Source organism: Streptopelia decaocto (assembly GCF_964273445.1).
Source record: "Streptopelia decaocto genome assembly, chromosome: 3".
Taxonomy (NCBI): domain Eukaryota; kingdom Metazoa; phylum Chordata; class Aves; order Columbiformes; family Columbidae; genus Streptopelia; species Streptopelia decaocto.
The window spans coordinates 72,813,436-73,083,630 of record NC_138656.1 but is presented as its reverse complement, the minus strand read 5'-3'; the positions used below and the strand labels follow the sequence as shown (position 1 = coordinate 73,083,630).

At 40.6% G+C, this 270,195-nt stretch overlaps 5 protein-coding genes across 7 annotated transcripts; 1 reads left to right on the top strand and 4 right to left on the bottom strand.

Moving 5' to 3' along the window:
- Positions 1-564: 564 nt before the first annotated feature.
- Positions 565-32,460, bottom strand: WASF1 (WASP family member 1). The gene is made up of 9 exons (XM_082047891.1): positions 32,449-32,460; positions 29,089-29,249; positions 16,601-16,735; positions 8,899-9,052; positions 8,147-8,264; positions 7,149-7,321; positions 4,836-5,015; positions 2,899-3,536; positions 565-1,427 (listed from the first exon to the last, which is right to left on the bottom strand). Exons 2-9 carry the CDS (start codon positions 29,219-29,221, stop codon positions 1,270-1,272), a joined length of 1,689 nt encoding a protein of 562 aa, XP_081904017.1. The 5' UTR covers positions 29,222-29,249; positions 32,449-32,460; the 3' UTR covers positions 565-1,269.
- A 62,720-nt stretch (positions 32,461-95,180) lies between these two features.
- Positions 95,181-134,602, top strand: CDC40 (cell division cycle 40). The gene is made up of 15 exons (XM_082049412.1): positions 95,181-95,407; positions 104,552-104,638; positions 106,713-106,842; positions 116,309-116,392; positions 118,419-118,558; positions 119,161-119,257; positions 120,187-120,326; positions 121,827-121,901; positions 122,581-122,626; positions 123,995-124,096; positions 125,353-125,468; positions 125,551-125,684; positions 130,298-130,374; positions 132,482-132,626; positions 133,550-134,602. The coding sequence occupies exons 1-15, from the start codon at positions 95,216-95,218 to the stop codon at positions 133,725-133,727; spliced, it is 1,743 nt and encodes a 580-aa protein (XP_081905538.1). The 5' UTR covers positions 95,181-95,215; the 3' UTR covers positions 133,728-134,602.
- Positions 134,603-145,379: 10,777 nt separating this feature from the next.
- Positions 145,380-195,033, bottom strand: METTL24 (methyltransferase like 24). The gene is made up of 5 exons (XM_082049307.1): positions 194,644-195,033; positions 173,046-173,144; positions 169,929-170,068; positions 164,231-164,459; positions 145,380-146,780 (listed from the first exon to the last, which is right to left on the bottom strand). Exons 1-5 carry the CDS (start codon positions 194,935-194,937, stop codon positions 146,442-146,444), a joined length of 1,101 nt encoding a protein of 366 aa, XP_081905433.1. The 5' UTR covers positions 194,938-195,033; the 3' UTR covers positions 145,380-146,441.
- An 11,680-nt stretch (positions 195,034-206,713) lies between these two features.
- DDO (D-aspartate oxidase) lies at positions 206,714-218,185 on the bottom strand. Of its 2 annotated transcripts, XM_082047651.1 has the most exons (5): positions 217,942-218,071; positions 212,747-212,950; positions 212,441-212,549; positions 211,661-211,843; positions 206,714-209,228 (listed from the first exon to the last, which is right to left on the bottom strand). In XM_082047651.1, exons 2-5 carry the CDS (start codon positions 212,916-212,918, stop codon positions 208,661-208,663), a joined length of 1,032 nt encoding a protein of 343 aa, XP_081903777.1. In that variant the 5' UTR covers positions 212,919-212,950; positions 217,942-218,071; the 3' UTR covers positions 206,714-208,660. The 2 variants fall into 2 exon arrangements, with proteins under 2 accessions (XP_081903777.1, XP_081903778.1); XM_082047652.1 differs by lacking the exon at positions 212,747-212,950 and having other exon boundaries at positions 217,942-218,185.
- Positions 218,186-221,874: 3,689 nt separating this feature from the next.
- SLC22A16 (solute carrier family 22 member 16) lies at positions 221,875-260,440 on the bottom strand. Of its 2 annotated transcripts, XM_082048130.1 has the most exons (8): positions 260,361-260,440; positions 240,046-240,522; positions 236,889-237,006; positions 234,435-234,984; positions 232,530-232,657; positions 232,028-232,137; positions 231,457-231,556; positions 221,875-226,290 (listed from the first exon to the last, which is right to left on the bottom strand). In XM_082048130.1, the coding sequence occupies exons 1-8, from the start codon at positions 260,408-260,410 to the stop codon at positions 226,078-226,080; spliced, it is 1,746 nt and encodes a 581-aa protein (XP_081904256.1). In that variant the 5' UTR covers positions 260,411-260,440; the 3' UTR covers positions 221,875-226,077. The 2 variants fall into 2 exon arrangements, with proteins under 2 accessions (XP_081904256.1, XP_081904257.1); XM_082048131.1 differs by lacking the exon at positions 232,530-232,657 and having other exon boundaries at positions 226,106-226,290.
- Between the last annotated feature and the right edge of the window lie 9,755 nt (positions 260,441-270,195).

The window sequence follows — 270,195 nt, the reverse complement described above, 5'->3', positions numbered from 1 at the left end:
AACAGGTTCGCTAGGTAAGAGTGCTCCTGCACTCTCACACCTCCCTTCTCAAAAGGCTTTTAACTGTGGGCTCAGACTTCAAGGAGCTATTCCAGAGAAGGAAATACAAAAGCCCTGCACAACATGCAGTACACACTGCTAGACAGCACTTAAAAATGACTCTGCCATATCACCCACGTTCTTTGTTATCTTTCATTAACCACGATTTTCACTGCGGTGTCTCCCCTTCTCTTTTCAAGATACATTGATGGTAAAGTTGTTTGTTTTTAAAACCTAGATCATATAAGCCACAAACATTTTTTTTTAAACTAATGGATCACAGTAAGATTTCAGATTTTTTTGGTAGACATGCATATAGATGTCATTTGATGATGACATACTTTCTTATTTAGTACGGGTCCTTATATCAAATGCAGAATATATACTGTAACTTTTTAGACGACAGATTAAATATTTGAAATCCAAGTATCCCTCAAATATACCATTGAAAAGTAAACTTCCCTGAAAAAGCAACAACCAGGAACATTTAAAATGAACCATTTATTAAATCAAACTTATTTTAACAGTTACATAAGTTACACAGCATGTTTAAGTCAAAAGATTTCACAAGGAAAAAAAAAATTAAACTTTTATTATGCAGGCAAAAATAGTACCACACAATATGTACCTGGGAGGAAGGAAGGGAAAGGGAATCTCTAAACATTCAAATAAGGCCATAATTATTTAAAAACAACAATAAAACAATAATAAAACCCCCAAAATATCTGTTTTCCTTTCAGTGTGTTCAGTGCTGCTAACTATATGTACTTTTAGTGTACAGACGTAACTGAGGCAGTGGTATCTTGATAGCTAGGTTTAATGTTTTAAAACATGATCAGAAGTGGAATAAGGCTCATTAGTACATACAGCTGCCCTTGGAATGTCAATCTCAGTTGCCTTCATTAACTTAAAATTCACAAAGTGCACAGTTAAGAGATGCCAAAAAATTGAAACTGCTACTCTACCAACAGCTGCCCATGCTTAATACTTAGTGGTCTATTGAAACAAAGAATGTTCTTTCAAAAGGATGTGTAAGAAAAGCCACCGTAAAACATTTAGTTTCAAAGATGCACTAGGAGCTTTTTGTAAACTGAAAAGTAGAAAAACATGGATTAATCATGTAAAGAAAAGAATACAAAAAACACTAGAAATGACCATCCAACTTTCAAAGAACAAGCACCACAATGGACATTAGCATTCAATTTTGCAGTGTACAGCAGTGTAATAGTTCTACTCTAACCAATCCACTTCATCGAATTCTGAGTCATCTTCTGAATCGCTGTATTCCACAGCAATGCGACGAGAAAGTATAGTAGCAACATCGTTCTCGATGCGCTCATGCTTAGCTTCTTGTTCACGTTGCTCTTCGACTTTGCGTAGTTGAATACCTAAAGAACATCAAATCACAAACATGTTATTCTCCTCCTTTATAATTATTGGAAGTATTTAGGTAATGATTCGCAAAATGGTTCGCAAGCAGAAATGAAGGCTGAGGACACTGTCCTCCTCAGACACAAGTTTTCCATTAGGTTTTTGAAGAGAGGAATGTTAGAATTGCAATGGCAGGCTACATCACCAGTCTTTCTACTATAATATCTCACTTCTGATTTCCAATTAAAAACACACCCACATTTTTAGTACCACCGTAGTGATTAAGCTATTTTACTACTTGTGTTTCCAAACAATTGTTATACTCTCTGTTCATGGTCTGAATCAAAAGCTATAGCTACTTGAATATCCTAACAAGATTTCTTGTAACTCAGTTTTGATCATGTAAAATTCTGTTTCGGGATAAAGTATTACTTAAAGATTAAACACAAAGGAAAAACGACACATACCGATAGTATGACTAAGTTAAATCCAGTAACTTTGTTGAAAACATGACAAAGATTACATATTTTGGTTTTATGATATCACAGACTGACAGAGTGTAAATACAATCTACATCCTGTACTTAATATTCTCTGTTGTCAACTGACAGGCAACATGAGCACAGGTCCTCGGCTGGAATTTAAGCTGCAGTAATTTAAGCCTTTATTTCTCATGCAAGGCTTGATCAAAAGCATTTTCAGGAATCACCTAACCTATACCATATATTAGTTTTATTTTGCTGACAGTCTCTACTAATGCTCACGCACCACTGTTGTACTCAACTGCTGTTGATACTTCTTTAGATTCAATGATGTTATCAATTCCTGTGCATATAGATGCTTAAAAAAGATTTTGAGTTAGTGTTATAGCCTGTCTACTGACATTACAGTATCATAGTATCACTGGAAAATGCCGCCCTGCACCTCTGCCGGGGGCACCAGGTGATATAAAGCTGCTCCGCTGCTACGTTGAGACTCGTCAAGATTAGGCGCTTAACAGGTTTAAGCCTTAAGCAATGATTTCTGAATGTCATTCATATGTTGTTGTAATACACTGGTACGTGATCAAAATCCCCATGTCAATTGATGTGTTCTGCTTTTATCTAACAGTCTATGAAAAAAAAAAAAAAGGGGTTGTCTTCTACACAACCTGTAGGTTAGCAGAAATAGCTATATTTTCAGGTAAAAAAAGAAGAGAGAATCTCCACATATAATCTATAAACACGTGTACTTTTTTTTAAAAAAGTCTAACTTTCACAGAGAACCAGTTGTGCCATCCAAACTAGACATCTGATAAGTGCAGTTACCAATTGACAAAATCTGTCTACTTGGCAATGCATAAGCTGTAGAGAACAGAAAGCAGAAACAAATTTAAGATGCATTCCTCTAAACTAACTTCTTACACAAGAGAAATGTTCCATCTCTCAAAGCTAATGTGCAGCAAGTCTCTGAGACCATGCTTTTTTGACCCTGAAGAGCCAAACATTACCTTTCCGTATTGCTTCCAGCAGAACACTTCTAGCATCGCTGATGACAGGAAGAGTTGAAGGATGGCGCTTGGGTTCAGGAGCAGGAACCACTTGGGATGGTGGAGATGGAGGCATTAGCGGGGCATGGGGGCCAGGGACGATGGTGGTGGGAGGAGGGTGCAGAACAGGGGGAGGGTGAGAAAGGGATGCAACCGTGACAGGAGAGGAGGGTCGAATGCCAGGAGGAGGCAAGGGAGGAGGTGGGGGTGGTGGAGGAAGTCCCTGTACTTCAGCTTGAGGAGGAACTGGGTGAATGGGTACAGCTTCGCACACGGGGGCAGCTCTAGCGACAGGAGGAGAGGGTTGTGCCAGGGGAGGAGCGATGGGAGGTGGAGCTGGATGTAGGACTCCAGGAGCTATTTGAAGAGGAGCTGGTGGAGGTGGCACAGCTGGGGCCTGCAGAGCAGCTGTGGGAGGGGGTGGGGGCGGTGGGACTGGGGGTGGAGGAGTGGAAGTCATCGCGGCTCTTAATGATGAAGTTGACAAAGCAGACGGAAGAGGTGGTGGTGGGGGAGGAGGAGGAGTGGGGCTCACAAACACTGGTGTTCTGCCTGTTGCTGGAGACTGAGGACGATTTTCTACCAAGCCAGTAGTAGAACTGAAATATCCAATAACAGAAAAAAGTGATTAGAGCTGGAGAGTGGAAAAATATTAATAGATTCATATCTGCAACTTAAGAATATTGAATGCTGGGTACTAAAGAGCATTATGTACTATGATGATTTCGAGGTATTCATACCTCATATACAAGGAAATTTCATTTTCAGTGTGGGGTATGGATCACTCTGCCAAAAGACCTTTGCTCAAGTTCAGCTATTGAGTTTACCCACATCTGTATCAAAGGTTTCCTAATGCTTTTATAATTCCCCCCTCCCATCCCTAAGTAAACTCATTATTTTTCTGAAGTAAGGGAACTAGCAGTTGGTCAACTGCTTCAACTCACAGAATTTTAAAAACAAAACAAAACAAAAAACAGTACAAGCAATGAGGATGAGTTACATTTGAAGTAAGTATTTAAAAGTCTGATGACCAGGTGAGTGATGCCAATAACAAAAGACATCAGCTCTGTGTACAGAGAGGTATATTTACACGCTAGATACTCACTGCAGTGCAATGAATAGGTGAACTGAAGAAAACAAAAGGGAGCAGTAACATTATTTTCCTGAAAGACCATTAGAGAATTTCTTTCAGCAGTTGTGGAAAATTAATCTAAAGAGTTATGCATTTCTGTGTATAATCTCCTGAACAGTAAAAAGACATTCTTTTCCAAGAGAGTAACATCATGCTGATGCAACAACTGTGTCTGAATTTACTGTCCTCTAATCCAAGTTGCATGTACCTGACCATAAAGTAAGATTTTGGGTATAAAACAACGGGGGAGTGACATCCAGAGCCTCAATCTGGAAAATACTTCAAGTATGTGTCCAGAGCTGGAAAGGCATAGAGAAATAAAAAACAAAACCACTAGGGGGAATAATACTTTAAAAAAAAAAAAAAAAAAAGAAAAAGAAAGGAAAAGCAGTTGTAATTTAGCAAATGCAATGAATATATAGTTTTGACAGCTGACTTTCCTTTCATGTAGGCTGAAACACAGCTCAGTAGTGCAAATTTCAGATTTCCAAAATTCAAAAATTCCAAAGCTAAATCCCAAGATTCCAATATGTTTCACAGAAAGATCTTCCATACAGTTATTTGTCTTGCCATTTAATGCTGAAGGCAACATAGTCACAATATTAACAGCAAGGTGAGGTCTGTCTCCACAGTGGCACCCTCCTCGGTTTAGATTCCAACCCCTGTGTGCTCCTGGGCTGCATGGTAATAATACTAGTGGACTACTAAGGAGGGTGGGAGACCAAAACGCTCCAATAAATCTGCATGTGGCTTGACGACTCCGTACCTAACAGAAGGAGGCACAGGTTTCATATCTCCGGCTCCATGCATTGGAGGTGGCGGTGGTGGTTCATGTGGTCTGACCAACACTCGCTCCTCGGCTCTGTTCAGAAGCTCAGACATCTGGCTATACGGCAATGCAGAAAGCGAGTATGATCCATCCATATGGTCCACATATGCTTGAGATCTGTAGGAAAATAGTGAAAAATAATCCAACATAAGCTTTAGTAAAACTAAGTATTAGTGCCCTCAGCCAATGTTCTATACTTCAGTTTGATTTCTGAATTAAAGTATTTTCACTGCACCGATGTTACATATTGTACTTCATGGCTTTTTAATAATTTATCTCACTTTCCATACCATTGCTTCTAGCAGCTCAAGGGTTTAATGCTTTTGACAGGTATATCAGACAATTTCTACAGCATGTGTGTGATCTTAGTGTTTATTAGTCACATTATTTTGAGTTAAGTAAATATAGCAATACAATCAGAAGTACACATATACAAGCGTATATTATGAAAAGAACGTTATACTCAGTAATCGTTTCTGCTCCTCAGTCCCTACATGTATGCAAACATATTCTTTTATAACATTCATGAAACATCCACAGATGTTAGAACAGTAGAATTTACAGCTGAATAATTTAGCTGAACTTCTGTTAGAGGATCGATATTTCAATATATAGAGAGAATCGACTACTTTAGACCTAATACTTTGTAGCCATACAACAGACATAAGAAAGATGATCTAAATATCTACATTGAGTAGTAGCAGTAAATAACGATAACTACAGTTTAGAATGATTCACCTTCCTTGTTAATGGTAACTTTAGACACACCTTAAGGAGCTGATCAGTTAGGAAATTTTAATTAACTACTCAATGAAATATTTTTAAAAAATTCACTATTAAATTCAGAGGAAATATGTTTGCAGAGCATTTTCCAACAAGCAGTACTCTATGTCTTCCACATACTGCCACCACTCTAGTATCTAACTATTAATATCTAACCTATTAAATTCTTTGGGAGTGAAGTCTTACTCTGCCATTCAAAAGCACGGCGCTGTTCTGTATCTGAATGACAGGCTTTGCACACGTAGCGCTCCCAAGCACTACAGCATTATTCATAATTGCATTATGGGTACTGAGATGCTGTATGTTCGGGCCAGGGTCCTGGATACAAAAGGAGTCCTGCAACAAGCGTGTCTAATGTGGAATCTGACGGAGACCACAGGAGAAGGACAGCAGGAAAGCAGATGTTTCTGCCAACAACTTGACACAGTTTACAAAGAGAAGATACTACAAAGTCATTCCCAGAAAAATGCTAAACACCATAACCTGAGTTTTATCCCACTGGCTGAAATGCACCAATACCCTTTTTAGTTTCTAAATTCAGAGAACTAAGTTTTCTACAAACAGGTTTTTCCATCTTTCAGACAGAGAACACTGTCTCCTACAGTTTTTATAATTATCCACAGCCACTATTGAGTTTGTTTGAAGGCTTTACAAAGCTAAACAAAATGCTCTTTTATGGTGTTTCTGGCCTGTTAACTGGAAAAAAAAATAACTGTTTTTTGGAGGACAAGGAATGCTTTTTAATTAAAAAACAACAACAAACAAACCAACCCCCCAAAAGCACATCAGCAGAACTCCTAATATTAGTTGTCAGCCCTATTTTCTGTCAGAAGTTTCTCAGCTGGTCTTTCACAAACACCAGAGGCATAAACACAGCAGGTGTTTACCGTGTGAAATACTACTTTTAGCCACCAGTAAGTACGTGCTGTGAAATGAGAATCCAACAGCTTAGACTTTGTAATAGACTATAACCAAAACCATCAATCAAATATTGGATTTGTTCAAGAGTAAAGAGAAGCTCAGCGATCTCGTCTGAGTTCCAAGTGGACATTTGTTCACAACATACCCACCATATAGTCGTGGCAATGTCTGCTTAAGAAAAATAAAGAGACCGGAATAACAGGGATTTTGTAGGTCAAGACTGGAATGCAATGACACACCTGGGTGCCAGCTTGCAGCAGTGACACTGCACCTTCAAGGTGTTCAAGTTGCAGATGACAACACATCCTCAAGGATACAATGAATTCCAAGGACACACACTACTCTTAAAAATCACAAGATCATAACTAGTCCTCTAAGGACACACTAAGTATTTGAAAACTGAGTTTTGATTGACCTAAATCAATGATTCCCAGTGCATTTCATGAAGAGCAGTAGCATCGCATCGTTTACCATTTCTCAAGCATGTTCAGTATGTAGTATGAAAATCTGCAGTTAATAAATGATAGAAAAAAAATGAAAAGAAACCTTGATTCAAAATGTGAAGCTGGGCCATTAGCAACTTCAATGTGCTTATGTAAGAGGTTAGCATCATCTTCTGCGAGCTCCGGACCTTGGGCTAACTTCTGCCACTCTCGCCGTCTGTCATGAGGTGCCCTTGGCACTTTTTCTGGTTCATGAGGGCGATCTAGATTTTTCTGCTGTGGGAGAGTGGTGCAAACAAAACTGACAACTAAGACAATGATTTTTAATTAGTTGCACTTAAACATCAGCCACAAAATAACAAAAACCAATCCTAACACAAGTGCAAGAAAAATTCACTTTCGGTCTAAATATGATACATAAACCAAAAAGACTTCCAGGAGGCAGAAACTTCAGTCTTGTGGATAATTAGCTGAATAATACAGAGAAAAATAACTGTATAAGTAGCCTTTTATTCTAAGGCTGAAATGAAATTATGAATCTGACACTTATATTTACTGTCTCTATGTACAAAATACACAGGAAAATGGTGAAATAAAGAAGTAACATTACCTTTTCAAAAAAGTTCGTTTAATTTTAAGAAAATACAAAGTGCTCTACTCCAACTAATTTCCTTCTAGCTTAAACATATCCATTAGAAAGTCATTCAAGCTTTTTCACCTCTAAGATTGCCAGAATGTTGTATTATAAAAAAATGTCCCAGTGAAATTCTTTATTTTTGCTGTATTCTTCCTTTTTTCTCCCTTTTGAGTCATTCTTAGAAGAAGTACAAGTCTTGGCAAATCTGCTGTTAGTTACATTAAGATAGCATGAAAGCTCTAGGCTCTGCTATATTGTTTAATTATTATTATTGCTCTTATTAAATATTTATTTGTTAAAGTTGATGGAATTGAATGAATACAAGTAGTTTTAGCTGAATAAAAAGGACTCTGTAAAGTCTGGCCTGTTATTAATTGCATAACCAAAAAAGCACCATAACTGCAAGTAAACCCTTTGCAGGAAAAAAAAAACAACCAAAAGCTATATAAAGCTAACGTATATACCTTCTGCTTCCTCTTTTCTTTTCTTTTGTCCTCTGTGTCCTGCAACATTTTTTCCTTCCATAGATCAAAGAAGTATGAAGGATTGGTGTAAAACTTCAAACCCTCCTTTCCATCATCCCTGAAATATAGTGACACAAACAGGGCATACTATTTATTTGACAACACATGAATCCAAACAGTAAGGCAAAGGAAAGGCATTTTAAGGAATATCTAGTATCTCAGACTCAGAAATATTTTACTAAAGAACATTAAAAATATGAATATTGACCTCCTGTGTCATCATCCTTTACTATCTTTCCTTGTATTCAAGGTCCTAATCATAGAAAAGTAACTTTAACACAAGCTGTAGGTAAAAAAGTGTATCATAAATCAGGGAACTCCCATTCCAATGCCTCACATCTTGCTTTTAAAATAATGACCAAATTTGTGTGGCTGCTCATGTTCAAGTACTGATTCAAATTGACTTTGGGACAGCAAAAAACAGTCATCTCCATTTAATGAGTACAGATAATAAAAATGGCTTTTTCTTACCAATGCTAGCTACACTAAGGTAAAATTTGAGTAAAGTGGAGTAAAGTTTCAATGCTTATAGTATCTTCTGCTGCCTGTATTCCTCCAGCAGCATCACAGTTTTCTAGTGTGGCTTCTTAAATATTCAAGTGCTACTCAACATGAGCAAGGTGCCTGGATATAGCATCTCTATTACATAAAATAAACTAGAAATTGGTTTTGATTAATTTTATTTTACTAACCTGTAAGGGGTGAGAATGTTAAGTGGAGGAGGCTGTTCACAAATGTCATAGGTTTCTTGCAAAGGAATAGGCAGAGTTTTGCGGTCAAACAGCTGTTGATCTTGAATTGTGGAACTCCGGAAAGCTTTCCTCATCGTAATGTCCTGCAGTGACACTGAAAGGGGATATCGCCATTAAAAAAACCTCACCAAAGATAGTTTATTTGGATTAATCTGGAATTGCTTAATGCTGGCTAGAATTAAGCATTACTACCAGTATCTTATGCATTTTACAGCAAATATAAATTCATCCAGCACTATGCCATGGCAAGATATTGTCAGATTATGTGAAAAACATGCTTGCGATGTTCTAGCACATTACCCTCTATTTACTTTTGCAGGAAATTTTTGCTCACCTGGACAGAGATCAGAACTCTGTCTCTCCAAAGCAGTTCAACAAATTGATTACTGTAGCTATAAAACATCATTTTGTAGTTCAGAAGTATCTTTTGGTACTAAAAAACTACTTCCTCTCTTGAGGTATAGATTTTACCTTTGTAGTATGAGCAAACCAAACTTTGCATTCCTTCCATGTAGGCTGCAGTTCCACTAAGGTGCTAAACCAGCAGATCCCTTAAGCTTATGCTACTGATATCAGTGAGTTCTAATAGGAGGTGATACCGTCTTCCAACACATGTAACTAGTGGAGTGTTGCTTTTTAATCAGACTGTTTAATCAATATGAGACTTTCCAGTTTACTTCAGGTGCGACACCTTTTTTTAAGTGCAGTAGTTAGGAATGTTCAATTATCCTTACGCAAGATTCAAAGGAAAATAACATCAGGTGAACACAACAGATTAAATAGTGATTTGAAATATATTGACTTACTGCTATTGAAGCCCATATATCCTTTTTCACAATCATTAAAACTTATAAAAAGATTAATGGAAAAGTGACTACAACTGATGAAACTTGCACTTTTAAATCTGGAAACAGTGTACCTGTTCAGTTTCATATTTCTTTCCCTCCCTGATCTTCAGTTATTATCATACATCTGTGAAGTCCAGGTGTGCCTCCAGACTAACTTTCCAGCCAGTGTTAGACTTTCATTAGGTACAGCAGCCGTTGGGGTTTTTTTTTTTTTTTTGGTTTTAAATCACAAACAATACTGGAAAAAGACCGTTTTAAGACATGCTGGCAAAGACAGCATATGCATTTTATCTATAAATGATTATGTTTATTTTATACAAACAGGGTGATAGTAGTGCCCCTCTACTTGAGAGGAGCCTCCCTTCACCCCCATATCACTAGGGGCTTGGAAAGCTCCATTTTACTCTGGTTCCTCTAACACATACAAGTGTACACATATGTACATACACACATGCAGAACTGGACTTCTATTGTATGATCACAAAGGGGCAGAAAGCAGGACTTTTTCCAGTGGGCTTGCAGCTCCTGGAATGTTCTATCTTCTTACCTAAGCATATTGGCAGCATCCTTTGTGAGGCCAAAGATGGGATTTATCTGATTTTCAGTTTGGCTTTTGAAATGTATTACAGTTGGCAAGGTTGTGTGTTCCTGGAGAAGTTTCCTCCTTTTTACCTTTACGTTCTATTTCATTATAGTGTATTTTATTCTTTTTGATACCTTTAATTAGCTTCTCAGAAGCCTTTTTAAGTGTGCGAAGGAAGTATTATAATGTATGACTGTCAGCTAGGAGTCTCAATTTCTGCAGGTGTTTTTGCACTCATAAATAACCATATATAATGTGTACCTGTCATGAAGTACAGGTTGTTATTTGCTGGCAAAAGTCCACAATTAGAACTGGGGTTTAGCTCATCTAAAAACCTAGGCTTAGATTCTTCTATGCTTCATCTGTTTTTTTCTTTGGGTTGTTGGTTTCACAAATCTCACCAAACGTATTTGTTCAGAGTCACTTGGCAATCCTGCAAGTCTTTAAACTGCCTGTCACTGGAGACTACACCAACAAAAATAAAAGTTAGTATACTTCTCTTTGAACCTGTGCACATTCTAAAGGAATTTATTGCAATAAATAAATAAAGATATTTAATATTAAAGTGCTCAAAGAGTATGTGATACCATATTATTGAGAGGTATATTCTCCTATAAACTCTTTATTAGCATTCCTTAATCTCTTCAGTGAGCAAATACAGCCAGGCTAATTAATAATATCCATTTTCTTGTATAAAACTCCATGTTTTGTAAACATGTACAAGGGGATAACATACCTGAGGATAATCAATCAATACCCAACAATAAGCATGGATTACTTTCTCTCTAAAACTAAGCTACACAGCAAAGGTCTTCATAGAAAACATACCCTGTGCAGCTAACAGCATTTCCTGCACTGATATCCAATGACCAGCATCCACTGAAAAGCAAGCCACTATTCAAAAAAACTGACTGAATAGGGCAACGTTACTAAGGAAATGAAAGGACATGGCACACAAAATACTGACATTTCATGACAAATCATGACATTGATATAACTGGCCTACAACAGGGATCAGGTAAATCCCATGTTGCAAGCGCAGTGTAATCCTGGGCTCTGCACAGTTTGGCTTCCAAAGCCACTTGTTTCGCTTGCCAGCTGGCTGAGAAACAGAGGCCCTGGGTGGTTTGTCACCTCAGGGGGAAGAACACACGAAAACCTGGCTGGTCACCCAGCCACTTAGCTTTGGCTGATTGACAAATCGGCACAGCAAGAGGACAGGTCAGACAAATCGGGCGCATGAATTCAAGTGTGAGAAGAGACGAGACACGGAAGGAGGAGTTGAAATGCTGCAGGGATTTGATGCTGATAATTTTAAGCTTCCAGTTGGCTAATTCCTAACTAGCACCAGAACCCTCATATAGCCCAAGATCCTAAATTTCATACATTTTCCTGAAAGTCCATCTTGTGTTTACTGCAATAAACAAAAAAATAGGGGCTCAAATAATTTCCCTAAACATTGGGCATGTTCCCAATTTAAGTTAAATGTTCATTCAATAATGTGAACAAATGCCAGTTTATCTGTACTGTGTCTGTTGTTCAGATTGTACAAAAAGAACTATTACATCAGCCAGTCTAACTTTCTGTACACCATAATATTTTCCACATAATTAAAAATTGTTTCTGTCAGAAAGCTAAACTGTCAAACTTTTGTACATTTGGTTTTGAAAAAGAGAAAAGAGTTGATTTTTATTTGTAATCAACAACAAACTGGGAAAAAAAGGTATTTAAATTGCACTCTAATAAGATATAATAACTGCGTTTCTTTTGGGCTGAACTACAAAAGAAATAAAAGCACACATCAGTAATATAAATACATAATAACATTTTACCTCCCATTAAACTGGAATCTCCAATTTGTAGTAAAAGTCAAGTATGGAGCACATCAGCGTACTGACGGAAAGTAGCTACTTTTACATTTCAAAGATATTAAATATTAAATTTTATTTTACCTCATCAGAAGAAAAAAAACCTGCTACTACATTTTTTTTTAGTCTTTTAAACTCACTCCAATGTATGATTCATGAAGAGGTTCTAGGACACAAAATACTGTTCTTCTAAAGGTGGTAAATAAACAAACAATATCTATTAAAAGCTTGCTCTCTCAGTGCTTTCTGCAGAATTTAATCCTGACAGCTTCTAAGACCATGAACTCTTGAATGCAACAGCTATGACTCCTTGGAGAACTGAATGACTATGGGAAATGACACACAGATCAATGGACTCAGTTGCCTGCAATTCTTCTATGTTTAAAATCTTACCCAGAGATTCAAAAAGCGTAGGGATAAAAGCGTGAAAATATCAAATGAACAGCTTAGGCATAGGATTCCAACTAAAGGCAGTTAATGGAGGGGTGAAAATTCTCTTCAGATGAAGATTTGTGTGATTCAGTTCCTAAAGATGCTGCACTCTTGAAGTCTGATTTCTACTTTACACATTTTATTTTTTTAATGATTATCCACTCCAACAATTCCTAGCATCATACACATATTGCGTTTCTCTGCCGTCACAATACTTCTGACAGGTCACTGCAGGTTGATGAGTTGCTAAGCACAGAGACTGCTCTGCAGAACAGTAACTACTCTCCCTTGCTTTGTCCCCAACAGAAGAAATTCAAATTTTCTGAAATATTGATTGAAAAAAAATCCAAAAAAGCTCAAGCACTCTTTGGATAGAGAATGTATATAGCTTAACTACTACAGGTAAATAAAGAGAAGATGTAAATCTTAGAGCAATCGCTTTAAGAGGACTCAGAAAATGCAGTGTGTAGAACCAGGGAGCCCTGGATCTCCCAGCTGCACCAAGCACTGAATCTGCTGGTGAGTCTTGACAAAACTTACACATTATTTAGTGAATGACATTGTGCCAAGATCCTTCTTTTTATACACAAAATAAAAATTATGCAACATCACAGCTTTACCACTGAACTATTAAGCCTTGGACAGTATTAATTTAAAACTGACTGACTTACTAAATAATCCATAAATTGAATGAAGGGCTAAGAAAATTGGAAGAAAAAGCAGGGAGAGCAGTTGGAGCTCAGCCCACCTGCAGATATCTTCAAGAGGGAGACACACACAACTCCAACATTCAGTTAAGTGCAGATGTGCCAGAAAAAGTGACCTTCTTTAATTTAATTTAACAGCCTCTTTCTTTCTTTGACTTTGGGGCTAAAAATTCTTAGTAATGAATTGACAATAATTTTATTCTCCACGTTAACATATTACATGTGGAGGTCATGACCCAATGGTTCATGTGTTCCCTGTTCTTAATGTTGATTACATTTATACACAAGTCACCAAATTCCTCTTCAGAGGGTAGAGTTGGTAAGTGAGCTGCCCTTAAAATGGGATTTACCTCCCTCCCTTCTAAGTCTCACAATAGGCTGAGTATCCTGATTTGAAAGCTGACCCAGCCTCCCATGTTCACAAGTACACAGAGCACAATTAACTGACAAGCTTTTCAGGTTTCTTCCCCGACAGGTGCCACCTTTATTGCCTACAGGAAAACCTCAGATCTCTCAAACTTCTGAATGACTATCTCTTCTGAGGGGAAAAAACACATGTATGTAGAAAGAATAAAGTATGTAAAAAATCAGTTGCAATGTGAAATTAATAATTCTGTGAAATCAAGAATTTGAAGACAGTGCAAGAAATCAAACCAAACCAAGTCAATAGCAATTATTCTGTGACAGAAAAACTGTGAACCACGAGTTAGTTCCTTCAGGACACAATACTAACCTTGGTTTAATCTGGTTTTATTCCTTCACAGAGATATTGTAACACTTCAAAATTAAAAAACACACAGATGATTAAAAAAATTCAGAGCTTTTTATTACTGTGACTCTACCAGAAACACCTTATCAAGTATCTGCACCTCGTTCAATGAATCTGACTTGGGCTGGTTTTGTTCATGCCACTTAGCTTTAAATGAATCTTAATTTCTTCCTCTTGTGTAATAGCACAGGCCCAAAGGAACACATTAAATCTTCCATCACTGCCTGCTGGCAAAGAACTAGCAAATGAGACTCATTTTACAAGTATAGCCTATTTTACACATGCTGTTAGCTGAGCGAAAGTACTGAAATTTGCTTAATTCTTGCATAGAGGGTTAAGAAAGGCAAGAAAGGTAAATCCAAATGTTTTCCCCATGCTTTCATGCGTTAGCATCGTCCAGCTATTTAGCCCAGATCAGGACTAAAACAAAAGTATTTGTGATCAACTTCTAAATTTCAAGCCCAAACCAGCATACTAGAGGAGAAACAGTTTCCTGATCCCTAATTTTTAAGGAAATATTGAATTTCCTCTCGTCTCCTTTGTCCTCACCTGGTGACTCATTCTGGGCAGATGTTTCTGAATAAGGAACACTGAGTATGGCTCAAGGACTGGATATTCTTAGGTTAATAAAAACAGTTATTAAATAGTTCCTGACACTGAGGACTGCATATGTTCCTCTGAAGTACTAGCAGTCACTGCTATTCTACGGCGTGAGAGACCAATCTAGGGTATCAGATTTGAGCCACACTTGACCACGCTGGACCTCTTTTCAGCCCTGTTTTCTTTAATTGTGGCGTCTGCCCCTTTCTTTAGCTATACAGCTTAGCAAATGCTATGGCATATATAGTACTGTGAAAAGTTATAGATCTTGTACATTTAGGACTACATACTATTTAAAAATATTGCTAGCAATTCTCTAACATCAAATCGTTATGGCTATTTGAAACCTACAGCCAAGCTTGTCAAAGGCCATTTACACAAGAAAGTACAGTTTTGCATCTTGCTATCCTGTAACATCCTGATATGCTTTAACTCAATGACTTAAAATAGTCCCTCGATTTTCCTGAAATGTGAATGGCTGCCACACTAGATATGTCATATCAACATGTATCCCACTCTGATTTAAACAAAAACTGAGGTCTCAAGGGTAAATGCAAAAATGACATTAACACTCTGGAGTATTACAGCTCTTAAGAGATTACAATTGCTGACAATTTGTTACTGTACACAGAAAGGATTTTTGTCATTATCCAACCACAGTAAATACAGTATTTTATTGGAAAAAGAGGCGCACGTGTATGGTTTATGCTCAGTTGTCAAGAGACCCGGAAAATCCCATTAATATAACAATTCCCCTAGGCAAGTCATGATTTCATAGAACATCTACCAGTAGCTGTGAACAGCTGCCTTTTGAAACCTTCTCTAAAATTAATGTCACGCAAAGTAAAGAATCAAAACTTCCTTAGCTTAATTTCACTATTAGTGAAATTTCAACATTGGTAACAGAACACAGCCTGATGACCACGCTCCCAATTTGACACTTCATATTTCCTGAATGACACACAACTATTATACCTAGACATTCAGAACTGAAATACCTTTCTATACTTCAAAATTGGATCCCACTAGTAATCTGAAGTTACTTTTCATGATAGTATGTGCTGTGCTTTCTAGGTCTTAGACGTATAGTCTAGAATACCCTAAAACTCTTGGGGTTAACAAGAGCTTGCATAATTTCACCTGTAACCAACAGATATCCAGGAAGGCAAAAAGCTTCATAGCGTTTACATATTAGGTGGCCAGTGTTCCTACAGTCATCACAAAGCCTATGTATCACTTAAATCCCATACAAATTCTATCTTATAGGCATGAGACATACCCTATTGGCTTTTGGAAGTACTTGTTTTCTCAGTGTTAACCAATATTTACAGTACTTAAAGCTATTTAGGAAGAATCCAACGGGATATATAGTATCAATAAATTAAGCTGTACAGCTATAACTTCATACAGACAGCGAGACAGTAAAAAGTTAAATGCAAAAACTCTACTTGGACAAATGGTTACATTCAATGGGAAATAGCAGAAGGGTTAAAAAAAGAGTAAAGACTTATCCTCAAGCATTCACACAGTATTACATATTATTATTCTTATTAGCACTAATATGTAATACTGCTGAAGAGACACATACTCCTGTGGCCATTTTTATGTAAATTCATTGGTAACAGTAATATTCAGTAACCATGAAAATGTTGAGCTCAGAAAGCTGCTCAAGGCTATAAAAGAAGCCTGTAGCAGAAACAGAAAGGGACCTCTCTCTTATGATGCTTTGCTCTGCAGTTTTATAACTATAATTGAAACTATTATTATTTCCATTTCACGTATCATTGGTGTATGGATGACAAAATAAGAAATCTTCAATGCAGGAGTTAACTTACATTCCTCTTCCTTTGGATCGAGTTGTGTAACACTGACAGATAAGCGATCTACACGTTCTTGTAAGGAGTTGACTCTAAATGAGAAACTGTGTGCTTCATTGAAAAGTTCACCAAATATATCTTCAGCGTATTTACCTGAAATAGGGAAAAGAAAAAAATCAAGCATATCACAAGACAGCCAAATGAATTTGCCTTGAGAAAGATTTCTATTTTGTTTAAATAATTAAATTGATGATGCATGAGTATCACTTGTAACAACCTGTACTTCCTGAGCTCATTAAAAATGCTTCAGAAAAGTAAATTAAAGTTAAATATTTAATTTGTACTTTATTAGACATGAAATTATTTAATACATTACAGGACAGATATTCAACTGGTATAAATTGATTTAACTATGCTGATATGCAAGGAACTAGACTGTTTAGTTTCTTGGATACGTATAAAAGGATGATTTCCAGCATCTGAAGCTGTTCTTGTTTGAGCAATAACTAATCTTTCCAAGTGAAATTTATCTCAACATTTCTCAAAATGAAGTACAGTTTCTACTCCTACAGCTCAGGGGACATTTCGAAAATGAAGGATCAGATATAGGTTAATTAGAACCAGTCTATTCAAAAATACACACTAAAATAATAAATTCTACTTTGAAGGATGAAAATTCTAGTAACTGACAAATTTACACTGAAATAAAATAATAATCTCCTTTGTTCACTTCAACGGACATCACACAATTAGTCCAAAAGACCAGGAGATTCAGGTATCAAGAGAAAAGGATCAGTAATGACTTTCTCTTCTACAGACAGAGTACTCTGTGTGGTGCTTCTAACGCTGCCCAGACTCAACTTGAGTACTTGGATAATGCCACTGAAAAAACCGACCAGGCTACCTAACAAAATTTGTAGCCACATTTCTGAAATATCATGTGATAGCTTTTTAAACTTTCTACCATACTGTGCGCATGTAATCCATGTGCTGTTTGCGCACTCTCGTTGGTTTTGGAAGTATAAATCTCACCAATTTCTAGCTATCTGGTTTGCACACAAGTTCTGACAGGTACAGCGGGAAAGTATAGTTATGAAAAATTTGCCTTTGGTGCACAATAAATCTGGAAGTATATGTAAAAATGAGGACACTTAAAGACATCAAAAGGACGAAAATGAAATCCCTACAGGTACTATGGAAACTACTTAAATATACTAGGTAGTAAGCATAAGACCAGCACAGACCATTTATTAAGACTTAGGTAATAGCAATAGAAAACCAGCAGGGATATAAACAACAGACTATAAAGGGGGATAACAGAAGAAATGTACAAATGAAAAAAATAGAAAGTATCATAAATTCTGGCATATTAATCATAAACAAAAAAAAAATTAGCCTGAGGAACAACTAGCAAACTAATAAATATTCCTTCAAAGCCATAAGCAGCCAGAAAGTCTGCCAGGGAGTCTGTAGAGCCAACTGGTAATGAAGATGTAAATGAGTACTCGCAGGAGATAAGATCACTACATGCAAGCTAAATTAACATTTTCCACTAGTGTTCAGTGAAAGGAACTGGTGAGACCCTCATGCCAGAACTCTTTGTGGGAGGCTCAAAGAAACCAAAGGGGCTACATAAAAATTGTAGAACTAAATCAACAAAATGACCATGAAAATATTAGTAACAATTTGTATATCTCCTTAATACACACTGAAAGGTGGCAAGCATAACAGTAAGCTTCAACATTTTTTTCATGGTACATCTTGAGAGCCACAGGCCTGTAAGCCTGACATCCAGACAAATGAGTATAAATCATTAAGAAGAGCTGAATTAGCAGTCACCTGGATGACTTGGTGGAGAAGAAACAACACAGCTTTAGTAAAGTAACATCTCTGAAGGATTTATAAGCACACAGATGGAGAGCTATTATCTAGTTACATTTCCAAGAGAGTTTTGAAAATCCCTAATCAAAGCTTTCTAAAGAAACTTAACAACCAGGACATAAAAAAAGACATGGCATGAATACATAATTCCTCAAAAGGTACAAAACAGGATAGCGATAAATAACTAGTCTTCACAGTTGAGAAAGGTGAGTTTTCACAGGCTTTTGTACTGGGACCTATTCTATTCAAGATATCCGTATATGATCTGAAAAAGAAAAGATTGAATTTTGCCAACAATACAAGGTCAGGGAAAAGAAACACACTGAGCAGTACTAAGTACACAGAAACCCCAGCTGGCTGAAGAGGCTTCCATGCTGGAACGAGTTGGAGGTTGAGAGATCAGCAGGAGTACTGTCCATGATTGGCTTGCTCTACAACTTTGGACCATCTGCTATGAGCCACAGTGAGATGCAGATCAAAGCTGCAGCCATTCTTAGAATCTTTGTCCTTAAGTACCAATCCACAGTAAAACAGAGACGGAAAGTTAGTGAAGTCAACTTAGCTGGCAACTGGCCTAACGTAAGACTTCCTAACATATGTCTTAAAACTCTGAAAAATTTATGTGTTTTAACCTGTACCTGAAGCAAGGGAAATTACTTAAAAATGTGATCCACTAAGAGCAAGATTACTAAACTTGTAATATCCATTTACTACAAATGTAATGAATTTCAGATAACATATTCAGATATTCAATTAGACAACTCTCATAAATATTCAGAGGCATGCAAATTAAAATTAAAACCAAGTGTAAAATGCCATGTATAGAAAAAACAGTGAATTGCAGGACTTTCAAATCCAACAACTTCCCTTTTGTAGGTGTATTTTAAGGCTAAGGTTGTTTTATCTGTATCATTTCATCAGGCTTATAATTCATGTACTTCATTAATGAGCTCCAATTGCAAATACTCTTGTCTCAAAAATCTTTTCATTATGTTGCATACAACCACAAACATATTGCACAGAATAATTTGCCTGTGCTTATGAACACTAATCCTCAAATGGGAAATACATTAAAAACAATGTGTTGCGTTTCAAGTGGTACACCAACCATAATGTCTCTACCTACGTGACTGTTGGCAGCCTCTTTATTTAGCCTGAAGTATATTTAACTAAATGCTTTTTCAAGCAAAGCAAAATGTTTGCTTTTAGTGAAGCATAGTACTCTTTTGAAGGGAAGTTATATGTGCGAATGTATATGTGTGTACAACATTCATAAATCAGTGAACAAAGGTGATCTCATTCTACCTATTTTATGGGTGATATGTTAGAAGAGTAAGGAATCAAAATTAATTCCATTCTATAGAATGAATATTCTGAAGGATTACATACACTTCAGAAAATTTACATCATTACAGGACTGCTTGATGAAAAACTCTGCTCTTATTTCATGCAATACAATAAAGAGAACGACAGATGAGTATGACAGTTAAAATAATAATGCCTTAGGATCTTGGTCACAGCTGGATACATAATACCGGATTAGAAAGACCAGTGATCTTGTTTGCCTATTAAATTAAATGACTAAATATAAATAATTATAGACTTCTGCAAATAAATTATTTTAACATCTGTGAAAAGCTTATTTTTACTGTATTTGCAAAACTTGCTTAGTGGACCAGAAATATACAAAAATTTGTCATTTTCAAAAGGCAAGTCATATTCCCTCCAATATTGCTGGCTGGTCATCTCGGTCCATCAGATTGGCATTTATTTTTATTAACAAAGCACAAGTTGTTTTAGTTTAAATAAAATCACAGAATGTTAGGGATTGGAAGGGACCTCGAAAGATCATCTAGTCCAATCCCCCTGCTGGAGCAGGAACAGCTAGATGAGGTTACACAGGAATGTGTCCAGGTGGGTTTTGAACGTCTCCAGAGAAGGAGACTCCACAACCTCCCTGGGAAGCCTGTTCCAGTGTTCTGTTACCCTCTTTGAGAAGAAGTTTCTTCTCAAATTTAAGTGGAACCTCTCATGTTCCAGTTTGAACCCATTACCCCTTGTCCTATCGTCGGTTGTCACAGAGAAGAGCCTGGCTCCCTCCTCGTGACACTCACCCTTTACATATTTATAAACATTAATGAGGTCACCCCTCAGTCTCCTCTTCTCCAGACTAAAGAGCCCCAGCTCCCTCAGCCTTTCCTCATAAGGGAGATGCTCCACTCCCTTAATCATCTTTGTTGCCCTGCGCTGGACTCTCTCCAGCAGTTCCCTGTCCTTCTGGAACTGAGGGGCCCAGAACAGGACACAATATTCCAGATGTGGTCTCACCAGGGCAGAGTAGAGGGGAAAGAGAACCTCTGTTGATGTACTAACCACCCCCCTTCTAATGCACCCCAGGATGCCATTGGCCTTCCTGGCCACAAGGGCACAGTGCTGGCTCATGGTCATCCTGCTGTCCACCAGGACGCCCAAGTCCCTTTCCACTACATTGCTCTCTAATAAGTCATTCCCTAATTTATACAGGAACCTGAGGTTGTTCCTACCCAGATGCAAGACCCTACACTTTCCCTTGTTATATTTCATTAAATTTTTCCCTGCCCAACTCTCCAGCCTGTCCAATTCTCGCTGGATGGCAGCACAGCCTTCTGGCGTGTCAGCCACTCCTCCAAGCTTCATGTCATCAGCAAACTTGCAGACAGTGCACTCTATTCCCTCATCCAAATAATTGATGAACATATTGAATAATACTGGCCCCAGTACTGACCCTTGAGGCACTCCACTAGATACATAATTATTTATTTTTAAATAAGGAATGTATTATTCACTTTTATTATTCTTTTCACAATTTTTTCGCTCACCGCAGAGAGCTCTCTGCACAATTAACCCTTCAGTAGGAAGGGATCCAGGAAGGCAGCTCCCTCTGGCGTCAGTCAATGTCCTTTTTTGTGACAGCCAAATAAAAAGTCTTGGAAGTGACATGTTGCCCCTTCTCCCCCAACAACATGAGTGTGTGTTGAGAGACTTTATTGAACAACTACTTGCCTGACATTTAAAACAGACCTATGAGCTGAAAATAGAATACTAGCTAGTAGCTACTAGCTGAAATCAGAATTGAAATAATTCTGGTCACAGTCTTCCTCATTTTTTAAAATTAAAACCAACAAAATATGTGGCAACCACTTCTGTTCATTACCATGGCAGTTAACTGTATAATTGCTTATAAAATCTGAAAAAGCAAATGAGGAGTTTTACAGTTCTCTTCTTTAACCATTTGTTTCCGTTAATTTGTTTTATCTCCTAATTTCCCCCCATAATTTCTTAAACATTTGCCCAGAGTTGGCTTCTGTGCACAAATGGATATTTTCTAACTATCTGATACACTAATATGAAGGGATACTAAGGTAAAAGGTTATTTTTGTCTTATTCTGAGCAACCTGGTACATAGCAGGTGAACTGAAGTTAACTACAATCACCCCATAAGGTTCTGAACCGTACTTCAGGCTAATTAAACAAAGTGTGGCAAAGAGATATATGTCTTATATATCGTGGTGTCTAAATTCCTAAAACCACACTAACATGCTGGAGCATTAGGGCAGAAATTAACAGTACCCTCAAAACTCCAGTCCTTAAATTCACATGAACTACTGTATTCTCTATGCTGCGTCCATTAGCAAACCTTAACGAAAAGGCATTTAAATTAATCATTTTGCAACACTAGATCAGTTACCATGAGATTTAGTTACAGGCTCTCGGACAAGGAGTGGGACACGAGTCCTGCAGCAGGACTTGCACAAGAAGCCACCTCTTTACCATCCTTTTCCATTTTTAAAGAAAAAGAGTTTCGAACCCTCCAACTGCACCTGACACTGAAACAGCATCCTGCAGATCGGTTGTGGCATCAGCAGCCTCTAGGAACCACGCTCTAATGATAAGTAACTATTTTGATAAATAAATTGAGCACCTTATGTGCTCAATGCCATAAAGCAACATCATTTTTGGAAATTCAAGACGACAGGCTGATGCCAGATGCATCAAGTGGGACAATCAAAATCAGACAATTGTTCAGTGTTGCTCAGCAGATGGAAGAGGGGTGGGATTAACATGCGGAAACAAAATCTAATACAACACACATCACTGGAATTAAATTATAAAAATATTTAATACATTAAATATGTCATGACAACATAAAATGTAATGTATGATGAGGTGTTATATAATAAAATTTCACGTTATTTAATTTTACTTTACTATTAAAACAATAAATATGTTCATATATTGAAACATACAAAAATATTATTAAAGTTTAAAAATAAAGGTTTGGCAATTTGATTTTTTTTAAAGATGTAGAAATTGATAAAATATCAGAAAGAATAAGCTAAGCATTCAGTCTGTTTTACATCTATCTGCTATCATTGCTTGATTTCTATTATTTCAATCCCACTTACTAAATAATGTTTTTGTCCAGTACATTTTCTAAAAAAATAAAAGCATAGAACAAAAGCAGACATAAAACCTGCCTCATGTCCTACTGCACAATCTCTTCCCAATATACTTACACTATGCAAAATTACATTATTCACCACTGAATGGTTCCTTCCTACACAATATATTGTATGTATTAGAAAATAATCTTTCAGGATAACTATTTACATAAGCCACCAACAATATATAACCAGGGTCCCTTTATAAAGCAAAGTGTTGAAGGCACAAGACCTGAAGATCCTTTCACATGGAAGTCTTGCTCTTCCTTTTCTTCTTTAATATCACCTGAATTCACTGCTCTATGTGGGTAAGGAATTAATGTCACATAAGATTTGTTCTGCTAAGACACGGTTATTTTCAGTGAAAAATTACTGACCAGTTGTTCACCTCCTCACTATCATTTGAGGTGGAGATGAAACAGCATGACATTGACAACACTGCTGCAGGGAAGCCAACATCAAGAAATTAGAGAGAAGTCTTTCAGAGGATGGGGGTCTCTGAAAAGCAGAGTAAGCCTTTAGTTTTCAAGTCCATCACTTTTCTTACCCCTGTGTGTAAGAACACTTTCTCTAGTGTTCCCTGGCAATCATAGTAATAATGAATAAAGAGGGATGGACTACGTTCATCACATTCATGGAGAATACTGAATATGCTTGTGAGCACAGTGAGCAGTATGATTCCCTGGGCAGAATCCGCCACAGGGATTCTGCTGGTTCAGGGGTACTGACTGAAGGTGCAGATCTGCAGAGACCTACCTCCAATCGTGCAACATGTGGGGCCCTCGCCATGTGCTGAAGATGGTGTCCAGAAAGGATGAAGAGAGAGAATTTGGTCTCTAAGCAGAATAGGCCTCCTTGTTCTAAAGATTAGTTGTAGTCCAGACAGCTTGCTGCTAAGTACCTCTGGAGAAATATTTCCCACTTATTGAATGTTAACACCTTAAGCCATGGCAAACTGAAGGTTTTCCTGAGGTGAGAAAATGTCTCTCACAAGATAAGCAGTGTTTGAAACTCTCTAGGGAATGGCATGGTAAGCAAAAAATAAGGAAGAAAAGTTAAAAGCATCTGAGAGGAAAAAAAAGGGGAAGAAATAATATGCTTGAAAATCAGGGTTTCGCTCCTGAAAACTAACAAATAAGGGGTGAGGGAGAGAAATAAATAACTGGGAGAATGTGGTAAAAACAGAAAATTGTGCAAAGAAAGGACAGAAAGACAGGAAAGGCTACTGAAGTTTCAATAATAATTGAAAATTGTTTTCACTGACATAAAAGGCACTCCAGCTAGCAAACAAGAGTTATGCAGCATTCTCTTTGTTTATACAGATGTAGAAATAAAAAAGGGAGATCACATCTTGCTACGATGGAATAAAAGTTCTGGTCTGAATGTCTGCAATATAAATATTCATTAAAGGAACACACTCAAAAGGAGGAATGTTCTCCCCAGATGGAGGTGTCAGAGACCAGGGCCAAGAACAAACTGCATCAGTAAGGTTTCTCATGTGGTAGTGAGATTCTGTGTACAGGAAACAGCTGAATAAAAGGAAAAACAAGACTGGTCAATAGCTGTGAACAAAATGAGGAGGTTACATTCACACAAGAGAACTATTTATCCATCTCCTAACAATGGCACAGCTGCACAGTGCTATCTGTTGTGTTTCATATATGCAGGAATGCTATAGCCTGACACGCACCAACATATACCGACTCAGGCAGCACTGGAGTACAAATGGATATGCAATATTGCTGAAAACTATAGGTAAGCACTTCTCCAAAGCGGATCCAGTCAGAAAACAAGAAATACAGGGAAAAATGGCTAGGAAACTTAAACAGCTGCTGCTGTTGTCCAGAGAGTTTCTGTTTCCACAGTGCTAATAAAAGCTGTCAGATGACAGATCCTTTTATGAAGTTAGAGAAGACTGGGAATAGACAGGGTAAAAAAATTACTTACTGGCAATTTAATATGTTGTATCAAGACAGACTGATGTGTTTCCATGCTCCAGGGACAACAGCAAGGACCATCACTCAGAGCAGAACTAAATATTTTGTCTTTTCATCTCTACTTCTTTTAAAGGTCAAAAAAATTCTCAAATTGAACAATTAAAAGCAACATATAAAATAAACTATGAAAGGATTGAGGATTTGTATGGAGAGACATAGCAGCTATTGCTGATGTACTCATTTAAAGCTCTTTTAATTTTATATTAAAATATAGGAAAGCAGAATTCCTGTCATTCTATAGGTATTGTTTCTGCAGGCATGTCCTACTTACACATAGTACCTGAGAACACAGAAACACAGTCCTGTTCAGGCTGAAAGGACCTGCAGAAGTCATCTAGTCCAACACCCTGCTCAAACCAGATCCAATTAGATCCAGTTGCCTGACTAATCCAGTCAAGTTATTAATACCTCCAAGAATGGAGGTGTAACCACATACATGACAAAATTCTACTCTTAGCTTTTCTAAATAATGTTTGTTGGTATCATTTAAAGTACTGGAGGCTCTAATTCCATCACAAAGCTCTTTGTCCATATCATATCAGAAGAAAGGTTAAGAATGGTTGGTCTTTAGAGTCATAATGGCAAGAGTTTAATCCTCTATTTGAGAGCCGGTAACTGAAAAATCTTAGAGGCAGTAATCACTCAGTGCTAATCAGGGCAAAGACCATACATTTAAATTTACATAACTTTACCGTCAGAAGCAAAAGCAGCTTTAGTTTAAACGCAATTAAACCCTACCAGAACACTCAGTTTCCATTCTCAGAGTGAAGCCTCCTTTCATCTACAACTTAAGGGCTGATTCTCAAACATATACATTATCCACAGAAAACAAAAAGGGAAGCACTGCAGAGAAGCTGGTTGCCAGGGGACTGCTGCAAAACCATGTCTGCAGGCTGTGACTCACAGGCAACTACTAAAATTTATTTGAATGTCAGCAGGCCTTGCTGTACACTGGTAACAGGGACACAGCAAGTGAAGACTGGTTATTTGGCTTTAAGAAGGTGGGAAACAAAATTCCTGTGCCAGGACTCCCAACTCTTCCTGAATTTGTATTGCTACTAGCACAAACAGCCAGAAAAGCTAAAAGAATTCTGGAGCAAAATACTTTCATTGGTACTCATACCTTTGTATGAGTATGTTTGATCTCCATTTTTATAAAGCAATCCTTAACATTGCTGAGAAATAAGGACTACTTTGCAAAACATGTTCTTTTCAATTGTAGGATTTTGTTGTTGTTGTTGAAAACATACACAGAACAAACAAAAAAAATACGGGTTGAAGAAATAAATCACTTGATGGCATAAAACTCAGAAAAAGAACATTTGTCATTCAGTAATTTGGTCGGTATAAACACTGCCAGTAGAAAACCTACAGACACCATGATGTTATTTGGAGGGAAGAACAACAGACTGAAGTAACAGGTCCTGCCCATCAGTGTTCAACTTACAAAAAATTCTGAGTGCCCTATTCTGGGCTTGCTGTTGCAGAGTAAACTAGTGCATTTTCCCTCCTCTTTTACCTTCCCTGTCATTTCCAGCACTGTGTGCCTTTTTGACCACTAGTGAGTCACAAGTTCATGACAGAAACTCCTCTCAAGTGAAACCAGCTAATTTAGGGCTCATCCCTATGTAAGCACGCTTCATGTAGAACCACATTCCTTTTTACAGAAAATGAGTTTACATAATTACGCTTGCATTCCTTTGAAAGTGTCTAACTGTGCTATGCATTAGGCAAGCCATAGAACAAATATGGAAGCATTCAACAGATACTCTTCAATACTTTTTTATCTCTTAACTGAGTTCTTTCTGTTCAGGTATTGCTTCATCCTACCTCTTCCTGAACAGTTCTATACATAATGTCAGGCATAAGATCTGTATACCACAAAAACATAGCGAAGGTAGCTGAATCCCCATAAGTAAGCACTGAGATTTTGACTTGGAGTTAGAAGCTGGTGTTCTTTAATACTGAAAAAACAAGTGATTTATTGTTTTTTTTAAGGTCAAATGAAACTTCCAAATGAAAATATCAAATGTAAATTTGGTATGCCACTTATGAAAGGAAATTTCACTAGATGAAGTATATAATCAAATAAGAATTTTTGAAACAAGCAAACTAAAATAAACAAATACAATATTAATAAGAGTGACTTGGAAGAAGAGGCTAGTTAGTACATGAGTGGCTGGCCTGATAGGGCTTTTGGCAAAATGAAGCAAGACACCAGAAGGTGATTGCATACTGCATCCTAATCTGATATGCTCTTAGTTCACTGAAAAGAATTTACATAGTTATTTTCACAGAATCACAGAATGTTAGGGATTGGAAGGTACCTCGAAAGATCATCTAGTCCAATCCCCCTGCCAGAGCAAGAACAGCTAGGTGAGGTTACACAGGAAGGCGTCCAGGCGGATTTTGAATGTCTCCAGAGTAGGAGAGTCCACAACCTCCCTGGGAAGCCTGTTCCAGTGCTCTGTTACCCTCTTTGAGAAGAAGTTTCTTCTCAAATTTAAGTGGAATCTCTTGTGTTCCAGTTTGTACCCATTACCCCTTGTCCTATCGTCACCAAGAAGAGCCTGGCTCCATCCTCGTGACACTCACCCTTTATACATCTGTAAACATTAATGAGGTCACCCCTCAGTCTCCTCCAAGCTAAAGAGCCCCAGCTCCCTCAGCCTTTCCTCACCAGGGAGATGCTCCACTCCCTTAATCATCTTTGTTGCCCTATGCTGGACTCTCTCCAGCAGTTCCCTGTCCTTCTGGAACTGAGGGGCCCAGAACTGGACACAATATTCCAGATGTGGTCTCACCAGGGCAGAGTAGAGGGGAAGGAGAACCTCTCTCGACCTACTAACCACCCCCCTTCTAATACACCCCAGAATGACATTGGCCTTCCTGGCCACAAGGCCACAGTGCTGGCTCATGGTCATCCTGCTGTCCACCAGGACGCCCAGGTCCCTTTCTCCTACACTGCACTCTAACAGGTCATTCCCCAACTTATACTGAAACCTGGGGTTGTTCCTACCCAGATGTAAGACTCTACACTTTCCCTTGTTATATTTCATTAAATATTTCCCCGCCCAACTCTCCAGCCTGTCCACGTCTCATTGAATGGTGGCACAGCCTTCTGGTGTGCCAGCCACTGCTCCCAGCTTCATGTCATCAGCAAACTTGCTGATAGTACACTCTATTCCCTCATCCAAACCATTGATGAATATATTGAATAATATATGAATAATTTTCCTTGCTGTTGCAGCAGCTATACTAATAATATTCATATTTACGTGCTGTAAGCATTCCTGTCTCAATTGCACAATTCAGTGTCCTCAGTCTTCAACCTAATAGCACCGTAGCAGCTTTGAAAACCTGCCAAAATGAAGTCACCAAACAATATACTAGCAAACCAATAACTAAATCAATCTATTTAACAAAATAGGCTACATAGCCTATGAACCCTATGACCTGAAATGCTTTTCATATTTAATGTGTTGGTAGTCTGTAAAATAATAATATTCCAGTGGTTAAAAAGCACCTGTATTATTGGAAATTCAAAATGCTATCATGCTGGTTCATACTTTACATAAAGCAGAAAAAACAACCCAGAAAGGAGCCTTTTCAGAAAATCTCCTTCAGAGTTCTAGAGTTTAAGAAGTATTCACTCCTCTCAGATGCACTGAGGGAAAAATTGTTGACAGAGGGAGAAAAAGGAAGAGAAACCTTCAGCTGTTTGAAATACTATGTAACGATTACATTTCTGGGCTTATTATTTTAAAATACAACTACTTTTTATCTGAATGATCACAACATGACCAAGGATTTAAGTTAAGAGAATTAAGCAACCAGTGATATACTCCTCATTATGTCATATTCCTTAATCAAGAATTGCTCTCAGGTTAGCAATTACTGACTTCATTAACTACCAGATATCATTTTCTGTCATGTCCCACTGGTAACAGAAATATCTGACTGAACAGTTTTAAGACATGCTGCTGCAAATATTCCCACCTTTCTTTCACAGAAGTCCATCCTAGTCAGCAGCCACAGAAGGAGTACATTCAAGGCTCAGAGAATTAGAAAAGGTGTTCCTACTTTAACCACAAAAGCTATGACTGTAAAATATATTAGTATACAGCTATTAGGACAAAGTACTTACTTAGGCTACTCAGTTGTCTGATTATATTTGCCAAGGAGATATTGGTGACACATTCCAATTCATTCTTGATACCTCGGGGCAGAGCTGTGTGGCACAGGTGCCTGGGGTCTATGTTTCTTTTTACCAGTGGCATTCTGAAATGTATCAGAGGACCAGCAAACCTGTAAAAAAAGGAGACAAAATACTGTTATAAGTTTAACTATATTTTAAATTCAGATTATGTCTAAAGTTAAATTGGCTAATCCTAAGAAGATAAGAATACCTCCGCAGTACTGATGGAATTCATTGCCCTGTGAGCACGTAAAACTTCGCGTCTTTGCCCAATGAAAGACTATTTCATTCTTTCTCTTTAAACCTTTACCTGACTCAGATGCCAGTGAAGTGACAAATATTTTTTTACAGTTCATGCTCCTCCGCCCCGCCCTGAATAAAAGACAGGAAAATCTTCATGGTACAAAAAAATTAAAGAATTATTTCCTTCTTGATGGACTACTTCCTTATTCAGGCCAGGCAAAGTCCAACAACAAATTCCCTTTATCATGAGGTCAAAGTCAAACTAGTTGCCTATTCCACCTGAAAGGTAGATATGATCCACTCATTATGCAATGTCATTTTGCCAGCAGGAGTCACCCTTCTAGTCTAAACATCACTTCTAAATCATACCTAATCAAGGTAAGAAAAGGTGTTTCCCTTCCACCTACACTGCTACTGGCAATAAATTAGGCTAAGAACGTATCTTTCAAATACAGAAGTCTCTTCAGTAAACTTCTAGTGCAAAGTCCTCCAGGACTCAGAAATCCTACCCCTCCACACATTTCAAAATCCACAAATGTTAAATTAAGAGTCTTTACTAATTCTGCAGACAGTGTAGAAATCATCTCAGGCGGTGAATCCCAGGCTTGTAATTTTCTGTACCCACAGCACTGATTGGAATGAGTTTCCCAGGGGGCAAGTTATGCCTCTCATCTTATTAGTGCTGCTTATTAAGATCTGTCTACTAAAACTTTTCTTCATGAAAAATGGATTCCCTAAAATTGTGTAATTTTTCCATCATCTGTCATGTAAAACTCTGGATGCTCAACGCAAAGCTCCCATTTGATATGCAGAGAACAGCTACACTTGGTATTAGTACAACTTTGTCTCTCTTCCCATCGCAGAAGAGACGGCACTTTCTGCAGACAGCGAGATGGACAAGTTCTCCACAACACAACCCGCAGTCCTAGTTCCTCAGCCAGACAGCCCCTGCCACAGCTTCATGTGTCTTCTGCTTCGAAGCTTTATCCCAAAATGTTCCCGGGATGCAGCTAGGGCTTCACATTGCACCACAGAAGGCATCTTCCCTACAGTATATTTTTTACTCACTGTTACCTTTACTTGGTCGAAATGGAGATTTTTTTGTATTAGAATAACATAAGGCCATTGTGTTAGAGCTGAAATTTTGCTGACCTAGAATGGCATAAGGAATTGAGAGTCAAAGACAACTGTAATGGAGTATTTTCCTCTTGCAGACTGCTTGGTTTTCTCCTTGCCACCTTTCCTGGGAGTATATTATTTCACTGAACCCAGGGTTCATAGCTGAGGGAGCCAGGCAGGATCCTTAAGTCTATCTGAGAAACACCTCTGTGTTTTCAGCATTTGATTAGACTTCATTCATTGCATTTTAACACCATGTCTACTGCCCTTATTTTCTTGAGAGATCAAAAATATTTTTTGGTTTTGAGGGATAAAAACCAATGAAAATAATTTTTCTAGTCACTGGATTAAAAGAAAGATTATACAGTTCTTAAAATTTTGTAATTTAGTTTCTCAATATTACCAGTAAAAATTATGCAAGTTTGCACGGGGCAGAGGTAAACTGTAAGTACTGACTTTTATTTTCTAGGAACAGCCCGATACTTTCTAGAGCCTAAATATTTAAGTACTAAAAAGCCAGCTACTACATACAAGCTGAACTAAATAAAAAGTGCAAACACTGTCTCTGATAGAAGCAATGAGACAGTGTTTCTAGTTAAAGTGAGACTTTACACTTGCTGGTACAAGACACGGGTGGCAGCATGAAGCAAGGGAGATCACATGGACCCCACCAGCAGAGCTCCTGTTGCTGTAGGGGCACACAACCCCTATCTCCCCCAGTGACGAGCCCCTGAAAAAACCCTTAACTACAGGTTCCTTGTTGCAGCTCCCCAGCAGAAAAGAAACACAACAAATGATACGTGAGCAATGTTCTACAGAAGCAATTAAATATTAATTCCAGAGTTAAGCCCTTTCTTGCTTACTGCTTTAATGACACTGTTGTATCAACATCACAGTAGGCAAGTCTTTTAAAAAGAGGTCCAAACAAGTACGTAAAAAAATGTTTTCACAGCAAAATTAAAAATCTGCATATAAACCAAACTGAAATAGTCCTTATTTCTATCTAACACAGATCTGAGTTAATAAGGATAAAAAACATTTGCAAATAACAAGCATAAAGCCAGTTGATGGCTACCACACTTTTTCTTTTGTTTCATCTTATATAATCAAGATGTTAGTAAGTGACGATATTGCTCTCCCTCCTTGATTTTATATCATTAATAAAAAAAAAATTGCCTAATTTATAGCATGTACAGATCATAAAGCCTGAGATGCTCAAGTGACAGATACTTTAGAAAACTCTGTTCAAAAGCTATTTAAAAAAAAGCTTAAAAGTAATTGCATCCAACTGCTAGGTAGATTCTAAGCAACAGCATTTTGAGTCTGTACTGCCTTTTGCCAGACTGATTTGTTGCTAGTATAGAACATGTAACAAAATAGCTGAAAAAATGCAATATTGGCCCTAACATTTTCTCTAACAGGCATAAAAAGATGCTGCACAAGCAGAGATCAAGCCAGAACTGCCTGGACCCCAAAATATACAACTTTGAACCTGAATAGAAGTCCATTTAAGACAATGGAAATGTTCTTGCATTGACCTCTCTGGAATGTGCAGAAAATCTACTTTTTGACCTTTTCTCTCCCCAAAACACCACAAATACCATTTTCTAATATCTGAATAACACTACCCAAAGAAAGCATAACAAGAAAAGGCAGCAGAAGCAACAGTAAGCGTGGTAAAAGGTATAGTTTTAAAACAAGAATAAACTTGGAAAGGATACGAACAACAGAAGATAAAACCGACACCTTCCAAATTATGTATCATGTCTGAAAACTACGCAAAGCCTGAGCAAAGAATATATCCCCATTTCCAACAGAAACAAGAAAAGGAGGCAGCCAAGGAAAATATCACTCATACATGCTTAAAACAAAGGAAAACGCATTTCACACAATGTTTTATAAATTGTGGAAGGCAATGCCACAGGATGCTGTATACAACAAAAATACCTGCTGGTAATTTGTCCATCACGAACCACATATTCTTTGCAGTTTGTTGCAACCACTAGAAGATCTTGACGATTCCTCCCCAATTGCATGCAACAGCAAATCAAACTTTACTGTACCCAAACAATTTCTTCACTCCTATAACAGATGTAGTTCCTAATGCAGTTCTTATCAAGAAAGCTGAAAAATTTTGAAATCACTATATTTATTATGCAGCTTTAGAGCTGTGAAAAAGGAAAAAACAAAAAAGGCATTGTTACAATCTAGTACATCCTTTAAGTTAAAAGCAAAAAAAAAAAAATACACCCCTCACACCCTACTCCCAAACCATAACCCAAGCTGCTCAGGCAACAAAGGAAAAATTCATTCCTAGGTCATAAAATCCTGTTACCACGCTGCTCCCCAGTAAGTCCTGGAAACTGTTCGTAATCCCAAAGAGGCAGGAGAGAAGCAGCGTGTCAGTGCCTGTGAGCATCCCCAGGCTGAAGGGCAGGTTACACGACACCTCCTCAGAGGATTCCAGTTCTCCTCCTGCCTCACAGGTCTCAGCTCCCCCTCCCCGCAGCCTCACTGCTCCCCGGCTCAGACTCAGGATCCTCAAGCACAAGTATCTCTTCCTGACTGTCCCATACAAATCTTTGAGACAAGCCTTAAGAAGCGGCACTAGTTTACACTCGACTTAATTGGAAGTGCTCTAGTCTACAGCCATCTTTAAGTGAAACTCCTCTTTACAAAGAGACGCCAGTTTCTTTTGCAGAGCCACTATTGAAAACTCTTCTCCCTCGCTTCCCGTGCACCCTTTGAAGCACTCCAAATCCACTTGAGAAGCCAACTCTAATCTTCTTTACAAACCCCTCTACTTCAGTTGCACAATGTCTGGCACAACCTCACCCTCCCTACATATGCTGTGAGTATGAGTACAGAATACAAATGTGTGTGTATACTGAGTATCTAATGTTTTTATCAACCTCTCATGCTTTGACACATGTTTTTTAGGAATTAGGTAAAATGTTCCAGTTGCTTTTTTAGTTAATTCCTATTACTTAAAGAACTGCAGAACAATGGTTCTAATGAAAGTTAATTACTATCTTTTTACAAAAGCATCCCTAATGAGATTTGACTGCACTTCTTTCCAAAAGGCAAGTTATTTTGTGCACTGTACAGCCCTCTTCAGCTATCAAGGGCCTTAGGGGTGACGCTCTTCTATCTCTGTCCCATATTTCTCAAACACTGCTGGTAGCAGCTGAGAAACCTGCTCTGGGGGCACCGGCCCCCCTGCCCACACCGCAGCTCCCACCAAGTGGGTTTCACCCTTCTGCTGGTGCCAAGAATCACAGAATAATCAAATCATAGAATAGTTTGGGTTGGAAGGGACCTTCAAAGGTCATCTAGTCCAACCCCCTGCAATGAGCAGGGACATCTTCAACTAGATCAGGTTGCTCAGAGCCCCATCCAGCCTGGCCTTGAATGTCTCCAGGGCTGGGGCATTTATCACCTCTCTGGGCAACCTGGGCCAGTGTTTCACCACCCTCACGGTAAAAAATTTCTTCCTTATGTCTAGCATGAATCTCCGCTCTTTTAGTTTAAAACCATTACCCCTTGTCCTATCACAACAGGCCACGCTAAAAGGTCTGCCCCCATATTTCTTATAGGCCCCTTTAAGTACTGAAAGGCCCTGGGGAGCAGAGGTGCTGGAAACAGCTACTGTTTTCCCTTCAAAACACTCCTGTAGGAATATCTCAGAATTGCAAAATATGTGGAGAAATGTTACATTACTAGAAGCTTGTTAAAAATTTGAAATGTCAGTTGTCACAGTAATGATTCAGGTTTTCTAGCAAGTACAATAAGACAAGTAGGAATGAAAACTCATTAAGGTGAGGAAAACTAACTAACCTGCCCAAGAGCGTAACGGGTAATTAAACTATACTTTGATTTTTCTTTCAGAAGACAAATGAAATTTGAAGATCACATGTCTTTCTTAATGAAAGTTTACTTCTTATTAGGTTACATTTTGTCCTTAGTAAACCTGACATTGTTTTCTCAGCATTGATTTATGATTTTTATATAATATTCCAATAACACAGCACTCAGTGCCCTTGCTTTCAGGGGATTAAATTTAATTCCAACTATCTCTATAGCCTATCTGTATGTCTTAATATTACCATATGTCTTGTAATTTTCCTTTAACAATGTGCAACAGCAGTGCCTTTCATATGCCTCATTTAATTGATCGCGTTCTAGCTCCTGGCAGAACAGATCACAGTTTGAAACACCACAATCAATTTAATGCCTCCCCACCCACCCTTAGAAACAGAAATAGACTATACAATAGTTTTTATATTTGCTTATATAGTCATGTACTAACTAGATCTACACTATACAGACTTTGGGACACAATGAAAGTAGCTAATAAAAATATCCAAATCTATTAATGAATCTGGTAAAATCAGAAGTGTACCAGTTAACGAACAAGCTCATTTTCTTATCGAATTTTCTGTTAATTATTCTACCATATATCAAGTTATACTAGTTGCAGAAAAACCAAAGACAAGATCTTGTAATACACACCTCTACTATGAAATGGCAAATGTGCAAAGACTTCAAGCAGATTGTTTCTCTGCAGCTCCCACTGTAGCATCAAGGTCCAGGTAAAAAGCTTGAGAAAAAAACAGACACCACAGTAGGGTGTCCTTCAATAAAGTAGGCCACTACCACCTACTGCTGAGTAGTATGAGTCAACATAACTATTTTAAGACTCTCAAGGCTATTAACATCCCTTAGAAGATACATCTTGGAACTGACAAGAAGACAACAGGTATCTTAAATCGACAATTGAACAGAAATCTGTTAAAATTACAGTTCTGCAATCCCTTATGTTATGAACCATGTCACAGAATGGGAAATCTCCTTGGAACACTTCCCTCAAACCTCAGTCTTCTGCGACTTGGTCTCAAAAATATTTCCAACTGCAGATAACTAGGAAAAGATGACTAAAAACCATGGTCAGACACAATAAATGCAAAATACGTTACTAGAAAGTGATGTTGATGTTGACATCACTGCTGTTTGAGTGTAAAGCAAACTGTTTACATCTTAATACCTCCTATGCTAGATTGTCTGTTCAAAAAAATTGTTACATATTTGGTCAATGTATGGAGCAACGACTATATAGGGTATATAAAGGAGGTGGATACGTTTTTTTTAAATTAAACCACAGAGTAATTAATAAAATATTTTATTTGTAATCACAAATATTAAAAATACTGTTCCTGAACTAACTTCTCTTAATATTCTGTTGCTGAAGATAAGAATATGCAGAAATGTATTAATATGTCAATAGGCCACTTAAGTCTCTATCTCAGTAACATTGTACAGGAAAGTACTTGATTTGCAAGATAATAACAAAAAGATTTCCAACTCATAAAATTATAAAATGTATTTTAAAATGCACTTGTAATTTTTATTCTGTATTTAGTATTGACTGGCTTCTGTATTGTTGCAATTGTCTGTGGCAATTATTGTTTTCTTTCTATAGAACAATCTGTAACCATCTCAGTACATCTGTCACATCAGATAAGCAGAAAACAGACAATGCAATCACAAAAATGGGTAGGACTTGAGTTCTACTCAATCTCCAAGGCATAATTACAGACAGCATCAAAAAACTACTTTTCAGCTACTAACATGCAGCCAATTTTCTCCCAGATGTGCATCATAAGACTACTATTTCTCCCCGATGCGTGCACGCACACCTGCACACACATAGGCACACTCATCTTTAAAGAACATGGAAAAAAACATTTGAAAATTATGGCTTTGATTTTAGACCTAAACCACAGCTACATCTATTTCTGTGCCAAAATGTCTAAGTTTCACCTTTATTCAGCTAAAAAACAAACAAAAAAAGGCAATTTCTTTTACACTGGAAAAAAACCAAGTTCATATTTTCAGCCCTATATTGGTTGAGACTATTATGAAACAGTGTAGCAAAAATGAAGGCAATTTTTGAAAGTCATGGGTGAGAGAAAATGGAGTAATTAATTATTTGTATGCTGACTTTTAAGAGCTATATCTGTGATAAATTAGTTTTTTCCAAAAGTCTTAGTTACTGTCACTGAGGTAACTCCAGTGATGGCAGCAAGAGCAGAATTCCCAGCGTAGGTAGCACTGCAAAATAGGACCCCCTAGTAACTGCAGAGTATTGCTGATAATGCAGCAAGTACAACTTAATTAATAAAAACAGCAGTAGTATTTCAGAGGAAAAAGCTGACATACCAATTTATAACCACAGGGGCTACCTCAAGTTTTAAGGGAGGCAAAAGCACATTTTCAAGTAAGTGAGACACTGCAATCTGGGTCTAGTTAAGGAGCTACATGTACAAAAATAAATACAGCATCATAGGATGCAGCAACCAGTTTGTACTGAGTGTGTCCAGCCCTCAGGGCTTCCAGTTTTGCTGGCGAAGATATTTAGAGCTTGACTGCAGCTACAACCTGTTGTATGGGTTTGGGCTTTCTCAGGGTCCTTACACACTTGTCTGAAATTCCTCCCACCCGTGTTTAGCTCGCACTGCCCCTGGCCCCCTTATTGCAGTGCGCAGGTGACAGAGGCTGTCACCCCCGTTTATACAGTCCTCTCTTTCCCCTCAAGCCCTAATGAAAGATTTCCCCGTGATCACTTGTACAGAGCAAAAACCTAAGGTATCCTAAATACGATGAGAGAATATTCAGCTCAATATCAGTTTCTTTTTCCTAATACAGGTGCAAAATCCAATAGGGTTAAACAAACAGCAGGCAGATTTTGCAAAACTCTTCCCTTTTGCTAAGCAGAACTCCTATTATTGAAGTGGAATTTGAACACAAATAATTTGGAGCACAGCAGCTCACAAACTATGGCTAGTTCAGATAGTGTGTTTTGTTTTTTTTTTTTCCTACAAGGCTAAGCTCAGCTTTATTTCACACAACTGAAGTTTTTCCCTTGGTTTTCACCTCTGATTTTCTGGAATACTACCTACTGATTTTTAATTTGTTAAGCATCAATCCTTTTAACCATGTTGCTTCCTTCATTTTTACCCTCTACCAGCAGCTTCTCTCTTACTGTGGTGTCATTTAAATTTAAATTGTTTATATGAAATTTAACAAATCTACAGCAAAAGAAAAAAAAAACCAACAGCCACCACAAGGGCAGTTATTAATGTTTCTTGCTAATAACCGTAAAAACTTTTCTGTTTATCTTAATAAAGAAACTATTTAAATCAAATTGCTCTTGGAAAAAAAAGGAATTGGGTTCAACACTACCTACCTTGAACATTAGGACTGCTGGGGGCAATAAGGCACTAAAGCCACTCACGTTTCTGGCTCATAGACAACATTCAATGAACAAAGTTAGATGTGACACATTGCATTTTATTGTTAGGTTATCAATTGAGAAAAAAAAAGGCAACTCTTTGCACTTTTATTTCTATTAAGCTTCCTGAAGAAGTTAGTTAATTTAAAAAATATACAGTATATGCACAATGTATTTGCATTATATATATTCACACACATACACTGCTACCTCAAATAGAAATATTTTAAATATTATATGTAAGAGCTGAAAAAAGAGCTGCAAAATTTCCTATCAGCATTACTAAATATTATTCAGATTGCCCTGTACTCATTATTTTTCTCCTAGTGAGCTCCTGTCAGGTCATTTGATTAAAAACAATTTTGGAAGTCTCCTGGTTTCTAATTTAGGTACAGCCAAGAATGCTCAAATTAATTTTTGATTACAAGTTTCCCTCCATTCCCCAAAGGCTAAAAATGTATTAATGCATAACATACTATGTGATTTGAAATTGCTTTTTGAGACCTACGTTTTATCTGATGACATTTTTTCTCGCAGCATTAATCTGGTTTTCCTGTTAACAGTTTCTACATACGGTGTGTAACACAAAAGCCCTATGATGGATTGCAACAAAAGCTCTTTATTATAGTCTTGACAGAGACAGATAACTAACCCAGTGTTAATTTAAAGTCAAAACCTTCGTACCAGAACTAAGGGTACAGCTTCTGTGGTTTTGGTGTTCTATCATAACATAATACCTTTGAGAATTTTCTAAATTCTTTCTTGAAAATGTAGATTCTAAATATTACCTTTGTTACACAGTCCTGTACCAGCTCAGGATAAGACCTGTTAAATGTACACATCGACTGTCTAATTTTATAAAATTTACCAAATCCATAACAAAAGGACACCAATATACTTCCATTGCATGGATACAACAACCTACTTTTGAACGGACAGTGTTTCGTGGCAGTAAATAACAAATATTTAAAGAAAAGGTACCTGAACTTCCCAGCTCTGAGAAGTAACCCGGTGGGCACTGGGAAGCTCGGGTGTCCCACCCTGGCCGGGGCACGGAACTGCCACGTTCCCCATCAGCACCGCACTGCTGACTTCCAGAGCTCCCTGTGCCAAGGCGGCCCCCGGGCTGGGGCACCGGGAACCGCAGCCAACACCTCCCACGCCAGCCCCTGCCAAACAGGCTGGCCCAAGCACAGACCATTAGAATTCAACACGCAGTGCCCTGCCTTAACAACAGAGCTGTCCTGACAAAGGAAACACAGAAGCGCTCACCCCCGCTGACCAAAGACTGCCCTTTTTCCTCAGACACAAGTGGAGAACCCCCTGAAGGCAGAGTGATTAAAAAAGAATTATTCCTTTGGTACCAAGCTACAAGTGGTAAATATTAAATTACGATGTGCCAGAAATAAAAGAAATGAGTGGTTGTGCATGGGTGAGGAAAGGAAGGGGAATATGACAGTCTGGGCCTTTCACCATGTTGACCTTACTGCTGAATCCAAGAAACTGGATGCTAATGAAATAATAAATAATCTACAGCAGTAATTGGACCAATGTACAGAGGGGGCTGGGACTAAGAAACCTCATACAAGGCAGAAGCTACTTATGCAGTTCCCGCATATTAATCCACCAGTGATACACACTATACTAACTAGTACTCACTTACTAAACTAAATAACAGGTGTCAGCAATGACTATCAGAAGCTTTTTATGCCTCAAAAAATTACTACAGATTTGAGGAAGTGATGTTAGCACTGCAAGAGCCAGAGACAAGCCATGTATTTAAAAATGGAATTTTCACTGCACTTTATGCTATGATACCAAATGTCTAAATGCATTTTATGCCAGGATACCAAAACCACAAATGACAGATTATGGGTTTTGATTTTCTTTTTCACAGTTTTACAGGAAGACTTAAGATAATAGCAACTATCAAGTGGGATGTACAGATGTGTAATAATCACCTTATCATTACTAGCTAAGCTTCTTTGTAGATGAATTTTTCCCCCTTGTGAACAATAACAATCCTCAGAAGAAGATTTGTTGCAAAAAATATGAGTGTGCATAAACAACATTTTGCCCTGTCTACTGTCATTTATGCTACTTAAAATGTTTGAACAGACATGCTGCAGGAAAAAGGTATTAACATTCACAGAGAAGTTGTTTACTCTTGAACAGAAATGTTATTAAATATTCAACAGTCCAGAAACACTGATGATTTATATTGTTGAAGACTAGAAACTGATCATTTCATTCTTCACTCAGTATGATGTCAAAATTCCCCACTGAAGTGAATACAATATTTGCTTAGTAAGGACTCAGATGTGCCTGTTTCCTACCCAGTGCAGAGCTGTTTGGGACAATAATTTTTCCAGTATTTTTCCCATTCAATTTTTATCATTTTAGGTAGGGGGTTTACAGTAATTTCTTATGTAAACTCTTCTACAACCAACTACATCTCATACACTGGAAAATGTGCCACTTCTCCAACTTTCCCTCTTAGTTTTGCTCCCCTACACTAATTCCAGTAATGTTTATTACTCTTACTGAAGTTCCATCTAATTTATCAGCAGTATTCTAGCAATGTGGTATCCAAAATTGAAAACAGCATTCTGGATGCATTCACATTACATGAGCATACCTAAACAACTCTAAACATCAGGATGGTGTTTAGCCAGCAATGTGTGCTTTGCAGCCCAGAAGGCCAACCGTATCCTGGGCTGCATCAAAAGCAGTGTGACCAGCAGGCCAAGGGAGGTGATTCTGCCCCTCTCCTCTGGTGAGACCCCACCTGGAGTCCTGCGTCCACCTCTGGAGCCCTCAACATAAGAGGGACACGGCCTGTTGGAGAGGGGCCAGGGGAGGCCATCATGAAGATCAGAGGGCTGGAGCACCTCTCCTATAAGGAAAAGCTGAAGAGAGTTGGGGTTTTTCAGCCTGGAGAAGAGAAGGCTCCAGGGAGACCTTACTGTGGTCTTCCGATATGTAAAGGGAGCCTATAAGAAATATGGAGAGAGACTTTTTACCAGTGTCTGCAGTGACAAGACAAGTTTTAAACTGAAAGAGAGTACATTTAGATTGGACATATGGAAGAAATTCTTCCCCATGAGGGTGGTGAGGCACTGGAACAGGCTGCCCAGAGAAGCTGTGGATGCCCCATCCCTGGAAGTGTTCAAGGCCAGGTTGGATGGGGCTTTGAGCAACTTGTTCCAGTGGAAAGTGTCCCTGCCCATGGCAGGGGGGGTTGGAACTAGATGATCTCTAGAGGTCCCCTCCAACCCAAATAATTCTGTGTTTCTATGAATAATTTAATTTATACCATTATTGGTTGCTATCACCTACTCTAAATTTGCACTTGCATAAATTTGATATTGCAAGTTAGGGTGGTTTTTTTTTTCTTGATTAAGTTTCTAGTTTGGATGTCCTTTGAAGGTTGAGGTCTGAGGTTCAGACTCTCAAACTCTTGGTCCTTTAAGTAGCTATTCTGAAGTTAAACGAGATTCTTTGCAGGACCACATTTAGAAGGTAAAATAGAAGTTTTTTTCTATTAGCCTAAATTGCATGACTTCCAAAGACTAAATAACCTTTTACAGAAAATTGAAGAAACAACTCATGCCAATATTTATTAACAAGTGTGACACTATTTGCCCTTCTCTTATAACACTCTGATGAAAGACATATAAGGCTGCATACTTTGTCCTATAAAAGAAACAATATTCATTTAGCAAATTTATGTTGCAAGTAGGGACTACCTGCAATAAAATTTTTAAACTTGTTATATTTTATTAAATTATTTTTAATATTTCATAATTTCTACAAGCCATAATTTAAACACGTTAACATATATCATAAGGAAAATCTTATTTTCCAGAAAAAATTAGATTTCCTCATATTTTCATAAGCACTATTTTAAAACCTCATTTTTACATATGTATTTTTCCCTAAATTTAAATACTAAGATTAATTCTATCCAGCATTTGCATTAACTGTCTAGGTCTGAGTTTGAGAATATTCTTGCCAGGAAAGGAATAAATATTTGTTTGGTGAACAATGGAGCTAATTAAAGCGAGCTCTCTCAATGCTTCTGTGTCATGGTTGATTGTGAGCATTAACTAAAGCTGTTCCCATAATTGAGATATCTGTAAGATGACTTTCCTCTCTGGTTTCCTGTATCTATTTACATGTAAACTAACACTGTCCCCTTTCCATTGCCCATAACATTTGCAAAGACATACATTTTCATAATAATGTGCAGGAGTTTAACAATGTTTCAAATATCCATTTTCCTATGAAATTTGACTCATATCAGACAGGAGTTTAGCAATTATTGGGATGAAATAGGAATCATAGACAAACAGACAAAGAATGACTCTAATCACCTCCTTTTCTTGACCCCAGGTTTGGAATCTTGATTTTAAAAACAACATAGTTTTGTGCTAGGCTTCAGTCAACAATTACTTAAAGTTACTGGGCTTAAATAACAGAAGGCACAAACATGAACATTCTGAAATTCACACATTCTTGTACTTTCTGATTTGGGCTTGGAAATACAAAATCCACGGGAATGAAAACTGCAGTCACTAACCTGGAAATGCCACCTCAGTTACGAGCAGAGACAAACGATTAACATTTGGAAGCTCTGCAAGGGCACATATCTTCACAAGGACAGGAGACTGTTTTCAGTTGTGCGTTTCTCTTACATTAGACTTCTTAATAGACAGTAAAGGTACACTACAAGGCTTATGGCATCAGCATTATTAAATCACTATGACCAAAAAAACTGCAGGTACATATTTATCAGGGAAAATAAGGTGCTCTCAGTCTGCAGGGAAAACGTCCATAGCTCTCACAACCATTAGGTGTGACAATCATAATATATTCTGTGATAAGGGAAACACTGAGTAAACAGAGATCTCTGCTGGCTCCTTTAAGGGAGTCAAGGGACTACAGACATGAAAAGGAAAAGAAAAGAAGATGAATCTGTTTATTCTCTGCAAAACAGCAGATTAGCCCAGCCAGTCAAGAGGAAGGGCAGACCTAGCAAAGGAGTTAATAAAGTTGGCTCCTTCTCTCTTTACAAGTATTTAGCAAAGGGTAGATACTGGTTGAATAAAGATAGAGAAATAAGATTATCTTTAGCTGTCTCTACAGGAAGCTCTGAAAAGATAGCTTGGAGTTGTTAGACTTTGAACTAGTACATGTAATTATCAATTAATAAAGATACCTGTTTACCTCAGAAGTAGATAACATTAAGAACCAGCGAACTCAGTAATTTCAGTAATTCCTTCTGCATTTAAGATATGTTAGCTGTAGACACAAAGAGAATTTAGGACACAGTACTGGACTAAAACTGTCTAAATTTCTGATTATCAAATATTGGTGCTGTCACTAAAATATTGGTTTCAAGCCACAGAAAAAGGGAGGAAAGAGGCATGTCTGGGAAGACAGCACCATAGTCGATTCAGCAGTCCCTGAGGACAGCAGTGGGAAGTCATCATATGTAGCTAAACATCTGTGTTTCCACAGAACACACAGAAATCACAGGTGCCTACAAAGAGCAATCCAGTCCATTTACTTTTTTTTTTTTTCTACCAAAAAGGTATGGAACCAATGGGAAATCTAAAAAGCCTCCACATACTTCAGATAAACTCTATCCAACCTCTTTGAAGTGTAGGCACCAAAGGAGGGATGGTTCTTGCCTCCCAAACAAAAGCCTGCTGTTTGGAGAACTCACTTGAGAAATGGAAACACTGATTAAAGGATGGGAGCCAGATGAAGAGGAATGAATTCATGTCTCCGTTATTGCAGCAATCAAAAGCATTAAGCCACAGAACATTTCGCATGAAAGCACTTGAAACTGAGCAAGCAAATAAGCCAAATTTTATCCGGAAACTGGGATATTAGCTGCAAGCAGCAGAACTAAGTTTCCAGATCTTAATCCTAGGAAATAATTATGCATTTTAAAAAAATATATATCTTGTCATTAGACAAAACCATCTCCAGAACTATTGATTAGAAAATTAGATACACATCCTTCCAGTTTAATGTCCTGGTTACCTGAAAAAGTATTTTTCCTCAATTGCTTAGCCCTTTCTTCCCTAGAAGGTGGAAGATGTAGGTTTAAATGACCTAACTTGAGTGCTACACTAATACAGCATAACCAACTGAATGGTCTCTCAATCAGAGACAGTAACAACCACTCTCACATGAGACGAAATCAGTCACAGGTCTAATCCCCAGCTCACCTTTTCAAGCTTCTCCTGGGAATGACAGAGTTTAGAAGGCTGTCTAGGTAGCTAGACAAATTAAGCACCTCTAAGCATGTGTGGGTGACTCAAGTTAAGTGACTCAGCCAGGCAGAGAGGAGCCTAATTTATTTATGCACACAGTGTTCAGCAGTCTTGGAAAATAAATAGATTTGACTATCAGAGATATATATATTTTGAGTGGCTAAATTGCAGTTTGGGTAGGGTATGTCATCCTTAAACCACAAATCTAATCCTATGCAATGCAGAAGAAAACACTGTATAATCCTACTAATGAACTAAACTAATCAAGCTCCATCTTAAATCTAGTTAAATCCTTGCCCTTGATACTACATTTAAGCACAATGCACTCCTTAGATGACAGGAGAAAATATGCCAATTCCAGTCTAGATTTATTACTAATATTAGGTTTTTTTCCCATCCTAAAAGCGTTCTTCCTTGCCCATTTTCCTCAAAAAATTCTGTCTCTCCAACTCTGCTGTTGTCTTTTACTGTCTTTTCAGTTTTATATAAATAAAACATATTATAATTAAATTTAAGATAATTAAAACCAGGCAACAACATGTCTTTCTGATGGAAGGACAAGTTGCATAGTCAAGGAAGTTCAGAATACCTTGCTTATCACATGAACTTTGTTTCAAGTCAAGAGGTGTTCTTCAGACACAGAAGATTCAGGTTATTTTATTAACTTACAGATGAGAAGACTGTCCAGGAGACTGTAAACAGTACGTTGATGAAACACAAGGCAGGAATCCACATAATCTGGAGACATGCCTGAAAAGGAGCGGATGTGGAATTTAGCATGGGATTCAGCATAGGGGCAGGCTGCTGTCTGGCCCAGAATACCTAACGAGCTTATCAGTATGTGGGAAGAGGATATATGGAAATACTAGGAAAAAAAATCCCCTTGTACATATCACAGCTCGGAGAAGGTAAGAAGAGGTAGAAACCAAGTCCAGAATGGTTCTGCTGTTCTCCAGGGGTTTGCGCAGGGGCTAGTAGAGACTTTTTATATTTACCAATATCCCAAAATGATTTGCAGGGAGCCTTTTACTAGTAAAGGGAAGAGAGTCATTCTTTTCACACTACTAAAGGGATACTTCACATGTAAGAATGTATCACCTCCAACAGCACACAAGGACAATGGCCAGATCACTCCAGACTGCAAGGTGTTTTCTGCCAGACAGAGGATATAGAAGTGTCTGGAAAACCAAGAGATGTGGGCCAATATCTCTATCAAAGAGACAGTATCATTGTGTCTTGCACATCATCTTGAACCAGCAAATACAGGCATCCAGACTCCTCTGATCCAAGATCTCTCTCTTTTTGGCATGAGAAAATAATTGCAGTAAATTATCTTCTTGAGATGGGAAAGATTAATTCCATGTCCCTCTGGTTAGAAAAGTAGTTTATTGCTATTTCAGTCTTTTTGTTAAAAATAAAAGGTAACTGAAAAGATATGTAGATGGTAAGGCTAAGGGCTGTTAGGGAATCAGACTAGACCTAGGGGTTACTGGGTTACTGGACAGAATGATGTTGAATACTTCCTTTCAAGGTGAAACCGCTTCAGGCCTGATCCCAAAGAGGTGTCAGGTGATTTCAGTTGGAAGAGATCCTGAGGATCATCACCTAGGTTAGAGCTAAGAAGAGGCATCTCCTAAGCAATGATCCAAGATGATGTCTGCAGTGCAACGAACACCGCACTCCAAAAAAGGACAACAAACTAGCCACTGAATTCTTAAATAAGAAAGTTAAAACACCACCCAACTAAATACTCTGCATTAAAAACAAACAAACACAACAAAAAAATACATATTTTAGAGGCACATCTCTAGATGAACAGCCATGTCAGGAAACTCAAGGGATGTTTATTGCGGGGAGTAACTCCACAGTTACGTTTCTAAAAAGTAGACCTTGTGTTAGAGGAAAATTTATTATGCAACAGACAATTTTTGTGTTCAGTGTTCATCACACTTTTGGTGACACAAAAAGAAGGTATCCACAACAAGCAGACAAAAACCAGCAACTGGGAAGGAATCCCATGACCTCCCAATCCAAGTCTTGATAGAACTGATTGACCTGATTGATTCTGAGTTATATGCAAAGCCAAAGAATTTTAAGAAGGGTTAGTCTTCACTTACAGCAGTTCTCATATCCCTGAGATAAGACAGAGTCCATTCTACATCCAAGAACAGAAGAACAGTTGCCATTTGAACTTACTAGCTGGGTAGAATCACTCCTACGGTGCTGTACTCACACCGTAAGATTTCCCTCACACTGTGACAACTGCTTAGGCCAAAGCTTCCAAGAGACTTGAAAACAAAGAACATTTGAGGAGCAGACTAGGTATTTGGATAGCTACACAAGTTCTTCCAGTGTCCTTGCCTTAGTACCACCAGGGAATGAAGCATACTCCACGTCTCTGATGTACAGACATCTGAGACAACCAACCTGCAGCATTCTTCAGAGTATGTCACTGGAGGTTTTGAAGTCCCAGCAGAAAAGCAACTCTCTCAACTCTGGGTAACTACTGAACTGGAAGAAGTATGAGCAACCAAGAAAATGGATTTAGGTGTGGCAAGTATATTATGGCACAAGGTCTGTAAAGGACTAAGTTGCAATCCTAAGAACTTCAGAGCAAGAAACAGGGCTACCAAAAGCATCACTTATATCCACTGAACAAGGGCAACCCAAAGTTTTCCCTTGAGAGTGTCAACCTAAATTTTTGGAAGCGAGGAAGTTCCCTGCCATGCCTCTTTGGCTCTCTGCAAGCTAACAAGTCTTAGAGCAGTTTTTAATGAAATAAGGAAAGCAAAGCCATCATGCTTAGTAGAAAATAGCTAAAGTATTAACAGAAACAGCCTGGTTGAGAACTTGTCCCTGAAATGCACAGTGGTCTCACAATCAGAAGCAGTCTTATTTCTCCTCGATGGAAAGTCTGGATGAATTGAGAAACCTTTCAAGAGTCAGGCCTAGGATCTAAGCCCAAAATACTGGATTTTCTCAGAAGACGACATCTAGAGCTTCTCCTCTTGTGTCTGGCGCAAAACATCTGCAAATGCATCTGCCAAAGACGCGGTACAGAAATGAAAATGTCTGTACCAACAGTGAAATGTAGCAGTCATTCCATGTCCAAATGTTACAGCTCACAGACTTAGCTGAAGATTACTTCACAGCAGTGAGAATCCAGCTTCTTAAAGGTAAAAAGTGAAACCTGAAGAAAACTGTACTAGAAGGTCCAAAACCAAAACAGACAAGGGGGTGGGAGGCAGGAACCAACAAACAGTAAAAATTACACCACAAAAGAGAATGCAATAAGCAAAACCTAAAAAAAAAAAAAAAAAAAGTGGGAACCCCCAAAAGCTAGGGTTTACTGCATAAAAATTATTCTGGCACTGCAGATAAGCATTTGAAGCTCTGATCTGGCCAGACAGCTGAAAGGAGTGAAGAGGAGCAGAGTAGTCTCTGCATGGTATGTGCAAGAACTGACACTACCCTCAAGAGTGTTACTGAAGATAAACACTCATACACCCAGGAGAATAATAAAAAAAATGAGAAGTTTTCTTCCTCTTTAAAACACAATTCCTACCTAAACTGTCTCTTAATAGACACTGGCGAGTGAGAGTATGAAGGCATCACTGTGACTAGCATCTCCAGGAAAGTTTTGCAGGCATCCACACAATTGGAAACATTCACTGAGGTGCTGGAGAGAGTTCAGAGAAGGTCAGTGAAGCTGGTGAAGGGCCTGGAGCACAAGTCTGACGAGAAGCGGCTGAGGGAACTGGGGCTGTTTAGCCGGAAGAAAAGGAGGCTGAGGGGAGACCTGATCGCTGTCTGCAACTACCTGAAAGGAGGCTGGAGCATGAAGTGTGTCAGTCTCTTCTCCCAAGTAACAATCAAATCACAGAATTAAAAAAATGGTTAGGATTGGAAGGGACCTTAAAGACCATCTAGCTAGAACAGGGTGTCAAACTCATTTTCACTGGGGCCTCATCAGTCTCGCAGTTGCCTTCAAAGGGCCAAATGTAATTTTAGGACTAGCTAGAGGAAACAGCCTCAAATTGGGCCAGGGGAGGTTTATATTGGGAATTAGGAAAATATTCTTCACAGAAAGGGTTGTCAGGCATTGGAACTGGCTGCCCAGGGAAGTGGTGGAGTCACCATCCCTGGGAGGTGTTTGAAAGACCTGTAGATGTGGTCCTTAAGGACATAGTTTATTGGTGGACTTGGCAGTGTTAGGTTTACAGTTGCACCCAATGATCTCAAAGGTCTTTTCCAACCTAAATGGTTCTATGATTCATACAAAGCTTAGTGGGAATATTCGCACAGGAAATTCAGACAGTGCAATCCAAAAGAAAATAACGAGGCTGACAGCAACAAGTAAAAGCTAAAGCAGCCTCCGAGTGCCATTTGTATTGCTTCCTACTACAGAAGAAAATAGACATGGCTATGCACACAATAGAGGAGATAACAAGTTCCTACTAATAGTCTGGAGACTCTTTGCAACAGCAAGCAGGAGAGAATACCACATTGGTGACAAAACTGATACTGCTGTTTATTCACTGAACAAACACTTATTTTTATATGTATATGTAGATACAATGAAAGGTCCAAAATATGAGATCTAAAAGCAGAGACTTAAAGAAAAAAAACTTAAGTTGGTTTGGCATAATATGATTTCTGCACATTTCTCAAAAAACATGACAATTTTACCTATGTTTTTATAATCCATAACCTCAATTTAGTAGTGTTCCCAAAGGGGTAGCCTCTCATGGAGGAAAACTACTACCTGATTTCACACCTGAGCCAATGCCTAGAAAGACTAAGAGAATTACCTACTCTGACTCACTGCTGCACACAGGTTGTAGAAATGCTCCTAAACTTTTTGCACCAACACTGGAACTTCTGCTTTTAACTAAATGTATTCAAAAAGTGGAACAAACAACAGAACACCTCAAATATGCAAACAGCTATAAATAAACTTCTTGTAGTTATGTCATGTCTACATTTTCTCTTCCAATTTAAGTTTCTGGCTATAACTGAAGACTGGTACCAGCTTATATAATTATTATTTAACTCACATGGCAACTCCTGTGTATGTGGAGTTAGTAGTACACAGATGATCCTTGCCACGTACACGTTTAGATGAACTAAGGTTTAACTGACATGGGAACTCTTACATGCTTGGAGTTATTCTATTAGTGTTTAGATGATCCATTCCAATGCACATGAGTAAGAGGGAGGGAGGGGCACAGTAATCTGAGTATTAAAGCAACAAAAAAGAGATGTTTCAAAATGTATATCCCAGTCATATACTGAACTCACTTTCCTCCAGAGTACTAACCAGAAAGAAACTAACTAAAAGGAAAATAATAGGAAGATGAAATACCTTCTGTTTTGCTATTAAGCTACATCAAATTCCAAAGCTGCTTCTTCCAATACCCAGTTTGTATCAGGCATCACTATGGGGAGAATATTTTGCTAATAAAAGAGGAAAGGAAGAAGAAATAACGAAAAGCAACCTTCTACAAGACTTTACATTAATACCACTAAACTATCATTGAGTAAATATCTAGACAGCCTTCTCCATATATAAAAAGGCTGAAGATGATTGTCTGGCAATTGTAGTTACACAGTCATTCATAACAAAGGTTGTAAGTTTATCAAGCCACAATTATTCCTCATAAAGAAACTGTTCGCTACTATTCCTATAACTCAAAAAGATTATTACTACTTATTGAAGCAAGAGGAGCATCTTGTCACATAATTAAATAACCAAATATTTACACAACACTTAGAGCAAAAATGTTAACTTTGAGACTAAGGATAAGAAGAGGAGGTTCTTGTTCTTTGTAGATCCAGCCAACATAACAGCACACTAACAACTAAAATGAAGCAAAAAGGCTTTAAGAACAAGCTTTTCTCACTGCAAAAGTAGATAATTTCACTTCAAAAGTATTTTCCTGAGAATGTTTAATTTAAATCAACATTTTCAATCACTGCCATATTTTTAGTGATTTCTATTAGCCAATATTGCAAGAGCAGAATGTGGAAAAAATAAGTTTCCACAGTTTTCAGAAGTTTGCATGAGACTGATATGTTTTATGTCCTCAAGAGGCTCCTTCTACCTGCCAACTCCAACCTGCTTAAAGGCCATCTGTTCCTTCTAAACACAACTGTAGATGAGAACATCAATTTTAAAAATCCCCTTTCAGCTTCTGGTCAGGATTGCTGAAATAGAACTGAATATACAATATCAGGCACTCCTGGACACAAGTTTTAAAAGACTCTAAGAATCATAAAGTTGAGAACAAGAGCAGGAAGAGTTTCAGGTGATCTACAGTCCATCCTTCCATTCTATGGAAGGGTCAATTATATGCAAGTTATTGTCAGCAAATGATAGGTTAACCTGTCCTTAAGAACATCCATCAATGTCTCAAAGTCTGGCAAACTCCTAAATAAAGTTGTTGCAATGTTTCACAAAAAAATACAGGTAACCTGCATACTTGAGACCACGCAGCTTTTATCATACCTGAGCATGTCTTATTCATCCCAAATAAATACACTGGGAAAACAGAGAAGATGGAGGTGTGGGGGAAGATTACTCTCAGCAAAAATAGCTCTTCTAGGGACACAATCTAACCCCCAGAAAACTGTACCTTGGCTTTCTGCCTATCTCAAAGCTTCAACACACAAGCTCTGGCAAGTTTAGTTTAAGCTATCAGCTTAAAGTACTGAACCGAGAACAGATGAAAAGCAGACAAATCCAGTTCCATCCTTTCAAAGGGCCATCAGATAGGTGGGACAGACAGCAGAGAGCAGCATCTTAAACCTCCATAACAAACTCGAACAGAATTTGTCAAGAGTCTCCGTCATCGATGTTGGGTGCATAAATGCCAGTCATTCTGGGATTTGTACTGACTCCAGGTGACTGCCAAAATGATAGCAAATCTATAGTCCTTTATCCCTTTCTTGCACAAGGAAGATAGTTTATATCAAAATGATATGGTTTTATTCAACAGCTTAAAAAAATAATCTCAGATACACCTAAATCCAAGCTAAATATGACTGAATTTGAATAGTTCTGCTGTTAACCTAAATCAAACTCATTTCTCAGCTTGCTGCATGGCTTGTGGAATGGATAAACAGTTCCCAAATCTTCTACCTCTCAGCCAACATCCAGGCTAGTCTGGGAGTGACTGGCAACAACTACTACGCAATTCTTTTCAGTGACCTGTGCAGAAACAGACAACCAAGTGCATAGATGATAAAATTCCATCTCACCTAAAACTTTATCCACAACTGACCATACCAGGGGACTCACACAGGGGTAAAAGACCCCCCATGAAAATAGCAGAATTACTGTTTTAGTCACAGACTAAGGACATTGTTCAGAAACTCAATTATGCTGAGTCTCTTCTATTAATAGGTTGGTGCAACAACCTTAGGGTAGTTCCTTATAAAGAACGTCTGCCTTCACCAACTACTATACCTCTTAAGCACCTCTTACATGGAAATACCAACCTTAGCCTGAAAAAGAAAACCTGTCTGAAAAGAAAGGCAACCGGATTAATAAACTGAGCCTGTATTTTTACGGTGAGGATTTCTGAACTTTTAATATAAGCTCTGGTTTTGATACTGCTTCCTACATGTGAAGTTCCAGTGTTAGTATCAGTTTCCACTTAAGCACTGTCCTCAATTACTAGCATCCAGAGTACAATCAGATACTCTCTGATTTATCACTTTAAAGCTGAATGTTTTTAAAGAAGCACTGTAAAGAACTGCATATAATCATCGTACTCCATACCAAGATGCATTTTATTCACCTCTGTAAACTGAAATGCGGAGATAAAGAGACTATTGTCAAGCATTATTATGCACTGCATAGTCTCCTGTGAAGTCGAACCGTGGTTGTTTCTGACCGAACATGCTAACGCTGTCTGGCACCACTGCCCCGCCAGCAACGTCCTTGCTTCTCCTCCTGACATTGCCATCAACAGCCCCGTCACTCAGCCGCTCGCCTGCCCTTGCTGCAACAGCACCTGACACACCCGAGTTCAGATGAGTCTATAGTTGCACACGGAGAAGAAATATTCCTAATAATTTCCAAATAAAGAACCTCGTCAGGGAGGGCAAAAAGTAAGCAGAGGTGTCTCAGACTGCTAACTCACCCCTAGAATCTCTCTCCTAGAGAAGGCCCTGATTGTTCTTGTGATCAGAATATGGACAATTCAAAGTAATAAGCAATGGTGGTAAAAATATTCAAAGTATTTTTTCAGAGATAAATTAAAACAATTCGAAGCAGAGAAATCAGTACATCAACAACAACAAAAAATTTGCATCTATTAAATTATTTCAAAAATTAAAATATGCATTTTCTGGGAGGTATATTTCAAGAGTTACAAATATTTTACACAAAAAAAAAATGTAATTGTTAACTTCAGCTGGTAACGCTACTGAATTCTTGACTTACATTTTTCTGTTGAAAAGAGCAAAGAATACACAAATTTCACGGTAAAACTCTTACTGCAAGTAAGAGTTACAGCTGTATAAATGTTCTGAGAAATCCAAGCTAAAGTTGTTAACAGAAAGTACATAAAGTAAACATTATATTCAGTATTTAATAGGTTTTAAATTATCATCTTTGGCTGGGCACATATTACATTTGCCACATTTCTGTGTTAAAGAAATTATTTCACTTTATTAGTATTAAAATAGGCCCTTTCAAGATACTACATAAATTAAGCATGAAGTAACTGCTTGTTCCTATGTATACAAAAGATTTCGTCTTGCATTAATGGAACATATATAAAATAAGGCAATTAGAAAGTCCTGAAACAGTTTGTTATGTATTTTAGCGACTTATTTGCTGCATTTATCATTCCATTTTTGATTCCTTATGACAACACAGAAATATAAAGAAAATGGAAGGACTTCATTGCGCAGCTGACGGGTTGCTGAGTTTCAAACAAAGAATTTGAGAGAAAGAGAGGGGAACGCAGACAGTACTAACGCATTCACATTATTTAATCTGCACGCTCACTGGAGCTTGTTTGCTGAAATGAAGATGGTTAATCTTAAGTATTCAGTAAATTCCACAGATCAGCTGAAAAGTCTTCTGAGGCACGGATTAAAGAACTTTCAAGGGGCATCTCTAGTTCATGTATGGGGTAAGTGCTTCAAAACACCGTGTACTAAATCTGTATAGGTGGAGAACATTCTACAAATTCTGCTAGGATAATTCTAAATTGTTTGAGGTCTTAAATTTAGATAAAATTAAGTATTTAAAAAAAAGAAAAAGCCAAACGATTTGCAGGGGTTCTCATAGCAGAACACCCAGAGCAAAGGGCAAAGAAGTAGTCATGAACATTGCAAAGGTTTTCCTTTTGTACTCATTACTATTTTTACTGCGGTATCATGTTGAGACTGTATTTAGTGCTAGATGCTGAATAAAGACATGACTCCCACCTTGAAGATCTTATGTAGTTTTGGAGATCAAATCCCAAATAACTGTAGAATCCTGACCTACTGGTACCAGACTCACCTAGTACTAGAGATTAGAAGGAAGAAATGCTGATTATGTGGTTTGGTTGCCTTTTTTTTTTTCTTCTAATTAAAAGAAAATGCCATGCCATTTCTCTTTTTTTTTTTTTTTTTAATAACAAAATAAATTATTTTCCCTTAAAATGAGAGGGGTATACATTTAACACAAAAGTGTTCTATCAAGCATATAATTCTAATGTTACAATTCTGGCCGATCTGTTCGGCTATTTGTTCCATTTTATTATTCCGGGCCTTCAACAGTAGAGCTGGAAAAAGTACACATTTGCATATTTCTACATCACCAGCATTTTTACATTAACAGCATGTACTATACAACTCTTACTTTTAATGCATAGCACTTAAGACATTACATTTTGTTCTTTTCTGTGCCATTTTTTCTTTTCTAACTTTCATCTTATATACAATTACATTTTACACTACCTTTAAAATGCTCAATTTTATCAAATTATTAATACCTATGCCTCAATATTTATGGAATGCATTAATCATTCAGAATACATTATTTATACTTTCAGTATTGGAACAGGAATTGAAAATTCAAAGGACTGTTTTACATCAATTTCTTGTCCTAAATAAGAACATTAATATACTACACATATTGGAAAATTTGAGAAAATAAGATTGGGGACACAAAATATAAAGATAATGGTAAAATGTGCTAGGTGTACAATAGAATTATGTATTAAAAAGAGACTTTAAAATAAAATCTAAGTAACAAGCTACCATTTCAGTGACTAGTGGAGAAGCTGCATGGACTGGAATTTCAGATAGAACTAAAAAGTTCTGCTGCATGTTGCTACCTGTGCAGCCATGATAGTGACACCAACTGCAACAGAGGCATCACCTGCCAACAGACATCACAGCTGTAGCAAGGGCAGAGCATCTAATTGTATTAGACGTTTTGTAGGTGGAACAAACATAATCAATATGACGTCTCTTTAGATTGCACTAATTTTTAGATCAGTAATTGTTTCATGGTTAGCATCACAAACCAGGAAATACAAACCATTACCTGCTTGCACTGAGGAACGGGTAGAGCAAGGCTAAGACCTCACACTGACAGTGTCACTGAAGCAGGGACTGTAATGTACTTAAAATCAGTATCACTGCAAGTGCAACAAAAGCCAAGAAATATCACCACAGTTGTGCTAATCTTCAGAAGGTGGAAGTATGTAAAAATGAGGATGACTTTCAAAAAAGCCAGAAGGGGCTCCTAAAGCAACTGAATCCATACAGGCAGAAGTAGAGACTACTGAATGATATCATATCAGAAGCGCAGAGCCAGAATACAAAACTCAGTAAAGCAAATGCTGGTGCAGGGTTAAGTGTAATGAGCTGACTAAAAAACCAAGTCATTCAGTCACTACGCAGAGGCTCGGTTTAAAATGAAAGTAACTATGGAAGAAGCTATGGTACAAACAGACAACCTAACATATCACCTAGGCTCCATGGTATTCACCAAAGGCTTCTAATGAAATACAGGAGGAAATAGCCAAATGACAACAACTTCTTTAGTACCTAAATTCTGGCGTTGAATGCCTAGCTTGAGAAATAAAAATATTTTGGGGAATACTTTCGGGTAAGCCTGAGATTTGATAATAGAAATTATAACAATGTGCAGAGTTAAATCACTAAAATCAATCTAGCAGTGAAGAGCCAATATACCACCTGTAAAGGTAAGTCCCACTTTACAAACCTGCTGAAGTTCTCTGCAGAAGTTACAACCTCGTGCACAAGACTGATCCAGCTCACACAGCCCACTCGCTTTAAAGAACAAAAAAAAAAAAGCTTTAAACAAAATTCCTCACTAAACCTCACTAAAGGCTTTCAAGGAAACTAAGCAGCCAAGCCATAAAAGCAAATGTTGTGGTATGGAAAACTGATTAAAATAGAGGAACCAGAACACAGGAGTTGAGACTCAGCTCTCACAACAGATAGCTCAGGGGTCTGTACCAGGAACTGTCCTCTTTGACACACACATAAGTACCATGGCAAGGCAGAGAATAAAGGGATGGCAGCACATCAGCCAGGTGAGAAACATCTACTGACAGTACATACTTATTCAGGGTAGTAAGGATGAGTGCCCTTAAAGAACAACAAAAACACCTTATCAGTCTGACTGATCAGGTAATAAAATGGCTGGTGAAATCCAATTTAGATTCAAGTAAAACGATACACGTATTGAAAACTAATCCTAGCTTCATATATAAAACAAGAGGTTCTGAGAAGACCAGTGACACTAAGGAGCAGAAGAGTGGGGTTATGCTAGATCACTCCATGAAAGCACCAGCCTAGTGCTCGGCTACACTAAAAATGCATATTAGCAAATTCAATAAGTATTAGGAAAATTAGGAGATATTGGCAGAGAATGAAACAGAAAAAGGTCATTCTATATAATTCTATAAACTTATGTTTGTTCCATACTTTAAATCTTGTATGAAGCTTTTGCCTGTTCCTCTCAATAGAAGACACAATAGATTTGGAAAGGGTTCTGAGAGGCCAAGAATGACCTATGGTATGAACTGCCCCCATACAAGGAATGCTCAGACAGACTAGGACTCTTCTGTTTGCAGCAAATGGAAATTTGGGAGCTGCTCTGACAAAGATCAACCCAATCATCAGTGGCAAAAAATCATTAGTGGCAAAACCTTAGATAGAGATTAACTGTTCATGGTTCCTTCCAATAAAATAAACAAATGGGTAGCATCTAAAGGTGGGGTGGGTCAGGTTCAAAGGGAACATGTGGTAGGACTTCAACCAATGAGCAGCAGCCCCCTGGACTCTGTGCCAGGGACACTGAATGCAAGAACCTCACATCAGGTCATGCAAAAACCAGAGCAGCACTCATGAGAGATTCACTGCAGGTACTTAGACCAACCCCCAGAAGTTTACAAAACCCCTGAGTTGAAAATGCTCAGAGGTTGAAAGAATATTAGGAAGTATCATATGGGCTGACCCTACTCTTCCTCTTCTCTGGGCATCTGCTGGTGGCTCCTGAATACTGAGCAAGGCAGAGTTTGGTGCAGCATTCATTATTTGGTTAGCTACTTGGGTGCAACATATTTGGCAAACTACTAACAAACAATTCACATTACAAAGGCTGAGAAAAGTGGGTACAATCATATCTAATAATCTTACATGAACTTAAATATCTAGAAGATAAGGACTTAAATTCCATCCCGCTGTCCTTGAACTCATGTTAATGCCAAAGTTCCTCTCTTTAGAAGCCCAAACCCTTCTGGCAACTTAGTCGCTGAACCTATGAAAGGTATGTAAGATTACTAGTACAGTAAATAGTTTATCTGTAATAATTTATTTGAAGTAATCTTTCCTCTGGATTTTAGGTATTTTCAACTTCCTTTTTTCTTTAAAAAAAAAAGTACATTTGTTCTCATCCTTTATCAAAATAATTGTAATTTCTTAACACTTTCTGTATTATTACTGTAGCACATTCATTTGTCATATCATGGCTGTATTTCTCCTCTTCTTCATTGGATGGCACCATTAAATACAATATTATGTAAAATTCCTGTTATCTATTATGAAAGCCCAGCCCACGTGAGACAGGTGCCTGAAATGTTTGTATTTTCCAAGCTAATATCAAGTAGCCAATGAAGGAGGTGTTTTTAAAACAAAACAAAACAAATGACCAAAACCAAAACAACAAACAAGAAGTACTAAAGCATTACTAATACTGGTGCTGAAAACCTTGAGATTGCATTCTGCAGAGGGAACGTTTTAACCGGAACTTAAACTTCCTTCAGGTCATTTACAGAAAGTCAGCTTACTTCAGAATAAACCTCTCAGATAGAAGAATTTCTAGAATATGGGTGATGTTCACCATTCCTTCTGTTACCACGGTGTTTCGGAGCCACAGCTGCAGACCAAGGCTCTATTGTGCTCAGACGCCCTGTTGCTCAGACAGCAGCACACAGCCAGACTTAGGTAACCAATTCCGACAGGGTCAATCCTGTCATACAACTTTTTTTTAACCAAGTTCTGTTTGCTATCTATTGCAGGGCTGTAAAACTTCAACTGAAAGCTATTTCAGCATCACACAACTCTGTATGGTTAAACACGCCTTCAAATTTCCAACCTAAATGTATTCATGCCCCATCTTATCGATATTTGTTCTATTGCCAGAACCATCGTTTATCTTCAGTTTATCTTCCTTCAGTGTTCACCCTCCGATGTACTAACATGGTGTGGGGGGCACAGCTCCTTTAAACTTTAACTTTGTACATCAAACACATCACTCTCCTAGTTCTTAGCTGCCTGTTTTACAATCAGAATTCTGGAATTTTAAAAAAATGTATTAGATCTTCCCAGTGCTTCTTAAAACAGCACTATTTTATTTCTAGCTATTTCAGAAATACTACATCCAATACAGCCTAATTTCAAATGTGCCCTTTACAGAATTCAGGTTAATTTTGCTTGGCAATTCTCATCTGGGTCAGTTAGCACTTCTCGGGTTTTCTCATGCACTCTTCTACTGATGAATGTAAAAAGGCTTTTTTTTGACATTTGCACTTTCTATTTCTATTTCACCCTAAGCAATTCAGTCTTCAGAATTATTCAATCTTTGCTCTGTAATATCATGATCTTTCACTAATTAATGATGCTTTCCACTGTCTCATCTACAGATTTCATCAACAATTCCCATTTTCTGTGTACTGATTAACACTGGTAGCTCCAAGACACTTGCAAAAGGATCAAAAAAATAAGAAAGAGAATAACACAGACACAAATATTGGCATTAGTATCGCCTATGCCTGTTTAGGTAGGTATTTGACAACTAATTATAAGGAGGGCTTTGATGGACCATTTTTACAGATATTTAATAGTATTAACATAAGCATGACAAGCGGCACAGTTCTGTATGACTATTCATGCAAATTGCACCTGGAAAGTTTTATTTACATGCACACGATTCCTTTTGTAATATACCCTGCACTGAAAACCTTTTAATTTTTTTTTTTTCATTGCTTGTGTTTCTTTTGCATTAAAGATACACTCATCAGGAATCAAAGATAAGGCTGCTTTCAGAATGCTTAAAATGAATTTTTTATATAACTGAAAAATTGAATCTTTTCTTCTCTGTGTACAGAACTATCAAAAATAACATATATGCCTTAAGTGATCTCACTGAATAACTGTACCAAAAGTCAAACAGATATAAACTTATTAAAGACAGAAAGAATTAAAAAATAATTAATGCAGTGGTCAAGACAGACACAGCTCTCATTTTCTACATACAAGGCATTAATGACAATGGGTTTTGTTTAGGTTAAAAAAAAAGTGGGGGAGGATAAGCTTATATTCAGGGGTCCAGAGTTCCTAGGTAGCTCTTGTTCTCCCTCTGTATCTAATTTTTACCTTCTGTCTGCTGGATAAGTAGTTTGCATTTTTGCTGCATTTTCATCACAATTATGACAAGCTTCCATAAGCAGGTTAGTTGTTTTGGTTTTTGTTTTTCTTCGGTGGTGGGTGGTTTGTTTTTCAAACAAAGCTTACACGAGCTTTTAACATCACCATGTGTTGTGCAGAACCTTTCCATTATTTTAAGGCCTTTTACACAAATCCAGTCAAACATTCTCAAACACCCAGCTCAGGATCCTGTTTCTGAGAGTGGCTGTTCAGTTCTAACAGAAACACCTCGGAGAAATCAAAAGTCAAAGATACAATCCCGTAATTGTGAAGTCTATCAATATTGTGACCATATTAATGATCATTTGAATGCACACCAATAGGACCTAGGCAAAATCACAGAATAGCCGGAATATATGATTACATCACGTTCAGTCTGAAATTTGGGGGTTTTTGTTTATTTCGTGGGGATTTTTTTCACTAAAATACTGTATGGCTGTGGGGGTGGGGAAGTACTTAATGGACCATCCTCACTTCTTTACTCCATTGTGTCCCAGTGAGTCTGTACATAATATATAATTTTATTCAAGCACCAGAAGCAAGATCAAACAGAAGCATGCTGTCTTTTCCACAAGTAGGCCAAACCAAATCATGGGTATTTCTTACAAGGAACAAGGCCATCTTCTTCCTACTATGTACAGATCCCAGCTGCTCATCTCTCCCTTCTTTTTCCAGTCTTTGAGCACAGTAAATTGAAAATTAAAACTGAAAGAAAACCAAAACCAACTCATAAATAAAACATCTCTCTGTAAAGAAAGAAAAAAATCCATGTATTTCAAATCATTATGCTTCTCTAAGGTTTTTCAATCAACTAAAACCTCAGCCATTCACCTAGAATTAAATAACTAATTCAGTCAGAACAGCATGGTCTTTCATTAATTGCTTCTACTATTTTGTGAGTATAAAAATCAGAAACGCAACTACCGCCTTTCGGCTACACAGCAGTTCACCTTCTTCATAGCAGGTTACCTCCCCTTAAAAACCTTAAACTTTGTCAGTACAGGGGCACTATAAAAAAATCTTAGTTTCCATATTTGTGTCTGTTTTGCAAAAACCATTAAAAAACCTCTATGTGCATGTAAACTACATGCAACTATCCATATTTTGTTGTGCTAAAGTATGTAAGTCCTACTCTTCCTCTGCCTTCCAATTCCACTATTGCATATAAATGCAACTGAAGTGCTTTGTGCAACTCAAAACAATAGTTTCCTTGTACATGCATTTTTGCCCAGTTCAGGTCTTCAACTATGCAACTAATTTGCTGATTTCAAAGTAACTCAGACAACAGTGATTTAAGAGTTATTTTAGATTCCTGCCTCCTCTGTTACTGTATTTAATGAAGATGAAAGTGAAACCACTTTTACTAAAGCATAAACTATGTTTACAAGCACACTCAGTAAGTTTCCTTTCTTTAGGGCCCCAGATGAAGTCAAACCAATATCTAAGTATTATATTTTATATTATCAAAGGGAGATAACATATTTACAAACTTTTTAAACAATAGTTCAGGGTGTTTTTTGGTTTAGTTTTGTTTTTTAAAGAGTTATATAACTCATAGATAGCATGAGAAGTATCAGTGACACTTTCCATGGGAAGAGACAATGAGGAGGGAAGAGGAGTGTCATTTGTTGGTGGTTGATTTTGGTTTGGGGGGATTGTTTGTTTTTTAAATCAAACAGCTTGTGTTCAACTGTCTTGAGAATGATAAATCTGATGCAAAATCAAATTATTTAATCTTCCTTTGTTCATATCCTTATACCCATTTATCTTTAAATCTTACTTCCTCACGTATTTTCTACTTCATTTTTCTTTTTTTTTCTTTTATTCTGTTGAGTAACTGTCTCCCCCCTGCATTTCAAATCTGTTTCTGCAGATTGGATCTCCGACTGTTCCTTCTTCCAGTCACCAAAAAGCTACACGTTGCTGGGTGAAGAGAATGCATTACCTCACCCAGGGTTCCAAAGGAACTGAAAACAGGCTTACGTCTGTGATCTGTTGTCAGAGCTTCCACAGCCAACATTAGGGCTAATACAGAAAGTAGAGAGGAAAACAGGATCATTTTTTAAAGACACCTGTCGCTTTCCTACTAGCAACATTTTCTGTGTATATACACATAGATCTTAACTTTTCTAAACCCCTCAATTTTTCCACATGTTCTGTATCTGTTTAAAGTAGCCTGAGGGCCTCAAGATTAACAAACATTGTGCACAATGTAAACTGCCTAAAGTTGCATTTACTAAAGTCCTTTTCATATGTACATCTTCATCTTTTATCATACTGAATATACTTTATGAAACCTTTTTGTTTACAGAAATAAAAAGATGAGTAACTACTAAATTCTTTGCAAAGAAATGGGGTGGGGGAGAAGGAAAGTAAATCTTGAATTTACATAAACTGACAAAATTCTACAAAATGTCTGATATTTCAAATGTACTTTAACACCTGTTACTGCCACTGCACCAAATACAGAAAATGGGCAGACAGAACTACATACTATTTTTAAAGGAACACCTGCTAACACATACAAACGCTGCTTTTCCACTCAAGCCACTGAGAATAATTGTCTGAAACTAATGTACACCTAGCTACAATTAGCTATAAATGTGAAAAACATGTTTTATATCTTTTACCTCAAAACCATATATACTGATATGATACACTTACTACAGAGGAACAGTAAATTTATACCTATGTGCCAGTGCATGCACAGCTACACAACTGGATCACAGAGTGAAGTAAGCATAATTTCATCGGCTGTATCGTTTTACGTAAACTTTCAAAAACTTCTCTCATAATATACATGCAACCTCAAATGGTCTATCATTCCAGAAGATGACATGCTGCAACACAATTTTCAGTGTTAACTCATTCCTCCTTCCTTCCTCCACCTCCTGCCCATTTCCTACAAGGGGAGGAAAATACACAGAACAGTGAGGAGAGTCTTCCATTTGATAACCAGCATTAAAAACAACCAAAACAAGTCCATATGCTGTAACTAGCACAGGCATGAAAAGTCATGAAAATTTACCATTATCTAACAGCATAGTCAATGTGACAGCAGATAAAGCAAAAGCTAGTTAGCAGCTAACATGAAGGGATTTGATTATTCAATACAGTTCATTTATTGCAGAGAGTCAACAAAATAGGTTGACACAGAGGTACACCCTCATTACACCAATGACAACCCTCTTCATGTTATTGCTGAGGAAAAGAGAGAGCAGTGGAACTTAACATACTTTTGTTGCATAAATGTACATTTGTTTTATAAACAGAGAACAGTTACCGATCTAGAAGCAAACATAGTTACTTCAGATGTGTTGACCACAGACATTTAATGGCTGTTTTGCAAGCACCCCGGTAAACTTTGGTTTCTTTTTAACCAGAAACATTTGGGTTTGTTGAATCATGGTCTAGAGGCCTGAAAGGATGACGACTCTAAACTCTCTTTGAGCAATCCATTCCAGTGCTGTGCTATCCTCCTAGAATATTTTCAGAAAATTTTTAAAAGTCTGCACATTTGAAGTTATAAAAGCTCAGTTCAGTAGAAAAGCAAGTCAGAAGAACTTTGGCCAATAAATCAAAGAATCAATGCAGTTCAAAAGGATCTCTGCAGATCATCTACACCAAACCCCTTCTCAAAGAAGGGTCAGCTAGGGCAGTTGCTCCAGGCCTTGTCTAGGCATGTTTCAAGTACCTTCAAGTACTTCTGGAGTTTGACCAAACCCACAGGGAGAAATGTTATGTTTAAATGGAATTTCCTGTGTTTCGGTTTGTGCCCGTTGCCTCTTGTTACATTACAGGGCACTGCTGAGAAAAGCCTGGCTCCATCTTCTTTACTACCTTCTGTCAGGCATTTATACACCTTGATGAGATTCCCCCAAGCCTTCTCTCCTCTAAACAACCCCAGCTCGCTGAGACTCTCCTTGTGTTACAAATATTCCAATCCCTTAATTATTTTTCTGGCCTTTCACTCCAGTATATCTGTGTCTCTTCTGTAACAGGGAAACCCACAACTGGGCCCAGCACTCCAGATGTGTTCTTGCTAGTGCTGAGCAGAGGTGAACGATCATGTCCTTTGACTAACGCAACTCTGGACAGGGTTGTCCTTCTTTGCTGCAACAGCACATTACTGGTTCATGTCTCTCACAGTATCCTAGAAAAAATGTCCAGCATACAGCTAGATAAACACATAACACAGTGGGTGAGCAACTGTCTGATGGGCCGGGCTCAAAAGGGTTATAGTATTATAAATGGGGTCATGTTGGGCTGGTGACCAGTCACTGGTGCAGTTCCACATCTTAGGGTCAGCACTCTTCAGTGTCTTCACAAATGACCTGGACACGGGATTTGATGGCATGCTAAGTAAGTTTGCCAGTGACACAAAATTGGGAGGAGCTGTTGACACTTTTGAGGGCAGAGAGGCTCTGGACAAACTGGGCAAACACCAACCGCATGAAGTTCAACAAGGGCAAGTGTTGGATTTTACACCTGGGACACAGCAACCCTGGCTGTACATACAAACTAGGGGATGAGATGCTGGAAAGCAGCTCTGCAGAGAAGGATCTGGGGATTCTGGTCAATGGCAAGTTGAACATGAGCCAACAGGGTCCCTGGCAGCCAAGAGGGCCACCCATGTCCTGGGGTGCATCCAGCACAGCATTGCCAGCTGGGCGAGGGAGGTGATTGTCCTGCTCTGCTCTGCACTGGTGCGGCCTCACCTGGAGCACTGTGTGCAGTTCTGAGCACCACAGGATAAAAAAAGATACTAAGCTACTGGAGAGTCCAGAAGAGAGCTATGAAGTTGGCAAAGAGTTTAGAGCAGAAGACATATGAGGAACAGCTAAAGTCACTTGGTTTGTTCAGCCTGGAGGAGAGTGAGAGGAGACTTCATGGAGGCTACAGCTTCCTCACAAGGGCAGGAGGAAGGGCAGGTGCCAAACTCTTCTCCTTAGTGACCAATGACAGAACGCTTGGGAATGGCAGGAAGATGTGCCAGGGGAGGTTCAGGTTGGACATCAGGAAAAGTTTCTTCCTCCAGAGGGTGGTGGAGCACTGGAACAGGCTCCCCAGGGAGGCAGTCATGGCTCCAAGCCTAGCAGTGTCCACCACAGTGTTGGACAATGCCCACAGATACATGGTGTGAATTTTGGTGTTGTCCTATGGAAGGGCAGGAGTTGGACTCAACGATCCTTGTGGGTCCCTTCCAACTCAGGACATTCTATGATTCTATGTTCAGCCAGCACTGCCAAGGCCTTTTCTGCCAAGCAGTTTCCCAGCCAGCTGGTCCCCAGGATGAACTGGTGCCTGGGGCTGGCCCTCCTCAAGTGCAAGGCTTTGCACTTCTCTTTTTGGAAATCATGAGGTTCCTGTGAGCCTGTCCAGATCCCTCTGAACAGCAGCACAACCATGTGGTGTATCTGCAACTTGTAGTTTTATGTACTTTGTTGAGACCATCAAACATTTTTGAAGCATTGAAGTGTGTATGAATCACAGTGAAGAAACAAAAAATATTAAGAACTAACACCAAGGCAATTGGCCTTGATGTATGTTTGGCTGAGCTTTACGACTGTGATTTCCTTCCATCCATTAAATAAAATTAAAAAGATAACCATCATTAGACATCACACGTACATTACCATATGCTTGAGTACAGAACAGAAATAGTTTTATATGTTGTATTAAACAAATCACATGATCTCTGGAGGTTTTTTCCTAGCGTTTATTCTCAATAAATTGTTACAGCCTGCTGGACCAATGTGTAAACATACTCTGGTGGTTTCTCTGTTTACATGTACATTTGGCACTAGGCCAAATGGCAGGAACTAACAGAACTGATCTATTTCCACATGAATTTTATTGCAAGGCAACCATCATATAGCTTTTGTTCTCTCTACAAGTCTACCAATTGTTTCCCTGACCCAGTTAAAAGATAGTGACTTTAATCTTTAAAGTCTCTAGCACTATGGACTCCAAATACCTCAATGGTCTTGTTAGGCAGGAAACGACAAGGTTCTTAAGATAACATTTTCCTCAGTTGGAGGGAGCTGAAGAGCAGAGACACTTCTGGGAAGCTTCCTGGTTTTGGAGTATGGTTTGTATTTCTCTACAGGTACTCACTGTCCCTCCCCATTCTTCTCACTGCCCAGGAAAAAATACAAAAAAACCCCAATACTGACACCAGATACACATATACTTTTATTTAATGTATTTTTAGAAAAAACAGAGACTTATTTTAAAGTAATTTTGGAGCTATTTTCTTTCTGAACATAAAGCATTAAGGCACCAGGTGCTCTGTTAAATTAAAATATGCTTGATTCTTATATTAATCTTTGCAAAGCTCTATATGCCTACAGTAATGCATATGCCCAAGAGGAACATAGCAACTGGTGAAGGCTATTAAAGAATGATTTTACAAGTTTCATGTTTCTAAATGTATGAACATCAGGTAGTATTATTAAATTAAATGTATTCTCTGTAACTATAATACAGCATTTTAGTCATTACAATACATTTAGAGACTAGATTATAGCTTTTATTAGTTCTCACTGCAAATACCTAACAACTCTATATGCATTTTCTAAGGTGAAATTAAGATAAGATCCTTGAATTAAGACAAGATCCTTCAGTCAAACAACATACTTTGACTTTCTCCATTTCTTCTATTGTGTACATCTACCATAAACCTCTTTGGTTCTTAGACTCATAGAATAGTTTGGGTTGCAAGGGACTTTAAAGATCATCCAGTTCCAACCCCCTGCCATAGGCAGGGACACCTTCCGCTAGGCCATGTTTCTCTAAGTTCCATCCAACCTGGAGTTGAACACTTCCAAGGATGGAGCAACCAAAACTTCTTTGGGCAGCCCATTCCAGCGCCTCACCACCCTGTCTCACCTTACAATGTATATATCCTCAATATTCACCTGGTACTTCTAAGTGGCCTGCTCCCTGTTCTGAAAACCTTAACATGTGATGGGAAATGAAGAAGCTCATCTTGGATCTGTTTGAAACAGTCCAACATGAGGACAACTCCTGGTGCCTTTTCACAGAAGCCACCCCTGCAGCCCCCTGCTCCCAAAACCTTGCCACATAAACCCAGTACAATACAACAAAATCTGATCAATTCATTCAAACATAGAAAGCTTCACAGAGGTGATACTTCAATATATACACATGCGAAGTTGTAGATGTCATCTCTGGACAATGGAGAGAATAATAGTATCTCAAAAAAAAGGAATAAAGTGAGATGGTGAAAGAGACGCTGTAAATAAGAGCAGGAAAAAAATCTGAGATGTAACAGGCAGGTTAGAAGATCCAGTAAGAAGAAACAGCAGAAGGAACACATAACAGAGTTCTAGTATGTAACTCAATTGAATAACTTCTATAAATTTCAAGATAAAAATTCAGAGCTGGTAAATTCAAATGATATCAGAAGATTCCTGATGTTAGGACAGCTCTCCCTTTTTCCCCTGAATGTCTTCAGACTGCTAAGGGCATCATGTGATGAGAAAGCATTGGGCTCCCTCATAAAGATTATCACTGCCACCTTTCTATGGAGCCTCCAGGACTAAGACAACTACTACAAGATACAAATGCTGTTCTGTCAGTGTGGGTCAAGCCCTATTTCTTCACATCCAAGGAGTGCAGAAAGGGCAAATTATGCCAGATTACATAACTGCTTCCTAAGAGTGATCGATTTGTTTTAATTTTTCACATCATTCCCCTTTCAGCAGCCATCGTTTTCTATTAAGTACTCTTTTCGGTTAGCGTTCTTTGTACACACACTAAGAATAATTCATTAAAATTTAAAAGAACATATAGCAATAAAAAATATTAAATGGTCTGCTCTGTGAAAAGGAAGGTCAACCACTACTGCCAAGTTTTTTTAAGAGTGCCAACTTTTTTAGAATGCCATTTAAAAAATAAAGACGTAAAATAAATATCAAATTATTAAAGAACCCATAATTGTTTTCAAGAAAATGACACATCAAGATGCTGGGCTCTCTTAAGTAAATTAAATGCAAAAAAATTAAGACTAAAGTTCAAAATTTGTATCCATGTTATAACTGTATTTACAATGTTCAAACTGCTACTCACGCTTTCTGAGTCACTTGTAATGTGTCTACACTAGATTTTTCACAACTGCAACAGAAATATAACCACAATGCAGAAAGAACTATTTTCTCCTCCTTCAGTTTCAAGAATGCTCAACTAAAGAACATAAATGCATTCAGAAAGTCATCTCCATCTACATAATGAAAATGTGAATGGAAAAAAAAGATTAAGAACACACAAGATTTTGTAGATAAAGCATTATATTAGATACACAAGATTAAAGAACAGATTAAGAACCCCATGAAGTTCAACAAGAAGTGCAGAGCACCTCACATATAAAGAAAGGCCCGAGAGAGCTTGGACTGTTCAGCCTGGATCAGAGAAGGCTCGGGGGGGGATATTACCAATGTAATATCTGAAGGGAGGGTGCGAAAAGAACAGAGCCAGGCTCTTTTCAGTGGTGCCCTGTGAGAGGACCAAAACCAATGGGCACAAACTGAATCACAGGAGGTTCCCTCTGAACATCAGGAAACACTTTTTCACTGTGAAGATGACCAAGCACTGGCACAGGTTGCCCAGAGAGGTTGTGGAGTCTCCAACCTTGGAGAAAAGCTGCGAGGACAGGGTCCCAGGCAACTGGCTCTCAGTGGCCTTGCTTGAGCAGGGGGGGTTGGACAAGATGACATCCAGAGATCCCTTCCAACCTCAGCTATTCTGTGACATAATATCATTTATCGTACCATAATATGAACTCTTCCTAATCAAAACGTATACGAGAGTTTTTCACAGCAGAGTACCAAGAATACTGGAAAAGTGTTCATGTTTGACAACACCTGACTGCGGCAATCTTACTTATATCCAAGTGTTAAAATAAATAAAACTATTTTTAAAAGCACCGAAATGATGACACAAGTAAAAGCAAATCCGCCAGAATTCGTCAGCCTCAGTCAGTCTACATTTCCAGAAACTTCTATTGACATTAGAATGAAAATGAACATCTTAATCTACTACAATATTCAGAGACTTCTATTGACATCATAATGCTAACCTAATGCTCACTGAATGACTATCAGTAATAGTGCATATGCCAAGCAAGTGTAGTGCATTCTTTGGAATTCCACAGCCTTCAGTAATTTTTTTACATTCCCGAAAAGCATTTACAATTAATTCACCTAGAGCAGTGGCGGGAAAGAGATTTCTCTTCAGTAATTTCAAGTAAGCTTCAGCTATGCATTAGGAAAAAAAAATTACCTGAGCTCACAAAACATTAAAAATATGTGCACTTCTTTGTTCCAAGCACAAAAGCTCTCTGTGAAAACACCACAATTTCACATACTTGCTACAACCACAGCTTTGCAGCTCTGAATAACATCAACCATCATGGTATCTTGTGCTTGCTTAGAATTTATTACTTTAAGAATACAAATGCAGACAGGCAGACAAATTCACTCTGTCTGCATCAGGGATACAGATGCTATTCAAGCTCATAAATGAAGAAACTTAGCAATAAAGATTAACGGTCCAATACTGCAAGATGATGTAATCTTCAAATGTATTTCAATGCAAATCAAGATGAAACAATTCCTCACAAGTTTGTATTCCAAATATCAGCATGTGCACACACACAAACCAAACAAATCGTCAGTGTTCTTGCCAAATCATTTTCCAACTCAAAATCTAGTACATGGTTGTTTAGATCCAAACACTGAGCGACAACCATGATCGCCAGAATACGTTTGGTCTCTTTGGAACAACACCATTTCCTGAATGACATAATTCAAGATGCACATGCAACCTGCCATCGCAATTCACCTGACACAAAATCCACACTCTTTACTTAGGACCTTCCAAACACAGTAGGGGAAAGGGGCTGTAGATGAACCAAAGTGCTCTGTAGCTGCAGTCTGCTCCTTCTGACACCTGTCTTTCACTGCCTCCAGGTGAGAGATGCACATTCAGTCCTATGACAGAGGAGAGACTCCAGAAGGGAGAAAGGTGGAAACTGAGTGCAGTTGTCTAACTTGACATCAACTTATTCTTGATGGTCCTCAGGAAAGGTTATGGTTCAGAGGATCCTACATAAATTTTTGTGTTGCCATTTCTGGATGCTGTCTTTCCAGCAGACACAAGCAGGTATCTATGTGGGTGCTTTTGCTGTACTGCACATGTGCAATAAGCACCAGTCCTGTCAGAACTATATAGATCACATGTGTCCTAGAAGTGTGTACATGACAAGAAGGTGCCTCTGAGAAACATCCCCTAAATGCCTATAGTTGATGTAATCTGGCTCATAAAGACGACACAGAGAAAAGCCTATCTATTATAAGTTTTGAGAAAAACAGAGATCCTGTACAACTAAAAGAATCTGTCTTATAATTCAAACTGAAAACTGTATTACCCTATAGAAAGAGATATAGAAAGCCTTCTGACAATTCGATTGCTAATTTGCAGACTGTGTCTCCCTTATGGCTTCTGTCAGTAAGCAAACTATTAGATGCCTGCTGTTGACTGGTAACACCTTTGAACTTCATCAGTGATGCTCCCTGAATGTTTTTCAGTCTTTCTTGCCATTGAAACTGTACACTACAATAATAGAACCTGCTCTTGTCAGGAAAACAAAACAAAACAAAACCCACCAACAAAACACCCCCATCCTACCCCCACCCCAACACATCACAGTAAGAGCTCCTTTTCTCAATTACAACTTAACTAGGTTGTCAAATTTCAGCTTTAGTATCCAAGTATCTTCTGGGAAATATAATGTTTATGTCAGCACTGTTCTGTAACCTGGAATTTTGCAACTGTCTAAAATTAAATTTTAAAATGAAAATTCGAATGTCAAAAATAACCCAAACTCAGAAAATAATTATTTTGAGATTAGGGCATAAGTAGTCTGGGAAGTTGGCTCTTCTTCCAAGCTTCTCATAATTTTAAGCAGTCCACAAAAATTATCCATGCCTTCAGCTTTCTGATATGAAAAAAATAGATAGCTCCAAAGCTTCTCACATGTTTTACTAAACCCAATTAAGCCTTGAGGTAGATAAGTATCTTTAAACAAAAGATGCTGCGTAAACCGAATTCTTGGAAGACCATATAAACTGCAGAAATATTTCACAATAAAGAAGAAACAGTCAAGTTGTACTGTGTTTGGGGTTTTGTTTATAAAATAAGTACTTGTGATATAAAAGTTGCTAACATTTTCTGTATCTTATTTTGAAAAGTATGTATTTCCTTCTCTGTGTTAGTATAAGAAATATTCTGCTCATTTAAAACAAACAAACAAAAACTTGCATAAATATCCAGTATGTCTCTACAGCAGTTGCTTGGCATCAAAAGCTACCCTCAAAATGATGCTACCCACACATAATGATTCCTCATTTAAACCAGAAAGGGAAACTTTAAAAGAAGGGTGAACATTAAATTTCTTTTGGTATAAAGATAAAGAAAAAAAGCCCAAAGAGTGAGAAGAGGTAGAAATCAAGATTACACTTGTGGTCATAGCCTTAGAACTTCAACTTCTATTTCCTTAGTGACAATCAAGAAAACAGAGTGTGGCCTGTGTGCTAGGTAACAAAGAGATTCATGTACATCAAGCTTCCAACCAAAAAGGTTTTAACTTTCTCTGAAGAATAACTCATGACAGCAACAGGTTCACAATCACAAAACATTGACTCAAAATTCGGCCATCTTCATGCTTTAAGCTTAGAAATTTCCTCTATTAGCACACATGTGCACACCTCCCATCCCGGTGCCCAGCTGTCACGCTCTGCAGCAGCTGCTGCCTTCATGCTTCAAGACCCCAAATCCAGATGCTTGATCAGCCCTCTCAGCACCCTCAGCTGCTTGGGACCACAGAGCACAGGAGAGGCCACCAGACAGTACTGCAGCCAACGAGAGAGTATTTCCCAAACTCTACCCTTCTGTACTGCATGAGCTTTGGTGGGTTTTCGATAGCTATACGAACCCCTCAGATGATCTCACATTAGTCACATATGAAAATCCTCTGCTCTGCCTAGTCTGCCCGCAGCAGTTAGGCTCTGTTTGCATATACCTTAAAGCTTATCTGTATATTAAAGTCTCTCTCTTCTTCTTTTATTTTTTATTGTTATGTTCTGTGCGTATTTATATATGCATCCTACTGCTGAATCACTCTGGAGGTACTTTTATTAATATTTTAAAGTAGATTTTATTTTGCACATCCCCAACCCACAAACATCAATTCATAGCAATTCCTTCCTATGCAAAATATTGGAGACAGAAAAACTTTAAGAATTGAATGTGCTCAAAGCTTTTGTTTGCTTTTGCTGTGGTAATTACTAACCTTTGTATCCAACTACACACAGTAAAACTAAATTAAGACCAAATGATTATAATTTCACACATATCTTCCCTTATTCAAAATGTGAAACTGAATCACCTGTATATTCAAAATAGCAAAGACCAGTTAGTGCATTTTCCAAACACTTTACAAGTGAATAAAACTTGTAAATTAAACTGGAATCCAGGAATTTCCCTACACATCCAGACTAGGCATATGTTACATTTTCTCATCTATGTACCTAATTGAAGTGCTCATCTGGTGAGATTTCAAAAGGCAGAGTTGTTTTTCTTTTTTACCTCTTTTCTTTCTCCAAACCCCTTTTTTGTTTTAATACTCACTCTTGCTTTTCTCCTAATGCCCTTTCAGGTTTCACGAAAATTATTTTGGCTAATGAGAACACCAGTTAACTGGAAAAAGACATCCCCCTCCCCCAAACTCTGAACTTTGGTGTAACATCAAATAACAAAAAAATGGACAAACTGATCTGAAATCCCTTTACTAAAGCAATATTTGATCTGTCTCAGATTTACATAATTTGCTTTGGCTGCTAAGCAACAAATTAAATATGATTTAGTATATTTAAATGCATTATTCCTCCTACTGCTCTGCTGACTGAAAAAAATACAGCTATAATAATGTTCTTGTCACAGAGTAACAGTGCTGAGGAAAGGTCCTGCACTTCAAAAGGTGTACTAATTGTAAGGAAAAGAATATATGTTTGTTTGCCCTGCAGTAAAAATGAGGAAATAGAGAAAACACAATGTCCTAAAATCTGTTTTCTCAGTCATTGTTGTCTGGATTGTCACGATACCTACAGGGATTACAATTTTGTCTAAATTAGCCAGCTCATGGCAAATTCATAGGTAAAACAAACAAAAAATGGATTAGTAACTCCACCTGGGGCTCTGTTTCAGATCTGCCTGTGTACTGGGAATTCAGCACTCCATTCCAAGACTTCATATACATGGATGTTACATTTCCAGCTGAGAAAAACAACAGAACAAAACCAACCTTCAGTATCAATCAAAAATGCCTCCTGCTCAGAAATTAGAAGCACCACACTTCATAATCTCTCGGCTGCAATACGCTACAACTGTACCAAAGCACAGAGAGACCTAAAATTGAATGTGGATTTCAAGTAGAAGTGCAGAGAAATCACAATAGGCCTCTGTCTTCCGATCTACATGCACTACCAAATTCAGAAATATAGTTTTTCAGAATGCAAGAGACCACCCATATCTGCAGATCTTCCATTTAAAATACAGAATAAAGTGCTGCCAGAGGTGGAAAATAACCTTTGAGTTTGGAGAAGGAAAGGAATACCCAGTTTGGTTTCACATCTTTAAAGCAACTATGTTAAATTTGACTTTAAAGCAAGGAATAGCATTTGGTGTGTGGGCAGGAGGCTTGCATTGCTACTACCAGTGTTTGTCATATCTCTACTGAATGTAAGCACTTTAGGTCTTAATCTTGCAGTCTTAATTGGTAAAACAGTAACAAAACCATCAGAATCACAGGAAAGTTATATTTGTGTACATCTTAGTATCTATTTTCCAGGCAGAAATACTCTGGATTCTTCATCTCAGCTACATTAAATTTTTGTGCACTCACTAATCAAATGATTTTCTATTAACTATTTTATTACAAGATGAACATTAGCCTGTAATAACAACTCTATGAGGAATATTTTCTTTATCCACAGCACTATGACACATGTTTTTAATTTCAGCTGCAATATTAAAAAAATAAACCACTAGATTAGGTTGTCAGAAAAACTTTCAAGTTTTTTCTTTTAAAATTTTAATGAACAGATTAACAAAAACTAATTCCTTCACACACAAATATATCAGACCTCATTCTTCCACTTCAAGAAAATCTCCTGTTGAAATTATATCTTCAAAAGAAATACTTAAATATAAAAGTGTTAAGAAAGAGGTTTAGTTTGACCTTATTACTTAGGTACAAGGAATCCCAATAGTAACTGTATTAATCAAAACAAAGTATGTCAATAATTGTATCTGAAATATGCGAGTATACAGCAGGTTTTACTCCAGATTCTTACAATGTGACTACCATTATTTTTGAAATACATGTCTCTTTTTCCTCCCTTTGAAAGCTGTTGGTATTTAGAGCCCATAAAAGGAGATATTTGTTAATCTATAAAAAAGATTCAACACACGCAGTATATGGATGGACCATCTACTGAGATGACATCCCTGAAGGCAAACACAGACTAATACCATGTTAATTTGTGTAACCACTGCTAGTGCTACTCCTAAGAAATTTCAGGCATGCCACTATACAACTGTTCAGTAGCAATAACTTCTCATCACTACAAGTTTGGAGATTCGGCCTTGTTTTCCAAGATCAAAAATCTAAAAAAGCCCTTCTTCGGGTGCTGGACATACAAAATGTTCAGGGCCATTTTTTACTTTGATGAGTCCTTAATTCCTGACTCATCTTTAGATTACCACAAATTGTAAGCAGAGTTGTACAGAACATCTAGTTCTGATTCTCTTTTGACACAGGAAAAAAAAAAAAACAAACAAAACACGAAACCCATGCACCCAAAGTCACTGTATAACAGTAAAAAGAGGGACATGAAGAACCTTGAGGAGTGAATAATCTGAAACCATGAAGTTTACTAAGAAGCACAAGGAGGTAGAGTTGCTCCACACAGGCTGAGAGCTGAGTGGTAGCCCTGTGCAGAAGGACCTGAGGGTTACAATGGACTCTAAGCCGAAGACGAGCCCACACTGCTTTTTCATCATAAATAAGGCAAACAGAACACTGAGCTATATTAGGAAGAAAAACAACAAGACAGAAATGAGAACAGAACAAGAAAAGTTACCACTGCCTTCTAACTCAGTACTACTGGGTTTGGGGTTTCCATTTCCAAAAGACTATTAGGAAGCTGGAGAGAGTTTCCCCGGATATAAGGGGCTGAGAACTCACAGCCTCCAAAAAGACTGGGAAAGCTGGACCATTTCATCCAAAAGACTGAGAAGCAATTTAATAACAGCAAATGACAACTACTGGATGGGAGTTAAAGACAATGCAGTCAAAAAGTCTTCTTGGTAGTAGAAGACAGTTAAAAGTCAATGGCCATAAATTGCAACTTGGAAGGTTCAGACTGGAATCCTGGAGAAAATTCCTCAATGAAATGGTGGTGCAGGGCTGGAACAGGTTGTAGCTGAGCCTGTGGAAGCTCCATCCCTGTAGGTGTTCAAGACTCATCCAAAGGAACTTGGCCTGGCTCAGTGCTGGCAACAGTTCTGAGCTAAGTCAGGACTAGGTAACGCAAGGTCCCTCGTCAGCATGTCTATGGTTTTATCTTACAAAAAGACTTTAAAACTGCTAAGGGATTAAAAGAATAGGCAGAGGCAGATATAGAAAAATGAACTTTGTTTTCCTAGTGTTATGATAATTATCTAAGAATTCTAGTGTTATGATAATTATCTAAGAATTCTAGTGTTATCTCCCCTTAAAGTAGTTGTATTCAATACAAAATCAAACATGAAATAAGTTTGGAACTGCCACTAAAATAAAATGCATCCTTTCACCTCAAGCAAATAACATACAAAGAAATGGTCTGAACTAAACCAATCTTGATGCTATATTAAAGGACTATTTGGGGAGAAGACTGTTATGCAAAACAAACTTCTCCACCCTCACATTCCTTTAACTTTTTGATATAAACTATAAGTTTCACATGAAAACTGCTTGATTTAGAACAATATCTTTCTACTGTCTTACACAATTTACAGCATAAAATTGCATTTCAGTTTAACTGCCACCCTTATTGCCTATTTTATTCTAAACTCCCTCATCCCCTAGTTCATTAATAAGGATTCCCCATCCATAATGTCACACTTAAAATTAAGAAGTTAATTTAAGGGATTCACAGGATAGGGCATCTCCAGCATGGAAAAACATATTTGCCAGAATTATTTTCTTCTGAAAAACAGCCTGAGTTTAAGAAGAATGAGGAATGTTTACTGCTATGATTTTAGAAAGAATGTTATAACTGCACAGAATATTACTGCAATTATTTCTGACAAAAGCCCAACCGATATATAAAATCCAATTCCAAACTTATATAGATGCCTTATTTTCTTACTCTGCTAGTTTAAAACGAAGAATACTGTGATGAAAATGTAAAAGATGACTTGTGTATTAAAAAAGAAACCTCAGGAATTCCCTCCAGCTACCCAGCTTCCGCAGACCACTTCTTTTAATAAGGAGCCTGATTCTATTGAAATCAATTGCAAAAGCCTGTTGATTTCACAAGGGCAGAAAGAGATTTGAAAAGAATTACTGGAAAAGTTTTGCATAAATCTACAATGACTACTTAGGTAATAATTTTGTAACTACTTGTTAAGCAGCACATGCAGAAATCCTGCAGTTTCTTCCACCTTCTACCCCCAGCACACAGATAAAATTGGCCAAGATCAGAAAATTAATTCAAGTAAAACATAATCCAGCAAACAGAACAAAAAACACCTTGGATGAGCACCCAATCCCGCTTACTGTAAGACCATATAACTGCAGGGTGATATGAATGTACGAACCATGAGCAGAGGCTGCCTAACAAAATTGGTACCACAAGAATTTCTTGCCAATCTACATTCTTATGAGCACAGTTCTGAAACTCACTGAGCCTACTTAAAATATCAATATAAAATCCATACTTCTGCTGAGGCCTTGTGCAGACTGTCAGCATATGACACTGAAGCCTCATACCCGCACTTAAATAACTGGCTCCGCAAAATCTTGTGATGCTATCTCTAAGGAAAAAAAGCATCTGCCAGAAGGTAAGATGAAAATCTAACTGATATTGTAAGATAATAGGATGAATGACAATGGCTAACAAGATATTAGTCTGTCTAGGTGTTCCTTTGAATAAAACAAAAGAAACTCTACTACACACCTTTCAGACCTGCACAGGGTTTTTAACCTGAAGTCATAGTTTAATCTGGTTTTGTATCACATATCCCTCTTCTTTCCTCATATTTTTGTAAGAATGTTTGTAAATTCTGGTGTTTTTCTTTCCTTGAATTAGCCCCTGATTTAGGATAGATATGCACTTTGATCCTCTGCATTATTAGTATTTTTGTTATCTTTCTGTGCTTGCTTTTCTCCCTCCACTTTGTTTTCAGTCACATTTTCCACCAATCATATTTGTATACAGGATTTCACTTCCCAGAACGTGATTTTCCTTTTCCATACTGCTGTTGTCTATTTCTTCTCAAACATACATATCAGCATGTTAGTTTTCTTCCAAAGCTCCTTCACTTTTTACTTTTTCCTAAATTGTTTAACTACATACCAGATTTATTTTCCTCCCTTTTCCAATTCTGGATTCAATTCCTCCTCCTAATATCTTCTGTCCTTTAATCCCTCTCAATTGTCTCATGAACTTCAACTCTACCCAATGTATACAATCTATATATAAAAAGCTCTCTAACTACATTCAATACATCATTGAAGAAAACCTTGAGAATATTGCTAGCAATTTCAAAAGGGTAAGGGCTTTAAATAATTTAAGAGAAAAATGGGAAGTTTTTAAACTGAATTTTCCTAAAGAAGAAAATCACACAGAAGCCTCCAGTGCCCCTCAAACTCAGTAGATAATTGAAAAAAATCTCAAATGATGCTGCTTTTTTTTTTTTTCTTTTCCTCATTCCATGCTGAAAAGAAGCAAAAATATTCCTGTTTTGCACATATGGGAGCCTGACCACAACAGGACTTCCCTCATGTTTTCAAAACTGTTGTCTTCTTGATGTTAAGTAGGACAAATCAGTTAAGTATGACAAATCAGTTAAGTAGGACAGTGGTCATACTTTCCTTCTCATCATTTGTCAGGTTTAGTTCTCCTTCAAGGAGAGTCAGGAATTAAGTAAATAAAACACTGTTTAAAAATAAAACCAAATGTCAAATAAATGGGATTCAAAGCATGACTGACTACTTCGTGTTCTTGTCTCAGACTTTACGGGTGCAAGGGGTAGGCGGTTGCTGTTGGGTTTTTTAGCTACAAGTTTTCATTCACCTGTTACTTTGTTGTTGTTGTTTCTTCTTTAGTAAACACCCATTTGCTTCCTGAAGACCTATCACAGTAGGCTTGGGATAAGAACCCCACATCCCATCCCCACCCACAGTGCACCTATGCTAGAAAGCCAAGTGGCTGTGATAGCACGAGAGGCCCTTCAACCCTATTTTTTCATCTTGTGACAAAACTGCTGTTGCCATGTCTGTAATTTCATAGACATATGAGAAGTTTAAGAGTCTGGCCGTTCACTTCGAAATTTTCTAATAACTGCCAAAAGAGAAAAAAAACACCAACATTGGCAAGTGAGCAAATATTAAGCTGCATTTTACTGGAAGAATTATGTATTCTTTCTAAAAAGTATAAGTTTATTACAAGACAGACAAGATTTCATTTCAACATGCCAGCTGACATGTATGGATAGAACAAACTGAGAGTAGAGAGCTTATTTTGTACACCATCTTAATAGATTTCAATAACATATTTTATTTTGCTGAATCTGGCTTACTCAAAAAAGCTGTACTACTTTGAAAATTGTTTCCTGAGATGCCCACACAAATTATGTGTTATAGTGGTGATTTAGCAATATTCAGAAATAAGACTATTATTGCAGTCAACAACACTCAAAGTTTCCTTTAATTGGGTGGTAGAATTTTAAGAGCAAATGTCTTTCAGAACAGAACTGCCTCAAGTGATCCTGGAACTACTCACTTTTCATGCTAGCAATTTCCTCATCCTCCTTTTTTTACCTGTTAAACCTCATTACAGCTCCAGTTTTGAGACAATAATAGGATGAAACCAAAGAGTTCTCTTCCTCAGTAGCCCTGCTGCCTGGGCTTTGACAAGAGCAGAAAGGCTCTAAAAATTCTGTTTGCTTTCACTATAACAACTACAAAACCCATGAGCTATTACTTAATATTTATAGTTATCACAGTTGTGAATGGTCACACAGAAATCCTTTAGGATTTCACAGACACATCACCTATCACCAAAGATGACCAGTTTATCCAAACTTGTGCATGTTTGATTATTTAAATTAACTGTTACAATAAAAAATCCACTCAGGATGATGGCTTTATTTTTGTTCTTACTAAATACAGTTATGCCTAGAATTACAATAAAGCACAAGTAAAACTTTTTAATAGCGACTGCAAAGTTTTGTTCGGAAAGTTATTTTCTCAAGCCCTAGGTATACGCAAATACATCGAGTTAGTTAAAAAATTTTCTCCTGAGCAAGCTTTACATAGCACAATGTAAAAACAAACATCTCCCTCCCAAAAAACTCACATGCATGAGGTGTTAAAAATTTTTTTTTAAATCATGACATAGGGAGAATTAAAATAGTAAATTTTACCTTCTCTTCACATCCCTAGCTCTTTAAATTATACTAGTTATTACAAATAAAGCAAAATGTTTATTGCCTTTACTTTCTAGAATCTGCTGCTAAAACACAATTCCTTTGCTACCCTCCTGATCTTGCTACAAATTTCTAGCTTCCAGTTTAAAATTCAATTGCTATTAAATGCAGTTTTTGCTTAGGTACATAATGATGAACTGATGTTTACAAAAATAAGCACAGTATAACACATCATATTAGCACTCCTACCTTTAAAATATTTGAAAAAGTGATAAGCCTTAAAACTAGAATAAAAATGGAAATAAAATTATGTATTACAATTTATAGCAATTATAGAAATAAAAAAATCCAACCACACCCTTTCATTTACAGCTCATTATTTAGGCTGTTAAAATGCTTAAGCCCTCTTCCACACACTCACATTAAAGTGACTCGCCAACGTAAATATGCATAGCTTGACACCTGCTGTAAGGGTTTGTAATTGTAATACGCTTACTTCCCTAGCCTTGTGCAGGATTATTCCACATTAAAACAAGTCCTGCACGTCATCATCCTGGTTTACCACACAGAGAAGACTTACCTCCATCCCAAGAAGAGAACAAAGCATTTTAGTTGCCAGTTCACTTAGCAAAGAACAAAAAGGCAACAACTGTGAACAGTAACATCCTCCACAACTGAGGCTGTTGTCTCTAGCTCAAACTAGATACTACCTCAGGCAAGTAAAATATAGAAAAGAGAAGAAGAGGAGAATGCTGAGATGAGAAAAAAAAAAAAAAATCCGAAGATAAATGAAATGTAGTGTTCATATGACACACGAAACAGACAAGGGCACTGAAATACAATAGCACCTCCACTAAGAGTTTAAATTATTGTGTTGCTTACATCTTTTATCGAAAAGATCAAAAAGCCGAAATCAACATTTTGTCTATGTCTGCTAAAACATGCTGTCAACTCAGGTCAGTTTTTCTTGTTCATAGGAGAGTTATTTTTAAAGGAATCTAGAATATTTATATTCAGCAGTGAGTTAAACTAGCCTATTCACTTGTACACTACTTCTTAATACTTCTGACAGTAGCTGTTGTCTTTCTTTTATGGCCACCTTCAAAAAAATCCCATTAAGGAAACTACACTCTTGAGATCAGAGAGTAGAGCTTTAGAAGTTGTTTAACAGTTGAGTGAACGCAACTACGATCCCAAGCAGTAATGTGGATTGCGGAGGTCAGCAAGGGCTGAAGTGAAATGTTCACTTCAATTAATTTCTAATACCTGAAGTTCAAGATGTTCTGACAAAGAGCAACTTATGAATTCCACAAAGTATCCATTATGTACGTTTCACAAGAGAACACTGAAGTGACAGAGGGTTCTCCTGCTCTTGAAAAGCAGCTGTCACACAACATCTGCAGAGATCCCTTTCTCCGTGACAGCAGCTGTCAATCTGAGGAGCCTTCAACACTGGCCTGAAGCACACAGACAGGGGTGACCCTTTACAGAACAGGTTCTCCCTAGGGCCACTCTGCGTAGGTATGACAGACCATGGATGGCGAAGCTCTGAGGTGAGAAAAGAGGCAGCAGTCAGCATCCTCTAAGGGAAACTCCTCACTGCCCTTTAGAAAAGTGACAGTTTTAGGTACCTTCCTTTCTCCACAGAGAGCAGTGAACCTCTTGCCTCTGTGCATTCCCTGTTCTCAGCTGTGTTCTGTGGGCACACACACAGGTGCAACAGGGCAGCGATAAGCAAAACAATCCAGAGTCAAACTGCAGCAAACTGACTGCTCAGGAGCTTCAAGGAAAAAGGTTTGAAAACTGCTAATTCACAAAAAGGTTCTGTTCATAATCTTATTAGTTGCCTTACAGCAATGGAGGTTTGCAGCACACCACCAGATTCAGGGAGAAGAGATCAAGGATATCGGGCACTGAAAATGGTGGAACAACACTGACAGGTATTGATTTTTCTGCTCAAAGTTTCTCTGTTGTCTATAGCAATAGATCACCTTCATAAATTCAGCTCCATTGTTAATTTAAAAAAAAAAAAAAGCTGATAGCAAATCAGCATTTGTGGAAGAGTCATATTTAGAAGATGGAAAGGAAAGCAGCGTGACTTTAAACTTCACTCCTCCAGGAAAGAACATAACACGATCTTTCTGAGATGAGTTTGGGTGAGGAAGAAAAGTTTGTAATCACACATGAAACATGATTCCAAATTCTAACAAGGTTGGTTGTTTGGTTTGTTTTTTTGTTTGTCTTTTTTTAAATCAGTGTTTATTTTCAAGCATGTTTCATTTTGCTAAGGAATGCACTAAGAAAACAGACAATATGACTCCATTTATACAGATATAAGTGTATCACCTTTCATTTAACAGATACATTTTTCAGTACTGCCTAGATAGCTTTATTCTCACGCACACACACAAAACCCCAAACAACTTGTTTTTATTTACATGTTGTCTCAACCAACTTTGCATTATATATGTTTTAGTCAAATGTGATCATACCATTAAAGCCTAGATCTAATAAAACATTGAGGGTATGACTACCTGTACAGCTGAAGACAGCTATCTGTTAAGGTGTCTGGAAATGAGCCAGCAGCACGGCCTCAGCCCCATCCGATGCCCACAGCAGTACAGACTGCCTTTCACAAAAGAATCTGAATTTAGGCTTCTGGACTACCCACATACAGCATGATGTGGAGAGGGTACAATTCAAAATAAATCTATGGATGACAGTAAAGACAGGTAAATTTTATAATCCACCCCTTTTCTAGATCTCACCTGTCAGATTCGAACCTACAAGCCAGCTTTTTTTATCCACTAAAAATGAACACAGCTGTTTACACTCATTCCTTCACAGAATGAAATAGATGTCCTTATTTTCTCTTATCAAATGTGGCCAGGGTGTCCATCTTTGATATTAGGTGTGTCCCCTACAAAGAAATATCTTCCTTGGTTCTCTGTGAGTTCAAAAGCATCTCTCCTGCTTCCCATGGGGGAGAATAAAAACAAACACAAATTAGAAAGCTATTCACCTTCTCTTTGCAATTGTTCCACCAACTACAAAACAACTCAAGATTGACAATAGCAGAAAAAGAGCAAGCATTACTGTATGACTCAGCGGTTAGGACACACAATGCATCCTCCAGAGAGTCTGGCTGTATTTCATTTAATAACTGTCTACAGTTCTCTGTTATTACAACAAAAAATATGTTACCAACTCAGAACACAGGCAACATCCTTAAAAGCGGAATACGGAAGAAATGAATATTCTCAAATGTCTGACATTGTTATTTTCATTTGTTAGAAAAAGTAGGTAAATACTAAACAGGACAAAACATTGAGAACTGATGATGTGCCTGACAATTTTTAGTCAGAGTCTAAAGCAGCAAGCAGTTGACGCCTTTTTTAAACCCTGAGGTCCACCACCAGAAACATTCAGTTACAGTTCCCCGATTAAAGTCCAGCATTCTACCACCTTCTTCTTGAAAAACAAGATCCATGAAGTTTTCTAACCCAAGGTCTCAGATACTGAATGCACTATATCTCAATTAGCACTAAAACAATGCCAAACCACTTTCTTCTCCTTTTATTTTGCTGCAAATTACACAAAAGAGATGAGAACATACCTAATGTCTGAACCAAGTTGACAGGCATTAATTTCATTCTACAACTTTCTCACAAAACCCAAGCTGCAGCAGATGGACTGAAACACATTGTGTATTAAACAGGATTAAAATGACAATTATTTCCTATTAATACTTAAATTACAGCTATTTAACTGAAAGTGTAAGTTCTGAACTTACTGACTTTTATGTTGGTTTTCATATTCAAAAAGAGAAACTTCTTAACTGTTTACTAACAAGTAAGGTTTCTTCTTAATATTGTTGGCTGTACTAGAGTCAGTACATTAATTTCTCCAATGCTAAACAAACTTAACGAAAATTATTTTCCCATAAAACACATACTAGTCACCTGAGATTTTTTGAGTCCTATTGTCTGAATCTTTAGGAAAGCCTGAAAGTGGCATCCCAGGTGAAGCACACTGAAATTATTAAGCAAGGGTCCTGTATCATGATCTAATTCTGATTTCATCAACAAAAGACAACTTGTCATATAATTGACTGACACATAGAAATTGAAGAAGAAATAACAGTGTATGTAGGGGGGGATTTGTTAAAGCCTGTGCTTCTCTAAGTAGGTTTTAACGTTGGTATTCTTCAAAACACACTTTCGAAATAAGCTTGAAATGCTAAAAATAAATGCAGTCTCAAGAAAAACTGAAACTCAAGACTTGGCCAGAGTATGACTTAGATTTGTACTTTTGACACAGAAAGTCTGGAACACAACTGATTGGTTTATAGAAGAGTTAAGCAATGTAATAAGCTAATAAACAGATCCATTTATTCCTTGTTTATCCGAAGTAATATTAACACTACTTCCAATGATGATCTTTATAATGCACAAACATGTCCACAGAAAATATTAAGTTTGGACCCACATTGGCCTTGGACCAGAGTCAAACTGGACGCCCTTCACTCACCTGCCCAACTCATGCACTAGCTAACTATACTTAATAGACAAATTTCTCTCCCTAGGGTATCCACTAACTACTAACTATATTTTTTACATCCTAACAGCCGCACAACAGCAAACAGTATTAGCAATACTTTCAGTCTCTACATATGTAATGATTACAATATATTTCATTTTCAGTAATAAACTTTCACTAACTTTGGATAACAAGTGATTTTGAAGCACTTGATTGTAATTACACCTATATAACAAAACTCTCAGCATTTGTAATAAAATAAATAAGACTACATGTCAGTAATTAGCATAGTTTTACCTAATTAAATCTAGAAATTAAGTTACAATTTTATTGTTTTTAAATAGATCTGCATGTCACTTAAATCTTATATCTAAAACCTGCACAATCATATGCAAAATTGCATATGCAAAAAATACATGTATTACAGTGACACCATCATGTAGTAGTTATAAATTTTCATAATAGAAAATAACACCACTCTGAACAACATCATTATTATTATGATATTCAAATGTTTCATTGTCTTGTTTTCTGCATCCTAAAATGTCTGCACTTTTTCAAGTGCTATAACTCTGTGCACTGAACATGCATTATCTGTCTGTAAGTCTCTAGATATTTCAACATTCCTACAGTCTTACAGAAATAAGGTCCTGACACAATACATATTTTCCTGAAGTGCATCTTTTGAATTAAAGTACTATTCCCAAGTACAGGTAAATCAGGCTTCTCCAGAATACTTTCAACAACAATGTCCAAAGGGTTCCTCATGTTCCAACATGAAATCAAAACCATTTATCATTTTGTCTGCAACTCAAGCTTAGAGATAGCTGAGTACTCAAGAAATAAGGCTAACAGATGTGTCTTGAGATCTAAACGGACATTAACGTCTCAAAAATTAACATAAACTGCTAACCTGCAAAAATACTATATAGGCAAGTTGCAACTCAGAAGAAATATTAAAAGCCTCATTTTGCTAGTCAGACATTTGAGAAAGGTGGGAAATCAAGATTAAAAACTCTTAATGTGTGTGCCTGAAAGTGTTGCAACATGAGCTTATGAATTCCCAAAAAAGGAGGCATAAAACAGGTGAAAGAATCTGTCTTTCAGAGTCTTTCTTGTCCTGCTAGAAGGTTACTATCAAGCAGAGTCCTTAGCTCTCTCTAGCTAGCATGCTTTGGAACAAAAACTGACCAACAGCCAAGACAGTAAATCAACATCCAACACCTTTTGGGAGCACATCATACAGTTTTTATGGTTTATTTTTCTAGTTGTTTCCACTGAAAAATCATATCCTTATCTCTTTGCTTAATAAAGTTAATCTTTTTTTCTAAAGAGATTCTTTCTCTAATAATAAAGAAGGTTTCAAAAGAAAAATTACTAACTATGAGTAAAGAAGCTCATTATAATCAAGGATGGACTAGAACATCTACAATAAGCATATGGTTCTGAAAAATAGAAACATTTGCTTCCTATCACATAAAAAGGATTGGATGCTAAACTCAAGTTCAAAATTCAGCATTGGTAGCCATTCCCTCATATGCAAGCAACGATCTAGGGTAAAGTGCTTATGTTTTTGAAAATACTCAGACATATCAGATGACCCATTTAGATTGCTTCTACACACAAATGGCTTTGCTGTTCAATGTATTCCCAGGAATAATGAAAGACAGAATTAAGGGACTACTTTATGCGACAGGGTGAGAGTCTGAAAGTATTCAAAGTAACACAGATTTTCTCTACCAATAGGTCATTCTACATGAAACCTCTTACCAAGTATTGCTTTAGAGCAACACTAATTGTTAAGTACTATTCACCATGGGAACTCTCCAACATCTAGGCAGAGAGTGCATTCAGTTGCTATCAAAAGTTCAGAGTCAAGATATACATAGTATACATTCACCAAGATGTCCCATTATTGGACCACACTGATACACCACAAGAAGGTCACACCAAGTATAGCATGCTATGCCATATTAAACAAATCAACAGACACTCAAAGGGATGGTCCACAGGTTTCAAGAGAATAATCTTTCGGCCACACTTATCAAACCTTTAATGAATAAGCAGATGGTAAGCTTGTGAAGAACACAGAGTTTACTAGAAGAAAGCTGTCCCAGCTTCTGTTGGGATAGAGTTAATTTTCACAGGAAGCTGGGAGGGGGCACAGCCAGGACAGCTGACCCAAACCAGCCAAAGAGATATTCCACACCATACGATGTCATGCTCAGTATATAAACTGGGAGAGCTGGCCAGGGAAAGGAATTGCTGCTTGGAAGCAAGCTGGGCATTGTTTTCTGGGTGGTAATTGCACTGTGTACCCCTTGCTTTGTATATTCTTTTATTGTTATTGTTTATCTTTTCCCTCTTGCCATTCTGTTAAACTCTTTTTATCCCAACCCACGAGTTTCACCTTTTTTTACTGATTTTCCTCGCCACACCAGTGAGCTGGGGAGGGCGGGCAGGAGGAGTTAACTAGCAGCCGCATGGTACATAATCGCTGTCTGGGGCTAAACCATGACAAAAGCCTATAATTATCTCCAATATTTGATAGATTCTTGAAGGAATAATATATTAAGAACCAATCCCATCTACCTCAATTCCAATAGAGAGTTTGGCATGTAAGGAGTCAAGTAAGGACTGAGGAGCCATAAGAGTTCCTTTTCTCCTTCAAAGTAATATTGCTACTATCAGTGCTCTTCACAAATACTGCCAGTATCTGTGAAGATTTGAGTAATGAAGCCCCACTCTGAACCTTCCCACAGATCGGAAAAATATATAAATCCTTGAATAAAATAACATCTTTATCAGCAGAGTAGCCGCAAGTGTGGAATAGAGGTCCAACTCTACTCCAAAAAGAAAAAAATAGTATGAACTGAAATCATTCTTCTTGTTATTAAAACTTCTCTTGTATCATGGAACTTGCTGAAGGTAGATTTGCATGAAAGTCATTCCCATGGGAAATAAAAGCTGTTAATTCCTTTGTAACTTAAGATTTTGGGGTTTTTTTTAGTAGACCACTCATGCTAGCTAGTGCCATAGAATGTATTCTGTTGTCCCGCCTGGGGATGTAGACAGTCCTGTTTCAGGTGGGCAGGCACATCTGAAGTTTCCAGAGTATAATACTCTTGAATTTTCAAACCTATGGCATAACATCAGTTCATTTTGTGTACGAATGACATGCATAAGTATTCTGCCATATAATGCCATTCTTCAGCTGCAATGTAGATACCTACAACACCGAATACTTGTTATATAATTTTTTATGTGTTTTCCCCAAGAGCAAATTCAGATCAGACTGCAACATCAGAAACTTTCATTACCACCTCTACAGCAGTCTAGGCCACCTATTCTCCTGAATTATTTCTATGATATTTTTTCCTCCTGCTATGAAGAACATTTGAGGTTGCTCAAAGCAGGATCAACTAGAGCAGGTTGCTCAGAGTATTAAGAGGTAATAAACATCACTGTCTTGTATTACCAGCAGAGACTGACATTTGCTACACCAGGTAGCTGGGAGCCAGAGAATATTTCTCTCCCCACAAATTACAGAGTTTTGTAAAGCCCTTTTCCTGAGGAGAGGCTTCCAAAGAAAGAGCACCTATGGCAAACTCAACTTGTATTTTTGGTTGTATTCTCAAGCCCAGGAAGTTTCACAACTGCACAGAGCATCACAATTGGAAAAGTCTGTCAGTCACAGTCTTCTCCTTTAATATCAACGAAAAGGCAGAACCAGCTGAGCGTAAAAGACCTCTCCAAGCATTTCTGCACACACATTCAGTGGCTAGTGGCTGAACAAGATTTAACAAGTTAAGCATTTCCTTTTTTACTGAAAAGCTGACTCTACACACCATTTTTACAACAGCTGGTTGAACTACTTAAGGTCACATGTATTATCAAGCTATAAAAACCTTTTTATTTTCTTTTTTTTTTTTTCATTTTTAATTACTTGAAGGTCTGTGCCAACAATCACTGTAGAGGGTACTGTTTTGTCTTATGATAACAAGAATTTTTTGTGGAAAACTGCTCTCAGCTACCAGCAACAGCTCTTCAATAGTGACCCTACTCATCTTGTATAGCTGATCCGGCAGACCATTTGAACCCACATCACCATCCTGATTGTGCCTGAAGGTAAAATATTCTGGACACTCAAATCATGAACAGTATCATGTTGTAGAAACGGTTAATCTGAAAGAAGACTCCACCCCCCAAAATGACTCTCATGCTCCTTTGGCATATACCTTCACTATAACCTTGCTTGAATGGCCTAAGAAGGCTCCTCTTCAAACATCAATTTTCATCCATGGTTTGTGTTCAAACTGGCTACCCCCATGCTACAAGCCCTTTCCATATTCATTATATTGGTGTAAGAGTTTCTCTCATTATTCCCCTCATTTGGACTGTTTCATTTTGTGTAAAACAGTTAATTGCATCAAACAGACAGAAAATTACTCCAAAGTCCAGAAATTCCAAAACTCAATTCAGCTATAGAAGACTGAGAATACCTTATTCCAGTGAATATTAATTTATTTTAGCAGTCACCTTTGATGTAAAAAATCAAAGTTCAAATTATTGGTTTGAAGCAAACACAGCAAGGAGTTTAAGCTGGTTCTGCGTATTCAAGAGGAATTGTCTAACAGTGAATGTCAAATGTATAGACAAATACATATGTACAAACATGGAAAGACAGGTACATTGAGTGGAAGCAAGAAAAAAAAACCCTGAATTCCCCTTTCCTTGAAAAAAAAAAATAATATGGCTGCAATAAACTGTCTTTTACTGAAGGCAGCTTTTTTTCCTTGTACATATGCTATTCAAGACCATAAATTCACATCTGTTTTATAACTTCCCACTCCTCACTAGTTTGATCTGCATTTCACTTCCTTGGGTAAATAACTCCAATCTTTTCAGTCCCTTGAAAAACTCTGTCATATCCTTTGTGCCAAACTCCCTACAACACTGTGATTTATCTTTTAAAAAATAATTGACAGTTAATAACACACTTGGAGTAGCAGATAAGAATTAATTAATTTGTATAGAATGGCGCTTCCCCCTCTATGCTTTTTTTCCCAACATCTGATTAGAGCTATAAATAAGGTAATGATACCTCAGGAAACCACAATGATGCCCAGATTTTTTTGTTATATCGATACTGTTAATTAAAGAACTTTTAAGACATACAAATGTTATCTTATTTTTCTGCCTCCAAAACATATAGCAACAATCAGTTTTACCTGGGATTCTGCTGTCCTTTCACACAGCTTCTCAGGTGAACTTTCCAGTAATTCTCAGTTTGATTAAACAGTTTTGAATCCCCAATAAATACTGCTACTTTATAAATCAAATTCTACAGATGATTAATAGAAAATATTGAACAGCTCCTCATTTAAGACAAAACATTAAGCTTCCTATACCTTAACATTTATTTCTGTTATTTCCTCTCACAGATTTTTGTGACTCATGAAAGCATTTCACCTCTCACATTCTTTATTTAACAGGGTGGTGTGAGGAACCTTCAGTTACATGTTTTAAAAGTATATGTAAATTAGAACTATATTAAAATTTAATCTACTCTGCTATTACTGCAATAAAAATCCATAGTAGATTAGTGAGGCACAATTGTCTTTGCAGAAGCAGTACTAACTACATGAGTAATACTAGTTGGTACTACTGAGTCTACCATCAGTCTCTGTTGTCATCGTGTACTTCTACCTACAGGCAGTCGCAACTATGAGGGACGAGAATTACATGTACATGTGTTTTCTTTAAGAGTGCCCAACAATCTCCAGGCCTGTTTCCTATGCAAACAAAGTTTATGAGATCACATGCAGAGTATCTATTGGAAACACTCCTTCAGTAACTTAAAACCTATTGAGCAATTTCTACCAAATTGGACTCAAGTACATTGAGGTTCTCCAAATTTGTGAAAACAAGAGCCAGCCAGCCAGAGACTCTATTAATACTCCCAGTAAGGGAATGCAGCTTACCACCAAGCAAGGAAAAAAAACCACCAAAGAAACAAACAAAAAACCAAACAACAACAAAACAAACAAAAAAACAACAACAACACAGTACAAATGCCCTAGCTATAAGAAATGCTTCAACAGAATTTAGTGTCTTTTGTTAGATGCCAAAAATCCCACCTGGGTTTAGAATAGGTTCCTGTTTTCTAATAAGTTTTAAGTGTCAAGCAGTTATGGTATTCATAATAATCTACTTCTGTATGGAGTTTGCTGTCGGAAGACTAAATTCATGTTGTAACTATCACATCTAAGTAAAAAGTCAGTCAACAGCAATCACTGAAAACTATCCATTATTTCTGCTCATCATTAAGTGTTCTGTTAAAACACAATTGCCTTTGTTATTCTGTAGTTCTTTGTGTGTATAAGGTAATTATGATACCAACACACTAGCATTTTACAATTCAATTTAGCTTCCCCCTCTCCGAAAAACTTAAGCATCTAAATTAATAAATGCATTTTCAAAAATGTACATACACTTTTGCTGACACTTTCTGTCCTTTAACGGATTAATTTTTTTTTTCAGAGAATTAAGAAATCCAATATTAAAGATATGATAATTTCTAATTATACTAACTAACTGGTTTTTTTTTCCTGGAAGTCTATAATTAATGTTTTGCTGCCTCTCTGACACATTCTTTGTTCAACTTGTGTTATAAGATACATAAGAACTTCAGTTGTTCAAAGAGGCTACACAGCTTCCTCTATGGAGGAGGTGGTTCTGCAAAAAAAAACAAAAAATTCATTTGCAAAGTCATTTGAAAGAAGTATGACAGTCTAAATTGTTCCAGTTCTATCCCATATCATTTTTTCTTTGAAAGCACGTCTTGTAAACATGAAATACATAGCCTGTAATCTGTGTCAGATGACCTCAAGATCCCTCCCAAAAAAACTTAAAGAGACTGATTCACAGATGTACTGGAACACAAAACTCCTTCTATTGCAATCTGGCGCCTTGATATCTTTGAGAATCTGGGACATAGTCCAAAACAACAAAAACTGGAAAAGAGGTATTATCACCCTTGCAGCAGTCAGAGCCTCCAAGGTGGCAGAAAAAGCAGAGCACGAGTCGTAATAGATGCTTCGCTCTCCAAGCAATTATATAGAGTACGTTAAGATGCACCAAACACACAAGCACAAGGTTATAAAAAGGCCCAATTCGAATGCAGCAACAATAACCTGATAAGACTTCCATCATACCTTTTCTCAGCAGTCAAAAGCACAGGAACAAAAGAAAAAAAACACCTCATTCTCTTTCAAAATCCATATTTCCCACAGACAATAGAAACCCATATTTTACTTTAATCCTCTGTCTGATAAGTATCTAGGTTTTTTTTTTCTTCCCTCCAAACTGCAGACTTACAGATCTTGGTGGAGGAAAAGTGAGTGTATACACAAGTGGGTTGATAGCAGTTTAAAAGTGTTAAAATATATACACATATTAATATAAAACAGAACAAACAGGATTACATGCATCGTGTTTGGCAAGGAAGAAAAACCAAGAGAAAACACAGGGTATGAAATAAAGCACATCCACCATAGAAGGCAACAAAAAAGAACTATGAAAGAGGAAGTAAAGGGAAAAGAAAGTAGGATAAAATATATTAAAACTACAGGAAAAAGATTTAATTATCTACTATAGGGAATAAAAGACTTATGTGAGAGAAAAAAACTGAGAAATGTTGAGTTAATATATTTTACTCCAGCTTTTTAAGGAAATTAGTCCTCTTGCAGGAAGCGTTGTGGGGGTTTCCCCAATTGGAAACTGGCTGATTGAATTAGATCAAATTTGACAGAAGGGTAGAGGTCTCAAAGATAACTGCCTAAGAAAATGTGAAGTTCATGAAATCAAAATGTTGTAAGTGTTCTGACAGAAGGAAAGGCTGCAGTGTGCATTAAGACCTTATTAGACATTAGATGATCCACAAAAGTATGAGACTGTAATTGTTTCAAACGGGAAAAAAATTTCCATTACAGCTTACAATCATCCATGAGATTAAGAAAAAAAAAAAAAAAAAAGCCAGGCTTCTACTACTTCTCAAGGAACTACGCTTTTAGAATACTTTTTCCTCTTTCACCTGGGGAAAAAAGGGAGACATGGTAATACTTGGTATGGTATTCACCATCAGGAGTAGTAACAAACAAGTGCCAAAAGGCCCTTTTTATATGCAGAAGTGCTGTACAAAGTGGGACATTTTTATCTCTCTTTGGAGAAATCAAAGGAATAGAGGGAAAGTGACTGCAAGGAACAGCAGCAGTGGAAAAGCTGGATGGAAAGAAAAGCTGAGTAACCCAAATCAACTTCCACCCACTACTCCAGTCTGCCTTCAGAACCAGCAGCATCCAACACATAATACATTTTCTGTAACCCAATTAAAAGAGAATGTACTTACAGCATACAATAATCAACAAGATGACTTTTTAAAAAATTTGTATCACTCTTGATTTGTTTTATACTGATCAACCCCTCCTTGAATTCACAAATATTCCATTAATAGTCACTGTGTTAACATATTGACAAAAATTATGAGCAGCAACTCCTCAGCTTTTCCAATAAAATCAGATTTTAGATAACCATGTATATTATCCATCTACACTTTTAAAGCATAGACAAGTCAGTATTTCATATGCAAAAATGGCAACTGCATGGTTGCTAAAAACTAATCTTTGCTACAATTTCAGCAAGGAGAAACTTCAGTTGGTGTTCCACTGAATGCCTTCTTCTGTGCCTGCTTATATACTACCCCAAAGGTACCAGAAAGACAAATAATTTAAACTAGTAAGTGATTTTCATAGGTTCTACAACAAAAGCATCTAGAAACTCAGATGATTAAATTTTATTGGGAAGCAATCTAGGATGCTTGGATACAACATAGCTGAACATACTTATGCCAAAGGTTTGGCAATTAAACAACTGAGATTCAAGGATAACAAAGCAGAAATAGTTTAATCATTTTCAACACAGTTCTTCAGATAAAATATGACAGACTGGTTGTATACATGGACCTCAAAATATTTCACTTTTGAGGAAGCACACCTTTCAACTTCAGACAACACCCAGCATCTACATGCCAAGAGAAAAAGGAATGCAGTCATATGGAATCAGTTAACAATTACAGCCAATAAACAAATCGGCTGCAGTGGAAATCCACGTTTGATATTAATAAGCAGTGATTCATATGAAGTGTCATATAGCTTTCCTTACTTATAGATTCATCATCCACAGATTTAAAAGTTGACTAATTACCATATGAAATACTAGTTAAAGGTCGTATATTTCAGCTTTTGGAGATGCAAAACAAAAGAAAGGTCTTAGTGTTGAGAATGTGGGACTTTTACCTAAAATCCTGATGCAAGCATACAGAGGAGGCATGTCCACATTCCATAAAACAGATCTAAATGCAGCACCTTGCTCCACTCCATGCTATGAACACTTTCTATTTGTCCTTACTTTTATTCCATTTTTTTTTTCAAAAAGAACCCAAGTTATTTCTTCTCAAGCTCAGGTATTTGTTTAAAACCGTGACTGCCGAAAAGGGTGGAAAATCCAACTACAGCATTTAATCTGATTAAATGCCACTGTGTCACAATTAGATGTCACTGTATGTTCACTCTAATCCCGAAAGCACATGCAGCATGAAAGGAAGCCATGGCAATGTACCGCTCCAGGTGCAAGAGCACGCAATGTATATACCCAGCACCAAAGCGAGCCCTTCAGCGCTCTGTACTTTCTATTTAATCCTGTCCGCGAGTGAAGCGGGCGCACAGATAGGCGTTTTGCTGGATGGAGAAGTTGGAACCTACGTGCTTCTCCCGCTCCCAGCCAGCCGCGATCTCCTCAGCCCGCCTAACAATGGTAGCAGTGTTCCAGTGGGCAGATCTGCCCTCAACGGCATCGAATCCCCTTCGCCTCCCAACGCCGAACCCGTCGCCCACCCCCAGCTCGGCCGAACCGAGCCCCAGTCAGCCCAGCGGCGGCCGCCCGTGCGGTGAGAGCCCCGCTCCGCTCCCCGTCTCGCCGCCCCTCCGCCCGGGCCGCCGCTCGCACCTGGCTGCGGCTGACGTCACCCCCACCGCCCCCCGCCCGCTGACCCCGGCCCGGCAGCGGCCCCACCTGCCCCGCCCGCCGACCCCCTCGCCGGGTACGGGCACACGGGGTGAGCGGTCTCGGCGGCGACCAGAGAGAACGGGAAGCGCCGCGCTCCGGCACAAGTGCGGCCCCCTCCCCTCCTCCGCCTCACAACACGCCCCCTCCTGCCCCTGCTATCGGGGACGGCGGGGGAGACCGGGGCAAAGCGGCTCCGCGGCCGCGACGTGCCTGCCTGCCTTCCTCCCGCCGCCGCCCCCCGCACGGACAAAGGGGAGGGGGACAGCACCTGGCGGGGGCCGGGCCGGTCCCTTTGTGGGGAAGGGGAGCGGGACCGCGGGCTCGGCGATGGGGGCCGGTCCCGCCCGCCGCAGGGGCCGCGAGGGAAGGGTGCGGGGCACTTACTCGCCGGCCCGGGCTCCCGTGCGCTGCCTCCCCTCGCCTCACACCTTCACGCCGGTCGCCTCGGCCCCTCCCTCCGCCTTCGCCTCCCGCTGAGGCGCTGGAACTTCAAACGGCGCCTGCCATTCCGCGCGCGCTGCGGCCGGCTGGCAGCTCCGGAGGGGAGGAGGCGGCGGGGGCGCGTGCGGCCCCGGCAGTCGCGCGGAGCTCCCCGAACGCTTCACAATAGGCGCAGGACAGCGCGTGTGTGTGTGTGCGGGAGGAGGGGCCTCTCCCGGCGCGCCGAGGCGGGAGGGAGGGGAGCGGGGCTGTTTACCCGGCGGTCGGACCCGACCCCCCCGCCCGATGCTGGGGCTGGTCCATGCGCCGCCGGCCCCCAACCCCGCGACGTGAGGAAGGCGAGCCCACCCCACCCCGCGGGCGGCAGGTGGTACGGTCCGACCCGCCGGCTCCCTCTCCCCAGTAAGGGCGGGCGGGGCCCGCCATTGTGACGTACCCAAAACCGGCTACTGGCGACCAATCAACGGGAGGGGGCGTGGCCCCCTGGGGCACAGCCCACACGGACTGCCCGGCGGGAGGTAGGGGGTGTGCGCGGGGTTTGGCGCGGCCCGGGGTGGGCGGCAGCAACAGCTCCGCCGACCCGGGCTCCCCGGTTGCGCAGCGGCCCGCCCTGCTGCCGCCTCTCTGCCGAAGAGAGGGCGAAAGCCCTTTGTGTCCGGGAGGAGGTGGGCGCCCACAGGCTTTCGCGCCCGCCCTCTGTCGAACGTGTTCTCCCGCCGTTACGCAAGGTGCAGGCGAGCGCAGGGCAAAACCCCAAGTGCCCGTGACGGGCCGTAACCTCCCGCTCTCCCGGTGGGCGCCTGAGTCGCCGGGCGGTAGCGCGGCACAGGCTGCGGACGAGCCGTCGGGCTCTCGCCCGTGCCGTCGGCCGGCGCGCGCTCTCCGGGAGCGGGAAGTTCCCGGTCGCGCTCGTCTCGCCGGCAAGAGCCGCGCCATAAAGCTCCGCCGTCCGGACGGCAGCAGCCGTGCCGCACGACCCGTGCTGCCGGCCGTACCCTCACACAGCCCGCTGTGCCCGGGCTGGCCAGGGCCGCGTTGCATGCTGGAGCTTGTAGTCCCGCCCAGGAGTCCTAAAAGGTTAAGCACATACATCGGCAAAGGGAGATGATCCCTTCTCCAAATGCCCGTGTATCCCTCAAAAGGCCATAATTTATCCTTTAAATCCTATTTTCTGTTTTAATGAGCTACCTTTTAACCTGCAGCTCCACACCGCTCGTCCGGCGGAAAGGACGCGACGAGCTCCGCGGAGCTGCCAGGACCTGCTCGTCCCGTCAGCCCCCGCGCCAAGATGTCGGCGGCTATCGCCGCGCTCGCCTCCTACGGCGGCTCCGACTCGGAGCCCGACTCGGAGCCTGAGGCCGAGGGCAGTTCCCAGCGCGCCGCTGTGCTCGCCAGCCGTGACGCCGTGCTGCACCTCCGGGCGCCGCCCGCCGCGCCCCCGGCCCTGGCCGTCGACGCGGCCCCGGAAGTGGCCGTGAAGGTAAGGCGTCCCTCCGCCGCCTGGGGCAGCGGGGCCCACGGCGCCTTCCCCCCGCTGTAGCCCCACCGTCGGTGTCCAGCGCTGGGGACAGTCTGAGGGCAGGCGGGGGAGCGGGCCACGCGGACGGGTGCGGGGCCGGCGCGGGGACGTTGCGGCCGCCTGGCCCGGCCCCGCCCTGCCCCGCGGTGTGGGGGCCAGAGGTGGGGAGGGAGGGCGGGCGGGCGTGTGCCCCGGAGCTCGGCTGGTGGATCCCACTGGGGCGTTGGAGCTTATTAAATCTCATCTCTGTTTGAAAGCCGTGCCTTGTTTGGAGTTCTTGGGGCACTCTTGGTTTCTGTTTCCCCGAGTTTAAGATGTTCTTCTGTTTGCCCGGGTGGTCGAGTGAAATCGGTACTTGAGAGGCTGAGTGCTGCTGAATCCTGGTCTAAAGAGCAGCCTGAAAGCTGGTCGGTGTTTCTGCATTCCAGGGTTGCTTGGGAAACTTTAATTTTTCCAAGTTCAGTGTCATATCGGTTCACTTTTATGGTTCTAGAAAGGGGGAGTATGTTGATTTGGTTTGAGGACTTTATTGCACGCAACTAGTTTCTAATCAAAGGCAGACATCTCACCGTAACATCTCTCACTGTGGTGTTGTGTTGCTTCCAGTTCTTCTGAAGCTTCCTGGTTTGTGACAAAGAGATGGATGGAATCTTTCACTTTGTTGTCATTAGTTAACTCTCATGCTATTGCAACTGATTATATTTGCATATGCATTTTATATTGTACGTACTAAATGTGCAATTTTTTGACCTTTAAAGTCTTAGAAATATCTAACTTCTGAACTTGCAGCCTTTGACAGACTGTATCATACAGGCTTTGAAAGAAATACTAATTGACACGTGTAATGTCTTTTGAGTGTGAATGAGCGTAAGTGACAAGTAGCACTGGTTGCGTTCTTTGCCTCTCTTAAGGCTGTAACAACAGGTTTTCCATTTGCCATGCCAATACAAAAGTTTTTGCAGTTGTTTGGTGGCTGACATCAAGGAACATTTCTGATTAAAAAAAAAAAAAAAGAAAAACACACAACCAACCTCTGAGTTTTTTGCCCTTGGATCCGTTCTTTGATCTGGTTTACAATGTAGCTGCACAAAGGCTGTGCCAACACAGGTAAATACCCAGTGCCAGAGTAGGAACAAGCAGGTGGAGGAAAGAGATTGTAAGTAGCATGTTTCATTCAAAGCTATTTGCCAGGCTGTGCCCTGAAAGAGATATCCACTGGTACATCTAGGACTGTCTCTGCCACAGGTGTTCTGCTAGCTAAGGTGAAGTGAGGTTTCTGAGTACCAAGGTGTTTCATTAAAATGTTTTCTGTCATTTTTGTTCTAGATCATAGATGAGATACGTGGAACTGAAAAGATAATGACTCCAAGCTGAGGCTTTCTGAATACACAGTGTACTGAATGTTTTAGCACCACAACCTTCTTTGAGGAGTAACAGATCATTTCCTTGTGCAGCAATATCGTGCCTTCTTTTTAGACTTTTACAGCTCAAGAAAGAAGTGCCGGTCTCATAGACAACATGTGCTCAGCACCTTCAGTGTCTAAAAATGATAGCAGTATGAGCTTGCCCCCCTCAGGAATTTATCCTAATTCTTCAGAATTAGAAAACTCTTATTGAACAGATGTAAAACACGTGATGTTTGAGTGTAGGTCACAAGAATTCTTTAAGTAAAGGGTTAGAAAGACAGCAAGCTGAGTGAAGAGGAAAACGGAGTTACAGTTCATTAGTATTACTTCACTCACATAGATGTTTTGACATGAATGAGGATCAGGAACTCTTAAGTGCGTGTATATGTATTACACAAAGGACCACGAATGGATAAGAAAAGATAGTGGTAAGAGGGAAGACTAGAAGGGTTAGTCATCCAATAAATATAAACGGCATCTGCATACAAGTGCATTTTTAGCAGTTGAGAATGTAAATCTTAAGTGGTTGGTACTCTGCACATTAGTTCTGATCATTGTACCTGTTTCTGGTTCAGAATTCAGCCTGTTAACTTGCACAGATATTAGACTTGTGTACACTTAAAAGAGGAATAGGTTCCTAACTCTATTAGCATGGCATAATTGTTAGCACACTCAGGCACAGCATTTGTTTTTTTGTTGTTGTTACTTAAATGTGCATATCAAATATAGCTGGTTCCTTGCCTTGAAGTACATCATACAAATATGTGGTTGTATTGATGTGAAAATATTTTTTCTATAACTGAAAACTCTACTAATGATTTTAGAAGTTTGAGAGTGTGGCTTTTGTTACTCTCTCTCCTTACAGTCTGCTTGTTATAATAGGCCTATTGCTGATCTTGATATTAAATTACTCAATTAATATTAAGTTATAATTATTGTTTACTTCAATCTAGTAATACTTTAACTATTTTTAAATTGGATAACTGACTAGATGAAGTGTGTGTTTCTACTACTGTTTTTAGCACCACTATAGTGCTGAAAATGTTACAGTACCTGAGAGGGGACAAGAGAGGAAGAAAGTGTGTGCTTCTGGTCCCTTCATTCAGGAGAGGATAGATACATTAGAACTGCAGAAAGTTCAAAGAAGGGCAGCCAGGTTGAAGAAGGGTCCTGCTTCTGTATGAGAAATTACTGAGGAGGCCAAAACTGAAAAAGAGATGACTGAGTGGAAAAGTATGACAGAGATCTGCAAAATCATTAAACAGCAATAGAGGGGGTTGAATACTCACTGTCTCTGCCAGTACAGCACCTATAAGCTAACTAGTAGGAGCTGGGTTCAAAACAAACAGAAGGATGCAGCTCTTTTTGCAACATGTAGTAGGGCTATTCCCATGCCAAGAAATATTGTATATGCAAGAAGTTTACAGTGTTACAAGGAGAGTCTGGACAAGTACTTGGAAGAGATCCATTGAAGGAAGAGATAACCGGTAAATCCAGGTTTTTTTCAAGCTCACGAAGTCTTCTGACCTGAAAATAGTTGGCTGTTGGGAGAGTGCAGAAGTAGTATCATGTACACTTGCCCTGTTCATATTGTGCTGTAGGTGTCAAGTTATAGTAAGGCTGATGTGGGAAAAGTGGATAGATGAATCAAGGTATTTTCTTACTCCCAATAACATCATCAGGTTGCAGGTGAGCACGGCTGCGTTGTTGACAGAGGCTCTTCCACATATTTTCCTTCACTAGTGAATTAAAAATGCTGAAGCAAATCAAGAAAATTGCACATTCTATGAAGAAATCACTTTCACAGGAAATGTTGCAGCTCCAAGCTTTGCTTTTGGAGAGAACATTACTGTTTGATCTTGGTCAGTTCAGGGTGAGATTTGGATGGGAGCACATTTTACTGTATTTATCTACAGTGTCTTGTTGACTAGTTCTGAGGAGAGAATACTGAACTGGGTTGACATCAACTGGGCTGGCCTGGCCCAGTACAGGAGCTGGTGGGTTTGTGTTGTCTTTAATGTGGGAAGGGGTTGGAAGTCTCAGGTCTATTTTTCTTTTGAATCTAGTTTACCTTTGGCACTATGCAGGTGTCCAGAAAAACACTACTGCAGGGGAAGAAATAGACTTCAGTCACATTTTTTAATGTTCTTCAAAACATAATCCTTGCCCAGCTGTGGAGAGAGAAGTACAGTTAGTTTGCAACCGTTCTGTAGCAGTCATGAAAATTAGTGATTTGGAGGGGGTTATTTGTTAGGAATGCCTCAGCTTCTTTTAATATGATGAGTTTTCCTGCATTCTTTGCCACAAAATATCTTATAGATAATAGATGTTTAGAAGTTGTCATCATGCAAGATGCTGGACTCTAGCCTAGTTCAACAAAACCATTTACCATATGCTTTTCTTCATGCTTTATTTTTATTCTGTTGAAGCTGGTGGATGGGCATTTACTGTTAAGAGTGTATGAATGCGTAGAATGACTAAAAGCTGGTAACAACCAAATTTTAATGTTGGGAATTCACTGTAAATGCCATTCATCTACTGGTAATAAATCTGAAAAACTTTGGAATGAGATAATACTGCATATTTGACACCCCAAGTGGTTTATGCAAGAATGAGAAAGTGACGAACTGCTAAAGCCTCTGTGGCTCATGGGATACTAGATTTTAATTTAATGGATAATTAAAACTAATTAAATCTTATGCAAAGCAACCTGCCCTTTTAAACTATTTGGCTAATTAGTAATGAATTTACCTGTGGAGAAAGGAATGTTGTAGGTTTATTATATAAAATGTCCAGAAAAAAGAAAGAAACACACCATAGGCATCGCAACTCTTTGCTTGCCTGATACGAAACTGTAAGACTCTGACCTTTGCTTTGTTCTAACAAACTTTGTGTTTAGACAAACAGTCAAGATTTACCTGTGGAATTCTGCTTCTAAATGCATAAACAACTCTCATTAAACTTAGAGGTAGCCACATATTAGCACAGTGGGCATATTATTAAAGAGTTTAGCTGAAAATGAAAAATATTGTAGATTAAAAGGACTGTGAGTTGCCTTAATGTAAACAATATATTCTTTATAAGGAGCACTATTAGCATCCAGTGTTGCAGTGTGTGCTGCAGCTTGTTTCTTTTATTTAAGGTTTTGCTTTAATGCCTATTACAGAGATCAGGCCCGTTCTTAACTCAAAGGTGTTTTTTTCTTGCATACATATAAAACTTCTAGCAAGCTTTTTTCTTTTGTTATTTTCTTTTTTTAAAATTATTGAACAATATTGGATTGTATAAATCAAGTACTTTTCATAAGTGGTAACAATTTTGGTTTATGACATTCAGTCAGGGTTTTTCTGAAGAAAAACAGGATTGCGGCATGTTTAAGAAATCTGTGAGAAGGAGCGCTAATCCGATTTATGATCTAAAATCTCTTTTATTTCCTGTGCTCTTTCCTATGCTGACTTTTAACTGGCCAAAGGGCCTTTATGGCGGGACTAAAGAAGGATGCCTTGGTAGGAGTTAGACATTCTCTGGTCTCTAGGGAGTTATAATGAAGCACCTGTTTGTCTACACTTAGTGTCAAAAGCTTCTTTCTGTCTCAGGGTAGATTTCTCAGGAAATGTTGATACTCCAGAGTACAGCCCTGAGTGCCATTCCCCAGTGATAGCGTGAAACACAACACAGAAAAGGCAAAAGGAGAATATTTAAGTATCAAATTATTTTTTTATCTAATTAAATCATATTTGAGCTGTAAGTCAACCTAATACTGCAAGTAAGTATACATCACCTCTATTTAACAAAAACAAACAAAACAAAACCCCCACCACATCAAGTAATTCAGTGGTTAGACATCATATGCTTATTTTTTGCCTTGCATCAAGAGTGATACCTGCATCTGCTTGGACAGACACTCCTTTAACCTGTCTACCAAACCACAGTGAATCTACAGACTGAACAATTTCTGCGTTTGGCTGTCCAGACTGTTTCTGCTAAGTTGTATAATCTGAATCTTTTTTTAGGCTGAATTAGGTTGCTCAGTTTTTCTGTACAGGTCATATTTTCCTATACCTTTGATCATTCTTTATTTTTCTCTTTTGGACCCTTACCAATAGCATGTTGCTTACTGTATTTCAGCTGGGCTCTAGTTACAGGTGCTGAGAAAAGCAGAGAGGTGACATGTAGAGCTGAAGTTTGCGGCTCCATTGTATTGTCTTCCACGAAAGCCGTAGTCGGTAAAATATAACTTCTGAAAACCTTTATTCTTCTTTTGCAGGTAATATGGGGTGTACCACCTTTAATGATAGTGTGGCATGCCATAAAGCCCATATTTATACAGTTTCCAAGTTGCAGACAACACAAGCTGCTTCTCTGCCAATCCTACAGCTGAACATTTAGCTTTCTCTGGAGGAGCACTGTATATGTTTAAAGGGACAGCTTCTTGATGTCCCCTTTTATGACTTCAGTGCCTTTGTGAGTGGAGTAATACTCAGTCCATCACTGAATTCACAGGTGCCCTTCTCTTCCAGCCCAGCTGCTGATAGTCTCCCAGCCCGCAGAGCCACTTGTGTCACACTTGGGGCGTAAGTGACATGATGAATTGCTCACCTTCGGCTTTTAGATAAATCAAGACATGTTGTGCGTGACCAAATGGAAAAATGCAACACAGCAGAGGGACGTGATCCTTCAGATTACCTTATCTCAGGCACAGCTCTGCCAGACTGCTGCTCCTGTGATCCCTTCCCTGTTCACTGTAGCTATGGCAAATGCATCTAGAATGCATGCAGCCAAGTTCTGCTGGCTCTTGCCAGCATAAAGGGTCAGTTATAAAACCTGTTATATTTACTTTTTTCACTTTCTGTGTCTTAGAAAGCTGAGTTCTTCTGAAATGGTCTGATGATGCATGCAGTTGGTACCCAGTGATCTTCACCATGTGCAGAGGTTGCTGATGAGTTCTTTCCTCTCATTAAAAAACAAAACAAACAAACAAGAAATAATGCCCCAGTGTAGACAGCCTGCCAATTTGTGAAGTGATCGATGGACTAGATTAACATTTTTAATGTTTCTGTTACCTACCAGAATCTTGTATCACTGTTCAAAATGGCGTTTATCAGATGCTGACCACAGGATAATTTGCTGCCATTTGAACCCTTGCTGTAGACTACAAAGATACTATAAAGGTTTCAATTCCTTAAAATACTGAAAAGGTAAAGTGGACAGTTGGGACGCATTCAAATTATTGTATAGTTTAAAGCGAAGTGGCATAGTGAAAAAATAACCATGGTGTGTTTCAACAGCATATTAACAGATCATCATTTAATGTCTAAATGTATGAAAGCATGAGTAAGGCTGGGGGTCTTGCTGAGTGTCGCTCTGACAAATACAACATGTGCTTCAATTTCAAGGCTCAGTGGTTTTCACACAGAAAGACTGTGCCTGTGGTGGTCTAGGAGTGAACATATTGTGTGGCTTCCAAGTGACTCAGCACTGTTCCACCAGCAGCGAAGTAAAACCAGAATTGCTATAATCGTCCATCAGAGGATCAGCTTTCATGGCACAATCTGTTTCTTTTCTCAATTACTGAGCAGCATATAATAGGACTTAACAGGGAGAAAAGAGGAGGAAAAATAGCAGAACTGAAAAATTCTTGGCATTTTTGCAAAACTGGATTTTTCTCACTTTTTCAGTTTAAAGAGCAGAAAAAAACTGTCTTAATTTCAAGTAAAATGCTGTTTAAATGTCACTGACAGTGGATCAGATAAATTTTGCCATATTATCAATTATATTAATTTTATTTTTTCAAATTATTTGGTGGATAAAATGTGAATTCTAGCTGGCAGTGCAAGCTGTATGATGTGACTTGATAAAGTTGTCTATGGAAAATATCCTCATGTCATGGAGCTGTGAAAGGAAATATAAGCGTGCAGGTAATATGGGTTAGGAAATAGTTTTTATATGCTCCTCCTATTCTAGCTGAGGATGAAGGGGTCTGGTTTTGTTGCTGAGTGACTGGATTAGCCCTGCTGTGCTGTTTCCAGGCAAGTTCACAGTGTATGAAAGTCAGGGCTGTGAATAGAGCGGTAGCTGTTGTCAACCAAGCCCCATGAATTGGGAAGGTGGTGTAAGGGGAGAAAGGAGGTCAGTTGCAGAACTGGCAGTGTTGAGGGCTCAAGCAAGAGCGGTGCAATGGCTGGACCTACCTCTTAAAATAATTGGTATAGTGGTAACTGGTATAGTGAGATTAAACCCTTCTAGTTGCACTTAACAATTCTACACTAAAACAAAACAAAAGCATACAAAAAACCCCATGCTTTTTTTCCTTTTTTTTTTTTTTATTTTGTAGCAATTTAATCAACTATTATCAAGTAATGAACCAAAGACCTTTAGGTGCTGTTTTTCTTTTCTGTGTTCTAGAAAACCAGGTTTTAAAACCTCTTAAGTCTTGCATGCCTAACAAAATTTGTTTGTAATTGACCTGCTGTTGAATTGAGGAGAAAAAGTGCTTCTGGGCACAGCATGTCAGAGAATAGTGAATAATGTTAAATAAGTAAAGAACATGCCATTTTGCTCTTTCAAGATTCTATAATAGAAAGCAAGATTCAGTTTGTTCAAGGTAAATTTTTATTAAAGAAGTGACTGCTAAAATTCGATCCTCTGTTGTGCTGCTTCCTTCTGTGCATTGCAAATGCTTTTGGATCCTGTAAGCACTGATTAAACACTGGTGCCAAGATAGCTTTTTCAGTATAATTTTAGGGATATTATCAATATACTAGCACATTGTAAATCCCTTTCAAATGCATTTATTCTAGACTAAAGGTGCAGGAAACAATACCAGTAATAGTACCACAAAATAACATTTTCCTTCATTAAGTAAGCCCTTAATTGGAGCAGGGAGGAGGTAGGGTCAATTTAAGATCAGTGTAAATGAGCCTTTGTAGAGCTTTGTGAAACCAGATCTTTTTGAACACTGCCACCTAATCAGCCTTTTTCTTTCCCATCTCTGTCTTTTACTTCAGCTGCATGTGCCCCTCTGAGTTTTTCCCTTTGAGTGGCCTAAGAAGTTATTTTGGTTTGCTCCTCTGTCTTGTCCATTCATCTGTTGAGTTAAATTTTTTTCACAACAGCCTTTGAAATGTGTTTTAATACTGAAGCTGAATTACCCATTTAACTTTTGGTAAAAACTTGGAGAATAGGGATCATTGGATTCTCTAAAACTCATTGTTATGTATGTTTGTTTTAATGTCTAAGATTTTTTCCCCAACTATCTTTCAAAACATTTACTTGTGGCTTCTGCCTTCTACCTTTTATGGAAATCTAGTTTTCACAGTTTTGTATTAAATTAGTGACAGTTTTAATTGGCTCTCCTGTACAAGTCTGTTATTCAAACATCCTCAAAAAATATAAGCTTGCCTCCAGTCTTGCTACTGGTTTTAAAATGTGTGCATGAAGTCTTTAAAAAAAAGTACATGATACACATGTAAAATTCCACATGTATCTTAGACTGAATTTCTCAGTGAGGTCCTGACATTGGTTTTGCAATAAATATTCTTCAAAAATAGAAACTTTGGCCAAGCTATTCTTTTCCTTTTCTAGTGCTAAAAGTGTCAACTTGAACTACAGTTCTAATTTGGTCTGAAATGGGATAATGTCATATCTTTAAAAGTCTGTATAGGAAAAATGGTTGATTAATATGTCTGTTTTATTTCAGGAAGATGTGGAAACAGGAGTCCACCTTGATCCTGCTATCAAGGAAGTTCAGTACAATCCTACTTATGATACCATGTTTGCACCTGAGGTAAGGAACAATATTGATCTTTAGAGCAGAAATGCCTTTGGCCTAAAGGGTAGGGATTCTATAAATTTTGTGCGAAATTCATATAAGACATTTTTGGATGCTTGATGTACTTTGGAATCTAGTTTGGGAAAATGTGTGCAGGTGTGTTGGTATTTTGAATGAATTTTAATATTCTGCATAAATCTGTTCTAAGAATAATCTTTAAGTGTTTATAGGAATTATAGCTACAGGAATTAAAAATCAAGCTAGGAAAATAGCATTATAAAGATATTGAGTAAAACATGAACTGCATTAAAGTAGTCTCTTGCTATTTTTACATTTTTGTTATTTAGTCATTGTGCCACTTAGAGCAAAGTGAATGGTTGTATGTCTTGTGGATATATGGCTTTTAAAAATAAGATTTTAAATGAAAATCCAAGCACTTTCAGTATAACTATTCACATCAGTGTTAAGTATTTTAGTAACTTAAGCTATGCTAAGTGCGTGTTGGGATTGAACCCCAGCTGGCAGCTGAACCCCACACAGCCACTCACTCAGGGGAAGAGAATTGGAAGAGTGACAGTGAGAAAACTCATGGGTAGAGATAAAGACAGTTTAATAGGTAAAGCAAAAGCTGTATACACAAGCAAAGCAAAACAAGGGATTCGTTCACCACCTCCCATGGGCAGGCAGATGTTCAGCCATCTCCAGGAAAGCCACGCTCCATCACACATAATAGTTACTTGGGAAGACAAACGTCCCCCCACTTCCTTCTTATTCCACCAAAATATATACTAAGCATGACATCATGTGGTATGGAATATCCCTTTGGCCAGTTGGGGTCAGCTCTCAGCTGTGCCCCCTCCCGGCTTCTTGTGCAACGCCAGCCCATTCGCTGATGAGGTGGTGTGAAGAGCTGAAAAAGGCCTTGACTCTATGTAAACACTACTCAATAACTAAAACACCCCTGTGTTATCGACACTGTTCTCATACTAAATCCAAAACACAGCGCTGTTCCAGCTACTAGAAAGACTAGACACTATTCCAGCTGAAACCAGGACAATGCGTATAGTGAAAAACCATTTTAGGCTGCATTTGAACTGCCTGGTGCCATGTGAACCACTTTCTGTTTTATTATAACTGACAGGATATCTGAAAGATAAAAATAGCTGTTCAAGCATTTAACTTTTTTAGTATTTAACTTGGTCATGCAGTTTGTCTGCTGTTAGACTAGGGCTTAGCATTCCAGGTAGACAAGGCTGCATCAATCTGAAATTTCTGTGTTCGTTATACTGCACATTTAGAAAACGTTTTGTGGAACCACATAAATTGTGCTTTTCATAGCAAGCTTGCATTTTGCCACAAACCAAAGCCATGAAGCGTGTGAGCACGAGTACTGATTTAAATTTAATATAGTGTTACCCTATGTAAATGTTTTAGTTAGGGAGGCCTAACGTGGGACAGCCTGCAGTGTCTGCAAATATGGCTGACAAGCACAGGAGTTACAATTAAATTTAGTTTGATATTAGGCTTAATGTGTTGCATTTGTTCGTATTCACTGTTCCTTTTCCTAACCGTGGTATGGTCAGGAAGACTGGCATTTGCGATCTTGCAAGGAAGGGTTTCATATTTCCTGGAATAATACAGCAAGTCCCTAGTTGCTTTTTAAATGCATTATTGTTGGCCGTGTAATTTCTGTATTAAGAACAAGAGTTTAGTAGGACCTGATATCTTGGTATCTCCCCCTTACAAAGGACAGTATGCTCTGGTTTTGTCTTCTGAGTGCTTATACTGGTCACGTACTTAGTGGCACTGGTTTGTGTCAAGTAGTTGATATTGATTTGTCCTTTGTACCAGTAATACAGGCGAGAAAGTTCAGTCATGAAATGAGCTATTCAGAGCAACTATGTAAGCCATCACTGTATAAAATAACAGACCAAGAAGCTTATTCTATAGCCATAAAGTAATAGAAAGTCAAAAGGATTTTGCATTACAATTTTTGAAAGACAATTTTTTTTTTTTCCTGAAAAACTACATGCACAGGAATAAGGAATTTGTAATTCTGATATGCTTTCTTTTAACATTGTTGATGTAGTTTGGACCAGAAAACCCATTTAGGACTCAACAAATGGCTGCACCTAGAAATATGCTTTCTGGATATGCAGAACCAGCTCACATCAATGATTTCATGTTTGAACAACAAAGAAGAACATTTGCAACCTATGGTAAGTCCTTAACAGTGGAATTTGCCTCCATCTTTATTGTGCGCAGGTTGGACAAAATAAGTCGTTCTCTATAGAACACTTAATAGGACTGCAAGTTCTCTAAGTTACTTTTTAACAGACTTACTAAAATGGAAAAAAGGTCTTCAAATGTGAAATGTTCTTTCAATGGGAAAAGGTCTTTAAATGAGAATCCATGAAGCTGGAAATCTCATTTTATAATCGCCTTTGAAACTGTAATCAAGTGTATGACCTCCTACCAAACCCCTCTTAATTAATCCTACCATTAGTTGCATCGGTGTAAAAAACACAAATTAAAATTTCACAGTTTTAGTATGACAAATCACTGTAGATCTGTTATGCAAATAGATTCTTTCATGTGATTTCAGCTCAAGGTAGCTTTCAAAACCAAAAGAAAGCCTTACTGAGTTGTCAGGTTCTTTACACTGGTCACCTCCAGATACAAGCTGAATGAACAGGGATTGAAGAACATGGGAATACGTTACTAAAATATTTTAACAAAGACAGACCCAAAGGTGTATCTCTGTATTAGTGATCATTATAGGTGCTGCTTCCTCATCTTGAACCTTTTCACTTGTACATAGTTGCATTTGAAAAATGGAACACTTGCATTTTGGAGGGGCTTGATTTTCAAATAGACTTTTTATGGATAGTAAGAAAAATGGATTTTTTTTTTTTTTTTTTAATAGGGAAAACAGAACAACTGGATTCTAAGCGTCCTTTTGAACATGTTTGAAAGAACAAAACTGATGTATTTACATACAACAGTGGTTAATTTTTCTTCTGTGTTTCATTGCAAGGTTTCATTTCTGTTCTAAACTTTATATCAAGTGCTTGCCTTGTAGATATGAATTTTTGTTTTCAGATGAAGTGTCACTTTATATTCTTCAAATTCAGTCTATTAGGCAAGTTTTGATACTTCCTGTGTAAACTTAAAATGTCACAACACTCAACATTTTGCACAACGATCTTGTGCCTTTATTCATATTTACTTTCTAAAGACTACTCCCTGCAGACAGTCATGCCTCACAATGAGCTCTCTACACACGAGTCACCTGAACTTCATTAGGGCTTTATGAATGCATGAATCCACTTACTGCGCTTTGTGATGGACAAGGTTGGGACTTTATTGCAAATAAATGTGGGAGCCATGGAAGTGCAACCTGGAAGAAAAAAATACCTAAAATCAGAGACTCTTAACAGCCGCAGTTTTTCTTCATATTTGGATTTTATTAGAAGGATTTCTTGTAAAAATTGAAATATATTTAAGACTTTTTTTTTTTTCTTTTACACAGTTTTAGGTAATAAGTGCTTTTCACTGGATTGTTAGGATGTGGATTATAAGAAAAATGCCAATATATAAGAAATGGATGTGTAGTTCCATAGCGTAACTTGACTGCAATTTTGGTCTTAGAACTAGACGAACAGTTCAGGTAGGAGACCATTCAGGATCCGAATAGGCAGATTAGATTTTGTTCTGTTAAATTAAATGTTACATTGTGTGGGTGTGCATTTGTGTGTAAAGTAGATTTTGGTAAAAGGATCCGTAGGCATGTGGTGTTTGATTTTTGGGGGTTTGTTTGTTTGTTTGAGAAGTTTAGTTTGGGGGAAGATAGAATTACTAAGTACTCAAAGCTCCTGCTGTTGGTTTATATCATCAGAGTACAGCAACTGCCTCGAAAGCTGTATTACAAGAGAGTATAAAATATGCTTTCAAGACTGATAACACTGGCAACTGTGCAACTGCCATATTCAGCTTTCTAGAAGCGTTCAATAGATAATGATCTCAGTATGGTGAAAATGGAGCTATGAAAAAGCTGGAATAGGCAATTTAAACTGCAAGAACAAGCCCTGAGAAGCTGAAGTTCAAGCTACAAGATGCAGTAAATGAGCATGAAATCCTGGCTTACTGGAATGTCTGTTAAAAACAGCGTTCATTTAAGGTGTCAAAAAGTTATCTATTAAAAAATTCAGTAGTCTCTTTTCCATTTTTAAGGCAAAGACCAAGTATAAAAACACAAGTATTACTGCTAGGTATAAATCTAAGTCATACGTGTTTTTAATGGTTAAGTAAACCTTCTAATTAAAAGCTGCAGATCTTGAGAGTTCTGTCCTCTGTGAGGCTGTTTAGCTCCACTGTGCTAAGGCTGGAGGTCTCAAACAAATCTGCAGTGGCTGGCATGTAGATAAGCAGTGACTGTAAGTGAAAGAAGAGTGTGGTGCAAGACAGAGAAGGTGGTACATGGGATCATGTATCCAAACCAGCTCAGCTAGTGCAGAGTCTTCAAAAAAGAAAAAAACCCTTATAAATCATTCTATAAGTTAATACATATTCAGTGAGAAACCTGTATATTAATCACAAAAAAAACCAAATATTTTTTTGGCGAACGACCTTTCTCATCTGCCACCATTGCAGTAAAGTACTTCTGGTTTGAATTTGTGGAACTTAACAGCCTTCTAGTTTAACTTGATATCCCCAAGTCTCTTGTGTTGAAACACACAATGAGCAATCATTTCTTATTCACCATTTCTTTGTCGTTCCTTACTCTATAGATCTCGGCCATAACTTCATTTCAGTGTGGCTTTTTTCCACTTGAAAAGTTCTGGTCAATCTTCTTGTTCCTCTGTTGCATGTTTCCATGACTATGGCAGTGCTAGTTCCTCTCTGTGTCTCTTTTAGTTCCACTGTATCATTCCTGAGATAAGCAGCAAAGCTGTGTACAGCGTTTAACGTGTAATCTCTCTGCGAATTTGTTCTGTACCTTAATAAAGTGAGAGGCTTTTCTCTTCAGTGTTTTTCTCTACAATTTTGAGTAACTTTGTAAAAGCTAATTGCTCCCTTTTACCAGATCATTCATCCGTATGTTGAACAGTATGGACCTGAGCATGGATCCACAAGCAACTTTGCCGTGCTGTGTAAACCAGCCAAGTTTTAGTAACTCTTAATTGACCGTGTAAAGTCCTGTTGGGTTTTTGAAGTGTCTTTGAGGCACCCAGGAATCAGTCTAAGTTTCGTAAAGGTATCCAACATCAACCAAGCTTTGCTCGTTCACATGATGGAATGTCACCTCAGAAATATTCTGAAAGTTTTGTCATTCTGATTTATAATTTGCTGTACAGAAAGATGTGTCTGCACTGCTGCAATGTATAGTGCTCATCCAAATGCCTACTCATTGTTTTCTTTTTTATAGTTTCTACTGTTTGAAACTTCCAACCAAACGAATGTCTGGTTGGTGACCTGTAGTTCCCCAGATCTCCTCTGAAGCATCTTTTGAAAGTTGGCATCATATCTGATAATTTCAGTTTCTGTCATATTGAGGCGATATTAGGTGAGAGTTTTAGCACTGTCAATTTGGCTTTGGATCAATTGGATGACTACTGCCGATTTTTTTTTTTACCTTTCATTTGACTCTTTAGTGTCCTGACATTTCACTTTGAGGTAGATATTTTGTCATGTTATCCATAAAGAAAGATTCTAGCACAGAAGCCTCCCCAAGCTCCTTCCTGATGCTCTCTTTTTTTCATTCCTTGATCATCTGTTGGCCCATATGCTGTCTAGTTTGCTCTCTGCCCCTGCAGTTTTTGACAAAGGACAAGTCTTAGTTTTCATGCCTTATGTGATTTGCTCCTTGCTTTGCAGGGACACTGCCTTATTGCAGTTTTTACTGTAACTGCTGGAGTTTGGTTCTTTGTATTTTTCACATTTGGATGCAACTTCAGCTCTTTGAAGAGCAGCTCCTTATTTCTAATAGTTTCTCTTTACATACTGCTCAGCTGTGCTCACTTCCTTCTGGTGTCTTTAAAGTCTTTTAATAGCTGACAGGCATTTGTTCTTTTTCTCCAACATGGTATCTTTGAAGTGTCCCTGCATTTGGAAAAGGCTGTACTGTTTGGTGCTCTCTTTCAGTTCCTTTTGAAAATCTTCTTTATATAACCATCTTGTTTGGAGATTGAGATCATTGTAGTAAATGTTTTTACGGCTTTCTTTGCTTCCTCAACAACACTGATTTGTTGATTTATACTGGTTTCATCACACCTTGGTACGAGATTTGCACAACCTACTGCAAGCAGGCAGCAAAAATAACTCTTCTTTCCCTAGCACCTGTTTAATCTCTGTTACCATTTCATGGTTGTTGCATCTTCTGTCTCAACAGTCAGTAAGGGAGTCCTGTCAGCTGTACTCACCACTACTTAAACCTGGATTTTTAATCCAAAGGATCCTTTAGTGCTAGTTCATACTGTTAACTTGTTGATCTGATTTCTCTTTAAGCTTTCTGTAGCATATAGCATGTTTTTCCCCACTGGTATGACCCTCGTATTTCTGTATTCTTTCTATGTGGTAAAGAGTGTATTCTATCCAATTATGTCAGTATTGTCCTATGAATTACATTAGTTTATTAATTTAAAACAAGATATTCCACTCTAACTATGTATTATTATTAGCCTCTGCCATTGGTATGCATGCTTGGGTTTTCCATTTCCCTGCCCTCAGTTTATATAGGATTCTGTGCTTCTTGCTATCCCTGTTATCTGCAGTTTCAGATTTTTGTGCTACCTTTTGCTTCAGGATATGGCTTTTTGAAGATTGTGTGTCATTCCAAATTGCTTATTTTCTTTAACTATTGACTATCCCAAACTATTTCATCAAAAAGCACTCCTTAAACCTTCTCAATACCAACAGCCTTTTAGATCTAGATAAGACCTACCCATCTCAGTAAGGTTCCATTCATTCCAGGAGTTTGGTGAGGTGAAGCTGACACAGGCATCGGAGATGTTTTCCACATTAGGCTTAAGATCTGCAGCTTCTCTTTGCAGTAAACAACCTTGTAAGAATGAGCTGCCCTTACAGAATATATTTTATATGAATTCAAAAACACCATAGTTTAATTGAGTCAGTTTTGTACTGTCCCTCAGTCTATGGAAAACTGAGGAAGAGCACGACAAATGCAAACCTCCGATCTCTGGCAGATCAACCAGACCTCAGCTTCTTTATCAAGAATGTCTCTGTGGTACCAGCACATGGAAATAGTCAGATACTTGCTGCTGTCCTTATTCTTTAGGATACAAAACATTGTAGTACAGGAAAAGCCAAATCTTAGACCCCTTGTTATTGTGGATGCAAACCTGCTTCTCTTGACTCTGACTCCCCAGAAGGAGTCAGGAGATATTCAGGTCATGTATCCACAGACAACAGCTTGAAACCAGTGATCTAGTTAGATCTCTTGGGTTGGAATTGCTTCAAGGTCATTCCTATCTTTATACTATTTTGCATGGGTTTAAAATGTACATAAATATTGTAGTTGTAGTTTTTTCATGAGTGTAATAGTTGAGGTTTTATTGATACCACCATGAACCTTCTATGCTGCATATTTAAATTAAACTATTTTGTGTATTCCCTTCAGTAGCCATATCAAGCCGTAGGGTCATTGCTATCTCTATATTTCACATATTGAAACTACCTTTGATGCCATCAGTTTTTCACTTTCAGTCCTTTATCACCCTTTAGATTGACAAGCATGTTTTTTAAACCTTTTCTTAGGCCTTCCCCTCGACCCCCACATTTTATCATTCTTGTAACTCTCAATTTTTATCTAAATTGTTCTTTAAAAGACATTGCTTAAAATGGGACATGCCAGTCTAGGTTAGGCCTAACCAGTGCTGTTCCATGTTTTATATAGTTTTGCCTTTGCAATAAATCTCAGATTTCTTTTTTTTTTCTTTCTTCTCATTAGTGTCAGATAGACTTGTTAAGTGTATCAACACCACTGCCCTTGCAGACTGCTTTTTTTTTTCCCTGTGCCTAATCAATTGGTATTTGTCATTTAGCATGTCTTTGCTGAAGTGAAATATTTCACACTTGTCTTCTGTGTCAGCTGCAGGTACATGATCTCTTGCTGATGGCATAATCCATAAAAATATTGAATAAAATAGTCCAGGCAGGTCATTTTATGATTTTGTATGAGATCTCCCCTCTTGATGGAAAGCCATTAATAATTGCTCTGTGAGTCTGACCTTTTTCTAATTGGTAACCAGTTTTGCATCTGCAGTTTCAGGTAATCTACCCTATTTTGAATCCATTGATATAAGTCAGTCTTACATAATTTCAGCTATTAAAGAGAAGGCTTTCTCTTCAGGAAAACAAATTTCTCTTCACAAGCTATTATGATGGATGTAAATGGCCAAAAGCTGAACTAGCATTTTTTTTTCCAATGTTGTAGTCCTTGGAGCAGGGCTGAAAGGACTAGGGAGTCTTAAAATACAAACATCTGTTTATTCTGTATCTGTACCCTCAGCAGAAGCAGTCTCTTTTCTCGATAATTCCCCTTTGAGCTCCATTAAAAAAAAAAAAAAGGCAATATACTCTCCTTAATTCTGTGGGTCTATATAAATTTTCAGTGTGAAGCACAGTCAGGAATTTTTACATGCTGCACATAAACTGTCATGAATATGGGAGAAAAAAAAACATTTTGTAGCTATTTCAGCACCCAGTGCTCATCCTAGAAGTGGACTGCATCATTCATGCAGCATTTAGTATTTTAGAGTCTCTCTTTCACAAGATATTAATGTCTTATTTAATAAGAAACAGTTTTCTGTCCATGAATCTCAAAGCTCTTTATGAGTATTCAGTAACTTGGTTATAGCAGGATTACTTCAGCAATAAGATTGATACATTAAGAGCTTAAAATTATTCTGACTTGGAAATAACACTGCTGATTTTTTTTCATTTACTCACGTTACGTGCAACACCTACGGTCGCTTTTACCTCTTACAGTTGTGGGCACTTTATTCTCTGATTACTTTGATTCTGCAGAGAGGCCGTTGCGAGCAGAAGGGGTCAGTCCAGCCGAGTTGTTCCGCGTACCTAAGCTACCTTGGGTCTCTGTTTGCTGCCTTGCACAGTACCATGTAAACATACTTTTAATTAACTGTCTTTCTGGAATGCACATCGGAGTCTGATTATTATTAAACCGACATTTTCAGGTGCAGTGAAATGATGGATGTAGGTGGAATTGTACCTTTCCTTGCTAAAATGTAGCGCAAAATATCTACCTCCTGAATAAAACTGAAGGAGACGTAGGAGTCAGGGCACATTATAAGGCACACCAGCTGCGCAGGATAAAAGCAAGCTGTCTTCTGCAGCTGCCTTTAGGAGGCCAAGCCAGATAGGAAAGATTCTCTTTCACATATGCACTAGAAAGTCGAAATTGTTCAGAGCTTTGCCATGAGAACGATGCTGGACCAAATTCAAGCCAGCTAGAAGTCGTCTCCGCTTCCACGGGAAGCTACGCTTGGCCCAAGGGCCCTATTCATTGGAATACTGTCCCTCTTTGACGAGCATGGAGCAAATAGAGTCCCAGAGACCGTGTCAATACAGTTGGAGGACAAGTAAACCACTGTATTGATTTTGACATAAATCCAAAGTAATATCTCTGCTGCTACCAGAAACCTTATAGCTTGTAAAAGAACTCACTGAAATAGTGGCTTGATAAAAGCAGGAAGTTAAATAGCAAAAGTCGAATTGCAGCGTCTGCTCAGTTTGGTTATCCATAGAAGTAAATTCTAAAAACAGTTGAGAATACCTAAGCCAAACAACAAAAAAAAGATTGTACTAGGAATTTGTATTTTGTAAGAGGGCATTGGTATATATAATATTTCTATCCCTATATGATACTGACGGAGCATCTGGGCATAGGTTGTTCCACAACTGGGTGTCATGAGGTTTGAAGCTCCAGAGTTGGTCTGAAGGTAGATTGCTCCTTGTGTATGGGAACACTTGCTGTGTTCATGAAATGGTTAATTTCAATCTTTTTTTTTTTTTTCTCCACCATCTAAAAATAAATGAACTGGGCCGTCTTCTAGGAGAGTAACCTTTCTGAGAAGTGATTGGGGAGATGATCTCTTTTGGCTATTGGGATTATGTCGATAGGTTCTCAGCTTGTACCCACCCAAATGCTTTTATGGTCCATTGGTCTCTAGGGTGGACTGGGTAATATCCCACTGTTCGTGATTGTCTCTATGAATCAACAGAAACATAAGAATTAAATTATATGCTATAGGATTTATTAGATTTTGTGTATGTGATAACTTTTACCAGTGGTTTAATATCTTCATTGCATCTTCTTCCTTTTATTTATTTTTTTCTCTGTTTTTTCCTTCCTGATATGGAGAAATTCTCATTGAGTCCTCAAGGGACATTTTGTCACTTTAATAAAAATTGGTGATATGTCCACCAGGGTGCAGTCTTTCCAAAAAAAAAAAAAAAAAAAGACACGATGGTCAGTAGCTGCTCAATGCACCTGTTGCTTGGAGAGTATTAATAGATGAGTTTATTTGTCTATCTTATTCTCATAAGATCGTGCTATCCACTTCAGGAGAAATGGAGAAAAATGCAAGATATGCATGTTAAAATGAGAACCTCAGTTTCAAAAACTGTAGATATCCTGAATATCTGTGAAATGTGGATACATTTTCTAAGTTATTTATAGCAGTAAATGCAACAGCTTTGGGTTTTGTTTTGTTGTAGGGGTTTTGTTTTTGTTGTGGTTTTTTTTTTTGTGGGTTTTTTTGTTGTTTATTTTGGTTTGGTTTCTTTTTTTTTTTTTTTAAATGAGACTCAATAGTTGCAATCACGAAATGAAGATGTGAATATTTAATTCTTTTAAAAATTAAAGGCCTTAGCTGCTGCCTCTGATACTGTCCATGTTAGTTAAAGCAACTCCTTTCAAGTTGAGGGAACAAGTTTTCCTGACTCTGTCAGGAGGAGGATGAAATAATTTCTGCTGGAGGAGACAGAATATGCACAAAACCCTACAAAACTTTTTTTTTTTTATTTCATTTTTTCCCTCTCTCTGTCCTCAGTGAGCTGGAGGGCACTCTGTGTACAGCAGCAACCAGCTGGTTTCAGCATGACTTTTTGGCTTCTCCAACCAAGGAACAGTGTTTAAACTCGCATGTCACCGACGTAGGATTTTGAGCTAGTCTTTTCCTGTGCCATATTACAACATGTTATATGTTACATGTTATAACAGCAAACTGATCCGTATTCAGTTTTGACCTCAATTGGAGCACGGTTTTGGATCAGGAACCTGCTGAGGTCCCTTCACATTAAAAAGGTTCTGTGACTTTGCTCCCTGTGACTACCCTCCCCTTGTGTCTTATGTTAACTGCTGCCTATTATATTTATTTGCTTCTCTATCTTGTACAAATTTAAGCATTCTGGCAGCAATGCATGCTCAAGGACCTCATGGTAATACTTAGTAATAATTCTAATACCCAGGGGCAAGTGAAAAGTGGATGGGATTTCAAAGTGTCAGCCTTTACTCGTCCCTAGCTCCTTGAGAGCTAACAGGAAAATAATGATGGAATGTGGGGGGGAGAGAGAATAATATAAGTTGTACAAAACTAAAAAATTTGAAACAACAGTATTTTATTTCTCCTCTTGTTGTAGGTTATGCATTAGATCCCTCTATAGATAACCCTGAAGTTGCTACCAAGTATATTGGTTCTGTAGAAGAAGCTGAAAAAAATCAAGGTAAATAATTCAGAATCTCATGTAAATGACTTGCAACTGATAACTGCTGTTTCTTCTTCACTAAGAAATTAAATAGTTTTTGTCAAAGGAAGGAATTATGAGAGACTTACCCATGTCCAAAGACAAAATAAATGAAGAAATGTTGCAATTGTAATGTGAAAAGTGAAGATAGATATTGGGGGACTTTGTTTTCCTGACGTAGCAAATATTTCAGGCTATCATATGTCTAATTTCAAGCTAGGATTTGTAATTGGAACCTAACAGGTACCGTTCCATTAATGGAATTGACTTGTATATTTGAAATAGAGCTCTCTGGTCCTCTTAAATTCTGTCTTAGCTGAAGTTGTCTTGAGTCTGCATTAGGTACTTGTAGCCTGGACAAATCGCCTTTACTATGTTACTCAGTAGCAAATCGCCTTTACTATGTTACTCAGGAGCAAACTAATCGCCCTGGGTGCAACCTCTGGCATTCTGTTGGGAATTGCATGTTATTTCTGCATAGCAGAGTTAAGCCGTTTGGCTTATTTGGAGAAGAAAAACCATTGGAAGGTTGCCACATGGTAAAGGCATAGCATGCCACTGGGAGGACTGACTACCAGAGGCATGGGGTTTGTAATTAATACTTTGATACAAGATATTTAACACTCAAAGTGGTGTATTTGCATTGGAAAATTGTACCTGTGTAAACTTTACAGTTATGCTTTCCCTTGCATCTTTTTCTAACATACTATTCACATGTGGATACAAAGGTTCTTTATTTTTCTGTCCTGTTCCATGGAGTATATCCAAGGTTATTCCACTCTTTCCAAAGTAAGATAAAGACAACAGACTTATTTTGGCATAGCAGCTACAGACATTAGACAGAAATGGCTAACATTAAGTTGCTTCAAAAACAAAAAGGTAACCCTTTCATAATGGAATTTTAGTAATTTATTTTAAGAAAATTCTTCATTAATGTATGATTCCTTCATATGATCATTAATTTTTATGTTGCCTGTTTCCCCTTATTTATACAAAACTCTTCTTGACTACTTTGCACTAGATGAGTAGAACTGATGCTGTAGGAGAACATTGTTTGAAAATTGCACGTAATTGTATATACAACCTTATGAAAAACTTTCATGTCATTACTTTAACATCTTTTAACTTTAATTGATTTTCATTCAATATCTTTATCATTTAATAGTTTTGACAAATGAAATTCCAAGGGTACAGCAGTTGTAAAAAGCTAGTATTTATATGAAAGAACAAGATAGTGGTTGGAGGCAGATGGCTGTGTCAATGGGGACAGACTTTTCAAAAGGGCCTGTAGCAATAGGACAAGGGGTAATGGTTTTAAATTAAAAGAGGAGTGGCTCAGGCTAGACATGAGGATGTAATTTTTTACAATGAGGGTGGTGAAACACTGGCACAGGTTGCCCAGAGAGGTGGTAGATGCCCCATCCCTGGAGACATTCTAGGCCAGGCTGGACAGGGCTCTGAGCAACCTGATCTAGTTGAAGATGTCCCTGCTCATTGCAGGGGGGTCAGACTGGATGGCCTTTGGAGGTTCCTTCCAACCCAAACTATTCTGTGATTCTACAATCTTTTACTAAATTAAAATACAGTTATGGTTGGGGTTTTGGGAGGTTTGTCTTACCTTGGTTTTGAGGAGGTTTTTTTTAGAAACTGAGATCAGAAGCCAATTGTTAGGACTCTACTTTTTCAAACACTGCACTATTTAAGGTATTGATGCATTTGTACAGTCTGCAAACTTACTGTTAAAAATGCATGGGTACATGCATGTTTAAATACTCTAACAAACCACGACACACATTTTAAGTGGTTCCTTTGCTGCTGTACATAGTTAGCCGTGTTCATAGTTAGAAAAGTTAGCAATGCTTTGGCCCATTTCACTCAAATGCTTTTTCGATTTTGCTGTGCATATTGGAAGGAGTAGTGGTGGTGTTTTCTTCTTTTAAACTGGCTATGGTATGGTGTTATAGTCTGTGTTAGCAGCTAGGCAGTGTGGTGTTTGTTTCTTCAGGTTTGACAGTGTTTGAAACAGGACAAAGGAAAATTGAAAAAAGGAAGAAATTCAAGGAGAATGATGCATCTAATATTGATGGCTTTCTGGGACCATGGGCAAAGTATGTTGATGAAAAAGAAGTGGCCAAACCATCAGAAGTAAGTACTACTTTAACACAAATTGTTAGTACATCACAGTGGTTTTAACAGAGATCCAGCTGCACTAGTAGTTTTTCCAAGCAGAAGATCCATGCTATGCTTTAGGATGATAGAAACATTTAATCTGATATGTCCAAATAAGGTGTTCTGAATATTTTGCATTCAATTATTTTCAAGACTGTTTGGAAATAAAATTAACTACACACTACTGTGTGTAGAGTCTGATTAAAAGATATTTATAAACAGAAGCAGCTTGAAAAGAACTGAAAGTAAGTCTTGTTTAAAAAAGAAAAAACAAACAGAAAAACAATTACGTTGCAATAAAACCCTCTCCAACCAACAAACATCCTTGTTAAGTCAGTGATGCTTAGTGGTACTCTACGAATAAACAGGTAATTTTTTTTTTCAGTGTATGTAGCTTTTTAAATTATTCTGGTTTTGATAAAGGTATTCTCTTTATTGAGGCTTAGAAATATTTCTAATCTCATTTAGCAAATAAATGTGCTATTAATAGTAAGTTAATGGTAGTGCAGTTGTGGATTTTATTATGCGATTCTAAACACTGAATTTTCAACAGTCGAGATCATGTTTTATTCTTCCAGGAAGAACAGAAAGAGTTGGATGAAATAACTGCTAAGAGGCAGAAGAGAGGAAAAATAGATGATGATAAACCTGGAGAGGAGAAGACTATATTACATGGTAACAGCATCTTCCTGCCTGTTCTAATTTTCTTGCTCACTGTGTTTTCTTGCCTGCTGTGTTAATTAGTAAGGATGGCAGACAGCCTTGGCAGTTTTGCTGAGGCACCTTGATGTTTTTATATTGGAGATAATACTGCTCACGGGCATACGCATAAAGGACAAAGAAAGAGATAAACCTGGACTAATTGTACTTCATACTGTGAAGAGCAGTGTAGAAATGTCATCTTTCAGGGTACTGGTTTTATTTATTTATTTTTAATGGTACTAGATGCCCATGTCCTTTTCCTATTTTACAGAGCAAACATTTTAAAGTTATCAGTTTGGCTTAGTTTCAGATGCAGAATTACTACAGTCTCATGTGTCAGTACTTCCATCAGCAGGTAGTGCTTTGGGTGGCTGTCCAGTCACTTCTTAAACTCAGTTAAAGAGCACCTGTTGGCTACAGCTGGCCAATATTGGTTCACACTGGCCAAGTACTTTTTTTTCTCTGGTTTGTAATTCTGTTGACATGAGTGACACAGCACAGAGCTGGCTGGAATGTGAATTGCAAGCAAATGCCAGGGTTAGAGTTGCACATTAAAATCCATGTAGAGTTAGTGTAAACAAACCCTTGTTGGCCTGAGGAACTCGCTTACTGTTTGATGATGAGCAAGATGTGTAGGGGGGAGATAGTCTTAATATTCAGCTTATCAGACTCCAAGCAGAGTTTGCTGAAATGACTTAATTTGAACTCAACTGATGTCAAATAAGATTTCACATGTGTCTTATGAATAGTGGTTTTCTTTTTTTTTTTGTCTCCCCACTTCACAGCAGAGCAGCTGTGTTGAGAAAAACCTTAATTGTGTGTGGCTGTTGAACCTTTCAGAGTTTATAACCTCTTAAAATACAGGCTCTTGGATTCTCAGAATTCTGTGTTTACCTTTTCAGTTAAGGAAATGTATGACTACCAGGGGAGATCTTATCTTCATGTCCCTCAAGATGTCGGAGTTAATCTCCGTTCCACTGTGCCACCTGAGAAGTGCTATCTTCCAAAGAGACAAATCCATGTGTGGTCTGGACATACGAAGGTAGGAGGTTGTGTTCCTGAGTGTGCATTGTAAAAACCCCTTTCCCATGTTATGCATGTAACTGGTTGCATTACATGTTCACACAAGGTGTTTGCCTGCTCAAATGCAGTCATTTACCTGCAGATGCTCTTTCATGAACATAGTCAATTCCTGACCTCCTTTAAAGGGACAAATATTATTCAGTGACTTCTGTGGGATTTGGACTTGTTTCTTAAACTGCCATGTGAATAAGAGTAAGGCTAATTCTAGAGATCCCTGAAAATGCATTTTTTTAAATAGTAAAATTATTTAAGGGCTATTTCATATCAAACTTATGAAAAGTTACATAGATTTTGTGATTGTAATGCATCAGCATTACAGGATTCCCAAATACACCAATGACCTTTGAAAGGTGTACCTTGCTAAGTTTTCTTTGATGATGCTACTTTAAAAGTGCAGTTTCTTCTTGTGCCAGAGCCCATAACTGTATATATAATTTTGGGATTAGAAAGTGTTTTGCTGATCAGGTTTGTAAAGCTTAGACTAAGCTTGCTGCTGCTTTTGTCTCATTTTCAGTGTTGCTGAGGGAATATGCTGTGCTGCAATGGACAGCACCTTAATGATATTTGAGAGATGGAAGACGGGATGGAACACTTTTAGCTTTTACCTTTTTTTTCAGTTGTCACAACTCTGAACTTTTCTTTAATGACTGCTGCATCAAAGAGCTTGTAGCTGCAACTATCAGTGCTTTCCAGAATAACATCTCCTCTCCAAAGCTCTGTTCACTCTCTGCCTATTATCCTATTAGAACAGACTGATGCATAAAATAGCTTTTTCCTTCAAACAAGAGATGAATAACGATAACGATGAGAGAAGTGAAAGAAAAATGGGCTGACAAATCTAGAAAAGCTGGGGGATATAATTAGACAATAACAGGGAGGATGAAGCACCTAACTCCAACCAGGGCTGGGAGGAACTGGAATGGGATATGAATAGAGTAATTGACATGAAACTGGAAGAAAGGACATCACACCATGAGTACTTGGTGGTTCTTTGGACTTCCTCTGGTAGGAGTACCTGAAATACAGGGAGATGCTGTGCACAGGGAATCTCAGTTCAGTGGGTAGAAGCCACTGCTAGTATATGTAAGAAGCAGAGCTGGCCAACATTTTTGTGGAAAAATTCCTCACCTGCCCCACCTGAAAAGGCTTGTTATACAGAAACAGTCACACAAACACAAAGTTTGTATTTCATTGCTGTGTTTGCCATGGTAATGGTGTGAATGTTGAAGAAGGGCATATATACAGCTGTTGAAGTAAATCAATTTGTTGCCAATAGCAATTGTTCAGAACACATTGCAGTTTTTGAAATGGAATACAAGTAGGTTATTTGCTTTCAAGATACAGTATCTGTATATATTTTTTAAGATAAACATTAGCTTTGTGCTTAGAAAAGAGGGCAAGTGAACCGAGGAAATACCTAGATGTTCCACTTACTGTTTAATTGTGCCCTTATTTACAGGGTGTCAGTGCAGTGAGATTGTTTCCTCTCTCTGGGCATCTACTTTTGTCTTGCTCTATGGATTGCAAAATTAAGGTGAGTTATTTTCCTGTTTTCATGTGTGTATTTTATACCATCATTGATTACAGAAAATGCATTTTAGAATATTAAACATTTTATACTTCTACCAAATACCTTTTGTCTGTTTTACTTTTATTTTTCTCACTTGAATTTTAAATTATAAATTCATTGCAACAAAGACAGAAATAACATACAAGACTATGGGTGCTAGAACAGTGTTAATCATTTAGTAATAGCATTTAGGAGGTCTCAAGTTCTTCAGGTTATTTCCTTTGTTATTATAATAATTCATTTTCTATGAAGCCTCGTTTTACAATAAGCAGTAGGTTTCTGCTGAACTGTTTTACTGAAGCATTTGCAGTCTTGAACTTAATCTCATGTTAGTCCAGAATACATCATATTAGAAAGCTGATGATTTTTTTTCTTCTTTTTACTAGCAAAACCTTAGGGTTTTAAATTTGTAATATGCTATGAGATTTTTAGTTATTTTAAGGGAATTTTGCTAACGGGAAGTTGACAGAGCAACAGAGCGTTCGTGTGAATTCCTGGGTAGATAGTTCTGATTAATCAGTAGATGTCATATGTTTGTAATTAATTTCTTAAAAGATGTTGTTATATATGTTTGCACTTAATTTCAGCATCATTATTGTTTAACAATTGACATCTTATTCCCCATCCCTTTTTTCTTTCCAAGCTATGGGAAGTATATGGTGATCGAAGATGTCTACGAACATTTATTGGTAATAGTCCCTTTTTTTAAACTAATGTATATTTAAAGAAACTTCATGGAAGGATATGATTTAGGTTAGCTTATTAATTTGTCATATAGAGGACTTGCAGGCATACAAGGCAAATGGTATTCAGTAGGATCTTTGCAATAAGAACTGAAAAAGGTGCGAGTTTTTACAGAACCTTTGTCATTACTCCAAGCAATTAAATGTTGATTTCTAACACCTTACAACCCTTAAAACAAAACATGAACCTGCTGCGGTCATCAATACTTTATGTAAAGGTCCTTTACAAAGGCAAAATTGTGACATTAAATTGCCCCATTTTCATGTTGAGAACAGGAACCCTCTGTATTTCTGCAGTGAGTGCATCTTACTGTCTGATGATCCCACCTGTAATAGGTGATCTCTTCTGTGCTGAGTTTCTCATGCAAAAGCATGGGATTTATTTTTTTTTTAGGTTTAGGAGAGGTTCATGTAACAGCTGCTTTTTAAAGCAGAGGGCTGGGAGAGAGAAATACAAACTTCATAGCAGCTTTGAATGCAGAACAAAAGCAGCTGATTCTCCTTTTGAAATGGGAACGTTTCTAGAACTCTGAGTGAATATATGTTGAGTGACAACAAAGAAGTCTTTTTTTCACTGAATATTTCTGATGACAGCAGTGTGGCAAAGATGATGGCTAAAAAATGTTCTCTCTCAATAGACTGCTCTTTCTGAAGTTTTGCTGTTTTTCTCGAAAGGCCCTTATTATCAACCCAATTCATCTGCTATTTTGCTATATTTAAGTTATTGTACTAATATTTTAACTGAAGAGTTCTCCTACAAGTCTGATGCAGTGGTCAGATGAGAGTATTGGGGTCGAGAGGTAGCAAGCTGAAAGCATTCTTAATTTTGTGATCTAATATTTCACCTATTGTGTGCCTGCTTTAAATGTTTCTCCTTTAAATGTATCTCCCGTAGGTGTTTACTTCTGTTTTTCATTAGATGTTGACATTTATTACAGTGTTTTATGCTTCTCTCGCAGCTATTAACTGTCACCAAAACAATCTTGAAGTTCTGCTTGTATATCAGTTTATAAGCGATGCACAGTGCTTGGTTCTGTGCAATGCTATTTTTTCTCTCTCCGGTGCTTTAGAAGTATGAGGGTTTTGGGGGGCCTATTCTCCTCTTAATTTAGGAGTTACTTTTTCTTTCTCACTTGAATAATTCTTTACTAGTACTCATGAAGAACTTCAAGAAGTGATTTCCTTGTTTTATTTGCATTGTTAAAGACTGAAGCATTTAACATTAATAATATTTAAAAAAAACCACCACCACAAACAACATTAATTCTAATCATGAGTGCATGAGTTTGTCATCATACTTTTTCTACCTTGTAGGACATAGTAAAGCTGTTCGAGACATCTGTTTTAATAACGCTGGCACTCGGTTTCTTAGTGCTGCATATGACCGCTATCTCAAACTCTGGGACACTGAAACAGGTAGGCTTGTATTTGTAGACAGTGCTATTTGGCACTATGTTTAATTAATAGTAAATATCAATATATATTATCAGTCAGGTTTTTCCAACTGTCCTTAATATCGTCTTGTAGAATGCCATTCAGGATGAATTATCTTTTTCTGAAATGTTCTGTTATTTCTAATGATGCAATTGACACTACCTATATACCTGTATTTCATATACCTTTTTGTTTGAGAAGTTTGATAGGTATTTGTAATGCTAGAAGAGTGTTCAGCAAAAAGTCAAAAATTTACCCAATTGGTTAATTGCATATTTACAGGTGTAAAATTAAGTAATGAAATCACACTTTACACCTAAATATGCTTAATTTAGAAGAATTATTTCACTTGATCTTTCAGTTAACCTGAACTTGAAGAGCACTACAAATAAGAAAAGGTAGTGGAAATTTTGCTGCTGGTATAGGGAGTGGAGGGTGGCAGGTCTGATGCTCTTGCAGAACTGCTTGGAAGATGCTCTGCAACATTTGTTCCAAGTAGTTTCTTAAGCTAAAAAGGATAGATATTGCCAATATTCTTTTAAACTGAAGTCTGTTCCTAAGACAAGGAGTCTCCATGTTTGAAAAAGACATTGGCTTTCTTGGTTAGCAGTGCCACTGGTCTCATACAGGTGACAGACAGAAAGGCAGAAGTCAAGTTCCTTGGTCTGAACTCAGTTCTTTAGACATCTGTTTAAAAATCTGTTGAGCTTGGATTAAAACAGGCTCATGCAGGTTACGGGTAACATGCAGTCAGGGTACTTAGGGCTGAGGCTGTGAGAAGGGTCATTGGTTTGTTTTGCAGTTGGATTACTGTTACCCTTGTCTAAGCGTAAGGTTGAGGAATTCTTGCCGGAGTTTAAGTCTCTTGCCAAGAAGACCTCTGATCCTAAGTAGATGATGTTTTGCAAAATCTGTGGTCAGCTTGTGATGTGCTGACCGTCCTGATGATATACAGGGTACTGAGCAGTTATATTGTTTGTAAAGCTGTAGTAAAGGTATAGAACAGTTTGCACGTGTATGTGTTTATACAGGTGTGTGCCTACAAACATGTGAAAGAAGGTCTAATCAAAGAGCAGGGTAAATTCTACCCTGTAATCCCCCCAAGGGCTTAAAAACAAGTATTTTCTGCTGTTACTAATGTAGAAGTAAAATGAATGTTTTTTATCAATATCTGCAAAGAACTAATCAGCCCGCAGAGCTTCCAACCTGACACACTATGAATGGCTTGTCTGTTGCAGGGCAATGTGTTTCAAGATTCACAAACAGGAAAGTTCCCTATTGTGTCAAGTTCAATCCTGATGAAGATAAACAAAATCTCTTTGTGGCAGGGATGTCAGATAAGAAAATTGTGCAGGTATGTCTACTTAATCCCTTCCTCTAAAAATTCTGATATTTAGTACAAAAACAAGGTCTTATTCTGACTTTTTTATTTGTAGTGGGATATTCGAAGTGGTGAGATTGTGCAGGAATATGATAGGCATTTGGGAGCTGTCAACACCATTGTGTTTGTGGATGAAAATAGAAGGTTTGTGAGTACATCTGATGACAAGAGTTTAAGAGTCTGGGAATGGTAAGTTTAAAATTTTGCATTTTAAAATAATATTATGAGCAAACTGAGAAGATAATTTATTTTTTAAAGTATCCGTAGTACATAGGACACTGGAGTGTACTGAGCTCTAGCTAGCTGAGAAGGAGCTAGCTTCAAAACCCTATTCTGGCTTCATGCTCAAGACACTTCATAGATTTCCTCTTTCCCCAAAGAAAGCAGAAGACAGCCCAGTCAACCTGAAGCACACTTCACTCAGTTAGTGACCTCTGTTCTCTCTCTTTTCCCCAAGGGTGTATTAGCCCTTAAATTAACCTTTGAAAGAAATGTCTGCTCTGTTACAATAATGTGTGCCATTTTTGAATGCTTTGAACTTGGATGGGCATAGTATTATATAATATTTGACCCATGTATAAGACAGCTAGTTTAGTGTAGCTTCATTTCTGATTTTGTGGTAGTCTGGATTTTTTTGGCAGTCATTGGTACCCACAGTATGAATACAGTAGATGACAGGAAAGCGAAAGTCTATCCAAGAAAAAGTCGTAAGAAACATCATTTTAAGTGGCTTCCAATTTTTAACATATATGGGGAGAAAACAAATCTCTCCTATTTGAAATGTTTTCCACAAGGTCCTAGGTACTAAGATTTTTCACCTTAGAACTTTTAACATTTCTCTAGGATTTCAAATTTATTTTTTAAATAATCACTCCTATATCTTTAGGTATCCATTTCCTTTTGCCGTTCACACATGCAAAGCTGTTGCACAATACGGGCGCTAGTTTGACAGCACTGTGACTAATCAGTCCCTTCCTAGCTCTTTTTTTTTTTTTCCTAAAACCTAGACAAGAGACTCCAATCTGTGGTATTTGAATGTTACCCAAGCAGCCAGCAAAACCCTCAGCATGTCTGTGACGGGCTGCTATCATTGGCAGTAGCAGCAGTGGTAATGACCAAAGTCTGGGAACCCAGGCTTAGGCTAGACATGCAATGCTGTCACCATATGTCTCTCTGAGAGAGCCTCTGTTCAGTACTTCATAATTAGACCAATGTATTTACGGAGCTCCTTAAAAGAAAAATCTTTACAATACCATAGCTGCTAAGAAATGTCTTCTCTCTGGCGAGTGGGAGGAGGATCTCACTTGCAGAAATCTGTTATTTCCTTGGGATTGGATTGGCCTTGTTTTGTGAGCTTTGTGGTGATGGCTGAAATAAATAGCGAAGTGGGTGGATTTAATCACTCTGTGGGGAAGAGAAGGAAAGGCAAAAAGGTTCTGGCATGGGAACATCGCAACCTGATTGTTCAGTAGCAGAAGGTTTTTTTTTCTTTCTGAAGGAAAAAAAATTGTACTGAGCTTGCTGTACACTGAAGAGCTCCCTTGTTCAGATAATAGGGAACTCAACTGTAGGCAATGTTCTTTAATACCATCATCAAGGACTTTTTTGGTTTTAATAAAAGGAAAAGGTAATGCTGTCTTCCTAGGCATTTCTACTTGAAAACCTTTCTCCACAACCTACCATGAAATATGCTAATTGGTCTGTAGGCATATCTATAATTTCAAGATCTGGATTTTTACAATGCATTAAAACTAAGTTAATGTGTTCATTACAGAAGCTTTGGAGCTTGAAAACTTCCATAACAAATTCATGCTGCACCTGAAATCCTTTTTTCCAAGTTCATAAAGAAAATTATTTGCAACTTAAGTGATTTGATTACTGTACCTTTTGGCATGTTTCTTGATACATTCTTCAGCACAATAGTCCTTCAGTATCCTACAGAAATGAGGCAGAAGTAATTATGACATGAGTATGGCCTTAAAAGTCAGTAATTAAAGCTGGTCTAATTGCTTAGTTTCAGTTGTCTAGAGGAATTTTGTAGTATGTTTTGTAAACACTTTGACTTGGCCAGAGCTGGTAATGGGATGTGTGTCAGACTTCATCACAGTGAGGAACTTCTCCCCTAAGAATTAAAATCTCCTTTCTGCAGGAGTTCATCCCATGCGCGGATTATCCTGTGCTGTACAGTCAGTTGCAGCTGGTTGGTTGCTGAAAGTTCAGACTGCAAGTATAGCACAGACTCTTGCAGATTAAATGGTTTCTTTAGGAGCCTCAATGAGAGTACTTTAAAATTTGTCTGCTTTTGCATTTTGTGTGATTATATCATTACAGCAGTGATATTAAAGTGGGCATGAGTATCGTATTCTGTCTTATTTCTTCTAGAAATGCAAAATGTTATTTTGTCTGCTTCATATGCGTCTATCCTGCATGGATAATCAGTGAAACAATTTGGGCAATTGACCTTGGAGGCTTTTATTTCTTTTTACCTTTGAGTCAGCCAGCAAAGCAAGAATGGTACAGCGGTAGCTTAGTTGTTAATCCTGACATCCTGAGGAGGCTTGGCCTCTCTGTAGAGCTATACCTCTCACCAGGCCTTTTCTCTCCATCATTCCTGGTAAAGACACTGCAGCCTCCTGAGAGAGCTCTTCATGATGTGCATAATCTGAAATTGGATTGAGTTGGGTTTGGTGGGTTTTTTTGGTTTGTTTGTGTTTTGGGTGGATTTTTTGGTGTTTTTTTTTTTCTTCTTTCTTTAGAAAGATTTTTCTCTCTTTTGCTTGGGGAAGAAGTTGTAGTAGAACCTCAGAGTATCACATTTCTAAATCTTGGCTAGCAGGTACAACTTTTGATATTTAAAACACTTCAGCCTTTGAAATGCTGTGAAGTGGGGAAAGGACTTGAAGATCTTTAAAAATTTCGACAAACAATCTATCAGATGAGTTCTGAGGTCAAGCAACCATGACAGCATCTTTCTTTGTAATTTTTTTAAAGTATTTTTAAAGGAGCAGGCTGATATTACTTATTTAGCAATTTGACTGGAAGCAAGTATGAAACATAAATGTATTAATATCTCTTTATTCCACCTAATAGTTTAACGCAGCATATCCTGCGGTTGTCCTCGGTGTGTCTGGTATGTTTCAACATAAAGCAGAGCTGTCTTGAATAAATTCCAGCAGATGAGCCTGCCTGCATTTGTAAAGGGAGCACAACCTGTGCTGCATTTAAATTTCTCACTGCAGTACAATTCAGCATTGGAGATGCATCTTTTGTGATGCAACTTATTTTAATGGGGCTTCCAATGGGATTGCTTGTACCTGGCATGGAGGACTCCAGGTAACCGGTGGGCTGAGGAGTGTTGGGTATGAGGAGCTGATGGGCATCTGGCCTTGCTGCAGCAATGCCCTTGTGTCCTCTTGCTGGTGGGGTTTGAAGCTCTTTGGGTGTTGATGCAAAAGGGTAGGATGGGGCACGAGCGGCTGCACTCCCTGTGCTGATGTATTGGTCAGCCTCAGAGATTATGCAGAGTTTTTGTTAATCCTTTACAGATTTACTGTCCAACAGTAGTCTTAGGTCTGCCTGTTTAGATGCTGGTTATCCCCACACATGCTCTTATGCATAGAGTGTATTAAGTGGGTTGCCCTTCTTATTCTGATTTTAACGTTTAACTCACAGGAGCATTTTTGTTGCTTCCTGACAATAGAGCAGCTCCTCACCCTGCCACCCATGTGCATGTTGCTTAATACAACGTGATGGAAAATAACTTACTCCACAATAAAATAAAATTGTCATTACCTTGCTGATGCTGACTGTATTGCCATCCAGGAAGGCTCAGTCAGTCAGTACAAGGCAGCCACCCATGCTCCCTGCTCCGATAGTGTTCCAACAACCCTTCTACTGTGTGAGTTAAACAAAGAAGCCGTAACCATCTCCTTTGTATTAATTAATGTTGCTACAGAACAGTGTGCATGTGTTTTCTGCTGAATACGTTAATCAAGTCTGCTTTCTGCTGGAGATTTTTTTTTTTTGCTTAATGAGAGAGACACGTGTATGCCTGCCTTTTTTTACCAGCCTTCTAATGTAGGATACGAGCAATACTGTGAATATGCACAGTCCGTTAGTAATTCAATTTATATAGTCAAAACCAAATGAAAGTGCCGTGGAGTAAGGATTAGACTGTATTTGTTTTGTCGATAGGCCCACATGCCTTTGTATAGGACAGGATGTGTTCTTAACATACATGGGCACTGTCCTGTATGGAATCAAGACCAAGGAGCTCACAGTTCAGCCATGAACATTTAGAATTGGTTGGCATCGCATTTGGGGAGAGCAGGAAGAAAAAGGCATTGTCAGAGATGCAAGAGGGAGTGTTCTTTTCCTTTAAAAGACAGAAATATTCTATTAAAACAAAACTCAAGTCAGTAAGACATTCCACTAAGACACATGCATATATCAGTCTATTCTTGCTACCCATATAAGAATTTTGTAAGACCTGCAGTTAAACTGGAGGCAATAGAGTGTCTTTGCGCTACAGTTTTACTCCTAACAATTGGAATTACGACTGTGATTTAGACTCTGGGTCATTTGATTGGGGTAAATTCACTGTATCAGGTTATCCTGTAAAAGTTTCCACCTCTGGAGCTCTCTAGGTGGGCATTTGTAACATTTTTGAGCTTTTGCACTTTCCGCCTTTGGACACCACCATCCACTCCCGTGGTTCAGTGGCTGAGTAAGTCAGCTGGCTGGAGGCAGCCCTTTGGAACATCTGCGTGTCTTCATAAAACACATACTTCTTCCTTTTGCAGGGACATTCCTGTAGACTTCAAGTACATAGCTGAGCCAAGTATGCATTCGATGCCAGCCGTGACTCTGTCTCCAAATGGTATGTTAACGCTTCACTGCCGCCTTACGCGTGGTTTACGTAGGCATGTCTTACTGATTATATATCTCTGTAATGTTGCCATTTTGCATCCTCTGTTACCCCACACTACCCTCCTGCCCCAAATCTGTGTGTATTTATTAAAATGAGGGGTTATATTAGGATAACTGTATTAATTTACATTTAGACCTTCATCCAGACAGGGCAAAAGGACTCTTTCTTTTCATACAGCTGTGATGTGCTCTTTGCTGTATTTATAATATCAAGAGAAACAATAGTGGGAACTGACAATGGCTGCAAAGTACTAAGCAAGTTCAGCAGTCCTTATTGTGCCACCGTTAAAGCAGAGACTTATGTTCTACATAATCATGTTAATGCTGTTCCTTTCTGTTCTGAATGTAGCCCAAATAATTTGCATAAGAGAAATCCCAGGTTATCTCAGTGTTTCTGTATGTTAATGTTTCACTGATGTTTATGTTTACTAATTTCAATTAGTATCAAACTGAAGAAGGATAAAGGTTTAGTGCCTCTGGTAATCAGTGAAAATCCTTCTAACAGACAAATTCTCTGTTATCTGTGTTGGCCAAAATTAAATAGCTTCAGTGTCAACATTATTAGAGTGTTTCCAGATTTACAGTTAACATTTGCATTATGCTGAGTAGTCGCTGATCCGCTTGCTGCACAGCTAACATTTTCAGCCAGCTATCAGCACCAAATTGTGTTTGCTTAGCTGTGTAAATACTTTATTTGTAACAATAGAAGTGGGGTTCTAATATAAAAAGGTTCTAGAGAAAGAGAGAGCCACATTTTAAAATGTTAGCTTCCCAGGCTGGCTGTTTCAACTCCTCTTTCTGAAATTGTTCAGCTTGCTGTATTCTGATCCAGTTTTTCAGTTATCTCATTCTTCTACACTGAAGTACTGGATTTCTCATTCTTTTTCCAGTTCTGGCTGGCCAGCATTTGAGTATTTGATTTCCAAGATGAGACAGTAAATGATGTTAGGGATGAATTTTCAGCTTTTTTCAGCTCAAGACATCACATGTCACATTAACATTATCTTGACTTACAGTAGTTCAATATTGCACAAAACAAGTGATTTTGGAATAGTGATGCTACAGATTGTGCTGGACACATCACGCATCATTTTGGAGTTAAATGAATCCTTTAAAGAGAAGTAAATTGAAAGTTTTACAGATGTGGAAATTTTCTGTTTAGGGGCACTGATTTACAAATCTCCTTAATTAAAATTTTCCTCCTGAGTGATGCAGGCAACAGACCTTTTAAAATGTAGAAGAGGAGAATAATGCGTTTGAGATACATACTTGATATTTTTCTTTGGGACACTGAAGAAAATACTCAAATGCCAAGGTAGTAGCTGAAATCATCAGCACATTTTATGTTATCCCTGTGTGCTTAAAACACTATGAAGGCAGTGAGGATATGCAGAGTTCTGGACAAAAGTCTCTGGTGTTCTGTAGCACATCATCTTTACTGGATTCTCAGGCAGGGCCTAATGCACTGGCAAGATGCAAAATGAGGTAGAGTTAAGATTAGAAAAGCCTGGGATTCTTCTCTCACTAAAATGTCTTTATTAAATTGTATGGTATTAGGGCAGAGAATACAAAATATTTGCAAATATATAAATATTTTCAAACTCCTGAGTCTACCTTAGACCTGTTTTTCCCATAAAGAACATAAAAGGTGACAAAGTACCTACAAAACAGGTAATCAAATAGATTGCAGCTTGATGGGTTTTTTTCACCTCATCGGGATTATTAGATTAAGTGCACCAGCAATCTTACTCAGTAGTTTAAAAATTTCTCGGTAAATCAGTGGGGTTGATGCAGCACATTTTTATAACAGCCAGTGCATTTTCTAGGAACAGGCATCCCAAATCCTGTCAAACATAATGTTTTGCCTCTTGGCAGTTGTACCAGGCAGAAGCAGTATCAGCTGCTACCTAGAACCCTGATAGATAATGAAAACCTGAATTAAGAAGAAAAGTTATAAAAGTGCAAGAAAAGTTATAAAAATCTCTTAAAACTTTCCAGCTAAGTCTGTTCCTTCAGAAGTGACACTCTCATACCACCTTTGTTTATTGCATTTATAGGGAAATGGTTGGCTTGCCAGTCGATGGATAACCAAATTCTGATTTTTGGAGCTCAGAACAGATTCAGATTAAACAAAAAGAAAATTTTCAAAGGCCACATGGTAGCTGGCTATGCTTGTCAAGTGGATTTTTCACCTGATATGAGGTAAGTTTTTTGTGGGAATGAGCTTCATCTTAAAACTTGTCGGCAGAGACCCTAGATTTCTGTTTAAATCCTCTGCAACATTTGTTGATGGACAGCCATCCTATTAACTCAGCATCAGACAGAGTTCTCTAGCCAAGGAGCAAAATGACAAGTTTGGTCTTGTCATTTGATAGGACTAAGTTACACTCAGTGGTTGCTCCGAGCAACACTTAGAAAACAGTCCACGTGGTCCAGATTCCCTGTTTGGCGAATGTGATCTTCGCTGCTCCTGAACTGTCCAGAGTGTCCCCTTGTTTTGCCCAGCCCTGGTGCAGCACAAGAGGCTTCCACTCTGACTTGCACCTGTCTCTTTTTGCTCATGGTCTGCAGTAGTTTCCCCAGAAACCTTCAGGCTCTGTTCCCGCACTATGCACTCGTCTAGAGTAGCTGAGATTTGCATTTGCCCAGCTTTCCCAATTTGCAGGTCCAATGCGGGTATCCTCATAGATGGTTCAGAGAACCATCTTTTTTTATCCTATTTGCTCAGTAATATGCTCATACATTTACACTGTACATACATAAGATATTAATTACTATAAAAACTGGAGAATAACCTCAGCAAACCTGGAGGAAAAAGCGGAGAGAAGTGTCTATAAATTTTAGACAAACTTCTGGCACTTTCTCTTTTGCTGATGTATTCTCTTTAGTTCCAGTAACACAGTGTATGGTATAATCGCATTGCTAAGCACATTTACCTTGCAGTTGATGAATCACCTTCTGCAGGATTCAAGTGCTTCAGAGCACATCGTGAATGCTAATTCTGTGGTAGGTGCATTTGCAGAAGCTCACTGGGTGAAGCTTTTTTCCATTGCTCAATGTAAAAGTATTATAGTACGAGCAGTCTTCACATGATTAAAGCTTTAATTTTTGTCCTGTTAATACAGCTATGTGATATCTGGAGATGCAGATGGAAAACTTAACATCTGGGACTGGAAGACAACAAAACTCTACAGCAGGTTAAAAGCACATGATAAAGTCTGTATTGGCGCGGTGTGGCACCCACACGAAACATCTAAAGTCATTACGTGTGGCTGGGATGGCCTTATTAAACTATGGGACTAAAGAGGATGCTACAAAGATGTGAAGATGTAAGTCCTGCGTGCATCTGAGACTGGAGTGAATTCTGCTGTAAGGGTGGGTAGACATTTGTAATACTGCAGTTCTCAGCTGGCTGTATATACGCACTAAAGATGGGAAATCATCGGAAGACACAACTGAAAGGATATAGTTCTAAATACAACCTCTGAGTATGAGAGGCTGAGGTCATCTGAAGCATGCAGAATCAAGTATTAGTTTGTCATGTCACTTTTTGTGCAAAACATTTTTGTAAAATAAAATAATTTTAGGAAAAACTATTTTTGTGGTTCTGGCTGTCAGAGATGTGGGGAGTTAAAGGATAAAACCAGCAATTGTGTATAATTCTCTTCCCTAAAAGAAATCTTTGATACCTGCTGCAACAGAGCTGGAAAAGATGCATTTGTTTACCTGGTTTTTGGTGGTATTTTGTTGTCCCCCAAATACTTCTACCTTTATAGTACACAAACCCACTTGCTAATATCTGTTAATTCACAGTAGAAATGAAGAACTAATCAGAAGCTAGCAGTCATCAGATTAAACTGTATCAACTGAAGACTCTATTCATAAACTCTTGGTTTCTGTCTATATTTAACAACAGCATCATGCTGATCACACAAGTACTCCTCAATTTCAAGATTTTGCTTGTATTGTTTGTGTGTTAAGTGTTGTTTTTGTTTTTCCTCTTCCCATATGCTGATATGTTCCAATAAGCATGACCTATTTTAAAAAAAAAAAAAAAGGTCTCTTTTTCAGTTTGGAATACATTGTACTATAAGCCCCATAAAGGTTTTGACAATTTAGTGTATATATGTCACACTTTTTCTCTTTAAAGGACTTATTTTTAATAAATCTTTTTATAAAAAGTCTGCTTATCTTCATTTTATTCTTCTGTCTAGCAGTCTCCATATAAGATATTTCTTACAATTTGGTATTGTAATTTGCTGTTGTACCAGCATTCAGATCAACTTACTCTCTTGCACTGTTCATACAAAACTAAACAAGCTGGAAGCAGGAGAAAAAAAATCCTTTTGATTCCCTATCCACTCTCTTTTTGAGCACATAATGGAAATAGGAACATGCACCAAATTTATCTCATTGATCAGTCTTTAATTACAGTTTTGAATTACACTATATTCCTTACTATAAATGCAATCACTGCTGATCAATTATAAACAATAGCGAAGGAGTAATTGCCTTAATTGACAGCAGGATAAAAGATACGGCACTTCCATAGATGAGATGCAAAGAAGCTCAAATTGTACAGATAGATGGAAACAGGGTGGATGTTTTGTGGGGTTTTTGTTGGTTTTGTTTGGGACTTTTGTTTAATTTCCTGTGTGGAAGACAGTTGCATTCTTTCAATGAATACTTGCTGAAGTTAGGCCCTTTTGAGTGAACATGAAGCATTTTTAGACCAACTATCTAAAGCTGAGCTTGAGAGTCTTTCACTGTCCATTTGTGCCATTGTGTATCTGCACCAAGTTTGTGTTTCTGTTTACTTTCCCATCTCGGTAGCTGTGTGTACCTGAAAAACTGTGGGCTGTTCTCACCAGTGGTGTACTGGTGGTAACCGGGTATTGCCCAGGCTGGTACCTTTGCAAGTGCTCAGACAGGACATGGTGGAGCCTGGAGTGAGAGAGAAGAGCCGCTCCGGCGTGTCCTGAGGACCATCCCCTCTGCAAGGAGAGAAGAGGCTGTTGTTGTTTCTGGGCTTTTCAGGGTGCAGGTAGCACTGAGCTGCTTCCACCTCAGAGGCCAAATTTCCAACGTGGTTCTTTTCACAGGGACGACTCAGCCCCTGAGCTGGGAGTTGAGCTCTGGTGAGCACTGTGCCACGGGTGCTGCTGCAGGAGAAAGTGGCCTGAAATAATTTAGAAAGGTTTTCTTCCTGCAAATTCATTTCCTAAATGGATATGTGGCAGCGTGCCCTGACCATTAACAGCTTGTAAGTACAGGGAATTGGGCAGGAGAAGGGGAATAGAGCAGATACAAAAACTTCTCAAAGGATGGTATATTAGCTTCCATACCAGAATTACCTTTCCCAAATGCTTAAAAGCCTTTAAATCATAATACACAAAATGCTTGGCTCTGTAGTTGGGACTGTGTTTTTCCATGTGTCACCTACCAGGCAGAACTTGAGTATATATAAAGTATAAAAATAAGTGTATAAACTTGTGTAGTAGTATGCTGGGTGTTGTCTTTGGAGGAAAAAAAGAAATGTTGACTCAGTTCTGCTGGAGTTGATGAATTGGGATTAAATGTTTGCAATAAGCTCAGAATGAAAATTCCCATAGAAACTTTCAGATAAAATCCTTTGTCCATTGCTGTTGGTCACCATGTTAATCTTCTGTGGAATTTCTCACATCTGCACTGAAGCCTGCAGAGGGAATTCTTCTGAGGATAATTCCCTCTTGTCAGCTTGAGAGTTGCCAACTCCAGAGCTCACGTTGTCAGCGAGTTTGCTGTGCAGGAGGATAGATGCTGTGGTGCGAGTCTGGGCTTGTCCCTCCAGCAGCCACCTGGGAAGAGACTTCTTGCTGGGCTCATTAACTCGAATCATGTTCTTTTTATCTTCCCAATTTCATGTTTCACCAGAAACTGCTCTGTAAAAAATGTTAGTTAGAACAAGTCTAGACTGAGACCCCTAGGCTGAACCTGGCGTGTGAGCAGACAGAGCTGGGGAAAAGGCAGCGGTGGGAGAAAAGAGAAGAGCATCTCAACTTCCCAAATTTTCTCTCCTCTAACATGAGCCAGAGAGTGCAATGTGATTCAAGCCTCAAGGAGCCACTTGGGAGGGCTGGAGGCCAGCGTGTCGCGCTGCCGGGAAGGAATACGTGCAACCCAGAGTGCCAGGTTACTGTCACAGCATTATAATTTCCTTGCCTTTGATCATGCATCTGTAACTTTCAGAAATGATGTGCCAATATATTGCCACTTTTATTAATACCAATCACTTTTACAGTGAGGGTTGTACAGATAAGTGACCTATCTTCTTCATTCTTGGAGTTCTGGGGGGAAGCTTGATAGTTCCTTTGGCCTTATGCCATCTTTTTCTTGGACCTTTTTCATAAGCGAGAGGGGGAAGTATCCCACATATCCTCATACAACTTGCTGCTAAGAAGGCCGGCTTTCTTGAAGCAGATGGTCTTGGCATCTGCCTTGAACAGAGTTAATAACTGTCCCCACTAAGATGGGGCTGCTCAGTCTTTGCCCTCATTACGAGGAACAAATATCTAAATTATTGGATAGCCAGAAACATCTAGGATTGTCTTGCAAAAAAGCCAATTTTTATCAACAGGCAGATGTTCAATATACCCTTTAACACTGTGGTCTTTAAAGGCTGATTTAAACAGTAAGCTTTGCAGCTCAGCAGCCCAGTAACACAATGTACTTTCCTTCTTTCTGCCAGCTGGTCATTACAAACTCCTGCTTGCATTTGCTAGGAAGGCTCCATATGACCAGCAGCCTGCGCGAGGGGGAACACGCGGAGGCTGGAGGAGGGAGGGGAGTTTTGCTTGGAAGACTTTAAACACTTCAAAAATCAGTTGCCAGGGAGGTTGTTCCTCTGGAGACTGCTTAGCGGTTTGCTACTGTAGGTTGACTTCACGAGCATACACTCAAAATTTAAGTCTCATATCTTGCAGTAAAATGTCTTTTCTGTCAGGCTTGCTGGTTAAAAAAACCCAGACACACCACGGCTGTCTTGCAGCACTCAGAGAAAGCTGCTTGCAGTAGGTTTATGTTTACTGAAGTTCCTTGCAGAGATTAAAGCTTTTTAGTTGCAATGGCTTTCAACAGGGCATGGACCTCCAAGTTCACCAGGTACACTGGAAGTTTGACCTCAGACCTTGTTGTATGACAGAATATTTAAAATACTTAAATTGCTAAAAGCATTGAGCCTTTCCAAGTCTGTTTAACTTGCTGCAGCTTACACTGCTGGAGACTGCTAAAATGTTACAGCAGTTGCATTGGGTTTGCCCTTCAGAATAAGAGGTTTTCATTAGGCCTTGGGCTTTTTGGGTTGGTCTGAAAGATGTCAAGACTAACGGAGCCTGCCTACCCTCTGATTTGGAAAGGATGACAACACACAAATCCCCAAGGGAGTTCTTTCAGTCATAGGGATTTTACAGAGCTTTGAGACCGCTGACAATTACCCAGATGTGGTTCTGGGAGCTGCAAAGCTTTCCAGCTCTCCCAAGCGTAATTACCCCACAGCTGGTGTGTCGCTCTTAACTCCCCACTTCAGTTGTGGAATAAGGCTTGGTTTTCAGTGGTGCTTAAACTCTTGCAAACCAACATTAAAAAAAAAAATATATATATATATATGTGTGTGTGTGTGTGTATATATATATATATGCAAAAATGTTCTGTGCTAGAAGAGCTGTAAAAATTGAATTCCCTACTTCAGCTTGCACCAGGCTATTTTTGCCACAAAGATATGATTTTGCTCATCCAGGGTAGTTGTTTGTGTTTTGCTTCCACATCCTTATAATCCTTCAGCTCCTCTGTATATATTCTGTAAAATGTAATCACTTCCAATATTGCTTGCTCAGGAGATGAAGAGGGAAATTGGACTTGGAATGAAGTCAGTTGTCAGGCCAGAGGTTTACAGGATAAAGTAGTAAGCCCCATTCCCTGGAGTTTTCAAAACCACATTGAGTTTTGTCAGAACAGCTGCTCTGCAGCAAGCTCCTCTCTTTTTCTCACTGGTGCTGACCCTTTAGGAGTACCTTGGGGCAGGGGGAGAGCTGGTTTTGTTTGCGTTTTGTCATAATCCTTCCAATATTAAAAAGGTGGAATAACATCTTTAGATGCTGAATTCTTCTGTCTTGGAGCAATTTTCCTTCACTTCATGAAGACGACAGAGTAAGAAGGCATTTGAGGGCCTCTCCTGCCTGACGAGTCAGGCTGGGAGGTCAGCATGGGGTTTGATGAATTCCCAGCCGCCATGTCATGGGTTCTCCTGGCCGGTGTCAGCGGATAGACACAGGTCACAGAATCACAGAATGTTAGGGATTGGAAGGAACCTCAAAAGATCATCTAGTCCAATCCCCCTGCTGGAGCAGGAACACCTAGATGAGGTTACACAGGAATGTGTCCAGATGGGTTTTGAATGTCTCCAGAGTAGGAGACCCCACAGCCTCCCTGGGCAGCCTGGTCCAGTGCTCTGTTACCCTTAACTGAGAAGAAGTTTCTTCTAAAATTTAAATGGAACCTCCTGTGTTCCAGTTTGTACTCATTACCCCTTGTCCTACCATTGGTTGTCACTGAGAAGAGCCTGGCTCCATCCTTGTGACACTCACCCTTTACATATTTGTAAACATTAATGAGGTCACCCCTCAGTCTCCTCTTCTCCAAGCTAAAGAGCCCCAGCTCCCTCAGCCTTTCCTCATAAGGGAGATGCTCCACTCCCTTAATCATCTTTGTTGCCCTGCGCTGGACTCTCTCCAGCAGTTCCCTGTCCTTCTGGAACTGAGGGGCCCGGAACTGGACACAATATTCCAGATGCTGGGTCATGGCAGTTGCTGCTGCCTTCGAGGTCTGACAGCAGCCAGGCAGCCGTCCCCACCTCCCTGCAAGGGTGGTGGCACCCGTAGTGGTGGTTCCACTCTAGATATCTGAAGGTGGATGCACATGGCTTGTGTTTGATTCAGAAACTGAATTTCAAGTGAGGGGGCGGGGCTGGAAGGAGGGGTGAGGGTTGAGGGGGTGGGGAGGGTGGGGATGGAAATACTAGCTGAGATGCAGGAGTATTTCAATTACTTGCCAAAGTTTTGTACAGTGTCCACCAGTGAACTTTATTTTGTGAAATTGCTGAAGAATAAGCAGGTAATCCACCAAAAAGGGCAGGGACCTTGCACTGGTATTGACATTTGGATCATCTTCTCTAGGCAGCACAAAGCAGGCTTCTGTTTTCTCCTTGTGTAAGGTCCTGCCCATCAGGATAAGGGAATGCAGCACAGGCTGTCTCTGCAAAGGTCTCTTTCTGAACCAGGTGAAGCCCTTTACAACAGGCAGGTCAAACTACACCGTGAACAGGGACTTGTATTGAAGGGAAGAGATCCATTCATTGTCACCAGTGGAGCCCTTCAAGTACCGGGTTTGCTCTGCAGATGCTGCCCCTGAAAGCCAGTGGAAGGAGGCAAATATGAATATGTCTCCAAATGTAGGTCAGCTCTGAACTTCCACCGGCACTAAACCAGGTCTCTACTGACTGCAATTAAATGTCACATTGTGTTAACAAGCAGGAAGAGTGATTTCCTACTTGAACAACCCTCAGGATCCTTTCAAGGGCAAAGGAGTGGCTAATGAAGCTCATGAAATCAAAGTTTTTGAATGAACCAGATGGTCTCAGGTGTTGAATAATTCACCAGAGAGAAGGAGTCCTGTTTCTTCAGGTGTGCTACCGGGTGATACATCTTCCTGGCATCTGCTAGGAAAGGCCAGACATATGTTCCCTTCACGCTTTCTTTGATCTTTCACAGTTCAGAGGCACTTGTGAAGAACAACCCTTCACAAGTCACCAGCGGGATCAAAGCCTGTGGCCAAAAGTGCACGCAATAAACATCATGGTTTGGGGTAGGCTAGTAAGTCAGACCTTTTTTGGTCAAATTTTGGAACCTCCAAGGAAGCCAGTATGGTGTTCAGAAAGGGACCAGTTCCCCTGGAGAAGGGTGTTAGTGTCCCAGCATGTCCCCCTCTGTGCTGCTGTGGGCTTTCTATGCTCTCTCTGCCCATGTTGCAGTGTTAACTGTGATAGTTTAAGGGATTCAAATCTGTCGCTACTCTTCATCTTTACTAGGTTACAGGCAGCACCTGTAAATTCTGGTTTGCAAATGTGTGTGATTTATAAATCCCTGTGGACCTTTCTGAAAGGGAAATGCCCTCATCCCTACACAGGATCTGCGCAGATAGAACTGCCGCTACACACAGGTCATCTCAGCAAAGATCCGTTTTAGACCCAGCTGAAACATCTCCTGGTGGAGGTGTCAAACTAATGCCGTAACAACTTCATGAATGAGACTTGGTCATTATGTCCTTGTTAGGTGGGGCTGGGACTGCTGTGGCCACCATGAACAATCAGAGGTGGGGCAGTAAGTAGGCTCCTGGGCCAGGTTTCACTTGATGCCAGGGTGGATGCAATGGGCTGGCTGCTCTGGAGAGGTGATGTGGATGCCTGTGGGGAGGTGCCCAATGCACCTGAGGATGGAGGGCCAGAAGCCTGAGAGCAGAGTTGGACAATACCCATAACAGTGGCACTGAGCAGATCCAGGTTGGCAGAAGGTGCCAGGAACACCTGGCAGATGGCATAGTACAGATATACAGCTTGGGGAAGGGGACAGGGCACTTTTTTGCGATGAATGCTCTTGCAGGCTCGTTACTGAGCATGCTGGTGGAAGGTCAGTCCACAGAGACGTTTACCAGCTGCCACCTGATGATTTGGAATGATTAGATCCCTGTGCTCCTGCCCTGCCCTGATTTTGTCCAGGCACCTTCAGATGCTGCTCCTGGCAGCAGGAGTTTGAAGGACAAGTCTCACTTTAGCCCTCAGATGCCGTGGAGGGCAGGCCACAACAGCGGGTCTCTGGTGAGTCATCTCTCAGTCAGAAGGAAGAAAAGGCTTTACTGCCTTGTCTGCAGGAAATGCTTAGTGCTGCTCAGGCTGCATACTCAGGAACATTTTAGCAAAGCCAGTGGCCCGTTTTTCCTGCCTGGGCATGGCCATGCAGTTACTAGTCTCCAGAATGTGGTTATACTGGGAGAATGCCCTGCCCACACTGGTTTTCAGGAGAAGTGAGCAGCTACCCCAGTTTCTGTGCAGGTCTGATCTGGGAAGAGATGTGGAGCACAACGCTGGCACATGGTTTCTGCAGGGACATCATCTCAGCAAACTACTCACCTGCTTCGCAGTCTCTCCAACAGCTCCTCTAGAGCGTCTCCTGGTCAGAGCAATGCTCTCTCCAAGGAGCCATCCTACAAGCTCAAACATGGGTACCAAACGTGTGGGCATGTCACCAGAGTAGTTGGCATGGTTGAGAGCCAGCACGTAGCAGTAAATCTGGGGAGATGGCTGGTGGATCTTCAGCTCTGGCTGAAGCAGCAAGAGCCTGTGGATGCCAGCAGTCCTGCATTCCTGCCTTTCTTTCTCAGCACTGTCCCTAACAGGCTGGAGGTACCACCTGAGCAGGGTGGGACCCTGCAGCAGGTAGAGGCCTGTTGTGCCCGGGTGTGGCAGTTTGGGGACACACACTTACCCAGGGCTTCTGGCCCTGTGCCCCTACCTGGCAGCCCAGTCATTAGGAGAGGGGAACTGAATTCATTTAAGAGTCTTTCCTTCAGGTAAAAGGGATCAATAAAAGAGAAGCGTAAGGGCACAAAAGCAAGGCAGGCTGTAACTCTACTTTAAAATACGCTACGTAGAAAGGCACAGATAGTGCATAAGAGCTGTTCATTTTCTCCCATAATATCACATAACTGCCTCCAGGATGATAAATGGCTTTTATCTATCCTGTATCTGAGATAAGGTTTCCTTAAAAATTATCATAGTTATTAGAATATTTTCTTGCCTGAATTGTTCCTGACACTACCTGGCAATCCTGAGCAAGAGATTAGCTGAGGGTTTACTAAACTCTATGTCTTAAAGAAAAAACAGGATGGACCTCCATTCCATTTCTATAATTTACATAAACATCACAATTTTTTCTTCAGGGCAATAAATCATGGAAGACGTGCGACCCTTTGGAATTTTAACACCTGAGAGAGATCACGTAATTTGTTTTTTAACCTCTATTTATTGGTTTCTTAAACAACTGATAATAGGCTACTAGGCTAGTTACTCTAAGACTAATCAGGAAGAAAAACCTGTGCAGTCCTAGAGCACATATTTTATGCATTATTAAGAAATCAGGACTTGCAGCTGGGCTTTTGCCACCCCATTATTTGAAAAATGGGAGTTGAGTCATTCTGCGGTGCAGTAAGTGTGATTGCTCCAACAAGCTAGATATCGTTTTAGGAAATCCTGGCACCCTCCTGCATTTTGATGAATCTTCTCATTGCTAAAACATCTCAGTACTTAATGTATGAGGGCTGCAGCAAGCATGACTGTCACAGAGAAGGCATTTCCTTCCCATTTTCAGGTCACAGTTCTCTTGAGTTGTGTACTACCTGGCTCAGGGGACAGCAGTATGTAGCTTGGCCATGTGGAAAGCGCTTTGCTCAATGTCTTGAACATGGGGAATCTAACACATGTGCAATAGGTCATCTTGAGTGCTGCAGGGCTGAGCAGCAGAAACAGAAGCTATGTTTATCGAATCCTAGAATATCTTGAGTTGGAAGGGACCCATAATGATCATCGAGTCCAACTCCCTGCTCCTCACAGGACTATCTAACACTAAACCATTTGAATTAGAGCATCGTCCAGACGCTCCTTGATCTCTGACAGGCTTGATGCCATGGCCACTTCCCTGGGGAGTCTGTTCTAGTGACTGACCACCCTCCCAGTGAAGAACCTTTCCCTAATGTCCACTCTGAACTTCCCTTAACACAGCTTCATTCCCTTTCCTCGTGTCCTGTCACTGGTCACCAGAGAGAGGAAATCAGCATCTCCTCCCCGAAAGCCCCCTGTGAGGAAGGTGTAGACTGCTGTGAGGTCACCCCTCAGCCTTCTCTTCTCCACACCAAACAGACCAAATGACTTTAGCTGCTCCTCGAAAGTCTTGCCCTCAAGACCTTTCACCATCCTGGCTGCCCTCCTCTGGACACTCTCCAGCAGCTTAGTATCTTTTTTATCCTGTGGTGCCCAGAACTGCACACAGTGCTCCAGGTGAGGCCGCACCAGTGCAGAGCAGAGCGGGACAATCACGTCCCTGCCCAACTGGCAATGCTGTGCTGGATGCACCCAGGACACAGGTGGCCCTCTTGGCTGCCAGGGACACTGTTGGCTCATGTTCAACTTGCCATTGACCCACATCCCCAGATGTCTTTCCATGGGGCTGTTCTCCAGCCTCTCATCCCCCAGTTTGTACATATAACCGGGATTACCCCATCCCAGGTGGAGAACCTGGCACTTGCTCTTGTTAAATTGCACTAGAAAACAAAACAGTGCCAGGAGGCATTCCCCAGCCTTGAGGCAAACTAGGAAACACAGCCTGGCTGTGTCTTTCAGCTTCCCGAACAAGGTGACTGCATCCAAGCTGTCCTTGGCTTGGGCTGACTCCTTGGCTGTGCCTAGGAATTGTCTGGGAGAGTCCCAGATGGCCTGAGCCAAAATTGTGCCAGGGATCTCATTAATTAACCAGACAGATGTTCCTGTGCACACTGCCTACCACTGCTTAATTTTCCAACACAGGCACAGCTGGGATCATCACCTGGTCAGCAGTCCCGGTCCAGCTGCACCATTCTCCTTCTTTCCTAAATGAGGCATTTGATGTGCAGAAGCTCACATTAAGTTCCTTGAGAATAAAACTCCACTTCAGGAAATCCTACTGTAACTAAAGAAATAGATGGATTTGTTTTTAAAAGGAAAATAGAACCGGGGAGGCAGTAAATCAGAGACACCATACAACACAAGGCACTGTCAGCGTGACTGAAAGGCGGTAGATTGAACACCAGCATGCATTTGTTATAAAAGAAAGGGGTTGACGTTTAGTTAAAATTTCAAATGTGATTTGGAAGACTGATACAAACCTGAACACACAAGGGCACAGAGCTGACTTTCACTGTAGAGATGAAAACCCCCTCCACTTCCACCAGCCCCTCACCACCCTACTCCTTCATCAGCAAAGCAGGCAGGGTTTTTTTTTCCTGCATCTTCCACAGCAGCCTGGGGTCTGTGGGCTGTGCAGTCAACAGGGATGCTCAAGGTCGGATTCACTGCAGCAGTCTCAAGCCCCATGATGGGCTTTGCAAGTCTGGATGGGAGGTGGGCTCTGGGGCTAGGACAGGTGGCTCCCCGCAGCCCCACAGCTGGGGCTGTGGGAGGAAGGCTGTCACCCCAGCAGGGTCACCCGCGTGCTATCCTCTCCTGGGAGAAAGGGAGCTGAGCTGAAGAGCTGAACCAGTTACTGCTGGGGAGAGTGGTCCCTGCCCGCCCTGGGGCAGTGGGAGCCCTCAGAGAGCTGGGAGAGGAGGAAAGCAAATGCCTGGCTTGGGGCGAAGCCTGGGGATGGAGAGGGGAATGGCTCGATCCACTGGTGAGGCGAAGCAGTTCCTCTGGGAGAAAGCTGACTTGCTTGGCTGGAAGGAGGAGCTCCTACACTTAGTTTTTTCTTTTCCTCCCCCTGGCTGCTTGCTGAGACCCTGTGAGCTTGTTGAGCCCAATGCAGGGCCCTGCTCTGGAAAGGAGCAGATGTGGGAGCTGAGGCAGTGGAGAGGGTGAAAAAAGAAAGGATGGCATGAAAAGAGAAGAAAATGCCAGGATTACAAGAGAAGGAGCAACACAGGGACAGAGACAGACTTGAGCACAATGCTGGGCTGAGGCACACCAAGGAAAGGAACACTGCACCCTGCAGAAGTTGGAAACCAAATACAGTTATAAAGGCCGTATATCAGAGACATGGAAGCAGTGCCATCTTGTATTTTAATGCAAAGTTTAATGTCAAAATTCTTTTAAAGAGAAGAAAAACCCAACTTGCTATATATATATATGTTTAGCTCTCACCATTCCTTAGCTCCTCAGGGAACAGCCAAGGCTGGCTCCTGGGCATGGGGGGCAGACATCCCACATGCCAGCCCGCAGTGCCCCAGCACAGCCGCAGCACCCCGACGCAGCAATGGAGAAGGCACACAGCAAAACATTCACCTGAGACTTGAAACAAATGAACAGAAAAGAGCAGGTTTCACTTTCATTTCACTTTCAGCTCTTTTAAATAAGTATCTCGCTAGATGAAAATCCATTTGCTACAGCCATTGCAAGAGTAATTTAAAACAAGATATTCTTTGAGCAGATAAGCTCTAGGGAAGCCGTCTTCTGTGGCCAAAGCCCCTAGAGGGTGAGGAGGGCAAGCGCTGGTGGCAGCTTTTCTTGCAGCTGAGTCTCTCTGTCCCACCATCTCACACGTGTGAAGCACTGAACTCGCTTCCCGCAGCCAGAGTGCTTTATAGAACCCAAGTCAGAGCACTCAGAAGCTGCTCAACAGAACAGGTAGGAACTTAATTTGGTGGTGATTTCTGCCTCTGCCAAATTCAGCTGAAATTTGCCAGTAGGTTGGAGAACATACTGCTCTTGCCTAAAATTTGTTCCCTAGGAAACAAGGCCAAAGTAAAGAAGGTGCAAATCAAAGACAACTGCTTTACAGAGAAGTAACACTTGAACCTTCCTGAGAAAGGCACGTGCTTGTGAGCACCGTTCTGCCCGAGGGCTGGCACGGCTGGGTGAGCAGAGCTTTCCGAGCAGCCCAGAGAGATGCCCGCCATGCCAGCATGCTCAGGCACAGCGCAGCCTGGGAAAGCCACACTGTCAGCTGCCCCAAACAAACCTTTACAGAAACCTCTGTCCTCTGAGACAGCGTACGCACTGGCAAATAGATTGCTATACAAATTTGCAGCATGTATCTTCTCCCCTAGTGCCAGTTCTTTTGACAACATACAAAAATAAGAAGCGGTTCGTTTTGTTAGCAGTCACTGTGTACATATTTAGCAACTTCAGCCAATGACGCCGAAGTCCTCTTCAAAAACGCTACGTGGCCAGATGGCTCGCCGTCACACATCATAAATTCCTTTCTGTGATTTCCATCTTGTATTTACCCAGCTCAATGTGTAACAGCTACTGGCATTGAAGGCTTCCTTTTTCAGAAACATCTGTGGTTTTGATAAGTCTTTGTAGGTATGGAAAAGCCTGAAGTCCTTCAGCTCCAGCTCTCGGAGCAGACTGTACCAGTACCGCACCACGGTGCTGTCATTGCCGCTGACCTCAAACCCAGGCCAGTGGATGTGCACCTCAAACACCAGCTGTCCTATCTGCTCAACAACATCCTCCAGGATCAGGTTTTCCAAAATTTTCCACTCAGCGCTCTCCACGTCTGCCTTAAGGACATCAATCTGCAACAAAAAATGTGAAAATGAGAGGCTTTGCAATTATTGTAATTAACATCTGAGGCCAAGCTCGTCCATTTTATAACATACATAGTTGCTCTGATGTATGTCCCTTTAGTGTTAAAAAAATATTTAAAAAATCTTAGAACATCCTAGGGCTAATATGAACAACAGGTGAAGTTTAATGCTTGCCTGTTCACAGCCCTTCTCCTGCCTCCGACTCCTGCACTGAAAAGCTTTGTACCCTGAGGTGCCCGATGCAGCCGATCCTACAATCAAAGCATGTTATTGTTCCTTCACAAATCTTGTCGTGCCATCAAAGCTATGGAAAAAAGAAATACACATCACTAAAAAAAAAAAGACAGGCATTACTGTTCCTTATTTCTCCATCACAAAATCCTGCAACAGAACAAAGCACACCAACAGCGATTACTTGCACCACCACAGTATAACAGAGTCCTCGTGTGCCAGATGCTACCTGCACCACACAAGTGCAAGAAAAGGCTGAGGTGAAATAAACACTATGAGCAGCTCAGGTCACCAGCTACTCACGGCCAAGCTGCTGTCTGAAGCTTTTGCAGGAGTCACTAGGGATGCTGACTGAGGAGGACCAATTCAAAGGAGAACTATTCAAAGACTCTGCAGGGTCGTAAGAGCAGCTCCTCCAAAGAGAAAGGTATAAAAGGAAAGTAACCATGAAGTTGCTAGAAGGAAAAGAAAATACAACTAAGAAACAAGAGCCCTGTTTTAATTTTAGACCATTATTTAATTTTGTCTATAGGTATTCAGTAAACCAACTTCTCACAGCCCAACACAACTGCAGGTTGATTTTGCTTGGAGGAGGGGACTTAAATGCTTGAACAAAAAAAAGAGCATTTCATCAAAGTTTCACACCTGGTCTAAAACGATGACCGCAGCAGCGCTCACAAGCTGCAGAGCTCAAGGGCTCACGTTTCCCAGAGCCGAACAGGGGAAATGTTCCCCCATGAGAGCAGGGTTTGCCTGTGCCAGTTCCACCTGAGCTTCTGCCCATCTGCTCACGCTCAAGATGCATTTGAAGAGAAAACTGAAGACTTTATTTAGAGTCAAGAATAGTAAAAAAACAAAACAAAACAAAAAAAAAAAAACAAAAAACAACGACAACAAAACACACTCAAAATAAACAACAACAAAAAAAACCCCACAACCACAGACCGTCATGGCAGCCTACGCTAACCCTTGTAGCAGTATCAGAAAAGGCACCTGCACAGGTACAGGAGAGAAATTTGGGCAGGTGATATAAAAGCATTGCCAAGGCAACTGCTTCCCTAAGCTGCGCCATCCCAGGAGGATGTTATCCTCAGACTGGAGGTTTGGGTGAAAGACACTGGAAAAAAGGAGTATGATGGAGAATGTGGGCAGAGATTTAAGAGTTAAGGCCAGATGTAATGAAGGAAGAAATTTTAGTAATGAGGTACACCCAGAGCACAGCAGCAGCAATACAGAGTGCTCTCCTTCCTTGGCTTTAAGAGGGCCTTTGAAAGAGGGTCAAAACCAACGGAAGGTGAAGAGCTCGGTGCTTCCCAACTACAAATGCATAACTCAGATAAGGGAGACAAGAGGAGCACTAGGCCCTGGGCTGTTCTTGTTCCCAGTGGGGTAAAGGCTAGCACAGCGTATGGCTACTCCCACCTGTCTTACTACAACGTGGAGCTACACCATGGGCAGGAAAATGCAGTTACAACTGGGAAAACAGAGGTGTTAGAGACAAACAGGGTGAAGCATCAGAAGGGGACTGGTTAGGAGGGTAGGACCAAGATCTGAGGACCCTGTGCAAGGCAGCTGACATAGATGGCTTGGTGATATCTTAGCTTCCAATAAGATGGTCACGTCAACCTTCCCTTGTTCTCTGGCTGGCTGACTGGAGGGACTACGGTCATATCCGCTGAGGCGCCGAGCGCTCACAACCACATCAGCTGTCCTCAGCAGCTCTGCTCCAGCACTACAGATGGGCATGGGATAGCAAAAACTGGTAGGTGTTAAACACTTGCCATTTCTGTCTCCATCTGTAAAATGAGAGTATTAACCACCGAACTCCTACTGAAGGGTGCAAGAGTTGTGCTGTGAAGGGCTGCGAGACTTTTGCGGGACAAGCTGTAAAATACTGTGTTTTCAGAGCAGGACTTGTGAGAGTGGGACTTGAACAAGGTCCATGGTCACAGACAAAACAATGACAAGCCAAGCTGCTGCCTGTCTGCTCATTAAGGCAGCATTGTGCCTCCTCCGCACTGAGAGGGCAGGGGGCCAGTGGAGAATGACTGAGGGATTATGGAATTAAGGCCTATATTGTGGCACATCTGCCCAGGGAGAGGAAGGTTGCACGGACAACCTTAGCTCTGGTATTTCCAAACTTGACTCCGCAACAAAGAGCCTGTCAGTCTGTCCATACGTGGGTCAGTGAAACAGTTTAACGTAACATTCCTTTGGGCTCAAGGGGAGGCTGAATGTAAATGATGCTGCTCATGACATTTCAGTTGGGAACTACTTCATGGTTGAGCTCACTTGTTTCCCTTTATACATTTAAATAGGTTACTTATTTTTGAGATAGCAACTTGCAGCTCTACCTGTAATGCAATTTTGTAGGTAGTTTTGATTCCGCATTGGGACAATTGCCATAGTGCTATGCTATCGGACTTCAGAAACCACAGATTTCTATCTTTGGGAGACTTCTGCAAATTTGAAAGGAGATAAATTATTCAAAACATTGGGGGAGGGGGGGTCAGGGAGGGAATGTTTCTAAGTGGGTTTCTTTTGTTTTCCCATGATTTTGCTTTATGGCAACAGCAGGACATCTTTTTCCCATGGTAATGTTTCCAGTCATCATCCCAGTTGGTTTGTTTTTCTCTCGTGACAGTAACTGGTCAGCAGGCACTCTGCACGCTCTGCGCTGTGTTTGCAAAACTGGTCCGAAAAGTGGCTGCTAACCAATGTTTCGGTAGGATAAAACAACTTACTGCAATAACTGCTTAAACACATACACAGCACTAGCGGGGAATGTGCCATATACAGAATCCAGAGGCTCTTTATTATCTGTAGTGCCTCGCACTGCACAGAGACTCAGAGGGAGGAAGATACCTGTTGTGATGGCTTTCCAGGCAATGGGGCCAGCTCAGCCCAGAGTCTCCATTTTATGCCACAGATAGGGTAAAAAAAACCCAGCAGAACAGTTTTGTGTCAGAGTATCTGAGCTAACGCTAAACGTGAGTTTTGTGACGATTAGACCGCTCAGAGGATATTTACCCTCTGCGATAAGCAGAGCACTACTGATAAGAAATGCACTACCACCTTCCAGATGCCTTGACTCAAAGTGCCAGTGAAAGGATTAGTGGACAAATCTATAAATTCAGAGCTCTAATTTGCTTGGGAGCGCAGCTGGAGTCTGCTGCTGAGAGTAAATCCTGAAGGGCAAATATCTACAGTGCCTGAAGGTAAAGGATGGCAGTCAATTGCCTGCTGGTTTCGAGCACTCCCAGACTAGGGCTGGTTCCTCTTATCTTGCACAAATCCTTTTATCTTCCACAAGCTAACTAGTTAATCACAGAAAAGTAAAAAATGTGGATTTTGTAATGTTTTCTCAGAATTCAGCTCCCTTGAAAAAGCACTGCAGTATCGTGCCAGTTACACTTGGAGAAAAGAAAAAACACACACACAAACCCCACAAACACCTTTCCTCATGCACAACCAAGCACATAAAACAGCTGAAAAAGCACGTGTTTTAGCTAGTGAAGGTTAACACATACTGTATGAAGGCTCATTTCTTCTTTTCAGGGTAATGCCTTCTTAGAACTCTGCATCACTTCCTAAAGCAAAGATCAGAGCTGTGTTTGCCTTCATTGTTTTTGAACTACCAGGGTTAACGGGGATTTCAGGCTTTGCGCTGCCCCGTGGGCACCATTTAAAGCTCCCTGTGGAGAGGAGTCAATTGAGAGCGAGTAGCTGGAGGAAGCAATTTAGCTGTATTACTTCCAGCAGGAACTCAGCATGTGGAAGCGGCAGCCAAGAACGGCAAAACCAGCAAGGGGGTACAGGTCAGGCGAGGAGGGTCCCTCCCTTTCCGTGGGAGCAGTTCAGTGGTGTAAGCTGGGAGCAGGAGAGCTGGTTATGGCTTTTGGGCAGAGGAGTGGAGCTCAGAACCACCCCGTCCTCCTGAACCCCAGTGCTGCACTCGGGGTTGGAGGCTGTGAGAAATAACCTTCTGCTTCAGCTCCATGATACTGACTTATCATCTTGACACCAGTTGTACAGCAAGACAAACTCTACTTGCTTGTGCATCAATTTTTCCTGTCTCTACCTAAGCACATTTCTCCATTTTCAGCAGACAAAACTGTAGAAAAAGCTGTTTAATTTATATTTTGATAACACACAACTTTGCAGGTAACAAACAGGCTCTTGATTCTAGTTTTTTGGGGTTTTTGTTTGTTTGCTTGTTTTTAATGTAGCTTTTCTCTTTTCCCATCTTCAGTCTTTCAGCATGATACTTCCCTTACTTTCTTTCCTTTCAAAATGCCTCCAGCCCCTCCTCACCAGCAGGCAACAACTTGGATGTTAAGTTCCTTTCATTCCCTTTTATTCCGAGCCGAGTCTGTAATTGATGGCAGACAGGATGCCACGTAGCCTAATAGCAAATTGTGCTCCCAGCAGCTTGCAACTGCCTCTTCCCTTGTGCTCCCTGCCGTTGGGAGGGAGCAGAAACCATTCTGGCACTCTCTGAGCTATCCAGCAGGGAGATGGGGATGGCTGTGGGCACAGTCTGAGCAACACAAGATACTGAAATCAGGAGAAAAGTCAATCACTACTGGTCAGTGATGTACAGCTCCAAACAGCAACACTTCTTCAAATTACCCGCCTTCCTACTCACATTTACACCCCACTCTGTGATGGTCCGTATGGCCAACTTCAAAATTACTCTGGGACAAACACGTCATTTGAGATTACTCGCTCCCAAAGTGACAGATCGGGCACTTCTTCAAGTATCTGCTTAAGGCATCAAAGCCACAAAGCTGGTTTGTGCAGTCCGGTGCTTACATGGTCTTCGGTCTTTTCATACAATAAAGGGCAGTTGAAGTCACTCATACAATACACACATCAACGAAACAGAAAACCAGCAGTGAGTGCAGACAAGCTTCAGTCCTCCGCTCTCACTGCTGATCCTCCACAGCTTTGAGAGTGACAGAGTCTTTTTTTCTCCCAGTTTTGGTGAAGTGCTTCCATGAAAGCGTTACACAGCAGGGGCAGGATATTAAATCATTTTATGTTTACCACTTAAGCTGGAGAAAATGTTTCAAACTCATATTAAGAAAGCTTATTTAACTTTCTCTGGCAGCCAACTGTCAGTCTAGCAACAGATTGTCAGAAGCAGTAATGGTCCCAGACAGACAAGCATGCCCATCCGGAAAACTCACCCAGTGCAGGCAGGAGGCATCAATCTCAGCACTATGAGCATGTTGTCCCATGGTGAACGGCTCCCAGCACGGACCCGCAAGGGCACCCCCAAGTGACTCCCTCCCACAGCTGCAAAGTCTAGGCAAGGGGGCCACCTGGCACTTTTGTTCCCCGCTTCTCCCCTTGGTCTTTGATGCCAAGATGTTTCCCCACACACTCTCTCCATCTGGAAGCAATTTCTCTCTGCAGACTCATTACAGAGAAACCCCCCACTCCTCCAGTCCAGCCCAATTTAAGCCATGTCACTTACTGCAGTCGACAGACATAGAAGAGGCCTTTTAGTTGGCAGGAATTTTTTTTTTTCCAATGCTACTTTAGCAGAGGACAAAATCTCTGGACAAACAACTGCCACCTGACTTAGGAGATCAGCATGGCCTGAAATCCTTTCTCCCTGGCTGCATTTGGTCAGGAGGCTGCAGGGTTTCACCTGTGGTCTTCTTCTCATCATGAACATCTTTCTTCACTGTGGGATTAGTTCTCGGCATCTTCCCTGTCTTAGCTCACTCTGGGCACTGGACCAGCCGGAGACAGCAGCTCACTCGTTAATCATCTTCTGGTCATAAAATAATACATGCCCCCAAGCTTGAATTAATTTTCAGACAGGTTTAATGGGTTCAGCTAGCATCATGCTACAATGACCTTAAAGCTAGAGGTATTGGGCTTGCTACCCAGCAAGACCAGCGTTCCTGTACAGTGACCTAGAGAATAGGATCCACAAGCCCTAAGCATGTGGCAGGTCAGAACTATACACAGACAATGCTGAGGGAGACAACTTCCCCCTCACAAAAATCCTGAGCATCAAAGATCTTGGTTACTCATCTCTTTAAACCAAACCCGACCTCCAGAGCAGGCAACAGGAACCTCACCGCTAAACTGAGGACTCAAACTGATGCTTTCTCAGAAGCAACAGGGTGAAGAGCCACCACGAGGACAAAAGCCCCCAAACAGTGACCTCATCGCCTGCTCAGTGGCAGCAGCTCACAAGCAAACATCCCTCCTCAGAAACACTGTGCCCAGCTCCCATTTGCACCGTGTCACCTTTTTCAATTTACACACATCTTCTATTGTACAGAAAAAGATGAAAATTAGGACCATACCACTTCCCTCAATCCAGTGGCTAGATTGCCCAAGTGGGAAAAATCCCACAAGGAAGCTGCAGAAACCCTGATCTTAAATTGTTTAGCAGCTTGATCATCAGCAAGAGCTCTGCCCAAAGCCTGTGCTGCAAACAGATATAGAATGACCTGAGTTGGAAGGGACCCACAAGGCTCATCAAGTCCAACTCCTGTCCCTGCATATGACAACCCCACAGTTCACACCATGTGTCTGAATACTGCACTTATTCCACCAGCAGCCAAAAGCCCAGGCTTGAAGTGCAGCCACTCCATGCACAGCACCGGCCAAGCACACGAGTTTCTTTGCAAACCATTCAGCCATCTAATCTCACAGGAGATGTCCCGCTGCCTGCTCCCCCTGCAAAGGGGGAAAATCTTTTCATTTCTGTTCTTTTGATCTTCTCTGCCAGACGCTGCTGGATGCCTGTGGGAACGGATGTTTGCGCAAAAGAAGAAATGCTGTATGCTGGACCCTCAAGTCTCTTCATTAAAGGCGAACAAACATTTGCCTTCTGTTGGTGCTGCCCCAGCACCAAGCAAAGGCAGAGGAACCTGGCTCTGCCCTTACATCAGGTCATGTTATCCTGGTCCTGGTGAAAGCCAGCAGCATCACAACAAATGCATTACAAGGGGACATGGGGCAGTCAGTGCAGGAGTTTGGCATCAGAAGGCAAATAGTTAAGCAGCAATTGATACCCAAGCCACACATGCAAGAGACAGAGGGTTTAGGCTACTGTAAAGTAGTTGTGCATAGTAAATAGTGTTTTGGCAGCAAGATCTGCTATTGTTTATTAATACGGTGCACATAGGGGCCTTCAAAATGTAAGTGATTTAAGAGAGGACTCAGTCCCACCTTCAAAAATGTTCACCACACCTTAAAGAATATCTCTTGCAGGATGAAAACATGCAGCCCCCATATAAATGAGTAGCTGTAATAAATTTGGTGGCGGACCTGGTTTCCGTCTGCACTAGCCAGTACAATAAAATCCTTCAAGACTGCATCCCTTCTTGGGGACCTATGTGTTTCACTCCTTTTCTGGTCCAAGGTGTCCACCTGCCTTTCTTCTGCTTCAGTCTGTGTCTGCCCACCATGCTTGCAACCATGGCAGGAGGAAAGCTGCACTTTCCTGAAAACATGAATAAGGAACACCCTGGACCACTTGCACGTCTATCAGATTTCATCTGAGATAGGCAGTGAGGAGAGGAAAGGAGAGCTGCTGTGGCTTTGACCTCTGGATTTCAAGTTTTTGAGAATGGGGGGATACCTTAAACTGCTGTCAGATCAAAAAGGAGACCAGAAAGTTTCTAGACACTAAGGTGAAAGTATTCAAACAAGAGATGGCCAAATCCAGTGACAAGAATTTGTAAACAATGATGGAAGGAGGTATAAGCTACCAGAGACAAACATGGGGGAAGGTGCTCTGGATAGGGTATTTATCTAAAGAACTTGTTAATGTCAATCACTCCCTGGAAATTACGAAAAAGATAGGTCATGGAGAAAGACCAGGGTGCTTATGGGAAGGAGGTTGCTATCCATTCTCATAAAACTAAGTGTCATGTCATGGACCACCACGCTGAGCAGATATTCAGCACCTTGGCTGAATCAAAACCATGCAGATTCACACTACTGTGCTTAAGCTGGTGCTTTAACGGCTTAAGCAGGAGCTGCGGAGCACAAATACAGGTCTGAGCTCAGCAGAAGCCCTGCATCTGGTACCACTTTGTGAAGCAGGGAAGGTTCCCCAGGCTCCTGCCCAACTCTCGTTTTGGTGGGAGGACAGAACCAGTAGAGACAAGCTTCTTGCAGCAGCAGCATTTCACTGATGCCTCCACGGTGCCTGCAGCGAGCACCATGCTCTTCCAGATGCAACTGTCTGACACAGAAACAGTGGTTATGCTGCTGCTGCCATCAAAAAGAAGGTGGAATGGTGTATTAGTGCACCGCATTGTGCTGGGAATGGAACACAGGTTGTGCAGCCCTCTAGTAAAGCTGGGGGGAAGCAGATTTTTAACGCCTGATGTTTCTGAAGGGTCTGCCTTAACAACATCAAGTACAGCCAGGGAAAAGGAAAATAAACTCCTAAAAAATCCTGCTTCCTTTTTATTTTTTTTCAGACAATATTCTTTGAAAGTGTGGGGTTTTCTGGGGAGGTGTTTGCTGGTTAGTTGGTTTTGTTTTTTAAAATGCAGACCTGCATGAGTTCTGTTTCAACAGCTAAATACTTCCATTACTATTCAGGCATTACACAGGCCCTTTTCCTAGGGGAAGACAAGGCTACGGATCGCAACACATTCAGCCCATGTTATCTTTAAAAAGATCTTTGCTCCACACCTGACAATTGCATACTAAGCAGCACCTTCAGGTCCCTCTGTAGAAACAGCCCATTCTTAACAATATCTTGAAAACTGCTCCTGGTGGAAAGAATTTAAATGAGGCGAAAGGGGATGTAAGGGACCAAGAGAAAACCGTGCAAAGGAATGTGTATGAAGCATTCCGTGCACACAATCCAGGCAGTGGGTGAGGTGGTGAGCAGTAAGTCACTGTCCAAAGACCTTTGCTTCCAGAAATATGAGGCTGTCAAGCACACTTCTCCTTGCAGCCAAACTCTTCAATCTATTTACAGTTAAAGTACTTCACGCAGCAGCAGCCTCAGCTGACTAAGCAGATGCAGAGCAATTACCACCTTGATTTAATTATCACTAAAATTAAAAAACACATACATCCAAGAAAGAAATACTGTGACAGGGGCTTGTAGATTACTCAGGGGCAATCATTACAAGGTTACAGAAGACATCATTTCCAACTGCGGCTGGAAACATGTGCACCAGTTCAATCACCCCTTTTCAGCAACTGAAGTAAAATTCGCTAGCTCACTGATGCACTCCTAAACAAAAGGTTCACATACAGCAATGGTTAGTGGTCAAACAGCAGCTTGCTTTAACTCCAAGGAAATTGGTCACATTAGACAGAAAATGAATTTGTCCCAGGATGTACAAACATAACCTCAAAGGGACTGAATGCCTGTGTTACAGGCAATATGTCTTGCAAGAATTCATAAATCGAATTACAGACCCAGAGGCAGATGCTTATTGTAGAATAACATGCTCTCCAGCAGTCTGAGGTTTTGCTTTAATGGGATGACTTAAAAAAAAAAGAAAAAAATTACATTTTATGGGTAGCCTGCCTATCGTTATTATCTCTGGTGCTTTCTTCTTTCAGCCCAACCAACATCAGGCATGTGAGACACATTTGCAGAACTTCAAAGTCCTGATTCCAGGAGTTGTCAGACAAATGCTGAGCACAGACAGCATCTCAGACAGACAGATCCTGAGCACAGAGCTGAGTTTGGAGTCACCACCACAGCTCCCTACCATCCTACAGTTTTTCCTCCTGTGCATGCCCTGAGGTTACCATACATGTGCACCGCAGGTTTCCCTCCTCCTGCACTCATTCACATCTTTCTCCTCCCACACAGAAACAGGAGGCTGAAGCTGGAGCAAAAAAAAAAAAACAAACGGAAGAATGCACACAAGGAATTTGTAAGGGTGCACTCCTTCCCCACTGCTCAGGTCCCTTTTCCTATTCCCACCACATCTGCCTGTGCTGCACAGCTGCACATCACCAGCCACCAACACCGATCTCGCCTGCACCAGAGCTGCAGCACACATTACACTTACTCCTTCTAGCTTTTGTGGATCACTTAGATGTGCGCACATTAGCAGCGTGGCTCAGGTCATATCCGCTAGCATTTTCCCCTCAAGGGTTAAAAACAAAACAGAACAAAAGCCCAAATACACACATACAGTACCTCAGTACAACAGACCTACACTGCTCACATGGTGATAAACTTAGATTTTTGGGAAAAAAACACCCACAGTAAATATGAATCTGCAAATTGCTCTCCTAATTGATTAAAAATTATTCCAAATATCCAGTTTAAGAACTGCTGAAACAATTCTCTGCCAGGAAAAATAAGTCAGAAAAACAGGAATTACACATCAGTTCTCTGGGTGTCTCAACTTCCTATGGCACCACTGAGATACTTCTTGCAGGTCTGGGGAATGTGTTTCTCTCTGTGTTCTCCACTAATGGCATTTTCTAATGCTGCAGCAGCACTGGTGTTCGAGAATGTCTCAACATGTTGTTATTTAAGTAAAAGAGAAGAAGAAGTGGCCACCAGTCTCAGCTGGACTGTCCCTGTGTGATACTGGGGCAAGTCACTTGAGTGAGGTGCACCTCACCCAGCCTTAGACATCTAAAACCGAACCAGCAATCCAGGCTCGTGTAAGAGAGCACAGAGAAAAGAGGAACAAACTTCTAAACGGCAATCTGAGAAGTGCAGCTCACATCATCCAGCCTGTTTTAAATGTCTGCCCTTAGATGAAACAAACTGCACCTTAACGGTTTCCCCTGAGTTTATGAGAGGACCTCTACAGCTATTTCAAACATGGAAATATAAGTTAATAGAGGTGAGTTTCACATTTCTCCATCCCCTGGCAGGTCATTTATTTAGACTACAAGCTCTCACAGCGATGGTGTTACATCTGCCAGGTGTGAAACGGTCCAGTGCTAATACAGGACTTAACATGCAGAGTTACTCCTACTATAAATAGGCCAGGACAAGCCATATACTCTTAAAGAAAAAAAAAAAAATCAGCGATCAGTGCTCTGGGATAAAATCCCTTCTCCTGTGCCATGCAGAAACTAATATAACAAAGAGACAGTCTGATGTATCCACATAAAGGCAAACAAGATGATAAGCAGCAGCAGTGCAGACACTTCCAAGGGAGGAAGGCAAATACAGCAGCCACAGACTGAGCCTGAGGTCCCATCAAGACTTCTGAACAGTGCTGACTGCAGATATTCCAGCTGCAGGAGGGGCAGCAAAACACTAAGATGTTATATGAGAGATCCTGCATTTCCCATTGGAGGAGACTTAGAGAGTCTAGTATGATAACCCTACCAAAACAAAGTCTGTTCTTCACAAATATATCTGGATAGTAAATAACAGCTGCAGAAAAAGGGCCACTTAAGCCTAAAGATCAGTGATTGCACAAGAAAACTTAGATGTGAAAATAAGCTAAAAATCAGATGAAGGGTGAGTTTTTTTCCTCTAGAATTGAGATTCTGGAAAAGACCCAAATAATCATCATAAAGCAAAGAAAAAATTAAGCCCTTTCAAGACAGAACTCCAAACATTTACTTAAGGATTTGTAGGATGTAGTGATTCAAGAGATCAGGTCTCATTTGGTCTTGCTGACGCTAAGCCAAACAGAGCAAAGTGCACATCTGGACTTGTGCCTCCCCCTCCAGCAAGGTCAAGGGGGCTCCTCCCCAGCTGCAACAGCGATGGAGACAAGGACTCACCTCCCTGCAAGAGCTCCCAGGCTTCTGAGCTCCTGGCTCCTCATGCTGAGCTCAGGCTTCCACATCAGGACAGAGGCAGGGCTGCAGGTGCCCATCAGCAGGTACTGAGGACCTTCTGTGAGCTGGGATGGCAGCTGAGCAGAATTTATAAATACTGGTGGCATCCACATGTTGAATCTGCGCATGGCAGCCCCTCACCAAACAAAACTCACACTAAGCAACCCACAGGCTCCCCGTGAAATACTGAAGTCCACCCTTGCAAGAGATAATTGAGGTTAAATGATTCGTCTAGGTCAGACACAGGTTCAAGAATTCAAAAGACCATTCTGTCCCCTGCAGTCCTGAGATGTGTGTAATAAAGAGTAATTGCATGGATTTGGTTGCTCCAAAACTCAAAGGTGGGCTTTTTCCAACCTGGAGGATTAATTTTTTTGTTTTGTTAATCGACTCTCCATGCACAACTAAGTTGCTATACAGTTTTCCCTGGGTTTTTATTTTACATTTATTTACGTACTGCCAACTGATCTGATTTTAAACTGAAATAGTAAATCGATTTTTCTTAATCTTTGCTCTTTCACACCAGTCCTCACAAAACTAAAAGTGCAGCACAAAATAGACTCTACAGTATCTGCTTTAGGAGAGAAGCAAGTGATAAATTACTTGCCTAAGAGGAGATGAGGTTATTAATCAAAATGGCTTCAGGGTGCAGTCTTTTGAAGTTGTGTTGAGTATTAAATAACACGTGAAAGGGGGGAGGTTTTTCTTTTTGAAACCCTAAATCTAAGCCTATTCAATAAAAAGAAGCAGACACCTGTTAGTCAGGTTGTCACAGAAAAAAAATCTTCATGAAGAGCCAGTGTAAATTAAAGCCTTCAAATCAAAATCATGACTTAAAGATCGCTTTGCATTTATTTTCACCATAAAAAATGACACAGTTTGGTTTCTTATACAATTTTTCAAGATGACTTGAACAGCAGGAGTTGAATCCAATTCTGCGGAAGGATGCAATTCATAGGAGTTATGCCTATGAGCAATTCCTGATGAAACAAAGGTTTTACTTTGTGTTCTCAGATTCCCCTTTCCAGCTTAATTTGTTTTCCAAGGAAGTGTCTCATCCACTCCTGAGCTATACTGTCAAGGAATGCAAATTCATAGTGCTTACTGAAGGCATCACAGGAGATTTGTCCTACAGAGCTGCAGAAAGAGGAAAACTACTACTCAATAAGAGTTTGCATGTGTGAACATGCATGACTTACTCACGCATGCCCATTCAGGACAGAATGAACTCTTGCTTGCTCCTGCTCTTCAGGGCCCTTCTGTCAAAGTTTTAAAATTTTGCTTTACAGCATAACCTCCAGAATACAGAACACATGTAGTAGTAGCTTGGTTTGAATTTCTGGTTAAGGCTTAAGGCTTTTGGTAGAGGAGACGATGTTGGAGTAGAGGGAGCTTGCTTGCATTTCGATGTGGTCTTCCCCTTTTATTGTTTACTAAAATCTGGGCTACATGGAAGATAGCAACTTTCTGAGCAGGACACCGATACCACACACAGTGCAGATCTATGCTGGGACTAGGTAAATGGTTTATTTAGATAGTTGGTCTCCTTGTAACTGCAATTCAGACTAATGATCCCCTTGCAAGACCATGGAACCAGCTGTGACTAGTCTAGAAGAGCCACTGACTCCCACAGTAGTCTTGTATCCAAGTCAGGACATTACAGCGTGGATGAACAGACAACCACATAATTAATAAACCAGTTGGATGGTTGGGCTCAGCAAACAGTAGTTAATGGGTTGTGCCCTACTTGGAGGTCTGTTACAAGCAGGGTGCCACAGGGTCTATACTAGGAATCATCCTGTTTAACATCTGTACCAGCTACCTAGAGGAGGTGTTAGATGACACTCTTGCCATGTTCGTGGATGACAAATTCGTGGGACTGGTCAATACACACTCTCTAGGGCAGAGGTGCCATCCAGAGGGACAGGTCAACAGGATTCAACAAGGACAAATGCCAAGTCCTGCACCTGGGAAAGACCCACTGGGGTCAGGGACTGTCTGCCTGGCTGGGGAACAGCTCTGAGAAAGGTCCTGGGTGTCATGGTGCAATGACGGCCAACAGCATCCCCGGATGCTTAAGCAGGAACATGGCCCACAGACCAAGGGATGTGATTATCTCCCTGTACTCAGCACTTGTGAGAGTGCATCTAGAATACTACATGCAGTTTTGGTCCCCACAACACCAGACAGACAATGATAAACTGAGATGAGTTCAGCTGGGAACCACCAAGATGGTTGGGGACTGGAACACTTGCCCTGCAAGGAGAAGCCAGGGGCATGAGCCTTGCTCAACCCAGGCAGGAGAGGGCTTTGTAGCAGGGGACTAACATCAGCCTGTAGAGCCTACCAAGAGGTCAATATGACAGCAGAGACAAGCTTTTCAGTAGTGCACGGATGTAGGACAATAGATCACAGGCACAAATTAAAACTGAAGGCTTTCAGACTGGATCTAAGGAGAAACTTCTTCACAATGAGGTCAAGCCAGACAACAGCTAGCCTAGAGAAGCTGTGCAGCCTCCATTTTGGACAAAACTCAGTGGTTTTCAAGACCAGAGTAGAATAAAGCCTTGAACAACCTGATCTGACTTCACAGCTGGCCTTGCTTTGAGCAGAGGATTGAACTACAGGCCTCTCAAGATCCCTTCTGACTCGAATTATCCAGCAACTCGGTACAAAGTTCCCCATCTCATGATCACTAATCCATGGGAAACACCAGCACTGTAGCATTCTCACCACAGCAAGTAGTCAGAGAACATGAAAGTGAAACCTTTCACAAAGTTGGACTCCACTGCAAGAAGAGAGTCTTGTTCATCCAGTGGCATTCTCCCTTTTTTTCCCCACTGTTCATCAGCAGAGTGCTACAGTCTGCACGTTCAGCAAAAAAATTGTGGGGAGGGAAGGAAGATGAACACAATTAATTCTTTACAACTTTATCCTTTCCTGTGGCCAATAAAATACCGCTCTTCTCAGAAGATACACCAGTAAATTTTCAGTTTAGGTACGCGTACCAGGAAACAGGACTCTCACAACATCCTTTGGTGATTATTCCAGGGCTTAAAAGATTTCACACTCTAACAGTTCCCCAAAATACTCTGACTACATGTTTCCTTTGTCAGTCTCATCCTAATATAGTACTAGATAAGTCTTCTACCTCCAGGCTATTTAGAATTGAGGACTGCTATGCTACATAGTCAATTAGAAAGATCAAGTTCTTTTAATCTTTCCTCAAATCCACTCTCACACGAAAAACCTGTTTCTGTTTCTTGCCATAACATCAGAATGGGTTTCCCCTTCTGTGGATGAGGTCCAAGTACTGATTGCAGAATAGCAGGTGTGCTCTCAACCAAGCCAGAGTGTAAACAACACCATCCAAGTTCTTTGATTCTCCTGCACAAAAAAAACCTCAAATTGCATGTTTTCTTTTCAAGGCTACAACAGCAAGAACTCCAGGAGGCCTTCTCTGTCCTTTCTTCATCGGCCTGGTCCAAAGTCCCTGACACAGTGAAAATAGTCTCAATCGCTTGGAGGGGCTTGGATCAAGTCCCAAACATTAAAGAACGAAAGCAAGGAGAAAATGAGGCATTAGCTTCAAATGCAGCTGCCTGGAATTCTTGCCTTGAAGTGGGAACAGGAGGATTTTGAGGGTAGGCAGAAGGATTTTCAAAATTAAAAAGAACAGGACAAAGAGCATGTTTTAACTTCCTAACTGAAAAAAGTGCTTTGGAAAATATTCTGTGAAACTGTTTTGAATTAACTTATTCAGTCAAGGAAACATTCCACTCACATTCACCGGAAGAATGAAAACCTGAATGTCACAGTATTTAGTTGGAGCTTTTCTGTGTCTTTATGCAACATGCAACTTCTCAAGATGCCTTCCAAATTAAAGAAAAATTGAACAGAACAATGCGGGGAGGGTCAGCCCATTCAGGTATTTCACAAATAGAAAGTAACAGAAGACTGCAGAATGTGTAACAGCTTCATCCTCACCAGGAGAAAGTCCTGACTTGACTAATGCCATAGTTTTGCACAGGGGAGCTACCCGAACGCAAATAGAGCAAGAGGCTGCATGCACTGTCCGTAAGGCACCAACACACTTAACCAAATCCTATGCCATGTGTATACGCTTAACCAAATCCTATGCCATGTGTATACAAGTGTATACACTTGTTACACATGAATTATGTTCTTCGGTTACCCTTCAGTCAGCGGCTTTCATGTAAGATACCTTTTGCCCAGAAAGTTATATACTAAGAATTTATAGCTATACCCTCCTCATTCACAGAAGGTCTTAAAATCACTCCATAATGTCATGATAACCTGGGAACTGACTGTTCTCAGCAGGCCTGGTATATCACAACACTCATACACTGTTTCTGGATGAGGTCATTAATCATTTGTTCTGTGACTAACTCTTCTAAAATAAAAATAAATAAATAAATAAATAAAATCAATGTAAGGCACACATCAAAAGAAAGGCATCTCTCTCCCCAGATGTTTCACTAATGCACAGCCTAGTATAGTTACAGTATGACTAAGAAGTAGGAAAAAGCTTTTTTTCAGCTCTTATCTTCAAAATGGTCCAATCAGTAGAGCTGAACCAAAAAGAAAATACTAAAGAAAAGCAGGGAATAAACTGAAAAAGACATTTTGCATTTTATAATAACAAACCAAACAAACATTGCACTGCTTGCTCTGTAAATCTTATGGAAAAGCTCCTCCTTAGCTCAGGCTGCCTATTTCTTAAAAAACAAAGACAAGCAGACCTAGCTGCAGGCAATGAAGTATATTAGCATTTGAATTCATGCTTGAATATCCTCTGAAGGAAAAACTCTATTAAAAGCAACCTAAAGGACCTCCTCAAATGTATTCTGGCAACAGTTATTCGAGCCCTTAAGACTTCTAATGTCTTTACAGTTCCTTAAAAATAAACTAGGATATGTTTTAAAAAAACACACATTGCTGCCAATTTCAAAACAGGATGTTTTTGTTGTTGACAACTGTAATTAGGACCAGTGACCTTCAAAATGTAAACAGCACATCCATTGCCTCTTCTAATTATTGCTGCAAATAGTTTTTTCTCTTTCTAAACTTGGCTGTATGGGTAGTTCAGCATTCATACTTGGGCAACAACCTTCCACAGGACTGAAAACATAAACACCCAATGTCACCAGTTGAAGGGAATACGAAGGGAGTAGGATGAAGGTATTTAGTATATGGCTAGTGATTTAAAATTAAAGTGGCTGTTATAAACATACAGAAAAAGCAAAACAGACAAGGCACCCCTACAAGAAACGTATTATCAGTATTTCTGAAGAGGCCCATTGTCAGGAGATGTCCTCGGAAAGTGCCTGACCTCCTGAGACACCAAGGACGAAGATGTGCAGCATTCCCAACACCCAACCCTGCAGTAAGAAACCTGACACAGGAGTCCTCACCTTCTGATGTCCAAATTCATTCATTATGGTGCCCAGCTTCTTCGTGTTGCTGTGAAGTTTATGAGCAGCGATGGCTGGATTGGGATCCCTCCAGTCGATGGAGAGGCGGTGATACCAGAGGTGCCGACCCTCCTGAATGTGTGCGGACTTGATGCTGGGATCAAAGCGATGCACCTCACATCCACTGTTGGCCATGCTGGTCTCAAACTTGTTGTCATCACTGCCTAGCCTGCAAAACAAACAAAATAAGATGAAACTACTAATGCTGCAAAAAGAACTATTAGTGAATGGAACGTTCTGAGGATTCATAGTAAAAGAAGGTAAAATCCAACCAATTTGTTTCTGAAGCAAAGTAGTGGAGCTGTCGTGCTCCTTCTCAGGGTATATCCACAGACTGAGCACAACCTAACCCTCATTCTGATGAGATAACCAGAAATAAAGCTAAGGGTCCAAAATAATCTCTGCTGAAGAACTGGAATAAGTTGTTAAGGGAAAATTAAAGGAACGTGGTTTTTTTCCCAATGTCACAGTCATAACTGACCTTAAGAAACTTTTAATTAATTTTTCATTTTTAGAATGAAACTACTGGAGTGGATTGGATGAACTAACCTCACCAGAAAGTTCACGCTCAATGCAATATAATGCATGTAATTATCAGAACCAGAACTTAACCACTCTTAGCCAGGCCAATAACCTTCCCAAAGAGCTTCTTCTTAATTCAGAAGTCGATATCATTTATAAGTAAATTGAAAGTTAGAACCTTTGTGTTGCCATTATTCCTCTGTTTATATTTCATATTTTTATATATTCCTCTATTTTCAATTTGCCTTTTCTTGACAAGATTACAATACATTCTTTAGTGTCCACTGTGCAAACTTCCAATAACCGAGCAGGACAGCAAATACTGTATACAATATCGTTTTGTTAAAATCAGGCATGTTTCCCACCGTGCCTACAATCTGGTGTTACCAAATGAGCTGTAATGGCCACCAGCAGGGTCAAGACACAAGAACCAAATGCCTCTCTCTGCACAGGCAAATAGAGATTAAAAAAGCAATTTTAAAAATAACCCCTTCACAACAGTAGCAGAGTTTTTACACAGACTTAAGAGTATGATTGTTACTAATTTGGCAAAATCCCCAAAGAAGAAGAAAAACTAATAGCCCCATCATACAGCAGTGTTGTCTCAGTCCCTGTCTCTGCAAGGAGATGACGTGTTCTACAAGGTTGTGCCATATTCCTACCTCCTACAGGCCGTTGGTTCACACAGGGTACACCAAAAGTAAAAAATACTGGTATTTACCATTGCAATCACACATATGGACCACAGCCCTTACCACAGTGTGAACCTGAAATAACTCTGACTATTTGCATCAATACATAAAACACTATAAATCATGCTACACTATGATAAGTCATTGAATCAGCATTAAATGTTTCACATAGATAACACACTGATAAACTAAAATTAATCCAACTCTTGAAACAACATTTGGAAGAGCATGTGTTTTGGAAGTTACCAATACAGTATCACATCTGCTGTAACACTGGCTAAGCAGCGTGTAACGATGCCCTATAAGAAGGTCTTCTCCTCAACCATCTTCCCTTTCAGGCATCCTTGGAAAGCAGGAGACAGGCTTTGCAAAAACAGCTCAGTGTGCTGTGAAGAATGACTCTATTTCACAGGATTCCAGCCCGTACAGATGTGTAGGAGGAAACTACGCGTTTTCTTTTAATACATTCAACACACATTAGGAGAAAAGTTCAGAAGTTAACCAAGTGAATCGACATATTTGTTTGCATGTGGCTTTCTACAGAAGGGACACTGATGAATGAAGAGCAATGTAATCTCCTAGGAATGAGAAGCTGGGAAAAACTGAACAAAATGTGAATTGTTGGGACAGTTACAGCATTAGTGTGATGAGCCTACCAGCAACTGATGGACATACATGTCCGTGACACACTTCTGACAGTGCCAGCTGGTGCAACCGAGAGGGCCAGATGCTTTTGTTGCAGACAGACCTCAGGCTGCCTCCAAACAGAACACTGCTCGTGTGGACTGCAAAGGGAGGTTCACAGCCGTGCAAAACAGAAACAGCAAACAGATGAGGGTGAAGAAGGTGCTGATATATCTTCTAGCACTCTGGCTACAAGCTCATATTTATATCTGAAAAAGAGATCTAACCAACAACAAATATTTAGGACAGAAAATAAGGTCATGTCCAAAAGTACTGGTTCGAAAAATTCCTGGCTCACATATCATCATGCTAAGGGATAACGCAGCACGAAAAAGGTAAACAAAGGAGGTCTCCTAAGAAAGATTTTGTGTTACTTAAAAAGGAACCATGATTCTAAAAGAAAGGTGTGGAGGTCACAGAAGACTAGAGAGGCCTTTCCCCACTGTCAGGATAGAGCAGCTGCTGTCTCCAGCAACAGCAAAATAAAAAATTACTAAAGACACTGACCTATTTTTACTGTAAAGTAGAAGAGAGCTCAGCTCCACGGTCAGCATTGCAGGCAGAGGTGGGCTCTCAAAGCAGCAGCAACAGCCCCCTGCCTGCAAAGGGGCAGCTTGCCAGCTCCACAGGGACACTGACCCAGCACAGAGCACAGCAGGACACAGTGTCCCTTGGCTGTCCCCAGCTCCCTGGGTTCGCCGAGGGTCACGGCACACAGAGCCTCGTGCTCAGAACGAACGCTGAGCGGCAGCTTTGGCACCGCATGGAGCATCGCACCAGCTCCCACCTCATCTTGGAGCGCAGCAAACGCACAGGTGGCACAAAAACTGCTTTGTCACCTCCAGCACAGTGCTGGTGGGCACCTGGATCTGGATCCAGCCTGATCACTGCAGAGACTCCAGCTCCCACAGGGACCATAGGACAGAGCTGTGAAAACACACATGTTAAGGTCCAGCTTTCCCTTTCTGTGCTCCCTCTCCTCCCTTTTTTTCCCCCAAAGGAAGATAACTGAACTCTCCACCTCAGGAAACAAGCAGCATCCCATCTGGATCCTAAAGCCCCAACACTTTAAGATCCACCTGAAAGGGCTCTTATACGGTACTGCAGTCAGACTCTTTAAACCTCAACCAGCATGTTTCTGAAATCCTATTCACTCATATTATCCCAGCTTGAGTGTCTGCCTGTGGTGTTTGTAACAGACTTAGCTTAATCTAAGCAGATTTAGCACTAATAACTAGAACTCACTAATGCATATTGCAATTATGTGTCATACTGGGAAATCCTGTCCCCCAAGCAAAAACACTGCTGCCTCCCAGTAGTGGAGGCAACTAATACTAATCTAAAAAGACCTTTGGATATTTCACTTGCTCCCACTCACAAGTAACCTCTTCTATAGCATTCAAAAAGGCAAAGCCTAAGCAGCATGTTTTGTTCCATTTTTAATGATATATGGATTTAATTCAGGATTCCCAGTAACACTCACACTGAACTTTCACATTTGTCCTCCATCTATCCTCTCCACAGAGAATGTTCTTCATTGGAAGCAGCTGCTTCCCCTTTACTCTTTATGAACTGTTTGAGATAACAAAAATGTTTAAAGGGGATTTTTGTCTTTCTCAGAATAAAATTACTTTTCTGCCTGTCATAAGCTAAAGGAAGCGACTCTGAGAGAAGAATTATGCAGTGACGAGCTCCAAAGGCTGCAGAAGTAAACCAGGGGATTGAAGACTGCTCCTCCTTAACCTCAAATATTTTCCTTTTATTTTTTAGCTGTTCCATGTGATGGTTGGGTATTTATTACACACACATATCTGATGATTGATGGGAAAGCCAACATCAATTTCTATCTCTACTAAGCCCTACTATTCTGTCAGTACAGAAAACCTGGCATTCAGGCTCGCTGTACCATATCCAAAACAGCACCACATATAAAGCACTGGTATACACGTGCTAGTTCAAATTTGTTCAAAACTATTAGCAAGTTACCTTTGTGCTGGTCGGCTTCGTGCCAAATCTGCATTTCCTAGCACAGATTAAATCAATTCTGCATTGTGTCTACCAGCCAATTCAACAGAAATGCCATTCTCAACCCACACTTGCTCCATAGCAAAAGAGAAGAGGGACATTAATACAGGAGTTCAAGTCTAATATTAACAATCACGTAACCTGAAGGGCAAGGTCTAGATTTATTCCACTGAACTTTGAGTACTTTGCCAAGACATCTAAAGTCAGCCACCACATTATCCCAGACTTCCTCTACAATCAAAGCAAAGCTATACCTACCACCAGAATGTTATTTAGCTTAGCTAAATAACTCCACCTGAATGTGCCTGGCTCTGCCTACTGACTATTAGAAGGAGCCCCAGACAATGAGCCAGTACTACAGTCAAGCAGGTAAAGTCTGGACCTGAGCATGGGATAACACAGCATCTCTCCTAACTTGCACAGGAATGTGAAAAACTGAGAAAAAAAAAAAATCATGTAAACTTATATTTGCATTAAAACCAGGTAATTATAATTTGAAGTAGGTTGCAAATGAAATTCAGAAAATAAGAAGCAACAGTAGCCGAGAGGAGTTTGTTCTGCATATATATGATTTGTCTCTAAGGGGCATGATATTGTTGTTCTGCCACAGAGCAATGCAGCTGAGCAAAACCTGAGAGCATCTCTCTCCTAATGTAAGACCACAGAAATTAACAGAAAACACTCCCTTTGCCTGCAGTGCACTCTGCATCCACTTTGTGTTAATTGCTGGTGTTAGCTACTATGTACTAATCACCGAGAAACGCCACCCAGACACAGTTCCTCGCTATCCATCCTATCTATCCATCCTCGCTATCCATCCTCGCTATCCATCCTCGCTATCCATCCACAGCAGCAAAATTGCAGAAATAAACTGTGCTGGTTCAAGGGAGATGGAACCTTTCTATACACCTCTCAGCCAAAGATGGCTCCTAAGACAGCAAAGACAGTTTTATTAGGCTGCAACCATGTGGTGATCTGTGTGAAACAAGCTCCAGATTCTGGTGATCATTCTGCTAATGCACCTGGGCACTGATGGCTAACGCAAGAGGCCAGTGGCCTGATGAACTCCCAGGACTGACCTCCCTCTTCCCTCTGGGAAGCAGAGTGATTTATTAGCAGGGAAACAGGCTGCACTTGTGTTTTTACTACCCATGGAAGTACTTGTTCTGTGAAGAGTAAAAACTTCAATCTCAAGTGCTGCAAACATCATAAACACCACGAATGTTTTAAAATAAAGCTGCACCTGCCTTTATTATTATCACTTTGGCACATGTCACCTCGAAGTGCTCAGCAAACACATTCTCATAGGCAAATGTACTGTTTTATCCCAGGGGTTGTTAATGAAGCTTTATTAGTAATGCTACTGAAGTACTTCACAATTATGCAAGTCATTTCTGCCCAGGGAAGATGCTCTTGGCTTCTCAGTTTATCTCATTAATTTCCACCTTCCTCTATGTGAACTACCACTCAATACTCACCGTTAAGCAATTTGTTTTCATACTGATATTAGAAAAACAAAGGGAAACAAAGACCCTCACGGAGGAAGTTTTTTCCCTAAAAATAGAGTATACAGAAGCACACCAACATGTAACAAACACACCTGAATGAAGTCTGTAATTTAAAAGACAACCTTGTTGCAGACTGTGTTGCATTTGTAGGGCTTTTGAAGCTAAGTGTCATGAAAGAATTTTCTGTCTTTTAAAGAGAGCACTTACCCAAGTGAATAGAGACGGCACTGCTTGCTTCGGATTCGATGAATGAGGCTAAACCTCTCATCAAGACAGACCGACCAGGGCTTCTTTGTGGTTTCAGAGTACCCTCCCGGGCTGTTCAGGTTCATTTGTTCGCAAGAAATCTGTTGAAATCAAAGCATGTTTCATTTTAAGATATGACTTTTAATTTGTTTTTAATTTGCCTTCTGGGGAAACAGCGGAAAGAAGAAAGATGTTAATTGGTTTCATTTAAATCTGATTGTCAATCTGATCCACAACTATGAAGATTTGATGATTTTTTTTTTTTTCCTTGTTCATCTGTTCTGCTTGGTGAAATGTAAGGCTTGCATAATCCCCTAGAGAGCAACACAGTTTGAAAAGCAAATAATTAAGCATTAGTAGTATATCCCAAAATCAATTTTCCTGAGAACGAGTTATTTCAGCATTAAAATGTTTATTTTTTTTTTTCTTTTCAAACCTTGGAATGGATTCTGCATCCTGAATCATGTTAAAGTAATGCCACGATTCTAGATTGCAATCACAAACTGCAGTGTCACTGTATATCTTGCCTAGAGCATCCTGGATCTCAGTTCCAGAAGGGATTTAATCATTACCCCAATATATCTGTTCTCCAACAACAAAGGGATTTAAGTAAGAGCTTAACTAAACAGAGGAATCAGAGGTGGAAAAAACAGTAGTGGAGACAAAACCAAGCTAAACATCAGTCCTGAACTGACTGTTCTCATCTCGCTCCTTCCTTCCTCTATAGCAAACCACCCAGGCTCAGCTCTTGGTTTTAGTCAAACTAAAAAGCACAGGTCTGGCCCCACCTAGACCTACACAAATGGAACAATTTTACACAGAGGTGAGAGTGAAAACTGGAATCCAGCCTCTGCTGTGGTAGGCACTCTCCACTATGTGCCTTATTATAAGTAAATAAAATTCTCACTTTTTAAGAAGCTAAGCTCTGAAAGATCATTATCTGGAGCATTATATCCAAAGAGCTGCACACTGCATTACCACCTCCCTGCTCCTGCTCAGCTCATAATTCCCACGGAAAAATTCATAAAAGCTAATATAGCATCTCTTCATGCTGCTCTCAGGATTCACTAAGTTTAAAGCAACGATTTGCACTGCACCCCACTACCCGTTTCCCTTCAGTCACATAATAATCAAGGAATAAATGGCATTGCAATAGCAAGCACTAATTTTAAGACACAGAAGAATAATGTGCTCTCTACAGAAAAGTAAGATTCGGCAGTGCTGGCACTTAATTGACTCGTGGTATTATGAGCAATTACAACACTCAGAATTTGGAGCAATTTTAATAGCTCTTGCTACTTAATAGCTCTTGCTATCAAAAATAAAAACCCCTGAACTCTGTCTTTAGCACCATTACCAGTCAGTTGAGTGATTTACAGACCCTGATGCACTAAGCTCACATCCTGTTCTGGGCTTCTACTCGCTACTGTCATGCAGACAATGGCACACATAGGTTGGTTCTTCTGTTCATTAGATACCAGCATTGGAAAAGCTTTTTCTGGCCACACCTCGACGCTGCTGACATGGCATCTCCCCCACTCAGCAGTTCGAGCTATTCTACACTAATGGCAAGGAGCTGAACTTGGGCACAGTAATTAGTAGACCCTTGCTCAGCAAACAAGGAAAATGAGATTCCATGCTCATCTAGATAAACAGGATCCCATTCCCAGAAGCGCTCATACCTGTCACAGTGTTATCCCATCAGTTATCAATCTTCTAACATCTGCCAAGTCAGCAACAAGAACTTCTCTCATTTTTTTGTTTTCACTTACGCTTGTCCCCCCCACCAGGGTCAGTTACTCTGGGAATGAAACTTCTCGATTAGTGTATCAGAAGCAATAAACTCTCTGCTAATTGATGTCCTTGTAGGCTTTGACCCAACTAGTGGAGTTTAGCAGCATCTGACACTGTTTATTAAGTCACTGAGATGAAGGATGTTTTCAGCTTAATATGCCTGCTGCAGTCTAAACTTCTTTACAACAAAACAAGCAGCTCTACACACATCTCCTGCTGTCTCCACACACACATCTTGCCTCCTGTCCTCTCCGTGCTGGCATAAGTGGAGGCAGAAATGTCATTTTCTTGAGCATTTAGCCTTGTGGTACCCACAAGCTGGAGGATAAACTCTGCTACCCTCCCAGTTACCACACCATCAGCACAGCAGCATATTTTTAGATGCGTTTCAAATGAATCTCATGTCTCAGCCTTGAAAGCATTGCATTAACAAAGAATTTCATATGTGAATGACATTTCAGTGACATTAGCACCTGAGGCTTTTTGCTGTTCTCCAATGTAAGCAGTGGTGCAGTTAAATCTGTATTCAAGGGTCAGTTGCTGACAGACCTGGGTACTGAAAGCAGCTGCCTTGTCAGAACTGTGGGCATCCAGCACCTTTTTCATTTATTATTACAGGAAATGCATGCATAAATGCTGTCATGCAGAAGTGGTGCCTCTGGTAAGACATGATGGCCCAGGTTCCATATATGCTGAACCCTGGAAGTTTCTATCAATGCAATCAGGATCTGGAAATGTCACCTTTGAAAAAGCACATAAAAACACTAGTTTTCCAGGTCATCATTTTTGACCTCAGAATATCAAGATTCTATTGATACCATTGGGGCAACTTCCCCAAGGGAGGGCCTTGTTCTCATTTTGCTGGGAACCTCAAAAGCATCCTTTTTAGCTAAAACAGGCCTGGTTATCACATTATTATTGAGAGGTTAGAGATTTTGAATATACAGTTATCCTGCTACAGAGTGCTATGCATTTTTTTGTGTCTGCAAGAGAATGAGAAAGAGAGAGAGAGAGGGAGTGGAACCACATCTGGAATTTCAGACATATCGTACTTCTGTCGGGACATGAACCCATCTAGAAATAAAAAGCAAGGAAATAATGTCTTCTTTCTACCCTGTGTTTTGATCTTTATGTTCCTGTTGACCATCACTGCTAGGTTCAGCAACTTTAGAAATTAAAGCAGTTTCAACATCATTTTGGTGTGAAGTTAATTCCTTACCTAAGTGGGAACAACCTGTGACAGGCAAACTGTTATCTAAATGGAGACTGAAATGAAAAACCTACCTGAGAAGTGCTAATGTACTTCAGGAACCTCAAGGCCTCATAGTTGAGGGAAGGAGTTGGACTTGCCCATGGTTGCAGTTCAATGTGCCATCTCACAGCCTGAAAAGCAAAACAAAACAAAAAACACCTTAAAAGAACAGCATTAATTTTCTCAGTACAAGCAAACAATGCAAGTGCTAATAAATTAAGGAGATTTCATTTCAAACAAAAGGAGTTTCCTAAGGGCTTGTCTACACATGAAAGTAATTTCAGAATAAAGTAGCGTTTGAACTACACTGAAAGAGCATTGAACTATGATTTATCATGACCACCTCTGAAAGCAGATGCAGGTAATTCAGAAAGAAAAGGCTCTTCATCCAGGATACAAGTCTCAACGCAGTTATACTAGGACACTCAAGTAAGACCTGGCTTGTAGAAAGGCATGAAGAAAACCAAGATCTGAATAAAAAATCCTATATCAAACCGCCTGAAAACACTGATATAATTTTAATGTCTATCGCATATCTCCGCTTGAATGTCCATGGGAACAACTTGGATTGCAAATACTAATTGCCAAAGGAAACCTCTGCAAACAACCTCTTTTTTAAAAATCTGGATTTGGTAGAAAAGCATGCTTCTTGCACTCTTTGAGAAAAGGCCGCTTCCTTTCCCACACTTGCCTGATGAGATACACCACAATTCTGTTTTCCTGAAAATAACATCAGCGAGGCTGTCAGTAGCCCTACCAGTCCTCATTTTCACAGCCCCAAGGAAGGAGCTTTGGTGGATGCTTTCTGCACTCCCTGTGAGGTCCCCCCAGCTCTGAACCTTGGGAATCCTGTCAGCTTTTCCAGCAACACCTCCCACACAGACAGAGTGGGACAGAAAAGGTCTTTCAGACACGTGCTTGCAGAGCAACAGGGCTCTGCACTCCCATCTGCGTCACCTTCTCCCAATTCTGCCTGCTTTTGTCACACCAGGAAGTTTAGACGTGTTATCTCTTGCCCTCAAGTAGATATAAATACAAGCACGGTGTTAAGTTGCACTAAATTAAGATTGATTCCTCATGACCCTTCATCTTGGGGCTCCATCACTCACTTCTATGGCTGGGCAGGTAGCATCAAGCTTCCCTTTAATCATCCCCAATTAACTGAGCTACCATAACAAAGAGGATGGGGTTTTTCCTCCATAGGTTCATGTTGACATTCAAGAAAATACCAAACAGAAACCTCATTCAGGATTCCCACAGGACCTTATTTCACATGAAGCCCTGGAAAACTTGGAAGTAGCAATTAACTGGAGGGGACAGAGGCAGATCAGAGCAGTGAGGTGCTGGGCCTCGCCAGAGAGGACAACCCCACCACTGGGTCAGTCTGCGGCACCAGGACAAGAACCAGTGCAGTGACAGTGGGGATCCTCTGACACCAGGAAGGAACGCAGGAAAGCAAAAGAGAAGGTGAAACTAGAAAAGAAAGATGATTAAAGGGGACCACCAGCACAGATGGAGTTTGCCTTGAGCTGATATCATGGATTGGTATTTTTGCAGCCTAAGTAAACATAGTCTGGAGTGAAGGTGAGGCAAGAGGTCTGTATGAGGTTTATTGCTCCTTTAGGGTTTGCTCTCTCCTTTATTATTTTAGTTTATTTTTTTAACTGTAAAGAGATGCTGAAAAGGACATTTGAGGGTTTTTTTTTTTCCCCCCACAAGCAGGCAAAAGCAGGATTTCCCACCCTGAAACTTGCTGCCTGCAGCAAATGTGGGCTCTAATACCCCAGGCAGCAGAAGGCTGGGAGCAAGTGAGCAAACAGGGTCTGCAGCAGCACATCCCTCTGACCCTCTGATTGCAGAAAGCAGCCTGGCAAGCAGCTAACAGCAGGAGCACAGGGGCACACCAGGGAGGGAAATGCCTGGAAACTTTCAGAACAAGTCACAGTTCACACGGCTGAATAACGTTTGCAATGACAGGAATGCTGCTGTTTCAACAGGCTTGAAAGCTGAAATGAAAATGAAGACTGACAATCATTTTCAGGCAAGAACCCCCCCCCAGACACTGAAACATCTGTGCTCAGTTATTCTGAAATCTTATTGTGTGAGAAGTAGCTCATTAAGCAAGGGAATTGCAGGGTGGCCATTGTGGCACCACTCAGCAAGAATTCCCTCTGCGCAGAGTTGATGGGGAAGAAAGAGAAAAAAAAAAAAAATCTCTATAATTAACCACGTGAATGAGGTTCTTTTTCAGCAGAGTGCAATATCAAAGAGCTACTGTGCCTTTCCCTCAGGTTCCTAAAGGTGACAAACTGCTTTTCCACTGTCTCCAAATGTATCAATAACACATGGCTATGAAGATAAAACCCCCAATGACTTAATAATGCAGTTTCACTTAAAAAAAGGGAAAAAAAATAACCTTTTATATAGTTTTCTAAATTTAGGAGTGCTACACAAATGCTGCTTTTGTGATTGAGATCAGACCTGAGCTCCTGTTTGACAGCAATGCTTTTTAATAGCTTCTCAAACTTCATACTTGGTTCCTGGCTCCTTACTAAGCAGCAGCCCACTTCCATGCACTAACGAATACATTAGATAGGTCTGTTCCTAACACCTACTAAACACCCCTATGGGGCACCTGCATTACAGTAAGATTCCTAGACCATGAACAAGGTCAAAATCCAGCACCTCTCCTGGACCAGGTACATCCTCCCAGCAGGTAACTCACTGGTGTCAATGATGTGGCCTGGGTATACTCAGGACTCACAAAATATCCTCTTGAAGAAGCCACTCCTATGTACATTGGTATGCTTTCTTTATAGTTTTTCAGGGAATTTTCAGCCTGTTCCATCGCATTTCCATGTAAGCCTTCTCAAACTCTACAGGTAAAATGCACCAACTGCTTTGTTAATATCACATTTATTCCTGATAAACACATGTTCCTTATTTTTAGGAGTTTTTCCTAGACTTTAAAATTTTATTTCCTCAAAGCAAACCTGACTGTGGCATCATGACTTTGATCTTCTCACTTCTCTCACAGAAACCTCTAGAATAAATAACCAAGAGCAAGTCCCTGTGGCTGCTGTACAAAACAGGCTGAGAAGCTGCTCCTTTCACAGGAGACTTCTATGGCAAGTATATGAGAGGAGCAGAGGAGGTGTTACGGTCCATATTATGCATCTTTGGATATGAAATTCAAACAAGGTCACCCAGGAGGAGCCAGCAAACTAGTTCAGACATCCTGCATCTCTGGCTATCGCCACTGGTGTGCTGTCTCCCTGCGGTAAGGACACATCTGACAAGACACCATGACTGTGTTTTCCAAACACCGATGTATCCTGGTTCCACAATATAAAGAGATGAAAGTACCTGGAAAGTGACAATGCCACATAAAAAAATATATATATACTACTGAATATCTTGAAGTATCCCTATATTTATACTGTTTTGCTTATAGACACCTTACCTGAAATTAGCATCGTAAGAAAAACCAGTCTTCAGCAAGAAGACTGGTAGTGGTCAGACACTGACTGCAGCTACCCCAGAAGCATAACAGATACCTAGAAAGTGTTGTCCAGAACAAAGTGTAAATTTTCACCAGATGAGATAACTACAGAGCAAAGAAAATCTTAAGGCAATGATATTGCTTTGTTAGGAAAACCCAGATACATCTGAAGGTCTGACTTCTTTCCAGGTACTTCACACTAAAGGATAAGGACTGATGCTTCCATCAGACCAGTTTGACAATAATCCACAGCGACTTTTCCCTGGAGACCATTCCTTTCTATATTTTTCCCCCTCAACAGCCATCTATGATAGTCATCTGATAATCCCTTAATAATCTGTAGGATACATATGGCATCATTTGTCCTAAAAACCTGAAATAATAAGAAGTCTAAATCAGCATGTTCAAATGGCTCACAAACTAGCAGGTATAAAATTGCAGGTTTGCAAAATTTCTGGCTTTCCTAGCATAAGCTTGAACACAGAAGTATTAATCATTAAATTCTTTCCAGATCAATTGTACAGTTTCAGTGCACTCATTCAATCAGCCTGACCTCTCCCTTCCCTTCTATTTACATTTGAAAGGGAATTAGTAAGTTTAGTAAGTTTTCCACATTTCTGGGTTTTTTTTTTTTTTTTTTTTTTTTTTAAATTCGGTAATGTTTTTTCCCCTCCTTTAAATCTCCTTCCTTTTTAGCAGCTGTTCAAAGACAGAAACATATTAGCCATGTTTATAAACAAAAATTTGGGAATCTCATTGCCCTGCCAAGCAGTCTGTTGCTTCCAATGACGAAACAAAACACTTGTCAATACATACACAGCTGTCTTAAGGGAAAAATATAAAATCCTCTCATTAAACTGTGCAACAATATTTTTTTTTTTTACATTTGAGGCAGGATGAAATGTGACCAGAAAGCACTTATGGCAATAAACTCCATCAATAAACATAAATATTTGCTATCCATAGAAACAAGTGACATACGCATTATCTCCAACCATTCTGGCAGTACTCTGTGTATCACCATGCTCACCCCTTTTGCAAGGGTACAGCGGAACAGAGTTTGCTCATGGGTGATATTTTGCAAGGGTTTAATTGCTTTAAAATGCAATGAGTGGGATTCCAATAGCCAAATTTGAGACATCTACATGGCAAATATATGTTTACTGGACTGCATTCCCAAACACTGGCCCTTATGAGAGTAGACTGGCCCCAGGGCTTGACCATCATTTTCTTTGGACTCCCTCTGGAGTTCCAGTGGTCCTAAACATATTATTTTCTGGTTTGTTTCCCCACCCCTCCCACCTCCCCAATCCAAAAGTACCCTAAATAGTTTAAGCAGCATGTTGCAGCCCACTTGAGTACCGGCTTTGCCTCACGAGGGACATGCAACAAGTGCAAAGCCTGCTGAGATGAGTGGGAGGGCTGCTGAGGGTGGAGACAGCCAAATCTGGCACGTTGCACCTCTCGCTGATGACACGGAGCAGCTCCAGCAGCAAACGATCCCTCCTGAACACCCACGTTTACTTTCAGGGGCCATTAGCTGGTAGACTCCGAGGGAGACCTTGGAGTGAAGAAACATTCCTGAAGTGAGGGCAACTAGGGACCAAGCTCCCACAGTGGGCTGGGGAGCTACATTATTTGACAGGACAGAGCTGTTTAAGGGTGTGATTCACCTCACTAGAAAGCAGACGTCTAAAATAAGTAAGATGAGTCATACGCTGGAAATGTCCACGTCTCTCTGTGACATGCAAAGGAGGCCTGGAGGATGGGCTCAGACACACCTACACCATAGACACTCAGGGTCCCAGAAAAGGAATCCCAGACCAGAATATCATACATGCCACACAGCAAAGACCCTTGCATATTAGAGGGCTGAGCCTGCTCTTTAGTTGTGAGCCTCAAGCAATGCTTAATTGCACTTCATTCTTCAGCAGGGTTCAATAACTCCAAATGTTTTATGTTTGGAGCAGCAATACGTGGCAAAAGTAAAACAAACTCCACCTCAAAGCAGAGGTTTCAATAGGAAAGAACAAGTATGCCTCGGCAAAGAGCTCCTTGAGAAAGGCCAATTCATAAGCTCCACTTTAGCTAAATGTAATCAGCATCATGCAGAGGGCTCACAAGAGGTACACCCATAAAAACATGCTACATTACTTCGTTAATTTAGAAGTAGCAGGGCCATGCACAGGCTCAGTAATCTGTAATTTTAAATACAGGCTTATAAAGTGACTGTGACTCATATTTAGTTTTTTTCATGGCTGGCTTTATAGGTTCCTCATCGATACATGTCTAAACTGTTTCTTTCTCTTTTTTCCTTCTTTTTTCTTACTATTGTTTTCTGTTTTTCTTTGCAGCTTGGCCTTCTTAAACATATGAGTTTTTGCTTAAGAAGCCCTATTTCAGAAGTTGTTACAAGCACTCTTGCTCTGTAACACATGCACATACTGACAAGAAACCAGTGGTTTCCCTCTGAGGGCATTGGGAGCATCACAGGGAAATGCAGCTGACACCTTGTCCTGCAGCTACCTAAACTGAGAACAGTCAAAACTTCACATGCTGCACAAAGTCCATGATGAACCAGAAAAATAATACAGGAAATGTTCTATTTTTCTTTCTGAACTGATCTAGAGCAGAGGCATCTCTGACAACACTGCACACAAGCACACAGCCACCTTTGTACCCAGCCACCACAGGATTGTTCCGTCCTCTGCACGTGTCAGGTTGCTGCAGTGGAACAAGCAGGTCACATCAGGAGTCCCTCCCACAGGTGAACCCCGGTGCTGTAAAACCACAGCGTGTTATAGAATCACAGGTGGTTTGGGGTTGGAAGAGACCTCTAAAGATCAGCTAGTCCAAGCCCCCACTATTGGTAGGGACACCTTCCACTAGGCCAGGCTGCTCAAAGCCCCATTCAGTCTGGCCTTGAATGCTTCCAGGGATGGGGCATCCACAGCTTCTCTGTGCAGCTTGGTCCAGTGTCTCAACACCTTCAATGTAAAAAAATTGCTTCCTTATGTCCAACCTAAACCTACTCTCCTTCAGTCGGAAACAATGGCCCCTTGTCCTGTCACTACAGGGCCTGGTAAAAAGTCCATCTCTGTCTTTTGTATTAGTTCCCTTCAAGTACTGAAAGGCTGCAATAAGGTCTCCTCAGAGCATTCTAACTAAACAACCCCAACTCTCTCAGCCTGTCTTCATAGGGGAGGTGTTCCATCCCTTTGACCATCTTTGTGGCCCTTCTCTGGACTCACTCCAACAGGTCCACACCTTTGTTGTGCTGGGGCCCTCAGATCTGGATGCAGTACTCCAGGCAGTGTTTCACCAGAGTGAAGTAGAGGGGAGAACCACCTCACTCAACCTGCTGACTACACTGCTTCTTATGCAGCCCAGGATAGGGTTGGCTTTCTGGGCTGCAAGAGCACATTGCCAGCTCATGTCCAGTTTTTCATCCACCACTATCCACATTGCCAGCTCATGTCCAGTTTTTCATCCACCACTATCCACAAGCCCCTTTCCACAGAGCTGTTCTCAATCCATTCATCCACCAGTCTATATTTGCCCTGACCCAGGTGCAGGAACATACACCTGGCCTTGTTGAACTTCATGAGGGTCACATGGGCCTACTGCTCAAGCCTGTCAAGGTTCCTCTGGATGGCATCCCTTCCCTCCAGCAAATCAACTGCACCACTCAGCTTGGTGTCATCTGCAAACACGCTGAGGGTGCATTCAATCCCACTATGTCACTGATGAAGATATGAAGTAGTGTGGGTTCCAGTATCGACCCTTGATGGACACCACTCATTACAGGTTTCCACTTGGACACCAAACCATTGACCATAACTCTTTGAATGCAGCCATCCAGCCAATTCCTTTCCCATCTAACAGTCAATTCATCAAACCCGTATCTCTCCAATTTAAAGGTAAGACTGTTATGGAGGACTGTGTCAAAGACCTTACAGAATTCCAAGCAGATGACATCTGTAGCTTGTCCGCTGATGCAGTCACTCCATCATAGAAGGCCACTAAATTAGTCAGGTATGACTTGTTCTTGGTGAAGCCATGCTGGCTGCCCCTAATCACCTCCCTGTCTTCAGTAAGTTTTGACATATCTTCCAGGAGTATCTGATCCATAATCTCATCCAAAGATTTGATCACAGAACATCAGGCTGAGGAACAATAGCCTTGTGCCAAGACAAGCAAGCAACATAATACATACAGTCAGGCTCTCCCATGCAGCAAGGCAACTTACCATATTAAATCCTGCCTATGGAAACCAGCCCTGTGATAAGAGCACTTTCTGCATTAGTAATTGGGCGTCTTCAATTTAAATGAGTCTTCAACACAACTTGCACATGAAGAATAACTAGAGGTGCTTCTATGTCTGGACGCTTGTGCTTTATTATACTGAAGAGGGAACTTCTAGGATGCACTTAACTCTCCCTTAGCTCCTCGCTCTCCGTACATCACCTCATTCAAGCCTCCACAGTCCAGCATACATTTGTCTGCCCAGGAGCAGGATGCGACTGCTGTGAGAGCCAACTTATGCAGCTCTGAGTATCACCCAGAGGGATTTGCTTGAGAGTAGTTTATCAGCATTTGTTTCCCAAGGCTACAGTTTGCACTAGAAGTAAAATTCTTATGCTTAGCAGGAGGAAAAAAAAAACCCAACAAAATCAAAACAACAAAAAACAACACAGAGCACTTCTCAAATGCGAAGTTTTACATTGAAATGAAGAAAACAATTTTCTTACTTCAGTTCTCATTAGGAAAGCTTTGAGCTAGTGCACAGTAATTGAACCCAAAAGATTCTTTACCCTTGTAGAGAAAAATCAGTCTGAACATGCATACATAATAACCTCTGCAAAGGCAGCAATCATGAAGCATTTCACCTCTGCTCTCCTTTTGTTAATATTCATGTTTATTTTCTGCTCCTTTTGCTTCTGATTTCCCATCTGATGGTACGAAATTGAGCCACATGTATACAAATTACAGCTCTTGCGTTCATGAGGGAACCGTTGGCCTAACCTGCCAGCAAGCCACACCAGCGACCTCAATGCAAAACACCAACCCCTTTGATGCCCTGGGAGGTTGAGTGTTTCACACACAGAGTCCATGGTCAAGCTCTCTCCAACTCTACCCTGAGTTTTGCATCTTCTCTCTCAAACACGCGTCTCACGTGATAAAGCACACACAGAGAAAAAGGATGCTTGGCACCAACTTCAACAGAATTTCTATCACTTTAAGAATTAGGAAATGGTTTTGGAGAAACAAACGAGCCCTTTCCAAACCTAATATGATGCTGCCAGATCTGCAGAGGATTTTAGGTGACTAATGTGCCACTAAATTCAAATAAAATTCTGACTTTCATAGGAAATGGGTATTGGGAACCAGCTTACCCGCTTTAAATGAGCCATTGTAGCTACCCTCTGTAAATTCATCAGTAGACCTGGACTTCAGCAACTAATGTGCATCACACTGGGTGCAGGTTTGTGACTTGCAGAAAGCGCATATTTCAGAACACTTGCCAAAATATTAATTTGTAGGTATTTATGAATTCAGAAAGCTCTGCATCTAATTTATTAATTATATAGCATTACTACCACCCTTCGCTACCTCAGAGGAATGGAAAATAAACCGACTGCAACTGAAGGCTCTGGGGGTCTCTGCAGAGGTAGGAAAGGGCAGTGTTGCACTGGAAAACCCTCCTTGGACCTTCAGAGGTCAATGAAGACTGACAGCTCTGTAGCTGGAAATCCAAGCAACATCACAGGGAAATATACAATTTTTTAAAAGAGAGATTGATCTTACTTTGCTAAGAGACACACAGGTTTAAAAACAGTTGAGTGGGTTTTCTTTTTTATGGTAAAAAAAAATAAAATAAATAATTGAGTAGCTGCATTCCAGTGCTATCCAGAGGCTGACAGCATGGTAATTTATACCTGATGGAGATAAAACCAAGAGTCAGAACAGATTGAAATTTATGGAAGCAAATTCTCGAAACTGCTTAAGCTCAATCAGCTGAATTATCTCCAGTGCCTGCCTGCCTTTTCCAGCACTTAAGGATAACAGCAAGAAACAGGTACAGCAACTACTGGTCACTGCTTGTCAAATTCAGACTTCAGCTAAGCAGAGGCAAGACCACAGTTTTAATGTGCATTCGTAACTGCTTGAAATGAAGTGCTTTGGTTGAGAAAACATGGGAAATGTCATCATCCATACAAGAGAAAAAAAACATTTTCCTCTAGGTTGACTTCATTGCAATATTCAAACCAGAGCATACAAACAAAATTCATCAGTAAATACTCAGCTAGCCAGAGAAACAGAGTTTATTTTGTGCAAATTCCAGCACTCTAATTGTGATTTATAGATAGGGCTGTCTCTGGCAGCCTGTCCACTGACTTCAGCAGGCTCTGCTTGAGACTAAGAACTGGGGAAAAAGACGGTGCTTTAAAGTAAAACGTAATGCTTTCACACAAATAAGAGCATTTCACACTTGTGCAGCCTTCTCTCTCATCCAAGTGGAGTGCTAATGTCTGAACAGAAATGGTCCACCAAACCTTCTAGCCTAAAGGGAGATCTGAAGCATCAAAAAATGCTTTCCCCTTCATCTGTCCCTCCTGGGCAAGGACCAGGATGACTTTCCACGCCCAGGGAGCAGGAAAGGGCAGTATTTGTCACTACGCATCTATAATAATATAAAGAAAGTAAACATTAATTCTTACCCAAGGCTGAGTGACTTCTACAAGTATTTAGATTTCATAATATAAAGCCTAAGGTAGATAGAAAATATTCACAATAGGTACCAAGGGGCTTCCATCCCTCCAACCCACCATCAGTTCACTTGATCACACTGGGTTTTAGAGGATACCCAAGTAAGACTTAAAAAGCCAAGCTTCACTTTCTTCAACTCCTTATTTCATGCAAGCATTAGTTAATAAAACAAGGTAATGGAACTCCACATAAGGAAATATATACCAGCTTTTTTTAAAAAAAAATATACTAGCTAGTTGTCTAGAAACATCCTCTCTTTCTTGTTTTTAATATGATTGTGGATTACTGCCATTGGTCTAGAGCTAGGTAAAAGTCTTCCAAGCAAAACAGAACTATGTTGGGAAATGAGTTCTCCATGTCTAGAAAGGGAACAAGAGCTGGCTTACAAGTTGTTAGGATTTTAAGTACAAGATGATACATTTCTTTTCCAATTTATAAAGAAGAAAAACCAAGCTCATTTCAAAGCACACAATTTTGAAAAATATATTGTTCAAGACAAGTATAGAAGCAAGTATCATATGCCCATAGAGGATGGGCTTGGGGAAATATACACCATCCTCTTCAGTTGAGGACATTTTCCAATGTATTATTACTAATTCTGAGTATTATACAGAATATAGTACTGAATGGCTACATGGTTTGACCCTGAACTCCTGATGTACCCAGAATTCCCACAGACTTTATAATGAATAATAATTGCAAGATCAAACCATTAACCAAGACATTTAACTAAGAAGCAGCACACCAGCTCAGCAGCAGCAAATTGACAGATAATTGCTTCTTGCTTCATTTTCTCAAAAGATCGAGGGGAAAGAAACAAGATGCCACTGCCTTGCTCTATTCAGGATGAAACAAAGTTCACTTTGGAAGTTTCAGTGCCGCAGAACAACCATGAGGAAAGCTCAAAGAGACATGACATCAGTGTAACAAATCCTATTCTTCCTTTGTTTTTTTTCAGGCAGCTCCTACCCTGCAGCATTCATCTCTGGGATAAATCTCGATCCTCCATTAGCGCAGGCAACTCTGCAGGGAGTAGGGACGATTTCAAACTGATTATCATTTTTAAGCTTCTGAGTGGCAAGTATTATTTAACATTACATGCTGTATCAATCTCTTCCCCCTAGCATTTCTAACACTGTCTCTTTGTGAAATATGAAAGAGGATGCTAAATAAAGGGCACCAACTTTGAAGCTCCCAGTTAATTATTTGACTTAGCTAGCTGCTAGGAGAGGAATGAGGAAGAGGGCTGGGGATGGATGGGGCAAAGGGAGGGATGCTAAAGCAGCGATAGTGACTCTACAATATCAGTGTGCATTGGTTCTAACATGCATTTGTTCTAGCATCATTTTCAACAGCATACGCTTCTCAACCAGGCCCAGCCCTGATATTTGCTTGCTTTTCACCTAGGTTAATTTTCCCCAGCAGATCACCCTGTCAACATTAAAAAAAACCAACAACAACACCACAAACAAAACACACACAAAACCACAAAAAAACAAAACAAAACAAACACACACCACCACCACACACCACAAAACAACTACAACTTATTACCACATCAAAAGTGACAGCACGAATGCAGAGCATCAACTATTTCGCAATACCTCTAAAGAGAGATAAATTGCCTAACTGGTTCTTTCCAGGCCTTTTTTGATAAAGCTCTCAAGGCCCACGAAGTTTGTTTTCCACACCCCAAGAAAGGCAGGGGGTTCAATTCCTTTAGTCTGCAAGAGCCACAAGGTCAGTCCTGGAAACAACCCAGAATTTTGTCACTTCCAGAATAACCTATAGCAAATGCACCTGAAGCTGTACCTGAAATCCATCAGAAAGTAGAACCTGCAGTGAACATGTCACTTGTTCAATCAGCTGTTGGTTAGCTCTTTCTGCAACACACATGTAAACCTAGAGGTTTTGCACCTAAAACCCAAGGCAGCTAGCTTGACCTGAAAATCCTAAGTGACTTCAGAATCCAACAGCTCACTGAAAAGTCCTCCTGGTCCTATATTCCCAAGATGAAAGAAGCTTCCGTGGCATGACAGGGAAAAAGTGGCAGCAGAAAAGACACTCCTGACAAGGGATCCCCAGATTTGGGATTTGCAAAGCCAAACAGTTCTCTGGTACTGACTTTCAAAGAACACTGCAAAGCCATTTTATTCCCATTTGCAGAGCATTTGGAGAAGACTTTGGTGAGAAACAATATTTCTGTGTATGTGGTAACAGCTGCTGAAGCTATGACATTTATCATTTCACAAAGACATAAGGACAGGTTTATTTATCGCATTTATACATATGTCAGGGGGGACATAAATTAGAGGGTTAGTTTTAAAATGTTTGAAGAATATGAAAAAGCAAAACAACCACCCTAGAGCCAGGCCCAGGACTTGTGGTCCTCCAGAGGTCAGCAATCACTTGAGAACACCCTGTCCCCCCATTCCCTTATGATGCAGTCCATGAGCACCGCACAGCCAGCGCCTTTCTTGATGGCACATCTAAAAGTAAGACTAGCAAAGACTGGACAGAAGATCAGGAAGGGGAAAACACACACCACTGAAGATCCAAACTCTTCTCCTTAGCACTGCATAAACAATTGGGAACATTTCCACCAACTCCTGCTCAAATTGACCAAGTCATTGCCGTAAGAGCGTGTTCAAAATCATGGCTTTCATCTCTCTGTCACCCAAGGCATCAGCCCATCTGTGCACATGATTTCTGTTACCCTTAGAGACTTGTAACTCAAAATAGGACAGTGTGACACCCTGTCACTTTTGCATACAGAAACACTAACATTGGGGTAATATATGTTACAGATTCCAGGATATACATGCTATACACAATTAAAAGAAAAATTAAATATCTTTCTTTTTTTTTTCCCCCTTCACTTGTTCCACTGCACTGAATGCCATTTGATCTTAGATTTCAACAGCGCGGAAGGGCTCTGGGCAACATTTCATCATACACAAAAGTGTCTTGGTGCCTATCTGCTAGCTACAAAAACACTCAAGTTGATTAAATGACTCACATCCACCGCAGAGAGCTCTGGAGAGCTGAACAGCGATCCAAGACAAACACAGCTCCAAGTTAATATTAGAACAAGCGATAAGAGGGGGCTGCTGCAGATGCCATCAAAGATTAGCGGTGGTTCACACAGACTTTTTCACTTACGTGATAAGTCTTTTATCTAAGCTGTGCCATGAGTGACAGTCATCACTGCTAGGCTGCAGGAGGAAGACAGTGTGGTCTACCACAACCAAACTTCTTGTGTGAGGACCAGAGGTCCCTCACTAATGCTATCTAAACTTCCAAGTTCTACATCTGTTTTGTAAGAGAGATGATGCACTTGTTGGGTTGTCAGTATGAGTCTGCAATGCAGCTGCTAGAGGGTTTTGTTCTTCACCACCGAATTTCAGTACTGCATCCATTCTCATGGGCCCCTGGACTTCTCTTCGGGGTTCACACCAAAGATCCACCAGCTGCCCCTCAGTCAGAACCGTGCCCACAGTTCAGTAAAAGTGCCGTAAGAGAGATGTCTGGCACGCTAGCACCTACCATGCAGCCTTGAAGCAGACACACATCTCTGTTAACTGCCTGGCTGGATGGTAAATGTTGATGTGAATTGACTGAACAAACTGGGATTAAAACCCTTCTAGTGACAAAGTTAAATGTGTCTCATAAGGCAGCTAAAGGTCAGAGATATAAAGGAAAAGCCCCAAGGCTTTCTGGGAGAGTTTGATTTGTCCCAGATCTCTTTCTGGCATCTGCTCTCTCCAAAGAGGGAAGTTTTCTAAAAGAATGAAGCAAGGTTGGCCACCTTGAGAACTGCCCGAGCAAGGAAAGCTGCGTGTTCAAAACTGCCCTCACTTCTATTATTTCTAGTATAAACACTGTGACAAAAGATGAGTTTTGGTACCAACTGTGCACATTGCCTTCAAGGCTGCCAAAATTTTTGACTTTCAGGGACTTTTGCTCTTTTCCCATGACAAGACTGCGACTTGCTGCACATTTGGCTTTTCTTCCAGTGCTCACCTGCTGCTTTCGTGCAGAAGACATCCTTCCTCCTCCGAGCACAGGCACAGCACACAAAGGGGGGACCTGCTTGTTGGCTGCTAACAAGGTCTGATAACCAGCAGCACACCAGACAACACAAGCGAGCACCCCAAACACAGTGAACTGTGAAGGGGTGAAGGAGGAGGGGAGAGCAGAGGTTGTGTTTACTGACTCGCTGCCCTTTAGCGGGACACAGAGGCCATGTCCAGAGCTGCTCAGCCACTCCCTGAGCATCACCACCAGGGCAGGAGGGCAGTGTGGGTCACTTCCCCACACAGCAGCCCCATTCAACAGTTTGAGCTGAAGACAGCAAATGGGACTGGATAAGTATGTTGTTTGTTGTTTTGTTTTCCTGCACCCACTGCCAAATTCATAAAGGATTCATGTTTTGTATAAGGCCTGTGGACCATCTGGCCTGGTTCAAGAAGATGGCACTACTGCAATGGCCGATCATGAAGCAAGAAGAAATTACTATCTCAGTCCCTGGGTTATGTTCTTACGCAGGAAACCTTCTATACCCTGAAAAACATTATTTTTCTGTGCCACAGTTCTCTAGAAAATATTATTCCCCTGCCTTTGTATGCTGAAAGAAAGCCTTGACTAGGTATTTGAAAGAAATCCATGTTATTGGACATAATTAAGTCTCACAAAGGTGTAATGACTTTCTGAAGGTTAATATTCCCCATCTGCTTCTCAAAAATTCATGAAGGAAGAACCTATTTTAGGTAATAAAAAGAATCAAGGTTATTCTGAGTGATCACTTACCTCACAAGGCTGCAAGTGACATTGTCAGAAACAACATTACCATCTCCTCTTTACGATCTGCCATAAACACACTTCATCTGCAGTTAAAATACAGCTAAAGGCCAATATTTCCCATGCTTGGCTACTTACAAAAGGATTCCCTTGCTTGGGTACCTGTTGGTGCATCAGCTGCCCCCATTTAGAGGCAAAGTTGGCTGGTGCTCCCCAGATTTGGTTGTCTGCCATTAAAAACTGCTATAAATAAAAGTTTGTTCCTTTCTTCCAAACACAATAACCTCTCTCAATCTGTGCTATCAGCCCAAATATCCGAACAAAAACCAACCAAGGCTCTCACAGCTGTTCCCCAGGTACTCCTGGCCCGAGGCCATAAGCTCCTACCTCGTGCTAATCTTACATGCTAAGCAATTTGGGGTCAGTTTATGTTTGGTAAGAGATCTCCAAGTGCTGGAGGGAAACAGTTGGCATGTAATGTTCCTTCCTGTGCGGTCCACTAAGTCATCACAAGACAATTATGGTGGGGTTTGGTCTCTCTAGAGAGGTATTAAGCCAGGGCAAGGATCACTTATGGTCTTTAAAGACCCTATTACCTCTTCTTATTACATTGATGTTAGATCATTTTTCAGGCTAAACTCCTGTTTGGCTAATCACATTCTACCTGCCAGACTGCTTCTCTAATTTCAGAGCAGGTAAATGTAAATGGGGACCTCAGCAGGCTGACTCAACCCTACCTCCTTGCCCTGAAGCACAACTCGGGATACCCAGACCTTCCCTGTGTGACTACCCAAAGCTCACATTTTTTCTGGAGAGCCTCTCCACTCCTTAACCAGCCACAGAGTTAAAAGATTTTCCTAGTATCTTGCCTGAAAATTAAGCCAGCTACTTCTTGTCCTACTTGCAGTGGACCTACGGAACAATCAGTCATTATGCCCTTCAAAAAAAAATTATTTTCAGTTTGAAGAGTCTTGGCATCTTACTCTCAAAACCTACTTTTCCCTGTTCAAAACAAGTACCAGTTCTGCCAGGCTTTCCGCACCTCTCGATGCTTTTTCCTCCCATTGAGACTCTCTCCAGTCTGTCTACCTGCTATTAAAGGAGGCTCTCAGAAGCAGCACACTCAAAAGAATAATAAATATCCGGCTCTTCAGCATTACACTTCTGCCCTACAATGTTCATCAAAGCTAGAACACTATTCACTCCTTGCTGTGACATTTAAAAAACAGTGCTTGTCACACCTGACACACAGGTGAGGTGACTGGAATAAGCTCTGGATGTAACTTCACCAGGAGGTCCGAAATGCTGCCTTGACCCACACTGCTGCCCCAGCAGCTCCCTCGGTTTGGCTCAGCCTGGGCAGATCTGCTCCTTTAAACACAGCCTGATGTGACTCGCTGCACAGCTCCCAACGCCCTGTCGTGTTAAACTTTGCTGTAATGCTAAAACATTGCTCCAGGCATACATAATGAATCAACTGTTATAGAAGTTAAGTCCTGACCCAAAACAAGCCAGCTATTACACCACGGGATATGGAAAAACAGATGGATACATTCGACTTCAGAATAACCAAATCTTCTCCAAGAATTTTGCCTCCTGCTCATCAATGGGCAGAGTAACTTCCTATTCAAGTAGCAGCCAAAGCTTACCAAATTTTTAATGATGTGAAGTCAGCCTGAAAGCGCTGTACATACAAATAGGTACTGAAAAAATCTGATATGTTTTTTACCAGATTCGCAGAAGAATTTAAAAGGACTCTTTGCATAAGAGCCCTATCTATTGCTGACATAAACAAAGTAGCCTTGCCATTTTTAAATTAAAAAAATCAAATTGAAAATTTAAGTAAAAACTTAGCAATAATGTAACACTAAATTGCATGAGGTTATTTTGAACCTGCCACATTATTAACTGTCAAACCGTTATACCACATACCTTTGAAGATATCACTCCAAAATAATTTGCAGATTTTAATTACCTTAAAGATGAGACGGTTATCAGTCATGACTGCAGAGAAGCAGTAACCTCTCAGATATAATCCCTATTTAAAGGAAAACTAAACCAACAACCCAACAAACAACAGCAAAAGACAATTAGTCTATATTTACAAAGAACCAAAATACAAATAAATGTAAATAATGTTTATAAAAATATGATATCACAAGACTGTTTTGGTTTAGGTAATGGTACTTTATGTTTCATAATAAGTTCTAATCCCAGACAAAATACAAATGTGTCTAGGCAGCAAAACCTAACTCTTAGCTTTTAATCACTGCAGGCAAACATTTTTATATCTGTAGATATGAGATGAAAGAGCATCCAAAATGACAACAGGTTAACTTCAGCAGCGTACCGCACTCCCTACCTTCGGACAGCCACAACAACAGACACGGCAATTTCCCACTGATATTACAATTCTTAAACTAAATTTAGCAACATGCTTGTCTTCCAGCAGGCACACTTTGAGCTGACACACCTGTAGCTGAAGCTGAGCAGCCTCCAGCGTTTTGCCGAGCCTGACTCCCAGGAGTCCTGCACTGCCCAGCTACGCGCACACAGAAAGAAGACCTCAAACCTCAGTTTTCAGGAGAGACATAGTCACAGTGCCTGCTGCATCAGCAACCAGAACTGCAGGAACACCTGCTCTGACTAACACTGGCCTTTTTTCTTTCATGCATAACCAGACAGAAATTTTTTCCCCTCTTCCTCCTCCATGGAAATAAATCTGCCCAGAAGGCAAAGGAATCCAGCTTTTCTTAACCAGACTCATGGAGGGCTCCTCCCCATTTCAGAGCACAAGAGCCAACATAACCTTGTCATTGAGATCACTGTGATAAGAATTTGCTGTTATATCAAATGCCAAATGCAACATTTTTTTTTTTTTTAAATCATCACACCCTGCAATAACATTTTATTATAAAACTCACCTCACGTGGTTGCAGTGCTACATGGGTGCAGATCTCACTAACACCTACCGCAAGCACACGTGGCAAAGTTTTTATTTTCCCATGTAGCTGGAGTTTTTATCTGCTCCATATGTTACCAGGCCAGTGCTTAATGCAGCCAGAGCTTAGAATCACTGTTTATAAACATAGTTGGGTATTTTATCAGCAACAACACAGTTTCAAGCACTCCTACCAAAATACAAATGGGATTACACACAAAATCCATTTGCTTTACATTTGCAGCACGACATACAACTCTCTCCATTCTTCAGATGACCATCATATGCTCTTGATGCCAAATTTTGTTAATTATTTGTCAGCAAGAGCAGCAGCGTCTGCTCTTTGGTAGGCTCCACTGGGAGCAACACAGCTCCCAAATGCACCAGAACAGGCAGCTCCAACAGCTCCCAAAGCTAAATTACTTTATTCCCCGCTGCTTTCGCTTAGCAATTTTTTATGCATGCATCTTAAAGCACAAACAGACACTCCTAACCTCGGTGGTCAAACCCTCCCATCTGCCGCACAGTCACTCCCTCCGCTGATGGAGATTTACCCACGGCCAGGACAAGCGAGGACATGGGCCATTTCTGGGTGAGCGTCCGTCTTTCCCATCCTGTCTGCACCTCTTTTTTTCCCCTTTTGGTGCTGCTGGTTGTTTGACTGCAGTTGTGTTTGGGAAATAAAGAACACAACTCTGCTTCGGGAATCTTTATAGTGATTCGAAGTAAGCATAAAATAATTTCCCTGCATGTTTTTGCCCTTTTCTTTCAATATGGCCACAATGCAGGATATTCAACTAGACCTATGGAAATACTCTGTTAATCAGCTTTCTGCATTAATCCAGTGATGTAAGTGTGAGAAGAGTTATAACAAAGTGACACTAGAAAAGCAGAGTTAAGTTTGGCTGAGCTGATTTTTCATTACTGCCATTCTGCTGGCTCACATATTGCAACATCATCTACCACCACAACCAGCACCAGGAAAAACAAACTATTAAAAAACAAAACAAAAAACAACAACAAAACACCAGCACTCCTGAAAGCCTCTGCAGGCTTTAAAAACACATTGACAATGGTTTATGGACAGATAAAAGACAAAAAAAACATAAAACCCACAGCAAAAGGCAAACCCAACCTGGCCCAGCTGGCAGCCCATCCCTCTCCCCCCAGCAGTACCTACACACACACACCAGCACACTGCCCTGGCAGTGGGTCCCCGCTGCTGTCTCTCTCCAGAGCTGCTGGAAGAAGCCATGGCCTACCAATTTAAGCAGTCTTCTCTGATAAGAACCCTCATCTTGTCTTAAAACAGTCCAAAGTGAAAGACAGTGTTTCTTGATGGGAAAGAAAAACCACACCACCAACACACCCCTTTTTTTTTAGCTATCATGCATAATCTCTACTTCCACAACAAAAAAATGTCACCACTAAGACCATTTCTACTTTATTGTCTCATGACTTCCCCCTCCCCGCCATTTCTATTTAACAACTCTATTCCAAAACCAGTAATTCCCAGAATTTCACTCCCACTGTCTTATCTTCACTTTAAGGAGTAGTTTTTCTTAGCCCGAAGCAATATATATGCTCAAGTCAAATAGCTGAACACAGAAGACACTTCACAGTCTCAAACACAACCTGGTAACTCCACCCTACATTGTATTTACTAATATTTTTCACTTGACTTAATTAGTGGGATTCAAATGAGACCTCAGCAGTAACATGCCAAACACCACAAACCACAGCAGTGATGCTTCACACACTTCACCTGGAGATGCACCAAAACCTACCAGGTGCTTCCCAGAGCCTCGAGCTCTGCAACATTGCAAGGTGCTGCCAGTTGCCCAGTATGATGCCATGCTTAGCACTTGTTTTCAAGAAACTATCTGAACCCACATAATTACAATTTATTTTCCTCCCACAAACGCTAAAATTCTTCCATAATTTCAACCTCTCAGAATTTGGGCTTTGGGAGAATACCAAGTAACATGACATTGACAAAAAAAAATCACAAAAACTGACACTGCAAGATCGAGGTGCCTCGACATGGCATCAACATCACAGCACATCAGGATGCCACACAGTCATTAAGGTGAAGAAACATGTGACACTGTTGTCCTCATCATGGCCACAGTGGGGAAGGAAGTAAGCGATTATCTCATTTCTCTTTCTAAGCCTTTCAGGAAACCAGGGGCAGAAACCAGCAGTTTTACTTTTCCACCACAGCTCCCCATGGAAGATGAGGTGAAACAACAGAAACTAAAATTCAAACTATACATGAGTTCACTGTCCACCTCATCTTTAAATAAGAAATAAATTACTACGACATTTCAGCACTCTTTTCTTCCACCTGATCTGAGATGGTTGCCCGATCACAGAGTGATTATCTGCAAGAAAGCAGCTGGGCTAAAAGTGGCCACACAAGAAAGTCCAAAGACCACTCTGATGTGAGTTAATTCCTTCTATATCACCTGCATGTCCACAGTGTGTAATCATTCCAACGGACATGACAAGGTGCCAGCTGTTCTTGGTACCCAGTTCCCAGATGAGCAAACCCAGATAAAACTTCAGTTCAAGGACAGGAGAAAGTTCAACCATTCCACAGACAACTCTGGTTTTATTCTTGTCAAGACAAACATCAGAAATATGTACTTTGACCAGGAAGGTGGCCCCATCTTTAACAAAACCCTATTTGTGGTCACTCCAGCTTCTTTAAGTATCTGCACATTTCCACACAGACCATTAGTGCTGCATGCTAAAAGCAGGGCCTCAAAACAGGTGAGAAACTACTCTTTCCCGGCCTTTGAAAGCTGGCTCTTCTCCCCTTGAGAGACTGCAAAGAAAACTCAACAGAAAACACATTTGAAGTGATACCTGAGAGACTGGCATCTACCAAAACCAAAGACAACACAGAGCCGCTTGGAGACGGCAGCGCCCTACTCCTGGTCACACACACAGCTCACCGAGGGAAGAGGTTAGTACTGGCACTCCTCGCTCTCATTGAATTCCAGATGCTAATTGTGCTCCTCAGGTCTCCAGGCTTTACCTTCATTACCATGGCTGAACCTAATTACAGGTCCATTTATCAGCTCATTAACTAACTCATTAATTCTCATGCAGACCACATCTTAGAAACATTTCTTGACTGCCAAATGAAGCAGTATTCAGATGGCAAGAACATAAAGGACCAAGGACTTTCCCAAGCTTACTCCTGTTGGGGCTGCTTCAGCGTGCTGAACAACCTCGGTGACTCCAAGCCATGGTCATCTTTCCACACCGAGGTACCCACCTTTACTGCAGCTTAGTGGCATTGCTCAAAAATCCCTGATCATGAGACATTGTGCTAGGAAGCTGCCACCACCTGCCGCCACACCTCACCAACACCCGCCAGTCACCGCTTTTAGGGTGCCAGCAGCATCTCAGCCATGGGAAGAAGCCACATCTGTGAGCCGGGACTCCTACGGACAGACAGATGCCCACCGGCAGCCGCTGAGACCGGGGCGTTCCCAAGGGCACGGTCACCCTCAGCTCCTCCTCGGGGAGAGGCGGCGCCCCCTCTATCGCGACGCAGCGGTGCTCCTGTCGCGACACGGCGGGCGCTTCCCCCCGCCTGCCTTACCTTCCTGCGGCGGCCGGCCGGGGGCTGGAGCGGGCAGCAGCCGGGCACGGCGCTCCCCCGCCGGCCGCTCCGCACGTAGGTGACCCGCCGCCTGCCCGCCGCCGCCACCGCGCCCGCCTGCTGCTCCGTGCCGCGGGCCGGGGGGGGCACCCGCCCCGCCGCCGCTGCCGCCCGGGGCTTCTCTTCCGGGCACCAGGATCGCCTCATGCCCAGCTGGAGGCAGAGGAAGAGCGCGGCCGAGAGCAGGCAGAGGCGGAAGGCCAGACCCCGCCAGAGCGGCCGCTCCTTGGGCATGGCGGCGGGGGCTCGCCCTGCCCGGCGCTGCCGCCCCCCCGTCCCGCCGCAGGGCTCATGCCACCGGCGGGCCGGGCCCCGCGGCTGTCGCCGAAACTTGGGAGACCCCGCCCCGAGCGGGGCCGGCCGGGGAGGGGCCGGGATGCCCCTGCCCTGTCCCGGGCCGCCGGGGGTGCCCGCCTGCGGCCGGCCCACGGGATGCTCCCCGCCCCGGCGGCCCCACGGGGCGTGGGTCCGGGCACGGGTGCGGGGCTGGCGCCTTCACAGCCGCAGTCCTTGCCGTGCAGCGTGTCATGGGTGCGTGTGTCACTCGTGCACCCAGCCAGACCCACGCTGCCCTCCAAAGTCGGGTGTAACAGGAGAAATCCCTTATGAAAACTCCCCTCCCTACTATTATATCAACCTGTCTTTATAGTATAGAAGTGTATTAACTTGTTAATACACTCGTTAGCTCACATTATACATTGTGATGTATAAGTGTGGGTGTCAAGAGGGTGCAACCAAACTCTTTTCAGTGTTGCCCAATGGTAGGATGAGGGGCAATGAACACAGACTGAAGCACAGGAGGTTCCATCTGAACATGAGGATAAACTTCTTTACTTGGAGGGTGCCAGAGCCCTGGAACAGGCTGCCCAGAGAGGTTGTGGAGTCTCCTTCTCTGGAGACATTCAAGACCCACCCCGACACATTCCTGTGCAATCTGCTCTAGATGAACCTGCTTTAGCAGGTGGGTTGGACTAGGTGATCTCCAGAGGTTCTTTTCAACCCCAACTATTCTGTGATTCTGCGTGTGTGAGGCAGTGGAATTTTACTGGAGGCTGCTTTATGCTTAAGTAAAACAATCTAAAGGACAATCTGGCCATAGGAGTAATAAATTTGCTTCTTGAAAGGTTAGAGGTGTCCATGAAAGATAAAAGACACCCCTGGACAGCCAAGGTAACGCCAGCATCCCAGCTCCTCTGACATGTCTTTGAAACGCTCTCAGCATCATCTGGCATTACAGATAAGTAACTCCGGCAAGGCTGACTCCAGGGACATCTGAATCAATAGACAAGCAGCAAGAATAGGATTGCTTTGCAAAGTTTTACCATGATTAGTAATCAGTAGTGTGGGTGCTGGTGATTAGTCAAATCATATTGGATCTGAGTGTTTGAAGGGTATGAGAACTCTGCATGAAACCACAGTTGGAGTGCTCAGATTTGGCTAGGACACTTCATGTGCATGAATAAAATAATTACTCCTGTAAGTCTAATACTTTGTGTCCTAGCATCTCTCCTCAGTTCACATGGACCAGCTGCAAGTTTTCATGACACATCCTTAGTTTCACCCCTGAAGGAAATGCTCCAGGTGAGCTGAGCAGGGCTGACAAGGCAGGGCAGGGGACGAGCATCCGGCTCGCCTCCATGGTAGGTCTCAAAACAGAAATACTGAAGTGCGCACGGACTGCCTTTGGTCTTAAGCCACAAGACTAAACCATCACTTAGCGGTGAGCAGGTAGTGGTGGTTGGTGGGATTTTCTGAAGCAGGAACCACAGGTAGGGAGACAAGTCAGTAGCAGAAGGCAAGCTCTGTGGGAATGGAGAGGAGTGTGACAACAGCCGGTTTGCTGCACCTGCAGCCTAGCAAGTAATAAACTTGTTCCCAGGTAGGATGCACAGGATGCAGATGCATTCCCACTCCTCCTTTCTTTTCCTGAGTAGGGGAAGGAGGTTGTGACTCTTGTCCCCTGTGTGGAGTATTGTGCTTCCAGCACCGTTGCCTTGTCTGCTGGCCTTGTCTGCTGACAAAGGAGAATGCTTTCTGTACCGAGCTCCTTCTCCCTTCATTCCATTGCCTTCACCCAGCAGCAGCCTGCGCTGCTCCTGTCTGCTCACAGCCTGGGGCAGAGCCAGAGCCGGCTGCTGCTGGGGGAGCAGGTCAGAGAAGAGCACTGGGAAAAACTGAGCCCACTAGCAGCCGAGAAACCAGACCTACTGGCAGCAGGATGAGAAGCTGCTCTCAGGAAGATATGGGAGGGAGCAGTGATCTGTCTGCAGAAGTGGGATTTCAAGTCTGGCTCCAAGAACAGATGCACTGGCAGGCCAGCTGCATGCTCCCTGCCATTTAAATGCTGCTCTCCTCTAAAATATTCTTCTGAATTAGGTTAAAGCAATCCCATGGTTGTTTTGAACTGCCCTAAATGGAGGCTTCTCTTGGAAGAGGGTAGGTGGCAGTCCTGCCTGCCATTCCTGTAGGAGGAGGGGAACTCCTTTGTCCTAAGTGAAGCCAAACCAGGGGAACAACCCACCTGAAAATTAACTCCAAAAAAACTCTTTAGGAGCACTTTCCTAATAGACTTGGATACCCTTTTTGGTACCCTCCTATCTTTTGGTCAGCCTACAGCAAAAGTGGAACAGCCTCTGGGTGGTTTATGCCTCCTGGTGTATCCAGCGCAGATCAGAGCACTTCTCCTCTGCTCGGGTGTCCTGGTCCTGGTCCCAGTCCCGGTCCCTCCCTTGGGCAGGTGCTGGTGCTTGCCACAGGGAATCAAGTTGGCTCTGATAGCTGCCCTGTCTGACAGCCACGTGCTTTTCCTCTGTTTCCACTCGCCCTGCTTATGTGGCTCATGATCAGACAAGCTCCAGCATTAGCACAAGGGAGGAACACATTTATGAGAGCAGAATGAGAGAGTGACTGCAACAACCATGACTGACATCAGCTTAAGAGGTGGACACCCAGCTTCATCCATGAGCATCACCTGCAGTTCATCAACAGAAGGTTGCTGGGCAGGTAGAGGGCCACCTGTGCGTCACTTTGCTCCTCCATGTGAAATAGCATTATTCATCTGGAGGACAGAAGTAAAGATGCTGCTCAGGGAAGAAGTATGTTGAGGATGCTAAATGCAGGGATAAACATGACAAAACATAAGACTTGCAATACTGCATCTGGTCAATAAATAATGGAGTGAGAAGGTCCTATTAAAATAGAAGTTTGTGTTTGCATGGTTATAGAGAACAATCTTAAAGGCAGGAGTATAGAGGTCAAGACTGCAAAAGTATAAAGTGCCCAAACACATTTTAAAACTCTCTCTTGAAGTTTAATCCTTGAGAAATCAAAGCTTTCCTGAAAGCTTGAACAATGCGTATTCAAATAAAAGAGGTATGACTGAGCAGAATGAAAACCACAAGGTCTTTATTGGTTTTAGCATCACAGGTTCATGTTGTTGTCTCTTTGTATTGCTTCAACAGAAAGCTCAAATGCTTGTATCCAGCTACTCTTCTTGTCATTGCTGAGCTGTAACTCTACATGCTGACCTTGTATGAGACATTCCCTTCCTCAGAAAGCGGATCAGCTCCAATTTGTGAACATGCTGAGAGTGACCCTGATAAAGAACAGTTCATGAATTTAACTCTTTCCTTTTGCTTTTGTATTTTAACAAATGACTGAATTTCTCATGCTTCTCCCCCATCTCTTTTGAATGTAAGCCTGCCTGCTTAAAACAGAACAGAGGGTTTCTAAAGATAGAGAAAGAGAGAATAGTGGTAGAGAAGGATCTCAGGAAATTTCAGGAACAATGAGAAATGTTATCTGGATTAGCATGAGAATCAGTGGGAATTAAGATAGTACCTTAAACATTCTCACCTCTCCAGCATCTTCTCCATTTTAACAAGTGAATCATAAACTAATTTATTCCCCAGGAATCTGCTGCAAAGACACCTATATGTGAGTAATGCCTGTTAAGAAGAAAAGCAAATTAAAATTGCAGCATAATGCATGCAGCTCTAGTTTAACTGAGCCTTTTTGAGGTGATTGCTGGGAAATACGACTTCTGTGAAGCTTCACAGCGGCTGCAAAACATGCTCACTCTTTGAGTCAGGCAGCAAATAGCCTCCCCTTCCTGTTGTCCCCAGACCAAGATGGATAGTGTTTGAGGAAAATATATCATGCTGGATCCAATAGCACAAAGTACTGACACATAATGCAAGGAGTAACCGAAACAGTGACGCTGATATGAACATGCAGTTTCTACTGAAAGCAGCAAGCATTCTGCCTTGATAACCAAACTCAGATATTGGTCCTAGCCTATCTACTTTCTATGTAGATGCCACAGATTTCTACAGCTCACTTCATTTCTCCAGGAAAAGTCTTTAAATATGTAAAATTCCTCCCACATTTACAAATTTGTCTATGGTGAGAGCACAGTGCTAAACCTCTGAAATGAAATAGTTTAACATCAATGGGAACTCATGGCTTCAATGCTGTCTTTGCTGCTCATAAATTACATCTTGCCTGGAATGTTGTTGGTAGCAAAATTTCTCCTTTGCAACCATTATTTAATGTTGATCTCTCTTATAGCCATTTTCAGTTCAAACATCTTGCCTACCATCATCCATCTTCTACCTCCACCCACTATCAAGGCTTCTGTTTATCTTCTGGCTAGTCAAAATGTCTGCCCAGATCTCTATGCAAAATTAAATCCCAGGAAGGAAAAAGCACCACTGGGAATACCCTGGATTCTTCAAGGGCTGTTAATGGAAGTCAAACATTCCTCCTATAAAATGAGTAAATGAATAAAAATGCTCTTTTTGACTCTGCTTAACAACCCTGCTGGATTTGGTATAAGCCCCTTGCCAAAATCTACAGGACAGACCAAAGGAAGACTTTTTTAGCTCTCCTCCCTCCTACACTCCTGGCTAATGCTTTGAAAACCGGAGTGACGTTGGTCTCTTCACATGAAAACAGAGAGGTTTTGTGCAGAAACTTTCACAAGGTCATTTTAAAAGTGGCTGCCTGAAGAAAAACACGGTGTGTCCTTCCCTGCAGAAGATGTGTGAGCATCTGATCCTGAGTCCGGAGGAGTTGGAGCTTCAGTCCGGGCCTGTTTTATTTCTTGCCTTGCACATTTAGGGACCAAGGCTCTGCCATAGCCCCGAGGAACAAGGGATTAAATGTTTATAGCTCCCTGAGTGTTTCCTCAGTGCAAGCCCGGTCTCACTCCTGTTGCTTTAAACTGCAGCTGGAAATCCTGGAAGTATTTCTCCGTGCACCAAGCGACAGACCTCCCTGCAGCCCGCACACAACCAGCAGCTCTGCAAGGGAGGTGCAGCCCTTACTCCTTCCCCTGCCTTAAATCCCACTGAAAACTCAGAGAAAGAATCTCTTTCTGTCAACTTGTACATGTATACAGTCCTAAAATTACATTCACCCTTTGAAGGCAACTGCGAGGCTGCTGTGTCCCCCGGTGAAAATGAGTTCGACTCCCCTGTTGTAGATGTTAGCAGCAGAGAAGTAAATTGGCCGCGTTGGTCTGTTACCCACTTACTGCTGCTGAGAAATACGTGTCTGAACAGCTGTCAAGGCTAAAGCACAGCTGCGTGGATCATTAAAACCACTTTTCAGCTCACCACTGGTAGCTTTGAAGACAACAGCTACAAAAATATATGTTCATGTAGTCTCCCATTAGTTCTCCTCAAGCTTGTGAGCTATTTAGGCAGCTTAACACAAGATTGATCTTGCAGTTCAGCAGCTCAGCACAAGGCACAGGCAGAAGCTCTCTTTTCCCTCCAGCTATGGAGAGATTCAAACACCCCAGCCTGGCTGTGTGCTCTGCATTTGATGGAAGAGATAGTTGATAATGAATGGCCTGGAGATGGGATTATAGATCAAGATTTACCTCTGAGTCACACCCTTGTGCATTTGCACACATACATAGCTGGAGCTATGCACATACATTCACTGCAGGAAGGAGAAGGGGAATGAGACAGTCCTTCAGCAGAAAATGATCTGCAGCTCTCTGCCACTCCTGAGGCTTACCTTTATTTATTTAACCCTAATCTTTGTGCTATCTACAAATGTGACTGTTGCCTCCAGCAGCTGAGTTTCACTCCTGGAGAGGGACAAGAGTGATTTTATAGTCTGCCTTGTACAGAACTGTGTAATCATTCTGAACAAGCAAAACACTGCCTGGTTTGTAAAGTAAGGGCTGGCAATTTTATTGAGCAGATATTGGCATAAAAATTCAAAATATGTATCGCCATTTTTCAAAAAAAGACATTCCGGTTTACAGGAATTAAGCAGTGATAGCTCATATGCAGTTCATGTACTATTGCACAAAATTTTTGCAATATTAGTTTGTTGTCTGTATTTCCCCTGTATCTGTACTATACTCCCAAACAGGTGCCCATCTTTGCTTAAAAATTATCTTGAGTTTCTATCACAAACTCCTATTTTCTGTATATTTTAAAGATTACTTTGTTGTTACTCTGGGCTCAGCTTTCTCCTTTTTTCTGGATGCAATCAATTTTACTGACATTTTTATACTTCTGAGCTTGAGGATGAATATCTTTCGTTAAAAATGTCATTTGGCAAAGGCATTAATCTATAAGGCTCAGAAGTCTACAAAACAGCACAGCTGGAGTAGTAATTATGGCTTTAAGAATTTGTATAAGCCTTTTTATTACATGTTTTTAATGGGTTTACATAGTACAGTACAAATGCCAAAGTATTTATACATGGGATGGTAACGGCACTGGAGTAACTGAGCAGATGTCACAATTTGATCATGAAGAGTGACTTTCATCTGCAAGCGCTCAGGGAAAAGGGCTCTCCAAGGAAAGACGAGATACAAACCAGAGCGTGGGGCTGCTAAGCAGAAGAACAGCAGCAACTTGTTCCAGGCAGCAGTCTCACAAACAAATGAAGACCCACGATTAATGCGCTGTGCACTTGTTCTACAGCCTGTCTTGCAATGGTCTTTGATACACTGGCATGTGTCTGTACAGTTCTTTAAAAGCAATTGGATAAAATAAAAGCTGGGATTGGCTGGCAGCATCCTTGATGGACCTGATGGGTGAAAAGCTGATTTCATAGGACAGGGGCAGTGCAAAAATGTCCTGGATCAGTATGCAGACCAGTGTAATAAAATGCATCCACTTTTAATATAGGTTGCACCCACATCTAAGAAGTGTTCCATCTTTGCAGGATGCTTAACTCACTATCGCTGTCTTTATCCGTAACAAAAAGATTGCCTTTTGAATTATTACCAGGTGGTCAGCCAATCCTCTCCTCCAATTAGTTGCATTTTAAGTATCTTTTAAAAAATCCTAATGAGGAGGAGTGAAATAGCCTTGCCCAAAGCACAGAAGATGCCACGGCTCCCCTGCAGCTGAGCAGCCTGGCCAGGAGCAGACGGTGAGGATAAACGCCTGTGCTCTTCCCGCAGGCTCCTTTCAAGGCAGTTTGCCCTCAATGCCATGTAGAGCAGCATCAGTGATGCAGAGATATCAGTATCGATTCAAAGTGGAATAACCTTCTTAGCGCAGAGTTTGTATATGGGTTAGATGTTACCACAGGGCTCATCCTTTTGACATGTGTCTTCCCATAGTGTGTCTGTCTCCATCCTCATCTGTGGACACAGAAAGCAGAGGCCAGCCAGACTCTTCGAAGATGCATTGGGAAGGACAAAGCATGTTTGTGAAGATGCAGGGACCCCTGCAGGCATCACTCTGGGCGATGAACACTCGGCCAGGCTAACGCTTGTGCTTGCACCCCAGCTCCTCTCTTGCTCTTAGGCTCCTTGTCAGGAGGACATCCCTTTGCCAGAATGCACTGAATTTCTTCAGGAAGAAGGTAATTTCTCTATACTCTGTCAGGAGGTGAAGTACACGCTCCTGCAAGTGTAAAGACTCTTTGCAGAACTTGACCCGGTGGCAAGGCTGGAGGCAAAGCTGATGGTTACAGAGGAAAGATTGCCCTGCCTTCTCCCTGTGGTCCAGTCAGCATAGCGGAGGTGGCACAGAGCAGAAAGGATGGTCTCAGAGGACACTTACCTCTCCCACAAGGCAAAGCAGAAGCCACTACTCTGAGCTGTAGATGGGTTGATGTCCAAAGCCAGGTGACTGCAGGAACCTCCTGGATGGACCCGATGGCACTGGTGTAGGGAGGGAGATACCCCAGCGCCGGGACCCGCAGAGCAGCGGCTGGAAGAGGAAAATTATCCCAGTAACTTCTTGCTCCTCCCTCAGGCTTAATGTGAAGGAAAAATGATGATCACTGAAGTACAGTGATGGGAACCTTTAGAAATCGAGGGCTTTTTGTGCAATCTTTGTGCTGAAGTGCTCAGTCTTATGCTGCGAAGACGAACAACAGCAAGATTGCTCTCAGCAACCCAGACAAGAACATTTTAGTGCATAATTATGGAGGAGATGCAAGGGGACAAAAAAAAGAGGGAAAACATCTGTTCGCATGGAGTTTATTGCCGTTCACTTAAGAGGCCCATTAAATGCCAGAAAAAGCTATTTATCCTTGTTTGAGGCAATTATCCTGCTGCAAATCTCTACAGCAATTTGCCCCATGATTATTGCTGGAGTGCTGATACTGTGCAGATTCTCTCTGCATAGACCTTGCCCACCTAGGCTTACAGAGGGACTGTTAAAAGCCAACTAGCTAGTGCTTCTCAAGGTCTTTAACTCATGCTTAATTTTGTGAAGAAGTGGTTGTTTCTTGGAGTCTTTCCTGGGCCAGGCTGCAGCCCCACAGGGACCCCCCATGGGACATCCAGCCCAGGGGGCTTGGGGAGCCGGGGGGTGCAAGGAACTGAGAACACTTGGCTACCCCAGACAGTGGTTTCCCCTCCAGCCTTTTGGTGGGGAAAAAGCTCTGGGGCATGCTGCAACAGCAACAGCTTTGTCTGGGATTCTTTATTCTTACTAATAATAGCTTCTGGTGTGCTGCTACCTTCATGTTTGTATTTTCTCAATGTCCTTTTTTTAAAGCATTGCCCATGACATTTTACGGTCCTAACTGATTGACGATTATTTCTTAAGCCCTACTGCAACACTCAAGTCCTCCAAGCCGACAGGCACCCACATTTCCATTGAGTTCAGCATCACTGCATTTTGCTCTTTGAGGTGGAGTGAGTGTGTGTGTGTGGGGGGGGGGGGGGGGGGGGGCGGTTCTTTCACTAACTGCTTTATCCAACATCTCCCTCTGGTGGAAAACAAGGAATAAAGCAGGATAAAAATAAAGCGTCGTACGACATACCCATTGACTTGAGATAGTTGTGAAAACAATACAAATCTTGGTCCAAGCCATGATTTTCTAATTACTACATTTGTTCCAAATGAATTTGAATGTATCACACTGAAGTTTACCTCAGTATTTGACTGGAAAAGAATTGTAATGAATGCCTATTTTCCTGTATTTTTTCAGAAATCTGGAAAATTTGTTTTAAATATAGGCAAAAGCATATATCAAGACAATACGTCTTTATGGCTTTGTTTCTGTGAGGAAAACAAACAAAATTCCCCATTGCAGGAAACTATTATTTTGTGCCCAAGCTCTAAAATCCATCATACAGCCCATCTGCTGTCTGCAATCACAAGGATTGATAGAAATGTCTCAAAATATAACAATTCCCTTTCTGTGCCATAATTAGACCTTTAGGTTCCCTGTGAGTGTGGTAGATCAGTTGCCATCTGCCAGGAGTTCCTATCCAATGTAGATCAGAATGTGTGGATAAGAAGGAAAGTACGGTCCTGACATACACAAGCTAAGGAACGGCACAAGGATAAAATGCTTTGCACAGGTGACAGCTACATCTTTCTTTAAGGGCAGCTTTCAGCAGTATGTAAAGTTGTGGAGGTTGCACAAGGTTTAATGACTTTCCACTGTTAAACCTCTCCCATGTGCCAGTGTTTCCCTGATGCTTGCTCTGCATTTCCAGGTGAAGGTTATGGAGCCAATGCAAGAGCACAGACAGATTTAGGATCAAAACAGAGTTTTGCAAATGCCTTGGCTGCCAGCTCAGCTTCAGCTGGAGCTGGAGAGTTAACACAGGCCACATCTTTGCTTCGGCTCCTGGCAAGGCTCTTGGGTGAGGAGTAGAAGCTCAGGGATGGCTGATGAGATATTGCCAGAGACTGGCACCTGAGGCTGAGCAGCTGAAGCAAGAAAGGACTCATCTCAACAGACTTCAGCTGCCAGAAAGCCAAGCAGACAGTGTCAGCAAGCTGGCTTGCAGGCATTGAAATGTTATGACTCCCCTTTGTGGGCAGGTGTATAGTTGGCACGGGGCAGCATCATTGTGTATGTATACATATATTTTAGAATACTGAGATTTTTCCATGCCTAGGGAGAAAATTGAGGGAAGGATGTGCAATTATTCCCAAAATATTAGGACGTATGCTTGGCAAATTGAAAGCTCGTGGAACAAAAAAGCTGAGACTCCCAAGTAGGTGCTCAGCCTTCGCTTAACAGGGATGAGAGCTTCTGCAAGAAATAGTAGGATTTAAAAAGGAATTTCAAGCTAGAGACTGGAAGGAAGCAAGCAGGCAGAGAGGAGCAGGGGTTCATGATGGCATGTCCTTAAAGGTGCCAGTTTGACATCTTTATAACCACAAGTAAGCAAAAAAAAATAAAACCCCTTTTAACAGGGCACAGGAGCTGGAGCAATAAGGCTGAATGAATGTTTGTTGTTATTTGCTATAAGTCTGAAAATAAGATATGGATCTAAAATGGTTGATTTTTATATAAGGGTATTGAAATAGCAGAGAGTTTCCAGAAGAAAGATCATTACTGGCTCATTGTAATAGCATGATAAAAATTACATGGGAAAGAACTGAAATAGATCCCATCCAAATGAGGAAATTGAGAAGGACATGAACTCAGTCAAATTAGAAGCAGAAAGGCAGGCTAAAGTAGCTTTTGAGGACATTACTTGCTAATAGACAAAAAGCTTTCTTCAACCCAGAAGGAGCAGGGACCCTGCCGGAGGGTCTTCAGGTGACCCGGATGTGCAGTCAGCAGGCGATCAGGGTAGCAAAGGAGTTTGAGAGAAAACAAACCCTAACACAACAGCTAAACAGATTACTTGTGTCTGTGTTAGGTGTAGAAAAGCTGCAGTGAAATTCCCATGGCAGAGCCATTTGTTAAGGGGATAATGCAGAGAAGCTGCCTCAGACTGGAGACCCGATTAGATGAGGGTTTAGAACAAATAGATGCAACAGATAGTAACAAATTCATGAGAAGCAGATGTTCCTCGCTTGTGGGTTTTTAAGGAACTCTAATGGGAAATTGTTGCACTGTTAGGGCTGGTACATAACCCTTTACTTAAAACAGCCAAAGTAAAAACAGGATGGCACGTGACTGTTCTAAGTGCTGTGAGGGACCTAGAGAAATGCAAACCACTAAATCTGATGCCAGTAGCAGGCAAATGGTAAAAGCCATGATAACAGAATAGTTACAAGGGCAGATATGGACTAAGAGTGAAGACTTGGCAGAGCTTTGCACTGAGGAGTGATGTAGCCATGCTTCACCATCCTCTTACAGCTTCAGATGAACCAGTGAGGCTGCAGGGTAGAGGAATGCTCTCAGTATGATCTGCTCTGCTTTTGGAAAGATCTTAATAATGTCTGTCACCAAGGACTCATAAAGATGCTAATCTGGCGTGGGATAAGAGGGAAGATCCTCTCATGAGTCAGCAACTGCATATAGAATAGAGAGGTGAGGTAAGGATAAATCATCTATTTTTCACAGTGGAGGGAAGTCACCAATGACATTCTTAGAGGGATCTATGGTGGGGCCAGTGCTAATCCACATACCCATCAGTCAGGCAGCATATGGTGCAGTGGCTAAATCTGCTGGGCCAGGAATTTCTAGAAGTGGCCCTCTCCACTGCTGATCATGGCCAGAGCCAGGACACCAGGCTGAGGGGCCTTGCAGCTGAATCTATTTTGACATTTATATCAACCAGAGAAGTTTTAGAAGTAAGTTAAAAGAAACTCTGCCACCCTGCAGAGCAGAAGTGCACAACCAGAGATCTGGTTTCTCATTGGGCTATGAACACCCCATCAGCATTAGTAGTGTTTCTTGGTTCAGGATAAGCTATGCTGTTTGTTACTTTTGAAGATTAAAATTGAGGTTAAGAAAAAATAGCCTATTCTCATGTTCGTTTTTTCAGTTTGTTTATTTGTTTTTCTTTTTGGTTTTGTTTGGTTTGTTCTTTTTTTTTTTTTTTTGTTCCATGTTAGCTGAGGACAAGGCTGCAGTTTGATAAGCCCTATGTCAACACTGCTGCCAAAAGCAGCAACTCTGCCTCCTTGTACCGCTGGGAAGGACAAATGATGGGGGGGGATGCAAAATTAGCCACCAGAGCTGAGGAGAAGAGGGCAAGGCTGCTGAAGGCAAGGCTGGCTTAGGCTGATCCCAGGTGCTAACTGACCTGTGGTTTAATTTGGTGGTGTTTTTTTTGACAGCTGTCCCTTGTGAAGGATAACTGTCCTCACCCCTACCTAGGAACAGCGAGAGCTGGTGGGCGTGTGTGAATGTGGCTTTTCTTGAGCCACCCCAAATGAAAGAAAACCCCTTGTTTATAAAAGGAAACACTACACAAGTGACCTTTGCTCTGTTATTAAGAACTTTATTTAGCAGTTCATTTTAATCTTGTGAGTTGTTGAAGGATTTTGATTTGTTTTGTTACTGTAAGGACAAAAAAAACCTAGAAAAAAGTGGATGCTAACACTCTTGAACAAGCCATTTACAATCTAATGAGTGGTGTAATCACTGACAGTCAGACCTGTACTTTGACAGCAAACTCCAGTTTTGGGGAGTGACTTATCTTCAGCCATATCAGATGGCTTGAGCTGCTGAGGCGAGCATAAAGCCCAGCTCAGCCTCTGCCATGGACTGAGGGTCTGGGCTGTGGTGGCTCAGCTTCTTTACAACAGAGGAGCTCACTCATGTCCTGCTATGGACAAATTTGTCTTTAGAGTGTTTATGTAGTCTTAAATAGCTCTTTCTATTTTATGTAACTGAAGCTGGTGTTATGATCCCTGCTAGTTTGTCACCAATTTATTCATATCAGCTGTTGCAAGGAAAGCAGCCAGTGCTGATGTGAAGCGGATAAGAGAACCTTTCATGCCCAAGCCCACCCTGAAAAACCCTCTTCTGTAGAACACGGGCCATGTCAATGCTGCTATTGGGGGGAAGGGAAACATCTGTGTCTGAGGGGCTTGGAGGAAAAAAAATATTTGCAAACAAATGTGAGAAAAGACGCACAAACCTGTAGCTTGTATGTGGCAACTTCCTCTCACAGAAACTTTGTGTTAAGTTCCCTGGGGTGTAATATGAGCCGATTCAGGGATCACTGTCACAGATCTGCTCTTAAAATCACACTTGCCTGGTCACTGTGCCTGACAGTGACCTAACATTGCTTTCTGTAAGAGCTGACCTGGAGCACTGTAATGCAGCATTGTGTGGGGTTTTCTTTTCCTTATAGATCATATAGAAAACAGTCAAGTTTGTTAGCAAGATGGCAGGAGAAAGGGCAATACTAGGCTAGATTTCGTTCAAGAGGAAAGAAATAGTTTCTACTGAATCTAAACTTAGTGCATCCAATATCCTTTAGATGCAGATGAAGAAATGTTAAATTGATATTATTTATATTATACTGCAGCAATCTGATCCCTGTTATTTGAAGAATATTACATATTTTGCCTTCTCCTTAACATGAGGCTAGGAGAAATGCCCAGGGCAGAAACAATGCCAGATGGAGGAGAAGGACAGCTGGACTAATACTTGGATCAACCCAGCATACCTTTCCAAGGTGGCACCTGGAAGCCAGGTGAGATACCACAGAGCATCTGCAATGGCCAAGCTGTTGTTTTAGGTTCCTTCTATACAGTAATGGAATAAAAGTCCAAAGCTGCTACTAGGAGATGCAATACTAACCTATCATAAATGGGATTCAAAGTTTGGCTTTTGATGAAGAGCCTTGCAGGGCTGCAATGCACTCTCCCACCAAGCGGGCAGCCTCTTTGGCTGTGCCCCTGTGCACTGAGAAGCCACCTGCCCCATGCCCATAGTTGTGGACCACGGGAAGCTTAACTCCTCCTCGGCTCAAGACCTGTCTCTCCAGTCTCACGCACCACCTGGATGGCCTCAGGCCCACCTTCACCTCGATATCCTGAGCTCCCCACAGGGATGGCTCAAGGGAGCAACATCGGTCAAAGATGTCTTTGGTAGTGTCAGGATCAGGGGAGAGACTCCATTTCTCCTTTTCCCTGGTTCCCCCTAGGGTTACACTGTGTATCCCCGGATAGATGTAAGTTAAGCCATCCCCATCCCGGATGAAGTTTTTCACCCAGGGAGCATGAACCTTGAGTACTTGTCCCCTAACAGGTAAGAGCTTCTCATCCCCCACCAGCTGGTGGGCTCCAATGCCCGAGCAGTTGACGATGATGTTATACTCGCTGTGTAGCTCCCACAAGTCTGCAACTTTTCTGGTGTACATCTGGACACCATTTGCTTTCAACCTGCAAAAAGACTCCAGAAGTGAGGCAGAAAAGAAACCCCTAACCCCCCATGCAATCATTATGCACATTAAATAAATGAGATAGATTGCCTTTAACACACTGATCAAAAACAAACAACAGATGGGACAAAAAGCAAAGAGAATGCCATGGAGTTTCCATTTGTGGTTTGTCTGATTTGATCTCATCAAAGCTATTTTTAGCTTGTTTGGGCTGGAAAAGATATAGCAAGTTGATCAATATTAGAGAAGGGTATGGCATAAGGACCTAGGCAGACAGTCAGGTCCTCATGGTCTCATTGATTCATTTATATGACAGTACCAACCTTCAACAGCTCGAGCAAGCTGAAAAATGTCAGATTTATTCACCAACTTACGTCTGCGAGTGATAGTGCTGTTGTACTATACCCCTTTTAATGTGCTTGTTACATGCCATCATGTTCATTCCCAACTCACTTCCCTGAGACCAGGAGCCACTTAGTCATCTAGTGCCATATGTGAAGCCCTGGGGTACCTAAGACATCCCTGCAGGCTGGGCTGACGTGGCACAAGACCCCCAGGAGACCCACACGCTTCCAGAGCAGCAGCCAGGGGTCACCGAGGACAACTCAGAGCACTATACATCCATGTCTGATCTTCAGCAAAATTCACCCATTCTTGAGGTTCGTCTTCAAGCTCAATTTCTAGCCAAATCCCACACTGAACTTGCCTGAAGCTTGAAGCCCTTCCCCATGGAAAATCATTGGCATGAGATGTAGTCACTGCTACCTGTCAGCTGGATCCAGTGGCTAGGGGTCTTTACTGGAGGTTTTAGCATAAGCAAGTCAGGAGACAGGTCTGTGATGACAATGCATTAAGTGGGAAATCCTATCCTTTGCAATACTCTGGCAGCTGGCTAAGTGATCAACCCCACCATAAAGGCAGCAGTTTCCCACAAAGCAGGGAGTGAGCTGAGGATCCAAGGCACACCTGATGCCCTGGGGGCTGAGGTTAGGGTGCAGCAGGATGCTGAGCCTGGCTGGGAAAAACAGGGAAGGTCTGGTGCAGCAGCTCTGGCTGGGCAACTTGCTGGGAGAGCTCATAAGGGTTGTAATTGGGACTCTGCCATCATGCCATTAAAAAAAACACCAATAAAAAACTGTTCAAACTCCCGAATTCAGGCAAGCAAGTAGGCAAAAAAATCCTGAAGTCCATTTTTGGACCAGCAAGCTGGGCACAAAAACTATTTTCCTTGTAGATTGCCAAGAGAATGGTCTATAAATACTGATCAGGTCACTGGGGGTTTGAGAATTAGTTACATGTTTTAATATGCTCTCATTTCTCATCACCAGAGAAAATAGAAAGAAAAGGAGCTTGATCATCTTATTAGACTATATCCTTTGAGAAATAAGGAAGGAGAGAGCAGAAATCACGTGGCAGATGCTAAGTGGGTTTCCAATCCAGTTAGGCAATGAAACATGACAGAGCATGTGCATCAAGGAGACGGCACAGACCTCACATGGCACTGGTGCCACTGGAGTACTCCCAGCCTGGCTGCCTGCTAGAGCAAGAAATGTTTTTTCACATTTTGCAGCGAGATGAAAGGCATCCGAGCAACTGGCTGAGCTGGCAATTTGTACCACAGTGTCAGTACATGTCTCTTTACTTAACCTCAAATCAACTTACAGCCTATCACTTTCTCTCAAGCGGAGACAGCTACTTGGTCACTTCAGGGATACTTAAATGGATTAACTGCACATCCCAGGTGTCAGAACCTTTTTTATATCTGCATCCTGACTCTCCTATGGCTCTCTGAAATCCACATATTTTGGGAAAACTTGGAAATTGCCCAATTTTTGAACTTTCATATCAATCCAGATATGAATTCTGAAGCCATGACTCCTTGGAGTGAATGCATCACCCATCTTGTGCAGACAAATGTTTCCAAAAGATTTGTTACAAGATGATGCTATTTGACCTTTTCTGACCTGACCAGGTTAAGAAATGTCTCCAGTTGCTGACCAAATTTGAGATTAATCAGCCCAGCTAATTCTTAAGTGCAAAGTGTTCACAAATAAGACATCTTCCCAGATATGCATTTTCTCCCAGGGGTTGGATATATCTTCAAGAACAGAGGGATATATTGGGGAAGTCTGGCAAATGAGGCTTTCAAGGTCTGGTTGGCCAAGCGTGGCTCCTGTGGCTATGTCAGTGCTGTGCCCAGAGATGATGCCCCTCTAAGCCCCCTCTACAACCACAGTGTTAGAATCTGGACATTGCATAGGTGGAGCTATTCACGTTTTCTCCTCCACAAGGAAGAGCTTGCTGCATTTTTCCTAGTGAAAAATAGCCCTTTTCCAGTTTAATTCAAACCTAAGGCTCTCAAAGAGTCCCCAGCTCCCCGCAGTCCCTCTGCCTGGGCTCCTCTCTGCATGCCCTGCCTGCAACCAAACCAACCTTTTCTCCAGCCACAGCAGATAGGGTGGACATTCACATTTCAGTGTCGTAAAGGCCTGACCAAACTGGTGCTGTGGAAACTTTTGTAGTTCTGCTTCAGACATTGGTCGAAATCCCAGGACAACATCCGACCAGAAAGGCAGCTCTTCCTTGGGAGTGGGAGCGTTTTTAAAGATCTGCCACCTAAAAGAACATAAAGAAAAAGCTGCAGAACTTAGCCGCTTTTGCTGGGCCGTGTTACATGTCATGGCAATCTTAACACAAACTCAGGAACTCAAGAACCTGTACCTGCTCATCGGTGCCGCTCTGCAAGGTTAACAGCAAAGGGGAACATTGCTGTCTGCTGCTGCGACACCCGCCTTGGCAAATAGGCAGAGGGCTGCTGCAGCCAAGCCTGCAGGTGACACACTGGGGAAAACAAACTGGAGAGAGTTCCCCCAGCTATACAACAGCTGCCTAAAACACCTCCAACACCCACCCACCCCGCCAACCTAACTGAAGACCACCCTTGCTGCAAGCAACTGGTGGAAGACAGTGTGGAAAACATCAGTTATTAAAAGATATTCAGTGCTAGCCAGTCTTGATTGGTTTCTCTGTACATACCTGTGCATTAATTTCGCTTGAAAATACATCATATCTGGGCAGGTACAATGCAGTTACTTGATAAGAGCTACTCCATGAAGGGAATATGCTTTAACTCCGGCAAGGAAACCAACCTCTCTGCCTGCTCCTGCACAAAGCACACACATACCAAAGGCTGCCCTGGGGGCCCGTTCTTACCCAGAGACCAGGTGAACACCAGCCTCTGATGCCTCATTCGAGTTGCTGAGGGCAAAAAGGTAAGTGAAGGTCTCTTTGAACCACTGCTTCTGCACGTGGATTGGTGTGCCTGCAGGGAAACACAATAAAACATGCGGTGAGGAATAACACAAAGAAAAGAAGAGTACAAACCAGTGTCAAGGAGATGGGACAGATGGGGAATGCAAGACACAGCACTTTTCCTCCTGAACCTCTGTGCATGGCTGCACACCCAGGCACGCAGCTGCATGTGGTGCCACGGGCAACACTCCGCCGGGTTGCACGCACCTGGGTAGGTGTGGGGGATGAGTATCCCTGCTGCCACATTGCTTGTTGTGTTTGGGCTGAACTGGTCTGCAAGGACCGTCACAGAGCAGCTGGGGCAAGTCTCCACGATGCACAGTGCTGTGGACAGGCCGACAACTCCAGCGCCAATCACTGCGACCTTGGGTGCTGCCATCTCCAGGGTGCAGAGCCAGAGCAGAGAGGCACCTACATGCATTTGGAAATAACATATCCCATGTCACCAATATTCCTGCTGGACACCCTCATCAGGCTATGAAATACCCACACAAGATGTAATGTAGCCCCCCAGGGCAGCTAATTGAAGGCTAACTGCTGCACACACAGAACCAGGACTGAGGTAAGGATTAAAAAAAAATCCTCATAGCCTTTGGTATGACAACTAATTTTTGAAAAGTGTTTCAACAGCTACTACCCCATCCTCAGCACGAGAGCGAAGGGTGAGAGACTAATCTGTATGTACAAGCACTGGTGTTCAGGCTGCAGCAATCTGGGGCAAGGTTTTTTAAATAAAACCTGAGGGAGCAAATTACCCATCAGGTTTTCCATCGTGTGGGGGCAAAAGTGTTTTTGGAGCTCTGGGGAAATCGGCTTTTAGGCCCCATGAGCAAAAAGGTTGTCTGAACATTAGGATCTCCAGCAACGAGGTCTGTCACTGCCTGGGCAGTTGAAGCAAATCACACAGGAGACAAACTGGTTTTGCAGAGCAAAGGGTCCAGGACAATGTGGAAGACATTTTTCTTAACGTGCACCTTAGTTCCCCTGCTGTGCAGGGCTCCCCCTCTGATCCTGAGGACTGGGTTACCTGCTTAGCTCTGTCCTAGAAAACATGAATTTTAGCTATTAAACACAATGCTTAGTTTCACAGGGTACAGCCTGGCTGTTTACACTCCCACACCCAAAAATTGTTTGGGCCACAATGCCTTGGTGGAAAAAGTGTGGAAAGAGAAGCTACCTGTACCCTGGAGGATTTTGTGCCCCTAGTGGCCTGAGGTCCCAAATCTATCCTTGACCCCTGTACCTGCCAGCATGACCCACTGCCTTGGACAGATTTGTGGGCATCTGAGGCTGACAAGGTCTCCAGGCAGCCCATGGTGGTCCCCAGGAGCCAGCCAGCCTCACTGCCCCAAGAGCCTCTATATTTGCCTCTCTCTGCCTTGCTTTATAACCAGCTTTATGTCGTGAAGCAGCTCCAAGTCCACTCCTCAGCATCTTCAAGGGCTGATTGCCACCACAGGAAGCACAGCAGCTCTTTTTTCCCTTGTCCTGGCCAAGTTTTGGAGCTTGGCACATGCCCTGGTGAGTGGCATGCAGATCCTGGTTGATAATCACCTGCTGCCCATCCCAGCGAGGTGCCAGCCCATGTGGCTGGCCACAGCCAGCTAACAGGTTTCACACCAGTGGAGGCATGAAACACAACTGAACCATGCAACTCTATGCACCCTGCAAACTCCGCAAAGCCAGGAACTAAACACAATGGAAGTACACGTCTCTTTACTTAACCTCAAATCAACTTGCAGCCTATCACTTTCAAGCGGAGACGGTTACTTGCTCACTTCAGGGGTACTTAAATGGATTAACTGCACATCCCAGGTGTCCCGAAAGAGCCTTAGAGGTGGTAAATCCTTCAGCAGACTGGGAACAGGTGAGCTGGGGTGCACCTGTTGGCTCAGGCACTCTTTCAAGGAGCTGGTGCCAAAAGCTACACAGGGATGTGAGGGGAGAATCTCCTTTGCCCACAGCTCTTCCATTCTCCTGGAGTATCCACTGATATTCACTCTTGGAAAGGATGCTGAGTGATATGCACCTTTGGTCTTGCTCCCTTACGGTCTTGCTTCCTCCTACAGGAATCGCTCTTTCTTGACTTCCAGCCTCACTAATTGCTTTCTGAGAACCTGTTTTGGAAAGCAGTGGCTGCAGTTGTAAGGATGGGCTGATTTCCCATCTTTCTGTGGCTTTTGGCATCTTTGATGTAAGTTTAGGCAAGACAGGCTGTGTGGGACCATGACAGGTCAGGTTTATTTATGAGATACTTGCTCATAACTCTTCACACAGCTTCTCACTTACCCCTGAGGTTTTACTACTTAAAATTTGACATCTCTCCTATGTAGGAAGGGAGAGAGGAGGAGGCACTGTTGCCCAACATTACATTCCTTCTGCATCGCAGCTGAAGGTTGTTACAATCCCTCTTCTTCCTTAAGTTTCTTCCTATTAATTATTACATCTTGTTTCACAAGTTGACTATAAAAGTGCCCACACAGCAGGGACACAGGGGGAAAGATGAACCCTGAACCAGAACCGCTGGCCTGCATCACTGCCACCCACAAACCCAACCTGAAAAAACGCTAATTGGAATGGGATCTGCACCCCTCAGCTCTACCATTGCCCCATGCTGCCTCAGCCACCTGCACCAGGAATACCTGTGGAGGGTCAGAGCATGGACAACATCTGCTTCCCTACCACAGTCTCCACAATATTGTGTGCTGGTAATTTTTATTTTAAAAAAAAGTATCAAGAAATTAGGGGCATTTTAATAATGCTGAAATTATTTTTGTTAGGAAAATTGGTTCTGAGAAAGGTCTCTAAACACATTTTTGTTACTAAATGTTCTGGCAGCTGTAGAAATTGTGTGTGGCTGTCAGCAAACCCTGTGAGATTCCCATGGAGGACCACAATCCTATCAGAACACATGGACCAGTTACATTATGCATCTGCCAGAGATGTGATCTCAGTTGCCCCTTACCACTCTCATTCACTGAAGCCCTTGGACCGTGATGGAGATTGAATTTCCTGACTGACCTCTCCACCACCAGGGATGAAAGGGGAGCTGTGTCATGGCAAAGGTTCAGGTTTCACAAGTTTTCCTAATTCGGATGGGACTTTTGCAGATGAACTGGTTTGACATCAACTGATCCCAATGCTGCAAAACCCACTGAGGGGGGAAAGCAGCTGCTGGTGGTGCTGGCTTCTGTGGGAACAGCTCAGAAGGCCATGATGAGCACCCGTCAAACATGCCTTTTTTTCTAGCACTTGCTGCTGCAATCCAGGAGCACATCAAGCCTGAATGTGCTAATGTGCCAAAAATTAACTGGGTGCAAAGCAGAGGCAACACATACTTGTATAAGCGAGTGCAGCTCGGGCTTTGCAGAGCCCCTGACTCTGCTACGAGCTCACCTGCCCCCCAGCGCAGACCATCTTGGCTCGGAGCACTGCATCTTGCTCAAGGGCATAGGAGGAGAACTATTTTTAGCTGTTGTGGCAGGGCAGCTTAGTGCCACCAGGGAAGGGATGACACTTCTCATGGCCTCAAACTGCCTTGTGCTGGGGGTTTTGCAAAAATCAGCACTTAAAAGGCAAATCAGCTGCAGTAACTGTTGGGAAGGGAAGGGCGTCAGGTGCTGTTTAGCTCTCTGTCCTTTCTCATGTCAGAAGAACAGGACAGAAGCCAGACAGAGCCACCTGGAGCTGTAATTCCCCAGTAAAGAGGACACTGGCTAATGTAGGCTTCATGCCCTTGCCACCGTCCTGCTCCTCCCAGGCCAGAATGAATTATTTTTTAAAATACTAAGCTATTTTGTGATGTGACTTGATCTCCCAGCTCCCACAGCTGAGGAGACAGTGTCAGCCTCAATTGGTGGAAGGGGGTCTAAGCTGCAGGTTTAATTAGATCCACTCCTTACTCTTTCTTGCCTCACATAGTTTTGTACCACCACTAACCTGCAGTCTTAACATCATTCTAGCAGTGGATAAAGTCACCAGTACAAGTAAATACACTGATCCCCAGCGGACATGTGCACAGCAACATGCACACCCACTGGCAGCTGTAGCTGCCTGCAGTCCCTCCAGGCTGTGACAGCCTCTGGCAAACCAGCATCCCTCAGCTGGCAGAGCTGCACACATGCCATTGCTTTGGCATCTTTGCGTTACAGGCAGGGCCCTTGCCCTGCCCTTTTTCCCCTATGGCCCAACTCCATGAGTGTGTTTTCCTGACCAGCTGGCTGCTCTTAGCTTGTGTTGCAACCCGGCTGACCTGCCAAACTAAGCATATTTACATGCCCAAATGAACAGTTCCAAACACCCAACTGAACTGTTGACCAGAAAACAGATCAACAGGAAGTAACTAAAGGACATCAAAACCTGTTACATTTGAAGCCCTGTGGGTTTTTTTTTATGCTAACTCACCACATCTAAGTGCTGAAAGATATTTTTTTTTAATTGCCTGAAGCCTGTGGTACCAGGGAGCAAAGGCTCCAGCTGTTCTGGACTCCCAGAGAAGCTCCTTGTCCACAGGGGCGGCTGCACTGGCCCACCATCCCTGTCTGTACCTGACTGGAGTGCTGCCACCTTTTTTTTTTCAGACCATTCTTTTGATTATTCAAGTACTTCCCCAGCTTACAAGTACACCCCGTGTTGCTTCCCTCCACCTGAACCCAGAGAGGGGTTTTGCCAGGTTCTTTGCTAAAGGTAGTTACAGATGCTCCTGAAGCTTGATCCCTTCCTAGGGGTTTGCTGAGGAGGGGGCCCTGATTTTGGCCTTTTGACTCTGGCCTGTTCCCTTTTCTGTCACTTGGGCTGCTCTGACCTTCAGGACCTGCCACAGGAGGACGGAGAGGATGTTCTCTCTTCACTGAACATGGGACACTTGAGGCTCCTTGGGACCTACTCAGCCTTTCTGCTGGGTGCACATTCAGCACCACTGCCAGACAGCGGGTGTCTGAGCCACCTGCACTGAGACCTGAGGCTACTAGGGGGGGCCTTAGCCCCTCTTCCAGATAGCTCTTCACATACGCATGCACAGGCAATACTTCTTGAAGTGAAGCAGATTATACCCACCCTATAAGCTACCAATAACAGCAACCTCCACCAGCAGCACGCCCAGCAATACCCTTGCTTTACTCCAAAATGTGAGAGATCTGCGCTGCTCGTTGCCCTGGAGGTGGGCGTTGCCTCTCTGTGCGGGGACGGGTGGGGAAGCGGGAAGGAGCTGAGGTCTGCCACGGCAGCAGGGACCTCACAACCCTGCGGCTGCACCGGCTGCACCAGCCGCGCCAGCCCCCGCGCCGCCTCCACGACTGGCCCGAACCCCTCCCCGCAGGAGCTTAAAGAGCTGGTTTGTGCCCGGTGGAAAGTCCCCGCGGCAGCGCTAGGTCCCAAAACCAAGCGGGGAGAGACGGCAATACCTGGTGAGGAGGAAGAATCGCTCTCCCGGGAAGCGCGGAGAAGCGGAGCGGGAGAGGACGGAGCGCGTTGCCGAGGCGGGGCTGGGAGGCCGGGCAGGGGGTGCTGGCAGCTCCCCTTCCCCGGGGCCGCTCCCGGGGTGCCGGCGCCGCGTCCCTCCGCTAATGAAGGAGCTGTTTGTGCCCGGGCAAAGGTTGCCCCCGGCGCTGGCTCCTCTCCCGGGGAGCCCGGCAGTCCCACGGTGCTGCTACCAGAGCTGTGTCCTTCTCTACGTGTCCGTAACTTTTTTCCTTGGTAATTTCCCCAGCGTGCTCAAGAGGAGGCTCACGGGGCCCCACTGCCCCGAGTAGAATATATTGCCTTTTTTCCTCTCTTATAAGCAATTAATTATGTTCTGAATGTTTCTGAAGTTGCCTTGAGATTGCCATAGTACTTAAGGAATCGGGCTAGCAGTCAGGATGGCAATAACACAGCGTGTCCGTGGGCCTGGACGTTTCGGGCATCCCAGGCAAATGAAGAATGGTTCCCCGCTACACTGCAAATGCCTGATAAGCACAGCCAGGCAGGACTGTTCACATTGATCTTTCTCAGCAGAAAACCACGAAGTTTGTCCAAAAAAACCTGTCTGCAGGCTCCCAAGGATGAAATTGCATACCAGGGATTCTCAGTCCCGGGGATTTGCCATTGCAGGACATTTTGGCTAATATTTGACTGCTTGAGCATTTGTCCCTGAGCAGGCTCAGCAGGACAGTGTACGCAGCCCATTTCCCTCCAGCACTGTTAAACAGCATTTGCCATGGATCTTCTTAACAGGTGCCTTTTCTTTGTAGCCATTTAAATACAGACCAGCAGCCATCTGAAGGGCATCTGCACATACAGCAACAGTGTGCACGGCACACAAATGGCTGTTCTCACCTCCCAATCTAGCAACGGTCTTAAGTAATAAAACTAAAGCCATGATATATTACACATATGCAATCACTGACCTTTTTAGCTACATAATTTTTAGGGTTTTTTTTCCTTTAACAGTGGAAGGAACAAGAAAGAATTCTGCCAAAATTATAGTATAGCTTGATTTTTCTGAATGTTTCAAGAAGATATGAAAACAGGGTGTTGAATAAGACAGGGAAGGCAGAGGAATGGAGAAGGCTTGCTTGCTTAGAAGTTTTTGGTGGGCTTGGTGTATTGATTGTAAAATGTGCACTATTTTAAATAATTGCAGGATATCTGTGATAGCTTTTGAGAGGGGTCTTTCAGATATGGAAATCTCTCGTGCTTCAAATATGAACAGAGTTCACGGTGCCAGCTAAGAGGAATTCTCCTCCTGAGATTCTACTTCTCATTGCTTAGAACTTCACCCAATGTGAATGATTTGGGTTGAAATATTCTGTCTCGGATGTTCATGCAATGCTGGATGTTTCAGGGAATTCCTAGCATTCCTTTTCCTGAGAATGAGATTCAGAAAATTGCATGCTGGTTTGGGATACCAAATCTTACAGTAATTTCATTGAGAAACTCTTACTCCTTCATAAGATAAAGTATTTTGAAAGAGTGAACACACTGTGCTTTGCCATAATTGAAGATGAAGAGAGCTTTGTCCTCTCTTGCTATGTCATCTAGATGTGTGACTTCCCACAACTAGTGTTTGTTTATCCATGCAGACATCTATACGGGGAATAAATTTCAACTCTTTCATGCTGCCATTGTTTTTCTTGCCCCTGCTCTTCACTAAAATGAATGGCGCAATACAGAGACTCTTTGATCCATCTCACGGAGCCCTGATTAACCAAAGATCAGCCATCCTCTATTTAGGCCTTCAAGATATGAAAAGTTTTTTGCTACAGATGGTGGTGCCTTCTCATGAAAGGTGGGGAAAAGAACAAGAAGGGACAAGAAGCTCTGCATCACAGCCCAGCTGCTGAAGACCTTCTGGATGTTTGTGTATATATTATTCTGTGTATTGTGCAAAGTATGTCATTTTGAACTAGCAAATTGACTACATGCTATTCCAGTTACAACAGTCACGTGTTTGTATTTTGAGAACACTCCTGACAAACTCTGTAATAGTGACTGCTGTATCCTTTGACTGAGTGCAAGTTGTGATTTGGGCACTCAGGAAAAGTGCACCAGGCTTCTGACACAGAACAGACACAATCCTGATCGTACCTGCAGCTGTTTCTGAACAATGACTGGCAGTGGCATCCCAGCACACCATCCACTCAGCTCCAGCAGTCTTTAAGAGGTGTTACCCCTTACTTTACAATTCCCTTTGCTTTGTGCACTCTCCTGTAAAGAGCGGTAGCGATAAGCAGCAATGACCTCTGTGAACACAGCAGTGCTGACTTGTTTCTGATCTGATGAATGGCATGGATCACTTCTCTGCCACTTCTTTAACCAGTTCAAAGATCAAGTCAAGCATCAATGCCCATAGCAAGTTACCATTTTAGAGAAAAGGTTAAGCTGCTTCTCATTCTACTGTTTCCCCAAGTGATTTACTTACTTCTGGAGGGATTCGCTCAATATGAGGAAGATTCCACCAATACTGACATTCCCGTTGAAAAGCTTTGTTAAAATATTTACCCAAAGATTGCCCATTTATCCCTGGTTCTTTTCCTATGTTCCTGATCACCTCAGTCAAAACTGCTTTTCATTCTCATCACTGGCAATGAGGCTGTGGAGAGAATCTTCACATGGATCACCCCATGGTGCTGTTTTTGTCTTGTTCCTGTGCAAGTCAGTTCATCTCTGCACAGAACACTGTGAGGCAACATTAATCATTAGATGCCTGTGAGCGCTCCATGGTTGGATCCTACTCATCTGCAACAAACACCTGAGCAGTATCCACACCTGTGTGTGTTAGATAGGAATGCAGAGAGAGGAGACTTAATTTGTCACCAAATGAGATATTCCTCATTACTTCTGATTTTTCGTAAACCTAGGTTACTAATTTATTTGAAAGAACTAGTTCTGTATGCAAACTACTCTGCAATAATTTTTATATGCCAGTTTTATTTTAAAAAGGATACTTCCCCATTTGAGGTATATACTTTTTAGGCGTGATTTTTCTCAGCCTGATTGAACTCAGTGCTCTTGAAATCAGTGTATCAGTGGTTCAAATTTCTGAACTTTAGCAAACAAATACTTGAACCATTCACTGTGGTTACTTTCACGGAGGAACCTAAATCATCTGGCGAGGACACATAAAGCCATTAAAACATGAATAATGAAGCCAAATCATGGATAAGACTTGATTAGAAAACAAGATTAATAAAACATGTATAGAAAATTAGTGATTTGCATTAATTAGAGATTTAAGGGAAATGGAGAATAAATACATTCCTGAAAAGGGCTAAGAGGACCAGTCACAAAGAATAGTACTGTAGATTGCTGTAATTCTGATTTTTCTTGCACTATCTGCCCACTCCAATTCCTGAATGAAGAAGTTACAGTTAGTTTTCACATCCACTGAACAGCAACTGGTTACAAGTTTTACAGTCTTGTCATTATTCTCTTTTTTAGCAATTCATACCCATTCTACAGTACCTGCAGCTTTTTTTGTCACTATTGAATTTGTCCAAGGGACTACTGCCCCAGCCAGCTTATACAAACAAAGGCAAAAAAAGAATAATATTATTCCTGCAAATGCAAAACATGTCACATTTTTAATGCACATTTTGTCATAGTCACCACTTAACACATTACCCAAATTTTGGTTTACACCTGCAGACACAAACAGGGAAAAGACACACATGTGATACTTGCCAGCCTGAACCATGGGCTCTCCATGGAACGCCGAAGCACGTGCCCAGCTCCTACAAAGGAGCATGTACCAAACCAAGAGTTGGTGATAGGAGTTCATTAAATTGTGTAAAGGGGTAAAGATTAAATAACATGTGTTTGACTTTATTCTTGCACATAACTGCAGATAATAAATATAAATTTAAAACCACCATGAACATATATTGTACTAAACCCACATATTCTAGGCAAACTCCTTCCGATGAGTATGTACTTCTCGCATGTTACCAAAATGCACATTCCATCAGAATCGTGTACAAAATTATTAGGTTACTAGTACTTAGATGTGCTTTAACCTTCTTCATGAGAGATGTAACAATGCAGACACTGCTCGACTGCATTTACTAGAAATTTCTGTGTTAACATTCATAGTTTTTTTTTCTTAATCTCTGAGTTTAATTTCTACCCTGTGATTCTGGTGTGGGATTCAGACAAGCATCTTTAAGATATGTTTGCACAAGGGTAAGGATCTCCTTTCTGCAGCCACAAATACCTTGCTGGTATCATGCCCTCACAGCACAAGCGACCTTGCATTTTGTAAGCCCTTGCAAGAGGCATTTGCAGGCCTTGCATGTTGCTGAGCCCAATGCTGTGGAGGCTTCCCAAGTGACTACATGTAAGGAGTTGGTAAAAATAAGCTGTGAAAGTTACAGGAGAATGCCAGGTTCCTCCATCCTAGAGCTGGGATGCCAGACTATCTTCTGTTTCCCCAGAGCTTTGCAAAAAAGCCCTCAGCACTCAGGCAGGATTAATTCCCTTGTTTAGACATTCAGGGTATCACCCAAAGCATTTGACACAGAGCACACATAGTTTGGATAGCTTTTTTTTCTACAGAGATGTTTAAACTATAGAAATTTGCACAAAGAAATTGAAGTGAGTTACTAAAATAGAAAGCACATCTGTTTTAAAACATAAATTCAAAGTATCAAAGACATTTACTTACCATTTTTTCTCAGTTATCATTAAACTAATGATAATTGCTCTCATTCCTATATTTAACCCAGAAAGTATGTCTTCAGCAACTACAAGACAGTCAAACAGAATATGATATCAAATTTAGAATAAAAACATTTGTCATTGTGCAATAGTGACCAGCAATTAAGACAGATGAGAATTCTAACCCTGTATCTCATAAAACTATTACGTAACTCCATAAATAAATTTGCACTAAGATAGAGATGAAAAATACAAACATAAAAGACCTTAAAGACTCAGATAAGAAACTATAAAAAGGAATTCTTTATATGAGCAACAAGAGGAAAACATGCCCCACGGGAACAGAAGCGTTTGTTCTCAAACTCAATGCTCTCTTGCAAGAGGATTTTAGATAAACTATGAATATTTAAGAGAAGGAAATCAACTCAGCCTGTCTATGCTATGTTTATAATGCATGACTAGTGTTGAACATATTTTTGTCCATATGGAAAAAACAAGCAAACAGAAATGCTAGAGACATTTTTTTACAGCAATAACCTTCCTCAGGTTAAAGAATAGGATATTCCACGGCATCTTCTAAGCTATTCATGCATAAAATAATGAAAAGTGCACCTGTAGATCAACAAACTTTTTATTTCCAGGGGAAAAAGTAACATCATTAGTTCAGGGAAATTCATGTCTCACTTGAATCAAAGACCAAATATGAACTGACTTCAGTAACAGAAGGAGTTGGCTTTCAGGATTAAAAGCCATCAAACTACATTGTGTTTTAGAAAAGTCTTTATGTTTTATTCTGTAAGGATTGCTTACTAGCATTGTGCATTTGTTTTTTTACTTTGCTTTTTATTTACCTTATGTATACCTATTACAGGTCCTGAATCCCTCAAGTCAAAGGAACACATGACATTCATTGACTGTTCTTAGCAGGGAAACCCCTAATGTCAGTTATTCAGCAGGTAAGGAAGTAGAAAAGTTAATTTTAATTGTTGTTTAGTACCTTGTTAGAAATAAGACCGTTCTGTCCCAGCACTCACGACTAAGAAGTTTGATAGGACCTTGTACTAATAAAAGAGGTATTATGGGTTTGAAAGAACCCCAAAATAAAGCAATTAACTGAAGTTGTTTTGGGGGGGAAGGTAGTTGCAACGTCAACCAATACCAGGTTAATTCCTTGTTAGGTCTACTGCATGATGTTTTCTTTTTTAGCATGGTTAAACCCCTGTTTAAGTCAGGGCATGTGGAGTTTGGCAACAGATCTTGCAGATAAGGAGAGCTGTTCTGCTCTGGAAAGTGGAGGGGGATCTGAAAGCAGTGGAAGAATACCAGGTCTGCTCTTCAGCAAAATAAAAAGCCACGGCATGTGAGTAATCCTGTCTTCAGTCATCAAAGTACATACTCAAGTCATCCTCTGAATAACGGTGGGATTACTCAGGCGGGTAAGGTTAAGCACATGCTTTTGCTGAACTAATATATCTGGACAGAAGGCATGGTGTTCTATGTAGTTCTATTCAGAGTTTTTCTCTGCAAGTACTGGAACACCCACGGAATTGAAGGGACCATAAAGATCCCTCGCTGCTTTCCATGTAATTATGACACAGAAACTCCCTGAACTTAAACTTACCAATTTTTTGCTTGGCTTTGAAGCATGTTAGTCCTCATATAGGATATGATTTTATCCTAATACCAGGACCAAAATGTTATTTGACACTCTAGGAGAGTGGAGTGAAGAAAAAAAATCTTTTTAGGGGATATAAACCATTATTCTGGTTTCAGAAGTCATTGAAACTAATGTGACTGTGCAGATATAATTGAAAAATGTGATGATTAAACTGTACAGTATATAGAGTATTTATCTACAGTAATATAGATGTCTTATTTTGGGGTACATGGCAAAGAAGTAAACAAGGGAAGACTTGTTTTGATGAGATCGTACCAGCTAGTAGGAGAGTAAGAGCCTAAGATGTGAAGAACTCTGATTTCAAACCAGGGATGACAGGGTTCACACAGCCCAGGCAAGAGAGGGCTTTCTGAACCCCAATACAGAAGCTTCATGTGCTGCTCCCCTCAAACCAAGGGTAGCTGAGAGAAGAAGGTACAGATCTTCAGACAAGTTAAAAACCCCCAGGGCTGGAGGTAGACTGAAAAAGGGGAGGTGGGACAGAAAGGCATAAAAATAGCAGCCAGAATGATGCATTCCTGTCTACCGGTTTTCTGTGGTCCACAGTCATAAGGCACGATCACTGCACCAGCAAAAAGCATTGATGCACACACGAGGTGTAACGATAGTGGGATATTTACAGACACCGACTAAAACTACTAGAGTAACTGGTAACTCTTCTATTGATAATTTTTAAATTTTATTTTTCTAACTGATTTTGTGCATTACAAAGAGAAAATGAGCTACAGATATCTGGTCTACGAGAAAAATGGCGTGTAGATACTGTGTCTACTAATCATTCATCAATAACTAAGTCCACCTCTGTGAAGATAGCCTAACATATGCTGTTTATTCTTTTCCACCAAGGACTGAGAGATCTTGATGGAGGTGTTTGGCAAAGGTGTAGCTCTTGAAAGTTACGAGGAATCTGATGCTAGATAGGAGCTGAAGTAAGTGAGAGGGGAAGCACTGAAATAATGGTCTGGAATGAATACGGCTTACAAAGGCATCAGACATTTTAGTTTTAACTAAACTAAAAAGAACTTACTAAGCCAGCAGTAGATCCAGTGAACTATTTTTTTCTAAATCACTAATAAAAATACATTTGCCATTCAACAGAATGAACAGTATACAAACTATTTGCACATTTTGCAAAGTTAGTATTATTTTTTCAGTTGCAAGTTGTTCCACAGAATACTTTGTTAGCAATGGCACCTTTTCTAGTAGAAAATTTGAAAAAAAAAATTAGTTTAATTTTGAAATTATTGATATGACTTGATGCAATGTTAAAGTTTCTCTCTTGAATTATAACCGTCTGAGTTTACTGTGTTATGAAGTCTCAAGCCTGTAGCTGTCGGCTGCAACAGGATGAGAGCGGACAAGGCACTTTGTGGTGAGTTTGCAAATCTAACTGTGGAAAATGTGAAGCAAAGAACTGGTGTATTTTTTTACATATGTGTAATCAGGTAGGTTCCAACATTTAAAGTAATCATTCCAACTGGTCACATCAAGTCAGATAGGTTTTCTAAAGTCTGGGTAAGTTTGGTAAGGGTTCTAGATATCCTGTCAAAATTTCTGCAGTACCTTCGTCACGTGGAAAAGGTTTTCTATATTTTCTCTGTTGAAAAGGTAAGACTGGATACAAATTAAAAAGCACAGATGTTATAGAACAGTCACATTTCTTGAATAAAAATATCTTATAAATGATATAATGATTAAAATTGTGAACAGCTGTTTCGGGGTTGCTTTATTTCTCAGTGCTGACTGTTTCTTGACCAAACATCTCTATCTTTTCTAATGTCGCACCACTCTGTCCTGGAGCAGTCTTTCCTGAACAGCTTTTCCCATTTCTTCCCATTTCTGTCGCTTCCACCAAGGTATTAGTCAATGGTTTTCCCAGTGTTTCTGGAAGCATTATTGTTAATATTCCACTCAGGAGAGCCATGATCCCAACAAGCAACTAGAAGAAATAAACAGTAGCTGTGAAGGTAGAAATGTCTTTCAAGTTATGCATCTGTTTGACCTTGCTTGAAAGTACGTTTAAAATAAAGCACAAGGAACTGTAATATAAAGCAAAGATCACAAGCCTTACATGTTGACCATATAAAAAATCTGCCTTTTTTGTTGCATAAATAAAGATTACACAGCAGAATTAAAGAAGAGCAAGTGAAATGTTTTCACAGAATCACAGAATGGTTGGGGTTGGAAAGGACCTCTGGAGGGCATCTAGTCCAATCCACCTGCTGAAGCAGGTTCACCCAGAGCAGATTGCACAGGAATGTGTCCAGGTGGGTTTTGTTCCAGAACTAATCAATGTAATGCAAGCAGGATTAATTCTGTTTGAGAAAGCAGAATACCTGCATCTTCACTTGGTATTTCTGTCAGGTGTGTATTTAAAAGCTGATTCTACAATTCCATACATTTATTTTTACATATGTATTCATTAAGCAACAATTTCCCCGCCACCTGTAGTTTCAGTTTGCACTCCAGCTCCTGACCCTATTGCCCTGTACCTGTGTGCATGTTCCTTCTCCACACAACCAGATCAGAATTTCTCAGTATGGCTTGTTGGCCTGGAGCCACAACAGTGCACATCCTCGCTCACGAGAGCTCTTCAGCAGATACTGAATCTGACTCTCAACAGGAATACTTTGCTAAACTGCAGTTTCAAAGATCTGTCAGGGGTGTGGGTACCTGCTGACATTTTCCCTGGGATCACGTCTTGGTGTACACAGTTCTGTAACAACAGCTTACTTCAGCACGAGTGGTGCAAGGACCAGGATCATGTGGGGTAGATGCAGCAGCACACACGTGCTCCAGGAGTATCTTTTCCTTCCTTTCATTTCTGTCCCTTGTTCAATTAGAACAATTCACACTTCCCTCCTTTGACGTACAGAACAGCATTAAAACCCTGATATTTTTCCAATGCCACATTATAAATGGCCCAAATCTCCCTCGGTAGAAATGCTTCCAAACAGTACGTCATGCCTGGCCTCAGTGTTTTTCCATTGTATGACTGTGCACTTTGATACTGAATTATTCTTATCTTACACTATGCTGACTGTCGGGTCTGTTCTGTTTAACACTTTCCAAGTATGAGAGAGAGCATTTGGAATTACTATGCCTGTGTCTCTCACACAGCTTGAGACAAGAAACAGCCAGCTACCATCTCCATCTAAGCCAGACTTTCTCCTTAGGTCAGGGAGGTGCTTTAAAATGGGAATTCGCCATTTTAACCTTGAACAGTCCTATTTGCATACAAACACATCATGTTGCTTTTGCTTCTTTCCCTCCAAAAAGAAAACGACAGCTTGTCTTTGAGAAGCAGAATCCACACTGTTGGATACACTTATCTTTTTGCACTTGCATTAAATACAGAGGCTGACAAAAAATTAGGCAAAGTACTGTTAGATACTACAAACCACAGTGAAAACAAAAGTCATGCTCTTACTGTAATAAATTTTTTAAAATCCTAGCAGTAATAGGACCAGAGGAAATGGTGCTGAGTAACAAACTGCAGGAAATCCTTGCAGACATATATCTCTGTGGCAGGAGTGATATTTAAAATACGTATTCTAAAATATTAAAGTCTCTCTTCTGAGAGTCAAAACTCATCTCTACTATTAAAATAGCATTTTTGCCATGGTAAAACAGGATGAATTGACACATGGCAGCTCTTCCACAATAACCTCTCTAATACACATCTTTCAGGCTGTCATAAGTTTAGAGTTGAGGATAATGAGGGCTGTAAAGGATACTGAAGCGTATGGATACTGGTACATTTGGAGTTTATGAGAACAGGGTCAGTAGTGATGCCCAACAGAACAAGGTTAAAGCAACACTGTGTGCTTTGAGTATGTGTGTCTCCTCTGTTTCGCTTTGTCTTCTGGACATTTTGCATTCTTCTCATGTTTTCCTTCCTTGTGAACCTACCTGTTATTCCCCTGCAAACTCTCACTATTCTGTAAGCATACACATCATCTCAGCTCTCTTTACCTTTATTACATCATGTGCTAGTTGTATTTTTTCATTGTGAAAGCTGCTACACAAAGACTAATGCAACGTGTTTCCCTTCTCCCTGACCCTACAAAACATTCTCCAATATTTTTTCTACAAAAGACAGAATATGAAGCAATTAAGTCAGAGCATATTTATGAAAGGACTTTTCAAATGTCATTTACCTTTTCAAGGGCAGTATTCACACTTATCAATGAAGTTACGCACATTTAGTGAAAGCAAGTCTTTTGCAGACTAATCTTGGCATAATTCATGAAGTATGTGACACAATTTAGCCCTTTGCTTGTTCATAACGAATATGTACATTGTCTATGTATGTACTATTTTATGTATATAGTGCAGCATCAGAATGTTCTTCTGATATAGTCAATGAGTTAAACATTTATGGATTAAAGTGTACTAGTGTGCAAAGTATTTATGTGTGTTTAAGCTCCACTGAAATTAATTTGACAGGACAACCTACTTAAATTCATTGCTTTTGCAGCATCTTAATTTGAAATGTGACTTTCTGCTTAGTCAAACTCTCAAAGTATTCCCAACACTTCAGTACAGCCAGCAGCATCTAACAGCTACCATAAATAACTTCCAAAAAAAAGATTTACCACCATTTTTCATATGTCTTCCTCCCTACCTGGAGCAACAATTTTAATTTCACAGTGGTCTGATACCAGGAGTTAATATATTTAGTTTGGAACAAAAGGTAATTTGAATTAAATATCCCTACAAAATAATACTTCTGAGAACAAACCATTATTCTAATCTGCTATTTATATTCATATTCATATCTGATGCGGCTATGAACCAATCTAAAATGTGATCTTATTTACAAAAATCCTACTTTATTTTTTTTTTTCCTGAAAATCCACTAGTATTAGAGACAGGATTTGCATTCATTTAACTTTACTGACCTTAGTGAAGGATTTTTTAAATTTCTAATTTGCGGTTTATCTGAGAGAAAAATCAATTCTGCTAAAGGGCTACTGTAATATAATTCTTAACAGCTGAGAAACAGAAATAGGTTATACATGGAGCAGTTCCTTTACTGTATGTTTTCTGGAAAGTTGTCACGAGAAAAACATACTTGGCAAGTTATTCAAGATTTATAGGCATTCAATGAGATGCTGGCATAACTCACAAGTGGCACAACTGTACAGGAGGCAGACTGTCAAACAAATAGCACTAGTAACTGCTTGACAATGTGCGGTGTGTACAATAGATCAACATGATGTATATCAGTTTACTTACAAATGTAATCCATTTCATTTCACTTCCATTCCAAAACACCTACGTGACCCAAGACTTGGCACACTATGCTCCAACTCAAGTCAAGCCTATTTAATAAACTGACGAACGTTTTATAATTGGAACTACTAATGAAAACATATTCGCTGTGAACTACTACACAACTCTACAAATACTCTGAATACTTTTAGTACATCAAGACTTGCTCACAGCTGAAATAGTTCCTCTGTTTTACAGCCATTTGCACTGCTCTCCAGCATGTTTGAGCACTCCCCATCTGTGGTTTAACTGCAGCACTTCTGCACAGATAAAGCTTATCTCAGCCAGTAAAGGCAAAACACTGACAAAAGAAAAAGAATGTTCTCCCATGACCACTCTGCTGTGCAAATGTTTCTCCGTCTTTTCTGGGATGATATTTCGCTTTGTGTGGGGCCATTATTAAGAAGAGTTTTTAGGAGCTTGGGTGAATAAGTTAATTTGTTGTCTCCTACATCCTCTTGATTTTAACCCAAAACAACTGAAAATAATTAATTTAAATAATGAAACCAGTTCCTAAGAATTCTCTGAAACCAATCTCTAGCACCTATAATTGAATATTTTATAGTTGCAAAATCAAAAAGTCACAATGCCAACTTTTCAGGAAATTCCAATGTGGTAAACAAAATTAGAATAAGAATCCAGGTTAAAAACATATCCCATTACATTTTCACCTTCTGACATGTATAATCTACAAATAACATTGGTGTGCTAGTCACAGTAAATTCTAAGGGGTTTTGAAAGAAGTCAGACTATATTAAAATCATTAATAAACTTTCCTCTACTTAAAGCTTTAACAAAAACATTCTAATTCCTTGTGGTTTTACATATATGGGCATAAATTATACTTCAGGAGAAAAAAGGGATTGAATAGCTGCAGGATTTCTCAGCAGCAAATGCCTCCTAACAGAAATGTAATGAAGAAATGTGATTCATCTGTGAGCAGGACATGTATAAAATATTTTGTCCAAAACGGATCTGAAGCTACATAATGCAGAAAAAATGCCCAAAGTCCATGAAGGAACGGTGCCACCTCTGTTTTCCTGGCGCAACTGGTGGTAGAAGACAAAACCTAATGGTAGCATGACCTGGAGTAACCTACAAGTAGGATGTGCTTAATGAATCCAAGGTTCTGTTGCTTGTCAAAGTCACCATGAACATCATCAGTACACCATTTGCTTCTCTTTTTCTATCTCATGAATTATTTTGTTCAGTTCTTGTAAATGAAAAGCACAAAAAGGGAGCTTTGGGACAGCTGTAAAGACCAAGTATAGTAGTCATAAGACATTCTTGATCTTTTGGAAGGCTATTGCAAAGTTGCAATGTCCCAGAGAATCTATGGAAAAGGTCAAGGAATAATATAACAAAAACCTGCCACCCACAGTGAATTCCAGGAGTGGAAAAACTGTGCCTTTGGAAAAGAGTAAGAATAAATCAGGAACATGGTCAAGAACTGCTAGACCTGCAGAGCAGGTATGGACTAAGAAATATGGACTAAGGCCCTTCCTAAATGTTACATGGTAGCCTAAGTATATTTTTATGGAAAACATTTTTACCAATTTTATACTAGGATTCTGTGCATGATTGTTTTTATGTCTTCCATCATAAAAACATTTCAGAAGATTTCAGTGACTCAAAGTCTCCCTTTTGCTTTGGCTGCATGTTTTTAACAATATGAAGTTACTAATCTTTGAGACCTAATATTTAGAACAAGAATGGTTCACTCAAGTTCCTTTTCAAAATAAAAGTTCAGCTTTTGGTTCCTGAGAAAACAAGTGACACATACGCCTTTTCAAAACCAGAAACATTCACCATTGAAATAAATACTTACAAGTGGCATGAAAATCCAAACACTTCTCAGATAAACACAGAAAGGAGCAACCACACTTCCTACACGACACATCATACTTCCACTTCCAACAGCAAGTGACCTACACATCAAAGAAGGACTTTGATAAGAATTCTGGCAGATAAAAGAAACAATGAGAATGCACAGACACTTAAAACATCAGTAGCTATCACTACACCAGTGTAAATTCATATCGTAGTGAAATGTAGCTGCTTCTATAATTCAGATTAAAAATATAATCATACTTCAGCATAGACCACAGAATGAACAACCAGGACTTTAAAGAAAGCCCTAAATAATGTTTAAGGAAGTGTTGATTATTCTTCTAGTTCCCCAATGAAATAAATCAATGCACATGGAAATGAAAAATAAAAATGTATGATACAGCCAAACACTAGACAACTCTGAAGCAACTGAGGAACTCATCCCACACCAAGTCTTTCAGACCACCAGCACTGATGCCATGAGCTGCTGGATCTGGCACAGGAGCATAACAAAGGAAAGGAAATAATAGCAAAGTAATGAAAACCACAAAACTGGCCAAAGTTCTTACCTTACAATTGTTGGGTACAGTTCTGCTGTGTAGAGATAGATAAGGCCAAATGCCACACCTATTGAAAATTTTCCAGCCATATTTGCTAAGATAATTAATATACTGAAATCCTATTGAAAGAGAGCACAAATAAATAAATCACCAGAAAACAAAATTGTTCCAAACTTTATTTAAATCCTTCAAAAGTTGTGACCCTTCTTTAAACAACAAGCAATACTTATTGCTTGCTTTTTTAAAATCAGTCTTAATATATAACTAGTGTCCATGTCACTTTTTACCAGTCTTGGTTCACTGAAGCGCTGGGAACATTTTACATGTGACTCCAGCAATGATAATGAAACCTGTACTGAAAATACAGAAATCTATCTTAGACTGGCAGCTGCAATTTAAAAACAGCCTTTAATCAGCTATATGATTTAGAAAGAGCAGCTGCATCTACAGGCTTAAGAGCCTTTAAAATCAATTTCTACTGTAGGAACACTTTTAATGATACGTGACTAACCTGAGGTATGAACATAATTAAAACACAGATCAGTGCACTTAAAATAAGGAACGGAATGAGTGTGTTTCTCCTTCCCAGTTTGTCCATCCCAATGCAAGCAATGATATAGCAAGGCAACTCCACAGCACCTGTCAGTATGAAATTATTTTAAGTCATGATTACACATATTTATGTTATAACTCTAACTTCCTCTTTATGAGGATTAATTTAATGTAGGGGGTAATCAGTGAAATCTAGAGATAACCAGTGTGTTGGGCTAGTTCATTTGATAACAGCAGTGGCAAGAGAAGGCAGAAAACATGGCCTAAATATGGTAGTGGGGGATGGAGAAGGACAAGGAAATGGATTTCACAGCACAGAGCACCTCCAGTTCTCTTTGGGGTGGAAAAATACAGAAAACAGCAAGGCCAAAATCCTGCTTTTATGACACTGGCACTTGTGACTGAAAGCTCTCCATTTGCTGCTCTTCTGCTTCAGATATTTTCACAGAAACAGCTTAAGTATGTCCAGAAGGACTATTGCTGGTGCCACAGCAACACGCAGCTTCAGCCCAGAACCAGCCTGGTGTAAAAGGCCAGCACTGTCTCTCTGGGTCTGGTTTCTCTGAGTCAGAGAATTCAGAGAGTGCGGTTCCAGCTTTCTCTCCATTGAAAAGAGGGCAGCTGCTCACAAAACCCCACTCTCAGATACTCTCTTCCTAATGTTTGTTTATTCTGAAGCTCTAAAGGAACTGGTGTTTGGCTAGAACTGTTCACAAACCCTGTGTAAACGTGATTTGCCCATAGATAAATTATATTGAACCTAAGACAGTTCAAACATGTTTTAAACCACCTTGCTCGTGAGGAATGCTGCTATGTCCAATGTAGAGTCAAGGAAGAACATCATAAGATACAGAGCTGAACAAATAGGCTGCATTTTTACTAGGCATCTATAATGTGTCAATACACCTGTAATATTGGGAAACAATCTTTTGGGTTTGTGTTGGTAAAAGCAGGTTGCAGTTATTCGGTGCCTGTTAGTCTTCTAAAATGTTTTTAGAACAGGTGGGTATGGTGATTTACGCACTGTACTCCACCATAAGAGTTATCTGTGCAATATTAGCATCCACTCTTCAACACATCAGTCCACCAATACGCTGTTATATGTGAAAACACAAACTGAATTCTTGAGAGCCTCAGTCCTCCTGTGTGCTTATGTACATGAACAGTCATGTTTGCTTCACTGAGAGCACTCAGTTGCATAAAGCACAGCACATGATTTAATTCTTTGCTGCCCCAGAGCTGCCTGCCTGATCTAGAGTCTTCTGAAGTCAATGGAATATTTTCACTGATCTTAACAAACTTTGAATCAGGCCTTGAATGCACTGAGTCATCTTTATAAACAACTTACATACCAGAGGAAGACTACAGTCAGACCAACAAAATTAAAGGAATATTACAAATAAAGATACACTTTTGAGAAAATTAAAACTACTCTGGCTTCTGAGAATCATGAATCTATTTTCTACACAGACAGACTCAATATATCATGACTCTAAGTGATTAAAGGAATAATTTGTTTTCTCTTGTTTTCCTAGTTTGTGCCTTTAACAGAGGCATGTGAATTTTATGTTGCTGGTCTACTTCCCTTGGTGTTTGTGTGGATCTGCTATATGCTTGCAGGGCAAAGGGGAGACAAGCAGAATATAGTTTTACAACCACAAAGACAGTGTTTAGAAACAGTGAAATCAGCAGTCAATCATACTCCTGTGTTAGTCAACTTTATGAAGAGTTAGCAATAAACTTTTTGAACAATGTTCGGAATTGAATTAACAAAGTTAAAAAATTGGCTGTCAAATCTCTAGACATTTCTAAATGTTATGTTCTAGTTCTGTCATAAACAGAATAAGGTACAAAAAATACTTACCTATGAGAAAGAGGTTTAAATATTCATTGCCTCCTAGACTGACAGAACTGAGGGAGAAGACGTAGTACCCCAAGCTCCCAGTGAACCAGATCAGCCAGACTGTGATGGTCCTTCTTGCAATGTGCCAGTTACAAAACAGGTCTAAGATATTGTGCTTCTTTCTTGAGGATGTGCCATTGTCACCTGTTCTGTCTCTTACCGAATCATCTTGTTGGACTGAGTACAGTTCAGAAACTTTGCAGGGAGTACTCACTTTATTCCATCTTGCCATTATATCAATTACTTTTTGTGCATCTTCATATCTTTTCTCTGACAGGAGCCAAAAAGGTGTTTCTGGGAGCATCCAGCAGCAGAGGATAAATGGAAGAGTCGCTATGGAGAGAAATATCTGATAGACCCACCAGGTCCGAACCAAAAATCCCACGAGTGCCACAACCATAATTCCCATAGCAAAAAAAGCATGGACATGCATAGAAGCCCAGGTTCGTGCTTTAATGCCAACAAATTCAGTCACATAAACAAAAGCCACAACCAGATAGCCACTGGAAACCTGGGGGGTAAGGGGGGAGACAAAAAAAAAGAAGCAAGTGAGGTTTGTATCTATTCTCCTTGTGCAACAGCAGTAAAAACAAACAGCTAACGGTGTCCCATGTTTGTGCATGCTTAATGGCCACCACACTGGCAAGTCCCACACTGACGGAAAAAAAGGGAACCCTGGAAACAAATCAGCTGGCGAAAAAGTTCACTCAAAACTTCAGACTGCCCGGACACTGTATTTAAAAAATGTGAAGGGATTTTGGATGCTTCTCTGCAGTGGTGGAAAGCCAGCAAGAGACACCTGAAAAAGAGCCTAATTTGCTGATGTCATTGAGCCCTTCACCTCCAAAAATTTGGTCCATTAAAGACATCGCAAACTGGACGCTCAGGAAAATTAGGTCCCTTGAAGTAATTGCCACTTCTGAAAATCTTGACCTTGGCTTTTAAGTAGACTATTAATAATCTGTATGTCAGAGAACTAAAAATTTACAGAGAATTCCCTTCCACACCCTTGTAAATTATCTCATTACAGCAAATTTTTACAGTGTTGGAAGAGAATCTCATATGTATGGTTATAGATTCTCATACTTAGCGAGTGCAATTAATGGCATGTTCTGCACTATAGTATTCTTCACTGAAAAGATATATTATTGAAAATATATATTTCAGTTTCTCTAGCAAGTCAGACTCTTGGTATCTCAAAACATTTCAAACCATAGCTAGAAAATCTAGACTATAAAATATTCCACTACATTGTTTTGATTAACCAATTTTCTGTTTCAAAATATTCCAGTTATTATCTGATTCTGAACCCACTGACCCTGACAGGAAAGCTGTGCTGATCTCAGTGGCACAGGGCTGGAGCTTTAGAGCTCCATTTCACAAATCAGTTCCAGTGGGCAGTTAAAACCTGCAGCATTGGTCAGCTCAGAGCTTTTTTGCTTTTCTAAACTATTCACAGCCCTCAGCATCAACAGCCAAGGGAGTCAGTAGAGGGACTCCTGTTGATCTCACTGTTCAAGGCTGCAATGCTCACACAGGTTTTTCCTGCTAGGATATCCTTCTGAGCTCTAATCAGGCAAGGGGAGCTCCAGGTGCAAGGTCCTGTCTTGACTTATGCACTGTCAGCAGGAATAAAATAGATTATGTGATTATTTTCAAATTCCTAACCTACTTCAAATACATACATACATTACATAATTTTTCTTCTAATAGCATTCTAATTTCTTTATGCATTATATAGTGAAAGACTAAAAATATTATGTTTTGGGATGTAAAATAGTAATTTAAAATAAGTTGCTATGTATAAACATTGAATATATATCAGATGCTGCATATATATCATACATACATATGAAAGTATGTGTATAGATACACATAAGCACGCATACTGGAATACCCTTAAGTACAGTATAAACACCTAGGTGTTAAACATGTCTACCTATGTATTTAGTATTCCAGATGTAGCTCAAAAGACCAAAGAGATGCATGGAAGAGAAAATGTGCATCTCTCCTCCATCACTTCAAAATGGTAGAGGTAAAAATCCTACTTATTGTAGACTTATTACTTCAAGAAAAATATACACCATTTCTAGCAATAAGGAGCAATGCAATGGCAGCTGCGATGCAGAATCCGGAGTTTGCTGCTCACACTTGGTATTTAATTACCAGTCCAGCAGAGGTTGGGATGGAGGAAGTACCAAACACTGCTTCATACAGATGCTTTCTATTAATTCAAAGAAGAAAAGTGCTGTGGTCCAAGAACATTCAGACTCTCCCTGCTCTGCTGAAATAAGTGCAACAGAGGGGGCTTTAGAATAATGAAGTAGGGGAGGAAACAATTTAAAAAGGGAGGTTTTCCTGAGAAGGGGTAGGAAATGACACATGAAAAGAGCCAGGGTGAACATCCTTTCTTACCATAGCAAGGAGAAAGCGCACAATCACGAAACTGTAGTAGTCATATGTGAAGGCCACTGCGATGCCAAATAAAAACTGACAAGCACTTGTGAACCATATAACACGCTGTCTTCCCAGTCTGCAAATTACAGCAGTAATAAAATTAAGAACAAGCACGAACAATCTATTAAAATATACCTGCAACTCCAGAGACCCTATCTGGAAATGAGTCTGAAAATACTGTACTTGAAACTTTCACTCACCATAGAAACTCTGGTTTAGTTACCTGTATTAATTTTTCAGTAATTCCAGCTTCCAAGAAAAAGGAAGCTCTTATGGGTGGAACTTCCACAATTCTTGGCTGGAAGCAATGTGCAGAAGTGGTCATTACATATGTTCACCTCCAGTTTCAAGTTTAACTTCTACATAGCTAATCTGCACATTTACTCTGTCTTATCTGTGAGGACAGTAGGTAAGTCTCACTTTTTCAGATCTTTTATATTAAGTAAAGTCTAGTTAATAATTTCAAACAAAAGTTAGCTGTGATACATGCCATCTCTTGCCAAAGTAACAACCAATTTGGATAGTAATGAAAAGCTTCTGTAACATATCTTTGTTCAGTTATTTGAAGTTGAATACTCTAATAAATGATAATTCCATAGTTCTCCTGAATTTTCTGATTGCATCATAGCATACATGCATATACAAACACAGAAATCCAGGAAGCTAGTATACTAACCACAAAAAAACCAATGTCAAATATTAGCTTCCCAACAACAACAGAGTAATTTTCAGTGTGTAAGAAGGGCATTTAGTAAAAAGGAACTTGTATTTGTTTATCTTCCCATATCTCAGGGAGAAAATACACCAAGTAGAGCCTGTTGTGACTAAACAAGTGAGCACATGCTACCAATAAGCAGCTCATCTGAGGAGAAAAACCTAGAAATCTGCAGTAGATATACAAGACTCTGTTGAGGATTCATTATATTCTATCTACAAATGTCCTGTAATACCAAATGTGTGGAATTGTTTTTCTTCCCTGGTAATATTCCCTTGGACTCCTATTATCTGCTCCACTGCAAACAGCTTTTCACAGATGTGAATATTACATTTAGACAGAGAGTTTAAGGACTTTCAGGATTGTGGGCTCATTTGTCGTTTTTAGTGTGTGAGTACTTGGTACTACATTAAAACATCTCCTGTTTTTCTCCAACCTTGACCTGGAGTCATGCACATTTGGCCTATGATTCCTGCCAGAAGAGGTCCCAGTGAGTCCCAGCTGTCAGAGTTCTTCTGTTGGGAAATCTGTTAATGGGGAATGGGAGGAACCCACAAACGTATTTCCCACCAGCCAGGATGTGTCAGAAAATAGTATTTTTCAGCTGTAAAATCTACAGTTGTAGATCTGCAACTCAGAATGTGTGTATTATCTTAACTGGTTGTCCATGGCTTGAATTAATGGAAATGAGAACAATATGATCATAACCTTATAAATCATGTCTGAGTATTAATTAATAAAGCTATGAATGTTTTAAAGGGATGCAGAACAAATGTTGGCATTATATTCTGGTTTTGTATTAAACTTGGTTTTACAAAGACTTGGATCAGGAGGCAAGATTGATTCCATGTGTCCTAAAAGCCAAGTTAAAAAAAAAAAAAAATAGTAATTTTTTCTTTTGCATTCCCACATTGTAACTGTCGCACCGTAGCATTGTGCTAATTAAAAAGAATCAGAAAACAACATGTCTGGTCTCCTTTTTCTGCTTATACTGTTACTGTTACATATATATATATACACATATCTCACAGTATCACAGTATGTTTGGGATTGGAAGGGACCTCAAAAGATCATCTAGTCCAATCCCCCTGCTGGAGCAGGAACGCCTAGGTGAGGTTGCACAGGAACATGTCCAGGTGGGTTTTGAATGTCTCCAGAGAAGGAGACTCCGCAACCCCCCTATATATATATATGTATATGTACACACACATACATATTATACTTACATCATCCTCCACCTAACTAACAAGTGTTGTTATTCAACAAGCTTCATTATAGAAAGAGATCAATGATGCTAAACCAGTCTTCAAAGCAAAACACAGGTACATAAACTGCCTGAGACAAAACCAAGTACAACATAGCTTAGGTGTTTGACTCTCGTAGGGATAGAGGGGCACAGCTGGTCATTCTTCTGAGGGAGGAATACATGGGATTGTGTGGAGAGAGAAAACCAAGAGAAGCAGGAGGATACAGACGTATATCCTGGATCTCTCTGCTGCTGCTGAGTCCAGCTCTGACGCCAGATCTCAGTGTGTGATCCCAGGTGACGCCCAGGTGGAAATGCCACATGAGAGCGGCTGAAGAACAGCCTGGGCACTGTGAGCAAGGGGCTGCTCGGGTCGAGATCCTCCACGGACTGACTCTCCTGCTCAAACAGAACTTTGTACGTGCTGGTAAATAAATGAAACTACAGCACAGCTCATGGACAACCATTTTTCCTCCTATCTGGGCTAACTTTCAAGAGAATGAAGTTTAAGTTAACTTTTCAGGGAAAAACTACAATTGGAGAGCAAGGAAAAATAGTGTACAGGTGTTTGTTTTCAGAACATGGGGCCTGATCAAATCCTCAAAGCTGTTGCATCAGCCCCGCAGAGCTGTACTCATGACAAAGGGTAGGAAATTTGTGATTTTAAAATACAGGATTTTTAACATTCCAGTAGCTCTTCAGCTGTTTATCATATTCAGAAATAAAAATCTATGTTCCCATGAGGAAGCTCTCCTAGTGAAAAACAAGGTGAAATTCTACTCCCAGGCTTTACTGTGGCTATTACTACTAATTATTGCTATTCCTGTTTAAAAATAAATAAATAATAAATAAAATCAAAGGGCAAATACTAGCTGCACAGAGTAGTTTGAGGAATCAAGACTTGGAACAATGGATGATATAAAGTAGGAAAAAAAACCCTAAAAGCAAATTATTTGCAAATACATTTTAAAATTACTACTTGCTACCAGAAAAAGAAATTGAGTTAAACATGTCTGTGAATAAAAAAATATCCAAACCTCCCAAATTGTGAATACATAGCTATGAATACACAGTGAATGAAAACAACAAAACAGATATATACACATGGAGTTACTGCAATTTGAAGCTACAGTTTTCAGAGGATGACACTTTACCTGTCAGCAATGTCACCAAAAATCACTGCTCCAATCAAGACTCCAAGCATGAATGTAGGCTGGATTAATTTTGCAAGCCATTCTCGGTCACAGACCAGATCCCACTGCGTAACAACAGTGCTCTTCCATTTTGTATCATCATAGAGAAATCCATCAGAACAAGAATATATGGACTTGTTGCCTTTGTATTCATATGCCAGATCCAACCCGACTTCTCGTTTGGACCTGCTGCATTGATTAAGTTCCCAAATTTCTCCATTTTCCAGCTGGACTACAATGTAATTTTCTGTTGATGTCCATAGTGTCCAGATGTCCTCTATACTTGATTCAGAGGAGTTGTAGAAAAGAACATTACTCACATTTCCAGGGATCCCACATACAAAGTTAGGAGTAACAGCCATGAACACAGATGCTAAGTAATGGATACCACATGACATAGCTTGAAAAACAGAGGCAAAATAAACACATGCTTGCAATCTGTAAAGGGAAAGAAAAAAGTTTACTGAAGAAAAGCCCTCTATACATGACAAAAACCCCCAACATAATTGTTTTGTTAGGATCAGTAAATGAAGACATCGTTAAAGTGTCTAGTGGTTTGTTATATAGTGTTGCTTCAAGAGACCAAAGATGAGAAAAGATCCACAGCAGCAGAAGTAATTGATTCTCAGGAAATAAATGCTGCTCTTAGTCAAGTGTTTAGCCGTACACAGAGATCATTTAACAAGAAACAATTCTGGACTTAAGCACTTAGTTTGAAGCAGCCTTCCACCCTCCAATTCTCTGTAGTACATCCCCTCAAAATAAGGCCTTATATTACTGGAATGGTTAGACAAACCAAAATGTTGCAACCTCAGGTTCCAAGGGATAGAGATACGTGCATCGGATAAACCAAACTCGTCACATTATGCCCCTTATTTCACCTAATTGTAGCTATATAACCGTATTTCATCTGTCTTCCATCTCTCTTTATTGCCTCTAAAAGACAGAGAAAATACATGTAGACATATGTAGAGAGAGATAGAATCTGAACAGTGTGAAATGTTTTGTACCAAAACATAGCTGTAAACTGGTTTAGGTTTTGGCTTGAAGAGGGTGTGCAGTTATCCATTAAAGATTGTATCATAAAGCAAACATGGTAAAAGAATGCTTTATGCATAGCCTGAATTTTGGCATTTTAACAACTTTTAAAACATGCTTGAGATGCAAATAAATCTTAGTATATAAATTGCACATGTATTCTGAATTTCAAAAGACTTGTAATGAACTCTAGTATCACTGACTGCAAATTCTAGACAGTTTCTGATAAGCATAAGAAGACTTTTCCTCAATTAAATGTTAAAATTATGCACATAATTAATACAATTCTTTTCAGAAAAGACAACATAGCTCTGATTTATCCTCCATTTTTTATTTCCTGAAGGCTGATCAATTGTACTAATTTGAAGAAGCACTCAATGAGCTTCTATTAATCTATGTACATCCTCATTGTAGTATGCAGTGGGCCTTGATAGTATGAAACAAAAAGCAGCTTTTAAAAAATGATCAGAGGCTATATCTGCTGGAGTTATAGGAAATTATGCCCACAAAACAATTGCCTTGAAATGTCTTGTGGAAAAAAATCAGGGCAATTCCAGGCCCTGTAACAAATGCGACCTTCAGATCACTCCTCTCCAAAATGTGTCTAACCTAGCCTTGAATTCCTGGAACAAAGATTGCAACAGTACCTAGCCTAGGACTTTCAAATCATCTACCATCACAATTTCTAATTCATTTCTAAACTATCTATAACCAAAGTATTTAAATAGAATTTGCTGGATACATTTTCTTAATGTTCAATTAACCTTTGATTAAACAGCTCTCTTGTATAACGTAACTTAGGTCACCATCCTCATTCTCCTCTGCCTTTTAGCTTATTTCTTTCCTTGCTAAATATAAACCCGGTTGTCTATCCTGTCTTTCCAATGGCATTGTTGCTGTTCAGATGCAGCACTTTTTATCCCACTTTCTCTTGGTGACAGCTCTACTGACTTTTCCATAGCAGTCTGAGGAGAGGGATGGATTGCTAAACCCACTGTGGCAGCTCAGAAGCTGGGTCCACTTCCCTCCTGAAGACTCTGCAAGGCAATCCTCACACAGGTGCTGTGCTGCTCTTTCCAAACAAACCTTGTTGGGAAAAGCGATATGATCAAGAGAAGCTCAGCATAACTACAGTGTCCCTTAAGCCTATCAATCCTCTCTCAAGAGGACAGCTTCTTGAGGATTAAGCAGCTAGCCATAAATCAAAGCAAGGCTAAATGTGCTCTGAAAAGCTTTTGGATTATCTCAGACCACAAAAAAAGATATTATTCTGAAATGTAACCTTTGTCCCCCTATTCATGCGGACAAAAATGGTCAGCAACATTTTTACTTCTTCTAGTTTTATTTTAACTGGTCCCATCAAAAGACACAAACTTGTTTTAGAAGTAGCAGAGCAAGACCGAATTCAACAACTTGGGCTATTGTTGCAGTATGCAAAATGACTGAAACTAGGACTAGAAGACCTCTACCAAATTAGCAAACTTAATCCCTAGAAGATGTGCAGTTACATCTTCTCCTAGCTAATAAAAAGTGGCATACCTGGAACCAGGATCCTGAACATTTGCAAAATCTGTCATTATGCAACCACCGTGTCAGACAGCCCAGTTAGTATTTCCCAGACTGAGGAAGAATTAAATAATTTCAAACTCCCACACATTCATCTTGAGTTTTCTAATTAGCTCTCACAGTACAAGAAATATTAAGGTCGTAATTTCTTTTCTAACAAGTAAGACTGAGCAGGAAAATATATTTATGCCCTTTCTTATTGGAGAGGCTTGAACAAAGATAACGACTTGTAAGGATACAGACTGAGAAGATGGCATGAACCAATACCCTACATTATTTTTTAAAAACCCAGTTCCCAAGAGTATCACAAAGGCTATGATTTGGATCATGTTTAGCTAATCTCTGCACTAACTGCTCCCTTGGGAGTTTTATCTTTTCCTGAACATTTCTTGTGATTGTACTTCAATAACCATTTTGACAGCTCGCTCCACGGTCAAATCTTTCTGTTGGAAAGTTTCTCATTAAATCTAATTGCAATGTCCCCTTTTACAGTCTAAGACTATTAGCAGCTTATAAAACATCCTTGTGCAACCTTGAATAAATATGCCTTGTCTTTCATCACTTTATTGTACAGAATGATCAGTTACTCCTTCCTAGTTACTTTATAACACTATATAAATTATTGTCCCTTACCCTTTTCTCCTATAGTGTTGGAAAGTAAAATGTGTGAAAGCAAGGTGTGCAGTTCCAGCCACCTGAATGATAAAGGAAGATCAATACTAACATGACCATCTGGACTAACATACTAAAATATAAAGGGCCTTGGACAGATTATTTTGAAGTACGTTTCTCATAATTGTAAAAAGTTATAGCCCAGACTTGTGAGAATGGTATCTCAGGCCGGATAACCGCCCCCAAGTGCATGGGATGTGTGAATGTCCTTGGGCCTGGTCTGTGAATGAGTGGGAACGTCACTGAAACAAACATAACATGAATGTGGTGTGTTTTTAATAACAATTCTTGGAAAAACATCTCATGTAACATTTTAGTCCAGGCCCGTATCTGTAAATCCTATAGATTGTCACTGGTTAATAAAGAGAGGGTCTCAGCCTGGCTCAGCTCTCTGCTCTGCCTGGCTCTGCACTCGTCCTGAACAAGATCTCTGACTGTACATGCATCTCTGCCTGTGTCTCGGTGTGCGTCGTCCCTAATCGCCGCACTATAGAGCAATTTCCATCTCTATAAAAAGCAATTAAGGACTTATTCTAAAGAAATATCTGTGTCAAGCCATATTTTGCCCATCTTCCAAGGGTTTAACTTAGAACTAGATATAACTGATTCTTGTAAAAACATTATTCCATTTTCAATGTCATGAAAATCCTATTCAGTTTCAATGAAAAAAATCCACTCTGTAGTATCATTATTTTTCTTACCTAATTTGCAGCATCTATGCTAAGTGAACACAAAAAGTCAAACAGTCAATACGTTAATAGACATAACTTATGCTATTCATGGCTTCATTTAAGAAAAGGAAAACATGTTTTTACATCAAAATGGCCATGTTGTTGCAGAAAAAAAAAAGCCAAGAAACAGGCAGGGGAAGCAGAAACAGGGAGGAATAAAATCGGATCTGAAGCTAAAAAATTTTGGCAGTACCAGTGGCTGAAGGAATCCCACAGTCCTGCAACCACACAATGGGCCGTTCCCTGCCTGTAAAAACTACCTACTGCTCTCTCCAGTAAAATTCCACAATGGGCTGGCTAAGTCTCTGTATATATATTTATGTAAAGCGCACACACACAAAAACACAACCTGAAAGCCCTCTTTTGATCATCGCCAACTACAGCAGTGTTGTAACAGCATCCCCACTGACGCTAGATTGAAAGCCCAGCCTTATGAGCTGCTGAGAATCTCCTGTGGGCAGGAAGAGATTCTATTCTATAAAGACCAGTTGCGTAGAAGTAAGGCAATTTGTTACATTGTATAGTTACCAAAAAGGAATTAATCAGGCCATTAGTGACAACATATAGTAAGCATGAAAAGTATGTAGGAAGGACAATAGGTGAGATGGGAATGCAATGAACTTTGCTTTCCAGAACAGCCAAAGATTGACAAGGGACAGAGAAAGACACAGGCCCAACTTCATGGTAGACACGTGTTTGCTGGGACAGAGGTTGGGGCCGCAGACAGTGCTTGAGCAAGGAGGAACAAAAAGCTGCTGCCTGCTCTACTGCTAGCCTGGGATCCCTCCCTTTGGACTTTTGGGTGCACAGTTTTACCTCAGACCTCTTTCTCAGTCTTAAAACCCTTGGGCTGCTTCCGGGCTTATGTTCAGGAGAGGGCTGAGCAGCTTCTCTTTGCAGGAGGACTCAGTGCTGGGGGAGCCCAGCTGGTCCCGCTCAGGGGCCCTGGAGCAGCCCGTGCCGCAGGCTGTGCTGGGCAGGGGGGCACAGCAGAACCTATACAAGTTATACATTTCACTGACCCCGAGGCACAGGTTAAAGTCTATGCTGCCCTTGCTACCAGTTGTAAATATTAACCTGTTTCCTGAATTCTTAATTTAAGAACACTGGACTGATAAGAAACTCCTTTATTACTAAGCTTAAATCTCTCTCTTGCAGGCAAACATGTAATATAATCCCTTTAGTAACTCTACCAAACTCTTTTTTAAAAATTAAATTTCCCTCAATAAAAAAAGACTGCTGCTCATGCTTCTAAATGGTAAGAAAATACCATTGCAGTAGCAATAAATACCCTTTAAATTCGCCAAAATAAAGCAAATTCTGTGATCTGTTTTCCTGGACTGATCTCAAAAAGGGCAGTTATTGGCAAGGGTATTTTATATGCCAGTTATCTTCACATACATCAGATTACATAACGTACATTGTTGTAAACAGTAGTTTCATTTTACAATTTTTTTTTATTTTTTTTTTTTTTTTAAGATCTGTGGACAAGATGACTGTCCTAAAAGGTATGATAATCTCTCTCAGTGTTTTTCCATCTCTTCAGTGGCTTGCCATGGGAGATAATTATTTGGCAAGTACATTTTGTTACTCTTGCCAGGAGCGTCAAATATAGAAGTCAAGAAGACTTTGTAGGTTACTGCTCTAGTATAGAGACACTTAATGAATGCCAGAAGTCAAATGAGCATAAAACTGTCTTCAGAAAGCTTGAGCAAGACACAACATGAAAATGTTCCTCTCTTTCTTAAAATATTTTGGTGAAATTTCTGCCCAGTTATTCTTTTTTTCAATTTACAGCTTATGGTAAAAAATACTTCCATTTTCTGATTCTTCTGCACACATTTTAAGATCTCACCAGAAAGAAAAGCAACTGGTAATATCATCATGTCAGTAACTGAACTGAATAAATATTCTTCCATAAAAATAATGAACTAGATCTCAGACTACTGTTGCTCTGGCTGTAGTCTCATGACACAACATATTCTCTGGCACTGTCCCTGTAAGATATTTCCTCCCTTCTCCTTTCTCACTATTTATTCATCCCTTGCATTCTACCCTCAGTTTTGGTGGTACTTTTAATGTGGATCAGCTGTGAAATTTACCTGGGAAACTGATCCGACTTGAAAAAAACAGTCAAAATAGATGATGACTAAAAAAAAAATCAATAAAACAAGCCAGATCAGTTGCTTGATCCAATTAGTATTGCACCTGTGCAAACAATCTATACCAGTTTTGAAAGGTGGTACATCCAGCATGCAAAAATAGCTAAAGTGGACATTGCTGCATATATGTTAGAGAATAAGTCCCCAACCTCAGAGTACTTTTACCATTGTCAGTTGTTACAACGTATAGCCAGGACAAAACTTGGTTTTAGAAACTAATTGTATGTTAAATAAAATGTGTTTCTGATAATATTTGTTTCCTTGTCTGAGAAGAGAGGAAGAATTGCTAGATAGTCCTAAAAAGCTAATATAAAAGTTTAAAAATCCTTTTAGTGTAGGATAGACTCAAAAGGCTGTTCTGCGATTAGCAAAATGTTTGTACTATTCCATAGGCTTTACAACTATTTTTACTGTTTTTCCCTTCACCTTGTTAGCAAATTGCTTAGTCAGAAGACACAGTATGATTCTGTTGTGCAGTGTGCATTCAACAGGATGGCTTCAGTGGAAATAAATTTCCAGATAGTTAATATTTCTGAAAGAATTTGTGTTTAATAACCACTTTTACCTCTGTATTCCATCCTGTGTGTTTTGTTGGTTTGTTTTTTTTTTAATGTGGGAAAAGCCATTCCACATTCTTTCCACTCTGAACCAAAAAGCTGTGATGCACTTACACACTTACTTTTAAAATTTGAGTCCCTCCTAAGGGTAGTTTAAACTACACAGACATGGAGTCAGCCCACATCACCAGATGATTATTTCCAGAATTTGTTTTCAGAGGAAGAAGACACTGTGTTGGATATCCAGTTTAAACATAGATGTAGAAAGTCGCATCAGTGTAAAAATCTAGAATTAGGACTACAGAATTAAGGGCCATACTTTTAATTTTTGGGGTTTTTTTCCAATTAATGCAACAGTTCTTTGGTTTTTACTATCTAAATAATGCACATTAGGTTTCTGTTCTCACCTGTGACAAAATAATCCAGTTGATAAATTTTGCTGGGTTTCAACACCTTAGTAAGCATAGCTTTCATCTATGGACAGACACGTGCAGGAGAAAGGGCAGATGCCGTTCAGGATGCCCCAATGTTTCTTGCTGCCAAGGGTTACTGCACCCAGGGAAGAGCCAGCCAGAAGGATGGTGTGGTCACACCTAAGACACTTCATTGCAACACCCAATCTCCTGCTCCAACTGACAGTGGAACTGACGTCTTGGTTTTTGAACTTTGATATAGTTGCATAAGTAATTCAATTCGCTTTTGCTACTATATGACTGTAAATGTAATGATTTATTGCCTAGACCTTAGGATTAGTATTATGTGGAGATGCTTGCTTGATTGAACCTTCGGTTGAAATTTAACTCTCCCCTGAAGGATAAAAAGGAAGATAAATGAGGAATTCAAAGCTCTGGTGGCCAAAGGACAGATGATTGCCAAGGCAAAAACAAAGGGTATAGGAATGAGGGGAAAGGTAAAGGTGGCAAGGGAAGATTGTGACCTCTGACTCAAAAAATGCCCCTACTCAGAAAAGCCCACTACTCACTGAGTGTGCATAGAAGAATAAAAGCAGACTGTACCTTCAAATCAAAGTGAGCAAAGTTTAGACCAATGAACTCTGAGTACGCATAAATATGTATAATATGTTAGGAGTGGTTAAAAGTTTAAATGTATAAATATGTATAATAGCCTGCTTTTGGTGTACTAGCTTTGTGAGAGATCGCCTAGCACCCTTTCCTGCACAGAACTGTAAATAAAGCAAATACCTCAACCCTGTGTGTGAATTGCTATCTGCATGCTGGGTAATGATCCCACCTTTTGGGACAACACAACTGAACCAGGCACAAAGGCTCTGGATTTGCACTCAGGCACCCGGGATACACACACATGTTCCACTCTTTACTGTGTAAGTAACTTCTGATTGAGGGAGTACACATCACTGGGAGTGGTAACTGTTTAATTGCTGTTAAACAGAACAGAGCAGAACTGAACAGAACTGAGCTCAGCTACACTTACCTATAAAAGATGACAGTTCTCCAAAGAGCCTAAAATACAAGTGCAAATGAGATTGAGGTCCCGGTTGCTCTGACCCTGGGACTAACACAAATTCTCCCTCTCAGAAGGGAGCGGTAACTGTTTAATTGCTGTTTAATCCACTAGCTGTCCTGCATGCTTAAACTGCAAGGGATTCTGAAGCAGTCAGCAATGGAGTTGGAACAGTTTGGCAACATTAAAGATTAGCACAGCTCTTGCACCATGCTCTAGGCTCCTTAGGTGAAAGGAAGATAAACGCTATGTAACCTGCCATGGAGGGATCCATCCACAGACAGATTATCTAGCAATGAGAGAGACCTACAAGACCTGCCTGTGCAACAGCTGCCAACAAAACATCTTGCTTGCTTGCTCTGAGGAGAAACTACAGTTTTTCTCCTTAACATATTTATAGTATCTACCTTATAACTAGTAGAAATAAATCAATAAAAGGGAAGAAAAAAAGCAGAAATTTGAAGCTATCACTGAAAACAATAGTCAAATACTAAATGGTGCACATCGATTTCTAACCTTCTTCAGGTTAGCCTTCTTTTTGATTATCAAAATCAGTATGTAATAAATGTTTATAATTCTGGTAGATTTGCACCCACACAAGCACCAGTAAAGCAATCCTCAAGCTTGAGGTCCCAGCTTCACGTGGGGCTCCAGCAGTCACCAGTGGAGCAGCAATGCTGGTGGGAACAGGCCAGGCAAGCAGGAGGGGACGGCAACTGCAATAGTGACTCCAACACCTTCCAGAGGCAGAGCTGGAGTCGGGTTATTTCTGTCCAATTATCCACTTGTCCATCCTGCTTTACATATGTCAAGGACATATACAGGATGATTTACTTAAAAATAACATGCCCATGCTGTTTTAAAGTTATTTATGTTTGTTGTGGAATTATTGTTATCAGTGCTAAACACAGCAAAGTGGTTGCACGTACCAGTAGTAACACTTCCAGCTCTGTAGTTTTATGCTTCCCTTCTAGGAACAACATTTTAATGAACACCTGCCATTTAGAAAATTAGCATGTACTCTATCTGCATTATATATTACTAACATTACTTTTTACAGGGAAAACTCAGTTCCAGTGTCTTTGGCAACACTGTTTTCTTTTGGTCACCCTCTTTTTGGGAAGACAAATCCAAATTAGGTATTTAATTCCCTTCCACGCAGTAGTGTTTCCATCAGCTTATATAAGCAAATCATTTCACATCACATCCTGTAAAGTGTGTAAATGTTTTTATTGAGATTCCATCTACATAGGTAGTACTTCATATATAAACTGTGGTATTTCACTCTTCCTTACTGGTTTAGCAAATCAGATATTTTCTGACACATTGCACTAACTTTGTTCAAACTATGGAAGTTTACATTTCTTTTATCTGATTTTTTTTTTCTGTCTATAATTCTGAAATAAAACTCATTGTTTTTAATATGAATTATGTGCTTACTTCATTGTTATTCCACTTACAAATTTCTGTTTCAAAACTTTGAACCTGAAATAGCTGAAGGTACAAATAATATGGATTGAATGCCTACTTCACAGTGCCGAAAACTGTCCATTCTGAAGCAACTAGCAACCTGTTCTTCATAGACTATTCTGGAAAGTAATTAAACCTTACTGTTGTCCTAATTAAATTATGTGTTTTAAGAACTCTTTTTTTTTTTTTGGTTTCTATTCATATTAACGCCTAAGATGATTTGGATGCAGACTTTTCATTTTCAGTCTGAATTCTACATAAATTCATTCCTCCTGCTTGGAAGACAGTTGTAAAAAACAGGTTCTTATAGGTTTTTGAAAGTTCTCAGGGGAAAAGGTAAAACAAGTAAGAAATCTGCATAATTAATTTAAACATAGTGGCCATGGATAGTATGGATATTCTTCTTTCCTGGATATTGGTTTGGCTAGCCTATACCTTCAGTGGACAAGAAAAATACTTCTGTTTTCTCTCCTCTGAGAGATTTACACATTGCAGAGTACATAAAATAGTATGAAATGCCAAAAAGTTGATGTAGTAGATCTTGGATATTTGACATACTGCCTTTGATTTTAATTAGACAAAGAACTTTTCTACAGCCTCTCTAAAGAAGACAAGTCAAAATCGCAACAGCATTATTGATCTCCTAAAATAAAAAATATTTTTCATTACTTTTATTGGTCATTTATCTCTTCCATGACCAACAGACTGAGTTATTCTATATCGTTCTTGATTTTTTAATAGAAAGCAGGGAACCTTTTCATTTCCTGTCATTGAAGGAAGATGATTCTACTTCCTTTCTTCTTTCTTCCTTTCTTCTTGAAACAAAGTTAAAATTGGAAGTCATTTACATTAAAAACAAATAAATGCAAATTACAGATTTAACTGTTTCCAAGGCTAAGAATGCACTTTGACCTCTTATTAAATGTATTCTGTAATGCTCTTTTACCTGCTTATACTTCCACACTACTGTCAGATTCTTTCCTCAAATCTTTCTGTCATGGTGGCTCATACAAGGAAGGAATCCAGAATAATGCCGTTTTCTGACCTTATATAAATATTTAGAAGCAATACATGGCCCTTGTTCTCCACAATAATCCAATAAAGAAGATGGATTCTGCTCAAACCTCCTAGGATTCTTCTGCATAAATCTATTTTTATATCAACTGCCCCCTCTCTTCTCAATGGATAAATGAGATAGAACTGAGCTCGGCTACACTTATCTATAAAAGATGACAGTTCTCCAAAGAGCCTAAAATACAAGTGTAAATGAGATGAGGTCCCAGTTGCTCTGACCCTGGGACTAACACAAATTCTCCCTCTCAGAAGGGTGGAGTTGTAACAACTTCATGGTATTGGCCAGCACTGCTGACATAAACCAGTTCCAAAGATGCAGAAAAAAATCCAGCCAATAATTTGTTCTGGAATATAAGCCATGAATATAAGTTATTTAAATGAAATGTGGTCTCATCAGTATAATTTCACCATACATCCAGTGGCTTTGTGTTAGATAATGCTTTTGAAATTGCTTATTTATTATTGCTTATTTTTCACCTTTTGTATTTGACTTTCTCTCTAGCATTAGCCAGACATGCAACAAACAAAATGTTACATCACAGATATACTAATATTTATTTAATAACAAGAGCTAAATGAATATGATTAGTCTTATTTTCTAATTTTTCATAAAGAACATAAAGATCTATACCTGCAATTTAAAGGCTAAAAAAAAAGGCATTTCTGCCTACTTTGTAAGTTATAAATGTCTGTATTGATCTTCTTTTTTCCTTCTCAGAAAGTCAGTTGCAGGTTTTATTCCCTCACTTTCTGTACCTTTGGGATTTCTGTGTTTTCAGAGCAGCCTTGATCTCTTATTTCTCTGATCTTAATGCTCTCGTTTCAACAGTTGGCCTAAATCAATTTTTTCCTGGAATTACCTGTATTCAAAGAACTGAGAACAAGAATTGCTGATGGAAAACCAATAACGTAGCAAGCATTGTAACATTAGTATTGTTGCATACGTGGTGGTTTTACTGATGTCTGACATACAGCAGAGCAATGCAAGGCTCTTGGTATTTGCTTCACAACATCTTCAGAGAAAGATGCTGGCTGATGCTGTGACACAGAAAGTGTCGTGCCAGAAGCGTTTCCCACATCCCAACCGTCTAGGTAAGCCTTCGTTAGTTAATTGAGGCTGAAAGTAAAGAACGAATACCACACACTTGGAAGCAATATGCTGCATACAGTGTGTAATCCATATACATCTACACCACTTCTCTAGATCCCTTTTTCACGCAATGGGGAAGCACAGACTAATCTAGATGCAATATTCATATTCTCCTAAACCACTTAATGACAATAAGGCAGATGGATCCTGCCCTTAAAAGGTCTAATTCTCCCCCTTGATGAGGTGACCAAGGCCAGATGTCTGGCCTGTAAAATTAGTGAGTTGAGCTCATTAGTGCCTTGATTTGGACAACTGATTTCCCCACACAGCCACCATAGGCTTTATAGAGATGGATCAAGTAGGAACCGAGATCCTGGCAAATATCTTTCACAACTTAGAGAGGAGAAGGACCTTGCAACATGGCTGGAAAAGTACAGGGCACCATGGATACAAGACATTTAAATGGCACTGAGCTCCATGCAATGCATGGTGCTGACTGCTCTTAATAGAGTGGCAAATTATTCCCAGTTCTTTGAAGCACTTCTTTGGCACTTGTTTTCTACTTTCTGCTGCCTTATCAGCATTTTCCATCTATTCTCCAGGTCTTGGCCTCTATTTCTGCTTCAAAACTGCTGCCAGAAGTGCACAGTAATGCCTCCAAATAATAGGAAGAGGAAACACAACTTCACTTCTGAATGAAAATATTTTCTTGAGGAAAGGGTTTAGTCTGTGATCCAATGGATGGTGCTTCTAGTTTCCTCAAACCACATTTTCGTTGCATGTGATTTTCAGAGAACATCTGCTCTGAGTGAGGTGAATGTAATTGTTTGACTGTCGATGTATGATAATAACATACACATTAGGTCTCTAGGTAACTTCAGTATTTTTCAAAGACAGCTGAGATTTCTCTCCAGGTATATGGACAGTCTGACAGATCAACCATCATTAATAGTACCTATAAATCTGTGTCTTGTATAGTTTGTCATCACACTTTTACCAGTCTTGGCCTTGCAACTGAGACATAACTACCTCAGTTGATATTTTCTGTCTTGCTATTTTTTATGTATTTCTGAGAAGCTGAGCATCTCATATTCTTACTCAGCTGCTATAGCTTCATGCCTCAAGCTATCTCAAATAAAATGTCAGCTGTGCACATATCTCAGTTCCATTCTTGCTGTGCATAGCAATATGGTAGCACAGAAATTTTCACAGCATGTGCTGAAGGCTTCTGAGGCCCTTTATAAAACATCTCCTTCCAACTTTGAGATATCGTAATACTGCTGAAAATCACGACTATTATAAGAAAATTATTGACAGAGCTTTTATAGGAGTGATATTCCAGTCCCAGGCACCATATTACAGGAAACACACTATGCAGTGCCTTATATATTTCATTTTCATTCATACCATAATATTTTGGGCATGAAGCAGTGGATCATTAGCTCCCTGTGTGTAATAATTGCCTTATGCTGCCATAACTATGTCATGCTATGACTCTGTCTAGAAGCCACCCTGGGGGGTTGCCAGCATTTCAGAGGTTCAGTTTAAATCTCAGCAGCTGGTTTACAAATCGTAATTGATTTACTAGCTTCAAGTGTAAGTGTTGCTTGTATTGCAGATTGTAGCCTTAAGAGAAGCAATGGATAATACTATAGACAAATGCATTTTCATCCTGGTTTTATTTCCTTCTTTTCCTATTGTTGTAATGTACTTTTTAATCTACTTCTATTATTATAATCTACTTTTTCAATCCAGAAACAGGCAGGGGAAGGTTGCCAGCACAATCTGATGCAATACGCTTTTGTCTATGCAGATCCTGTGCTAGACTGCCTCCACTATGACCTGGATCCCAGCAAATACTGTTAGGACCTCTTGCAGACTGGGCTGCTACTGTATTCTCACCATCATCCAGGAGCACTTGCCAGTGTCCAACTTCAGTTCTAAGTCTTGAGAGTATTTCTGCTTTTGCCTAGTCAGGCATAGATAATGAGGTCTTTGTTTAAGCTGGTAGAGTCCGTTCTGTGGAAACACATGGCTTGTCTCACTTCTCCAAGGCTATTATGATGCTATTCAACCAACGGGATCAAATGCTATTTGCAAAATATCTGGACCCCCACCCTCCCACCCCCCAAAAAAAGGAAAAAAAAATGAAATGCAGGCAAGTCTACTTTTTTTGTCCTATGAACATTTGAGATCAGCACAGGCTGATTCAAATGTCATAATGTCGCACAGTTATAAAGCTGAAGAACATTTACCAGGGGTTTCTGTCAAACACCACCCCTGACTAGGAGCCAAAGGAGGACTTAGAAATGAGATTCTTCTGTCTGGCACATTCCAGTAAACACAAACAGCTGTCCACTGATACATTTTGAAAACTGAATGACAGATATGTTGTGATAAACTTTTCCACTGTATAAAGTAGCCAGTGTCTGGGGAAAAGAGGTTCTTTTGAAAACAACATCTAGACCATAGCATTTTGTTCATCTTCAGGAAACTACTCAAAGCTTAAACAGAAATTCATGTTACATTGTTTAAAAATATATAATTTTGTGTAGGATGTACTAAACACTAAATGTATTACTATTTCAGATGAAGCCTGTAATGTTTCCATTTTCTAAGTTAAAGATAATAATCTGTTCAAATGCTGAATATGATTGTCTGTTTCTCCATACTGACTAAACCAATTTATTTGCATGTCAAGCAAGTGCACTTCTCTGCTTGAAAAATGTATTTTTCTTGGGGAAGAACTTCTCAAGACACCTGTAAAATATTTGAGTTTGAAAAATCATTGCTTGAAAGCATTCTGATTTTCTTTTTGTGAAAAGAAACAGTGAACATGTTCTTTGACATACTTGGAACCCTTTGCTATTTGATACAAACCCTAGGATTCATTGAAGTATCATGTACACAGCACTATTTGCCGAAGATGTAATGTGATCACAACAAGAGCTGTGAGCTATGAAACAAGAGAGAGGATAAGGGCATCAGCATGAAAATAGGAGCCTGGAAAAGTTCTGAGATGAGAAAAGAAGACAGACAGTTTGGTGTAAGAATTTAGAAGTAAACCAAGAGCCCTACAAAGCAGGGAGAAATGATGTTAGTGCTGACCAGCAGGGTCTGCATTGCAGAAATCTACTGAAAGAAACTCAACAAAAGTCAAGTCACTTTTTTATGAGCCAAGTGTAGTCTCTAATCTATTTATGAACACTAGAAAAGTTCCAATGAAATTAACAGAAAATATTGAAGTGGATGATAAGTGTAGTAATCTCTACTGAACTCCATCTTTGGCTGCAACAGGTGCACACCCTATCCAAACAGGCAACCTGTCCTGCTTCTCTGCTCCTACTAGCAGACACTCCTAATCCTTGTATTTATTGCTTCTAAACTACAAATTGTAGCAACTCCACTGACTGGGCAACAGGTTCATATAAGGCAACAATGTAAAGATGTTAAAAACTGGATAAATACACAAACATTTCAATAAAGGGCAGTTATTGTTAATTTATTAAATAGCCTAACTGGTAGTAAAATACATTATTTATAAAACCAACATTTGGAAATCTGGATAACTTACTCAATTTTGTAAGAGACAGAATACTTAAAGGACAATCTTTTAAAAGATTCTAGAAATACTTAATTACAAAACCTGGAAATTGTGCCTGTGACACCCAATCTTTTCCTTTCTCTCTGATGGTTTTCACCACCTGCTTTTAGCTAAAGTATAAGCCAAGATTTGAAAACTGTATATGACAGGGAAAACTCTACATAACATGTAAACTGCATCTCATAGCTACCATACGTTCCAGCTGGGAAATCAAAACCTTACTCTCATCCACACTTAAGAGATACCTTACCAGATTTGTCTCTATACAGCTATTGCTGATTAGATCATGTCTCCAGCACTCTGTCATAGTATAGATCAGGGCTGCAAAACACATAACCATTTCCCACCAGCAACCTGATAAGCAAGTTCTGTGTCCTGCTGGTAGATTAAAATCACTAAAGTTATCAAAAGATCTCTAGTTTACCTGAGATCTAGATGTGTGGGCCATGTGAGCCAGCCTGGCAGGGCCTAAGGCACATCTCCCCATCAGGATACATGCACGCACTCTGCCACCAACCTTACACCCATCAGTCATGTCTCCCCTTTCCCAGTACGGGGGCTACCAGTGACCACAACTGGGTGACTATATCCTCTTTACCTGACAGGCCTCTGGGCAGGTTTTTGCAGCTGGAGTGGTGAGGCAGAAAGGGACTGGGGAAGGGGCAGGGGCAGTGAGGGAGAGCCCATAGGCACAGCCTCATAGGAACAACTGTACCTGTGAGAGGTGCAGTTTGATGTAGGTAAATTAGGAGCTTTGAGGCCTGCCAACTCATTAGAGAGGAGGTTTTTTGAGGCAAATGAGATTTTTTGTTTTATTCACCTCTTCAATAGCAAGCAGTGAACTCACGCTCCAGAGACAGACTCAAGAACGATGTTTGAAACAATCTTATTGAATTTATGTGGCACATATTCTACCCATGCCCAAATTGAAAGACAGGCATAAAGTCTGCCTTTAATGACAAAGGAAACAGAAGCTGTTACATTTTTATATTTATTCATCCATGTCTCAAGACCCTAGTAAGAATTATAGCATCACTGGGACTTCTGAAGGAAAGTCTACATGGAAAGCAACATATTGTCGGCATCCATGTGAATGTCAATTCTGCATAATTCATAACCTTAATCAAAGAGAAGGATTTATATATTACAGCATATTAATAGATTTTATATAGAGCTATATACATTATATATATATATATATAATGCATCCATACTCTCTCCATGCATATATTTATATGCACATTAACAGCTGGCCATTCTTTACTGCATATATCAGAGTTTAAGAAAACAAAAACAGTCTCAAAATACTAACAGTCATGCTTGGATTGCTCAGAATCTGACTGTGGCAAATCTACAGAATCTATATGTAGTACATAGGTTATATGTGCCTTATAAGAATTGCTTGGACTGAATTGTAGATTCATAGAATATCCTGAGTTGGAAGGGACTCACAAGGATCATAGAGTTTAACTCCTGTCCCTGCATATGACAACCCCACAGTTCACACCATGTGTCTGAGGGCCTTGTCCAGTCTCTTCTTGAACACTGTCAGGCTTGGGGCTGTGACACCTCCCTGGGGAGCCTGTTCCAGTGCTCCACCACCCTCTAGGGGAAGAACCTTTTCCTAACATCCAACCTAAACCTCCCCAGCACATCTTCCTGCCATTCCCTTGGGTTCCGTCATTGGTAACTACAGAGAAGAGTTCAGCACCTGGCCTCCTCCAGCCCTTGTGAGGGAAGCTGTAGCCACCACGATGTCTCCTCTCAAGTCTCCTCCAGGCTGAACACACCAAGTGACTTTAGCTGCTCCTCATACGGCTTCCCCTCCAAACCCTTCACTAACTTTGTACCCCTCCTCTGGACACTCTCCAGTAGCTTTGTATCGTTTTTATCCTGTGGTACCCAGAACTGCACACAGTGCTCCAGGTGAGGCCGCACCAGTGCAGAGCAGAGCGGGACACTCACCTCCTTCGCCCAGCTGGCAATGCTGTGCTGGATACACACAGGACACAGGTGTCCCTCTTGGCTGCCAGGGACCCTGTTGGCTCATGTTCAACTCGCCATCATCCAGAACCCCCAGATCTGTCTCCATGGAGCTGCTTTCCAGCATCTTGTTCCTCAGTCTGTATGTACAGCCAGGGTTGCTGTGTCCCAGGTGTAAAATCCAACACTTGCCCTTGTTGAACTTCATGTGGTTGGTGTTTGCTCAGTACTCCAGTTTGTCCAGACCCATCTGCAGGGCCTCTCTGTCCTTGAGTGTGTCAACAGCTACTCCAAATTTTGTGTCATTGGCAAACTTAGTAGTCCCTCAAGTTCTGTGTCCAAGTCACTTGTGAAGACATTGAAGAGTGCTGGCCCTAACATGGATCCCTGTGGAATGCCACCAGTGAGTGGTCACCAGCCTGACATAACCCCATTTACTAGAACCCTTTGAGCCCGGCCCATCACCCAGATGTTCACCCGCTGCATTGTGTGTTTATCCAGCTGTGTGCTGGACAACTTGTCCAGGAGGAGACTGTGAGAGACAGTATCAAGGGTTTGGTGAAATCCAAAAAGATCACATCGACAGGCTTCCCTTGGTCAACTAGGTGAGTAACCTTGTTGTAGAAAGAAATTAAGTTTGTTAAGCAGGACTTTCCTCTCAGTAATCCATGCTGGCTGGGACCAATGACTGCATTGTCATTCAGATGTTTTTCAGTAACTCCCAGAACAGTCTTTTCCACAATTTTGCCAGGCACAGAAGTGAGACTGAAGAAATGATTGATTATCTGTCAGTGTCATGATGATGCATAAATACAAACTAATCAGAACTGACTTCATAGTTATAGTTAAGAGCAACTTTTTATACAAAGCATAATTATTTCTCTAGAGCTACTATTACACTTACTTTTAGCTTTATGGTCTTTGAAATCTTGAACTGCTGTGAGTCTAACATGACTATGTAAATTTTGGTAGATTCCAGTTCATCTCAAAGGTCCTAAACCTAAAGCAACCCCTGTTGAACTGCATCTCAAATAATCTGGCCCCTAAATGTGAGGTTATCACTGTAGAATTGTTCTCCCTTTAACTGCAAGAAGTAGTTGTTAAAACTTTATCTAAAGTATTGTTAAATATTCTCAAGTAGGAAAAGTATTTCAGTAGTTAAGAATAACTACTTTTGTGCTATTTCAGTATTCAGTGGCAAGTGCCTGCTTCCCACAAAGAGCAAGCAAGATGGAAGAGTAGCAGCAAAATAAACATATTGCTAGGATTTCTCTCCTGATCCACACAGAACAAGGTATTTTTGCTGCTGACCCAGAACAGATAATGAATGAGATATTGTTCAGATAGATGTGCATGTAAGTCACAACTTGGCCAAACGTATTTTAAGCATAGGTCCCAGTTAAGCAAAGAGAAAGTCTTTCCATCTTAACCATCTGCAGAGGTGATGAATACCCACCACTACTGCTCACACGATATTAAGAGCCTGTTCTGCTGTAAATCTCAGGTATGCACTTCTCCCATTAAAAGGAGCTCCAATACTTTGTTCAAAATGCTGCTTCTGCCTGCCCCAGATAGAGAAAAGAGATCAACATAGTGGGTTAGGCTAGTCAGCAGTGATAGAGGTAGAAAGCACAACACTGCAATGCAACAGCTTGAACTTGTAGCCAGCTTGTGACACATGGGTCTGTTCCAGACATCGGCTCTGAGGAGTATGCACCTGCAAAATCCATGCTGATAAGTGCGTTGTGGAAGTACACAACAGAAGCTGCCGTGAAGATGGGTCTCTTAGTCTTACAATTCATATCCTCTAAAATTTCATTTCCTTGCCAATTGTTTCTTCTCCACTACCTGCTATTAGCAGTCTCACACACCAGCGCTGCACCAACAGCTACAGAAGCATCCACCACACCCTGCCCCCCATCTGTGTATCCCAACCAACCCACTCGGACCTCTACACATGCACATCACAGCCACAAAACACATCAAAGAAAACTTGTCACAATGCATCACACCACTTACTGTAAAGATAATAATTTTCTGATAAATACATATAGATATACTCCACGACCATGTATCACACGCAACAAGCCTAACCTCAGTAAAAACATGCCATCTATCGCACACGAGAAGCCTGTGTTCTTATGCAGAAACAGCCCATCCGTGTGTCACGCAACACTCCTATATGTACTGCTTGTACTCTCCTATTGCCCCTGAAGTGTCCAGACTGCTCCAGGGCTCTGTGTGTGTGTACATCTGTGTATTTCTGTGTTGCACATATGTATATGTGTATGTGTGTGTGGGCACACTCGCATGTCTAAGAAATGTGTGAGTGTTAAGTGGCCAAGCATGTGCACGTAGTGCAATGAATGCACACGGTGCCTACAGGTGTGTGATCCTACGTGTGAATAGGTTGTGTCTGCATATGTGAATGTGGCATATATACAGGTGTGTGTGCATAGAGTGTGTGAGTGTACACGTGCATCGCAGCATGCGTATGGAAAACTATATACCGGAGTGTGTAGAGTGGTGCAAACACGTGGCAGTGCCTGTCTGTGCAGTGTGAGTTTATACAGCGCGGTGCAGTGTGTGTGAGTGCATGTGTGCAGTGCATGTGTCAGTGCGTGTGTCCGTGTGTCAGTCTGTGTGTGCGAACCCCCCAGCACTACACGCAATGCTGTCGGCACAACCGATGCGGTGATGTCTCCCCGTGTCAGCCCCCGTGTGCCTGTGGGTCCCTGTGGGGTAGGTAGCTCTGATACCCTGCCTGTGTGGGTGTCTGTCAGTCCCTGCTGGGGGATGTGTGACAGGCCTCGTGCCTGTCCTCCCGTGAGAGCGGGTCGCCGGTACCTGCCGAAGTGTCCCAGGGAGTCGAAGAGTCGCTCGGAGCTCGGAGCCATGGCGGGACGGCAGCAAGCCGGGAGGCTGGGTCTCGCTGTCCGGGAGGTGCGGAGAAGAGGCACCGTCCCGACCGCGCCGCCCGCCCCCAGCGGGACATCGCGCCCCGCCCCGCCCGCCGGCCCCTCAGCGGGCGGGGCGCTGCCCAATCGGTGCCCGGCGGGACAGGCGGCACCTCCAGCCCCGGAGGCCGCTTCTGCCGGAGCGCAGCGGGAGCCGCGCCCGCCGAGCAGCGGGAGCCGGGCGGGCTCGCCTCGCCGGCAGCGGGCAGGACAGAAAACAAATTCCCGTGGGACAGCTTCAGGGCTTTCGATTTCTCACACAGAACGAGGGCCTCGGACGCTTCCCTTCGGGAGATGGGTCCCTGGCTTGCCCGTCGGGCAGCGCCTACAGCACGCTCTTCTTTCCCCACTAAAATCAAATTAAAGGAGGCGATTATGTGCTTAAATCCTCCCGTGACAATCATTTATAATCTAATATATCTAGGCTCTCGTGTATTTCATATGGACGTTTTCAGTTAAAGGAGGGTATATTTTATTTTTTTTTTTCCAGGACATTATCTGAATGTTAATAAGAGTAATTTCATAATCTGCTCTGTTATTTGGATATATTACATGTATTTTCCCAAAGTTTTAGCACACAATGCAAAATAGTATTATCATACTATCATACTTAATAATTTAATAAAGGTAAATATGTAACATATCCCATATCTGCGTGACTGTCCTTAGTACACCAATTTCTAAAGAAGCCTCAATTACAGTTTTCCGTCTTACCCAGAGCAGACCAAGATAACCGTTTTGAAATTGTTTGAGGATTATCTAAGCAAGTTACAACAGGAAACCTTTGTAATTAACTTAGCAATGGGTTTTATTGGAAGAGATATGCTCTAGCAGCCCAGTCGCTCTGGGCTCCAAGAATTAGGCAAGATACAGCAAAAACTGCTGTGGGTGCAGCTCTCCTATTTAAGGTTTTTCTTCCCCAGAACACTTGATTTCCCTTCTTGGGTAGATCCAAGTTCAAAGTTGTCCCTGCTCTGAGTGAGGAGATGGACCAGACACTCTTCAATGTCTCCTTCCAACCTCAATTATTTTATGATTCTGTGATGAAAGACATTTCTAGTAGATCGCACGAGCTCTTTCTGGGCTGCTATATTGAAAAACACAGGGCGAGGGGTGGAGGAAAGTACAGTCAATCCAATCTTATCATATGCATATTTTGCTTCTCAGGAAGTGCAGAAAAAGTTGAGAAGTAAACCCCTATCAAGTCACTGCGAGTCAACCTTTCCATTCCGAAACCTGACCCAAATACTTCTACTTACACACTGGTTGTCAGGCTCAACAGTTTCATAGAGAAATGTGCCTTTAAAAGGCTCTGGCACCAAGCAAGCGCCACAACTGTTCCTCTGCACAGAGCAGATGTTGGGGCTTTGGGGTGACAATCTGTTCCAGTGCAGACCTGGAAAAAGCAGATGTTTGTCAGGCTCCTTGGCTCTAAGTGACTCCTGACCGCACCAGCAAAATCAGTAAATAACACGTTACACAACTAGGAATCTGAATAGTAAGTTCAGCAGAGGATTGCTCTTCACAGCTAGTGTGTTGTCAGGCTCCTTAACTCACCCAACATTTTTGAAGGCATTACTACGTTTGACAAAGATCCCCACATGTCTTTCTGCATCTACAGAGGACGTTTAAAACACTGAGTCTAGATTTTGTTGTTGTTACTTTCTTGGGATATGTAAACTGGTAAGTCTAAGAACAGATCTGTTTGCTTTCAGTAGGAATTTTATAATTGCTTGGGTTTTACCTTGTAAATATCAGCATTAAATTTAATCGTCCTGTTTGTTTGTTTGTTTGTTTTTTTCTGGAGAATGTTTTCTAGGTTTGAAATGGTATGTACTGAATGCAGCACTGGTACCTTAACAAAGCCTTTCTTTCTCCAAAGAGACACACTATTTAAATAGTTATTTGCAAAACCAAACACAAACATTCTGGCTAAATATTGCCTTGCTGCTCATGTGGCTGTTTTTGGTGTCTTGCCTCCTACAGCAAATAAATGCATCAGTTTTCAACAACATTATGGTATAGGAAAGATCTATTTGGGGTGTAAAAGTCAAGCAGGTCAGAAATAGATAAATCCTTTTCAGCACCATTTTTTAATCCTTAAAAGATCCACAAGTAGTTTTTGCTTTGTGGAATCTCTCACAGGCGTTGTTGCCCACTTTTCTCTCTGTTTGCCTCTGATAATATCATGACTTTACTGCCTGTATCAGACTAAAGACAGGAAAATTGCATTATCTCCTATTCAAGTTAATACCAAGTTCCTATATGCTGCACATCCAAAAGTTATTAAAGTAATGCCTGCAGTGTCAGCTCTCTTAAACATGTTGTGGTCACAGATTTGCCTTGTTTCAAGCCTCAGAAAATGCACAACATGCTTTAAGCCTGCCTTCCTCTGTCCTGTTACACCAATGCTACATGCAGTAATAACTGTGCTTTTAGTCACCGTTATTTCTCACTGAGTTGTTTTTCACTAGAGTCACCTAGAAATAGTCATAGTACAGTACATGGCTCTCTTTCCAAAGGATTGTGCTGTGTGTAAACTCTTGTGCTGCAGAAAATACAGGGAACATCTAAAGGAAGAAAGGAAACATAGCTATTAATAAAATGTGTTGAGATGAGACCATCCACATCCAAGATCTACTTCAGAATTTTAGGGGTTTTATTAGCAGAAGTAACTGAAGGGAGGTTGTGATCCCTTTCCTAAGTCTTTGGAAAGCAATGTGATGGGAAGATTGAGGGTGTTCATGACAAACAACACTCCAGGGTATTCCATGGGTTTAAAATGTTGTTCTTTTAATCTCTCGAGGTCAATGTGCAACAGTTCATCACAAATATCTTCAGTCACAGATTTAACCTGATTTCTGGCACTCACAAGCAAGTTGTTGTTCAACAGAGACCCTCAATATTACACAATCCTTGAGGAAGAAGTGATCTTGACAACTTGCAATGGGAGAAGAGATGGCTTATAAAATAACCTCCTTCACTTTGTCATTCCCACCAGGAAAAATCTGGCTTCTACCGGTAAGGGCTGTTCCTGGCCTCCTCTTTTCTAAGTCAAATGACAGTGTCATCAAAATATGAGAGGTATATAAGGAACATGCCTGTGATGTGAATTTCTGTACATGTTCTCATACATTGATATGTGCATGCTGCTCTTCAAATTACAGCTGAAGCCTAAATACCAAAGTGGTGAGGACAGAAGATAACTGGTAGTGTTGCCAACACCTTTAGTGGACACAGGTAATAACTTCTTAAAGGGAGCCAATTTCTGACCCATCTGTTTCTCCACTCCTTTTGACAAGAATATCCTACTTTTTGTACCAGTTATGGTTTGCTGTTTTGTATTTCTTGCGGTGTTCTATATACAAGAGGACAGCAATAACAGATGTTGGGAAGAAAGAGCATCAAAGAGCGGAAGGCAGCTCACAGTTTAATTTTATAACCTTGTTAGAAGTAAAATTAAGAAGTTACCAGAATTTGTGCTTCATTACAACCTGAAGAAGGAAAAAATACAATTACCAAGTGGTCCTATACACTAGCAGAGACAGAGATAATATAAGACAAAAGCTGAAAGTTAAAGCCAGATTCATTGAATTGGGAAATAAGGTCCATGTCCGTAGCAGAAAATATAGATAACTATTGGAACCATCAACCAAAGGAACTGATGGATTCTCCATCGCTTGACATTTTCTAAATATGATCAAAGTAGTTGTTTTTCTCTTTTACAGATAGATAGGTAGATAGACAGATAAATATTCTCCTATGTATTCTCTTATAGAGAGATATTTATCAAATAAGTTAGTAACAAAACAAGTTGAAAGTCTATATCCCTTGCTATGCAAGTGATCAGATATGCAAGAAGTGCCTTCTAGCTTATAAATGTATTCAGAGAGAAAATTGATAGGATTAATTTTTTTTTGCAGCTGATTAGTTAAACCATGCTGGTAATGACTGGATTCCTTTCACTGCTGCTGTGCCAATATATGGAACTGTCTCTGAAAACCAGAGTTTCTTTGGAACCCCACAGACAGGCATTGTGGCTTCTTAACAGTGTAGGAGGAAAAAAAAAGCATATCATGTTAGCTTAAGCTATTTAGCATGAATAACCAAGGACGCAGTCAAGAGAGATCTGACAGATTTAGATGAGGTGACTGAAGATGATACCAATACCAGCTGTCTGCTCCATGGCCCTCTGCTTGGTGTCTCAGCAAATATATGGTGTGTGAAACAGGCTGGCCGAGGTACAGATTTCATATTATTTGGCCCTGTCTGTGTTGGCAGAAAGGTGGATTGGACCTGAGTGCCAGTAGTGTCTTAAACCTCCGCATTTTGGACTCCCAGATCCTCTCTGTTGGTGGTCTCAGCAATGATGAAGTGGCAGCACAGATTTCAGAGCAGGAAGGACGCCAAGCACAAGCGCCTCAGGGATCTGGAATGCATACTGCATGTACTGTATTCTGCAAAATAGCACCCTGGCTAACAAAGCAGACAAGGAGAAATTATACTGCATGTGTCAGTAGGAGCTACTTATTTTCTAATGTAAGATGACTTTAACATAGGGTGAAAAACAATGAAATGTAACTGAAATTTTTGAGAGAAATACTTCCTTCTTGTACTAAAAATGAGAGGCATATTTTGTGTGTCTTTGGCAAAAATCGGACAGAAGACTATACACACACATGCAGCCAGGTAACGTCAGATACTGTTATCAGAAAGTCTCATTTTGAAGGCAAAAATTTCAAGGCAAATTTGCCAACAGATTCAGAAGCTATTGCTACACACAAGTATAGAATCATTCCTACCCTGCATACCAGTTTGGGATACAAAATGCCACAGGTGACTTTGCATTCTCTGACTGATTGCATTTATGTTATGAAGAGCCAAAGAAAAAAGAGGCTTGTTTAGCTGCATTTCTGAAGCACACTCAGAAAGTCCAATCTCAGGCTGACATTGGCTATGTAAATACTTTGAAACTTGAAAGATTACTGCAAAGCTGAGCCAGGTGAAATCCACGAATGGCTAGAAAGCAAATCCCAACTCTAATTCTACAACCTTGTCCAAGCACCACTCTGTAGAGAACCTCATACCAAGTCCTATTGCCACATCCATCATTTCTTAGGAGGTATAGAGCAGCCACCAGTCTCATCAAGCAATACTCCAGGTTTTTCCACACAGTAGTGCAAGGGAAGCAGAAGTAGATTAAGATCATACCAAAGCCAAGCAGCACAGAGAGCAAACACTACAGCAAGGACCTCCCAGGAGATGTCCTACCAAGCAATGGGTCTTGTCTCCCCTTGCAGGCACAAAACCACTCCTAGACAGCGGAGGCAAGAAAAAATACATATTTTGGCAAAATTTGCTAGCAATTTTGGGTATGATGCTCCTAACTGTAACTCTTTCATTTCCTGTACATGGTAATCGACGTCTGTGTCGAGAGATAACAGATGGCATTTCACACTCTGTAGCACACACACTACATCAAAAAACCTATGCAGTTCCAGTGTCTCCCTTCACTTAAGTGATCTATTAGTAACCACCACTAGTTTAACATAGCACCAGCTGAAGCTGTTCCTCCTTTTCGCTTCTGAAATTGGTACATGTGATTCTTGCAGATTCTTGCAGAGTCCTGTTCTAATTTGGACAAATGTTGGTGTGAAAGTACATGAACTTGGATGACATTCTAACAAAGCAAATATCCCCACAGCATTTCTACGACTTTGTTTTCCCTTTGATACATTTAGCTCTTATCATCCTGCAGTGGAAATGACCTGAACTACACCGACTCTCCTGTTCCTTTTTTACAGTTGCTTTTCTCCCAGCTGACCCAGTTGATCTTTTACTGGATGTGCTGACGCCTGCTATATACTCAAAGACCACAGTGAGGCAGGTATGCTCAGTGAGTTCTTGCCAAGACTTCAGGATTAACAGTTTATTTAGTATTCCGCCTACACCCTGTCATGCTGGCCTATGTGAGATTTCAAGCAGAAAGCAGTGGTTACTCAGAATGCTGCTCCTGTTACTTTTAAATTTGCTTGAGTGACTCAAGAGGGACTGAACTAAGTCTGCACATGCTCAACGACTTCCAGTCCTCTCAACAATTATTTTAAGATACTAAATATTGCTCCTGTTCAGAACAAATAACACACATGCACAGCTGAATTTTCTGAAGGACATAATTAAAACATGCAAGGCTTAACATAAACACCTGATTGCAAAAACAAACCAAAACAAACTACTCAGAATTTCAACAACCATAATATCAGAAGCTCAGGACACTGAAGCAGTGATTTTGTGTGCTTACTATGCATCTAATTTTTCTCTGAGATTACCCAGCATAGAAACAAAAATCATCCCAGAGCAGTTACTCCTGACATAAACTTGGATGAAGGGAAAAATCAGATCTTCTGTCACTGCTTCAATTCCGTTGGAAAAAATGAGCAGAGTGTTGTGAAATGAAAGAAGTAAAATAATGAGGTGCTGGATATACTTCCATTTATTTGAGAAACATCCAACTATGATTGATTTCAAGAACACATGAAAAAGACAGAGAGGACAAAAAGTGCCAATTTGTGGCTTTGGATGTGCTACCCAAGTGCTTATTCTGACAAGCTGCGTCCCTTCCCTGGCAACACGCCCTCTTCTTCCCTTCTCTTTTGTGTGTCCACATAGTTTCCTGATTATGCAAATGCACAGCAGAAACAGTACATCTGAAAATGAAAATCAAGGCAAAACAGAAGACTGAACTGGTACATGAGGGAGTTTTTTTGTCATCTGTCATTGCACAAGGCAGAGTTTCCCAGTCTGACTTGAGGATGACAGTGTTTGAGCATGAGGGTGAGCAAAAGCTTGAACAGTGAAAGCAGGTGAAGGTCCAGCTTTCTCAAGCACTTTTTCTCCAGTTCAACACACTCTTGCTGCACAGCTAATGTTTCTGTGAGATACCTCATGGGTTTCACATGTTATACTGGGTTTTGTTATTCTAAAATTCTGGATTAAGCTACAAACCATATCAGATTTTCTTAGACAGAGTTAAGATACCCATGCATCACTGGGAAAAACGGCAACTAACTGGCTAAGGGAAAGCTTCCAGATGGCAGCACGACTTTCAGAGAGACACTCCTCTTTCCCAATATGCTTTTGAGCAACTTCCTCGTCTCTTCCTTCACACAGAGCTGCACTGAGCCAAGGTGCTCGATCAGAGACTTTGTGATTCACTTGGAATGAACAAAATACGAAGTCTTCCTATTCCTGTGCCAATCTGTGAGGAACTTCTGTCTTGTGCATGCGAAGTTTTTGTCCTCCCATCCCAAAATAGACGTACTAGAACCAGAAGCAAAATGAAAGCCAAGAGGGAAGAGAAAGTAAATTCCATGCAACGGGAAACTACACAAACTAATACTTGGGTGGATCCCCAGCTAAGAGATGTGATATGACAGAGGTCCATAAAATCAGGAATAGCACAGAGAAGATGGACAGGCAACAATTATTCACCATTTGTCACCACACATAAGCAGGGACTTGGAGTAAAATGTCAGGTTTGAAAACAAATTCATGGAAATATTTATTCATATAATTAAATTGCAGTTTTAAAATAAGAATATATGCCTATAATGAAACACCACTACAGCTGAAAATGTAGATGGGTTAAAAATAATTGAAAAATGCTATTAAAACACTGATCTCAAGGGCTTATTTATTCAGTTTTTGGATATCAAAACGAAACCAACCATTTTGACTCTGAGTTCTGCTTTTCAGAAGAATCCTCTGCTCTTTACCATGTTCAAGGAAAAGAACAGCAATAACAAATGGCACCATCCCTGGTCACTCTTCCCCAGGCAGGAGAGCAGCCTGAACCTATGGGTGCCAGACCATACCCACCCATGCCAAGGTCAGAGAATCCCTTTGAGGCACAGGTCTGGCCTCCCCTGGCACAACACCTGCTGTGACAGCAGTTGGAGGACGTGGGACGTTTGGAAGTCAGGAAGCTGACTACTGGGGGCAGAAGCATGTGGTGCCCCTGGGCCTGAAGCCTGTCTGCTCCCCAGTGGGGACCCTCACACACAGTAAGAAGGAGGCACAGCTAGGGTCACGTTCCACTCTGCACCCCAGTGTGAGGGGGAGTCTCCAAGCTTGGGTAGGACAGTCTCCACAAGCCTGCCTGCAGGTTTCTATTTCAGCAGATAGCCATACACGGGAAAGATAGCAGCCTATGTGAGAAGGAAACGGATACATGAGCTGTTAACTGGTAGGAAGCAGGCTCTATTTTGGATTCTTAGCCTTCAGCACTGCTTCTAAAATGCACAGATCTGGTTTGTTTTATACTTACTAAAAACCAGAAACTCTGAAATAATCACTTGCCTAGTTGTTGCTTGCTCACTTCAGGACTCAATGGCCATAAACACAAATCTCCACTTTGCCCTATTTTCAAGAGAGTAACCAAGAATCTAATAGCCCCCACTATAGATGAATATTGGACTAAAAATCAGTGAGTGAATGATTTTGGCACAGTGGTGAGGGCACAGAGAGCAGATTTGCACCCCAGCCTCCAAAGTGAGGAACACCCGTATTGCATGCAATGCCTTCGAGAGGAGAAAGAACAATCCAAGAATAACCAGGTGCCCATGACAGCCACAGGGATGTGGTAGACCAAGGCCTTGGTTCCAGCACCACATCAAGGATGTATCCATGAAGATATGCTCCAGGCTGGTAGAACCACCCCAGCTCCTGCAGCACTGCCAAGTAGGACACTTGAGGATGGCCATAGGGCCTAAAGAGTAAAGGCAGCTGTTAGCCTCTGCTAACCCACAGGGTTTTAATCTGAGGGAGACAGTACCTGTTTTCCTGCATAAGAGCACTCTTTTCCCACTCTATATCTGTTTCTCTGAGTGGTCACTGCACTGTGTCTGCAATTATGCTCTGAAGGACTCAGATTCTCCAGATACAGTATAGATGGATGGTGTCCTTCAATTTGTACACTCAAGGAAGGTCCAAAGGTTTAACACAGGATGAGAAGTAAAAGGCTCTTTCAGTTCAAGTGGAAAAGAGGTGTCATTAAAGGAACTCAGAAGTGACCTGTCAATATTAATGCAAACTGTAGGGTCAGAGAGGCACTGAGACCCCCTGCAGAATGTGGCCAACTCTGACCAGGAGACATGTCTAGAAAGGGACATTTCTCCTTCACTTTCATAACATCTAAATGAAATGGTAGAAAATGAGCTGGTCAGAAAAAAAAAAAATCTGTTTGGAAAGAAAATATAGTCAATTTTAATCACTACCAAGACTGTTAATTGTATGTTATATATAGTGTTTATGGTGTTTCACAGACCACTAAGAAACAGCATTCCCATCCATGACTTGTAATAAAATCCTCTTCAGAATTTGTTTACACATTTAAAGGATCTGTCAAAATAACAGATGCCATATTTGCATTTGATAACGAGATGCACCTTTTATGAAGAAAGGGCTAATGTGTCTATACCCAATTATTAGCCATCTTTTCAAATGCAGTCTCTTCATAGGAAACGGTGGGGACAACTGATAGGAAACATATTTGCTGGCTGAGACAAGCAGTTTCCCAGCTCCAGTGAAGACGATAACAAGTAACTGTAGAGGCAGTGAGTGTTGAAAGAGTTCAGTAATGCATTTTCTTGCTAAAACTCGGTAACACCATTTTTCCTCTCTGTAAGAAAGATAGTGAATGTGCCTCCAAGTTCTGTAGCAGATCC

Bases quoted from the DNA above. Each gene is read 5' to 3' on its own strand.
- CDC40 (XM_082049412.1), top strand. From the start codon at position 95,216: ATGTCGGCGGCTATCGCCGCGCTCGCCTCCTACGGCGGCTCCGACTCG. The intron at 104,639-106,712 runs GTAAGGAACAAT...TTGTTGATGTAG, and splicing joins ATACCATGTTTGCACCTGAG to TTTGGACCAGAAAACCCATT. The intron at 121,902-122,580 runs GTGAGTTATTTT...TTTCTTTCCAAG, and splicing joins CTATGGATTGCAAAATTAAG to CTATGGGAAGTATATGGTGA.
- METTL24 (XM_082049307.1), bottom strand. From the start codon at position 194,937: ATGCCCAAGGAGCGGCCGCTCTGGCGGGGTCTGGCCTTCCGCCTCTGC. The intron at 173,145-194,643 runs GTAAGGCAGGCG...TTTGCTTTTCAG, and splicing joins CGGCCGGCCGCCGCAGGAAG to GCTGTGAGATGGCACATTGA. The intron at 170,069-173,045 runs GTAGGTTTTTCA...TGATTTCAACAG, and splicing joins AGTACATTAGCACTTCTCAG to ATTTCTTGCGAACAAATGAA.
- DDO (XM_082047651.1), bottom strand. From the start codon at position 212,918: ATGGCAGCACCCAAGGTCGCAGTGATTGGCGCTGGAGTTGTCGGCCTG. The intron at 211,844-212,440 runs GTAAGAACGGGC...ATGTTCTTTTAG, and splicing joins GGTGTTCACCTGGTCTCTGG to GTGGCAGATCTTTAAAAACG. The intron at 209,229-211,660 runs GTTGGTTTGGTT...GTCTTTTTGCAG, and splicing joins CTGCTGTGGCTGGAGAAAAG to GTTGAAAGCAAATGGTGTCC.
- WASF1 (XM_082047891.1), bottom strand. From the start codon at position 29,221: ATGCCACTGGTAAAAAGAAACATAGACCCCAGGCACCTGTGCCACACA. The intron at 7,322-8,146 runs GTATATACGTTA...ACTCTCCCACAG, and splicing joins AAGAAAAGAGGAAGCAGAAG to CAGAAAAATCTAGATCGCCC. The intron at 3,537-4,835 runs GTACGGAGTCGT...TGGATATTTCAG, and splicing joins CCTGTGCCTCCTTCTGTTAG to TTCTACTACTGGCTTGGTAG.
- SLC22A16 (XM_082048130.1), bottom strand. From the start codon at position 260,410: ATGGCTCCGAGCTCCGAGCGACTCTTCGACTCCCTGGGACACTTCGGC. The intron at 232,658-234,434 runs GTAAGTATTTTT...TCATACTGACAG, and splicing joins TTTAAACCTCTTTCTCATAG to GTGCTGTGGAGTTGCCTTGC. The intron at 232,138-232,529 runs GTTAGTCACGTA...CTCTTTCAATAG, and splicing joins TAATTATGTTCATACCTCAG to GATTTCAGTATATTAATTAT.